At 47.0% G+C, this 288,358-nt stretch overlaps 2 protein-coding genes across 2 annotated transcripts; one reads left to right on the forward strand and one right to left on the reverse strand.

The window, feature by feature from the left end:
- The first annotated feature begins 22,243 nt into the window (after window positions 1-22,243).
- Window positions 22,244-45,125, forward strand: GPR26 (G protein-coupled receptor 26). Its single transcript, XM_058542718.1, has 3 exons — window positions 22,244-23,119; window positions 31,703-31,816; window positions 44,808-45,125. The coding sequence occupies exons 1-3, from the start codon at window positions 22,452-22,454 to the stop codon at window positions 45,037-45,039; spliced, it is 1,014 nt and encodes a 337-aa protein (XP_058398701.1). The 5' UTR covers window positions 22,244-22,451; the 3' UTR covers window positions 45,040-45,125.
- A 47,913-nt stretch (window positions 45,126-93,038) lies between these two features.
- CPXM2 (carboxypeptidase X, M14 family member 2) lies at window positions 93,039-222,765 on the reverse strand. Its single transcript, XM_058544208.1, has 14 exons — window positions 222,407-222,765; window positions 212,590-212,688; window positions 191,201-191,310; window positions 171,722-171,861; window positions 134,783-134,867; window positions 133,648-133,798; window positions 124,231-124,319; window positions 116,661-116,784; window positions 115,263-115,459; window positions 114,049-114,228; window positions 108,740-109,037; window positions 104,032-104,171; window positions 101,683-101,782; window positions 93,039-94,369 (listed from the first exon to the last, which is right to left on the reverse strand). The coding sequence occupies exons 1-14, from the start codon at window positions 222,708-222,710 to the stop codon at window positions 94,116-94,118; spliced, it is 2,271 nt and encodes a 756-aa protein (XP_058400191.1). The 5' UTR covers window positions 222,711-222,765; the 3' UTR covers window positions 93,039-94,115.
- Between the last annotated feature and the right edge of the window lie 65,593 nt (window positions 222,766-288,358).

Consider the following 288,358-nt stretch of genomic DNA (forward strand, 5'->3'; position numbering starts at 1 on the left):
CCACGGCCCAGGGAAAAATTATTCCCAAGAGCAGCCAGAGGGGCTAGCCTGCGGCCGAGGCCCCGGGCCTGCTGCTTTTCCACGCCTTCTTCGGTTCCGGGGGTGGAAGGGAGAGAAACCGACGCAATTAACTGAACACCAGGCCACTAATTAACATTCTAGATGAATAAGGACTGAGAAGTCACACCCTCTCCTAAGCAACCTAAACCGTGGGTGGTGCTGGCACGTTGTCGACTTGTGTAGCCAAGGTCTGATCCACAGCCCTCTCCTGGACCTGAGCCTTTCCACTGTAAACACAAATCCTCTTTGCTAAGTGCAAACCCCCGCCCTGAACAGGCACCGGGTAACCAGAATGCTCTTTGTCTTTAGCACGTATGAGGGATGCGTTGTGCTTTCAAAATGCAGGTGCTTATTGTAGATGCTGCAGGATGGGAAGCACAGGGGTGAGTTTGGACTGAAGCCTGGCAAGTGGGGGGCACACGGCTGTGAGGACAGCTTTCTGTGGGACAGTTTTCCGTCCTGGTGAGTCAGTCTTCTGGGCCCCAGCACCTGGCTCAGGACCTGGGAGGCAGTACGAGTGGGCCATCTTGTTCAAGCTCTCTTTCTACTGCATGGCAGTGCAATAAGAATTCCTTGCTTGTGCCTTTGCACACACATGACCTCACCAGATCCTCCCTCAAACTGGGGTGTATGGTTTATTATTTCTGTGTAACTGATGAGGAAACTGAGACGTGGAGAGGTTAGATCACACGGCACAGGTCACCAGAGCCCAGGTTCACTGATTGCTGGTCAGCGTCAGTGCCTTCTACTGCTCCCTGGTGGAAGTGGGGGCGGGGAGCAGCATCACACCCTGCACCTCACCTCTCCATGAGCTCTGTGGCTGCTACTTCTCTGTGGAGAATCCGCCACCCACCTCTCCAGTATGCCCCCAAGGGTCATGTACTCAGTGTTTTACAGCGGTAACATCAATGTACCTTGCTGTAAAATGAGTGTGCAGCATTAGACACAAATGGTGCCTTATCCACCCTCAACCTAATGCCTCTCCTTACCCAGGCTGCCTCCCACGAAGGTTTTGGAACATCCTTCCAGCCCTTTTGCTAAGCACCATACAGTGTATATTATTCTGAGAACTGATCTCAACAATATGTCTTGAAGACCCTTCCAAATCAGCTCTCTCATTTTTAAGGCCGTTAGAGCGATCCGTTGTGTGGCTGATCTCTATTTTACCAGTTCCCCAATGACAGACGTTTAGATTGTTTCCATCTTTTGTATTTTGAATAATGTTGCAATGACCATTCCTAGACATTGGTCTTGGTGCATATGTACAAAAATTTCTGCATTACCCCCATTTTACAGATGAGGAAAATGAGGCAGGATGAGGGGAAGGGATTTTCTGGGATCAAACATGGGTGTCCGTAATCTTCCATCAATGCTCTGTTCCTCAGAGGACAGAGAAGGGAATTCCAGGACTTCCCCAGAGGGGGCAATTCTCATTGCCCCGTGGAATTCTGAGTGTGTCCTTCTTCCTCATCATCCCACATAAGGCAGCCAGAGCGAGCTCCTAAGATGCACCTCTGACCTCGCCATTGCCAGCTTAAACCTGCTCACGGTTCCCCACTGTCTTCAGCATAGAATCCACGGCCCTCAGCTGTGCCTGAAAGCCTGTGTGACCTGCCGCTGCCCCTCCAGTGTGCTTCCCCGACGCACCAGCCCCTCGGGAGCAGACACTCCGCTCTCTTCCACTTTCTCTAGCTCCTCCCATGCCCCCACACAGCCATTGTCCTTGAATTTCCCTTTCTATGCCACTGCCCACCTGGCCACATCCCACTCAGCTCTCAGGTCATCCTGAGCCATCAGTCCCCCCCAGAGAACCTCCTGATGTCCTGCACCCCTGCAGGCCCCCCTTCGCAGACTTTCCCACCCTGGACTGTGATTCTCCACTTGCCCGCTCATCTTACACCAGACTGTGAGCTGCATGAGAGTAGGGCTGTGTCTGTCATGATCACCAGTGTGTCCCCAGGAGTGGTGTCAGCCCGATGGGTTTGGGGAATGAATGATTGAGTACATGTATGCACGCCAGAGTCACATTCTGCTCCCCCTGGTGCTCCTCAGAAGCTGGGGATATAGCAGGTACTCAAGAGCACTGACACTTTGACACAAGGCCACCCCCAGTATCCCGGGACAATCACAGAGGCCCAGAATTAGGCCACTTCAGCTGATTTTATTTCTGCTGCTGCAGTAGCCACAGGATCAAAGTTTCTCTCAATGGCAGGGGAAGAGAGAAAGCAAGGAGGCCAAGAAGGAGGGCCAGGGCTGCCCAGAAGGACCACAGTTGACGATGTCTTCAGACACTGACACCTCAGTGGTTATGAGTGTTGACTACTTTTCTTTTCTTTTTTTTTTTTTTTTTTTGGTGAGGAAGATTGACCCTAAGCCAACATCTGTTGCCAATCTTCCTCTTTTTACTGAGGAAATTAGCCCTGAGCCAACATCCATGCCCATCTTCCTCTATTTTGTACATGGGATGCTGCCACAGCATGGCTTAATGAGTGGTGAGTAGATCCGCCTCCAGGATCCAAACCTGCAAACCCTGGGCTGCCAAAGCGGAGTGCGTGAACTCAACCACTACGCCACCAGGCCAGCCCCTGTTGCATACTTTTTTGAAGACAGATTGTATTTGGAGGCCATGAAGCATGGGATATTCATGATGGTCAGGGTGGTAGTGGTGGTGTTGCTGGGCCCCACCAGGGAGGAAAGAGGCAGCCCAAGGAGATGTGACAATGTCATGGTCACATGATGAGCATCTCCCTGTAGCCTATGTGCTGAAAGAACCAGCACCCTGGAGCATACCCACCTGCACAGACCTGGGAGAGCTGACCCTCTGACTTCACTGGCCCATCTACCTGACAGTGGCGGTTCTACAAACATCGGCCCCGACAGAGCTGTTTGATGGCCTGCTGCCTGGACACTTGGTGTTCTAGCATCCTTGATATATGTGTCTAGCCTTATTTATGCAGTACCATATTCCTGAGATGTGGTTATTATTATCCCTGCTGTACAACTGAATGTAGAAATTGGAACTTGAAGAGATGAGCAACACGCCCACAGGCTCTGGAGGTCCCAACCTGGTCCCTCTGTCTCCTGGTGTTGCCGCTGTTCTTCACAGGACACGGAGGGTGTAGACAGAGCCAGAGACACCATCTATGTTTCTCTTTTCTCTCCTTATCCAGCTTCCTCTCTCCTGCTCTGCCACATTCTATGCCAAGATTCTTCTTCAGAACAGACCCTGTGAGTAACTGTTCCTAGGAACACACAGTCCCCAGGAAAAGACCCGCTGCCCTCGTGGAAGGGTCCGTACAGCTAAAGCAGATTGAATGCTCAGGACTGGGATATTTTTGATTTTGAGGCAGGTGGCTGAGGAAGGGTAATCCCTAAAATTAGAGAAACGTGTAAAGTGTATGCTTTAGACTCTTCCTGGAGGGAGACTTCCTGCTCGAGACTGGTGCATCTTTGAGTCCCTCAGCTTGCAGCCCAGGTTGGCACCTCACCAGGGAATTTGCAGTGAATTGCAGGGCAGCAAATGCCCACCCTTCACAAGTGGCTCAAATGTTAGAGTAATGCAAAGATCCCTCCAGATTCCAGAAGGGGCTGGATGGCAGTGTCCAACCTATATAGGAAGGAACCAGAAATCGCAGAGAAAGGCTGTCACATGTCAGAGGGGGGAGGGATGAAATCAGAGAAGAAAATGACTATATTTGTCAAGAAAGAATAACCAAAATTAAAGGAAAAAAATGGGTCACAGGAAATCCAGGAGAGAGGGGAATAAGTTAATGACATAGTAAGGAAGCAGTTGGACAAATCCAGCTGGTGGGTTGGTCCGCAGGGAGCCTGGTCTGGTCTCCTCAACAAGTCTGTGTTACTTAATTGGGACTTTGCTGAGTTCACAGGGACCTAGGGACACAGCAATCTGCTCTGAGTGGTCCTGCATTGAATGCTGCTTTGGACAAGCCAGCTCTAGAGGACATTGTTGGGTCAATCAGGGAAATTAGAATATGGTCTGGGTATTAGGTAGCATAAAAATGTTCCAAAACTGACAGAGAGTGGAGATTGTTTACTGAAAAATATCATATTACAAAACATTATGTGCAGAATGATCTCATTTGGGTGAAATAAAAAAGGAAGGATATGTACCGAGGTGTTAATGGTGGAAAGCTCTGGGTGGTAGGAACGTGACAACTTTCATTTTTACTTTTGCTTGACTATATATCTTCCATTTTCCACAATGCACATGCAGGGAGACTGGCCTGGTCTCTCCAACATGTCTGTGCCACTTTGCTGAGTTAACGGGGGGACATAAGAATATGCTTTGAGTGGCCCTGCAGAGCTTCTGAGACAATGAAAGATTATTTAAAAACCAAACAACTTGGGCAATATTACTAAGTGAGCATGGCAGACAAAGGGTTAATAACCCCAAGGAAAGCATTTCTATAGGCTAGTGAGAAAACAGCAAAAGAAGACGGGGAGAAATGGGCACAGGACACAAATAGAAAATCAACAAACAAGGAAATGTAAATGACTAGTACCTTTGAAAATGTTCAGCCTTATTAGTAATCAAGGAAGTGCAAATTAGAACAAGGAACCAAATTTCCACCCGTTGAATTAACAAGCATTGGAAAGAAAAAGAATGCCCTGTGCTGAGTGACGAGAGGCTGGTGGGCACACCCACTCGTTCCACCACGTGGAGGGTAGTCTGGCAGCGAACACCAAGAGCCTTAATGACATCCACACTCAGCAATTCCACTTCTGTGAATCTTTCTTTAAAAAAGAAACTATAATATGAAAAATGGGAGGCTCCTTACAGCATTATTTACAATTCTGAAAAATTATAACTCCTCCAATCGCCTGGCCTTTGGAGAAGGGTCGAGAAGACAGTGACAAATCCAATGGAGGCAATGCTAGGCAGCAATTCAGGTAGTGTCCTCAGGAAGCCGAGAGGCGTGTAGAGTAGTCTTGTTATAATGTCAAGTAAAAAGGGCGATAACAGTATGATCCCGACTGAGCAAAACAAAAGGGCAGAAAGAAGCACAGAGAAGGACGATAAAGAAATTCACAGGAATGTTAACATCACTGGGGGAGGAGGTGGACTATGGTAAGCTCTGTCCCTATGTTTCCATATTTCCAAGTGTGACAAATGTTCACAATGAGGAGCTAGGAAAAAAAAAAAAAAACGGTAAAAGGCTGATCATGAAAACTTCTTGGGTTTTGGGAAAGTTGAGAAAGCTCTGAGTATAGGACAATCAACCCAGCCAGGGGCATGAATGGCAGCCTCCAACATGTTAGTTCTTGCTGATGCCTGAGAGCCAGGCAGGAGCCTCCGCATCCAGGAAGGGCTCCTGTGCAACAAAGGGAAAGGAGGCAGTGCCAGCGGAAGGCCCAGGCTGGACGGTGGGCTTCCAGCAGAGGCGTGGGAGAAGCCTCAGGGAGGTGAAGGTACCATCAGGCTGTCCGACTGTAGTCAGCTCCACGCCAGAGCAAAGCCACCCTTGGCAGAGTGGTGCCAAGGACGCTCAGCCACCAGGTCAGCAGGATGCCTTCCAGAGCAGTGGCCAGAGCAGCCTGGAACGCGGGACTGAATCCCAAGGCTGCACCCCTGCAGCCTGCTCCAGGCTCCCAGTCCCTGCTCCAGCCTCCCTGACACCTTCCTGCCTCTGCCACTTTCTGGTTGGTGGCTTTGGGAGAGGCGTTTTAACCTCTCTGTGCCATGGTTTACTCCTCTGTAAGGGGGTGTATTCATTTCCCAGGGCTGCTGTAGCAAATTACCACCAACAGTGTGGCTTGAAACGTCAGAAATTTATTCTCTCACAGTTCTAGAGGCCAGAAATTCAAATTCAAGGTGTCAGCAGGGCCAGCCTCCTCTGAAGGTTCTAGGGGAGGACCCTTCCTTGCCTCTTCCTGGGTTCTGGTGATGGCCGGTAGTCTTTGGTGTTCCTCAGCTGTGGCAGCGTCACCCCAATCTCTGCCTCTGTCTCCACACAGCCAGCTTCCTTCTGTGTCTGTGTCACTGTGCCCAAATTTTCCTTTCCTTATAAAGACACCAGGTGTTGGATTTGGAGTCCACCCTAATCCACTATGACCTCATCTTAACTAATTACATCTGCTAAGACCCTATTTCCAAACAACACGTTCTGAGGTTCTAGGTGGACATGAATTTCAGGGAACGCTATTCAACGCCGTACAGATGGGGACACTATTCACACCTACTTAGGTGGTTGTTGGAGCTTTAAATGAGTTCGTTTATATAAAGCACTTAGAACAGTGACCGACGTAGAGATAGCACCATCTAAGTGATGATTATTTTTCTGCAGCTGCAGTCTGAAGCTGCCTTCTGGAACTTTCCCCATTCATAGCCAGGTATTCAAAGATGTAGAAAGAATAGTCCAGTCAGAAAGATCCCCCCAATTTTCCTGCCATTAAATGTCCTCCTAGGGTCGCCACGGTTGTCATTGCTTTTTGGACTGCTCCTCATGCTCCACAATTGTGTGAGCCCCCATCAGCAGGGAGTGGAGAAGTGGGAGGCGGATAGCGGGGCGGGGGGCATGATGGTTCCCCAGGAGCCTCCTTAGTCCTTGGGCCTGTATTTGACCCCCTCACCTCAATGGGAGATGTGACCCAGCATCTCCGGCTACCCTTCTTGCTTCTTAAAATGCTGTCACTTCTTGTTGGCATCTCCCCCCTGCCAGCACAGGCGTCTGGAGTCCCCGAGGAGCTCGACTGCACCAGGTCCCCACTAAAAAACCAGGGTCACACTGTCACAACTCCCCAGAAAGGTAAACTTAGCTGTCCTCTCCATCCCTGCCATTGCCATGCCCTGGGGGCTGTGGGGGATCTGCTCATAAAAATCACCTTTGACCCATCTGCTTTTAGCTAAATTGGGGGCAAATACACTTTACATTCTGGAATTTCCTCTCAGCCCCTGGAAGAGCTCTCATTTGTTATTTTGTTCACCGTTTATGTACGAAGCACAAAGACAACAAAAGTTGGGACAGCTTTCTGACTTCCAGCTCTCTGATCTTCTCCAGCAGGAGATCCTGACATAAAGTGGTAGTGCCTGGGGGCTCGGGTGTGAGCACCTGACCCAGCCCAGCCAATCCGAGCCCTTCCCTGGGATTGGTTTGTGTCTGCCTAACAGAAGAGGCTGGGGCCCCCTTTGGAGGAAAATGGATAGCATGTGAGGTCCACAAGTCTCTAGCTACAATGAAAATCTTCCAGACAATGCAACCAGCACAGAGAAGAAAGCTGATATGGAGAGAGAAGCAGGGCTGAGAGGTGGAGAGAGAAGGCAGAAGGAGAGGGCAGAGTTTCAGCGTCTGCTTCCAGATGGCTGCGAGGCACAGGTGCTCCCTGACGCCAGGTTACGTGGAACACCCCAGTCTCCTTCTAATAAATTTCCTCTTTTGCCAACTGGTTCACATTGAGTTTCTGTCCACTAAAAACATGACACCCTTCCTAAAATAACTGGCTATATGCTTGAGACTTGGAGTATAGTCCCAGTGCTATTGGGACAGTTTTTTTGGGGATAGGAGAAAATTGAACAAATAATTCTAACTGTGACCAGAGTTATGAAAAAGAGAAACATCAGAAACAGCAAGGTCTGAGGCTAACGCCTGGGGTTTTAACATGCTTTCTTATCCTTACAGGAAAGAAAACAAAGAAGTGTGTGTGTATGCGTGTGTGTGTGTGTGTGAGATTAAACACAAACAGAGAGAGCATCCTGTCCGTCTCAGCTGCATATTCAGAAATAGTCAGAGAATCTTCAAAAACAACATGCTAAGTCACCCCAGGTTTTGTTTCTAGGTGTTGTTGGGTGACAGGTGTTCTCTAAATCCAGCTCTCCTGTCAACTCTTCAGGATGTTTCTAAGCATCTTTCACAGGGAAGAAGACTGGAGATGAGGGAAGTGGGACCTCCTCTGGCCAGCCGGGGCTGGGGGAGAGGTGAGGATGTCACCTTCTGATTGGAGGGGCTCGTGTCGCATGACACGTTGCCCACACAGCTGAACCTTGTCCCCACAGACGGTCTCCGTTCCAAGAGGAGCAGAGAGTACCTGTGCCATTCGTTTGTGGTTGGTGGCATCTATCGCCTCAAATCTGAAGCAAGGCTAAAGGATAACAAGTCTGCCTCCTTGCACCTGAAGTCCTAGAGATTCCCCACATGCTTCAGGAGTTCTCACTCTGTGCATGTGCGTAAACTATTCTTTCTACGGAAGATGCCCTTCCTCACTGCATAAGTCCAGGACTTTGCTCAGACGTTGCTTGTTCCTCAGTCAGTCAAAGCATCCTTAGCAAGCACCTACTGTTTGCAGGTACTAGCCCTGAGAGCCATGATTGTAGCATCTTTGTCTTTGTGCCTTCAGCAAGGTCCAGAGACTCTCTGTATTTTGTTGAACGAATGGATGAATGAATGAACGGTTGGATGCCGCATGCGAAAGTGAACACAATTGCTTTACGATGACTTCTCAGATTTAATTTATGGACACAGAACTGATGTCCTAAATAATCAATGAAAATGAACTATGAGCTTCTCATGTGACAAACTAACACTCTTTTTTTTGTGAGGAAGATTAGCCCTGAGCTAAGGTCTGCCGCCAATCCTCCTCTTCTGGCTGAGGAAGAATGGCCCTGGGCTAATATCCGTGCCCATCTGCCTCTACTTTATATGGGATCCGCCGCAGCACGGCTTGTCAAGCAGTGTGTTGGTGTGCGCCCTGGATCCCAACCCTGGGGCCACTGAGGCGGAGCACGCGCACTTAAGCGCTGCGACATGAGGCCGGCCCCAAACTAACACTCTTATAGAAAGCCTTTCACAGGTTCTCTTCCATTCTCCTGGGTTAACCCCAAAGCCCAACACCCTGAAGAACTCCACCCCAGCCTACATGGGCCTTCCTGTAGGAGCTCAGTTCCTTCCAAAAGAAAAATTCTCTTGATTCCCCCATGGATTTATACAGTGAGCCATACCAAAAAAACAGCCAAGCCCAAGAGACTCAGGGCCTCTTGGCTCAAGTATCATGTGACCCAATGTTAGGTTTTTTGGCCTTTTTGGATTCCTGTAGTTGAAAGCTGCAGTGATGGGTGGGGCCAATCAGGATTTCAGGGCTATCAGGTTGAAGTCTGTTAGCACTTGCCTGCTTTTCTGTCCTGGATGCTGTGCCCACTGATGGAGAGGATGCCGTGTCTGAAACCGCCTTAAGTCCACCTGGATACAACTGACCTAGCCGGGACAGAGTGACTGAGCCAGCGGCAATGAGCCTGCGGTCCTGATTTCACACGCTGACCATTCCCATTCCCTCTTTTATTTTTTTATTTTATTTTTTTGTGTGAGGAAGATTAGCCCTGAGCTAACATCTGTCTCCAATCCTCCTCTTTTAATTCTTTTTTTTTTTTTTTTGCTGAGGAAGACTGGCCCTGGGCTAACATCCATGCCCATCTACCTCCACTTTATATGGGACGTCGCCACAGCCTGGCTTGACAAGCAGTGCATTGGCGCGCTCCCGGGATCCGAACTCCTGGCCGATGAAGCAGAGCACGTGTACTTAACGGCTACACCATCGCCATCAGGCAGGCTTCAGCCCATTCCCTCTTTTAATTGACAAAAGAGGTGGACAGCTTAGAGGCCACTTGGAGTGGCAAAGAATGTAGGCTTTGGAACTAAACAGACTCTGGTCCTAATGCTGGACCTGAGTTTTAGGTTTCTCTAAAACTCCCTCTGTAAAATGGGGATAATCATGTGCTGTGAAGTGGAAGGATGAAACAGCTCAGAAACCCCCAGCCTGCTGCCGTCTCGTGGAGGTGCTCCCCTGCCTTTTCCTTGGTCCTGATTTTGTGTTGACAAGGAGAAGAGAGAAGCCAAGTGTGGTCTCCTGGGGGGACCTCAGCTTCCTGAACAAAGCAGGGAGGGCGGGAGTCTGAGGGCTGGCCGTGTAGGAGAGAGGAAGGACAGAGGGTCTTGCAAGGCACGGAGGTGTTTGGGTATCCACAAGAAGCCGGGATCTTGTCTCCTGGGCTGCAGCGAGGTGAGCTCCTCTCAGGGCCTGGGACATCTCGGCGGGGACAGCATCATATGGCCTCAGCATCACTGAGAACGTCCTCTTTGAAGGAAGAAAGTTACTCTCTCCATGGGAAATGCAGCTCTTATGCCAAACCGCTGAGGGGCCGTGGGGCTAGGATGGTGGGATCGATTAACTTCATGTCCTGTCTTTTCTTTTATATAAAATGCAAGTAAGGAGAGATACTTTCCTGGCTGGGGAGCTGGGGTGGGTGGTCTGGATTCTAGGTCCCAGTGCTGTGTGACTTTCACCAGCCCTCCCCTGCCCCAGGTCTCTGACTTCCCATCTGTAAAATTAGGGGCTGCGGTAGATTATTCTCAGGGTCCTATTAGCTTTCAGTGGCCGTGACTCTGATGGTGTGAGCTTGCCTCCTCAAGGACTCAGCAGTGAACAGTCTGGAGGGGAGAGGGCTAGAGAAACCTTGGTCACATCAGACACGTTCAAAATCCAGGCTTGAGCCTCTTCAGCAATTTGGGCGTGAAATTAAGAGATTGTGCACTCGAGGAAAGACAGTGAGTTGCCAACAATAACCAGAAGGCTCTCCATACATAGAACCCCAACAAAAGTGTGCTGCTAAAAAGCAAACAAAAAAAGGTTTTATTGACAAAATAGAAATCTTCAGCGGGGGCTTTGTGCTGACTCGGCCACTGTTGGCGAAGATATGCATGTCTTCCCTCAAGGTATGTCAGGGCTTTGACAAGAATCCTGCTCTCTCCTGAGGCCTACTTCCCAGCCCTGTCCCCCCACCCCAAACCTGGCTGGTAGACCTACATTTCCCTACCTCAGGGCCCATTGTTGCTGGCACCTTAGATCAAGCTCTCTCAGGAGGTAATGATGGCAGGGTAGGATGAGCAGATGGAGGTTCAAACCCCAACTCTGACACTTGCTCCCTTTGTCACTTAAACTCCGTAACCACTAGTTTCTTCATCTGTAAAATGGGCATGATAATACCAAACTGTCTTCTTTTGCTAGGCAATTGAAATGAAAACAACACTTACCGTGGTCTTAGTAATGCTTAGAAATATTTAATCTTATTAGAGGAAGCAATTACTGGAAGTCAGTATTTGGAAAGTCTTCTGAGTGATGCAGAAGTCCCTGACATCCTGTGTGGCGGACCTGCCTCCTTGTCCAGCAAGTGGCCTCAGTCCTAAGCCTTGCTTCTGGGGTCTGGGTGCTGCTGGGCAATACGAAGTCTGAGTTAGCCCTGCCTGGCATGAGGGACGCCTGTCCCCAGCTGCTGTGTTTGGTCCCAAGCTCTTCTCCTTCGCTCTTGACTTTATAGTATCCTAGGGCTCCTCTTTGGCCGAATCAGCCTCAGCCAGTCCCAGCCCAGCCTCCCCACACCACAGCCCCAGGAGTGGGGACAGACATTTCCTCTATTGGGTTTCAAAGAGGGCTTAGCCCAGCAAAGCAGAATGTGTGCTGAGCTGCACCAGCATTGCCCTTCCAGAAGTTCCAGGAAGAATCCAACCTCACTGCTTTCTTTCCCACTCCCCTTGCCCATCTAGACTGCCTCTCCCTCACCCCCTCATGGAGCACTGCGAGGGGCACACGAGATAACATAGTCAAAGTACCTGAATAGTCCTGTATCTATTAAATAAATTGAATCTGTAGTTTAAAACCTTCCAACAAAGAAAACTGTATGCCCAGATGGTTTCATTGGTGAATTCCCCCAGACATTTAAGAAATACATAATACTAATTCTATACAATATCTGTCAGAAGTTAGAAGAGGGAAGAACACTTCCCAGTTGATTTTCTGAGGCCAGCATTACCCTGATGCCAAAACTGGGCAAAGATATTACAAGAAAGAAAATACGGACTAATATCCTTCATGAACATAGACGCAAAAACCTCAACAAAACATGAGCAAACAGAATTCAGCAATATATAAAAAGGTAATACATCAGGACAAAGTGTGTTTTATCTAGGAATGCAAGGCGAGTTCAACATTTGAAAATCAATGTAATCCACTATTTTTGAGATTAAAGAAGAAAAAACACGTGATCATCTCCATAGATGCAGCAACAAGATTTGACAAAATTCACTATCTACTCATGATACAAACCACTAGTAAACTAGAAATAAAAAGGAACCTCCTTACCCTGAGATAGGGCATCTACAAATCACTTTAAGCTAAACAAAATTAATGGTGGAAGACTGAGTGTTGTCCCCTAAGATCAGGAACAAGGCAAATATGCTCACTTTCACCACTGCTATCATATTGTAAGTCCCAGCTAGTGAAATAAAACAACAAAAAATAAATGAAAGGCATCCATGTTGTGGATGACATGATTGCTTATAAAATCCCTCGGGATCTACAGAAAAGCTCCTGGAAACAAGCGAAAGTCAACATACAAAGTCAATTACATACACATAGTGAACAATTTTAAATTAAAACAGAAAAAGTGGCACAATTTACAATAGCATCAAAATATGAACCATTTAGATGTAAATCTAACAAAATATTCAGTATCTGTATGCTTAAAACTCCACAACACTAGTGAAGGAAATCAGAGGTCTAAACACAGAGATGTATCATGTTCATGAATTAGAAGACTCAGTATGGCCGGCCCCATGGCTTAGCGGTTAAGTGCGCGTGCTCCGCTCCTGGCAGCCCGGGTTCAGATCCCGGGCGCTCACCGAGGTACCGCTTCTCCGGCCATGCTGAGGCCACGTCCCACATACAGCAACTAGAAGCATGTGCAACTATGACATACAACGATCTACTGGGGCTTTGGGGGGATAAAAAAGGAGGAGGATTGGCAATAGATGTTAGCTCAGAGCTGGTCTTCCTCAGCAAAAAGAGGAGGATTAGCATGGATGTTAGCTCAGGGCTGATCTTCCTCACAAAAAAAAAAAAGAAGAAGAAGAAGACTCAGTATTGCTGTTAATTCTCCCCTAGGAGAGAGTCAACACATTCCCAATCAAAATCTAAGTAGGATTTCTTTGTAGATATCGACAAGCTGATTCCAAAATTTGTATGGGAAGGAAAAGTGACCAGACTAGCCTAAACAATTTTAAAAAGAAGGAGCAAAGTATGGAGAGTCACAATACCTTATTTCAAGATTTACAATAAAGCTACAGGAATCAAGATATTGTGATATCAGCGAGATGGTTGACACATAGATCAGTGAAGTAGACTACAGTGTCCAAAACAAGACCCACAAATAAATTAGAATATATTAAACTGCAAAGGCAATTCAATGAAGAAAGGATGGTCTTTTGAACAGGTGGGTGCTGGAAAAATTGAACATCCATTTGCAAAAGAATGAAACTTGACATATCCCTCACACCTTATAAAAAAAAAATTAATTCAAATGAATTATATACCTAGGGTGAAACACAAAACTTTACAACTTTTAGAAGAAAATATATGAGAAAATCTCTGTGACTTTGGGTTAGACAAAGAGTTCTTCAATATAACAATAAATGCATCAACCATAAAAGAAAAAAATGAGAAATTGGACTTTATCAAAGGAAAATATGTCTTCTCTGTGAAGCACATTGCTAAGAGACAAGCCACAGATTAGCAGAAAATACTTGCAGATCACATATTTAACATGGGACTTGTACCTGGAATTTATAAAATCCTCTCAAAATTCAACAATAAGAAATAAAACATCCAATTTAAAAAGAGCAAAAGATATGAACAGACACTTTACCAAAGTAGATATATTTAGTAGGTAAAGAAGGACATGAAAAGATGGTCAATATAATTATTCAATATAGAAATGCAAATTAAAACCGCGAGATAGCGCTCCGCACTATCAGAACGGATATTTTTTAAAAACTGACACCACCAAGTGCTAACAAGCATGCAGAGCAACTTGAACTCACACACGTTTCTGATAGTAATGTGAAAATGTTGCAACCACTTTGAAAAAAGTGTGACAGTTTTTTATAAAGGGAACATTTCACAGGCCTGTCTATGGGGCAGCGTAACCTTGATACCAGACCAGACAAAGCCAGTAGAGGAAAACAAAACCAGAGGCTGATACTCCTCAAAAACAGAGATGCAAAAAACCTTAAAATCTTAGGAAAAAGAATGACCAACCAGAAATGCAGAGTTGGTTGAGCATGAAAAAATCATTAGAAAGTTAATTAATGTATTCACTAGATTAGCATTATAAAGGAGAAAATACAAAGGATGGCATTTTCCCCAAATTAATCTATAGAATCAATGCCATCCCAGACAAAAGTCCAGCATGCTTTTTAAAAAATAAATTGGCAAACCAGTTCTAAAATGTATATGTCATTAAGGAAAGAACAGACAATCCACATATTAGGAGAGTAGTTACAACATACATATCTCATAAATGTCTTATATCTAAATATATTTTAAAACTCCTACAACTCAATAAGTAAAAGACAAACAGCCTACTTTAATGCTAGCTGCACTGCAAAATTGTACAGACACTTTGGAAAGGTGTCTGGCAGTTTCTTATAAAGTTAAATATATGCATAGGTATTTATTGAAGAGACCTAAAACATATGAATACTAAAAAATTAGTACAAGACTGTCCATAGCAGCTTTATTAAGACTATCCCTCAACTGAATATGAAATAGATGTCCATCATCCAGGAGAGTGGCTAAGCAAGCTGTAGTATATTCATACAATAGATGTCTACTCAACAACAGAAAGGAATGAACTACTGAAATACACAGCTGCATGGATAAACCTAAAAAATATTATGCTGAGTGAAAGAAGCTTGATATAAAAGAGCACACTTTGTATGGCTCCATTTGTATGAAGATCTAGAACTTGCAAAATTAATCTCTGATGATAAAAAGCAGAACAGTAGTCAGCTGGGGGTGGAGGGTGGATTGGCTGGAAAGGGGCATGAAGGAACTTTCTGGGATGACAGAAACCTTCTGTATCTTAATAGAGTGTGGATTTCATGGACAATGAATTTATCAAAACTCATTAATGGTATATTTATGATTTATACTTTTCACTACGTAAATCAAATCTTGGTAAGAAAAAAATTCTTGTAATAAAAAGAAAAAAAGGGGATCTGCACAGGAAAAAAGATGCTTCTAGTATCAGAGTCATAGCACACAGGGTAGAATGACAGGTGCTCTGATTGGCTACTGGACTGCCTCAACAATGGTGGAGCAGGTGGGGAGCGGGGCCAAGTCTTCCACTCCCATTTGGCTGGACCAGGCCAGCATGACACCCCTTGGTGGGATCATCGAGTGCCAAAGCTACAAGATTTGGTTGGGAGAGTAACTTCTCACGCTGACGAGTGGTACTGAGAATGTGTGGTCAGCCCTGGGTGTGAGCGAGGCACCAGATGAGATAAGCGCTCACCTTTCTGTAACACCCCCTCCCTTGTTTCTCTGCCATGAGCAAATAGTTTGTTTTTCCTTAAAGTGCGCCTCAGTATTCATGTAAAATTTAAAAAAATGATTTTTCCTGCTTTTTAAATCTTGCTAAGCCTCAAAAAGAGTTGAATCATTTAGTAAAAGAGATTTAAGCCTGCCTCAGTTTCCCTGTGTTCCCAAACCAATTTCCGTAAGAAAATATCACTTTGATGTCTCTAACCAGTCTGGCTTTCTCTCTCTCTCTCTCTCTCTCTCTCTCTCTCTCTCTCTCTCTCTCTAGCACACACACCTGCATGCACACACACTGCCTCTGTCCCCAGTAGACCCACAGGCAGACTCCCTCTGAATGTATATACAGAGCAGCGCCTGACATGCACACACAGGCCCCTTAGGTGTATGAGGGGTTGTTCTGACCAGTGCACAGTCAGGGAGGAGTGAATCCTCCCACATACACACTCACACAGACCTCTGAAGCTAAAGTGGTGCACGGTCTTCAGCTGCCACTGCGCCAGAAGGGATTGAATTCCAGCCGAATGGGGAGGGAAGGCCCCATGATGCCTGTCTCTGTCCCATTTTCCCCCTCCCTCTTCCATTATCAAATCCCTGGTGTGGCATCCTCAAGCAGCCTAAATTCACATGTGAGATTGCCTCATCCACCCACTTCATTTCACGGATGGGGAATCTGAGTTACAAGAGGGAAGAGAACTGCCCAAAGGCATATGGTCAGTTAGGGGCAGTCACTAGACCAGAAACCTGGACTCCTGGATTCCAGTCCAGGGTGCTGTCTGCTGCATGATGCTGCCGGCCCAAGGTCTCTTTCCCATCAGAGAAGTGGGCTCATTCCCACTGGAAAGTACTGGTAAGTGGTACTCAGACAAGGGGCTCCTCCCATGGCCTGCTGGGGGCATCGTGTGACTGTGGCCCCATTCTGGGGGTGGGGAGTGGCTAGCTCAAATCACCAGTCAAGCACGTCTCCCTTTCAGACCACTAGGATCACACCCACAGAGGTACAGATCCCAGGAACAGCCCCCAGGAAACCTAGTGGCATCAGATCAAGCCAGGCCACACATAGGACAGGGAGCAGCCTGGTATGTGGTCGGTGTCGTATATGTTACAGGAGCTGCAGGGTGACAGAGGAAGTGGAAGGCAAAACATTCCCCCTTCCAAAATGATGTGGCAGTATAGATCAGTGACTAAAGCATGAGCTTCGGAGTCCAACACACCTGGATGTTGCCCCTCACTAGATGTATAGCCACGAGCCTCAGTTTCTGAGTCTGCTAAATGGGAGGAAACAGCTTAGAATCTACTCAATAAATGGTAGCTGAAGATGGCTCATTTTAAAGACCTAGTTTCAGAAGTCAATAGACACAGCACCCAGAGGCCAGCTCTGGGCTTACACAGCCAGTGTTTCTTGAAAGTGATCAGACAGTGGGAGAGTGAGCTGGAGGAGAGGAGCTGTCCACTGTCCCAGTGCTGATCTGTCTGGAACTCAATCCTGGGCAGGAGCCCCAAGGCTTTCAACTGCTCAGGACTCCTGGTGAACTTCCAGTCAGCGTCTGTAGGGGAGTAGGGACAGGAGTGGGACAAGGAGCTGGGAGAAATAGCTCTTGCTGAAGATTCTAGTCCTGGGGGACAAGACAAGCTCCACTGCTCTACTGCAGCTCAGAGACAGGAAATGAACAGAGACCAGACATCCTTAGAAGTCAGTCCAAAATCAGAGATGCCATTGTTCATGGACTGGTACAATGCCTCGCAGTCTAACACTCAGGAAGATCAATCACACACTTCTGTCCTCCTGGAGCAAGTATGGGTTGCAAATAAAGAAGCTACTGCTGCCACGGGCAAGCTTAATGGATTTTTCAAGGCAAAGTGCAAGACTCACTGGCTGGCTGTATGAGCATGCTGAGTTTAGCAGAGAGTAATGGCTCCGTATCTGGGCCAGGCAGACTCCAGCTGGACTGTAGCTCCTTCTGTTTGCCCAGCTGTGGGGTCAACCATGGGTAGGTGGCAGAGCCCTGGGCTGGTGGTGGTGAAGGATCAACATTTCAATCTCAGATCTGTCATGGGCTATTTATGAGACCTTGTGCAAGCTGCTTAGCTGTAAGTCTGTCACTCTATCAATAAGTGGGATGGCAATCCCTATCCTATGAACCGTGAGTTGGGAAATGAATGTGAAGTGCTTAGCGGAAGGCCTGGCCCACAGGGAGTTCTCAAGTTTACATGTATCACACACTGACTTCCTATACCATCCAGCTGGCATTCAGCCCAAGGACCCAGTTTGGGAAGGAAGATAGAGGAGGGAATAAGGGGAGTGATGGTTGATCAGCATCATCAGGAGAGATTGGGGGGACCAACTCTGGGCCATCAGAACAGAGTCACAGTGATTACTTGAATAGGCACTGAGTCAGAGGACCCAAGTCCACATTGCCTCCCTCATTAGCTCTGATATCCTGGCCATACGCTTAACATTTTAAACCTCAATGTCCCCATTGTATGATGCGGGTAACCACAGCCTCTCTTGTATAAGGTTGCTGTGAAGATGAAATGAGGATAGGTAGGCAGAATGTCTGGATCATAGCCAGCCTTTGATGAATATTCCTAGCATCCCGAGTCCTATCAGACAGTGGTGCTTCAGTTCCTCCCTGGAGATCTCCAGCTGCAACCGCCAGGCAGCCAGCTCCTTCTTCCCTCCACTGGGCCCAATTCCCTCCATGCCTAGCCTGTGGGGCCTGTGACAGCCATGGAGACTCAGGAGTGACAAAGTCCCTGTCCAGAGAGCCAATTCCTCTCCTCCCCGCTAATGAGCAAATGAGCCGGAAGCCCAATGGTTCTGTTGGAAGGACTCTGTTCAGTTGATTCTACTTGCCCAGCTTGAAGGCTGGCCAGGGATTATGCACAAACAGCCTGCCTGGAAAGGTACCACCAGTCTGGAAGTAGGCAGAAGCCAGCCGCAGGGAGAGCACTGGACAGTGAGTCAGGGTTCTGGGTTCCAGGCCCTGCTCTGCCACTTACCAGCCACATGTTTCAAGGCCAAGAATGTCACCTCTAGGATCTGTTTCCTTATGTGTGCAGTGAGAGCATCTCTGTGTAACTCCTAGAATTCCCAGGGTTCTACAGGGTCACATGAATTAGCAGGTGCGTAAGTGCTTTGAAAATGGAGACCTGCTGGGGGGCTCAGGTGGAGAGGATACAGGGGTGTATCCCCAGGATGGCTGGATGTTCCAGGTCCTGGAAGTCTTCATCTGGAAGGGACTGACTTTTCTGTCCTTCAGCCTGGCATTGAGCTGACCTCTAGGATTTCTCACCACCTTTCTCTCTGGCCGTTCTGCAGACCCATCTTCTCTCCGGAACCACAAATATGCACCAGGCTTTGGCCTCTAGGCATTTGCTCAGGTACTTCCCCCCACCCCCACCCCCACTTGCAGAAATCCAGAATCCTCTGATTCCCCAAAGGGATGTACTCTCTGTGACCAGAGCATTTTGTTGGGACCTCTCTTGGAGCATTGGTGACATTCCAGTTTCTGTTCAGTTTATGTAAGTCTTTCACCTCTTTCTAAAGATAGCCATGGAAAGGACCATCTCTCATTGTGAGTATATGTGTTGTGTGTGTGTATATTCAAGCAAGCGTGTGTGACAAATTGTGTATTATAAATATAGTGATACAGTGGAAAGAATATGGGTTTTAATGTCCAAGAGATGTGGATTCCAATCCTGGCTCTGCCACTTTAATCAGTTTATTCAACCCTATCTATTATGCTTACTTGGAGTGACCTTGAGCAAATCATAGACCTTTCTGGGTCTTGGCTCTTTCACTTGTCAAAATGGAATCAAGATATTTACGCTGGAGGGTTGCGACAAGGATTCCCAGTGACGTCTGCATGTGCCTGCCTCTATGCAGAGCTATATTAAACTGTCTAAAGGGATGAAATTCAGTTCTGTTTTTGAGCCCTCCCTCGGGGCCCAGTTACAGTATTTAATGACTCACGTTAACGCTGTCATGAACTTCTCTCCAGCCCAGAGAAGCATGACACGCAGATCTGGCCACAGTGCAGTCCCTGGAGAGCACACTCCAGGCCCTGGCACCTCGTCTTCCCTGATTAGGCGGGCCAGATTCTGGAGTCCTTTCACAAGAGGCAGTGGAGATTCTGTGTCAAGGTCTGGACAGGAATAGGCATCTCCCTTCCTTGGTGAGTATGACCTCACTGCTGGTGCCTGGGGCCACGTTGAAACCTGTGCTCAGTGAGGCCTGGCTGAAGGCAAGGGGGCTGGGGACCTGGTCACTATGGAGGTCAGCCCTCCCATAGCCCCACTGGACTCAGGAAACATTGTTCACAGCCAGAAGAAAATGACCTCTGTTCTTTAGGAAACTGAGTTAAAATATCCTGAGCATCTTTCTGGCATTTTAACCTTTCAATGTTGCCTTTAAGAATTCAGAAGGCAAGTGATCTTCAAAATGATGAGTGTGTGTGTGTATGCACACATGTGTGCACGTTCACTGGTGTATTGCTGTTATACCCAGTTACCTGGTCACTGACATCATTTTGACGTTGCAAAGTTGAGATACTTTCAAGTTCCCGACCAAGGTCACCCACTTGAGAAGGTGAACAAGGACCTCTGGAATACGCAGAAAGGGCTGATCTACGGAGCTAGTGATGCTGGCTTCATCCCTTACCAACTCTGCCACTTAGTCTCTTTGAACCTCAATGTCCTTATCTCTAAAATGTGGACAACAAGAAGCTCTCCTTTTTGTCATTGTTGCAGGGATGAAATAACGTGTGCTAACGTTTGGACGTGTTTTGTAAACTCCAGCATGCTGTGAGAGAATTAGTTAACACTCTGCATGGTGCTCCCCACACACACTCTTGATCCTTCAGCGAGGGCCTCTGGGCCAGAACATCAGGCCACTGTTGGAGGGTGTGCCCAGGTGAAGAGTAGGCATCCGGGTGGCCCACCTGCCCACTTCTCACAGAGTGCGCTCCTCAGACATGGTCATGGACCATGACTCTTGGTCATCAGAGTCACCTAAGGAGCGCACTAAGAGTGTAGATCCCCAGACCTGCTGATTTGGAAACCCCAGAAATATGACCCAGAGTCTAAATCTTTAACTAGCACCAAAGTGTGAGAATTGTGGATCCAATGGTGCCCCCAGAAATGGATTACTTGATTCATTTACTCACAAACGGTATGTGGGTACCTATCTCATGCCAGGGGCTATTTGTGGGGTCAAAGTCTTTGGGAGCAGGGGAGATGCAGAGGTGAACACCTCACTCTGATGTCACATATCAAGTATCTAATGAACACATGTATCCAACCCTGAATTCTGCAGGCCACAGGAGGGGGCCAAGCAGTGAGGAGATTGCTGGCGTTCAGTTCTGTTTCCTCCTCTTAGAGGCAAAGCTCTGCACACACATCATCTTATTCACTGCTCATCAGAGCTCCGATGGTAAAGAAGGAAAATGAGGCTCAGCGGGGTTCAGTAACTTGCCCAGGGTCCTGGAAAGTCAGCGGTGTGTTGGTAAATGATCAATCACAGACTTTCAGGGTGAGGGAGGGAGCCGTGATGCACACACTTTTCCCACAGGGTCTGGATAAAAGGACAGAGGGCCATGGTCTCTGGGAACTTTCCTGAGGGGAGGCTGAGACCCTGAGTGCCCAGAGTCCCTGGGGTTACCACCAAGCCACGGCAGCCACCATCTACCTTTGTTCTGAAGAGCTTCAGCATGTTATGTCATTCAGGTCCCACATAAACTGGAACTTGCTGCCTCCCCAGACCCAGGGCAGAGGGCTTGCAGCTGGCACACGGCAGCAGCTGCAACTCGGGCCGAGAATGCTGAGTATTAGCCACACCAGGGCTCTGCTGAGACTGGCTGTGGACAGGCAGGCCTGCCCAACTGTGAGCGCTCAGGGTCGGATAAAGGCCTCTCCAGGCTCCTGACATGCCCAGGGGATGTCACGGCAAGCCTCAGTGTCCCCCCAGCAGGGTTCCTCTTGATGAGAATGCTGCTGAAGCTCTGGCTGAAGGGTGACAGGAAGATGGCATGGTGAACCGAGTGCCCCCAGGAGTGCAGCAGCTGCCCTGGAGCCAGGCCCTGGGACATACAGGATGGAGAGATGGGATTCCTTCCTCTCTCAGCAAAAGGAGCCTGCCTAAGCTCCCCCAGCTCAGCCCAGAGAGGGAGGAGCCGCTGCCCTGGGAAGCTCAGCCAGGACAGGGGAGCAGGACCTCCATGTCAAGGTCTGGCGGGGCTGGTGCTTAGGCTGGGACAGGCGGCACTGAGGCGTGAAGGTGCCCAGGCAGCTCTCCCCTTCTCAGACAGACTTCCTTGACTCAGCCTGTCTTTGACACACATAGGGAAGGACTGGAAGGGGGAGGGGGAGCTACAAGGAGCCAATCATCCTACACCGGGGCCTTCAGGGCTGGTTCTCTCCGAGCGTGTGTGAGTGTGAGTGTGTGTGTGTGTGTGTGCGCGCGCGCGCGCGCGCGCGCGCGCCCGTGCACCAGCAGGGATTTCTGTGATAGAAGCAGCCAGATTCCGGAGAGAGAGAGAGAGAAGAGGAGGGGGAAGAACAAGAGGAGAGGAGAAAATTGGGGGTGGGAGAGACAGACGGAGAGAACAGCAGTGGGAGAGAGAAGCACAGCAGAGGAGAGAGAGGGAGAAAGAGAGAAAGTGGAGGGGAGAGCAGGAAGGGAGGGCGAGCGAGAGCAAGCAGAGAAAGGGGAGGAAGAGAAAGCGAGGGAGCAGGAGGGTGCGCGGCGCGGAGACAGAGCTTAGAGGGATGGGGTGAGGGCAGGAGGAAGCAGAGGCAGAGCGGGGGCCGCAGGCGCCTGCCACCCAGCATCCGAGGGCGCTGCCAGTTCAGCGGCGCACCTGGGCGCTTGCCCGGAAGGTGGCGCGGGGCTCCGGGGTGGCTGTGCGCCCTCCGGGAAGCCATGGCGGCAGGGGCCAGGGGTCGCCGGGCGACGGGCTTCGCCATGGCGGCGCCGGGTTGCGGGCCCTGAGGGCGGGCGGCGGGCGCGCACCATGAACTCGTGGGACGCGGGGCTGGCGGGGCTGCTGGTGGGCACGATGGGCGTCTCGCTGCTGTCCAACGCGCTGGTGCTGCTCTGCCTCCTGCACAGCGCCGACATCCGCCGCCAGGCGCCGGCGCTCTTCACCCTCAACCTCACGTGCGGCAACCTGCTGTGCACCGTGGTCAACATGCCGCTCACCCTGGCCGGCGTCGTGGCGCAGCGGCAGCCGGCCGGGGACCGCCTGTGCCGCCTGGCCGCCTTCCTCGACACCTTCCTGGCCACCAACTCCATGCTCAGCATGGCCGCGCTCAGCATCGACCGCTGGGTGGCCGTGGTCTTCCCGCTGAGCTACCGCGCCAAGATGCGCCTCCGCGACGCTGCGCTCATGGTGGCTTACACGTGGCTGCACGCGCTCACCTTCCCCGCCGCCGCGCTCGCCCTGTCCTGGCTCGGCTTCCACCAGCTGTACGCGTCCTGCACGCTGTGCAGCCGGCGGCCGGACGAGCGCCTGCGCTTCGCCGTCTTCACGGGCGCCTTCCACGCGCTCAGCTTCCTGCTCTCCTTCGTCGTGCTCTGCTGCACATACCTCAAGGTGCTCAAGGTGGCTCGCTTCCACTGCAAGCGCATCGACGTGATCACCATGCAGACGCTCGTGCTGCTCGTGGACATCCACCCCAGGTGAGGGGAGCCCCAGGTGAGGGCTCTGGAAGGGCTGCAGGGGAATCGGGGGCAGGAGGGGGGTCTTTGTCAGTGGAAGGGGTCCTTGTCTCCCCCAAGCTCCAGCCTTGGGCAAACCACTTTTCCACTGAGCCTCCATTCCCTTTTCGGATAACTGAGGTGGGGGAGGGGCCAATGCTGCTGGTCTTAAGACAGGTGCTTAAAGCATCAGCAAAGCAGGGCCACCAAAAATGTGAGTGAAACAATGTACCTGTTCTTTGAAGCATCAGAGTAGAAATCACAGAGAGTCGAACTTTGTTGGACTTATGCTTATTTTGTGTGTTTGTAGTTTTCACCTTATGTAGCATATGGGAAGGCAGTGATCTCTGTTCACTGCTTACCACCTTTAAAAGGTTTTAATCAGGCCCTGAGAGCCTGGCCTAGATGCTTACGGAGCTCCTTAAGAGGTCTCCAAGCAAACGTGCTGCTCCTCTGGGTCTTGCCTTTCTCCAGTGTCTGTGCTGCCTCTGATCCTGCTCCAGTGTGTATGTGAGTTTGTGGGCTACGCCTTCCTCTGTGGCTCCTTAAAGGGCTCTGAGGGGAGGAGGGCCTCTTCCTGCCCTTCCCAGACAGCACTGGCCGCTGTCTCCTGGACTTGGAGCCCGGAGGGCCCTGCAGAGGGAGAGTGTCACCCCTGAGGCTCCCGGGACAAAACCTGCCCACTTACCTCCACCCTCACCTGGCCGCTGTTCCTCAGGAAGGCAGTTCTGGTGCAGATACCCCTCTGGGAACTCCTGCCGTCCCCTGGCGCCTCTCAGAGAGAGAAGGAGAAGCTCTTTGCTAAGGTGTCCTGAGCTCACCTCGGCTTTCCTTACAAGAAGAGGAAAGCGAGGAGGGAAACGGCTGGTGAGGTCTTTGTGGACTCTGCTGTTTTATATCCCATTGTCCCAGGGAAGGGCAGGCTCCTCCTCTGTTGCCCAGAACCCTAGATCAGGGGACTTTGGCATCCGCACGGCACCGGACAGGGCTTGGTCCCTAGGGTGAGAATCTCCCCTCCCCCAGGGAAATGCAAGCTCACGGCTGAGGGGGGCAGAGCAAAGGCGTCAGTCTGAGCAAGGGCTCTTTCAATTCTGAGTTTTTCCTGTCTGAGCGACAAAAAGAAAAGTCCTTGAACTTCGCTGTGTCTGCACATAGAAGGACATGCGTGTGTGTATTCATTGTTCCCCCTGAGAACAGCCCTTCCTGATTACGTGCTGGACCAAAGCTGTTAGTCACGGACTCTTTCTCGCAGAATCGCTTACAATATGTGCACATAAATGACTGATAGCACACAGATGCCCCAGCATATGAACCCATGCATGTAAAGGTGTCTGCTTCACACACAATCTCAAGTGTTCACATATCAACTGCATGTGTAGCAGACAGATCACCACACTTGCACATGTCGCAGGGGTGGCGTGCATACACACGTGCTAACTCACTGCATGTGTCCGTGCAGGGTCCATCGTCATTTTAGGGAATATTCTGCAGCCATAACCGCAGAGCTATTCCCCTTCCCATCACCCAGGGTCGGAGGACCTCCCTTCAGAAGGCGCATCCCCAGGATGGACTGAGACTGCTCGAGAAGCTGTAGGCAATGTTGTTTAACTCCCGGGACTTGAGTGATTCCTATAGTGGGCTCTCTCACTGGAAGTCGAACAGTGGAGGAGTGATTGAGCTGAGAAAGGAATCAGTTCTTATTTAGACCAGTACAAACTCCATTCCTGCTCTTCCTCCAACTCCCAGAACAAGAGGGCCGGTGGCTCGTTTTCAGCCTATTTAGGGTGTAAGGCGGGCTCCACTCTTGCCAATCTCTCACTGACTCCATGCCAGACGCTGCAGAGAGAGTTCCCAGAGGTCTCAGGAGCAGAGGCAGCTGCTCTGCTGGCCTGCAGTCCCCTCTTTTCTCCTCCACTGCCCTCTGGGGGGACCTTGATCTCTTCTAAGCCCCAGGATGCTTTGAGGAGCCCCTGCTCCCAGTGCCGCGGGTCCCTGCAGGGCCAAAGAGCAGCATCAGTCTGCACTGGGGAGAGGAAGGGCTTTTGGGGCGAGGATTGCCCTCAGCCAGTTCAGACAGGCCCCAATGGCCCAAGGCTGGCCTGAGGTTATGGAATAGTGGGCAGATGCAATAGCACTGCCCCTTCAGTGAACACGACCTGCCTTTCTCTGTGGGGTCGGTCCCAGAGTGAGAGGGTGAGCAATGGGCCACACAGGAGGGGACCAGCTCCCTGATAGCTGATCCACAGGCTTCTTTTTGGCAGCTCCAAACTCTTCTTTCCCACAAATGAGAAGCTGCAGAGCTAGTTCGGAGGGGCTGTCCCTAGGAGCCCCAAGTCTTAGGCACTAAGGCTGCAGGAAGATCATCGAGCCTCCAGAGCCAGTTTGGTGCTGAGAGCTGGGGTCCCCTGGGAGTGCCAGTCCTGGATCAGCAGAAGCCAGGCTTCCTTATCTGGACAGCCAGGGTAGCCAGTGGAATCTTTGTTCGCTGGGAGTTTTAACAGCCACCACATTAATAGTCTCCTGGGACTTAATTAAAAGGGACCCATTTTAAGTTCCCTGAGGCCCAAGGTGGCGTCTGTCAGGAAGCTCCCTGCTGGTGCCTGCTCTTCTCACAGTGTTTAACATGGCAAGTGGCAGGCTGGACTCCTTTGCTTCAATACCACCAAGAGATCAGATCAGAGACATTCCCCAATCCTGCTTTCTGCGGTGGTTTCTGGAGTTACTACATTCATAAAGCAATTTGGAATTCTTAATATTTATTACCCACCTGGTCCTGCAATTGCTCGGTTTGCTTGGTTCAGTTCTCCCAAACCACTGCTCCGGATCAGTTATAGCCAGATCCTTTCCTGGTGCCGCCAGTGACTTGGGGTCTCACCTGATGTGGAGACACAGGTAGGGAGCCGGGGCATTGGTGTGGCAGCCTGCTCTCCCAGTCCAGCGGAGGGTCCCGCTCACCGGCACAGGTTAATGACTTCACAGGGTAGCGTGCGGGGAAAGCATACTAATCCTTGAGAGCGAGGTCTTCTGAGGGTGTCAGAACTGTGGCATTGTAGATGGAGGGACCCATAGAGATAACCTCCTTGTGCCCCTGATTTTACAGATGAGGAAACTGGGAGACGCAGGGAAGGGGGCACTTGCTGAATTTAACAGATCTAGAATGTGGCTCAAGCCAAGACTCACACCCGGGTGGGCCCCTGAGATTTGTGGATGGGGCAATAGTGCAGATGGAGGCTCACACACCGTCTATATAAATATTTAGAAGTTCTAAATTAATCTTACAAACTGTTAAATGAAGTATGTTCTATCCTCCTAGCTTGACAAATACACGTTTATAACGCTTTGCAAGGCTGGGTTCAAATTTAGAATTCTCAGGCTTCTTGGGTTTCAGCCTCGCACGTGATGGGGAGAGCTGAGCTGGCTGCAAGCATGCAGCCCCTGCCTATCCTGCCTCACCTCCCCCCTGCCCCCCGACAGCTCTCCCTGGCACAAAGGCTAGGATCTCCCCAGCACAAAGTGGACACTGTAGGTTGTGCATCCACTTGTTGCTCATCAATGCCACCCCTCAGCTCTCGCCAAGCGCGCAGGTAGCATTCTCCACCCTCAGGAGCATGGGCCCAGGGCAGATGCCTGCATACGTTCTGGAAGCAAAATCAGGGCATTTGGGCAAGGAATTCCATGTTCCAAGTACTTAGAGCTTGGTCTAGAATGGAAGATGTGGGCTCTGGGTGTGCACATCCCCTTAGCCCTATGAGCTCTTGATTCCTTGGGGACACATATGGGTCCCTCAACGTCCAGGGCCCAGGAAAGGGGCTTCTCTTGCCAGGCCTGAGGGCAGGACTGCTCACACCAGTGTCCTGACCCCAAACTCAAGGCTCTTCTCCACCATCAGCCAGCTCCCTCTCTCGCCTTTTGTTTCATTCTCTTAAATGCCAGTAAACAAATCTGGATCGTTCTGTGAGTACTTGGAGCGTGGCTCAAGACCGACACAGCCAGCTGGGGCTCGTTCAGCACCCAGACCCATTGCGTTTTAGCCATGACCACCTCATTTATTGACTTTTCAGATATTCCAGCATTCTCCCTCCCCTCCGTCCTATTACTGAAGCCTACTGGGGAATATCTCTTTGACCTCACACGTCACAATGCCCATCTCTTTTTGTCACAAGGAAGCTGTGTCCTGTCACAGCCCTCAGGAACCCCCACTCCACGCTCGCACTCTGGGTGAACATAGCTGGCCAAGTTGCCTTGGGGGAGCTTTGAGCCTCTCGCCCTCTGCACTGCAGATTCCGTCTGGAAGTCTGAAGACTCCAGCTGCCCCCACCAGGCCCAGGCATATCTCGAGAATGCACTAGTGGGGCCAGTGAGCAGCTTGCTCATCGCTCAGTGATTCCATGAGTGGCAGTGGGGTCTGAGGGGAACACCCCAGATCTTGGAGTCAGGAGACCTGGAATGAGTCTTGGTTCTATGCTGAATCTGCTGTCACCTTGGGCACGGCATAAACCTTTCTGGCCCTCAGTGTCCTCATCTGCAAATAAGTAAAATAACATCTCACAGGACCGTAAGATTTCAAGGAGCTCAGTTCTGCAAAGCTATGGTGGAGAAAAAAATGACAGCAAGTGCAAAGTGATTTTATTATTCTACTGTTCTGGGAGTGCACAAGCTGCTCTCCTACTGGGCTTATACAATAATGATGCTAAGCAAGAGGGTTGCACTGCACCCCTCAGGGCCTGAGGGACGGCCCTGCCTTCCTCATTCCTGCCAACTCCCTGTTCTCACCTGGAAATCACGGGAGCCCTGGGCGGGGAAGATGGACCATTCTCTTCTTTTCAAGAAAAGAGTTCAGGGAAGCAGCCCTGTGGTTCCTGACTAGGAGCACCAGACTGGGAGTCAGTGACTGTGTGCTAACCCCATCTGCACCGCACTCTCTGAGTGGGCAACTCCCTGTCTTCTCTGAGCCTCAGTTTCCTGATCTGTGAGCTGGGTAGGGTGAGTGAGAGGATATCTCATACTACACACGACTGTGGAGTCTAGCCAGTCTGTCCCAGAGTGGAGACCTGACCAGGTCCACGTAGATGTCAACCCCAGGCACGGCATCCACCCCAGACACCCTCTGTGCTCCCAGCATGCCAGGTGCTGTTAAGACTAGGAAACAGCATTGGCAGGGTCCTCGGAGGCCCAGAGAGGGTCGCAGAGCCAGCACGGAGTCCAGACTCAAGCTCAGACCTCCTCTGGCACCGTCCTCGGTTCCAGCTCTCTCTCTCTCTCTGTCTCTCATAAAGGCACAGGGCAGGAAGAGAACTCTTGCAGTGGGAGGGAACCCTGTGATTTTGAGGTTCAAGGTAGTGCTAGAACATAGTTATTGTTCATTAAACGTAAGTTGAATGAATAATAATCACGTTAGCATTTATTGAGTGGTTACTCTGGGCCAGGCACTGTCCTAGGTGCTTTTTGGGTGTTAATCTTAATAGGACTCTGTGAGGTAGGTTCTCTTATGACCCTCATTTTAGAGATGAGGAAGCTGTTGCACAGAGAGACTGTGTAACTTGCCTAAGGCCCCACAGCAATTAAGTGGTGAAGCCTGGATTTGAATCTAGAAGTCTGGCTCTGGCATCACATGCTTAACCACTACACTATTAACAAGAAAGGACTCCAGGCCAGTGGAAGCTTTCATGGCCTCATGTCCATTGACAAGCCTTGCTTTGTCTGATAGGCTCAAAGTTTTTAAAGCTCACTGTTAAAAATCTATTTTAGAACAGATTTCTAGTATCATCTATTTTGAGAAGGCCATTTTAAAAAAAGTGATTGTATCTTAATTTTCCTAAGATTTTTTTTAAAGGTTGTTCATTAATTCATACAACATACACTTATTAGGTATTTTCTAGGTGTAAGACATTGGGCTTAGAACTATGGGCACCCAAGGAAATAATGCGTTTCCAGAGTGCTTGCTACTTAATTTTCCCCCTGCTGCACAAAGCCTTGTAGGAACAAATAAAATTAATTCCCCGTGTATTTTACAGCGTAGGAAGTGATGTTGATCATTCTAGTGTGAACAGTGTCCGTTATATTCCCTTAGAGTCACTCAAATATTTCTGTTTACCCTTCTGAAGACCTCCACAGCTTTTACCAGCTGTTTTTAAACATTCCTCATGTCTTTGGGGAAAGATTATCTGATGTGGCAGGGTGAGGGGAGATAGCTGGGTCCTCAGCCCTTCAGTGGGGACCCAAGTCCCTCCCGGGGGGGCCTGAGGAAGCTCCTCACTCCTCAGGAGCTTGGTAGCTGGTGAGTCATTTCTGTCCCTGAGAAATGGCAGCTCTAGTTATAGCTATTACGAAATCCCCGTTAGATAAATGAGGAACCAGGATCAGAGAGGTTGAGTGACTTCCCAAGGCCACACAGCTATGAGGGCAGAGCTGGGACTAGGATACCTAAACCAGAGCTCTTTCACTCATCAGGGTTATTCTAAAGCATCTGAGAAATGGACAAAATTGTCAGGGTAAAAGATTAGAGGGGGCCTGGCCCCAGTACCACCACCAGTTTCTTTGGGGTACCCTTGATAAGTCATTTGTATGAATTTGGTGCTCATATTTTAGGAGATGCCCAGAATACTCTACTCCTCTCATGGGGTGAGTGTACTGAGATGGCTCGGGACACCTGGCTCATCTCCCAAATTTCCAGCCATTCTCCACTCAATTGCACTGAAAGTTTTGGGGGAAATATTTTAATATTAAAATAAACAGGCTCGTGTTGTGGAGAATATGCTAAACGCACTGCACCCAAGGGTGACCACTATCCTGGGACTGAGAAGGCTCCCAGGATGCGAGACTTGAGTTTTAAAACCAGCACAATCTCGGGCAAACCAAGACGTGTTTGTCGCCTCACTGCCCCCAGACCTCTGGGGTGGGGACTTATGTCTTTTCTCCATGCCCCCCCACCCCGTGTCCTGCACATGTCCTAAGAGCCAGAGGACTTTGGTAGAAGATGCTACAGAAACCCAGGTGTAAACGTAGTGAGGAGATTTAAGACCGACTCTTGCTGTGTGACCTTAGGCAAAGTCACCCATCTGACTCCCGCCGCTCCCCCGGGCTGTATCCTTCAGATTTTCTCGATGAGATGATGCCTCCCTAGGGGTCTGTGATGACCCCAACTAGCTGGGCACAAGTCAGGGGAAAAAAGTCCCGCAAGAATTTCAAGGCCTTCAATCAAACTAACGTGGAATTGTCCATTTGTGATCAGAAATCTCATGAAGAAGGGTTTCGGTTAAGTATTACAGTGATGGTTCTTGTGGAAGGAAGGGGAGGCTGCCCTGGCATTAACGCTGCGCACGAACCTGGCTCATGAATATTCTCTCCACTCCTTGCTTTCGTTGAACAGACTGGCTTATTTTTGGAGCCAGGTCACTGCCACCCAGGCCTGGCTCTGCCAAGTTGTTTTCACTTGCTGGGCAGCTCTGTCCACAGTTTCCAACCTGTTCATTTTTGGGATCGTGTGATTTATTTTAAAAGTAAAGAGTAGAAACACGTGCCCATGTTGGGCCCCGTGGGATGGAGCATGTGAAACCTTCCGGCCGGGCTGCCTTTCCACTCTCCCCGACTGTGGTGATGCACAGACTCGCTGTTGCTTGTGCATTCCTCTGTGGCTGCAGGAAATGGGCTGCAAGAACTGCTGCTCTGAGCTGGCATGAGATGTCAGTTCTAGAAAGGTCCTGGAGCAAAGTGGAGTCAGGAACAGGGTGTGGGTAGAGGCTTAGGCAGCAGGCTCCTGGTTCCATCCTCAAAGCTGTGTCCCCGATTCTCCAGGCACTTGGCCGTCTCTTAGCTTCACCAAACTTGGTCTCCAAAGGAATCAAGTGATTTCTCCCTCTGTGACCCCAAAGTGGGGTCCATAGCTCCAGGCAGGGCTGAGGCTTTGGGATGGAAGACACAGGGCTGAAGGTGGGGAGGAAAGGCGGCCCCAGGCCACACTGCACACAGAGTCCAGGCTGCCCCAGGTGGAAAGGACTAGCCTTGAGTCACACAGACGCAGGTTCAAATCCCACCTCCACTTACCAGCTGAGCAAATCATTTGGCCTTGCTCAACCCATGGTCTTCATTGTAAAACAGGGCAGGTGCAATGCACATGATGGGTGATATGCACCCGGCAGGATCAATTATGGTAAAGATAAGAATTAGAGATAGTACTTAGGGAGTGTGGGCTCAGGGGCTGGCAGGTGATCAGTGAAGGATACGAGTAGTAATAATACGAATTTATATTTATTTGCACTTGGGCTCTGGGCTAATTGCTTTATGTGCTTTATGCATTGAATGCATTTCATGCATCTGTGTGCTTCATGCGTTTAAATAACAAAACAGTCCTTTGCAGCATTGTATTACATCACTCTCCACCTTTTACAGATGATGACCCTGAGGTTTAGTGGTGTCACACAGCGTGCCCAAGACGTGACCTCAGGTCTCTCTGGCTCCATAGCCAAGTGCCTGCACTCGAGGCCGCCGCCTGTGTTTATGAAGAATAACGCATTGTGACCCAGGCAGGCCACCCCCTGAGTCACCTTCTCCCCCTCTCTCACACAGTGTGCGGGAACGCTGTCTGGAGGAACAGAAGAGGAGGCGGCAGCGGGCCACCAAGAAGATCAGCACCTTCATAGGGACCTTCCTTGTGTGCTTCGCACCCTATGTGATCACCAGGTGAGCTGGACGGGCAGCCACGAGCTCAGGGCTTTGGAAGCGATGCAGGGCCCCTATGACCTCTAGCAGTTGCCGGCCTCTCTCTTAGCCACATGTTTCTCCAGAGGGTGTGTCGGGTGGGGGGACTAGAGTTGACTTGACCGATTTGTTGAGAAGGAGGGCGCGTGCTTTCTCTCTTCAGCCTTGAATTCTTTTAGATTAGACTCAGAACCAATAGAGTTGTAAAAGCCTCTCTCCAACTTGATTTCCAAATCACATCATTCTGACCTTCTATCCTGGCCTAGCCTCAGGAGGCCCTAAAGGAAAGGGAGAGAAGACAGGAAAACACCCTGCAGTGGTTGGGTTCCCACCGCCCACTGCCTACAGCGTGGATACCCTGGTCAACAGCAGGGCCACATGCCATCTGCTCAGGGAGCAGGGAGCACGCTCTGTGCCCAGCCAGGTGGGCTCACCTGTCCTATGGCCCCAGGGACCTCCCACTGTTAGTCCAGGCATTGTGAGTTTGTCACGTTCTCTCCCAGTCCCCAACCCCTTACACCAGTCAAGCTTGCAGTGCACTGGCCTCAGGGCTGTGCATTCCAAAGACCAGCCTGCTCTAGCTACAGAATTTCCCCCACGCATTTTAGCTAGAGAGAAAATATATCACCCAATCAGTTTTTTGGACTAGAAGGGAAAGGAAAATCCCATAATTTTGTATCCAAAATAGCTTAACTATTTGGAAAGTTGACAATAAAAAGAGACTTTGAGTTTCTATTAGCAGGTGGATGTTGAGCTTGGGAAGTAGGATCTGTATGAGGTTTCATGTGTGTGTGTGTGTGTGTGTGTGTGTGTGTGTGTGTGTGTGAGGGGGAGAGAGAGAGAAGACACAGCCCAACATCCCAGCATCCCTCAGCATCCTCAGCTGGCAGGGACCTGGAAGGGACCCCCTGCCTCACTGTCCCCAGAGTCAGCTTTCATGCCCCGGGGAGGAGGAGCCCACTGTGGCCAGGTCTCCCTGTTTCTCCTTGTCTCTTCTTATGCTGAGCTGAAGCCTGGTTCCCTGTAGCTGCAGCCATGCTCCCAATCCTGCTTTCTGTGTCGCAGGAGAACGTCTGTCCTCTCCTCCTGGGGCCCTGCCAATTTGCCGACGGTGAGCCTGGCTCCCCCACGGCAGCCCCATCTTCTCTTCTCCAGATAGCACAACCCCGGAGTGTCTTCCCCCGTTTTCCTGTGGCACACCACCTCTTCTGGGGGAGATCTAATAGGCCTGCATCTCACTTGAAACGTAGGACCTAGGACTGTCTGTAGGTCTCTGGATGGGTCTGACCTGGGCAGAACAGAGCCATCAATTCTTCCTTCTAGAACTGTCCACTAGACCTCAGCACTATTAACATTTTATGTGGCTTCCTTCTTTGTGGTGGGGCTGTCCTGTGCATTGTAGCATGTTAGCAGCATCCCTGTCTTCTCCCGACTACCCGCCAGCAGCACCTCTCTCCCCTCCTGTCCCCCAGTTTTGCCAACTAAAAATGTCTCCAGACATTGCCAGATGTTCCCTGGGGACCAGAATCACCCTTGGTTGAGAACCCCTGGTCTAGACCCGCCTCATCCGGCCAGGACGCTGGAGCTGGCATAGATCAGTGTTTTCCAGGGAACACAAAGCCCAGGCATGGAAACAAAGAGGAGTGGACTTCCACTGCTCTCCGAGGGCAGGGCAGCAGAGTGGCCATCAGCATGGGCTCTGCAGCATGCCTACCCAGGTCAAACCCCAGCTCCACTCCTTCCTGCTGTGTGACCTTGGCCTGTGACGTCACCTCTCTGAGCCTCCAGCCTTTCATCTGTAAACCAGAAGTGAGCAGTGCCTCTCTTAGGGTTGTTGTGAGGGTTAAAGGGCATTGAGCACTGGGAGCATGACGCACAGGCCTGGCGAGGATGACATCTGTGGTCAGCACCCTCCCTCAGTACTTAGAGCACCACCTGCGGTGCTGGGCCCGGGGACGGGCTACTGCGTGAAATGGAGCGGATTAAATCCAGTGAAGAAAGAGGCATTGGGAAGGGAGGGCCTGCAGACGTTCCCTCCTCTTAGATCCCACAGTAAAGGGAGCTGTGGGTTAATGAGGTGAACTTGAACCCTCAGAGGAGAATAGGTAAAGTGGCTCCAACTTCAAACTATTGGATTTTCTCTAGCTTAATCTCATTCCCCGACAAAATTTTTCTTTTTTCTGATTAAAGCTTGGGTCTCTCTACTGGTGCCCAGAAAATAATATTTCAGTAAAATTGATGCTAGTTTCACAACTCGATATGTTCCCTCCAAATGGATTTGATGCATTTTGAGTTTTAAAAACATTCACAAAACTATTCATCTTTTATGGAGACCAATGGCAACTTATTGAAGAGAAAAAGTTACCCCCAGTGAATGTCATAAATACAAAATATGGCTCTGGTGAAAACCTCCCCCTGCCCCACGGCCACCCCCCGCCCCAGCTCCTGCCTTGGCTTCCCTATGGATGAAGGGCAATCCTACGCAAACCTCGTAAATATGCAAACTTCCCCGCATTTCATCTCAGTACACGTTTCTCCAGCACCCTCTCTGTGCAGAGCTTTATGCAGAGCCCTGCAGAGGAGGCATGGGTTTGTGAGGTCCTGCAGGAGACCCCCTCTGAGGGAGATTTTGACCCTGCAGATATGTGCCTCTCCCCTGGATGGAACATCATGTCATGTCATTCAGCAGGGACAGGGTCCAAGGGTTCTGAGGCAGGAGTAAACTCTCCTGGCTGGCGCTTCCTGGACCAGCTTGTGAAGTGGCTTGGCTCTGCAGGGGTGGGCAATCCGAGTGGAAGGGAAGGGACAGCATGAGCCAAGTCTAGAGCCCTGCGAGGGAGGCCCCAGCCACAGGTCCCTTGGAGCACTTGAACGTGGCCTGTCAGAACTGAGATGTGCTCTAGGTATACAATGCACACTGGGTTTCCAAGACTGAGCATGACAAAAGATACACATGTAATTCATGCTTTTATATCAATTGCACAGTGAAGTGGTAATATCCTGGATGTATTGGGTTAAATAAAATATACAGTTAAATTAATTTCACCTGTTTCTTTTCCCACCTGTGGCTCCCCTGCTCCTGTTGGGCAGTGCTGGTCTGCGGTCAGGGAAGTCTGGGTGTGAGGTGTGCCGACGCCCTGGCTCCCAGCTCTCTCTTTCCCTTGACCTTCAGCTGCTCATGTCATCCTTCACTGACCAGGAACCCACTGGGATCCCCCTTCCTGCAGCTCTACGAGAGTTCTCAGAACTTCTTCCCTCCCTTCCTTCCCTGCCCAGTGTCCCGCTCAGTATCAGAGTTTACCCGGGAGCAGATACGGAGCAGCCAAATCAGTGTGTTCTTCTGCGAAGTCAGGTGTGTTGAGGCAGGGGGCCTTGGAGGGCCTGAATGGGGGACATCAGACCCCAGTACAGTGTGGCAGGGAGGAGAGTTTGTGGCAGGCAGATCCTCGTGGTTAGTCCCCCTGAAATTACAACCCTCTTAGAACTACCTCCGCCTGTCCACACCCCTGCCCCAACACCCCTTCCATGATTGAGGGAGAAGAGATTCTGAGGAGGTGCCTAATCTTTATGGTAGCTGGGAGCCCCAGAGAGGCTCACCCCAGGGACACAGGCACGTGTGAACGCGCTCATCGCACGCAGGGGGCCCTCTGGGCTCCAGGTATGTGCTGGGCGTGGCCAAGATCCCATCAGAGCTACACTTCCACTGCCGGGGCATCAAAGCTGCCAAACTGGGCGTGGAGAGGACAGGATTTGCTGACACTTAGCTCCAAGGAGCCTGACCCAAACTCTCCCATCTTACTCTGAGTCAGGGCTGAGAACCACACATTGATTGCAGGGAGAAATCAGCCTCTGGTAAGGAATACATAAAATAATCCTTGCAAGGCATTCAGCACAGTCTATCTTACTATCACCAATATTGGAATCGGGACCACTAACACTTCTGGTGGCGATTGACTCTTCTGCTGTTCTTCTCAAGCTGGTTTCCGACCATAGACACGACCACCCCAGTCTCAGGCGAAGCTGAAGACAGACTATGCCCTGGAAATGTAGTTGAGGATTTAATTTCTTATAGGAAATGATTTCCTATAGAGAACCTAGACCTGTGGGTTTTGGAAGCAGAAGGTTCCTTAGCAATCATCTCATCCAGGGAGGGTAAGCTGGTTGTACCTTGCAGGCCAACTGGAATCCACTGCCAGTGGCTAGCCAGAGCACGTATTGAGAGGATTCTGAAGCCAGGCTGGGATTAGTGGGAAGGTGCCCTGAATGACTGGGATGACTCCCCCGCCCAAGGAGATGAGACAGGTGCTGTATGGTTTTTAATTCCCAATCTGGTGCAGTGCTTTGCCAACTTGGCTTCACATTAGCATCACCTGGAGAGCTTTAAACACAAAACTATACCTGGACCTCACATTTGACCAGTTAAATTAGACTCTCCAGGTGTGGGGCCTGGCATTTATGGTTTTAAAATCTCCCAGAGGATTCTAATCGTGAGTGGTGGTGTGAACCACGGCTCCAGTGCACATCCACACACCCATTTTACTGATGAAGAAACTGAGGACTGGATTGAGGGGGCAGTTGAATTGCCCAGAGTCACACACTGAGTTAGTGGTGGGGCTGGGCCTCCAACCTCAGTGGGCTCTCTACTGGCTCTTCAAGCTCTCAGAAAGGTCCAGTAGGTCTTTGCAGAACCCAGCCCTCTCCTGCATTCCTGCTCAGGTCGGTGACTGTGGCATTAAAGTGCCTGGCACACAGAGATTGCCCCTGACCGCCTTCCTCAGGACCTCCTTACCCTTTAAGGGTAGATCACCAAGGCTTGCTGTATGACCGTGTTGTGTTAGGGTCCTCCCGAGAAACAAACCCATAGGGGGGAGAGAGAGAGAGAGCGCGAGAGAGCGAGAGAGAGAGAGCCTGAGAAGGCCCACGATCTACCATCCACAAGCTGGAGACCCAGGAAAGCTGGTGGTGTAACTCAGTTTGAATCTGAAGGCCAGAGAACCGGGGGAGCTGATGGTATAAGTTCTGGTCCAAGGGCTGGAGAAGATGACATGAGAGGTGCAGCTCAATCAGAGGCAGGAAACAGAGGTGAATTCCTTCTTCCTCCACTTCTTGTTCTATCAGATCCTCAACAGACTGGATGATGCCCACCCAGCTGGGGAGGGCAGTCTGCTTTACTGAGTCCACTGATTCAATGCTAAGCTCATTTGGAAACACTCTCACAGATACACCCAGAATGTTTAATCTGGGCACCCCGTGGCCAGTCAAGTTGACACATGCAATTAACCATCCCACATACTCCTGGATGGATGCCGGTTGGGTGTACCTTGGCTGGCCTTGTGGAGAGCTGCCCTGCCCTGGGACAGGCAGAAGCCTGGGGGACAGGGCAGGGTGGGCCCTGGAGAGTGCCGGCGCTCAGGATCAAGGAGGTCACCTCTGGCTGCACAACACAGGCTCTCCTGGGGCAGTAGGCACTGCCTGTGTCCCTCCAACCTGCCAGGTGCTTGGTGATGACGGTTCAGGTCAACTGAGCTCTCTGCAATCTGGGCCCGAAAGACGGAACCTGGAAGATGAGGCAGGTGCGGACCCTCCTGGGGGTCAGGTCCCTGAGGGGTAGGGTTCTCGGCCTAGTTAGGGTTAATGAGCACCGGGAGGCAGCATGTGGGGTAGAGATGGGCTTCTGGGAGCTATTCTGGCAGGAGTATATTCTAGCAACAGGCTAGCTGGACCTGACATGGTTCTGCCTTCCAGGTCTCAGAAGCTTGCTCACGTTATCCTCCCGGACCCTACAGCGCCCCCTAAGGGGCTGGCTGGGCAAGCCATGTGAGCTGCACTCTGCAGATGGGGGAACTGAGGCTCAGAGAGGAAAGGGCTTGCAAAGGTCATTTGGCCAGCAAGGCACAGGGAACTGGGCAGCCTGAACCCCAAGCTCCGCCACCGAGCACCCCAAGGACTCCCCTGATGCAATGCCACCTCGTCGTTCTCTGCCTCCTTCCTGTCCATAGAAATAAAAGTCAAAGCCACTGAGGCAGCAACAGGCCGATCCTGTGGAATTCAGAGAGGAGAATTAGAACAAGCTCTGTCTCTTAAACTAATCCTGTGAGTCCCTACTCTGTGCCGGAAGCTGTACCACCTTCCGAACCTGGATAATATTCTAATTTTAAAGACAAGGATACTGAGGCTCAGACAGGTTCCAATCCAATAAGTGACTCAGCCAGGGTTCCAGCCGGGTCTGCCTGGAACCAAAGCCCATGCATGCGGCCCTCACGCTGCTCACGCTTCTCTCAGAGCACGCAGTCTCATGCTTTCTTTCCCGAAGGATGCAGGAAGGCACTTTGTGCCACAAGCCACTCAGAACCAGAAAGCTGCCGTTTCTGAAATGATTGAGATCAGCTGTTCAAGTGTCACTTAAACCCCTCATTGAGCTGTTGGTGCAGAAACTAATATTTCCCACAGCTCCACAGTGACTGTTTCTATCCAGGCAGCCCGCCTCGCTACTTCCACCCATTCGAGCCATAAAAATGGAGACATGTGCAAGGGTGTGGGTTAATGTCAGGACAGCTGCAGGGAATGCTGGGAGCTGGCAGAATCAGAACCCTGAGGAAGAGAAGGGGCTTCTGCTGTGACATCTGCCACCCCCTTGAGTTAATCGAGAAGATCCAGCTGGCTGGGAGGGAGTCCCTTCTCTTTCCCTCCACTGTATTCTCATCTGCCTGATAACTTTCTCAGCAAGGGAAGCATCATTCTTGGGTCAAGAACCATTCAAGTCTTCAAATAGGTTCTCAAGCTTCCCTTATGGGAGAACATGAAGTCTTTATAACTGCACCTGTCACTTACAGGACACCTGTAATGCACCTAGGAAGTACATGATTGCACCTAGTACGGCTCTCCTGCAAGATAAGTACTGGAATCCTCATCTCATAGAGGTTCAGAGAGGTGAGATGAGTTGCCCAAGGACATAGGAGTAGCAGCTGGCAGAACAAAGGGGTAGAGGTCAGCGTCAGGCTTACTGGTAATAATTTAGCCTTGTGGCCATGCTACATCTCCAAAGCCTGGGGGCCAGGCACTGGAAATATAGAGATGCCACCCATAGGTTTTTGATCCAACTTCCTATGCCCAAGCATCTTGCCATGAACCCAGACACAGCACCCAGACTCCTGTGGGTAAAGGCGTGTAAGTCCTTTCACTAGAAGCGGTGGGTTCTCATGGAGTCACCTCTGATCTCCTGCCTGGCCGACAGCAGCTTCCACAGACCTAGAGTGGGGCCCAGAGGCTGTTAGTGCTGGTGGCTGGAGCCATCGGCAGACTTGGTTGGCACAGTGCTGACCATGCAACAAATAACCCTCAGAAAGACAGTTCCCCAACTGCACCGACCAAAGAGCACCTGCGCCTGCATGCTGGGACCTGTCACATGAACATGGGAAACATTTGGAAACTTCCACCTTCACTCTTAATAGGAGTCACTACCCTCTATTCACACAGTCACAGCGGCTCACATGTCCTCAAAGCCCTGGTGGGTCACATCTGACTCTTTCCAGAATGCTGGAGCAGGGGCTGAAGGTCGACGACAGATTCTCGCCCAAAAGGTCTAATTAAATGTTTTGTGAATTAAAATTCACATGTCTAGAAGCATTTGTAAGACTATTATCTCTGCAGCAATATATGCTTACAAATAATTATGGTTGTCCCAAATCATCTGAGCGGGGCTTTGAGGCATTTGCAGATCTGACAGCACCATTATTGTGGCTTTTCAAAGTCATGGAATTATGTAGATGGGAGAGGAGTTTAATATGCGGGTGGCTCTCCAATGTTAATATTCTATTAATAAAATGCCTTTTCCATTCTAATGTCTCAAGAACATTTTTAAGTGTCAGCTTATTACTTACAGGGCTTCAAATACGCAGACCAAGTTCTCTAGAAGTCTTAAGAAGACATTGGGCTGGCTCCCCAAAGAATGTCCTGTGGCCCATGTTGCATTTGGTGCACAGTGTGTGTGTGCGTGTGTGTGTGTGTGTGTGTGAGTGTGTGAGGGGGGTGTGGGGAGAGAGGAGAGATGATGGAGGCATGGAAGTGTAAAGAGAGGCGCTAATTTACGACTTAAATTCAAGAGTTGAAAGTCAAGGTCTGACTGCACCACGGAACTGAATCAAGGAGGTACGTGGTTGGGAAGGCACATGGTCACTGGTGCCCACAGTCCAGGGTTCAAATCCTGGTTCTTCCACGTTCGGGCCATGTGGCCTTGGCACATCACTTTGCCCTGGTTCCTCCTTTGTACAGTAGGAAGAACATGATCAGGGGAGCTTGAGACAGTGTTTGTGAAGTTGTTATCAAGGACTGAGCCCCTGGGGGCCCAGAGGAGGGGCTGGGTCTGGGCTGCTGGTGTTACTGGTCCTGTTCTCATCCCAGAACTTAGTTTCCTTGGAGATTCTTGTTGTCCAGTAGGGTTGAGACGTTGGTCTCTCCGGGGTTCAGAGCATGCCTTGGAGTTCTGGTAAATGTACCCCCATCCTCCCTCCAGGGACCAGGTCTGCCGGGCTGCGGGGGGCGGGGGGCTGGTGGTGAGAGGTCCCTATGGAGTAAGGGGCAAGGGAGGGCAGGCTTCCTGGCCTCATCAGCCCTCTGCTGTGACAGCCAGCACAGAGACCTGCCCGTGACCCAGATCAGAGGGCTTCCTGCCAAGAGAAAGGAGCGTGGCTCCCTAGAGGAGTCTCCCTGACAAATACAGAGCAAAGGGGTGCAGAGGTGGGGCCGGGTGCATAGGACTGAGAGGTAATCCTCTGGTATCTGCTCTGTGTCTCATCGTGAGTCAGAAACATATCTCTGTGCTTTGTACCCTGCACCATTTCACACGTCCCACCTCCGCAACCCCCCAACCTCAGGGTGCTGCCCAGATTCCCCCAGGTGCTCACAGCATGTCTCTGAGCTGCCTGCATTAAACTCACCGGAAATGCTTGAAAAATGCAGATTCCTGCCCTCCTCTCCCCTCCCCCTCCTCCTCTCCTCTCCCCCTGACCTGATTTGCAGACCAAGTTTGTGGGCTCTCCCCGCAGGGGATTCACGTGGGGGAAGGGTCTCAGGCCGTGTGGGGCAGGTGTGCATTTTGAGCACAGAAGCATAAACGTTTCTCTCTGAACGGAGCCTAGTGACAGACGTTTTTCCGGTTCATACCCCAGGCAGTACAGGGAAAGTCACCTTAGTGCTTAATGGAAGGTCAGGGGCAGGGGGCAGGGAGCCATGCTTGTGAGGCAAAGCTCTGCTTCCAAGAGGGCAGGGAGGGAGCGGTACCCTGCCCCGGGGCTGCTAATGCTTCTGCAAACTCCAAGGGTCATCCTTGGTACACAGGGCTCCGGGAATGGGGTGAGGGCTTGGTATCATTTTGATGTTGTTATGACGAGGGACCGGCAAACAACCAAATCCTGCCTAACACCTCCCTCCATCCCCATAGGCCTCCTTACTTGGTGTGTATTAGTTTTACAGTGCTGCCATAACACCATACCACCAACTGAGTGGCTTAAATGATAGAAATGTGTTGTCTCACAGTTCTGGAGGCTAGAAGTCTGAGATCGAGGGGTCGGCAGGGCTGGTTCCTTCTGAGGTCCATGAGGGAGAATCTGTTTCAGGACTCTGTCCGGGCTTCTGGTGGTTCGCTGGCAATCTTTGGTGCTCCTTGGCTTATAGAAACATCACCTCATCTCTGCCTTCCTCTTCACATCGCCTTCTCCCTGTGTGCATCTGGGTCCAAATGTCCACTTTGCATAAGGACCCCAAGCATACTGGATTAAGGGACCACCCTAATCCACTGTGACTTCATCCTAACTAATTACATCTGCAACGACCGGATTTCCTAATGTGGTCACATTCTGAGGTACTGGGGGTTAGGACTCGAACTTATGAATTTTGGGGAGACAGAAGTCTACCCACACAGGGGTTTAACAGAAGGAGACAAAGTCCCCCTTTATTAACACCTGAGCCCCATAACCCCTAAACAAGGGGCTCTTGAGTCAGAGCTAGGTGGGCAAGGGGCTGACACAAGAGGCAAGTTACCCATTTACCTACGATGGCCGGGGTCAGGGCAGGAGCGGGGATTCAGTAACCCATCACGGGGAGTAAAAGAGAGAGAGGGGCAGAGCATGGTGGGCACTGCTAGCACACAGTGACCCTGCCCACGAGGAAAATGTGACTGACCAGAATAAAAATGCCCCTTTCCCAGTGGGGAGGGTGTTAGGACAGGGTGGGCAGAGCTGGCATGAGAAGATGGGCTGGAGCGTTCCCTTTCTAAAAGGTCATCTGGAGGGGACTGCAAGGTCATCCAAATGCCTGCCCAGATCTGGAATTAGAAAGAAGCGGTCGTGGCAATATGGGAATTCTTGCCCCTTCTCAGTCCCCTGAAACAAATGGGGGCTTGGAACTGTCAGAGCTAGGAGGAAGCAAAGCCAGCTCCAGCAGGCACAGGGCGGGGGCCGGGGTCCAAGTGCACAGGAAAAGCAGAATGCGGGTCAGCCAGCCACATCTGAGCACGGAAGGGGGCACCCCAGCTTCGGCCTGGCCCGGCAGCCACACCAACTGCAACAGTGTCCAGGACCGTCCTGCTCCGAAGCATCTCTCTGCCCGGAGACCCTGACAAAGGCGAGACACGAGCTTTCCAAAGCAGAAGTCGTTGTGCGCACTGCGGACAGGGGCAAGTGACGAAAGCGCTGGGTAGCACGTAACTTCATGGAAAAGGAGTTCTCAGGGGTTGGGTGGGACCCCAGAGCTCATCTCATGCAATCTGCACAGCTGAGATTTGAGTCCCAGTGTGGCCCCGGTCAGGACTCGGGCTGCAGGCAGATGGAATGGGAGTTCCCATGTAGGAGATGCTGGCTTGCTGCTCAATCTCTCTGAGCCTCGATCTCCTTATCTGTAAAATGGGAATGACGATACCCATTCTGCGGGATAATTGTAAGATTAGAGATTGTGCATCAAGTATTTGGCCCAAAGTAGGCACTCAGCTGGGAATTATTACCCAGCCAGGCGAGTTCAGACCCGACATAAAATCTCTGAGTAGCAAATGCAATAGATTTTTACCTCTTAATTATCTAAGTGGTGAAATTTTAAATTGTCCCAAATAATTTTGTTCTGTGAAATCTACAGAACCTGCAAATAATAATTTTGATCTTGCTGAATGGTTTGATGATATTTGGCTCTTTTAATAAATCCCCTCGGGAGAGCCAAAATGCTAAAACTGAATTCAGCAATATAGAGAAGACTAGACATTTTGGAAGAGCAATTTGGCATCGCATAGCAACAATGTGTTGGCATTCAGCTATTTCATTGTTATTATTAGGTGTGAATTCTAAATTCAGGGTTTTTGTCCCTTAAATTCGTCACTTCCCAAAATAGATTTCTGAAAAGCACAGATTTCCCAAAGGCTAACAGCTCCATTTCTCCATGCGGGCTCCCAAGGACATGAGCAGAAACGCGGCCACATTCCCCCACGAGGTCAGAGGGCAAGGGCGGGCAGTGGTGCCAGAAACGGGAAGCCAAACAGAGGGGCCTCAGAATGGACTCGCTAAGGATTGGGAAAAGGGGCATTGCAGTGGAGGATCACGCCCCACCAGCTCCCTCCTCCTCTGTTCGTGGGCTTGTCCTCACAACCTCAGCCCAAAGAAGGCTTCAAGGAAAGCCATAAAGTTGGCAGCACAGACTTACAGCCCAAGCTCAGTCCTTTCTGTACCGGGGTCCTCACCTGGGCAGCCCACCAAGCTGAAAGCCACTGCTGCCTCCATCCTGCAGACACCTCAGGTAGAATACAGGTGCCAGATCCCAGTCAGAGCACAGACTGGACCTTCCTCTGCCACTGACCTGCTGTGTGATGTTGGGCAACCTCTTTCCCTCTCTGGGCCCCAATTTCCTTATTTGACAGCAAGTGAGGGAGAGGGTAATTTATGATCTCTGAGCTCTCTCCCAGCTCTGTGGGTCTTTCTGCCTTATGCTTATGCTGGATAATGTCCAAATATGGCCAAGGGTGCTGGACACACTTGAGAAAGGAGAATAAGTGGCTTGATTTGGAGGGAATTCCGTTTACACGGAGCGAGGCTTTTACTACCTCACAGCCTGGCATTAGCACCACTGAATGGAGTTGTTCCATGGGTACTAGGAGGACCCTCAGAAGCGTGCCTCTTGGACACATGGGCTACATCTTCCCTCGCTCCCTCCCAAAGAATGAGGGTCACCTTAGGGTACCCTGGCTGCTGCTATTGCCGCGGTCACTAGAATCCCAGCCCTGGGAAGAGGGCTTCCTCGCCAGCAGATTCTTCCTGGTGCGAGACATGCTTTGAACTTTTCAGAGTATTTGCAAAATTATTCTCAGCCTTTCCTCCCAGGCAGCCTCCTTAGGAAGGCGGAGCTAGGATTTGAAGCAAAGAATCAGACTCTTCTAGTTGCAATGGTCATAGAGGTGATCTCATTCAACCTCCCCAGTTTTCATCTAAAATATCCAGGCCCAAGGAAGGGAGATGACTTGCCCAGGGTCACACAGCAGGTCAGCAGCAGAGTTGGAGCTAATGGCCAGGACACAATTAGCTATGAGCCCATTGCTTGGATAAGCTTGGGTTCCAGAGTCAGACAAACTTGGGTTCAAATGCTGCCTTTACAATTTACTGGTCATGTGATCTTGGGCAAATTACTTAATGTCCTTGGACATCTGTTTCCTCACGTGTGAAATGGAGACAGTCATATCTCCCAGGGTTCCATGAAACCACTTGTGAAGTGCACAGTTAGCACGGTACCTAGGATAAAATACGTGTCTGATGAACATGCACCGTCATTACTGTTATTGTTGTAAATTGTTGTTGCTGTCATTGTTACTTGAGAAAGTCTCAGAGAAATTTAGCTTGGCCGGGAAGCTGGGGTCCCGGCTCAGACTGGAGGTCTGGTCTGTGGCCGCCCCCTGCAGCGCCCAGCTGTGCTCCCGGTAACGGCCTTCCCCGTCTCTCCACAGGCTGGTGGAGCTGTCCTCCACGGTGCCCATCGGCTCCCACTGGGGAGTGCTCTCCAAGTGCTTGGCCTACAGCAAGGCCGCGTCCGACCCCTTCGTGTACTCCTTACTGCGACACCAATACCGCAAAAGCTGCAGAGAGATTCTGAACAGGCTCCTCAACAGGCGCTCCCTCCGCTCCTCGGGCCTCACAGGAGACTCCCACAGCCAGAACATCCTGCCGGCCTCCGAGTGAAGGACGCCGCCCCTGCTGGAGAGCTGGGAACGAGACCGCCGGTGAGAAGTGGGGAGGGAGGGCTTGGGGCTCCCGGGAGGCCACCACCAGCCGCCACCCCCGAGCAAGCCCAGTGACTCTGGTTCCCTGGCTTGTTGAGGCTCTGAAGCCTGCTTCCTGGGTCCTCAAGGGCAGGTGTCGGACCGTCCCTGTTTATCACCAAAGGATGACCATGGGGCCTGCTCTGGCTTTCTTTCTGAGAAGCTCCCTTGAGCTCCTAGACTCGCCAGGGGCTTCCCAGGATGACGCTTGGTCCAGTCGTGATCAAGGACACAGTGCTGGTGGCAGGCGGGGAAGCATGGCGTCCACCTGCACCCTAACGGCTGGATGTTGGGCTCCCTGCTGAAGAAAAGTGGTGGTCTCCGTGGGACATCAGTCACTCCGAGAGGGAGGTCTGCTGTGGCCGTTTGGCCCCACATCTAACGTGGCTCCTCTTCTCCACATGGTAGTGGTGGCTGCCTTAACCCAGATAGTATTCAGCTGGTACTCACTCAGTTGTGCTTAGTTGGGACTCTTGGGCCCTGCACCCAAGGGGAAAGTGTTTAACAACTAGTGGCTACCCAATTGTTGCCAACCAGTTGTCTTAGAAATGGTTTATTGGATTCAACTTTTGTCCCTCTTTTCCCCCAAAAAGCTAACGTTTGTGTGTATAGACAATCTTAGCATGAAAGTGGTTTAAATAGGCAGGTAATTCATGTAATAATGTTCTTTGAAGTCTGACCCTGAAGTCACCTTCTTCTGATTTACATGTCATAGCTGTTGGAACCAAGGGGAGGCAGGAGGAAGGTGGCTGGCTGGTCTCCCCTCCCCGATTTGTGACCTGAATTTGCAGGAAGCATTTCGTCTTGTCTCCCACATCTTGTCCAGCGCGTCCTGCAAGATGATGGACAAGAACTGACCTGAGCAGAGTTTTAGCCTCGATTTTAAGGCATTGGGTTCCATTATCCTGGTGGCTCAATATCCTGTAAGTTGATCAACAGAAAGTAGACGCTGCCCGAGGTGATGCAGAAAGTGCCCTGTGCTAATGATGAGAGAGTGAAATTTTTATTGCAAACCATTAACTATAGCACATATGCCGACCCATTAGCAGCCTCTGTCTTGATTTAATAAAAACCAAGGTGAGTGGACCGTGCTTTCTGCCCGTCCGTCTTTGATTACCCTTTCAAATGACGTGTGAATGCTAAGAGCAGTTACTTCACCGTCCTCCACTCTAAGTGATTCCTCCAGGGTGGAAAGGATGCGAGCAATAGACCCAGATGGCTCATTCTCTCTTTCCAGCTCTGCACATTTAACTTTAGAGGTATAGAGGGGAGGACACAGTCCACCGGGGACCAACCAGGAAGAGCCTGGTGCTTTTCACTGCCAAGTGGTCCCAGTATTGAAACACAGAGACGTGCTGTGCGTGTCTATGTGAAAACATGTTGTCTTATTTACCTTAGCTCCTCATTTAGAAAACAAATGACTGAGCCTGGCCTAGTCTTGTCTAATTTCAAGATTCCTGTGGATTCTAGAACGAGGACAGAAGTAGCTTTGAGGGCTTGACACCTTCTGGTTGTGGTTGGAGGTGTGCTCAGGCCTGCTCGGAGGAGCCAGTGGGGCACGTTCTTCCCAATTCTGTGTTCGGGGACGTCACGTTGGTAGCTTGAAATCAGCCATGATGGGAATATTTATACCAAGAAAAAGTAAATGCTAAAATCAGGTCTTTTGTCTCCACTGAGAGCTGGTTGTTACACATCTGCCAGCACACCACTGCCCAGACGTGAGTTTGTGTGTTACTGAAACAAAATTGCTCCGATTCAGAGAGCTTTTGGCCACTCAAGTTTGAATCACAGCAGACATTCATCTTTGTGGCACTTTTCTAGTGACAAGCAGCTGTTCACCCTCCCTTGTCCCAACACCAAAAGTACCAGTGAGGTCGAAAACAAGCACGAAGCCAAGAAAATATGCACAAATCCTCTCAAAATTGGGCAAAAGAGGAATCGTGACCCAGTGGATGAGGTCAGTAGACAGTCAAGTTCAAGCAGTAAAATATGTTTTCCTCAAAGTCAGGTTGGAGGAAGAATAGTCAAATAACTGTCTAGGCAGCATATTATTGTCCCAGAAGCAACTAGATCTCTTTTACCTCTTTTTTAGCTAAGAGACAAGATTTGTCACCCACACACCACATATCTTGAAAAGACGCATTTCACAATTTTCACAAACCTCTAGGACTGCTAAAAAACAAAACAAAACAAAAACAATAAAATCAGTTGTATTAGCATCATGTGGAAAAAACCCCAGATAAGTCAGTTGGATTGCTTTTACTATTGTTTAGACACAGGCATTAAAACCCAAGGAGTAGTGAGAAGAAAATCACAGAATTAGCTATCCGTATTTACCAACTCTGCCGGAATCACCTTTAGATGAAGCTTTCTATGCATCTCTTTACAGTCTCTAAAATTTGCCCCCAGCTTTATTATTCCCAGGTGAATTATCTACCTCATTTGGTAATTTAATTTATCAAACGTAACATGGTTTTCTCAGGTAAAACGTTTAGAAACATCGAGATCAGCATCTCTGTCAAAGAGCCTGGGTTTACTTGCTTGACTTCAGTCTAACGCGAGGCTCGATGCTGAAGGCCCAAACTCTGGTTGCAACTGGACTAAGTGAAAGCACTTTAAGAGGCTTGAAGATAAAGCCCAGAATGGAGAGGCTTTCAAATTCCTAAACTCACGTATAGGGTGCAATTTCTAGCCTTCCATGATCAGATTTGTAGGTTTAAGCCCAGCCTGTGATGCCTTTTTCAGTCACCCTAGCTTTTCCTATGCTTCTTCTTGAAGGAGGGGATCTCAGAGCCCTGGGACCCACTGAGGGACCGTCAACTTGGATGAGTGTGGTGGCATTGGGGGTTTGTAGTCTCAGGGTCAGCTGACCTCCCAAAGATGTTTCCCTGAGCCTGCCTGTTTTTACTGAGAGATGGGCGGGGGGAGGAGGGGACGTTGACTTGAGTCATCTCCTGCCAACTGTACATTCCTTCTAGGACACAGCTCAGTCTTCTGTTACCGCGAGCAATAAACCTCTCTCCTCATGTTTGTGAAATTAGTTTCTGTTTCACGGTGCCTTTCTTTCTGAGAGACGATGGAAAGAGCAGGCCACGCCTGTGTCCTGTTGCCATCCTTTTACATACTGGGGGCAGGAGGACGATGCCTTCGCATGGCTGTGGTGTGACCCTTGGAGGGACCGCAGGCTGTGCATTTTTAGAATTTAACCCAAATGCAAGATAAACTAATTTGCCTATGTTTTTAATGAGGATATTTATCAGGTGCCAGAAATTCCTTGCATCACTCATATCCTTTGGACAGTGAGCACCAGGGGGAAGAGAGAAGTCCTGGATGTATTTGGGCCTTCCATACATTTCTGGAAGGTCTAAAGCATCGGGAATGGAGCCATTGGCTCTTAAACTTCATTATCCATAAGAATCACCAAGGGAGGTGTTTAAAATGCAGATTCCTGTGCCCCCTCCTCAGAGATCAGTTTAAAGAGGTCTGGGCAGGACCTGGGATTCTGTATTTTCAAACCTCCATGCCAAGGTGACAGTTGCAGGTGTTCTTCAAACTATTGCCTGAGGAAAAATGATCTTACACACCCAGAAGAACACTATGGAAAACTGGGTCTTTCTAAATGTCTGCATTTCAATTGTCTTCTGTCTTTCCCTAATTCTCCAAATAGTTCAATCTCCAGCCTTATTCAAGGGCTGAGTCATTTTGTTCTCAGAGGGACAGAATTGATCACTCCATGAAATTCTAAAAACCTGTTTTCAGAAGACTCTGGTGCAACAGCAAAAGCTGTCCACCCTCTGAAGGCATTTGCAAAGCCATCTCGTTCCTTTCCAAGGGACCCCGGCAGTAAGCACGAGACGTACTGGGGGTGTTGGCAGAGGATGGCCGCCCTGGCTGGCTCAGAGCCAGCATGTTTTGTTGGAGAAAAGGAAGCATGGCATTCAGAGGACCCAGAGGGACACAGCTGAGTCTTGACTCAAACTCAGCCCAGACAGCCTGCTGTGGGAGGTGATGGTGTCTGACCCCTCTGCCACTAACCAGAGCCCATTCCTCCCCCTTCTCACCCAGCCTCATCCATGGAGAGCCAGGCTGAGGCAGGGCCAGAAAGAGACAATGCTGGATGCCAGCCCCTGAGTGTGGGTCTCTGGTTGGTTCCCCAATTCATCCAGCATAGCTGACTCTGCCAGGTCCCCCAGGAGCAGCCCATAATACTGACAATGGTCCTAACAGCTGGCGTGTACTGAGTGAAAGCTAGACACCAGGTACCAGACATTGGGCCAGAACTTGCAGTAGGGAAGAGCATTTGACAAGACACAGAGGAGATGTGAACGTGCCTGTGAGGAGTCTAATGGGGTTAGAGCTTAGTGTGCGTCCAGGAATGTATCAGGTGAGCACCAAGAAGGAGGGAAAGTGCCTCCTGAGATGGAGTGAACATGATCTGTGGCCAAACGGAAGATGCTCCAAGTCTTGAAGTCGGGAGCATCAAATTAGATCTCTTTTAGAAAGAGAAAAAACGTGGGGGAAAAGCCACATATATTTAGCTACCAAAAAAAGAGAAGGAAGAAAGAAAAGAAGAAAAGAGGGGAGGGGAGGAGGGAGGGAAGGTGGAAGGAAGGAAGGAAGGAAGGAAGGACCAAAACACATTGCATTTATTTTGAGGGGCATCTACATTATACAGTGAGTGCGGAGGAGGGCATAATTCATTCTTAAGAAATCAGCCACACTTGGCCAGGGCACATCCCACAACGTACGTGAGTGAGAACAAAGGTACGTCTTCGGTAGGGACTGTACGCATTTGATATCAATGTAGGGTCCTAATGGGCACTGCCACATATTCCTTGGGACAACAGAAGAATTCACAGAGCAGAAACAACCAGGTTTGCAAATTTATCCCTGTGCTATGTAGCAATTCAACCGCCCTCCCTTCACACTCAGACCCATCTGCGGGCCTTGTACAATTTGCTCATGCAGTGTGTCATGTGACTATGTCTCTAGCATTTAAAGGTCAATCATTATGAATCTAATCAATCTTAGCAATGCTATAGTTCATCACACGTACTCATATTCAAGGACTTTTAAAGTCATTTAGATTGTTGACTCAGAAGATTGTGTGTGCACCTTCGGGAACGCGTGTGCTCTTAGGAACACTGATTTGTGGCACTTCCTGTGTCCTTTCTCCCACAGGTCCAGTGACTCTGTGGTCAGTATCTTCCTTATTCCCTGGCATGGAAGAGTCGTTACACGTGTTTAATAGCACCTAAAGTCCATGTTTTGATGGATTCAAAGACTCTAATATCTGGATTTGGAGAGAGGAAGCCCACTTTGAATTGTGAGATTATTGCCATCAAGGCCCAGGCTTCAGTAATACCCATACTCTGCATAGGGACGTGTTTGGGGACATCAGATGCCATCACATTGGCACACGATTGGTTGACCTGAGCCAGTCAGTTTCCTAATGACCAGATCGGAGTGAGGGCATATGCCTGGCGAAAATACCAAACACCCGGCCCCCAGAGGCTTAGCCCTCCATTGCTTTGCATCCAAGTTATTTAATACCAAATCATTGCTTGAATTATTAATAGTAACTAAACCCCATGCTCTAAAAACCTTCCAATTCCAAGTTCTCTTGCAAATTGAAATCATTCCAAACCTCAACAATCCTGTTTTACAGTGAGTGTGTAAACATAACCTCTTCTGGAACATTTGAGGGACATTTAAGGGGGACAGTGTCTCACCAACCCCATCAGGATTTCCTCAGGGGAAACCTGGCTAACTCTGGATCACCAACAGCCTTGGAAGCCCCGGGACAAATCAGAAGGGTGCCTTGCCTTACCCTCATTACCACGTGGGGCGTTTTTGTAAACATTGGAATAGGCCAATCTTTGTTTTCTTGGGCTCATTTGGAGAAGGAATTCAAACTTTTGCCTTTTGGATGTACATTATCCATTTTGGTGAGGCAGCTCGTAGGAGGACATGAGTCTATCCCTCTGCTATGGTGTCGTATCAGAGAGGGGAGGGTGGAGTGGGTGCCAACACACAGTCAGCCACCCTCACCCATCCTCCCCTATGGAGTGTGCTCATCTCCCACACAGAGGCTTGACCCTGCCCAATGCCCAGTGGGAGGAACATCACTTCTCTTAGGTGAGGGGAGCCTGGGTAGATGCAATCCTTAGAACTCCTAGAAGCTCTAGGTAATGAGAGTGCTGAAGTCCAACTCTCTACATGCCTTCAGTTTTCATAGATTTCACTATTTTTTGGTGTCAGTGCAAAGTGAGGTGGGAAAACTTACACTGTCCATAGCTTGGAGCATCCAGAGAACAGGCCAGTAGATGACAGAAGGGATCCCACATTAAGGAAACCTAAGGCATGTGCCAGCTAGTTAGGCATTCCACATGGAAATGTACTTTATATTTGGACACTTTAAAAATACTTTTGGCAATAGAGATTTAGAAAAATAAAAGATATTTCATTCCCAGGGACAAAGTGATCTGCAAATGACTGACTCATGTACAATGTTCTGTCCTTAATGTCGGACCCATAGGAAAATGGGTGAGACAGCTGTATGTTTATGTTGGAGCAAATGTGCCCATGAACGTGTGCACCCATAACTCTGTGCACCCATGAGTGTATGCAGATGGGTGGATGTTCACAAACACAAACAGCTGCACACTGAGTATGAAATAAAGGAAGCAAAATTTTAGCATCCTCTAATGCTTGTTAACATTGTGGCTTTAACTTTATTTTCTCCTAATTTATTAAACAGAAGTACAGCTCCATTTAAAAAAAAAATTCCCAGAAGCCCTCCCAATGTGACAGTATTCTTTCATGTGATACACTTGCCAACAGCTGTTTTCCGTTGCAATGGGACTCAAGATTTTTGACTCCAAGGCTGATGTTGCCTGCTCTGTTTACAATGGCTTGTGTTTTGTGAAAACATGTCAAATGTTGTAATATATTTTTATGATAGAATTGATAGTTAATACAAAAAAAAGTATATATTGTGCTTCTGTCCAATAAAGCCTCCTGTTATAAAATCTCATCTACACTTCAATGACCTTGTGTGAACACATTTTTATTATGTACAAGTGAATTGTCAGAAATGCTGGTTTTCCATAACTTCATGGTGGAACATAAGTTTATATTTCTTTTCTCTCCTATCTTCCTATATTGTACCCCCTTTTCTCTCCCACTTCTACTCCCCAGATGCTCCTGGCCTGCACACAGCCTTCTGGGGGGTGGGTATTCATCCTTTCAGACCATCTCTTACTTCCCAAGCTCATAGCGGCCATCTCCTCCCAAACACACCTGCCCCGGGACTGACAGCCTGTCCCTGGGAGGTAAGTTCCCCACTGCTCCCAAATACTGTGCAGCTCTTGCCACTTCTGACCCAGTTCCTTAGGCTTTGCTAGATGACTAATTGCTGCTCAGATCTCAGAAAGAGAGCAGGAGGGACTCCGAAGGGAAGGAGTCCCATCTTTGCTAGTTGTCTGCTGTGTGGTAGGCACTGTGTGGGGCCTGCTGCAGACTGAATGAATGTGTCCCCAGAATCCATATGTGAAACCTACCCCCAAGGTGATGGTACATGGAGGTGGGGCCTTTGGGAGGTGATTAGATCATGAGGGTGGAGCCCTCATGAATGGGATTAGTGCCCTTATAAGAAGAGGCCCCAGAGAGCTCCCTCGGCCCTTCCACCATGTGAGGACAGAGCAAGAAGGCAACTGTCTATGAACCAGGAAGCAGGCTTTCATCAGACACCAAACCTGCTGACACCTTGATCGTGGACTTCCAGCCTCCAGAACTGTGAGAAATAAATGTCTGTTGTTCATAAGGCACCAGTCTGTGATATTTTTGTTATAGCAGCCTGAATGGACTAAGACAAAGCCTTGGCCATGGTTTCTCACTGCAGAGTTCCAGAGGAGAGACTCACTCATTTAGTAGCTGCAGTAACTGAGCTCAGAGAGGTTAAATGACTTGCCCAGGATCACACAGCTAGTAAGTGGGGCACAGAGGTTTGAACCAAGCGTGTCTGATATGAAATCCTGTTTTCACTAAATTTGTAAAGATGTCTCCCAAACTTAGAGATGATTTAGCAGGGCCTCTCTTTTTACAGTTGAGGAAATTGAGGCATGGAGGAGGAAATGACTTCCAATATCAGACATTAGAACTCGAGTGTCCTATGATCAGGCAAGCCACTTCCTTCATTCTTTCAAAAGTTACGTCTGTTTTCTGGTTCTCATTTCAGATTTGCCAGTTTCTTGGTATAACTTGAGTGCGTTGACCTTTCTGTGGCGCCCTTTCCTCCTCCACAATGTGGGGAAAAGGACCTTTTTTTCCTCAAAGGCTGTGAGGAATAAATCAGTATCTCACATAAGGCAGGTAGGGTGGTGCCTCACACTTGGGGACACCCAACAGATATGACAAATAGTATCGTCATTCTGGGGTCCACTGTGCCACAGCTGCTGCTGCTTTTGAATATTAGCTCCTGCTTAGCCAAAGAATTAACTTATAAAATTAATATCTGCATGTGAGCACCATCTAAGAGCCAGGGTGCGTGTGATGAAATACCAGCTTTGCACTAACTTGCTGTGTGACCTGGAACAGGTGGCTAACCTCTCTGTGCCTCAGTTTCTTCATATGTAAACTGGTGATAACAGTAACACCTGCCTGGCAGCACTGTGGAGTCATCGTTCTAAGTGCTTCTGAGGGTGCTTGACTGGGGTTAACAGTTCAGTCAATGCTGGAGGCTGATAGCAGAGCTATCTTCCCAGATAGCACACGGTCACTGTAAAGGGGGTCTTGGCCCCCCCAGGAGGGACTCCTGGGAAAGACCGGCATGGAGGAGACATCATGGGTGGGGGCTCGGCCGGGGCTCCTTTATCTTACCCACTCCCACAGTGCCCACGACACCACAGATTGATTCGTTTCTGAGCAGGTTCGCGCGGCAGTCTCAAATCTGACGCTCAGTCCAGGGATTTTGGCAAGAAGACCCAGACATGATGCAACCAGGTACTGTGCAGGGCTCAGCCTCCCCAGCACCCCTCAGGGCACACAGTCCCCGTCCGGCCCTCACTGGGCCCACAGAGGCCTCGAGAATGGCCAGCATCATGAGGCGTCACTGCCCTGGGTGTGCCCGGGTGGGCCCCGCAGACATCCTCTTGGGGGCCTGGCCACTGCTCTGATCGGCCTCTTCCTGCCCACAGAGCTGAGCTGACACTGGCTGCCCCGAGGAGGGTAGGAGTGTCCTCAGAGGAGTTGTGTGTGGGTTTCAGCCCAGCCCCCAGGAGAACAAGGAAGAAAGAGGAGGATTGTGCCTCGGAATGGGATGGCCCAGCCACCAGGGTCCCCTCTGCCACTAGAAGACATCTCTGGGGCCAGCTCCAGGAGGAAAGACCCTTATGTTGACCAAGGGTATGAGCAGTTACAGTCCCCTGAGTACCTAATTGTGTTCCTGATGCTGGGCTAAATACTTCCACAGCATCGCCTCCTGCAATCTCCATGCTCCTGTGAGGTTGGTACCATGCTTATCCCCATCTCACAGTAGTGGAGCTGTGGTGGTCAAGTGTAAGAGTCAGCTTGACTGGATCACAGGGTGCCCAGATATTTGGCTAAACATTATTTCTGGGTGCGTCTGTGAGAGTGTATCCTGATGAAGTGAGCATTTGAATCGGTGGGCTCAGTGAAGCAGTTTACCCTCCCCAATGTGGGTGGGCGTCATCCAATTTGTTGAGGTCCTGAATAGAACAAAGTGGAGAGAGAAGGAAGAATTCGCCCCTTCCCGCCCGATACTTGCGCTGTGACGTCAATTTTCTCCTTCCCTCGGCTCCCCTGGTTCTCAGGCATTCGGACTGGGACTGAATTACACCACCGCTTTCCTGAGTCTCCAGCTTGCAGACAGAAGACTGTGGGACTATTCAACCTCCATAATTGCATGAATATAATAAATTCTCTGATGTATACATATATGTATGTGTGTGTATATATGTGTGTGTGTGTATATATATATGTATGTAGTGTGTATGTGTGTGTGTGTGTGTATATACATATATCTCCATTCTGCTGGTTCTGTTTCTCTAGAGAACCCCGGCTAACACAGGAACCTACAGGGATGGAGCAGCTCGTGCCAGTCCGCATGGCAGCCAGCTCCATCTCTCTCATTCCCACTGGCCTCTCACTTCTGCAGGGACCGCACGCTCAGGCTGGGAGGCAATGTCCAGGGAAGCACTGTTCCCCGGCATCAATATCCACATTATTTACTATTCCTCTCTTTGCTGACTCCCAACAAGAGTTAAGATGGATATTTTCAAGAGTCACATTCCATCCTGGCCTCTAACTTATTTGGTTTGACCTTGTACAAAGCTCTTCACTCTCTCGGCCCCAGTTTTCTCATCTTCAAAACTAAAGCTATGGTGTAAGGTGAGACATATAAATCAATAGAAAATAATAGAGTCCAGAAATAGACCCACACAATACGGCCAATTGATTCCAATAAAGGTGCCGAAGCAATTCAGCGGGGGAAATGGTGGGCTTTTCATCCAATGGTGCTAGAATATCTGGATATTCCCACACAAAAAGAAAGAATAAACCTTGACCCATACCTCACCCCATGCACTAATCTTAACTTGAAATGTATCATCGACCCAAATGCAAAGACTAGATATATAAAATCTCCAGAAGAAAACATAGGAGAAAATCTTTGCAACTTTGGGGCAGGCAAAGATGTCTTTGACAGAATGCAAAAGGCATAACCATAAAATTAAAAATTGATGAATTGGACCTCATCAAAATTTAAAACCACTGCTCATGAAAGCACTCTTAAGAAAATGAAAAGACAAGCTACAGAATGGAGAAAATATTTGCAGTACATATGTCTGTCAAAAGAATTGTACCCAGAATACATAAGAAGACAAATAACTCTATAAAAAGGGGGAAAAGATTTAGACAGACACTTCCAAAGATGTGCAAACCATCAACAAACACACAAAAAGGTGCTCAACATTATTAGCCATCAGGAAAGTACAAATTAAAACGCCGATGAGCTGCCACCACACAGGGACTGGCCGAAATTAAAGACTGACGATACCAAGTGTTGAGAAGAATGTAGAACAACTAAAACTCCCGCACCTCGTTGGCAGGAATGCAAAATGATACAACCAGTTTCTTTTGAAGGTACACATACACTTACCATGAGATGCAGCAATCCCACTCCTAGGTTTTTTCCCAACAGAAATGAAAACGTGTCTGCAGAAAGACCTGTACGTGAATGTTCATAGTACCTTTGTTTGTAATAATCAAAAACTGGAGACAATCCATCAACAGGTGTATAAACAATTGTGGTATATTCTGTAGGGTTCCATTTGTACAAAATGGTTACAGAAAGACAAAACTAGTCTATAGTGACAAAAAGTAGTTTACTAATGGTTACTTGAGTTTAGGGTAGTGGAGATTATAAAGAGGCACAAAGGAACATTTTGGGAGTGATAGAAATACTGTGTATTTAGTTGTACTGGTGGTTACACAAGTGTATACATTTGTTGGAACTCATCGAATTGCACACTTCAAATGGGCACATTTTACATAAGAATGTGACTATACTTCACACTGCTGAACTGTACACTTAAAAATGGTTAGGATGGTAAAGTGTTATGTGTTTTTTACCACAATTTTTAAACAATGAGCACACACTAAAAATGAGTACATTTTATTATGTATAAATTAAAGCTGACTAACGTTAATTTAACAACAAGTAAGGCTATGTATCTCTAAGATCTTTTCTACCTCCTGGAAATCTTGATAAATGCACAAAATGCCTTGCCTTGCCATTATCGAAAATTCTTCACTTTCCACACTGCCCGAAATTCTCCTAATGAGATGAAATTCATCTGTGCTAACAAACTTCCTTCAGAGGAGGGGTCTTTAACCTTTTATGCACCATGGATGGACCTGTTGGCAGCCTGTGAACTCTAAGGACTCCTCCTCCAAATAACATTTTTTTAATGTTATTAATATTAAAATATAGTTGCCAAAATAATTTTAAAATATGTTTCCAATATAGTAATATGTGTGCTTTGTTATAACACACTAAGTGACAAGATCTAGTGACAGTCTAAGAACGCCATCATTTCAAAAGATAAGCCTAAACAATATTTCAAATATCAGCAACAACTGTAAAGTGATATGAAGATTCCTGTGATTTCTGTTGGTGACAAAGTCACAGGAGGGCTGACACCCCTACATCTAGTCCTCATTTATAATCGTGCTAAATTTCAATTAAGGGTTAGTGAAAATGAAGACGTCATTTTCCATCCAACTTCATCGACTGACTTCTGTCTGTGGAACCCAGTTTGAGAATCTCCAGTTCAGCATGGGATTTTGTCATTTGCATCTTGGTGTGAAATTTTTAATCTGACCTCTTTCAGTTCACCCTGAGATTATCCCCTCGCCCACAGGAAGGTGAAGGAAGCTGGGCACAGGGGCTGCCGGGGACAGAGAGCGTACCGAGAGCTCGCAGAGGAGAGCTGGGAAATGGATGCACATGGGGGGCAACAGGGGATGGGATGGTTCCACTTTGAAGTTTCATGGAGGGCTGATTTAACATCTCTCCTTCTTTAAATAGCTCTGCAGAAGTGGGGCACAAGGAGGGGCATTTCAGGGTTCCCCCAGAGTCTGGAGTGCTTGGCTCCCACAGGTGCTCACTGAAGAGCTGGAGGAAGGATGGACCGGCAGGGTTAGGAGTGGGCATGAGCTTGTGTCTGACAGTCACCCACCTGTGAGTGGCCAGCTCCCCTGGGGTCAGGCTGGACCCAGGGCAGACCCTCCCTCCAGCTCCTCACCCAGCTCCGGTGCCCCCAGGCAGGCTGTGTGGTGACGGCAGGACAGGGCCCGTCCCCAGAGCCCATCACCCAGCTGGCCCTCTGGCTCTCATTGCCATGAAGGCGTACTTACCCCGCCACAGGGTCTTGGCTTTGCCTTCAGGATGCTTTGCTCTCTGCCCTGCAAAAATCCCTGAGGAAGAGAAACATGAAGGGCTCATTACCTGCTGCAACTCCTCACAGATTCACCCTGAACTGAGGCCCAGAGAGGGGAGGGGGCTGGCTGAGGTCACCCAGGAAGCAAGTGGAGAGGCCGGGAGCAGTGCTGGATCTAGGCTCGCCTGCTCCCTCCTCCCCTCAGACATGGGTTTGCTAAGGAAGGACAGCATCATGGGCGGGCACCCCGGGGTCCACCTCGTGGACACACAGGTGGTTAGAGGCAGAGTGGACCTCAGACATCATCAAGTGTATTGTTATAGACGGGAAAGTGTGACCCAGAGAAAGGAAGGGTTCTCGCCAACACCAGCAGCTGAGGTGTTAAACCGAACTCCAGCTCTAGGTTCTTGGTTCCCAAACCTGACCACGCATCCGAGTCACCAGGATGGATCATTCCAAATATGACTCCTGGGCCCAATCCCAAACCTGCACAGTCAGAACCTCTGCCGGGGGCCTGGCATCGGCGCTGTCGATGAGCAATCCGACTAGCTCCAGGGTGGGGCCAGCTTTGGGCCCCACGGCTCTGAGCCGTTCTCAGGTGTGCCTCAGGCAGAGGTTGGGTTGGGTCCTCTGACTCCTGCCCTGGCTCTAGCTGTGGGCAGAAGGGAGGGGAGGAGGACAAGGACAATGTTCACCCCTGGGGGAGGAAGAACAGATCTGAAATAGGTGTGGGTTCAAGAAAAATCGTAAGCCTTGATCCACTCCTTTCTTTTGTTGGCTGAATCTACAGCTGAGGAGCATGGGTGGCTGTGAGAAAAGACTTCATTACGTACATCATTATTTTAACTCTCCACTTCTCTCCATTAGACCCAAAGGAGGACAGAGGCTGCGTCTTACTCATTTCTTATTCCAAGTTCTAGGCACAGAGCCGCGTACACAGCAGGAGCTAGATAAATGCTTCAGTAATTGAATTCCCATTATTAGCTGCATTGTGTGAGTGGCACTTTCATGATAGATTTTTCTGCCACCTCTTGAGTTTCCGCAGACAGTAGGAGCTGCTGAGAATGATGTATTCCAAGCCAAAATATTCATTATGAGATATGCTGTTTGCAGTTTCCACAATTCCAGTCATTACCCCATAATGTGCTTGGGGAGGAAAACAAACCTCTCTTGGAAAGGCAGCCACACAGTAGCCGAGGTCGAGCTCTGCCTTGGTACTTGGTGGCCATTTCAGGGGTGCATCTCTGTCGACCATGACCAGGAGGGATTCCAGGCCTGGGAGCACTGGCCAGAGGGATCCAGTACAGCCAGACAGGATCCAGGCACACATCTCAGGCAAGGTCAAGCAGCCCCAGAACCCCAGGAATCCCAACCCCCCAGATATGTGCTAATGGCAGCATGTTTATTTGCAATGCTGGGTACCCTTTCAGTCACCGCGGCAACAGAGAGATCCCTCTTTGACATTTTCCCGTTTATCTCATTAAAAAAAAATAGCTGTGCAGTACAGAAGTTTGCTCCTGGTCTTATTAGGTGCCTCCTCATAATTGCAGGCTTTTAAGCAAGCTCAAGGCAGAGCCTCTCATGGAAATTAAACCCAAAGAGAAAGAGAACAAGAAAAGTGCGTAGGAGTTGGATAATTGCACGCCTGTCTCTCTAGCGGTGGGCTCAGGCAGACAGAGCAGCAGATGGGGTCTAAATTGAAGGAAAATGGAAATGAAACTCAACTCAGACAAATAATAATCAAAGCACAGCCTGAGAACATTTCTGGACAAGTCTTTAGCTCTCTAGCTAGTTATTTGTTTGTGACTTTACCCGGTAATTGGCTCTGACATTTCTCCCCCACCCCTGACCACACTCGACTGACCTCCTCTCTCTCCTCTTGGTCAGGGGAAGGTGCTGGCACCTGCTCCCAGGGCTGCAGGTCAATGGACACCAGCCCGGGAGACTTGGCCTGCGCTTTCCCTCCCTGCCTCTCCCACCAGCTGCACTCGCTTTAATCCAACCAGCTGCAAACCCAACCAGGGCGTTTGAGGGCTCCTAACACAGTCCTCTCACACAGCAGGTGCTGATTTGGTTTTTTTTTTAACCTGGAATCCTGTTGAGCTCCTCCTCCAGCATGGGCAAGTGGAAAAATCATGGGTTTGGAATCAGAATGACTTGCTGCAGAATCCATTCATTGCCATCTTTGTGACCTTAACCTCTCAGAGCTGCCATCAGTGAAATGGTGCTACTGGTACCTAAAGTGTTAGACGGATTAAATGAGCTACCTCTGGAAAGTGCTGGCACACAGTAGGTACTCCATCTACATCAGTTCCCTACTTAGCTTCCAATTTCTGAGAAATTCATAACATTCTCGGGAACGAAGGGCAGACTCTTTGGGGTTTTCAGAATTTCTAGACTTTCACGGCAACATCTCCAGAGGAGACAGTGAGGGTCGGAAAGAGGAGCCCCATGGATTTGAGTCTCCTGTGACCTTGGCCGTGACCCCGATCCCCCTGGGCCTATGTCTTCCCGCAGCCGTCGAGGATATGGAGACACGTCCCAGGTCTGCCCAGCTTAGCTGATGTGACTGTCATGAGTTCTGGGTGGTGAAGACATGAGAACAGTCTCTATAAACTGGTAAAAGAGAATCCTTAGTCCAACCCAAATTGGTAGCTTACGGGAACAGGCAGCTCTGGGAACCCACAGAGGGAAAGCGCTTCAAGGACTTTAATGGAGACTCCATGTGGGCTGGTAGCACGACATTCGCCCAGCTGGTGCAGTGGAAAGGGTGACGGCTCTGGATCCTGAAGATCCTTGCTGCCACGCACCTGCCATGTGACTTCAGACAGTTTCTTCACCTGACAGTGGGAAATATATGGTGATAATGGATGTAAACGTCCTTTATAAACTGTCAAGTACAGGTCCATACGTTAGTTGTTCTTGTAATTCTTCACATTAGCCCCGAGGATGCTCAGCTCAGCATTATGCACTGGTTGGTACTTAATTTAAAATCCCCATAGAAAGGAAGATACCAGCCTCTCACTGAAAGCCCATTTATGTTCAAGCAGCCTTTGAAGCAATCAGCCTAAACAAGATGATGTTTAATGTAGATTGGATCTGCAGAATAATGGCTCCCGAAAGACATCCATGTCCTAATCCCCGGAACCTGTGAATATGTTACCTTATGTGGCAAAAGGGACTTTGTGGATATGATTGAATTAAGGATCTTAAGTAGGGATATTTTCCTGGATTATTTAGGTGAGCCCAGTGTAATCACAGGGTCCTTTAAAAATGGAACAAGGGTGGCTGACCCGGTGGCGTAGTGGTTAAGTTTGTGCGCTCTGCTTCAGCAGCCTGGGGTTTGCAGGTTCAGATCCTGGGCGCAGACCTACACACTGCTCATCAAGCCATGCTGTGAGGGCATCCCACATACAAAATAGAGGAAGATTGGCACAGATGTTAGCTCAAGCCACAATCTTCCTCAAGCAAAAAGAGGAAGATTGGCAACAGATGTTAGCTCAGGGCCGCTCTTCCTCACCAAAAAATTAAAAAAAAAAAAGGAAGATGGAAACAGGAGAGTCAGAAAAGGAGATGCGAGGATGGAAGCAGGGGTTAGAGTCACAGAGAGACTGGAAGATGCTGTGCTGCTGGCTTTGAGCTGGAGGAAGGGGCTATGAGCCAAGGAACGCATCAGCCTCTAGAAGCTAGAAAAGGCAAGCGCGTGAATTCTCTGCCAGAGCCTCCAGAAGGAACACAGCCCTGGCAACACCTTGATTTTAAACCAATGAGACTCAATTTGGACTTCCGATCAAAGAACTGTAAGATAATCTGTGTTACTTTAAGGCACCAAATTTGTGTAATTTGTCACAGCAGCAAAAGGAAACTAATTTCACAGATAAATGGAAACTTCTGCAACTTGTGTGCAAAAATCCAATAGACCGGGTACAAAATGGCAGAAACCTGGCTTAGCAGCCACACTCAGAACAGAGCTTAACGACTGTATGTTGGTGATGTGGCCACGGTCACAATGGAAGATTCAGCGTTCAGTTTTTATGAGAAGCATAGGGGCTAGAATAAGAGAGGTGATGGTCCACATTCACTGTGGTCATTGGATCACACAGAAATGCTGGGTTCAATTTGGGGTAAAACAATTCCAGGAGGGCGTTACAAACTGGCACATCTCCTAAGAGTGGCGAGAGGGCAGTAACTCTCGTGCCTTGTTGATGGAGTGCAAATTGATACCATCTCGTTGGATGGCAATTTGGCAATGCATGTTACAATTTTAAGTGCACATACTTTTGATCTAGGAATTGCGTTGCTCTAAATTTATCACATAACTAACTTACACAAAGAGGTGTAGACAATGCGAGGATATTAATGACTGTTCCGTTTGCAGTAGCAAAAGATCGGCAGTCACCTAATGTCTATCAATAGGGAACCGGCTTAATAAACTGCAGTTTATGAAACTGTACATGCAACTTCTTAAAGCATCAGGAGGAGCTTTATATACTGATGTGGAATAATGTGCAAAATTCATTAAGTTTACAAAAAGCAAGGTACAGAGTAGTGTACGTAGTATTTTTGTCTAAAAAAAATGTGTAGGCTTTGTAAATGCATAGAATACTTTTGAAACGATAGAAGGCAGTAACATGGTTGACTCTGGGAGGAGGATTCTGGGGCCTGGGGCCTGGCATCTGAGGTCTGATTTGCCCTTCATCTGACCTTTTATACTTTCTCCTTCCAGGTGCCTGCATTACAGATTAAAGGAAAAAAAGATAAAACGGAAGGAAACCAGCTCCTGTGTGGGGCAGTTAAAAGAACCAGAATGTTTACTCAGTGCAGAGGGCAAGGCTGAACCAGTGGAGAAGATCTGGACTTGAAATAAGGAAGAATTTTCCAGGCCTCAGAGCCACCTGAAGGGGAGCCAGGCTGCCCCAGTGAAGATGCTGGGCTGTTGAAGCAGAGGCTGCAGGAATCTTTCCTGTGGGGCCACGATGGGGTCTCAAGTTTTGGAGGACTTGATATAGTGCAGAAAGTCTCATCTTGGCTCCATGTTAGAATCACTGGGGCACTTTTAATTCCCACTGATGCCTGGGCCCCACCCCAGACCAACTGAATCAGAATAAGGAATCTGGGCTCAATCCTGCCCCACAGAGTCCAGAATGATGGCGTAAAACATCAATCTGATCACCTTACAACCCCCTCCAGAACCTTCCAATGGTTTCCCACTGTACTTAGGTCAAAGATTATGTCCTTATCAAGACTTGAAGTGCCCCTGAATCTGCTCTCTGCCAGTCTCTTCAAACTCATCTTGTCCCTCTCAGTCACTCACAAAGATGCGTTCCAAAGGCTCACTGCCATAAACTTATCAGAAGCACCACTAACACATTTACTGGGCCTCTTGACTGCTCCTGGTTATTTTTACTTTGATTAAAAGCACAGGTGCACATATTAGTTATGTCAGGTGCTATCCAAGGGCAGAGGCAGCCAATTATCCCATTACAGAAATCGTGTACCTGGAATAATGATTATGCCTCAGAGTAATCCAATTTCATTCACCTGATTGAAGTGAAAGCATTTATATTGCCCTTAAGGAAATCAGGTATGAACAAAAATGACTGCTTTGTTCTTAGGGGAGATAGTAGGTCGGGCAGCTAGTGGATGGAAATTCTGCCAACTGAGATCAAGAATGTGGGGTGTGAATGACAGGTCTGCTTGGGGAGATGTTGAGTCTGAGGCGCCATGAGGGACTCCAAGGGGAGTCCAATGCACAGTTGGTTAGATGATTTTGAAGAAGGAGGGAGAGTTCTAGAATACAGATGAGGATTTGGGAATCATCAAGATTTAGGAGGTGGTTTGAACCAAATGGGTGAAGAGATCACCCTGCCACTGTGTGTTCGGTGAGAGAGACCCAGAGAACTCAACGTTCATGGGGCAGGTGGAGGGAGAGGAGGATGGAGACTGAGAGAAGATGCAGAGAGGCACATTGAGAGCTGGGAGCGCCGCAGAAACTAAGGAGTGAGCAAGTTTCCAGAAAGAAACAATGGTGGCAAAAAGGACCACTAAGATGAGGCCATCTCAATAACCTTGGCTAGAGGAATGGGGAATCTGTGGGGAGGGTCATGTGTGGTTTGGGCAGCAGGATGGGGGTGCAAGTCAGAGCACAGAAGACGGAGCGTGAATGGGAGACGAAGAAGGTCCTCGCCAGACTGATGAGAAGTGGCTGCTCCCCTCTGCACACAAATAAAGTTGAAAATAAAAAAGAAAGACGAATGTCCCTATTTCCAAGCCCTTCACTGGCCCACAGGCATCTTCTTCCAAATTCACAGATTGTGGGGGGGGGGGGTGTGTGTGTGGTGTATTTAAGTCACTTTGCTTTCAGATTCTTGCCTTCAAAGTATTTAAAACAAAAAAAAATTAAAAAAAGCATCCCTTATCAGTCAGGGTTCCCCAGGGAAATAGAACCAACTATATTAAAAGGTGTATTTTAAGGAATTAGCTCATGTGGTTATGGGGGCTAGCAAGTCTGAAACTCGTAGGGCTGGCAGGCTGGAGACTCAGGCAGATGTGGCAGTCTTGAGACAGAATCTCTTCCTCCCCGGGAAACCTCAGTTTTTCGCTCTCAAGATCTTCAACTGATTGGACGAGCACCCCCTCCCATTATTGAGGGCAATAATCTCCTTTATTTACCGTCAATTGATTGCAGATGGTAACCACCTGTACAAAATACCTCCACAACCGCACTTGGATTCGTATTTGATTAAATAGCTGAATGCTCTCACTTCCCCAAGTTGATGCCTAAAACTAACCATCACACATCCTAAATCATGCAAACCGCTAGTCTCCTGCTTCAGCTGGGCCAATGGCAGTGTCATATCTGTTTAATAAAATATTGGAAAATGGAAGGAGGACTTGGGGGTCCTCCTGCGGCCCCTCAACAAATCATGAAAAAGCAGAAGCTGCAACTCCACTTTCTCAGGCAATTTTCAGCTCCTTTGGAATTCCCCCCACATGGCCTATAAGATACAAGGAAACGTCTTATTATTTATCCAACAGTTGTAGTCTCGAAGAGACTTTCTCTACGACGTGTTAGCAAGCAGGCGCCTTTTCAATGACAAAGAGTCAGGGAGCTGATAAAGCGCTCCCTCCCACACTCCGTTCTTATGGTGTATTTAACAAGACTAAATGGTCCGGCGTGCCTGCTTGTTGGTTTTCTCCTCTCCTTTTAATGCCAACCTATTAGCAACTCGAGCGGATGTTCCGTGAGGGCCACACATCTGTTATCGCAATGGAAGTGAGACGCCCCTGAGACACCCACAGCCACCTCTGCAAGATGCTCTTCCTCCCAACAGAGGAATCAGACTGCAGGACCAGCCTGCACTGTTCAGTCACCCGCTTTAGAACAGGATGGAGGGCGTGCAAGGGGTACCGTGGGGTGGGGCTGGAGGGGGCTTTGGGATTCCCGTCTGCCTGCCCCTTGCCAATGCACTCACTGGCTTTAGCTCTCTGCACCTCTTATTCCTCTCCCGACTTGTAAATCAGTAGACCCATAATGACCAGCCCTCAAAAGGTGTGGTTGGAAGTCTACCTGAGATGTGGATTAACACTTCTCTACCTGACCAATAAGACTCAGTAGACTATGGGATAAAATAGTCAACTGTGGGCAGCTGAGGGCCCCTCTGGCTGATTCTGACAGGTGCTAAGCAAACATAATGTACCTACTTCTTCCTTGTTGGTACTCTCCTCTCAACGGCAAGATAAAAGAATAGCATCCTCGATCCTACTGCAAGAAAAAGTTTGAGATTATTGAGATAAAGTGGGGATCCACTAGACCAGGGATTTCCATCCAGGGGTCCAGGGGCCCCTTGGGTTCTATGAACTCAAATGGGGAAAAAATGCTTCTTTGTTTGCACTAACTTCTAAAATTTAGCATTCCTTCAATTATGAATGTAGGTGACACTCCAGAGTAGTAGACTCAGCACTTGTGGCTTTGTTACCAACAGTAATGACAGATATTTCCACATCACATCACAGTTGTTGCAGAATTCTCGAAATAGCATTTCTGCTAATCACTACTCCAAAATTATAGCCGATATGAGTCAGCGGCCAGAGCTTGCATTTCATGTTAATAATGAAGGACACATATTACTATATCCCACATTTGTTTTTTAAAATATGTTTATAATTGCATTTCAGCATAATAAGTTTCCATTGTAACCCTACGTACACTGCTCTGTGCATTGAAAAACATGATTCTAAGGAATCCATGGCAGAGAAAAGATGCAGAACCTCGGCACTAGATCAATGTTTTTCAAACTGCAGGGATGCTCCAAGCAGTCATGGATCATAAAATCTATTTAGTGGGTTGTGACTGGCATTTTCTTTGGGAAAAGTGAATGAAATAGAAAATAGAGACTATCATGTGTACTAGAGATATATCAAACTTTTATTGTTGTGTGGCGTGTGTGCTGGTTCACAAAGTAAAGTGTATTTCTAAGTGTGCTTGTGGTCGAGATGTTTGAAAATCATGGTCCTAGACCGCAAGGCTTGAAGGAAAGGATGGTGTCTGTATTTTGCTCACTAGTACTTAGGACAATGCCTGGAGTTAGCGGTGCTTATCAAATATCTGTAAAATGGAGAAACATAAAGTCTAAAGGATAAAAACCATATGAGACACGTCTCCATCAAACATGGCTATAAAATCATTCAAGAGATATTTCTTGAGTGCTTAGTATGTGCTGGCACGTGTGCTAGGCTCTGGAATTTCAGTAGTGAACAGTCACAGTTTACCCCTGTAGCCTAGCAGAACGAACAACTTTATTAAGTTTTTCCAAAAAAAAATAGGTGAGTGTAAAATGTTTAACACACATTTCCTGGGTACGTTCTGTTTCCAGAGACCCTGAGGAGGACTTGAAGGTGAGATTCATGTGGCCTCCTCCCTGGAGAGCCCACTGGATTCTGGTGGGAGAACAACCAAGTCCACGAGGCTAGGACGCAGGGCAGTGTGCCAAGAGCAACGAGGAGAGTCCAGCGGGATATGGGTGCTCCGTGGTTACCAGAGAAATTCCAACAAGCACACGTCTTGGGTTAATCCTAACCTTGAACGACACGAGACTCTTTGAGGGCTTTAATCCCAATTCCCTCCCTCCCGCCTCAGGTGCTGTTGTCATCCGGCTGTCTAGCTCCGTCTTTTTCTTTTAAGACCACATGTTACACATTTATTAGTTTTTTATACTTTCAAAATATCTAGATTTATCTAGATATTTGCAATTTCATTAACTCGTCATTTCTTTTTATACCTCATATTTTCCTTCTGGGGTTGTTTTCCTTCTTCTTGAAATATATCCATTAGAAGTTCCCCAGTGGGGATCTTTTGGCGGTAAAGGGCCAGGACTAGAGGGAGGCACCTAGGGCGTAAATTTTAAGGGAGCACCCACTCTCAGGTGCTAACCCTAAACTGTCATGGCCCTGAGAGGAAGAGCCTCCTTAAATTCTATGTCCTAGGCTCCTGAACTGCCTCACCCTCATCCCAGGCCTGGATAGTAAACGTTTTGCCTTATTTATCTAAATGTATTTAGTTCACTCTTATTCTTAAAAAGTAGTTTCACTGGCCATACAAAGTTAACCATTATTTTCTTTTATTTATCTGAAGATAGTGTCCCGTTGTCCTTTGTTTTCCGTTGTTGCTATTGAGAAATCTGCTCCCAGTGTCATCTTTTTCCTTTTGTAAGTAATTTGACTTTCCTCTCTGCGTTAAACCCCTGCCTTGTCTTCGGTGTTCTGCTGTTCAAGTACCGTGTGTCTAGATGTGGATTCCTGTTTGTTGACCAGCTTGGTTTTGGAGGGCTTACTGAGTGTGAAGATTCTCCCCCCATCATTTATGGAAAATACTAAGCAATTATCTCACTGAATATTGCCTTTTCCCTGATCCCTCCATATCTCTTCTGGAACTTCAGAACACACATGTTCACCAGCCTTACTTTACCCTCCATTCCTCCTAATTTCTTCTTCATAGTTTCATCTCGTTTTGTCTGTGATGGTTCCTTGGTAAAGTCTTTAGATCTGTCTTCCAGTTGGTGACTGTCTCTTCTATGTCAGTCCTGATCTTGGGCCTCTCCATTGTGATCCTATTCTCTATTACTATAGTTGCAATGTCCAAAACTTATACTTGCTCCTGGTGGTTTTTCAGTCACTTGCACCTTGCTCAGGTTTACAATCTCCTCTATATTTCTTTAACAACATTCAACAAACTTACTGTATATTCTGGACTTGAGAATTTCACTATTCAAAATCATTGCAGGCCTGCTCTATCGTTTGTTGTTTGGTCTGACTCTTGCTCAGATAACTGGGACTCTCCCTGTGGGATCTCTGAGCAGCTGGACAGAGGGTGTGTTTCTCCCATGAGGATTTGTATTTGATTCTGTCTGGCTCCTTGGGGTCGTTTCAGACCTGAGTCCACTTTACATGAAACATTCTCCCTTAGGTCTTTTGAGTCTCACTAACAGTATTTCTAGTTCCAAGGGCCAGTTTATGATAATAATATTTTAGGGGAGGCTTTTTTTAATACCCTCAGTTGGAATCAAGTATGAAGTAGGCAGAGTTCCATGGTGTCTGGTTCTATTGGGCAGGTTTCCTTCTAGTTCACACTTTAGCTCTGTGTGGCTTTCCTGATCCCAGTCTTCATGTTGGAGGGTGGGGTGGGTCTCAGCTTGGGCCCCTACCCTGCATGAAGCAGGGAAGCTCTGGGCCACCTAGAGCAGTCCATGATCCTGGGTAAGGGTCAGTGGCGCAGCTCTGCTCTCCTGTCTGCCTGGTCTCCAGCTCCCACAGCATCCCTGGCCTCAGAGGGCTCCTTTCATATTCTTGGGGCCTGTCTAGTCATTTATAAAGGGTTTTCGGCATGCAGAATTTTCTGCCGTCTTGTAGCTGGAGGATCTCAGGCTCTCTAGTCCATCACAGTGTCATATGTGAAGGTGAAGAGAACTCATCCACTCCTTCACATGTCTCTCCCTCTACCGTCTGCCGCCACAAAATGTTCAAGAGCTTTGAAATTGAGTTGGGACCTAAATAAGAGTTAATATATCAACCATGACTGCATGTCTGGGCAGAATTCATTTAGTCAACAGAAGTTTATCAGGCACCTGTGATACACAGGCACATGTTCTAGGCATAAATGAATATATCAGTGGGCAAACCTGACAAAAATCTTAGTTCTTATAAGGCTTACTTTCTAGAGGGAGAAAATAAGTAGAGAAATTACGTAGGAGGTTGTGAGAAAAAACTAAAACAGGGGAGGGATTTGAGATTGCTTGGGGGAGGGCACATGTTTCAATAGATGTCTAGGAAAGACCTCACTGAGATGTCATTTAAGTAAAACCTTGAAGAAGGTAGGATGATGGGCATTGCTGATACCTGAGGGAACAGTAAGTGCAAAGGCCCTGAGGTGGGAGTGGGTCTGGCATCTCTAAGGCTGGAGTAGAGGAGTGAGAGGGAGAGTGGAATGAGGACAGGAAGATGGAGAAGGAAGAGGAGGCCAGACCATGAAACCCTTGTGGATCATGGTAAGAACATTGACTTTTACTGTGTGAGATGGGAGCCACTGGAGGGCTTGGGGCAGAAGAATGGTATGGTATGACTTAGGTTTTAACAGAGTCCCTCCGGCTGCTGGGCTGGGAAGTAGACTGAAGTGAGGCAGAAGCCGGGAGAGCAGTCTACAGAAATCACGGCTAGAAGCAAGGTGATATTCATCCATCAGATCTGGAAATATTTGGAAAGTATTTTCCAAGAGGCGGGGGCTGAGGAATTGGCTGGGGGTGTGAGAGAAAGAGGGGAGTCAAACGGAATGACGCCAGGGATTTTAGCTGCATCCCTGGAGGAATGGAATTTCTGCCAACTGGCTGTGGGGAAACCGTAGGAGGAGCAGGTCAGGTGAGGCGAGGTCAGGAGATCAGCTTGCTGAGTTTGAGACGCCTAAGGAACATCTAAGTGAGGGTGGCCAGTAGGCAGAGGGACGGATAGGCTGAGTTCCAGAGAGCAATCTGCGCGTAGATACAATTTTGGACTCATCGGTGTAGTGAGGTCAAGCACAGTCAGAGGAGAGAAGGGGTCTAAGCTCTGAGGCCTGCCCTCCCACCCCCACTCACAACAACGAGTGTGTTATGCAATAATAATGCCTGGACATCAGCGGCGTCTTTTAAAACAGCTCAAAGACCTTTCACATCTGCTGTCTTGGAAGACGCTGGGTAGCTGCCCTTTATGTGGCTGATTACAAAGGCTCCACAGTGCAGTTCCAGACAGGTCCCCAGCCCCCCTGGGGCCGCCCTAGCCAAGCCAACCTCCGGCTAATCCTGGTCGTGCCATCTGCACTCGCTGCTCCCTCTCTTTGCTCTCTCTTTCCTCTCTTTGAAGAGTTCGTCCCTATTTCGCCAACTGACAAGTGCCACCTCATTTAGGAACCAGGTCACAAGTCACCTCGGATTAGTTGAATTTTAGGGGGTTGCAAGTATCAGGAAACAAACCCCATCTAAGTTAGGAAAAGGGGGGGCATTATTGCCTTAAGTCACCAAACCGTAGGTAGGAGGAGAGGAGCCAGGCCAGGATGGCGGGTCACGTGGCCATCAACTCTGACGGGGGTGAGGTGTGAGAAGATGCGCACACCATTCTCTGCGTGGTTAGAAGGCGCTGGCCTCAGCAGAAAGGGAGCCAGGCGGGTCTCTCCAAATGGGACAAGACTTTCCCGGCCCCCGGGGCATGGTAGTGGTTCTATTCTCTGGGCTCCACAGCACTTGGTGGCACGTGGGGTCTAATTGCTGGTTTGCTTGTCCGCCTCCCCACGTGGACTGTGAGATTCTTAAGGAAACAGGCTGCATCTTATTCAGCAGCATGTGGAACAGCGCCCGGCAAGTCACAGGTGCTCAGTAAAAGTTTTGCAGTAAAACAATAGACATAGATTCCTCAGTAGAGCACGGGTGCTAGAGACACGCATGCTACAGACACACAGACACCTCCCTGTTTTCATCTCCTCTCCCAAACCACACCAAGAGGAATGCCTCTACCTGTGACAACAGGAAGTCCAGGCTCCGAGAGTCGGAAGTCACAGCTCCCGCCTTAGCCTCTGCAGCAGGCCAAGCGCTTGTACCCAAGCCCTTCACATTCAAACAACTGAACCTATGATGCAGTCTAACCTCTGACCTTTAAGGTTAACAAATGCCAGCCACCAAGTAGCCCAGCTAGCCTTGGGCAGTGAGGCCCCATTAACAGGGGGATTTGTGGTCAGCCAGTCTGGAGATTTCTCTTACATCATCCAGGGCACGTGTTGTGGCTTTTCACTGTGATTTCCAGGAGTATATTGTCTCTCCTAAGAGAGGACCACCTGTGGACATGTGGACGTCTAATGTCAAGTCTCTAACATGCACACATGTGCACACATACCCACACACACACTCCTCACCACCCGTCTCTCTGATCTCACAGAAGAGCCCCCAGACCTGCCAGTTTCCTGACTGCATGAGAAGGTGTCAAGTCTTCCGGAGCTACCTCTGTCTCCATCCCAGTCTCCATGGAAACCTTGAAACCAGACAGGACTAGGCCAGGCTGAGTTATTTGTCTCCTAATTGAGGAGCTGCAGCGGAGTCCAGTCCCTGCGGCTAAGAGTTAATACGACAACAGCTTTTCAAATAGACAAGCACAACACTTCTTCGCCTCTAAATACTGGGGCCGCGTAGTCCAGGGACAGTCCTTCAATGGAGCCAAATGTACTTCTACGTGAATATAGCCAGTGCTGGAACCAAATATGGGCTAACATCTGCAGATGAAGCAATGTCTATTAATATTCTGTAGCTACTGTTTAGTAATAATATAAAAATAAAATAAGAATAGTTATCAATAGTCGAGCAGTTACTATGAGCCAGGCCCCAGGTGTAATGCTTGACCTAAAATTATCTCCTGTAGTCTGCGCAAAGGTTAATCTTGCTGTAGTTACACAAACACCCTCAGATTCCCAGAGCCATTCATTCCCTCTCTCTGCTGAGTCCTCTGCGGTCCGGTTGTAGTAGCTGTTGCTTTGGTCTGCTCTGCCCTGCACCCATTGCCCTTGTTCTGGCAGCCGCCCTTTGATCTCTCTTTGGGAAAGGCTCTTTCCCACTCTCTGTCTGGGTGGCACTGCTTGAGAGCTGATTCCATCCCAGCTCCAAACTGGACATGGGACTCAGGTCTGGCTCACCAGCACCTTCCTCGTCTGTGGTCGTTCTAGCACACGGTTGGACACTTAGCCCAAGTCAACCCTATGAGGGGCAATTTCAGGATATTAGCAGGGAATACTTATAAAACAGGCCTTGTTTTTACACCAGAGTCACTAAGCTAGCAGGATGTAGGTTTGGAGCTACTAGGAACCTATGTGTGTTATCTATTGCTATACAGCATGCCACCCCAAAACTTAGCAGCTTAAAGAAACAACCATATAATTATCTTTTGTGATTTTGTGGCTTGCTCGGGATCACCTAGGACATTCTTCTGCCCCATGTGATGACGGTTGGGCTACAACCATCTGGGGGTTTTACTGGGCTGGAACATCCAAGATGGCAGTCAATGCTGGCTGTTGGCTGGGAGCTCAGCTGGGGCTGCTGACCGAAGGGGTCTCTATTCTCCTTGATGTGGCCTCTCTATGTGGCTTGGGTTTCACAGTATGGCGAATGAGCTCCATGAGCAAGAGTTCCAGAAGGACAAGCCATAGTGTGCAAGCACTTATCAATCTTCTGTTGTCATTTCATGATTGCTATACAAACGAAATCATACAGTATGTAACTTTGAGCTTGGCTTTTTTTCACTCACATAACAACCTTGAGGTTCACCCAGGTTGTTGTGTGTTATCAATAGTTCATTCCTTTTCATTACTGAGTACTATTCCATGGTATGGATATACCACAGTCTTTTTTATCCACTCACTTGTTGACAGACATTTAGGTTGTTTCCAGCTTTTAGCTGTTACAAACAAGGCTGCTATGAACATTTATGCACTTGTGTATACTTTGTATGAACATATGCTTTCGTTTCTCTTGGATAAATACCTATGAGCAGAATTGCTGAATTATTTAGTAGGTCTATGTTTAACTTCTTAAGAAACTACAAAACTGTTTTCCAAAGTAATTGTACCATTTTACATTCCCACTAGCAATATGTAAGAATTCAAGGTCCTCCACGCCAGTGCTTAGCATGGTTGGTTTTTAAAATTTTAGTCATTCTCATAGGTGTGTTGTGATATCTCATTGTCATATCTCATTGCGGTTTCAGTTTGCATTTCTCTAGTGACTAATGATGATGATTATATTTTCATGTGCTGATTTCCCCTCCACATATCTTCTTTGATAAAGTTTGTTCAATTCTTTTGCCCATTTCTTTAATTGGGCTGTTTGATTTTTGTTGTTGCTGTTGAGCGTTGAGAGCTCTGTATATATTCTGAATACATGTCTTTTATCAGATAGATCCTTTGCAAAGAGTTCCTCCCAGGAATGGATCATAGACCTACATGTAACACCTAAAATCATAAAATTTGTAGAAGAACACAGAGGCGAATATATTTGTGAGCTTGAGTTAGGCAAATATTTCTTAGATACAGAAGCAGAAGCATGATCTGAAAAACAACAAACTGATAAATTGGACTTCATAAGATTAAAAACTGCTCTTCAGAAGACGATTTAAGAGAATAAAAAGGTTGAAACTATTTTTCTTTCATTTTATAGGTGAGTATGTTGAGTCTCATAAAGACTAAGTGACTCGCCTAAGATTATCATCTAGGATGATGAGGATCCAGGCCTTGAACTCGAGTGTGAGTCATTTCAAATTGCATCCTCTTAAACGGTCATCCTCCAGTATTTCTTTGGAATGTACTCTGCTTTAATTTCCCCTTCAGAAAATGGGAGCAACCCATTAAAGCACTTTCCAGTAACTCAGAGTAGGTAAAACTCTCTGAAACATTTTCAAAATCCAAAAAGAGAAGAAAAAAGAAGACACACATATTGGAAGAAAAAAAGAAGACACACATATTGGAAGACACCCAATAACTTAAGTGCTCAGAAAAATTCCATTAATATACTCAAATTTCTATCCTCAAAAGTCTATGAAATGATAAGTTTTCAACCTGTTACGAGGAAATGGTAAGATTTAATTTAGAAAAATGGTTTCCAGCCAAGACTCCAAAGGTGATCTTTCCCTTGCAGGTGCTGTGGGGCAGCTGGTGGAGGAGACCAGAGCTCCAAGCCTGGGCCATGAGAACCATCAGGCAACTCTTGGCTGAACAAACGTTGCTGACTTCCTGGCAGTACCAACAGCAAGGCCCCTGGCTGACCTTAGGAGGAACCAGCACCTCTTCCCCTCCCTCACTTCACTTCCAATCCCTCAGAACAAAACTTGGTCTCATTGTGCTTGCAGAGTCCACGTTGAAGGCTACTTCCTCGGATCACCTCTAAGTCTGCCAGGGTCGGCCCCATGGGGATGCAGAAGATGAATCAAACAAATCTTAACGTGTGCCCATCGCAGTCCTCTGCACACAGCTCTGGCACACAAGAACCAAGGTTAAAGTAAGCACCAAAGGTGATTCTCAAAGGAAAATGGGGCACAGATGGGGGGGCTCACAGAAGAAGCTGGTGGAAGGGAAGGAAAATGTTAACAGTTCTCTCAGTCGGGAAACCTCAGGAGAGAGCGCGGACAAACACGAGTGCAACAGGAAGCGAAGGGGTGAGGGAGCCGTTGTGTATATGCACCACTGCTTTTACAGACGCAAATATTTTAATCAGTATTACACCAGTATTGATGAATTTTCTGTAGATATATTTTTCTTAGAAAAGAATTCAGAATAGTTAAGAAGTATTTTGCGTGTCAAGCACTTTATAAAAATTATTATATTTAATCTTTTAACAGCCCAGAAATGTTAGTATTATGGTCTTCATTTAAAAGAAAAAACATTTCAGTTCATAAAAGTTAGAGTCTCAGACTCACTAAGCAGCAAATCCAGACTCACACTCAACCATTTCACTGTATCTCCAGGAGGTTTGTGTCATAAAACAGGATAAAAGTCACTAGCATAAACCAAATGCTCCCTGGGGTCATGCAGACACACTGAATTAACACTGAAAAAGCGGGTAGCTGCCTGTGAGGCAACCACAGTAGGTGGGAAGGCAGGAGCGGAGGATGCAAGGGAAGGGTGGCTGAAAGTTGGTGGAGGGGCTTCTGCAGGAAAAGGGAAGCAGGGACTGGGGGACACAGCAAAGGGTTCCGACGTCTCCAGTGTGCTGCTTGCACCTGACCTGCTGTGGTGGGAAGGGCTGACTATGGTGGAGATTTGCCTATGGGCTGCCTCACTCCTGGAGCCAGTTCAAGCCAACCAAGGGCAGGGAGGGGGCCGGTGTCTTCTGAGTGCTCAGCAGCAGTCAGACTCTGCTGCTTGGGGACCCCTAGTTAGGTCCATTCGCTCCTGGGAACTCCGCCCCAGCAGGCTGACACCGCAGGTATCCTCTCCCCAGCCTTCCTTGACTCTGGCTTTTTGTTGAAAACAAGCATGGTGCCCAGACTGTCTTTTGGTGACCAAAACGACCTAAGCCCCACGTCCCACTGGGGATCAACTGGTTCCAGAGCAGAGGTAGTACCACATCTCCTGCCCTAGACTATCTGACTCTGGGCATTCCTTAACACTGCCAAGACATCTCCATGGGGATCGCACAAAGTCGTGTCCCCCCTTCCTAAACCTGAATCTACCCTTGGTCAGGTTCAGGGTCAGGCGCTGAGGAGAAACATCAGCAGGTGGACAGAGGAGGACAGAAGGACCTACATTACCACTCACAACTGCTTTTATCCTTCACTAGACCCTCAGATACAGCCCTTGTTCAGGCCCTCCTGTAGCCCAACCCAGAGTTAGAGTCATCTTGACCTTGCAAAGTGCCGTTTGATACAGAAATTATTAAAAAAGAAAACCCACAGCCCGAGTTTTGATGACAGAAATGTACTGTTACATGTTCAAGGGTTTCTTCTCTTCCTCTCATTTTCTCAGACACAGACTCAGGAAGGACACTCAACCAGCAATGCACAGGCTCGTGAATAGATGGATGGGATTTGGAAAACACAAGCACATAAATGCATCTGTGAACTGAAGTGGCACATGTGACCAAAACTGAAGAAATGTGTCATCCAAGCGTGTTCCCTTCACATCCAGTAGTCCCCAAGCCCCTGCTGCCCTCTCCCCGCAACACAGCATGTCCTTGAGGGCCATTAAACCCCAAAGGAGAAGGGCCTCCCCCCCGCCACAAGGGGGGCGAGCAGAGAGAAGGAGAGGGGCTGTCTGGCCACAGGACAGGAAGGTGCTTTTCCTGTAGACCCAACATGGGGGCTCTTCTAATTCACAGAGTGTAGTTAACCTGGGTGCTTAGTACGTATGTCCCCCCAACACACACACGCAGGGTACAGACATGGGGTACACCCATCAGAGAGGGAGAAAAATTTCCCTGTGGAGTTTGTGGAATCTTATTAATCAGACTCAAAGACAATCCTAGCGCTTGAAGGCAACATAGAAGGCCAGTTCTGTAAGATGGTTTTATCAAGATCACTTAGGAGAACTTGATGCGGCAATACCCAGATCACAGTGTTCCTGCTCCCAGTCAAGTGCACTGTCAACAGAGCGGACGTACATTCCACGCAGCACCAGTGGCACAGTGGTCAACAAAACAGCAAGAAGCCTTCTCCTCATGGAGCTGATAAGTTTCTTTTGCAGCCCAGCAATCCTCTTAGGAAAAAATCCACACATCTGGTGTTAGAAGTATTCAGTGTGAGGAGAAAAGAACACAGTGCAATTTTCCTAGTCACAACCCAAGTTTGGAGACTCTTGGTCAATCCAAAGGCTTTCTTGGAATTGTTAGGGAAGAGGTGCTCTCCTCTCCTGGTGTTGTTAAACTAGTAGGGTAAAAGTCTGGCACTCTAAGATTTATCTCTAACAATACATGTTGAGAACCCTCCCACCATGAAGCAACTTCATCGGAAACCAGGGACAAGGCACAGAGCAAGGTTCCCCATGACATCATCTGCGTCCTGACCCAGCCATGCCTGATATCCACATACTCCTTGAAGTTTCATTTGCATTAGTCATTGAAGTCCTTGTATCTTAAGCCTGTTTCAGTTGTTTTTCTGTCACTTGCAATAGAAAGAGTCCTAACCTCTATAATGAGGATGACCCCAAATAACCCCTTCAAATGTAGCAAGCCGTGACAAGCAAAGTTAGGGCACACATCAAACCCCTTCCCTCCACTGGACCCCTGTTTTCTTACACTCAACCCACTCCCAGCTGTTAGTTCTCTCTTCTCCATCCCCCATAACAGGCACTACTTCTCCATCTCAACTTGCTCTTTGCCTCAACCCCCAGTATCCCAGGTCCTCCTACTTTGCCAGCCCACTCTGGGTAGCTGTCCCCACCTCTGCCCCTTTCCCTCAGAATCATTTTTGGTGTCAGGAACCACAACTCTGGGAGGGGCCTCTTTTCTACTCCTTTCTTGGCCCTGGGGACACCTTTTCCTCCCTGCCAAGAGAGGAGAATCAGAAAGAAGCAATGTGTAGCATCTTCTTGAGCTTTTCTAGGACAGAAAAGGAACAGAAATCCCAAGAAATGTAGAATAGAATTTTTTCTTTTGAGGATCGGTAGGCAGTGGGGGTTGCAAACAAGTTTGAACACAAAAGGTCCTTTATTTGAATTGCTTGCAGACAGAGATGACTTGTTCCCCCAAAGATTAATAAAAATCACCCTAAAAGTGATCTTGGTAACCTTACCTCATCTTAAAGCTCATATCTCCCAGGGACAAAGTTTTGGGGACTGGCTTAAGCTATAGTTGAGTTAAATGCTTTGAAAAGATTACATCAGACTCTAAAAGTTCAAATAAAGATGCCCCTTGTCTTCCAGGGTTATTGTGATGATTTTGGAGGCCTAGGTTATACACACTAGTTCTTTGAGGGTAAGGTGGGGAGGAGAAAAGAAAAGAAGAGGAAAAATTAACAGAGTTGTTTCTAATCAAAAGTCACAAACTAATTCCCACAAAGCAAATCTGGCCCCAGACACTATTCTTATTTGAATTAGTAACCAACAGAAAAATCCTGATTTCTGGCTTTTCTTGAAATGTCAGCAGATCTGGTAATGCTGGGCTGCCTTTCGGCGTGGTGCTCAGTATTCTAGGCTGGGTACACTGCAGATCGCCTGTTCCCAGCCTAGTGCACCCAGTCGCTACCCCTGTCCTGAGTCTCAGCTTGAATGAAAGCAAGCTGGCGCCTCCGCTCACAAGCCACTGCCTGGCCCGGAAACCAGTTAGGGCAGACAGGTGGTCCGCCTTCCAGGGAGGGCATGGGGATTTGTAAAAACAACTCTCCCACCTGGCCTCACACTAACACCCAGTCCTCCAGGAGCTCTGGGCTTCAGGAGGCAACTCCTCATGGTATGGAGGCTGGGAATTGGCAAGTGGTGCCAACTGAATCACGCCCCTAGAAAAAACCTCACATTTCCCTCACCTACAGTTCTTTTTCTACCGCCTGATAATGTTAACTCCAGAACTCACGTTGGGAACAAGAATGTAAGTCAGCGCCTGGCATTTATGCTGAGTGGGATGATGGATAGTTGGTAACTTTAGTGTGTAAGCTGATACCGCTCATTTTTCAGTAGATTGACACATGCCCAGGAGAACGCATAATTTCGTTGCAGGACACAGCGACTGTCAACAACAATTTCCTTCCCACAGAAGGTACATTTCTTTTTCAGAAGGATATTAGTTGTTTTGTGTGGGAAACGTTACACGACACATGGGATGTAAAGACACTTGAACAGGCAAGGACTATAAAACTTAACTAATTATATCCTCCGGTTGGCTACACCACAGGTAACAGCACCCTGGGTTTTCTTTTGGCTGAAGCCAATGGATTTAACCAGATCAGCTCAAAGAAGTGTGGCTCGAATATGGGCGGGACAGACGGGGAAGCTCCTTGCTGATTTGGAGGCCTTGGCTTCAGTCCTGTCTGATGAGGGGGAAAGAGACACTGGCTCGGAAGCACCAGAGACCACGACTAGCTTCAACGTTTTGAAGTACTAACTGGGTGAGTTAGATGTGTTGGACTTGAGACGACATTTCTCTGGCCGCTGAAGCACAGAATCCCTTCGAGCAAGCCCTAGAATGTCTGATACGTGACATCACTGTCCCCTGTGGCTCTTGCCTACTCCAGAGCTTTATCATCTGTCACCCGGCCTGGTGTCATAACTTTCAATTGGCTCCTCCTTTCCCTAGTCTTTTCCCCTGCCAACTCTATCCTTGCTGCTGTCAAAACTTTCTTCCTTGGATACAGAACAAATGAATTGGAGACAGACCACGCACCCTTGGCTCTACAGCTGTCTTCAGTTTTGTTCAACCACCTGTGTGTGAAGACATGAACAACCGATCCCACCAACTCAGCCAGACCTCACAGGGGTGGGGGGTATTTTTTCCCAGGACATCTCATTCCCCTGCAGTTAGAGGACCCCCATCTCCTAGTCCCACCTCCCCTGACCCCACCAGGAAGTCTTGAGATTTACTCCCGGCCTCATATCTCCCTCCAGAAATCCACTTTCTTGGATGGAGATGTTTACATCCTGCAGAACTTTTCCACGTGTCCTTCCTGGATGACTTTACCTGCAAAGTAGCCAAGCACATCACTACATTTGACAAGGAATTGCCTCATCTGATTCCCTCCACCTGTGAGCTCATCGGTCTGCCTTCTATAAATCCACAGCAAGCCCACCGAAGCTGAAACGCCAGGGCACCAGTAAGGGCACCTGGAAAATGCCGTTTCCATGAGGACAGAGGCATGTCCTCTTTCCTTCCCTGCTGTACCCCTGAGGCTCAGCAGGGTGTCTGGTAAACAGCAGGCTTCAGCACATCTTTGTTAAGTGAATGAATCAATGAATAGAAGTGTTCAGCCCAACTTCCAGTCTACTTGCTGCCTCCAGTTTCCAGTGGTTTAGGATTTCTTGTAACAAACAGTGTACAAGATGAGGGGACAGAGATTGCTGGAGTCTTCACCTGTCCAGGGCATTGAGGTGGTGAATTCAGAACATCTTCCACTCCGTCATCACATTCACGGGTCAGTTTCCTGGATCCACCTCTCAAATAAGCCTCTCTTGGGGTTGTGGATACATTTGGTGACCAGCGCCGTGCCCCTGCGTCCACCTGTCATCTAAGCTTCACACCTACTTCCTGCTGGCAGTGTCTCCTTCCAGACTCTGCGTTGCTCACTTCACACACTCAGGCCCTTCTCTGACCCCCAGGAGCCCACCAGGCCTCACACCAGCTCCAGCCCCCTGGCCCTCATGTGGACAATAGTGGGGAGCATTCCACATTCTTCTCCAGATCCTTGGGGGATGAGCCCCCACTGCCCACAGCAGTAACCTTATCTTGCTTCTTCCTGGAGTCACTTTTCTGGCTCCCTCACTTCTGCTCCTGGGATCACCCCCCAAATAAACTCTCTGCACCCAAGTTCTTGTCTCAGACTTTACTTCAAGGAACCCCAAACCAAAGCATACAGTTAGACAAAATATCCCATCGTGGACATTTATCTGCCCCAAATTCCCATCTTGTAAAACTTTCAATTATTTATGCTTTTACTAAATGCTATCCTCTCAAAATTTCTGCTTCTCAATAAACTGAAAAGAGCTTAGGCAAGCTACTGACCGTTCCCAGGCCTCATTTCCCCATCAATAAAATGGGAATAATTACGCCTCTCTTCCTCAGTTTCACTGCTGTCGTGGGAAACAGCACTGCTCGAGCTAATGTGTGGCAAGTGCTTACAAAGCTACCAGATTTGCCAAATTTAGGTTTGCAATTAAATCCTAAAGCCTGTTCTGCAGTTTCTTGATTTTTTTTAAAAAAGCCAATTTATCCTCCTTTCTTAAGAACTAAACAATTTTTCCACTCCATTTATTAAAAGAGAGGTTTCTAATGTGCATATTTTTAGATTGAAGTAACCGCTCGCTGAAATGGCCCCATTACTTCTCAGCAAGAAGCTGTGTTCCCTGCTCTCTTATATTCCTTAGAATTGCACGCATGGCCTCTGCCGAGTTCTCCGTGGGCCTGTCACACCCACAGGGTTCTGCTCAAGACCTGATCGAGCACCCGATCAGGGTCAGGAAGAAGGCCTGGCATGATCCTTCTTCCGCTTTCCTCTTTGCCATCATCAGCCTTTCACCACCTGAATTTTTTCCCATCTCTAATAGGGAGTCCTCTTCTAGCTCCTCAAATACAACATAACTTGTGCCTCCCTGCACCACTGCGTGAACTGTTCCCCCTCCCCAGAGGGGCCTGCTCGTCATCTTCGTCTCCTGATGCATCTTCCAGATGCAGCAGATGGTCACCTTTCCTGCCCTATGCCACCCCGGTCATCAGAGGGAACTGACCAGTCTCTAAAACTGCCATCAAAGTACGTTGGCATGTGTCTGTTTTAACCCGTGTTCCAACCGAGAGGCGGGGGTCTTTTCCATCCCAAGTCCCTAGTGCCTATCAAGAAGAGATCACAGCAGACACTCGATAAAGGCTTTTGACAACAAAGCTCATCTTATGACAAACTTTCATTTCAAGGGAATCCACATATATTGCTCAGGGCAGGAAGTAAGATTTCTTTCGTGAAAGAGGTAAGGTAATTTCACACGACCGTTGGAACGGTTGGTTCCATTTCTGTGCAGGATGCCTTCACATCTTAACTAGAAAGGATCCCAGGAGGCACGGCGGGTACTTGGGTCTCATCCAAGGCCTGCCCCACACCCCCTCTTTCCCAGCTCCCCCTGTCGTGCCCCAGGGCTGAGCAGGAGCTTGATTGGCCAGAACACGTGACAATCATTGGTCCGTGTTTTCCCACTGGGTGTGGTTACGGAACTTAAAGGCAGGAACCTGTCTTCTCTCCCTCTTGAGCCCTTTTTCCAGCCTAGGAGGCCTCACATCCCCTCTTCACTGCACAGACCAGTGAGCCCTTCTGAAATTACTGGGTCCTAGACTGCCATTGTGGGTGGGGAAGGGCTTGGTTTGTGGCCAGAGAAGCCTTCATTGGCTCAACTCTTGATAAAGTGGCCTTGACTCCTGTGCCATTGTCATTCTTCCTTGCATGAAGCCTCTTGGAGCCTCTAGGTAGTGAGGAGCGGTGATTGGCAGGGAAGGACCTGGGCATTTCTGCACCTCTGGCTTACAACCTTCAAAGGCATCGACATCCCATCTTAATTCCAAATAATCCCTTTTGCATTGATGACATTGGGTGTCAGCACAACAGACCCACAGCACAAACTAGAAAGTGGCCCCAGGAACCAAACCTGAGGGCTTCATGTGGAGGAAGCCCAGGAGCTGGAGCATGGAGGAAGGCAGCTCTGCTCTGAATCCAAGAGTCCACATACTATTCATTATCCGAAGGCTGAAAATCCTAAACACATATGCCCGGGAACTCAGCAAACATGTTTGGTTTGCCACTTGTGCTGAAAGAGGTCAGGCTGGGGTAAGAGCCTTGCACAGCTCCGCCTGCACAGCTCTCACTAGAGGGGCAACCAACCCAGTTAACCGTTACCTGCTCCAACCTCACTTCCTCATTTGCATAATGGAGCTGATAAGAACTTCCATGCCTACCCCAGGGGGTTGCAGGGAGGAACAAATAAAATAATGGGTGGGCAAATCCTTTGTAAAATGCAAAGTGCCATGTAAATGAAAAAAGTTATTTGTGGAATATTCCTAAAAAATTTTTTAAAAACTAAAGTAATAGAATTGATTTCTGGGAAGTGACTTTAGTGAAGCAGAAGGGTCCCTCATTTCCTGCATGCTCACTCCGTGTCAGCGCCATGCAGGATGCTTTGTTTCATCGCCTCCTTGAGGATCACTACAGGGACTGTGCTTGGTCCTTACTGCTGCCCCATTTTGCAGATGAAGACACTGAGTCTGAGCAAAATCAAGTGACTTGCTTGGAGTCACACAGGCAAGTGACAGAGTCTGCAGCCAAATCCATTTCTCTCTCCTTCCAATGCCTGAGTGCTCTCCTATGGAATAAATGAAGACCACCCACATGGGAACAAGCAGAGGCTATTTATTCCAAGCTTGTGAGAGCTGGTGGTCAGTTTCCATCTCTTGCTTTTTAGCAGAGACTGAAAGGCAGGCAGAGGAGCGGAAAAGCTTTATGGTGGAAAAGAGGCTTCAGGTGTGCGCTCACTGGAGGCTGTTGGCCTGGGGAAGCTGGAGGCAGGCTAGCCAGAATCAGCGCATCCTATGTGATTGGTGAGGAGAGCGTGTTGGACTTTCTCTGGTTGGTCTTAAATTGGAAGCAGGGACAGAAATTAGGGAAGGTGTCAGTTATTGATCAAGTCCTGGCCATTCTGGGTTGATTGTTCCAGGGGTTACTTTTTGGCCTCCTGAATTATTACTAGAGATAGCAATCTGACTTGCTACAAGTCTGACTGACAGATAGCAGGCTAGTTTCCTGGGCTGGTTGCTGCTGATTGTGGGTCAGAATTCTATTTTTATATGTAGTCTGACTGTCGTCCACTTGTCTATTCAGTTTTTCACTCCCCCCTACCACATGACCCAACCCCTACCCCCTTCACATCAGCACACATTTCTCTACTAGAGTTTTAGGAGAACACAGATAATTTAATCCCTAATGAAGTAACTGAACAAGCAAGCAAACACCCCCGGAAGAGGCTCATTACTTTTCTGTTAACCAAAAGAAATATCTTGAAAAGTTCTTTATTTATTCATCAGCTGGAAGATGTGAAACAATATTCTGAAATATCATGCTTATATCTTCTGTAAATGCAAAGTTATCCCAGGTCACTGACGTGGACACACCTGCTGAAAGTTTCCACCCAAATCTGTGAAGGTAGCCGCATTCACAGCTCCAGGGTTAGCATCCTGGAACATTCTTATTCTCACCTTAGACTCCTTAACGACGGCTGCTGAGTTAGGAGGTGGTGCCCCATGACAGCTTGGGAAACGCTAGAGATAGTAGGCGATTCGATGAGGATGTTCACAAAGGACCTCAGTGCATAATGGAACATCCGAAAACTGGTGCTGAAAATATCCCAGCAACGCGCTTCTTCTTTTTAGTCACAGTTTAGCATTTTGGCTTTTGGTTTCTAAGTTCTGAGGCAGACTAAATTAGAAAAATATATGCAAAAATGTTCCTGAGTTCAGTATTGCTTATGGGTTGGAGATGGTAACTTTTGCATCAGACAGACCTGAATTTGAGCCTTATGTCAGTTGAGATAAAGATTCTGCATATCACCTAAAACCCCCAATAACCGAGGCTGAAACGAGGTAGGTTGGAAACGTCCAGAGGAAGACAGCTGGGGACTGACGCGGTGGCACTGTGGTGCCTCCAGGCCCCAGACTCTGCCATCCTCAATGTTTCCATCTTCAAGGTCAGCATCAAAAATGGCTACTGAGGTACCAACCCTCATGTCTCTGTTCCAGGCTGACAGAAGGAGAAAGGAGAAAGGGGAAAGGAGAAAAAGGCACATCCTCCCTTTATTCTCACTGCCTGGAATTCTCACTTCCATCTCATTGTCCAGAATTTATCAATAGGGTGCCATCCCTACCCACAAGGACGCTTCAGAAATGTAGCCTTTTCTTTGTCCCTATTATTAACCCTTGAATATACTCAGGGCTTGGTTACTGAACATGGAGAGGGTAGTAGGTAGACCCTTAGGCTGTTCCCCAGAAGGAGCCTCTGAGGCTGAGGATTTGTAGGAAGGAATTTATTGGGAAGTGAGTCCGGGAAAACCTGGTAGGGCATGGAGACCTTGGATGAGGAAAGGAGGAGTCTAAGTAAGGATGTGATGTAAGCCAAGTCCCACCAAGGGCAACCTTGACCAGTCCCATAGGAGTGCTGGGGACAGCATAGGGTCAACTCAAAAATGTCCTGAGCAGGAATTAGGGCAGCTGGAGTGTTTACACGCTCACACCCAGCACTCACTGGGGAGAGGATGCTCCAGGGGAGCAAGTGTGCCCAGCACTCTGGCTCCGCCAGTACAAGCAAAGTGGACCACCACGCTTGAGGGCAGCCCTGCGCCTACAGAGGCCATTGCTGGCTGTTGGGACTAAGAGCTCACCTAGAAGCAGTCTTTTGTTTGTCCATCTGTCTATTTTGAACCCAAATCAAGTAAGAATTGTGTGTCTACCAGGAAAGAGAACAGCTCCTTCCTCAGTGAGTTTTTGTGAATAGCGGCTAAAATGGTAGAGTGGAAGCAATAAGCTCTGTACGGATACCTCCGTCTGTGTGTCTGTAATTCAGAAAGACCTTTACCTTTCATCATGCATTTCATGTTTTCCTATCTCCAGAGGGTGTTAATAAATTAAATTACAAAGTCATTTGAATTAAAGGAGCAAGGTTTTGATCGACTTATTGAGATAAATACTTATAGAAACTAAATTTTCCTAAAATTATCAGAAAATAAGCTCATTAAACTTCTAACACTTTAAATGTGTTAGCCAAAGGTAATTTAGAAGCATTTTAGGACTTTAGGAACCCATATAATTAAAGGAAATCTTTGGCAAATGAGACTAGTTTAATAATTTTGATTTAATAAAAACAACTATGCCTTCTCTAATTTGTTAATGCTATATATAATAAGAGCTACATTTTATTCTACAAGGTACGTTTTTTTCCTAAACTTATTCGCTTTCACTGATCAAATTAAGCTAACATTATTTCTAGTAATTTTTAAAGCTATGAAAAATGTAAATTTATGTTCAACTAAATTGAATCATTATTCTGACAAACTCTATATTTCAACAGTAATTATGTTTTATAGTATATCAGCTTGAAGATCATTTCCAAGATCTGAAAGTAATTTAGGCCCTTGGACTGATATTAAATTGCATTAATTAGTGGATAATCATTAGATGCCAAGATCATTTCTAAGCAAGATGAATACTGAAACATTGATTACTAGGCGTAATTTTGAATTTATAGATGTTTGCTTCTCACGTTTATATGCTTTGGGCCACAGTAATGAACGCGCACATTTTTGCTACTTGTAGATGGTCTTTAAGGGAGGTGTGTGGCTACAGAAAGTTGTTCTGTGAATCTGTGAGCCCTGCTAGTTTGTTCACATGCTGGTGTGTGACAGAAGTCCTCAGACAACCACTCCACAGTCTGCTCTGTGAAAGAGAAGTGATTTACTTTGGTTAGAATTTATAATGGATATAAGTGGTTGAGACTATACTAGAAGGAACAGTGAGAGAGAAATACATGTGTGTACGTGCTTCAATGTTTCAAGGAAAACAGTAGTTTTGTCCTAAAGCAACATTTCTCAGATTTTTTTGGTCTCCAGATAACTTTACCCTCATAAAACTTATGAAGGACCCCAAAAAGCTTTTGATGGTAGGGTTATAACTATCAATGTTTTCCGTATTGGAAATTGAAACTGAGAATTTTTTAAATGTTTATTTATGGGTACATTTGAAGAGAACATGAATGCGTTGCATGTTAATAACATCTTTGTATTGTTATTCAACTAGTCCTGTCCTCGAAGACCCCTGATACCAGTCCTCAAGTAATGGGTCAGTTTATTCTAGAACATGAAGGAGATAATGAAGGACAAACTCCAAAAGTGAATTTGATTTGCCTCGGTTTTTCACACCAATTCGGAAACTCTGAGTAGTCTCCCTCCTTTGTACAGCTATGTAGTTACTTGCGTAGGTTCAGTAGGAACCTGTCCTCCCTTTTACTGCTATATAATTGGGAAGATTGGTTATACAACCAAGGTCTCACTTGGAATGTCATATTTGAAAACGATGCTTGTTTAATCAGGTATGGCCATGTTTTTTAACAAGATATAATCTGTACCATATAATTCACTCATTTAAAGTGTACAATTCAATGGTTTTTCAGAGTTGTGCAACCATCACCACAATCAATTTCAGAACATTTTCATTACCCCAAAATGAAAGCTCATACCCCTTCACATTACCCTCCCTGTCCCCAGTCTCCCTATCCCCCCAGCCCTAAGCCACCACCAATCTGTTGTTTTGCTATATGGACTTGCCTATTCTGGACAGTTCATATAAATGGAATCATACAGTATGTGGTCTTCTGTAACTAACTTTTTTCACTTAGCATATTTTCCAAGTTCATTCATATTGTAGCAGGTATGAATACTTCATTTTTTTCCATTGCAGAATAATATTCCATTGTATGGATATATCACACTTCATTTATCCATTCATCGGTTGATGGACATTTGGGTTGTTTCCACGTTTTTGGCTACTAGGAATAATGCTGTTATGAACATTCTTGTACAAGTTCTGTGTTGACATCTGTTTTCATTTTTCGTGGTTCTCGACCTAGGAGTAGAATTGCTGGATCATATGATAACACCATATTTAACATTTTGAGAAATTGCCAGATTGTATTCTAAAGTGGCTGCACTTTTTCTCTAAAAATAGCCCATTTTTATTTCTACATCTTTTTTTTGTGTGTGTGAGGAAGATCAGCCCTGAGCTAACATCCGATGCCAATTCTCCTCTTTTTGCTGAGGAAGACTGGCCCTGGGCTAACATCCATGCCCATTTTCCTCCACTTTATATGGGACGCCACCACAGCATAGCTTGACAAGCGGTGCGTCGGTGCCCGGCCAGGATCCGAACCTGGGAACCCTTGGGCCACGGAAGCGGAGCTTCCGCACCACGCGTATTTAACCCCTACGCCACCAGGCCGGCCCCTCTAGATCTTTTTGATGCTAAGTGATCCAAGCATTTTAAAGATGTTAACACTGAATGTCCACAACAAACTTAAGAGGCAAGGATTACTATGCCCATTTTAGAGATGGGGAAATGAGTCTCGGAGAGGTGAGGCAACTTGTTCAAAGTCGCTCAGATGGTAAGAGGCAGCCTTGGGATCAAACCCAAGTCCATCCAACCCTAAAGCTCCATTCCTTCCCTCTTGACGCCCGCCCTCCCAGGAGGAGCAGTGACTGACCAGCGGGCCCTTTCCTTCCTGCACAGGCCTGGGGTGCCATGGAAAATTTCTCCATGGGGTTCAGAGGTCTCCCTTTTCTTCTTGCCCCAAAGAATCCCCCAGGCCCATGCAGCGTGTTTTATATGAATCAACAGGAGGCACAGGACCAGGTCCTGATGTCCTGGTGTCTCTGGACTTCCCAGAGCTGGAAAGGGACAACACCCAAAGGAGGCTTTGCTGTGTCCCCTGGCCCATCTGGGGAGCCTGACAGCAACAGCGCATCCCTGGGGAAAATGAGGAGGGAGGCAGAGCCAGACAGGGAGCCACAATTTTCAATGAACATTCATTAACAGCCGACACAGTGCAGTAAGTATGCTCCACGTCAGCAGGTCTGCCTCTGTAGCTCCAAGGTTGTTCGTCTCCTGGGCTCAGCTCCTGCTTCCCTCACCGCTCAGCTAATGCAGATTTTAACAGCAAATTAAGGTGTAAATTAGGGGCTGGCCCCATGACCTAGTAGTTAAGTTCAGGGCACTCCACTTCATGCCGTGGCAGCGACCCACACACAAAATAGAGGAAGATTGGCACAGATGTTAGCTCAGGGCAAATCTTCCTCAGGAAAAAAAAAATTAAGGAGTAGATCAAGATGGGAGCTTCCATTCTAGTGACTGACTTTAAAAACATCAAAGTAGACGATCCGGCTACACATATCTGCGCACGCCCTAAGCCTCAGCCTCTTTATCTGAAGAATGGGAATAACAGCAGTATTTCCTTCTAAGAGCAGCTGTGAGGATTAAGAGAGATATTGCACAGAGCTGGGAACAGAGGTCCCGAAGAAAAATAATCAGCTACTTCTCTGTCTCTTAGTGCTTGCCGCGTGCCAGGCGCCAGCCTAAACGCTCATGACGTGGATCCTCACGACAGACATGCAAGATAGGGCATGGCACTGGCGTTATACCCATTCTACAGATGAGAAGACTGAGGTTCACAGAGGTTACGTAATTATCCAAGGTTGTTCAGGGAGTAAGTGGCAGGGCTGGCACTACAACCCAGATCTCCTGGCTCCAAGGGCAAGGCTCATAAACACTTTGTTCTAAAACCTCCAGGAGGTGAGGGAGGTGGAGCGAACTGCTGACGCCCATGACAGACATTTCAGCTTGTCCTTGCTGCTTGGGCTTACTCCAAAGAGGGGCTTGGAGGAGGCTCCAGAAAGCGGCCCTCCTGTGGATGTGACAAATGGATGAGGCATGGACAGAGTCCGTTAACTGAGGCCCTCGTGTGCGTGAGCGGAGCCACTGTCCCCTTCCTCTGTCAGGTTTGCTTTCATGAAAGATTAGATGACAGGAAACGCCCGTGTGCTGCTGACCTCCTGACGCTCAAAAGCTGCCCAGGTTGCGAAGGACACAGACGCTGCACCTCTGATGAGCATCACTCACTGGAGATCAAAATGGGGCCGGGGAGTCAGGACCTTGCCCAGCTGCGAGGTCGTCTCCAACGACAGGGAGCTGTGACGGCAGGAGAGCATCCACGGTCAGGCCCAGGGAACTCCTGCAGGGCTTTCTTACACATTTCATCAGCTCCTCGCTGACACTTTCCCCAGACAAGTTGATCAGATAAGGTTCCTATCTTTCTTCCTCTGATTTCCGAAATGTACCAGTGGCTCCCAAGGCTTCCGTCACTGCCTGGGGGCTTGACTGACTCCTAAGAAAGTCAGACCAAGAGGCACAGACCTCAGGGCCGCTCCAGGACCTAATACGGTTTTCAGGAGGGCAGTGGAAAGGGCATTGCCCTAAGAGTCCTACCCCTGCCATGGACTGAAACATGACTTTAGACGTTTTGTGCCCCTCTCTGGGCCTCAGTTTTCCTATCTCTAAACCCAGGGGGATTGGACTGGATCAGACATGGAAATATGAGGCATCCCTGCTGTCAGCCTTCCCACACCACAAAGGACATAGCTACTCAGTTGCAGCATTCTTTCCCACTGAGCCAGGACTCTGCCTCAGAATCCTTCTTAACACAGAGCACCAAGCATCTCCTACCAATCAATCAGAGTTGGCCTGGAAGAGGAAACCTGGTTGCCATCCTTGGACTCCTTGATCTCCAGGTGCCCCTCAGCTCTGAAGACCTGTCATTCTCCTCTGTACACACCAGAAGCACTGAAAGACTCTATCCCCCCTCTCTGGTTTCTGTTTTCTAATTTTCCCTGGACTCCTTGTGCCTTGGCTGGGAACTTGGGGCTGTGTTCATGTGGCAGGGGATAGACAGGCAGGAGGGGCCCTCATGGCCTCAGGAATCAGCTGGGCTGCAGAATCAGGCTTCAGGGAATCAGTCTCTACAGCCTCTCGCCAGTCCTGCTGGGTGTGGCTTTGTGGGTGGCAGCTACCCCAGCCACAGTGACTGTCCCCCTGGGCGTGGGGATGCCAAAACTGAGTGGCACGGAAATTTGAGCTTCTCTGGGGGGCAGGGTGGTGACCCCCAGGGCTGATTCTGAGCCTGCAAACCTGGGGTACTTTTCTGGCCCAGTACCCCAAACACCCTTTCAATACAACATCTTTTCTACTACATGATTTATACATTAATGACATGTTGTAGCTTTAAAGTTGTTCTTAATATCTTTGTTGTACAAACACTGAATACATCCTAGGGTTTCCTATTGAAATCACAGAAAATGAGCTGTGATGGCTGAAGGATGCTCCTTTGGGCAGCTTCTTAAATGCCCTTCAACATAAAACCCAGGTAACATTCAAAAGGGCAATGCTGGGGCCTGCCTGGTGGCATAGCGGTTAAGTTCACGTGCTCTGCTTTGGTGGCCCGGGGTTCGCAGGTTCGGATCCCAGGCGTGGACCTACACACCGCTCATTAAGCCATGCTGTGATGGCGCCCCACATAAAAAATAGAGGAAGATGGGCACAGATGTTAGCTCAGGGACGATCTTCCTCACAGAAAAAAAAAAGGCCAATGCTGCTGTGGCCCCCCGGGCCTTAGGTGGCAGAGTAAAGATAAAGGATTCTCTGCCAGAAACAGGTTTTGTGTTGATTTTACCTTACAGAAAAACATCCAGATAGAAAGCAAAATATTCTATAAATCTTTTGGACATGTATGTACTCAGTCAAGTATCTGACTTGTAAAAGTGAAGACTCTTGAAAAGGTAAAAAGACATTAAATGAATTCACATCACAGATTTTCAACTTCTGAAGTCACATTTTCTTATCTTATCAGGGGCTCTTAAAAACAAAGCCCTACATGGCACGAGGCTAAACAGGTTTATTGAGCACCCCCTCTGAGTAGAGAGCCGAGCCAGCCCTATGGGGGCGAATACTAAGGGGGACATTGTTTCTGCCCTCAGGGAGATTCTAAAGCAAGAGCAGAGAGAAAGAACCAGAAGCAAGACAACTTCCAGTGGAAAGGGATGGAGAGCTACACCTCTGAGAGGCCCTGCGGGCTCTGCGGACCTGTTCAAGCATGTCCATCACGAGAGGAAGGAAGGCTTTCTGCAGGAGGTGGCGTTTGAGACAGGCCTGGAGAGGGAAGCGAGAAAGTTTTCAGCTGTGGGGAGAAACAGCATATGCAGAGGTCCCAGCTGAGCACCAAGGCAGGATCCAGGAGCTATAATCCTGGCTGAAAAGCAGCAGAGAAGCCAAGTAGGAGAGAAGCTCCAGGAACGAGGTCAAGGCAGGCGGTCTGGGCTTGAAGGCCCAGTGAGGGGTCACTGTAGTATGGAGCCAATGGGCCGCCCACAGAAGGGGCTGAGTCGAGAACAGCTCCAACAGAACAGAGCTTTAGGGGATCTGAATGCCAGTTCTCTACCAGAAAGCAGTGGACGCCACAGCCAGACTGGCCTTCAGCACGCCCACGGGCTTTACTTGGCAGGAGTGGACGGGAGACCAGAGAGGCTGCCCAGCCCGAGACCACATACCAAGGGCAGTGCCGGCCTAGAACCCACAGCTCCAGCCTGCAAGCCTGACACCTGTTAATGGACTAAGTCTAATGACAGGCCTTGCAAAGGGCCTAGAAGTGCACGAACATGGCAGCTCATGAACCTCAGCCTGATGAGCTACAGAGCTAGAGGCTGGCCATGCGACTGAATCATCTTGGCACCTGGTGCGGGGACCCAGCTTCCCAGTTGGCTTCCTGGCCCAAGAGGGAAGCCAGGTCCCTGACAAACCTACCATCTGCTGCTGCACTGGGAGTAGTCAGCCCTTCTGAACTCAGCTGGTTTATCATTTCAAGTGCTTTATATCACCACCTACCATATCTAATGCTGCGAGGGTACGATTTTCCTACCGTGGGCTTGATGGAGAGCTGCGTGGTCTATATGGCTACTGAAAGTGAAATTTAAATTAATGAGAATTACATAATACTCAAAATTCTGTTTCTAAGTTGCACAAGCCACATTTCAAGTGCCCAATGGCCAGTGTGGCCAGTGGCTACTGTATTAGATTGCACAGAACACTTCCATCATTGCAGAATGTTCTGTTGGACAATACTCGTTTATTGCAAGGGTCAGCTAACTACGACCCAGCCTGGGGGCCAAAGCCAGCTGCGACATGTTTTTGTAAATAAGTTTTGTTGGAAAGCAGCCAGGCCCATTCATTTGTGTATTGTGTATGTCTGCTTTCGTGTTACAATAGCAAAGTTGAGTACTTGCAACAGAGATTTTATAGACTGCAAAGCCTAAAATATTGGCTATCTGATCCTTTATAAGAAAAGTTTGCTAATCTCTAGTGTAGACTGTCAGCAAGTTGTATGAGGATCTTTTCTGGAAAGATGCTCACTGGCATCCCCAGGAGTCACTAGCGGGTCCCAAGCGTCAGGATGACTTCACCCAAGCACATGCCTCTCCTGGGAAGCAGGCGGGGAACATATAGCCGTCAGCATGGTACAGAGCTGGACTGGGGTGCAGGACGGCCCTCCCCAGGCGGGCGCCTTCTCTAGGGTGACTGGCTGCAGACAGAGACGTCCGGGCAGCTGCGAGTCTACCCAGAAAACCACACACTTGAAGGATCTCACCATTTGCTTTCTTTATTTTTCTCATTCTCCCCAGGTGAGTGAGGCAGCAACATTAATAAAAAGTGAGACAAATTTTCTTGCATGGTAATTCAATAACCCCTCCGGAACCAACGCTCCACAGATAATTCTAAGAGCTTTTCATCAAATTTAGCTTAATCTGGAAGGTCCGGCATCCTACCCATCAAAAATAACTCCCATAGTGAGGTCAGGCCAACTTAGGACCCATTCCCAGGAAAGGAGGACTATCTTGACCAGAGAGAGGACAGGTCAGCCTCCTTCTGGCTCTTTTCAAGTCCCGGCAGGTCAAAGACGAGAGCCAGGCTGGACATCTGGTCCCTCAGGAAGGCTGGCACCTCCTGCCCTCCCCACTCAGGGAGCCCCCGCGGCTACTGGACCAGCAGGGAGTTTGGGGGGTTCTCTGTGAGCCCCAGGGCACACCTGCTGCCCAACAACCACTTTTGCACGATTGAAGCCTTTCTCCCCTTTTATGAACATGATCCTTCGTTGAAGGGAAACGAAACTGACTCTAGAGGCTGACCAAGGCTCACTTGGTCATGTCTCTATTGTCAACAGAGTACAGCAGTTATCTGCAGCAGCTTGGAATGTCCCAGACCAAAGAGGGTGGATTCCCTTAAAATGCCCATGAGCATCTCCAACGGTAACATTCGGGACAGCAGGGCCCTGGGAAGGCTGCAGTTTAGCCGTGCAAATTGCAAACGCAAGGGAACTCTCGCTGTCACGCAAACGGGGGAAGCACGGTTTCCCTTCCCGTGCAGCCAGGAGGCCCTCGACAGGCAAGCTCCTCGCTTTCTCAGACTCCCAGGTTGCCTTGGTGAATTCTCTCACTCCTACCAGCCTTTCTCTGCTGCTCTGCCCAAGTTATTTAGATAAATGGGAACAAAGAAAAGAAAATATCCCTAGCCTTCAGCCCTTCCCCCGGAACCAGCCTTGCAGTGCACACATTCTCCCAGGCCTTCTTGAATTACAGAGAAAACAGTGAGCGAGTCCTCTACGGAGCTACGACCAGGGTGGTTTAATCTGCAGGGGTCCAGGACATGTCTCAATTGCTGGGGTGTCACCCACGCTGTCGTCTCCTCCGCCCGGGCAGCTTCAGCCGCCTGGCTGGCAGGCTGACCGGCTGCTTCCCGAACTTCTCCATGATCTCTCTGATCCTGGCCAGGTTGGTTTTGCCGAGTGTGAAGTCGCAGCGCGTGGCCCCCATGTCGTAGCCGACCATGCAGTTCCTGGTGGACGAGGTGAAACCTTCTGCCTTGGCGGTGACCGCATACTCTCCGGGGTTCAGGAGGCGCCAGTAATCCCCATCGCTGGCTGTGAAAAGCAAGCAGAGGAATTCAGAGCGGTTCTTTTCTAACACAGGTACCACCAGCCCTGTTACTCCAAGACCAACCTCTTGGCCAGAGAAAGCCTCAGAGGCAGGTGGCGTGGAATTCGAGCCCCTGCAGATGCAAATTCTTAACGCATTTTGGAAGCCAAGACATTTCCTCTTTGGAAGCTACCTTAATGGTTTTAACAGGAAGGGGATGGGGGTGTAGGCTTCCCATGGTGTTAATACATATGAGCAGAGATGGAGAAATGATCGCTAACACTCCTTCTTCTGTGACAATACACACCATTCATTATGAACTTGAACTTTCAAACGGTATGCCCTTGCCACAGAATGCCATCTTGAAAACCCATCTGTGCCCGGCTTCCTGGCCTCCCTTAGGACGGCTATAAATACAGAATAGCAATTTTTAAGAGAGGTGGGGCTCCTCACTTCTGAAAAGAGAAGGAAAGAACTACATGGGATGAGGGCCAAGTGGCCTGGAAGGAAGCCCTGGTATGTGCACCTCATTCCGTGGTCTTTGTTCCATGGCCCCCGGGGGCCAAGAGAAACTCGGAGCTGCAGGGACAGGTCCACATGGGGCCCGCAAGGCTGAGCCCCCGACCCGCCAGTTACACCACTGGTCAGTCCTCCAACAAGCACCTAATGGGACCCGGGTCCATCCTTAGCTCTAGGCTAGCTCCTTGTCGCGTCGAGTGGCTTCTAGGCTGAGGCCGCTCCTCCCCAGGGGCCTACAACCTACTGAGGACACTTAGACCCCTGACATTAAAGAGGTCAAGAGACAGACAAGGAGACACCAGCCACTCGCACTGCGAACGTGCACGTGGAAGGACGAGGTAGCCGCCGACCCATTGAACGCTCCAAGGACCTCAGGATGTCGGTCCTGTGATGTTCCCTTTTCTACATGAGTCATTTGATGCCCAGGGAAGTGTAATGTCCGGCACAAGGTCACACAGCTAGGAATTAGCAGGTGGTCCAGGGCCAGGGTTGGTTTTCTCTCTTATGATAGTCTGAACGCCCTGCCTGGTCCAAAGCTTTGGTGCCAGGTAAAGAAGAGGAAAGGCTGGATCTGATGAAGGGCTAAGGAGGCTCCAGGCAAAGCCTACTTGTCTAAATAAGCCCTGAGGTCTCCTAAGGGATGGGAGAAAACTCTGCACGCGTGCGTGTGTGCTTGCGTGCGCGTGTGCGTGCCTGTGCATAGCGATCTCCGACACGCGCATATATAACACTTTGAAGCATCATGTTTAAAACCATATAATCTCTATCCCTCCAAGGCGCCCCGCTCGATGCCGTGCGCTCACGAGAGCACGAGATGCTATGAAAATGACTCACGTAGGCAGCTGTTGCCACACGCACACACAGTCTGCTGTCAGCGGGACTCCACCCGAGACCCCCAGGGACGCAGCAGGCAGGTGGCTCCCGGCGTTCCTCGGCACTGCACCCCGTGTCTTCCTTTGTGAAAATGCAGGATTTTCAACTACAGAAAATGCCAATTATGGCTCTTCGGAAGGCGAGAGTCTTCGTCTTGCAGCCTGAGCCTCACCATGCAGCCTCCCTTTGAGACGTCTCTGGCTCCCACAGCTCCCCGGGCAAACCTGAGGGAGCCACCCCTTCAGCATCCTGCCTGTCCTACAGGCCGGGCGACCTCGAGGGGGAACGGCCTCCTTTTCCTGTCAGGACCCTGCCTTAAGCTGGAGGCTCCTTAAGAGCCTGCGTCTTACTCTTTAGCACTTCACAGTATGTTGCATGTACGTCCTCAATGCTGAGTCGACTGAGTGGGATGGAGAGAAATGCGTGAACGTGAAACCAAATGTCTTATTAACACTTTATGTGAAGCCCAGCTTCTGCGGGTGCCTTCTCCCCACAAACGCCAGAGTGGACTCAAGGCAAAGAGCCGGCTGCCTGCCGTAGGCTGTCCGACCTGCCGCGGCCTCTGGAGGGGGAGGCCTCTCAGCGGGGCGTCCGCCTCAAGGGCACTGTGAGGTCAGTCTGAAACACCCGGCGAAGGGGCAGGGTTTTCATGAGGGAAGGTGCCCAGTGAGCTGAGAGGGAGGGAAAGAAATCCATAGTGAATAAATGCTTATCAGCACTACTGATTCAAACTGATGTTGATAAGAAGCTTTTGTGATTCTCCTTCTCCCCCCAAAAGCCAGAAGGTTCCCCCTAACCTCCTCCCCAGTCTACCCTCCACGCTGTGGCCAGCCTCCTTCTTACCACATCATGGCGCCCTGTACTTAAACCTGCCCTTAGAACACGGTCACGTGAAACCCAAAGGCCCACACCCTTGCAACCCCAGCTCCTGCCCTCCCCATCCGCATCCCACATCCCCACGTTCTTGCCACTCTGAACACCTCACAGTGGTTCCCTGAATGGGCCACACACATCTCATGCCTCAGGGCCTTTGCAAATGCTGTTCCCCCTGCTCTTCCCCAACTCCTGTGCTGGGTCAGCTCTCTTTCATCTTTTGAAAACTCAGGCCTTAAGATTCTATTTAAATGCCTAAAGTTTCTTTCTTTTTTCTTTTTTTTTTTAAATAATAAAAACTACTCTTCATAATTTAAAAGCAATCTGTGCTGTTCCTATGCCCCTGTTGGATAAGTCTTCAAAGAAAATCCAGGTACAACTTTACCCATTTTAGACAAGCAACTGGAGACTGTCAGCCTGAGGATTCACCTTTTTCAGATACAGGCTAAGTGCTCAGAGCAAAACTCAAACCCAGGCCCTGCTGACCCCTCCCGTGTCACCACATGCCGCTCCCCTCTGCCCACCACTCTCCAGCCACACAGGGCTTTTTGTTCCTCAACTCTTGACCCTGAGCCTTTGTAGTGACTGTTTCCTCTGACTGGAATGCTGTTCCCTGCTCTTCTAAAGGCCAGCTTGTGCTCATCCCTTCAGGGAGGGAAACTTCCTTGGCTTTCCCACCTGTTTCTATATATTACCTGATTTCTTTCTTTCTTATTTTATTTCTTGGCTCTGATCATAGTCTGCAAATAATTTTTAACTTTCCTTTATAATTACTCATAGGTCTCCTCCACTAGAACGTACGTCTGCTCTTCAAGGTCAGGGGCCAAACCCGTCTTGTTATCACAGGATCTCTAGTCTGGTACACGGTTAGGTGCTCAATAAGGTAAGTTACAAGAATGAATGACACTGTCAGCTCACAGAATGAGCATGGGGGGTGTCAGCTCTGTAATCGGAAAGGTTCCATTTCTGAAACATGGAGAGGCCTGATTCTCTCTTCCGCCTGGCAGGGCATCCTCTCCCCTAGAAATTCTTGGCTGGGCTTTCCCCACGCTTATCCCTGAGGCTCTCATTATCTCTGCTTCTACCCCTGACCAGCAGGAAAGTCTAGAATCATCCGCATCATGAGACTCAGGGGACGGCGTGCTGGGTTACTGTCCCACTGAGCGGGGACTGTGTTCAGAGGTGAGCTTCCGCGGAGCCGCCAGGGAGGTTGACACACAGCCGGCATCGCCTGGCATCTACAGACAGAAGGCACACCCAGGCCCTAGGGAATGTCCATTCGTCAGTAGGTCAGGTTATGTCCCCAAACTAAGGACACTCAGGCGGCACCCTGAGCCAGGCATTTGGCCAACGTATTTACATGCATTTAGAAAGCATTCTTACTAGTGTCCCTCCCTGTGGAATTCCACTTAATACCCTTGCCTATTTTATGCAAAATCCCTCCTGAAATAAAACTTGTCAGATCACATAAGCCTCAGGCAGAAATCAAGGCAAATTCAGGGCCGATGGTGAGCACTGAAAGACGCTAAAACAAACACAATAAAGAGCCGTGTGTGAAGCGTGGGCTTCATCCATCATGAGAACATGCTGGGAAGTTATTTATAGGGGAAATACAGGGAGATGTGTTTCCCAGGAGTTCATCAAAACTGTCTCCTTGATTACAGGGGCTTGAAACTCAGAGCTCATTAGGCAAAGTACACTCGGCTGGCTTGTGGGGCCCCAGGGCCTTTTCATCTCCCACTCTGTTTAAAACCCATGTTTTCTCACATTGCATACTAGGCACTAATAGTTGAAGGAATGTTCCAGGCTCTTTTACAAATCACTCTTTGAAAGGAGCTCATTAGCAATGTTTAAAATACAAGTCCTGTGCAGAGCCAGATCAATAGCATCTTTCATTCACAATAATTGCCAGCATCTTGCACGTATCTGACCCATTGCCGGTACGCAATCTGCATTTGTTGAATTAATGAATGAGTAAATGGATGAATGAATGAAGCAGTGGATGCTTAGGAGGGGATGCTCTATACCAAATGCCACGCGACAGTGTGAAACCACTTGGTCAGTGGCTATAAGATCCTCAAGGACAAGCAGAAGGGATGTTTAGAAAATATTGTTGAGGGAAGAAAAAAGACAATTACACGGAAAGAACACGGTTCGCAGTGTTACACAGCAGTCTACTATGTTTTGGTATTTCAGATACATTTCACCCATTTAAACAATAATTAGCCTTCTGTACCAGCTACATTGGCAAGCAGCCTGGCATAGAACACATCAGCCAGGTCTGAATCTCAGCCTCACCCCGTCCTAATGTCCCAGAGTCTCCGTTTCCTCGCGGGTCAAATGCAATCATTTGTTGGGAGAACAGAGTCTGTTAATGCATGTGAACAGTTTGGGGGGAAAGGCCCCTTCTCCCCTGCAGGAGGAACAGCATGGGGATAAGTAAGGGGCACTGAATTTAGAGTCTCAAGCCTGTGGCTCAAAGCCCAGCTTAGTCATTCACTGTGCACTCAGAAACACCACATCATGTCCACTCATTCATTCAAACTCATCCGTTCATTCAACTATTTATTGAGCACCTACTGAGTGCCAGGCAGTGTGCCTGTAACACACCGATGAACAACAAAACAGTCAAGGATCCTGCCCTAGCAGCAAGGGGAAGGGGCAGAAACAAACAACAACCACGATAAATATCAGCTTCCTATGAGGTATGTGAGAAGGGAGGAGCGCTTCGGGGAAAGGAGGAAGCGGGGAGGGTGAGAGGGATCAGCAGGTGGCAGGGGCAGGGACACAGTGTTACACGGGGTGGTCAGGGCGGGCCTCACTGAGACGGTGACATCTCAGCAAAGAGGGGAGGGGACGAGGAAGGAACCACGGGACGCCCCATGGAAGAAAGTTCAGGCAGAAAGAAGGAGCAGCTAGAGCGAGGACCCCAACACGCGGCCTCAGTCCTTGAGGGGGACTGGGTGGGTGGGGGCCGAGGAGACGGGGTAGCAGGAAACACAGGGGAGCAATTAGCCCTGTTTGCCCGGGACTGAGGGGCTTCCTGGGACTCGGGATTGTCAGTTTTAAACCGGAACAGTCCTGGGCAAACCAGGAGAGTTGGTCACCCCAGGAAGCAGTAGGAGAAGAAGTTTGGGACATAATCAGCGGCCCGATTCTGTATGGCCGGGGAGGCACCTTAAGTACTTTGGGGTGCCCCTGCAGGGTTCGAGAAAGGAGTGATATAGCCCAACTTACCTGGTACCAAGCTCACCCTGGCTGTAAGGCTTGAGGGCACACAGAGGGGGAGCCTGCCCAGAGGGTACCAGAGTGACCCGGTAGGAGGCAGCAGGCCAGACTAGGGTGACAGCTGAGGAGGAGGTGAGCAGGGGTAGATTCTGCATCTACCTCCTGACACATTGGGCGTGGGGCGTGGGAGAGAAGAACCAAGGCTGAGCCTCTGTTTCCTCATCTGCACCTCATGAATCATCCTGGCTGTCGCACGTTTTACAGGTCCTAGCACATGGGGAACATAGGAGGATGACAAACTTGACCTAGTTTGCCCGAGACTGTCTCTACTTTAAGTCTGAAAGGTACACATCCTGGGACACCCCTCAGTCCCAGGCAAACCAGGACAGCTAGCTGGCCCAGCACAGTGCAGGCCAAGGGGCACAGGCCATATTAAACACTTGCTCAGTCAGCGTCATATCTGGCTTCTCCCAGTGGTTCCAGTGTGTCTGAGGGCTGACGAGGTCTATCTTATGGCAATCCCGATTTCCTGTCTCCTGCTGATGAGTCTGTTCTCTGCTCCTGGAAGGGACGTGTAGTAGGTTGAATGGTGACCCTCAAAAATATAGGTCCACATCTGACTACCCAGACCCTATGAATGTGACATCATTTGGAAAAAAGGTCTTCGCGATGTAATTAAGGATCTCGAGATGAGATCATCCTGGATTAGCCGGGTAGGCCCTAAATCTAATGACAAGTGTCCTTATAAGAGACAGAAGAGGAGGAGGCCATGGGAAGTCGGAGGCAGACGCTGGAGTGATGGGGCCAAGGAAACTCAGGAATGCCTGAAGCCACCAGAAGCTGGAAGAGCCCAGGAAGGATCTACCCAGGAGGGCTCCCAAGGGAGTTTGGCCCTGCTGACACCTTGATTTCAGACTTTTAGCCTCCATATCTGTGGGAGAATAAATTTCTGTTTTTTTAAGCCACCCAGTTTGTGGTCATTTGTCACAGCACCCACTGGAAACAAATACAGGGCCCAACGCCCAGCTCACTGCAGCTGACACCAAAGCCAAGAGTATCTGCCCAGACTATGACCTCAGAGTCTCCCTCGGCGTACAGATACCTCTGCGTAGGTTTAAACATGGCTATGGCCACACCATCTCCAACAGAACTCTTGCAGACAATCTGATTTAGCATTCAGCCAGTCCTCTTTCTTCCACACGCATTCATCATTGCATCGTGCTGCGAACATCATCCATCAAAGTCAAGGTCACTGTATCTTCATTTCCCATTGAACACACCAAGTGCCATCTGAGGTGATGACAGTCCTGGGGTAGTCTGGACTTGTTATCATATCACTTTCTAATCAAAAAGACTAAGGCGATCTTCGTGCAGATCAGCAGAGTGTCTGCAGCCTATCTTCCAGCCAGCAGGGCGGCGCCGCGTGAGCAGAAAGGACACAGCCCTGGGAGTGGGACACCTGAACCTGAGCCCACTTGCCTCTTAAACCTCCAGGGGCCTCTGCCCCTCTTGGAGCTCCTGTTCTTCACCTGAATAAGGGGGAAAGAAGGACCTGCTTCCCCCAAAGCATTAAAGTGAAAAAAGAAATGAGAGAAAACATCTGTGAAATTTTTGCGAACAGGTAATGTGGGAAACGGGGACAGAGAGAAGCCAGAAAGCACAGGCTGAAAACCTCACCGCCCAGGGTCTCCATGGAAAGTCAGAGGAAGGAGCCGATACTTCAGCTCTGAGTAAGAAGTCTCCGGTGCTCAACTCATGATTTTAACCCAAGTGAAACACTCCAAGAAACGGATATTTCCTGAGAGTTTATATACATTCGAGTTACCTGTTCGGATGTCATGGTTAACGCCTTCCACAGAGATCACGGCGTTTGGAATTCCCTTTCCATGTACATCTCTCACCAGGCCTTTGATGCCACGATGAACCTGCTCAGCAAACAGGACGAGATACAGGCTGAGCCCACCAACTCCCCTGACCCAACCGAACCGGCACAGCAAAAAGGCACATAAACCGGACGCCGCCCAGGGCCGCCAAGAACCCGCGCAAAGCCACATGTAGCTCAAAGGCTTGCTGGCTCTGCCTGGGTTTGGTGTGTTAATTTTCGTAGTCCTTTTGGGTCCATGCACTAGAAAATCTTCCATTGGAGTTAAAATAGCCCAAAGGTTTAAAAAATATTACGATCTGAGATGGTTCATAAAAAACACATCCACTAAAAGTAGAATGTAATTTTTTTTTTTTTTTGTGAGGAAGATCAGCCCTGAGCTAACATCCATGCTAATCCTCCTCTTCTTGCAGAGGAAGACCGGCTCTGAGCTAACATCTATTGCCAATCCTCCTCTTTTTTTTTTTTTTTCCCCAAAGCCCCAGTAGACAGCTGTATGCCATAGTTGCACATCTGTCTAGCTGCTGTATGTGGGACGCGGCCCCAGCATGGCCGGAGAAGCAGTGCCTTGGTGCGCACCCGGGATCCAAACCCAGGCCACCAGTAGCAGAGCGTGCGCACCCAACCGCCAAGCCATGGGGCCGGCCCAAGAACGTAATTTTTTATAGGCACATTTATTTTGACTTTCCTGGACTATATAGACTTAATATATAAATTTAACAACTTAAGAGTCAGAGAGGGAAGAAAAGAGTCAAAGAAGTTCCTGTCAACTACAGCTCAGTCTACAGCGCCCTCCCACTGATCAGCTGTCATGACACACATCAACTCTGAATTTTGTGCCTCAGTTTCCCCATCTGTGGAATGATGTGACACTACAAGGTGACATATTATTGTTTCCAATGACATTCTTTATACATATTACTAGGCCTAAGCATTTTATCCATAGGAGGCTCTTTGGCTAAATTGGGATCATTACTTTAGAAGGATGAGGTTGCTATAGTCAAGGCCTTCAATCTTTTCATACATGAAATGAAAAAGAGCCTTCCCTCGCAAAATGCCAGGGTGGGGACAGAAAGTGTGCTCACCGCTTCCCAAGAGGGAAGAACAAGTTCGCACCCTTCCATGCCAGGGAAGTGCTCTGTGGGCTGCACTGAGCGTCTGGGACCCTCCCTGGGCTGATTTGGACGCTAGATCCCTGGGCTGACTTGGATGCTAGATCCTTTTGACTCATCTGTGACAACCCACGGAAGAAGGGGCAGCCTCCGTGTACAGCCTCAGGATCTTACTCCTTAATGGATGGAATCAAGGTAGAGTCATAACTGAGGCTGAACGTTCTTTTTGGTTACTCCTCTGGTTTCTAGTTAGTCTGTTCCTTAGTGGGGCATGGATGTTATTCAATTGGTTTTAGTACCAAACTAGAAGCAGTTTACTCAATGCTACAAGACGGTGTGTCCTCGAGAGTGGGAGGAAGGGAAGGCGTGTGAGGGTCTAGTGTATGCAGCAGGCTTCCTCACCAGCTGCAAGCAGAACCTCGACAGACACTTGTTAGAACTGCCCCAGGTAACGCCCTGCCGCCTGCAGCAGTGACTCTTCAGCCTGAGGGCTGTTACCGGTGAAGTGTGTCCTCCACAAAATTCCCGTGTTGAAGTCCTCACCCCCAGTAACTTAGGATGTGACTGTGTTTGGAGATAGCATCTTTTGAAGAGGTGATGAAGTTCAAATGAGGCCATTAGGGTGGGCCCTGATCAGGTCTGACTGGTGTCCTTATCAGAAGAGGAAATTTGGACACTCAGAGGCCTCAGGAGTGTACACACACAGAGGCAAGACCGTGTGAGGACACCACGAGAAGGTGGTCAGCCGCACGCCAAGGAGAGAGGCTGCAGCATGAAAGCAACCTGCTGACACCTGGATCTTGGACTTCTGGCCTCCAGAACTGTAATTTCTGTTGTTTAAGTCCCCAGTCTGTGTATTTTGTCCTGCAGCCCTAGCAGACTATACAAGGGGCCGGGGCATGCTGGCTCGACACATGTCACCCCTCCCCACAGAGCAGCATCTGAGAACTCCCCAAACTCGTCTCACTCACCATGAACCAGTGGGAGCCATCAACATCCGCTCAGAGCTCACCTTCTTGGGTCTAGTCAAGTGTTAATGGATAATGGCTCCTCCCAACACTGCCGTGGCCGAACAGGACAACAGCCAGTTCTGAAGCACCAATTTGGTCTCACGTTTTCAGCCATCTAAAGGGCCTCGTTCCTCAGCTAGCCCCACGACAGCCATGTGCCCACGCCATACCTGCTCCATGAAGACGATTAAGGATTCCCGATTATTCTCCCACTCCTCCGGCAGCTCGCTCTCGTGTGGATATTTGTCACAGCCCACGTAGATGGACAGCTCAAAGCAGTTTGTGTGAAGGTAGCTGAAATCGTTGAGACCTGCCAAGCCAACCAGACAACACTGTCACTAAGCGATGCGCAAAGTAGCACTGGGGAGACAGCAAGAACATTCAAGACTGTGATTCAGAAGACTTCATTTGAACAAGGAGCTGTTGAGTATCTACCGTAGACAAAAAATTACTTAGAGCAAATGCTGGGGGAGGCGAGGGGGAGTTGAGAGAGAGGATGCAGCTGAGCCAGAACGGTTTATGGGGGAGACGGGCTTACATGAGAGCACCTTGACAAAAAGAGGCCAGAAACAAGTGCTTCTTAGGTAAGATTCTGTTTGTTTTATTAAACTCAGTTTAACACACTATTTTTAGAATAAATGTATCATTAATGAACAGTATGGATTTTAAGTATTTAAATCTATCTCTATAGTTATGCTGCTCTCAGCTACAGCTCTATAACGGTTTTCTGTTCTAATTCATAAAGATAGCTATCCACATCGCCATTTACTGAGTGCCTTATGTAAGCCAGGACCTGTCCTTAGCACTCTGCATCCACTGACCGCAAACCCAGCAGAGAGGTAGGGAGCATTGCACAATTTGACAAATAAGTAAATTGAGGCAGAGAATGGTCAAGAAATGTATCCAGAATCATGTGTCTGGAAAGAGCCAGAGTCAAGGTTTAAACCCAGGTGTGAGTGATGCCAAGATCTTGCTCTTATCTCCAGACAGAGCAGGCTGCTGGGGCTGCAGGGCAAATGTACTCATCGGCTAGGCCTGATAGCAGACAAGCCTCACACATCCTGACACAACTACAACAGGATGGGAAGCACCCAGCCCGGCATGGAGTCGGTCCCTTTGTTAGTTTCCTAGGGCTGCTGTTACAAGTGACCACACACTTGGTGACTTAAAAGACCAGAAATTTATCCTCCCATAGTTCTAGAGGCCAGAAGTCTGAATTCCAGGTATGGCCATGCTCCCTCGAAAGGCTCTAAGGGAGGATCCTTCTTTGCCTCTCCAGCTTCTGGTGGCCCCTAGAGTTCTTTGACTTAAGGTCGCATCACTCCAAACTCTGCCTCTGTCTTCACATAGCCTTCTCCTCTGTGTCTGTGTCTCCTCTTCTGTCTCTCATAAGGACATCTGCCAATGATTTGGGGGCCCATCCAGGTAACTCAGGATGTCCTCATGTTGAGATTCTTGACTTAATTACACCTGCAAAGACCCATTTTCCAAAGAAGGTGACATTCACAGGTTCTGGAGATTAGGAAGTAGAGGTACATTTTGGGGGGGGAGGCCATCATTCAACCACTATAGTACTCAATATTTGTGAAATGAATAAATAAGTGTTGGGTGGCATAAAGGTTCAGTGGCTCTCTTCCCAAAATTTTTGTTTTAGAGAACAGGGTGATGAGCAGGAACACACTGCAGCTGTGTTCTGCATGACCACCAGGAAGCACTGACCCAGGAGAAGGCACCTCCAACAAGCCCTCCGTGGGTTCTGAGGGTCAGAGAGACAGGGAGTGCAAGTTCAGTGGGCTGGGTGTCTCTGTGCTGACTGAGAAAAAGACCAGGTCCCCCTGCACTTCAGCCAGCCTCGGCCCAGACTTCCCTCCCTTCTCAGCCCACATAACACTCAGGGATGCATTCCTCAGCATAAATGTCTGTTTAAAAACCACAGCTTTGTCCAGAGCAATTCTGTATCAGTCTCCTGCCTAACCATCAAGTCACAGGCAAAATGGTAGGAAACACACGGCCACTCTCTCTACCAGACTCCAGATTCAAACCATTCACGTCATCGGCCACAACACCTGTGACAAAACAAGAACAGGGAGAAGAGAGGAATAAAAGAGGTGAGACAGCACCAAGTCAATGGAAGACCCTTCACAGGGGCCTGGTCTGGTTGAAGAAGGTTGATCCAAACGCCAGTTCATCTCATTCAGTTGAACTCAAAGTACAGAATTACAGAGAGTACAGGGAGGCCAGCAGACAAAGCAGCCACCGCTTAATCACAGGCGGGACATCCTGGGAGGGCTGGGCTCCCCTGGCACTAACATTTTCATTATTCCCAACCTGCTAGGCTTTGTTAGTACTGAACTAAATAAATTGATATTTAAAAACTCTGGTGTGGGCCTGCCATTTTGCAATATGTGTCTTCAAAGCACTAGCAGCGCTAGAAGAATTGGTAAAATGATGAGAAACCAGGAGAAGCGTGGAAAAGCTTGGGCCAGGCTCTCTTTGCTGCTGACTTCCAGCCCCTCGGCAAATGTCACATAGCTGAGAATACTTGGTAAAGAATGACTTCAAAAGCAAAACGTGCGGGCAAGGAGCTGTGGCATGACCCAGATCGTTCTTCATAAGCGTTCGGTGCTGGCTGGGGACAGCAAGACATTCCTTTGTGCTCTTTGCTGGAATCCTGCTCTTGTCACAAGCTTCAACGTGGAACACGGAGCCTTAAAGCATTCCTTAAAGCTCTGTGAACCCAGTGCCATCATAACATCTGCCTTCATTGTCGGGGAGAGGACACGGGCTCACAGCCACCAACAAAGAGGATCCAACATCACCTGGGAGTTAGAACACACGTACTACAAACGATGTGCATTTTGAGATGTATTGGACCCTGATCTCAACCGCCCCTCTCGCCATTAACTAACTGTCAGTGCACTGCTAATGAGTGAGCAAGAACTGAGCAAAAAGCTGGAGGGGAGGTGGAGGGGGAGGGAAGGAAATTAGAAATCGCATTTCATTAATCTACAAAGAAATGAATCTGCAGATGCATCACACTGCCAGGAGGAGGAATGATTAAAAAGGCTCCAGCCACCACATGGCTCTGCCATAGAAGTCTCGGAAATAATGGAAAATATAATTGACAGAAAAAATCAAATGCTGCTGATGTGATTACGTGGCAGTCACCTTTTCAAAATGTTACTGTTGACCCAACCCTGACAAATCCAGCTGTGTCCATACCCAATTTAGTCACGGCAGCCATAAGAAATAAACAGATACTTCACGTCAAGGTTATTGCAGGCTTTTAGGGCTCGAACTGAAAAGCAAGAATGCTTTTTGGCCATTGGGAAATTTTCTTGATAGACAGGGATTTGCTTTTGCTTTAAATTTTGTACAGAGCAAAAGCACGATGGAGATAAATAAAATACCTCTGCTTGGTATCCATCCAAGAAAAAAATGGCAGGCTTTCTGTACTTGTTTTAAAATGGCCACGGGAACAAATATATCTACTACTTTTTTATTCTTCTTTTCCCAAGGGTGGAAACATATCTGAAAAGCATGTGGAGGCTGAATCCCTAGCAAAGTAAAATAATATTAAATTTAATGTTAAAGTTAATTAGTAGAGGGAAATAGAGAATAAGATGCTCATAAAAGCGGTTTCATGGTGAGCATGCTACTGGAAGAGGGCAGAAGGGGAGAAGATGGGAAGTTATCATAACTGTTTCCCATAAGCCAGACGGAGAACACACCCACATCCATCACCTATGTAATCCTCACAACAGTTCCTAGATGCATCGTCATCATCATCACCATCGTTGCCATCGTTACTGTCTTACAAATGGAAAATATGGGAGTTCAGAGAGGTGAACTAACTTGCCCAGGGTCACACAGCATCTAAGTGATGGACTAGAATTTGAACTCAGGTCTATTTTTCAAATTCATCACTGGTTGACCAATCCCCACAAAGTCAAGAAAATAGGCAATGAGCATTATGTTTAGGGTCTTGTCATCCCAATGCAGAGGGACCTTAGGGAATGTGACATCCTCATCCCTCCTCATTTGGGATCCCTGGGCCAAGAGCACCCCTGATACAGGAAACAAAGTGCTTATCCTGAAACTTAGACCACAGGGTCCTCTGTGGCTGCTGCAAAGGAATTCCTGAAGTCTCTACTGGAAGACTCTCTGGTCCTACGTGGATGCCGGGAGCAATGCCACATATTCCCTGCATTGCACACAGTCAGGCTTCGACCAGATGCTCTGGTATGATGGGGAGGCCGCCTGTGGACCTCCAGCGGATGGGCGATGTGTGAAACGGTCTTTACTATGGGACTCAGGACACACCTGCAGCTCGGAGTCACTTCACACCTGAGCGGGGATCAATGCCCAGCCCTAACTACAGGTTTACAGCACAGGATGTCCCCCACAATGGAAACAGCCCTGGGTGAAAGCCCTGGCTCCAGCATGGGCACCAGCATCCTCTCCCCACTTTGCTGGGTTTGCCTTTCGGTCCAATATTTCCCCTAAGTCTACGTTTACTAATTTCTGACTCTATTAAACCTGAATAGCTCAATAGCTAAGAGCAGGCCCCAGAGACAAACAGACCCCAGCTCTGCCCCGTTCTTGCCAGGGCAGATCCCTTCCAGTCTCCAAGCCCCAGTCATCTCATTCATAAAACAGGGAGTAAGCCACACACCACCCCCCCAAGATTGTAGTCAGGATTACAGGGGAGTCTGTGGAGAGGGCTGGCACCTTGCACATGGTTAACCCGGGTAGCTATGATGCTGACAGTAATGACGAACAGAGGGATGGGAGGAGATGGGCTGCAGGGTCCCACCCTTTCCCAGCGGTCCATTATCGTTTGGCCCCATGACGACAGCAGGACCATCAGAGACTTACTTCCAGCCACAGTGTGCCAGGAAGCCCCATTGACAGTCCCATCCTCCTTCTGGAAGTCTTCCGTGTGGCACACCCTCCTCCTGGCATCGGTCATGAGGCGGTGTGTGGAGGCGTAGGAGTAGGCCAGCCAGCGGAACACGTGGTCATCGGGCGTGGGGGTGTGCTCCTGCGTCTTCCACAGGGACCTCACCATGTCGTAGGGGTACGCCACCACCAGCTCACCTCCCTGCAGGTTGCCGCCCAGCACGAAGGGGATTTTTTCCATCCAGGCTATGACTGCCCTGGTCTCTACCGCCACCTGTGAGCATTCCAAATTTAAACACGCTTTGATAAATAAATTAAGAAGGAAACTGCTTTCTCTCCGTGGCTTTCCAAAAAGGAATAATTTTATGGAATAATCTTGGCAAAATTTAGAATTTCAAAATCTGTCCGGGGAAAACTGGACTTTGCGGAAACAGTGAATAAATAAAAGAGAAATCCAAGAAAGTTTCCTTTTGTTGGAATATTCCAGTTAATGCACAAAAGGGCAGGACAGAATCAGAGTACCAACACTTGGCAACCCCAGTGAATTAATGGGTCAGGCACACTCATCAATGGCTACGAAGAGCACAGAGAGAGACATAACCAAACAGGTGTCTCCCAATGGAAGAAGAACACACACCCAAAAAAACCCAGCCCTGAATTGGACCAAGCCTCAAGTCCAGGGGTCGGCAGACTTTTTCTGCAAAGAGCCAAATAGTAAATATTTTAGGCTTCGAGGGCCACACAGTCTCTGTGGCAACTACTCAACTCTGCCGCTATAGACCATCTGCAGATGAATGAGCAGGGCTGTGTCCCAGTGAAATACCGTTTACAAAAACAGGTCTGGGCTGGATGTGGCCCACAGGCTGTGGTTTGCCAAGCCCTGTCTTATCTCGTCCACTCTGGTCTGAATCTTACCGTGCCAATTTACAACAAACACGGAGAAATATGTTACATGACTTCACAAGAACAGCAATTAGCAGCACCCAGACAGCAGAAAATGCTACAAGACAATCTAGTTGTTTATAACCTAGTTGTTACAAGATAAACAACAATAAAATTGCCAGGAAAAAAGAAAAATGATTGAGGAGAAATCTACAATTTAAAGCAGACTTAAAAGATCAATCAAAAACCAATCAAAATGAATGGGCTTTAGGTGGATCCTGATCTAAACAAACTTTGAGAGAGAGATTGAGAATGGTAGTAGGGGAAATATGAACACAGACTGGATATTTTATAATATTAAGAAATTATTTATTTTGATAAAATAATGGTAATAACTTATGGTTTTAAAAGAGAGTCAGATCTTTTAGAGATACTTACTGAAATATTTACAAATGAAATGATATGAAGCCTGGGATTTGCTTCAATAAGCTTGGGGAGGAGGAGAAAGTGGGTGAAGATGTGGATGAACCAGGAATTGATAGGTGTTGACGCTGAGATGGGTGCATGGGAGTCCTTTACAGCTTTCTCTCTAATTTTGTATGCTTGACATTTTTTTAATGACAAAAAAATTAAGAAAAAAAGAAAACTGACAATGTTAGAAGCCAAAATTAGAAAGCTTGATATGATCAAATACTGATCAATGAATCAAATATTTATCATAAATTGCTAATCCCTATGAAGTTAATTCCAGTAGGATAAAATGAAAAGAAAAGAAATAAACATTGGAAATGGTTTAACTGTGCAGCATAGAAAACTGATTAAGGAATGATATTGACTTGATAGGACTCAGTAAGTTTTGTTTTCGTTTGGTTTCTAAACACATTGGGCGCCCTGCATGGGACTAATCATAGAACTTAGTTCATTACACAGTATCATTACTGGTCCATACTTGGTCCTCTTCCTTTATATATTTTGATATGATAAACACCTGTGAACCCACCATCCAACCCAAGAACCAGATCTTACAGACAACTTCCGTGTACATTCGTGCTTCCCTCTGCCCCATCCTCCTGCTTCCCACTCAGAAGTAACTGCTATACCCTAAACGGTACGATTCTCATTCTCTCTCTTTTTCATCCCATATGTGTAAGCCTAAAAATGTATTATTTGGTTTCACTCACTTGGGGGTGGGGGGCAACCATCCTGATGTTGCCTTCTGCAATTTTTTTCCTTCAATTTTATGTTTCTAAGATTCATCTGTGCTGTTACAAAAAGCTACAGTTCAGTCTTTTTCACTTCAGTATGGTGATCTCAGCATTTAATTTATCTATTCTTGTGATGATGGATATAGAGGTAATTTTCCATTTTTTTTGCTATAATGAACAGTGTTGCTTTGGAAGTTCTTGTACTGTCTTGGGTACACATGTGCTGAGATTTATCTTGCATCAGTCACCAGAAGTGGAATTGCAGAGTCTAGCATATTCCACTTCACAAGATAATATCATTATTTTCCAAAGTCATCGTGCTAATTTACATTCTCACCCACGAGGTGTAAGAGATCCACTGTCCCATATCCTCCCCAACGCTTGGGTACTGTCAGACTTCTTAATTTGGCCAATCAATGGGTGTAAAATGTTCTTCTCCGCATTTCCTTAGTACTAGTAACGTTGAACATCTTTTCATGTTTATTAACCATATGTTTTCTCCTCCGTGAATTGCCTCTTCATATCTTTTACTCATTTTTCTACTGAGTTGTTTACATTTTTATTATTCGTTATATATTTTAAAATTCTAATTCTTTTCCAATTATATAATTTTTAAATAACTTTCAGTTTTTAGCTTCTCTCATTATAGTTTTTTAAATCTTTTGATGAACAGGCTTTCTTATTTAGATGTAACTGAATTTATTAATCTTTTCTTTCATGATTAATGTCATTTAAAATAGCCTTCCTCACCCTGAAACTAATCATCTATATTATAAAGTTTCACTAGGAGATTTTATTGTAAATGATTGTTAAATTTTGTCAAATGCTTCTTTCTGCAGACAAATTATGTCATTTTATTTCTTTGTTTTCTATCATTTCATCGATTTCCGCTCTTACTTTTTAATCACAATCTTTCTAAATTTGGGGGGTTTCTTCTGTTATTCTTTTGCTAGCTTCTTAAGTTCATTTTCAGCCTTTCTTCTTTTGGAATACAATCATTTAAAGGGATAAATTCCTGAAAGCACTATTTTCTGCTGTACTCCACAAATTTTGATGTGTAATGTTTTCATTATCACTGAGTTCTAATTATTTTTTTAATTACCAGTATGATCTTTTTCTTTGACCCATTAATTAGAAGTTGTTTTTTTTTAATTTTCTAAATACATGGTGATGTTCTCATTAATCTTATTATTATCTTCAAGTCTAATTGTATGGTGGTGAGAGAATCAAGGTCTGCCTGACTCCTATTTTCTGACATTTATTGAGATTTCCTTCATGGCCTGGAGCATCATCTAGTTTTGAAAACGCTCCAGAGAGTATCCAGAAGAATATGTATTCTCTAATGCTGGCTGTAGAATTCTTATAGATCCCCTATGTCAAGCCTGTTAATTGTTATTAAAATCTTTACCTTTGCTGATTTCTTATCTACCTACGTAATCCACAACTGAGAAAGGTATTGGTGATGGTAGATTTGTGTAAGTCTCCCTGTACTTCTCAAGAATAACAAGCTCAAAAAACTAAATTCTAGTCTTAGAGCAAAGACTGAAATCCAAAGACTTTGTATGACTGTGCTAAAATAATTACTTATCTCTTATAGCCTAGGGCTAAGGAAGCTGGCAATCATATTCCAAGGCAATCATATTCCAACTTTGGTCCAAGGGTTCCGAAATTATAACAGCACTTGAATTCTCAGCTTTGCTAGATGTCATTAGTACATTAGTTTGAAAGAAATGGGGATTTTATAGGATGGAATTAGGAAACGTGAGAAAAGATCCAGAAGACCCAGAGGCCCTTGAATCCTCTACCCCCAGTAGCCGCCCTTGGGCATCCTAACTAAACCACATTGTTTTGCCACTGTCTGTCTCCATCACTTGACCAGTTGCTTCTTGAGGGCCTGGATAACACCATCCTGTGAATCGCTAAATGAGGCAACCATGCTGGCCCTCTTCCAGTAAGTGGTACCCACATGTGCTGTGGGCTGGAGCTCTGAGGCTGGCCAGAGAGCTGCTGCCCTCTGTCCATTCATCCATTCTCCCTTGATTCCTCAGGAAAAGAAGCCAATTTTTAAAAACTTTTTGAGCTTGCAATGTGCTTGCCTAAAATATAGCATTTCCCAGCCTTCCCTGCAATGGCTTGATAACCCCTCTTGACTAAATTCTGGCCAATGAGATTTAAGTAGAAGTAGTATGTAAGAATTCTAGGAATACTGCTTAAAGGAAATAGAAGTATCATAGAGGAGGATCTTCTATTTTTTTTAACCCTTTCTTTCCTCTTCCTTCACAGACACAACAATGGAGCACCCACTGCCATCTTGGATTATGACATCTTGAGGATGAAAGTCACATGCTAACATGGTGCAGGCAGAAAGAGGAGTCCTGGGTTCCTGATGATCATGGGGCTTCTTTCCGGCCGGCTGTGTCCTGTCTGCCTCAAGAGTCCTTTTATGTGAAAAAAGAAAGATACTTCTACCTTGTTAAGCTACTGTTATTTTGGTTTTTCTGTTGTTGCAGCTGAACCTAACCCTCACTTACATAGCAATCAAGGCAGGCCTCTTGAAGGACACATAGGATCAAAGTCTAGGGATAAAGAGGCAGATTACTATGGGCAGAGTAGGCTTGGAAAATTTCATGAGAATTATTTCTTCTATAACATATTCTTTGTGAAACAAGACCTAAGAAATTTAAGAGAAACATTTCTCATCCAATTGCATTTTTCTTTCTGAAGAAGTACCACATGTAACAAATCCATGGGGACTTATTAAAATAAAAATAAGATATCTCAAGCAATCAGTGAGGGCTAAGGACAATTTCATAGCAGGATAACTGCCAAAGATGAGGGTAATGATGATAGTAATAAACATGTACAATTCAGGAGAATTTTTTTTTTGTTTTTGAAGCACTGTGTGGTTGTAAAGAAATAAAATTAAATGATTTCTCTTCTGTGAAGAATCTCCTCAAATATCAATTTAAAAGGTAGTTATAATTTTTACAATGTCATAAACCAATGTTACTGCAATAAACAAAAAATTAAAAAAAAAAAGGTAGTTATTATCTAGCACACTTCCCCACTTTTGGAGAAAACAAGAAAGAAAAAATGGTTTTGTCTTGTCTTTAAGAAAATGTCACATTCTCTGCAAATACCAGGGGGTGTTAACTTCGGCCTTCGCCGCTCTATAGATTATGGGGTATTTTTACTCACCGTGGCATTTTCAGACAGAAACCACTCAGGAATTGCAATATAGTGATTCGGAACTTTCCTTGGTGTGTTCGTTCGGTCCTCTGCCTCCCAGAGCAGCGTGTTCAAGTCAGGAAAGTTGTTGTTGATGTCAATCCCGTCGTGGGTCCAGCGTCCCAGGGACCAGCCTCCCAGCTCTGAGCCCTGGGAGACAATTCAGAACATGAGGAACTCACAGACTTCGGGACAGTGCTGCCTCTCACACACAAGCCACCTCCACCTCCCTCTGGGGTGTGTCTCTAAGCCTCTACACACCCTGGCTCCCAAAGATGACATCCAAAGGAGAACATTGAAACACTTGCTGGTAATATTTGGTAATAGCCAAATCACTCCAAAGAGAGAATGCAGAGAACCCCTCCCCCCACATGGCAGTGCTCAGAAAGTATTAGGTCCCTTCTTACCCCTCCTCTCTCACCTCTTCTACACCGGTCGGATGAAACTCCGAGTAGTTTGTAATGAGTCTAAGACTCCATCATTGCAAAATCAACAGCCATCATATTAATACGCTCTCTCTGCCTGCCCATGCTTCTCGCTCACTAGTGAGCATTGCAAATCCCTAACCAACTATTTGCGCCAATAAACACAACCAAAATTCTGCATCATAAAGCTTGCAGTTGAAAGGTACCATTGTTTTAAGTGTATTTTTCCATTTTATTCTCAGATTTTGTGATATATCATTATAGATACACCACACAACATACTACTAACTATATGCTATAAATAATTCTATACATTGTATATTCTATACATAACTGTAACCTATACAAATTCTATATCATAATTAGAACATGAAATATGAACAACATATAAGAATAATAAAACAACTCTCCTCAGAGACTGATGAGAGGATACAGGTATAATAAGCAACGTTAGTGCATGCTTTGATTAAGCACTAATCAATGTTAGGTGTCATTATTATTCTATTCTTTATTATCATTGTATATATAAAACAATGCTACTATTCACGTTCACTTTCTCCAGTCTGTTGGCATGTCCACCTCTCAGGTTCCCCATAATTCTCAATCCCTGCTTTGCATCTTTCATAAGCCTTATGGGTTCCTCTGCCTCAGCAGACACACTCAGAAAGAAAGCTTGTCTGTAGAATTCATATCAACTCATAGGTGAGCAAGCTCTGCAGTTAGAGCTGCCACATGCGGCGAGAGAAGTGGTGCCATTACCCCTTCGTAGGCCTTCTCGTAGCCGTCGGGGTTGAGGGAGGGGAGGATGTGAATCCGGGTCTCTTCTACCAGGTAGACGATGCGTGGGTTCCGGGCCAAGTATTCCTGGCAGAGGAACTGCATCAGCAGAAGCATCAGCTCCCGGCCCAGCACCTCGTTGCCATGGGCCCCTGCGATGTAGTGGAACTCAGGCTCACCTTTACTCAAAGGGGGGAGAAATATAGGTTCATATCGGATGCTTCTAGCAAAACAGCCCTTATCACACTGTGTTAGGGAAAAAAAAAAAATCTCTGAGTAATATAAACTTACAATTTTAGCCCTATCCATGCTTTCAAATAAACCTCCAAAATTATATCAGTATAATTTTTTATTCCCAAAGAGTCAGGTATATAAGAAAATGTGTAGAAAAACCTTAGATGATACCAGCCACAGGGTAATAATGTTTATTCTTATTTAGCAAGAATAGATAAAATCACACAGTGCTTAGGGTTTAAAATGTACAAATTAAACACAAGCCACAGCAATTATTTTTCTCCTTTGGGAGGCAACTGTTTTTCTTAAAAGAACGTCCTATTACATTTTATGAAGACACAAAGATTTGAATAAGCACAAGCAGAAGATCGTCCAGCAGAGCAAATCAGCAGCGAGACGATTCTGTAAAGGGGGCCGCCTTTGAGCTTTTCCTCTTCAACGCTCAGTTGCTTCAGTGTCAGGATTTATCGGTGCCAGGTACGAGCTGACGATGCTCTCCTTTCCTCACTGGCCAAGCTATGCTTTTGAGAAAATGTGATTTTACCGGGAAACAAAGCCCTTACCCTTGAAAAGCTACTCCTAGAGGAACTCCTGAAATACTGATGAATGTTAGAGTTGAATGAATTAGACAAATCTCTGCACTTAAATATCGACGGATTTCTAAAGCGCTCGCAGATTTACCACAGAAAAAGCAGAGAGGCCCCTCTGACCTAGAGGAGAACACAGGTTCAGGAGTGACTGAATGGGAAATGGCTGAAATCAGGGAATGCTTGAAAAGAGGACTGAAATCAAAAAAAAATTAAGGAGACCTCCTCTAACTTGAGTCATTAATGACCAGGGAGTCCAGAATTTTCTCTGGCTACTTTCTTCTTTGGTTAGTGTGATCGGTCTCAGAGCTGAGGACTGAATTCAATACGGTCCATTTGGAGGAAAGGAGGGTATTTCTAGCTTAAACAAGTCGATAGCCCGGATCTCAAGATAAGAGGTTCACAGAACCAAAATCTGCAGAATCAGTCTACGTGAGAGTGGGGCATGGACAGCTCCTGTCCTGCTGCATGAATGTTCTCGCAGAGGGACCCATCTCCCAGCTCTTTAAGAAGGCACCCAACATGACGGGGCAGGGGCACCACGGAGGGGCAGCCTCACCGACTTCGTGCTCCCCGGGGTGGTCGGAGATCTCCACGGCGTACAGCTTCAGCCCCTGGTGGCTCTTGCCAATGTTGTAAATTCTGGTGATATTGGGACACATTTCATTCACGACCTTCATCAACTGAAAAACAAAATGGATTTAAGGCTCTAAGCAATGACAGCCATGCACTAAAGGGACAGGGCTCCCAAGAAGACAGCCACCTGTTGCTCCTTGCCCACAACCCCCCTACACACCCCTACCCTCCCCACACACCAGTGCTATCCCCTCTGCCTGGAAGGTTCTCCTTGTGCCTCCTCTTCCCTGATCTCCCAGCACCCCTTGGTTGTGGTATCACCTCCCTCGATTGTGGTTATCACCTCCCTTGGTCGTGGGTATCACCTCCCTTGGTTGTGGTATCACCTCTCTTGGTTGTGGTTATCACCTCTCCTGGTTGTGGTATCACCTCTCTCGGTTGTAGTTATCATCTCCCTTGGTTGTGGTATCACCTCCCTTGGTTGTGGTATCACCTCTCTTGGTTGTGGTATCACCTCTCTCAATTGTGGTTAGCATCTCCCTTGGTTGTGGTATCACCTCCCTTAGTTGTGGTTATCATCTCCCTTGGTTGCCTATCACCTCCCTTAATTGTGGTTAGCATCTCCCTTGGTTGTGGTCATCACCTCCCTTGGTTGTGGTCATCGTTTCCCTTAGTTGTGGTTATCACCTCCCTTGGTTGTGGTTATTATCTCCCTTGGCTGTGGTTATCATCTCCCTTGGTTGTGGTATCACCTCCCTTGGTTGTGGTTATTGCCTCCCTTGGCTATGCTGTTACCTTTTCACTGTGATTTCTGTTTTCTTATAGTCCCCTCACTAGACTGCAGATCCTTTAAGAAACAGACTGAGTCTTTATCTCTATATCCGTCCCTAAATAAATATTTATTACTGAATATCAATTTCCTCTAAGAATTTCATGAGCATCTGTGATGTCAGCCTGAGGAAACAGGCTACTCCTGCCTTCCTGGAGCTTAAAGTGCAGCAACAGCAGGAGTCACGGGATGACTCTCTTCACTGTGCTACGTGAGAGAGCAGAGGGTGGCGGGGAGTCACGCAGTTAAAGGGTGGGGAAGCAGGCTTCCCCAAGGAAGCGCAATAAATACATGTTGTTTTCTGAATTTTCCTTTTAAAGTCAAGCCAGTCAGACTGACAGGTTCAGTCTGCGAGAATAAGACAGCTGCCGGAAGAGGTGAGGAGGACTCTGGGAGTCGCAGGAGCACAAGCTGCCCTCGGGGACGGAGGACCGAGACACCCTCCCAGAGGCTGCTTGCCTCCCATCTCCGAACAAGTCCGTGTGAGCGAGCTGTTAAGTAGACTGGATTTGCTGGGTGAAATGGCTTAGCAATCCCCCAGGGAAAGAGATCTGATCAGGGGTGTTTAGAGTCTATTCGTCAGTGTTGACTGAAGAGCCCGCTGCTCAGCCAGGCACCAGACCAGCCACTCTCGTGGGGGAGGCAGGAGCCTTCGTGGGACAATTTCACGACAGTGTGCTAAAAACCAGGAGGGAAGCTCGAGTGCTGTAGAAGCAGCGAGGAAGGACATCCCAGCCAGGGTGGCGGGCGGGCAGGTGCCTATGAGGGAGGGCTTCATCCTTCCGAAAGATGAGCAGGAGTGGGTTGTGGTGACTAGAGGAAGGGCATGGCCCCACGGGGACAGTGTGGATCTGGACGTGCTCTAGCCATGTTTCACAAAATTCTTGATCAACTGAATTACCCATAAAATGTCCTTATAAGTCGTAAGTAAACAAATCTGTTGCAAAATTTTATGATGGGTTAAAAATCTATGGGAACTAGAAAATTGGTATTATGTAGAATTGATGATACAGTGGAGTTATATCGCTGTGCGCTTCATTTGCCTTTCATAACAGAACATTCTGCAGACTGGGTAGAGGCGTTTAAGGAGCATCAATGAGCATTTCTAAAGGAATGGAGAGATTTACTGCCCTATAGCTTTGCTTTTATGACACAGCTACGAGGTGTTATAGGTGCAGTCTCAGTCAGGAATTCAGGGTCTAATTCTCTCACTGCTCCTGGGGAGAAATGTGCTTCACTTTATGATAACTCACTTTGCGTTACAATATGTGGTGAGAGAAAAAGAAAGCTGACTGGACTCTTGCTCACAAGAGGGGAAAAGCAGAAACCCACCATCAGCGGACAGACAATGTGAAGGGAAACGGAGCTTCTACATCCATCACCACAAGAGACACATGCTGCAGGACTGCAGTGGAGCCACATATGAGTAGCACCACGTTTCACCAAGATACAGTAACAATGTCACCAATGATGTTAACTATCAGTAATAACGTGTTGTATTTCTCTACCGAATCTCACTGTCACGATCACCAGGCGAAGTAGATAAGGCAGAGGTGACTGTCCCCATTCTACAGACATGGAGACTGAGGCTCAGAGAGACACTGAGTGATCTGCCCAGGGTCACCCAGCTGGTACGAGGTGCAGCCAGGGCTTTGGACTCTCAGGGCTTTACCTGTCCATGAAGGGGCAGCAAAGCAATGAAAACCAGCACATCTCTGCTGTCCATTCTGTCTGCTGTCCACTGCGACTGTTCTGAAAGATGGCCACAGCACACTCGCCATCTGACTCGGGGCCCCGTGTACTAGTTCCTTTTGACTGCACAGCCATGCTCAGCTACCAGCATCAACCCCAGTAAATCCTGATCAACAGGTGATCCACTGTCTTCCGTTCAGATCAACGATTAGTTCTGCAGACACTGAGCCCGTCAGCTCGTTCTTAACTAGGCAATGAACGCAAGCCTTCAGCACAGAGCCTGGATGTCACTTAATGCCTACTCTTTCCCCATTTCAATCAGCTGCTGGAGAAATGTGCCACGTGTGCTAGAGATCGTGACCTTGACACTGTAAAAAGACAAATACCATCTTCCCTTGGATGCACACTTAGTCATGGACACAGTCTCTCACTATGGGCTGACTCTCAGCCGTGAGTCATCAGTCACCTCTGTAAACTCTACCCACCGTGGTGGTGTTTTTGACCAGCCACATTTTCCTTCCTGTGTTGTAGTGTCACAAGCATCTTTTCCACAGATAAGATTGAGAACACAGGCACTTAAAGCATCTCCTTTAGGCAGGTTCTTTACAATCCTCTCTGCACAGTGGCCCTCTGAAACGCCAGGGAGGGTTTCTCCAGCGGCCACAAGCACCATCAGAGACCTGGGGGTGATCCCCCTTGCTCCTTCCTGAAAAGCATCAAAGATTTTTTTTTTTTTGGAGTTTGGGCCCTAGTGGTAAACATTTGTGTCCTGATGGCTAAATTGAGAGTAAGGAATAGAATTTTCTTCATGTTCTTAGAGCATGCAATCTCAACAGGGGTGACCCCAAGCAGACAAAAGTTGGTTCTCTGGGGGCTAGAAGTCTTAGATATTACAATGCTTTGTGGATCTCCAAAGCTCAGCCGTATCTGACAAAACCTTAGTATTTAATATAATGAGGAGAGGGTAATTAAGAAAAATGTCTAAAAAGGCTCCATAAGGGGGCAGTAATGAAAAAAGTTGAGAAACATCACCTTAGAGAGTACCTGGGTTTGCAAGACTCTTAGCGACGTCAAGACTGTTTCCTCATCTCTGAGATGGGAAGAAACTACCCTCCTTGTTTATTCCCCAGAATTCTAGGCTCTGTTGTTTCCCTCCTCTCCTGGAGGAAATAGAGGAAAAAGTCCCCTTTTCTAGTAATTGAGTTTCTAGCAATATATCAGAAGGAACTTTCTCATAGAGATTGGTAAAATTATATGCATGATGACACGCATCGTAGCATGCTCAGACTTTCTCGGTGTTCGTTCAAAGCTGGGAGCTGTCCAAATGCTCCACAGCAGGAATAGAGCTGAGAAACCCATGATGCATCCACTCACTGGAACATTCTGCAGCACTACAATTACAATTATGAAGACAGCACGGAAGATGGCTAATGATCCAATATTAACTGAGAAAAGCAGGGCAAAGTTGTAACAATCCTCTGAACAAAATCATACAAAATCTGCGAACATAGAAATTCAAACACTGGACAGAAGTAGGAAAAATGAAAATCGCTTATTTTTGAGGGTAGTGGGTTCATGCAAGATTAAGTTTTAGACTTTTGGTTTGCATTTGATGTTGACACAATACTGTTTGTTCAACGAATTAAAATGTTAAAAAGAAAAAGAAAGGAAAAGGGAAAAATCCTCTTCCACCATCTTTACTTATTTGCCTGAGAAACAGACACTGCATCTGATCAAATGGGAAAGGAATTCCAGAGGAACGGAATCATGGAAGGAGGCATCTCATGGTGAGGAGTGGGGCTTGTCTGGATCTGCAGGCCTGCTGCCCTGCTCTGGCTTCCATCGCCCACCTCCAGGGTCAGGCTGAGCATGGAGCCCCCACAGCCTGATGCCCCAGACCCTCCTGAGCTGCCCTGGAAGTCAATCCCACCAGGTGGCTGCTTTCCAACTCATGTTTCTACTTCTCTCTACTGCATCACACTCCACTTATCAGCCAACCAGCCAGAACTTCCTGAGCATTTGGGACCTGACGACACCATGCCCAACACCAAAGGCAAATTTTTCACCTTTTCCTCAAAACCACTTCTTTTCCTCCCTTTGTAGATGGTACCTCACCCCCCTTGGAAGCATGCCAGACCCCTCTCTCTACCCAACTCACTCCAACAGGTGACCCAGGACTAGCCATCCACCTCAGAATGCCTCTCTCCTCTTCCTTTTTCAGGCCCCATAGGTCCCTCTCCTGGGGACTGCTCGCCAGTCTATCCTCCATACAACTTCCAGACTGATGTCCCTGAGCTCTGTGCACATAAACCCTCCTCTGATTCTCAGACTCAGTACAAAAGCCTCTCCCAGGACTCAGGCCAGCCTCCTCTCCCAGCAGACTGTCAACTGTTCCAGAAACATGCCCTTTGCTACCTCCACACCTTTGCTCTTGCTGTCCTCAATGCTCAGAGCACCCTTCCTTCCATCTCTGCCTGCCCAAGGCTGGCCACAGGCCCTGGATGATAGCCAACCCATCTCAATCAAAGCCCTTCCCAACCACGGCCAACCAGGCCGGTCACTTCTCCCTCCCTCTCCCCAGATATCTCCCCTGTAATGACCTCAAATGTACATATTTATCTAGTACACATTAGAGATTTACAATAAAATGACAGAGTCTCTGCCTTCATGGTCCCAAATGAAGGAGACATGTACTGTACACGTAGACAAACAGATGACTAAGCAATTATAAATCGTGACACATACTTGAAGGCCTTCAGCACTCTGGGAATAATTAACGTACTCTGCATTATAATATCAGTGGTTGTGCAATTTTCTCCTTCCTCTCCTTGTCCCTTCCCCATGCCAGCCCCATGGGACTCCCCCTGGAGAGAGAACAGTGTCTTATAAGTCACTGCTCTAGAAATACTTCCTGCACACACATTCTCATGACTTTCCCCTTCCAAAGCAATCAGGGTTTCTATTTTCTCTTCTCTCTTCCTGCACCTGCTGCTGTTTCTCTCTCTCTGTCTTTTTTGTTTGTTTGTTTGTTGTAAATGTCTCTTTCAATTCTAGGATAAACTAACATTTGTTTTTTGCTGAAGTAGAAAGATTCCTACAGTAACCTAGCAGGCTCCATACGGGGAATTGCTAAAGAGGCTGGCTTCTTTCCCATCCCCAGGAGCCAGGAATCCAAGTGGCAAATCACTTCTGGCTTGAACACTCTTCAAGACTGATAAGATGCTCCCCTGTGCAGTCTCCTGTGGAGTGCTGTGGGGCCCTGGGACCTTGGAGGGGTCACCCAACAGCACCTGCAGGGGGAGCCTTGACCACTCCAAGGCTCCTCTTAGCTAACATCTACAAGTGACGATGACCAGAGTTGCTCGGGGGAATGAAGCACACTCCACCAACTCTCCTTATATGAGAAGCATCCCATGCTGGACAACTATTTAAAGACTCCAGATACCCAAACTCTCTGTGCAGTTAGGTCATTGTAAATGCATTTAGATTTATTGCTTTTGACATTAATTGCACCAACTGAGTTGATATTTGTCTAATTTCTGGGCTCGAAAAGATGTCCTAAGATGTTCAGTGAGCAAAGCTGAGTTAATACACAAGTACTCTGTGAATTGGAAGAGTGAGCAGAGCCATATAAATACCCAAGAATGTAGAGCAGCAGGGATGACTCACAGACCTCAAGTCCAAACACATTATCCCGATTTCTGAAGAGCAAGACAGCAAGACAATTTCTTTAGCACGTCGCACCTCCAAGTCTGTGCTGACAGGTGTCTGGAAGCTGTGTGTGAGGATCTCAAATTAAATGACATCAAGACAAACCAGGTTTGTTGACTCCGGGGGAGGAGGCAGAGAGCCTTCTCGGCTCAGCCTAATTGCTCTGACCTCAGGAACATCTCCTGCAGTTGTCCTGGGCACTGCTTCCCTCCCTCAGCACCTATGAGCCCTCCCTTCGACCATGTTAATTTGGCCTTCGTGAATCGTTGTTCTGTAAATGTATTGATGAGGACATTTTTCTCTGTTCTGTCTCTTCAAACAGATTCTTAGATATCTAAGGATTTCTCATTTGCCAGCACGTCCCCGTCTTCCAGCACCAGGCTGGGGGCAACCCCTGAACAGGATTTCATAGGCAGCCAGCATAGAGACTGTTCTTCCTGCTTGTCCTAATAAACGTTTAATCCTCTCTCCCCTCCGCACCCAGGATGCAAATACTGCCAGTAGCTCAGAATGACTTGGTTTCTAATTAAATCTGGGGACAATCTCATCTGGGATCATCTTTCCCTCCTAACAGCACTGAAGTACTAACAGCTATAAAGTTACCTACCAGTAGTTCTGAAGCCTGGCTGTGCGTTAGAATCGCAAGGACAGCTTTTAAAAATCTAGAACCCCAGGCCCTTCTCCTAAGGACTCTGCTGCCATTGGCCCGAGGCGGGGTTCAAGTATAGGTGTTTTTTTCCAAATTTCCCCAGATGATTTTAATATGCAACCAAAATCGAGAATCAGAGAATCTGAATACCAAGAGGTCACGTTACATATCCCCTCGGTAACTTGGTTTCCCCATCAGTAAGACAAGGATAACAACAGTCCCTGCCCTCCCAGCGTGGTTAGGATGACTGCACGTCAGTGCAGGTAAATTGCTCATGTAGGTAAATTAATGTAGGTTCCACGTGAGGGCTCCTGCTATTACTATCATCAGTATATTCTAGATCCTTTTTCTTCTTCGACTCTGCATGTGACTAACATCCTTAAATCAGTGCTATCACTCAAACACACAGTGATTCTTAAGAACTAGAGTATGAAATCAGAGAATTCTGGGTTAGCATTCTTTTTTAATCAGTTGCTGGCAAGGGAGCCTTCCTCTGGTCACCCGAACCTCAACGAGGCACCTCACCCTTGAAACTGCAGGCATTTAGTGTGGCTTCAGCAAACCAGGACCATTCAGATTCTGTTCTGAACACATCATCCTAATTTCTGAAAATAAAAAACTATGTGCTTCTGGGCACATAATATACTGCTCTTTGACAAATCTGGATCTTACCTGGCGCATTTCCTTATAGTTGTGGTGCTTAAAATCCAGGTTATCAGTCGTGGTCATTTCATTCCGTCGGTGATAGTAGTTATTTGGATCTAGGGACAGAAATACGGTTTTGAATTCACACACATCATTCTATTACGGCGGCTCTGTTCAGTGCCTGATTCACGTGGGGACACAGCCCAATCTCCAGCTTCTAACATTTGCACAGAGGTGATAGAGCCAATTTTCCAGAAGCATCTTAGAAGTCACAATTACCCAGTGTTGGAGCACGTAGGGCTGGAGCCAGAATGCCTGGTTCAAATCTCTGCTCTCCTACTTACATGCTGTGTGACCTTGGATAACTCACGGGAACAGCCTTTGTCTTAGTTTCTTCACCCACAAACAGGGAAAATACTGGTACCTCGCTCATTGGTTTATTGTTTATTGTTAGTATTAGTTGGGATAATCTATGTGCCTGGCAAACTGCCAGCACTAAATGAACAAATGAATAAGTGAATGAATGAATATCACAACTGCATGCATAAATGGAAATTTCTGGCAGTGTGGTGGACACTATTAGTTGCCTACCCAGCATTCAGTCCACTTTCATCCTTCCTAACAGAAACCCTGTGTCTGGGAATCCCCATTCTCCACCTCTGGGAAGCTGACCTCATGACCCCAGCTCCAGGGGTCCCACATGACTCGTCTAAGCCAATCAAAGCACAGCACCCTCTGGCCACTCCTGTTGATCCAGATGGAAGGGAAGGACTTTAATGGCACAGAGGAGGAGTAAGCGAGAATCTCTCCAGAGTGGAGGACAGAGAGAACCCCTAGAGCATCAGGAGCTACTAAGTGAACCAACTCTGATCCCAACCAGCCTCCCTTGGGACTCCCAATCACGTGAGATAAAGAATTCCCTTACCTGCTAAGCCAGTGGGAGCTGGGGTTTCTGCTGTTGGAGCTGGAGCACCCTAACAGGCATAATCTGGATATATTAACAGTGGTGACCTCTGGGGACTGGTTTATAGGGGTCCAGGAGGAGATGTCTGCTCTTGACTTGATTCTCTTCCATATAAACTGACTTTTTTTTCTTTAATTCCTATAAGCCTGTGTTGTTTATATAATTACAGAAACAGAGAACACTCAGAAGAAAGGAGAGGACAGGGAGAAGGAAGAGTGAGAAGGAGGATGAAGGGGAAGGGACCACTCAGTCAGCCTTGAGGTCTTTCTCCTGACCTGACAAAAGTAGTGAGGCTTACAGACTCTCAGCTGGCCTCACCATCTCCATCTGAAGGACGCAGCCAGAAACCCCAGCCAGCTCAGATCTCCCTCCAGCATAGAGAGAACAGGGGGCGTTAGGTCAGTTTCCCAGCCCAGCAACCAAATACACAAGGTTGGAAGCACAGCAGGTGTCAGTTTGGTCTAAGTGGCTTGAAAGGAGATTCTGGAGGTGGTGGCAGTGGTGGGTGATGCTCCCAGTGGTATCAGGAGTAGCGAGTCCCAATTTCTGCCACCAAAAGTGGCCCACAGACCAGTGCTTCGGCTGCTTGTTAGACCTGGCCCACACCTATTGAATCAGAGCCACATTTTAAAGAAATCCCAGCTGACTCCGTGGGCTCGGAAGTTTGAGAAGCACCGTGTTAAAGTACTGAGCACGCTGCCAGCAGGGACGAGGTACTCAGTGCATGTTACCCACACCTGCGACCAGCTGAACCAGCTGCACGTCTGCATCCCCACAGCCACATGTCACGTCGTGAACTCGCCGGGTTCCCTTACAGACGGGCCTCACCCTTGATTAAGGAGGCCACATACAACGAGTGGAAAAATCACATATAGACCCTCACACCGAAAAGACAGTTTTCGACATTCACAAAAGGTTTGCCAGTAATACTATTAGAAACAAATCTCTGTCATTGAAAGGGAAATGATGTGGGAGGGCAAATTGCATTCTGTCCAGGGAAGAAAGCAAAAGCAGTTCAGCTTTAGCCAAGGCCCCCAATCACCTTTCAGGCACTTTCCTTTTGGGAGAGAAGGCGGACCATGCCCTCAGGCAAGCGTCTTCCCTGTGATTTCCAAACTGGTATGTTTCAAAGCAAAGGTAAAGCATATTTTTCACATTAATTTACACTTACCTTACCCCCATGCTGTTTTCCAAGAGCGATTCAGCACCCCCAAGTCCCAGGGGCCTCCTTCCAAAACCCTTTGAAGCCCCCTTTGTCTCAAACACAAGCTATGCCTTCAAGGTTCTCATAAAGGATTGAAAGAAAACTCGGAACTCGAAGTACAAAAGAGCTCCACGTTTGGCAACAATCTTCCTTCCTTAAGACGAGTCAGTCTGCCTAAGGATACGGGTACAAGTTCCAGAACTGTCTCAAAACCACAGGTGAGTATTTTTCACATCTTTCAGTCTCCCACATTTTGAGAAAACACATTTTTATTTGTCCATTTATTCTGATTGAATAAAGTTTTACTGAGAACCTATTAGGACCCCAGCCCTGAAGGTAAACAGACGCGTGAGATCTGAGCCTAGCCCTCCTAGGGCCGAGTCTACAGACACAGCCAACTAGTCAGCCAAACTCCCTGTTCCTTCTTCCTTCTGTGGACAAAAGAATCCCTTTCTCCTCTGGGGAATCTATTCCAGATGGTTCCTATGGAATTGCTTTGTCCAACACTCACAGGTATGGACATGTGACCCAGGTCCAGCCAATTAAAACACTTTGTCCTCTGGCCACAGTCACTGGCTCAGAGATGATCCCAGGATCCAAGCTGGGCCAATCAGACAGCTCTCCTCCCAGAGCTACAGGAGCAGCCTCCTTCCCCTGGAGTCACTCAGACGGTAGGATGGGTTTGGTAATGGCCAACCTGCCTGTCTGTGGAATAGCGAGGGGGGAACTCTGACTGCACCAGGAAGGCCCTGAGAGAGTAGAACTATTCTTGCCTGAAGCCAGAGTGAGATCTACTCCTAGAATTTTCATTTACGTGAGCCAAAATTTTCCCTTTTGTTCCTCCCTTCAGCTAATTTGAGTAGGACTTCTGACATTTGAAATAGTCCTGACTGATTCAGTCTGCAAGGCCTTTATCCTCACAGATGGAGCTTCAGAGAGTCAGTCTCCAACTTCCTTTCATGTGGTTGGTTTTATACATCATATGTTCTGAAAACCAGCTGATTCCTTCTGGAACGCCTCACGTACGGGGATAGACAAACTCCAGGTGGGGCACATGGAGCCTTCAAACCATCCTCCCAGCCTCACTTCCCTTATTCAACTACTCAAAATCCTTCTCTGTTCAAACTGATCTACTGATTATGCCTGTTTTGGGTTGAATTGTTTCCTGCCAAAGAAACATATGTTGGAGTCCTAACCCCCAGTACCTCAGAATGTGACCTTATTTGCAAAGAGGGTTTTTACAGAGAGAATCATGTTAAAATGAGGTTATTAGAGTGGGTCCTATTTCATTATGACTGGTGTCTATAAAAAGGGGACATGTGAACACAGAGATAAGCCTGCAGGGAGAAGGCCATGTGAACATGAAGGCAGAGACTGGGGTGATGCCTCTATAAGCCAAGAAACACCAAAGATTGCCAGCAAACCACCGGAAACCAGGGGAGAGACACATAACAAATTCTCCCTCACAGCCTCAGAAGGAACCAGCCCTGCTGACACCTTGATCTGGGAGTTCTAGCCTGCAGAATGGTGAGATGATAACTTTCTGTTATTCTAAGCTACCCAGTTTCTGGTACGTTGTTAGGCAGCCCTAGGAATATGCATGCTACATGCCCTGAACATTCCTGCCCCCTCACCGTGGTGGACACCCACTGCGCCCATCTCAAATCAAGCACCAGATCACTCCACAGGACTATTTTTATAAGAACAGTAATAATCTCAGACTAAACCCTATTACTGGAAATCCCAAGGGAATACCAAGATTCCTGGACTGCTCTGCTTGGCTGTTTGCTGCTTTTGCAGTTGGGGTCTTGCTTGAAAGGTACGGGTGCTCAGCTGGGAGAAGAAAGGCTCTCTTCGTTGGAAGGGGAGCTCATCTGCAATCAAGAATCACTGGGCTCGTGATTCTTTTGATATTCTTTATCCAGAAGAGGCAAATCCATAGCGACAGAGCAGAGTAGGGGTTACCAGGGGACGGTGGAGCCGGATTAGGCAATGATGACTCAATGGGCACAGGGTGTTTTTATGGGGCAATGACCAAGTTCTGAAACTAGAGAGAGCTGGTACGTGCACAACCTTGTGAATATACTAAATACCACTGAACTATACGCTTTAAAACAGTTAATTGTATGTTATGTGCGTTTCACTTCAACTAAAAAAAAAAAAGAATTGCTGGCCTCGAAATGCTCTCTGAGGACTAAGGAAGACGCCAGAAGCGCACAGCCATGCAGATCTTCTTTACCTGCCATGAGGCCAGTCTCTCACCCAAGGAAATGCCTGCCACTGTGGCCTTGTGACCTCCCTAAGCCCAATACCCTCAGCACAGACCCTGAGCACAGATGACCTGGTACCATGTGCGAACTGAGCACCAAACTCCTGCAAAGAGCTGGCTCCCTGATGAAAAGAAGTCACATTTTTCTAGGCCCCATCTGACTGTTCTCATGACAGAGTCGTTCCAAGAGGAACGGAGAAGTGGGCCCCAGGCAGAGCCCGCTTTGATCCTAGGTCATTACCGTCAGTGAAAGCATCAATCCCACAGTTCTATGTGGGAGCAGCCCCTCAGTCCTTACGCCGCCATTTCATATAACCCTTACTGCACACGGTCTTCACTCTGCTGCTCTCAGAAGGCCAGAAAACCTTCTGACTTCTTGGCTGATGCTGCCTCTCCAGACAGTCACAGGGCCAATTTGCAGCCTGATTGACAGGAGGAACTGTCAGGAAAGACAGTTTTCAAGAGTGTTGCTGTTTTAACAGCTTCCCAAGATAATCAACATCGGGCAGTTGGACCAACAAGACGAATCACACGTCTATTTAAACTCAATAAGGGTGAGCTGCTCTCTGGGCAAGGAGGACAGGCTGCAGCCAGCAAGGATGGATCCCCCGAATTGAGAGGGATTCACGGGGGAAAAGATGCCCAACATGTCTCTCTCACTACACTGTGAGAGCTCGGGGAGCAGCAGCCGTGTCCATCTTCTCTCAGAATCCTTGGGCACTGCCTCAGGACAGGTGCTCTGAAAGTGCTTGATATATGAATGAATGAGCGAGGAATGAATGAATGGATAGATGGATATTCCAACCAAGTTATTTAGGAAAGGCTAGTTATGAAAAAGATAACACTTTCTAGGGCCCAGGAGACCTCTGAGAGGGGCCCACTTTATGCTGTAATGCCATTACCCTATAACCATGGCAGAATGGAGGGGAGGGTGGAGGGGGTGGTAAACGAAAACCACACCGTCAGGATTGAGGATAATTAGGGAACATTACACCAGCTTTGGGTCTGTTAGTGTGCTAGTTTCCCAGGGCTGCCATAACACAATATCACAGAGTAGGTAGCTTGAAACAACAGAAACGTATTCTCTCACAGTTCCGAGGGATAGAAGTCTGAGATCAAGGTGTCAGCAGGGCCATGCTCCCTCTGACGGCTGCAGGGGAGGATCCTTCCATGCATCTTCCAGCTTCTGGTGGTTAGCAGCAATCCTTGGCTTGTGGCCACATCACTCTAATCTCGGCCTTTGTCATCACATGGTCTTCTCCCTGTGTGTCTCTGTGTCTCTGTTTTCTGTTTTCTTAAGGACACCAGTCATTGGATTTAGGGCCCATCCTAATCCAGTATGACCTCATCTTAACTAATCACATCTGTAAAGAACATATTTCCAAATAAGGTCCCATTCTGAAGTTCCAGGTGGACAGGAATTTGGGGGGGCACTGTTCTACACAGTGCAGTCAGTCATGGCACGCCCTGTATAAAGGCCCTCTGGGACAGGACCACCCACCTTGGTGAACTGAGCTACTTCTGTACAGTGGTGGCTTCCTGCTGTGTAGCCAAACCCAGGAAAGGAGTTTGAGATGAGACAGGAGAGAAATCTTTGGTTCCCCATGTGACCTGCCTTCTCATCCTCAAATCTTAGAGTCCTTTGCACAAGGGGAGACTTGAGAGGGAGGCGTTCTGGTTTCTGGAAAAGTAGAGGTTTAGTCCCATCACCAAGTCACAAGAGCAGCCGGGTGGCCTTTACTCTACGCAGAGAGGACAAAGCAAAACCAGGATGAGAAGAAATGAAACATCTCTCTCATCCAGCCACCATCCACGGGGTCTGGTGACATTAAAAATGAGTGAACCACAGAATCAAATGGTCAAACCAAGGGCAGTGAAAGAAGCAAGGCAGGAGATTGGGGAAAATGGCACCTGTTCTTCACTTAGCACCCGCTGATGCTCTACCACCTGATTGTGCTTAGTCTTCACAACGTCTAGGTCTCACGTTCACAGCAGAGGTTGCCGAGCAGCATCGGGGCTCAAGCACCATCATCCCCCGCCCCAAAGGTCATTTCCCAGCACCCTGGGCACAGCCCTGCCCCTGTGGGGAAATCATGTGCAGAGTTCACGGGGCCCTTTCAGAACCAGGCAGCGCACACTGCAGGGGTGTCTGCAACAGGAAAATGCCAGAAAACCACCAATGCTGTGATCCTAAAGTCAGCGGGCCTGCATCTTAACCCGAACTCTTCCTGGTTAAACATTTATCTTAAGATGCTCTCCTCAGCTTCTAAGTGTAGATCTTTAGTCCAAAATGGACGAGTCCATTCAAATTTGGAGAAGAGGACTTTCCTTTACTTTTAAAACAATAAACAATCATAAAATAATTTTTTGAATTTTAAAATTTTTAATTGGGGTAAAATACACATAAAATTTACCATCTGAACCATTTTTGAGAGTACAGTTGAGTAGTATTAAGTATATGCACATTGTTGTAAAACAGATCTCTAGAACTTTTTCATCTTACAAAACTGAACGCATAAATAACCCTCCCCATTATCTTTTACTTTTGAGGTTTAGAAATCCTATGAATAGACCATGACATAGGGTAATTCATTTTCCAGTTCAAAAATTTCTGGAGACATTATGCATGAAGTCTTAAAAAGAATCACCACCTTCCTCTGCCCTCACCCGAGAGTTCACAGGAAGATAGTAAGGACAGAACAAAGAGAAGCAGAAGTGAAGGTAAATGAATTTTTCATAAACAAGAGCTCCAGGAGAAATAGACTATGGGTGGCTGCGTTTAGACCATGAGGTCACGTTGGGTTTGAGCAGCCGAGTTGGTTGGGTCATCTCTGCCTTTGGCCTCACCAACTTGCACAAAGGCATTGTGCCGACAACAGCTTAGTGAGCAAGGTTCACTGATAGCCACATGGACTTGGGGGCCCTTGTGCTGCCCTGGGCCTCAGATGTGACCACCACCAGGTGGCATGCACAAACACCAGCTCCCCTCTGGGGAGACTGCTGAGTAACTTCTAAAAGGAAAACGACCCTATTTAATATTTGGGGTTGGAAAATAGAACCATTCTGAGTCCATACTTGAAACCCACCCAGATTTCACAATGCAACTCTGTCTTGGTATTTAAATTGCCTCCGGGACCTATCTTCAAACACAGACACACCAAGAATAACTTCACAGGGAAATATTTATTTCATGAGACACTCACAGGCTGCCCTTTGCCCTTTACCAACAACAGATGAATTCCTTCCCACAGAGAGAAACCATGAACCTGCTCTCTAGAGCAAGCAGACCAAGGCTGTGCTGAGCGACGCAGGAGAGCAGGCCTCCTGGCCTGACACAAAGAGGGCCTCGCTTAAGAGGGCCGCCTGCGTCTGTGGCTGCAGACCTGTGCTGAGGAGGGCCCAGCAGGCCCTGGACGGCCATGGGCAGGACCTGTGATTGCAATTCCAGGACTCACTAGCCACACAAGGAGGCCCAGATCCAAAGTCAGGCAGGCCTTCAACATTCCCTTTGGGGCAGCCTCGAAAACACACACACTTTTTGCAGCAGTAATCCCATTTATCACAATCTAATTTAAGCAATAATCCTATAATTTAAGCAATAATCATGGACACACACAATGACATAGGAACAAAGAAGTTCACTCTGGGCTTCTTTATAGAATCAAAATATTGGAAACAACTGAACTTCCAACTATAAGAGGCAGATTAAAAACATGGGATTTTGTCCATGGACTAGGATAAAGGCATCCACAAGACAGACAGTCTCTAATAGTTTTAATGCCACGAGAAAAGTTTTGCAATCGAGTAAGTACAGATATATCACAAAGAACCTGTCTAGTGTGAGGGTAAGTAGGTAAGTAGATAGACCCACCTTTCTTACCAATACAGAATTTGTGTTCTAAAAATTCACAGTTGGCAAAGCAAGATCATAGATATTACGGGATTGAGAGGAAAGCAATAAATGACATTAAATATGCTTTGGAAACAAAGTAAATATAAATTCATGGTGGGGGTGATATGGTTACAGAAATAACATGATGGAGACAGCAGCACCTGAGAACATCAGAGGTGCTGGTACCCTTCCCCCGGGCAGTGGTGGTGAGGCCTGAATCTCACACTGGACCAGAATGGTAAGGCCTAACTGGAGGAGAAAGTACTAGATAGAGGAGCCCAAGGCTGCAGGCCTTGCTCCCTATGGCCTGACTGTGGGTGGACAGCAATGTGGAAGTTCCTACAGGCCCTAATGAAGGGCTTTAGGAATGTTCTGGGGGCCAGCTTCCTTCCCTGGAGATGTCTGGTCAGGATGAAGAGGATACCGCCTATAGGTTCCATATGGGCACAAATGCATAAACATGGAAAGGCCAGACAGCCAGCCATGAGCCAGACGACACCAGCCTGTCCGGACACCAGCAAGGATCCAGACGGCACATGTGAATTCAGGCCCCCTTCTTCCTGCCACCCTGAGGTCACACTCAGATACCATCTAGTGAAAACAGGACAAGGAGAATACAACCTAAAGAAACAAGCATTTACCCAAAGACACAGGCATCCAAGTGAAGCTACTTAACCAGGAAGAGACTACGGAAATCAAGTTTAAAATTAACTTCTATCCTCTCCTCTACCCAGTGTAGCGGGAGCGCTCAAGGACAATTAAACATGTTACCAAAAAAATTTTATGTAATTTCTTTTGCTCACTTCTGAGGGGCAGTGTTAGGTGAATTTTCAACCTTGAAACATGCATCATCTGAAAATCCCACTAGGCAAAACCACAGTTGGCATCTTACTTGATATCCCAAACATTCATGGTGTTTCTGGGTGGGATTATGGGAGATTTTCATTTATTTTCTTTTCTTCTTACCTATGTTTTCTAAATATTCTACAACAGACATGGTATTTTTTTTTTTACATGAGAAAAACATTGCTTGGTTTATTTTTATTCACCTTGGCGAGCCACCTGTTCTCCATCAGCACTCCTACCCAGCAGGAAGAACAGAAGGGCAAACTCACCCGGCAATGGACAGCCAAGGATCTCCATCCTCATGCAGATGCTCCCGTTATCGAACCAGGACTGTGGGTTGATGCGGATGTAGCGGGCCACCATGGGGATGGGCAGCTCGTTGAGAACAGGGATCTCCTTTTCACTGTTTCCTTCAAATATCTATTTATCCACAAGGGGAAAAAAAAGAGAATCTTTTAGAGCTTGATTATCCAGGGACAAGAGTCAGTAATTCACTCATCCCATAAGATGTTACTGAGGAACACCTAATGCACGCTTGGCATTGAGGGGGCAAGAGAAACGAATCCGGCCTGGCCCTTGCCCTCAGGAAGCCCCTATCCACTGAGATGCGGGAGGAGGAGGGTAATACTTAGATATCATAGGTGAAATCTGTTAGTGCCATGGCAAAGAGACAGCCACAGAGCTCTGGGATTGCAGAAGGAAAGGACCAGGCAAAGCTTCGGGGAGGAGGTGCTGTTTGAATGGGCCTTGAAGGAAAACAATTGAGATGTGTAGGGATGGGAGGGATTCTAGAGAAAAGGAACAGCAATGCATGGAGAAGCCCAGAGATGGGATTCCGAGGGAGAAGAGCGACTGGCTCACTTTACCTGGAACACAGGAGTGGGGGTGCGGGGTGGGGGGGGGTGCAGGCAGCAAGGGAAGGATGAGAAAGAAGGTTGAAAACAGAGGCTGCAGTCAGACTGTGTAAGACACTGGACACAACGTTAGGAAGACGCACTTGAGAACCTGAGGAAGAGCGTCACGTGACCAGAATGGGCTAACCTGGAGCAAGTCAGGGAGCTGAAAGATCACGGCCATTAAAGAAAGTCAGGAGACTCTTGTAAGTGAACAGCTGTGAGGGCCCCAGCACACACTATGTGCCACGTATCTTCCAGGCTGATCTGAGAATTGTGGAAGAGGCTGCAGCTCAGCAGCTCTGAATTTTACATTCGCCCTAAACGTGGGCCACTTGGTGCTGAGCCTCAGGGCGTGGAAGGGGTGGCCATTATCCATCAGATTCTGTGAGTGGCTTGAGTTGACACACAATCAGCAAACCTCCAGGTGCAAACACTGACTGGGCATACACCACCTCGCTATGCAGAGCCCCACAGAGCCAGGGACCAAGGTCAGAGGGAAGAGACTCACCATGTCTCCAGATCCATTCTTAACAGTGACCCATGTATGGCTGTCATTGCTCACCATGACCTTATAGGAGGTCACCCAGTCACTCCTAAGAGAAAATAAAATGTCACACTTTAAAATGTTCACCTCTTCCCCGTAGGGGTGTAGCAATAAGGAGAGTAGGCACCAGAGGCAGACAGCACTGGGACACCCCGGCCCCACTGCTCACCGTGACCCTGGCCAGGTAAGTGACCCACCTATGCCACAGTTTATCCATCCGTAAAATGTGAATCATAGAAGTACCAAGCTTAAAAGACTAACATGAGCGCTCGATGGTTTAATACCCCTTAAACACAGGACAATGCCTGGCCGGTAATAAGCACTTAATATTGGTCACACACATAAAGATATACAAATACTACATATTTGTTTATATTGAACATTTATATCACACACAGTAGTAGCTTAATGGAGTCTCACATGGAAAAATAATCTCAGTAAAAGCTGCAAGTTGGTCTAGAAATTTCAATTGGAAAACTGATTTGGGACCATAATAAACTAGATCCCACCAACCACAAAAATAACAGCTTGAGTCTTTAAGAGACACTGGGTTTCTCCTTGGCCGTTAGAGCCAAGCAGACAATCCCCCACCCCCAGCAACCATCCAGTGATAGCTGGGGCCCAAGCCAGACCCCTGTCATCACGTCCTACTGCACAGAAACTACCCAGGGTAAAACGACCATAATTTGACTTCCCAGAGTGGAGGTCAATTTGATAGGCTTGGCAAAAATACAACTTTCATGTGGAAAACACATTTTTTCCCTCTGCCTCGGTTTTTTATGACATTATTTGTTAAGCAATACAGAAAAGTCTTCCTGAGCATCTTTTTTCTTGATTTTTAAAATACTGGAACAAAGCACCCATTTACTAATCTTTTAGGACGTTCTGCCAGCTGAAGCATTTGGAATCCCTCTTTTCCTACTGTGAAATCTCTTTGGACTCAGGATCCAGATATAACCCAATAAGGTTCTGAGTTTCTAGTCTGAATCAATACTGTCTAGTAAAATTTGTTTGAAAGAACAGCTGGTTCTATTCATTCTGGTTCATCTGACTGATGTTGTGACAATTATTCTTAGGGGCTTTCATAAGTGCTTGGAAACTAAACCTCCCCTCAAACCTTCTCTCTTCTCCTCTCTCCTCCCCACCAGCTTTGTCTGAATACCTGCTGGAAGCCAGAATCTAGCACACAACACATTCCCCTCGAGGGTTCCAGGCCGGAGCCCACGCCGGCAGACGCAGACGCATTAAGCACGCCTTCTGAAAGGCACCCCAGCGACAGCTCATGTCCTCTGCACTGGAAAATTATCCTCACCCAAAATAGCAACTTGTTTCCCACACTCAAATAATTTCCAAATGACTTGTGACTGCTGCTCCTTTTGCCGTCTGTTTTCAGCTGATGTGCCCCAGGGTGATCTGGCAAGGCAGTCTGCAGAGGTGAGGGCTGTCTCCCACAGATACAGAGGTGATGAGTTTAGGAAACCTCTCAGTCAAAAGAGGCACACAAACAATAAGAGAGGGGCAGAAAGAAAAATGAAAATAAGTTCTCCAAAGAAAAGGAAAGAGAGAAAAGGAAATGAAAGCCAAGCAATGATTTCTCAAACTTAAAAAAATATATATAGACAAATCAACTACTTATGTTTGAATAGTAATTAAGCGTTTACACGGCTCAGACCTCTCTTCTGAACTGCAGCCCTACGTCACATCCTTCTGCCAATTTCCTCTTAACACATCACATTTAACTTGACCCAAACCAACCATGTCAAACCAACCAACCTGGGTCTAACAGAGTCCCTGCCCCAGAAAAGGTACTGCTATCTCCCCATGGGGGGCAAAACCCCAGAGTCACCCTTGGCACCCCACTTTCCCTCCCTCTCCTATATTGAATCCATCACCAAGTTCTGTCAATTTTACCTCCCACATCTTTCCAGAATCTATCCAGCTCTCTCCATCCTCACCGCCACCATCCCAGCCCCTTCTCTTGGGACAAGACTGTTACAGTTGCCTCCAATTGGTCTCCTGGCATTTAAACTGCCCCCAAATCTATCCCGCAATCAGAGGTTTACTTTTCTAATGAAATATTATCATGTCACCGCCTACTTAAACTACCACTCTTATCCTAGTATTAAGACCAAAATCTACATCATGTTCTACAAGACCCTTGCTTACCTCTTGTTTTCTGTGCTCTTTCTTTCAATTCCTCACACCAATTATACTCTCATGCCTCAGGGCCTTTGCACATAATGTTCCATCTATCTGGACTCCTCCTCCTCTCCTGTCCCCTGTCTGCCTCTAAATTATTCAGACCTCAAGTCTCATCAGAAAAGCCCATCCTAAACCTCCAATCTAGCCAGTTTCTTTTCTTATATGTTCCTTTCATCGTTTAGTTCCATTTGTAATTTTATACTCCTTTCTAGAATTATCTGATGGTGTCTTTATTCCCCACTGGAGTATATGCATCTCATAGACGGAAGAGGGAGAGGCCATGGTACTTTGGAAGACACGAAAGGAAGCTGACACGCTCCTGGAGGCCAGAGTGAGGGGCAGGGCAACAGAAAGTTTGATTGAGTTCTTCTAAACATTTAAGAAAGAAATGGCACTTTTTTTTTAAATCCAGAAAATGGAAAAGGGAAAGCATTTTCCATTATGAGTTTGGCATATCCTTGATATCAAAATCTGATGAGGACATTACAAAAAGCAAAATTACAGTCAAATTTATTTCATGAGCATAGATACAAAAAACCCTAGGCAGGATATTACCAAATTGAATCCAGCAATAAGTAAACAGGATAATACATCACCACCAAAGGGGATTTATTCCAGGAATATGAGTGGTTTAGCCACAACTGTAACCATTCAATATAATTCATCACATAAACAGAACTAAGGAGAAAAATCATATGATCCCTCTGATAGATGCAAAAAAGGCATTTGAAAAAATTCTATAGTCATTTGTGTTTAAAAATTAAAAAACTCACTAAACTAGAAATAAAGAGGAATTCATTAATCTGAAGAAAAATGTCTACAAAAAACCCATAGTAGAGTGTGGCCAAGCCCCTGCGGTGAGGGGCCCCAGGGCACACACTGTGGAACATGCGGGGAGCTCCTGCAGTGGCTCCAGAGCTTGTATGTACTGACTCATTTCAAGAACCGAAAGCTTTTATAACGTGAACAAAAAAGTCCAACAAGAGGAGTTGCACATTCTCCTGCTGTAACATTAGAAAGTGGTTTGATAGAAGCTGAAAGACTTTATTCAGTATTTTCTGAATGTGGACCTGCTATGGAGCTGCAGCAACTATCTGACAACTCAAAGATCATAAGTATGAAAAATGAATATACCTTGATGTTTTCTTAGAACTTTGAGACAAGCAAAAATGAAAACATATAAGGACGTCTTCTTAGAACTCTGAGATAACAAGTACGAAGAATGAATGTCTACTGATGTGGGCACTGGCACAGTCAACCAGCTGAATAAGTGCCAGCAGCTGCAAGCATCCAGACTCTCTTGTTATGTGACAAAGAATGAACTCATAGTTGATTAAAATATAAGCAAACAAATAGGAAAAAAAACTGATTTATAGCAAATGTGTCACTAATGTGCAATAGGAAAATAATATAAATGGTTCTGGGTCAATTGGAAACCCATATAGAAAACAGTGTATCTTGATCCCTACCTCACACCATGCCATAATCAACTCCAGATGGAGTGCAGATCTCAATGTGAAAGGTAAAGCAATAAAGCCTTTAGAAGAAAACATAGGATATACATACATTCAGCTGTAGTAGTTATTCAAATTAATTGTATCTATTTACACTCATGAGTTTTTTTGCTGAATATATGTATTGCTAATATCTTCTCCAGTTTGTGTCTTCCTTTTCATTCTCTTTGTGGTATCTTTAGATGAAGAGAATTTCTTAATCTTTATACAGTCCAGTTAATCATCTTTTTCTTTACAGTTTCCAGTATTTGTGCCTTTTTTCAATAAATTTTTGCCTACTCCAAGATCATAAAGATATTCTCCTATGTTTTCCAATCTTGATATTGGTAGTTGATATTTTTCCTCTTTTCCTGATCAGCCATGAGTTTGTTAATTTTATTAATCTTTCAAAGAATCAACTTCTGGCTTTGTTTACTCTCTCTGTTGTTTCCTATTAGATTGACCCATACGAAGCTACCATTTTTATAGGTCAAAATGGTTGAATATCAGCAATTTCCTAAGGCTAAAACAAATATTTCATTAATTTCTACTATTATCTTTATTATTTTCTTCTTGGTACATTCTTCAGGTTTAATTTGCTGTTCTTTCTGTACAGTTTCTTGAGATCACTGATTTTCAGTCTTTCTTCTTTTCTGACATATGCATTTAAGGTTATAAAGTTCCCTCTGAGCACTGCTTTAGCTACATGCTATAATTTTGATATGTCATATCTTCATTACCATTTGGTTCAAAATATTAATTCCTATTGTGCTTCTTCTTTTATCATGGACTATTTAGGGGTACAATTTTAAATTTCCAGGTACTGGAGATTTTCTGGTTATCTTTTTATTACTGATTTCTAGTTTAATTCCATTGTAGACAGAGAATATACTTTGAATCACATCAATCCCTTGACATTTGTTGAGATTTCTTTTGTGGCTCAGCATATAGTCACTTTTGGCTAATGTTCCATGTGCACTTGAAAACAACGTCGGCTCTGTAATTGTTGTGTGCAATGTTCCACACACATAATTTTAATCAAATGTATTAATTGTGTTGCTCAGATCTTTTGTATCCTTAATGATTTTTTGGTCTGCTTATTCTATCAGTTATAGAAAGAGATGTGTAAAAGAACACCAATTGGATTGTGAATTTATCTGTCTCCCCTTACAGTTCTCTCAGTCTTTGCTATATATATTATTAATCTACATTATTGAGTGCATACAGATTTAAGACTGTTATATATTACTGGTAGATTGAGTCTTTTTTGATTATAAAAAGTCCCTCTTTATTTCTATCAATGCTTCTTGACTTAAAGTCAACTTTATCTGATATTAGAATAGCTAATCCTGCTTTGTTTTGGTTAGGATTTATATGATACATCTCTTTCCATCCTTTTATTTTTACCTTCTAGCTCCTTAAATTTAAAGTGTGTCTCAGGGCCAGCCCGGTGGCACAAGTGATTAAGTGCACGTGCTCCACTGTGGTGGCCCAGGGTTCGCTGGTTCGCATCCCGGGCGTGCACCGACGCACCGCTTGGCAAGCCATGCTGTGGCGGCGTCCCATATAAACTAGAGGAAGATGGGCATGGATGTTAGCCCAGGGCCAGTCTTCCTCAGCAAAAAGAGGAGGATTGGCAGATGTTAGCTCAGGGCCGATCTTCCTCACAAAAATAAAAAAATAAAAAAAAATAAAGTGTGTCTCTTTTAAATAGCATACAGTTCAGTTTTCTGTGGTTTTTTCTTAAGTACAGTCTGATATTATTATTCTTCTAATGGAGAATATAGTTCATTTAAATGTAATGAAATTACTGCTATATTGGATTTATATCCACCATCTTACCATTTGTTTTCTATTTGACCCATCTGTTTTGTTTTCCTTTTTTCTCTTTTTTTTTGCACTTTATTTGATAATCAAATATTCTTATTATTCTTTTCCTCTTTATTAACTGACTAGTTATACACTCACACTATTCTTTACATAATTACCTTAAAGATTACAACATGCATCCTTGAGTTACTAGTCTTATTCAAATTATAATTTCTACCACTTCCTTGATAATATTAGAACCACACAACACTTTAAGTCCATTTACCTCTTTCTTTTGCATTATTTTGGAATTCATTTTTAATTCTGTATATATCTTAAATTTCATAAGACATTACTATTATTGTTTTGTACAGTTAATACTTATAAACCTACTTATATACCCTTTCTGGTACCCTTCCTTTAGTTTTGCATTTCCATATTTCCTTCTGGGATCATTTTCTTTCCACTTGAAGAACTCCCTTTGATATTTCTTTTAAAACAAGTACGCTGGCAATAAACTTTTTCAGTTTTTATGGTCTGAATATGGTTTTATTTCATAGTCAATTTTGAATATTTTTGCTGTGAATTCTAGCTTGACATTTACTTTCTTTCAGTACTTTAAAATTTTGATTCCATTGGCTTCTGAGGCATTGTTTTATTTATACACATACACACACATTTTGAAACTACTATTGTTGCATTTAGCAAACGTACAATGAGAGTATGAGTAAAGAAATGAGCGCTAACTATTTTACCTTAAATCCAGCATTGTGGTTTACTAACTATATAAACTTGCCAACCTGCCTGATGTTTGTGAAAATAATAAGTATACCTACAAGCAGGTCATATATTAATTTATAAATTGAGACACGCTATAGTGTACTAGTTAAGATCTCAGGCTTTGAGGTCAAGAAGCCCAAACCGAAATCCTAGTTCTTCTATTTACTAGCTGTGACCTGTGTGAGGGTCATGTGACCTCTGAGCTCCAGCTGTAAGACAAGGTAACAATTCTACATTTTTGCACAGTGAATGAGGATTGAGTGAGGTAATGCATGGAGAGTCTGAGCATAGTGCCTGGAACATAGTAATTGCTCCACAAATTTGAGCTCTTAGTAAGAATAATACTATCATAATTAATAACCTGTCAAAAGCTAAACCAACATACAGGATAACCAGTTGAACTGTAAACATAATTCAGATGTTCCTTCCAGACACTTCTAGGGAGCAACTGATCTTCAAGCTTAACTGTTTGTGCCCTCGTAATGGTAACAATTTGTGGCAGCCATAAATTAATTAATTAAATCTTAATTAAAATTAAGAAGGTTGATAATCCAGGGTGATAGAAGACATATTTGCCAATCAGTAATGCTGTGGTAGGACTGAATTGTGTCTGAAAGATTAAAGCAACATAGAATGTGTTAAGTCCTGCTCCTAAACCTGCAGCAACTAAATTACAAATATCATGCCAGGCTCTGAGAATACAAAGGTAAATTAGATATGATCTCTTTACTCAAGGTTTTTACAGGTTAACGAGGAAGATGGGGAAGTAAACTCAAAATTTCAGGAGAATGTGATTAAGGGCTGTGATGAGGCAAGTGCAGGACGTTGTAGGAGGACAGAGAAAGGGTCTGAGGCTCAGAGGAACAAAGGAGGCAGGGGGCAGGTTAGTGAATGAAACACACTCCTTATCTAACCTAAAAGCTGCATATTTTATTCTTTCTTGACAGGCATATCCATTGTTATTAGAGAGCCAGCTTCACAAATTGGAGCTAGAATGTCCATATTTCCTGGTCTCCTAGTCCTCAGGGAAGATTTGAAATTCACAGCACTTTTATGGCTTTTTTCCACTTCCCTCAGAGAGATTTTTCCACATCACAAAACCACCTTGACATTTAGTTCTCTGTGACTGGAGGTTTCAACTCAAAGCAACGCAGCCCAAGTAGAGAAGTGTTTGTGTCAAAGACTTCCTGACTGCAGAAAGAGAGAGGCCATGCTGACTCTCCTCTGAGTTCCAGCCAGCTCCCTCACTTAAAACAAAAACAAAAATAAAAGCCAAACCAAAAAAAAAAAAAAAAAACCCTATCCTTGTATAAGATTACCACACTTCCTACCAATTCAGTCTTCCTTCAGATCAGAAAACCAGAGAAGGTGGGATACAAAAAAAAATTGGAACACATTTAGATATTTTACTACATGATGTTAATTTGGTTTAAATAAAAACCAAGACTGTCCATCACCAACAAAGTAGCAGTCTAAATGCTCCAGAGCCTTCTACTATAGTACAACTAGATCTTGGTTACGCTAAAACAAATGTACATTTTAAAGCATCAGTGGGATTGCAAGCAAGTAAAGGAAATCTCCAAGGGAGAAAAAGGGCCATGAACTGAAAAAGAAAATGAAGAATAAGTAAACAAAAGAGGCAGAGTTAGAGTTGCCTTAGGGAAAAATGCAGATAATGGTGCTGGGATCAAAACACTAAGCCTGGGACCATTAAAAGGTAGAGAACTTGAACTCGGGACCTTTTCCTGCACCCTCAAAGGGGGCTGAAATAGTTTCAGAACAGTAGCGTCCACTTGGCTCCCAAAAGAAGCACACACACATCCTCTCTAAAGAAAAGAGTCTTCAATTAGGCTTTCAGGGGTTTCCCTAAGTTCAATTACATAGGAGCTCACGATTTAAAAAAATCATAAACACACAAGAAAACATTCTCCATGAGAAAGAAGCAGCAGAAACAAAAAGCAACAAATTTAGATCACAAAGAACTTAATTGTCTACAAAGAAAACTCAAAAGAAACTAGAAAAATTATTAGGCTTGATAAGAGAGTTCAGCAAGATGACTGCACATAAGGCTACTACACAAAAATTAATTACAATTCTATACACCAGCAACCAAAAATAAGGTACTTAGAAATAAAATGGAAAAAAGATGTGTAAGATGTTTATGGAGAAAGCCTTACTGAAAGACACTTTAAAAGACATAAATAAGTGGAGATCTGTACCATATTCATGGATAAAAAAATATTGTAAACATGTTAATTCTCACCAAAACTTCCAATAGCATATTAAAGAAACTTGACAAACTGATACTAAAATTTATACAGAAGAAAATCATCAAGATATTTTATGAGAAAAAGAAACAGTTGGGAGGTACTGCCCTATCAAGATATTAGGACTTATTTTAAAGCTTTAGTAATTAAGACATTGTGATAATGATGGACAAATGGACAAATTTATGAATGGAATAAAATTGAGAGCCCAGAAATAGACCCATGCATGCATATAAACTTGACAGAGATGTCTTGCATATTGATGAGAAATAAATAAACTTAAATAAATGGTTTCAAGGCAACTGGATATTAATAAAAAGGAAATTGAAATTGGATTCTATATTTCACATCTTTTACACAAAATCATTACTGAATGGATTAACTAATTAAATGTGAGACCTGAAACTTAAAACTTAAAAAAAAATAAAGAACATATAGGAGAATTGCTTCATAACCATGGAGAAGGAAGGATTGTGTATATAAGACACAATCAGTCTAACCAGAAAAGATGAATAAATTGAGCTACATTAAAATTAAAATCTTTTGCTTTTCAAAAGACACCATAAGGAAACCAGTAAGAGAAACCTTAAGCTGGGAGAATATATTTTGAGTACATTTAGTTAACAAAAGAGTTACTATTCAGAATGTATTTTTAAATTTCTATAAATCAATGAGATAAAGGAAAAAAACACAATATAAACATGGAGAAACATGACAAGTATTTCACAGTAAAGGTACCATAAATGGCAAGTAAACATAGGAAAAGAAGTTCACCCCTATCAGTGGTTAGGGAAATGCTAGTTAGGACTATAACAAAGATATTGCTTTACCTTCTTTATACCAAAAATTAAGGAAAATGGCAATACCAAATGTTGCTGAGGATGTGGAGCAACAAGAATTCTAAAACACTACAGGAGAAAGAGAGGGCGCTTGGACAAGCACTCTGGAAAACAATTTGTCATTATCTGGTTAAACTCAACATCTGCATACCCCCCAATTCACCCATTCTATTCCTACATATATATCATGGAGATTCCCTTCTACATGTGCCCCAGGAGACATATACAAGGATGTTAATTGCAGCATTATTTTTAAGAGCAAAAATATTATAATAAAATAAAATAATGAAAACTCAAAAAGGGAGCCATCCAGTCCTCAACAAGAAAGAGTGGATAAATGGTGGCATGTTCACAAGGTTAAATAGCAGCACAAACGAACAGACTACAACCAGAGGCAACAACACAAATGATCCTCTGAAGCATAATGCTGAGCAGAAAAAGATGTTTCCAAAGCTGTATACAGTCAAAAGTCATTCTTATAAAGCTCAAAACAAGATAAATAATATTTTTTGTATGTGTGATACATACATGATAAGACTGTTTTCAAAAGGCAAGGAAATAATAAACTCCTAGTAAGGAGAATGGTTCCACTTCTGGGAGGAAGCACTTGGTGGGATCAGGAAAGAGCAGAGAAAATTTCAACAGTATTGGCAATGTTCTAGCTCTTCAGTTGCATAGTAAGTTCACGAGTGTTGGTTTTACTTTATGCCTAATACCTTACGTATATACTACATCCATTTTTTTGAATCCATCAAATATTACATCATGAGAAAGATAAAGTTTTTATTTGAATGTTGTACAGTAGGCTTCTGTACAGGAAAGTGTTACAATCATTTCTTGTGAAGGGTTGTATGTAAAGATGCCAGATTCATCTCTTAAAGACACATTTTAAAAAATATATAAAATCTTTGCCCTTATAATTTCTTATAAATACATAATTTTTCCTTCTTTGAAAGAGCAACCATACGAACATTTCCTAATAATAAATCATATGGCGCTTCAGTTTACAAAATGCTTCCACACGCGTGATCTGTCTTTAAGGAGAACAAGCCAAGTTTCTCATTAAGGACGTCAGCTGGGTTGGTAGGAGGAAAGGGGCAGATCACTGTTATCCCTGTTTCTTCATACCCAGACACTCCAGTTTCCCATTCTTTGGTCTTCATCATACTCCTCTTTTCTCTAGGCTCTAGGTACAGGGTTTCAGTATCCCCAGATCACCAACCACCAATCTTGAGGTATTTAAGCACGTTCTCTGGAGCTGCATGTGATGAGTAGTAATTGTTATCAGTCAAAAATGCTTATATCTTAAACCTATAATCAGCCCTTCTCAATCACTTGCAAATAATCTCCCTTTTTACACGCACAAACACAGGCTGATACATGATCATAAAATAATTTTCAGTCTTAAGAAATTGAACATTAAAAACATAAACATGAAATCTAGATCTTAATTAACTTCTCTAATGAATATCATGTAACATCAGTTGTTTTCAATAAATAGAGATGAGAACCTCAAATATTTGAAGGTGTGCCAAAAATGATAGTGGCCCAGCAGATACAACCTGCTTTAATTATATCTATCTGGACACATTGTTTTGTGAGTTCAGCCCTATTAGTTTTGGGAGTTACCTTTCCATCTATATCCTTCTACATGATTACCCCAGGAGCAGATGTTTTAGGCAGCATGACCCTGCACCCTGGCCACAGCCGAATGGCCTAAAGGTGAGCACTAGGTCAGTCACAGTGCCTTGATGATGTGATCACAGTTGATTTGCCTACACTAGATCCTTGACCCAAGCTGGGCCAATACATGCTTTTGGATTCTTTGGATTTTGGATTTGAGACCAATTGTAAGTCATAAACCTTGGGTGCCGAGAGCAGTCCCATTCCCCGTAATGTGGCTGGAGAAACAGAGGCCAGTCTACCGAGAGAGAAGAGTGAGCCATAAGCACAGAAAAGCTCAAAGGAGAGACCCTCAGACAGAGCCTCAACACTGCTCGGACCTTGGGCTCCAGCTCCATTCCTGCTCTTAAGCTCCCTGGCACCCAGAGTGCTTCAAGGCAGGCTTTGATAATTTCCACCCCAAGGAAGTCCTGTTCAAAAACTGTCACTGAAAGTTCAGTGATCCTCAAATGTGGAACTCGCTAAGTCTGAGCAAGACAGAGAATATGAGCCCAGACTGGGAAGCTGGCAATTGTTGTTCTGAAGGAGCAAAGCAATTAAATGGTTGCCAGCAGTATTTTGTGACTCGGTCCATAGGTCCAATGAGGCTAGGACAACATAGCAAAGATTAGGATACTATGGTGGGTTAGCTACATCCTGTGGCTTCAATAAGACATTTATCATAAGAGAAGACAATCTCTGGTCCAGGTTGATACACTTGGGAACAGGTAAGGAACAGCGAGGCAAGGGCATGTATTAGTAGGAAGCCCTATTGGCCCCACCAAGCAACCTGAGCCTGCTGGGGGCCAGATAATCAAGTGCCCTGCTGGACAGCAGCAGCCCAATTCCCCACTGCAGCTTGAGGAAAGCTTGTGGATTAGGAAACAGAGATCGCTACCATTACAATGGGGATATTGAAAAAGAACCAAAAGAATCAGGGAAGCCTGGTCTCTCAAATCCCTCCCAACAACTTTCACTGTGCTTTCCAGCAAAACCGAGTGCAGAGTACAGATCAGCATTATTACTGCACCCTAACCACCGCCATTTGTGAAGATGAAGAGATAAATACATATATGCATCAACTCTGGTACTCAGGAACACAGCAGATGTACCACAAACATAATCCTATCCTCTTTCAAAACTCCTGATAAAAATAATAAGACCAGACAAGGAATATGTAAGCACAAAATTGGAATAGATATGTGTGGACGGTGGTGCTGTAAGTAATAGGATATACAGCCTTCCAAGCAGCCTGGATTTTTAGTTTCTGCTCAGAGCAGGCCATGTCTCCAGCCTGCAAGCCTTTATTCCAGCCAGCACAAACATGCATGCGCCCACCCACACACACACGTCTGGTAGGCCTAGGCTTACCATGTGGAATGAGATCAGCACTCATTCCAGGTGTCCGCTCCTCAGTGTCCCTGCTTTGGGCTTTATGCTCACTGGACTCTTGTTTTGACCTCTAAAGACTTTGAGAGCTATATGAGTTTCTTACGGCTGCTATAAGAAATTACCACAAATTTAGTGGCTTAAAACAACACAAATGTATTATCTTACGGTTCTGTAGGATAGAAGTCTCACCGGGCTAAGGTCAAGGTGTCAGCAGGGCTGGTGTCTTTCTGGAGGCTCTAGGGAGGAATCTGTTTCCTTGCCTTTTCCAGCTTCTAGAGGCCACCCACATTCCTTGGCTGGTGGTCCCTTTTCTCCATCTTCAAAGCCAGCGATGTTGCATCTCTCTGACCATTATTCAGTAGGCATGTCTCCCTCTGACCACAGCTGGAAAAAGTTCTCCCTTTTTAACCCATGTAATTAAACGGGGCTCACTTGGATAGTCCAGGATCCTCTCCCCATCTCAAAGTCCTTAACTTCATCACATCTGCAAAGTCTCTTCTGCCATGTGGGGTACCATATTCCAGGTTCCAGGGATTAGAATGTGGACTTCTTATGGGAGGACACCTGCCTACCACAAGAATCCCATTCAGATTCTAGCTTCACTTTTAGACTCATTCTAAATACTTTCTCTTCTTCTCCAGGCTTGTGGGTCCAGATACGTCCTACCACCTCAGTCCCAACAGGATAAAACAATGGTTCCCTAATTCCATTCAATAAATGAGAAGCTTAGGGCCAGAAAACCACAGCCAAAGAAATCTAAGTCACTCTGCCTGCCCCAAAACACTAGTCTCTCTCCCACAGTGGACACTCGAGTTCAAATAAACATTAAAGAAATTCCTTCCCAACTGACAAATCAATGTCCGACTTCATGGTCCACTCACCATAACTGAAGTTTCCTGGTGTTTCTCAGAACATTTGGCTCCTTCTACACAACGTTAGAAGCTGTGCCCCGGAAAGAGGAGCGCTCTGTTTTTCACCCGTCGTGAGCCCAACTGGCAAGAACAAGTAGGTCATCGTATCGGCCGCTGGAGACTTCTGCAAACTCTTTCAACTCCAGCCCAAGGCTCATATGCTCCTCGGGGCACTCCACCAAGCACAGGAGTGTATTCCCAGGGCTCTGTGGGATGCCAAAAGGCCCCGGGCAGCACTACCAATCGTATTTGACTGGAAAGAGACCCCATGTCTGCATGGACAGTGACAGTTCTCAACCGGGGGTGATTTTTCCCCCCAAGGGACATTTGGCAATGTCTGGAGACATTTCTGATTATTATTACTTGAGGAGAGGGTAGGATGCTAAGTAGAGTGCTCTAGTACCCACCAGAGGCCAGGGGTGCTGCCAGACATCCTAAAAGGCACAGGACAGACTCCCGCAGCAAAGAGTTACCCAGCTCAAGATGCCAACAGTGCGGAGGTTGAGAAAGCCCACTCCAAACAATTCAAAAACAAATGGTAATTCTCCATTTGATTTGTTCAAAACTATTTTGAAGAAGGGATAAATGTCATCGGCAATTTATTATTAAGGAAGCTAAGACATAGAGTTTTCAGGGACTTAATGACATTTTAAATTCTGGGATGGATTAGATAATACAAGCTTCCGCAACATGTTCTTGTTTATTTGCCCAAATAATAGGAAGGACTCAGAAACAGACAGGTGACCAACAAAGAAGGTGGTGGCTGAAGCGACTTCACAGAACGTGGCCCAGCTGTCTGACGGCCACAAGCAATAAACAGCTATTCAGTGAAGAGAAATTGTTTTGTCCAAAGTATTTGAAGACAATTTGCTCTCAAATGTTTTAGACAGCCCCTGGACAAGATTAACACTGGTCCTTTGCTTACCAAAACGTGTCTTTTATAGACGGTGCCAACCTCAGCTCAAACCCTGCTCATACTAGCATAGACCACATTTGTTCACTCGTTCACCAAATACTTGTCAGTACCAAGTAGATGGGGTGTGCCAAGCACTGGGGCAGAGTGAATCTCAACGCAAACTCAGGCCCTGGTCTCAGGGAGCTTACAGTCTAGTGGGGAAGACAGATTACATAACTAGTTATGCAATTAATTATTGAACTGCAATTGTGATATTGTTCAAAGGAGAAATACAGAGAGCTTATGAATAGTTGGTGTCGGCGCTGACTTAGTCTAGGACTGGATGGGGAAGGTGTTCCTGAGCTGAGATTATGGAGGATGAACAGGAAGTAATGAGGTGAGGGTGGGTTAGCATTTCATTTTAAGCCAGAAAGAAAAAAATTAATATAAGAGATTCAGCACACAAATAATAATAACTTCAAAAAAGTTGGCCAGAGATAGTGGAGGTAAGAATAATAATAGTAATAATAACGATGATGATGATGATGTAGAATTTCCCAGAACTGAAAAATATGAGTTTCCATATTTCAAGGTCACATCAGGTGCCAACTACAACAAGGCACAACACTGAGCAATTTTTACCACAAGGCATAGAGAAAAAACCCTAAAACTTTATGGAGGAAAAATAATTCAAAAGTTTATAAGTATGAATGTCCTCAGATCTCTATAACACTGAAGACAAAAAGATAATGGAAAAATGTTCCCAAATTTTGAGGGATAACAAGTACGGGGTTTCTTTCGGGGATGATGAAAATATTCTAAAATTGATGTTATGATGATAACACAACTCTGTAAATATGTTAAAAACCAATAAATTGCACACTTTAAATGGGTGAATTATATGGTATGGGAATTATATCTCAATAAAGCTGTTATAAATTCTTAGGGAAAATTATTTCCAAACTACTAATCAAGGGTGAGGTGAACAAAAATGCATTTTCAGACATTCAAGGAATCCAGAATTTTACTTCCCAACCTCCATTTCCAGAAGATATGTACCACCAAAACAAAGGGAAAAACAGAGACACATGATCTAAGAAACACAGACTACAATTCTGGAGAGAGGAGAAGAGACTTCCAATGGGAATGGTGAAGGCACAAGAGCTATGCAATAGGCTTGGAGACCAAACAAATTCAGGTGCCACAGACGCCAGATGGGTCCAGGAGGGACATCTCCAGGAAGAAAATGAAAGAGTGAATTGTTGATATTATGGGGATATTCAGAGGAGATTTCCAAGTTTATTAGAAAGTTTTGGAATGAATTAGTGAGAGGTACCTAGAAAACCAAGAAAGCCATTAAAAATAAGTGATTATTACCTCCAGTAAAAGCAAAAAAGTCAAACAGAACAGGAAATGTAATTATAGTACACCATGGGACCCAGCTATAAGTAATAGTTTGACAATGACCATGACGCAAAAATTAAATACTGTTTTAGCTAAAATTGGTAATATAACTCCTCTGGGAGGATGGAAGGAAAAAGACAGAGACAGAGAGAATGAATGTGTGTGTGTCTGTGTGTGTGTTGGAGGTACATCAATAAGAGACTTAAAGTCTCATCTTTCATAATAGAAAGTCAATAGATAATAACTAACTTAGAAAAATCAAGAAAGAGTCCTAAAAGCATTTTGTTCAGAAATATAGGATTAATGAAAATAAAATAGAAGAAACAGCCAAAGGGTTTGCAGTAGTTGTCTTAGAGGTCAGGAGATCAGGACTGAGGGGTGTGGTACAGGGGGTACTATTTTTAAGTATAGGTAGTGCTATTTGACTTTTTAAACTACACGCCAGTTTTCTAATTGAAAAATAAACTTGCTAATTAACAAACAAACCCCCATATTTCTGTCTTTCTCATGTCTGCTTCACTCTCCTGGCACTTTCTCAATTTTTCCACCCAGTTCAGGGTCATTTTCTTCTAACGCATGCAAGAATTGAGGCCAATTTGTATCTCAGTTATAAACTCAAAGCAGGATTAAAAAGCTAAGTTTCTTTTTTCTTTTCCTTTTAAGAGTTCACATTTTACTATGTTACTCTGGAGAGAAAGTCAGTGGAATTTTATATGAGTAAAATTGGAAAGCATTTTGCTTTTCACTTCCCATTGCCCGCCTTGTGTTCTCAGTGTATTGCCAGTTGACTACTCTGTTGGCTGCACTAATGTTATTTTTTAGACAGACTTGAAAGAAAAACTGCAGATCAGAAAGTTGTTTACAAAGAAGAAAAATAGTGACTTCTCTGGAACTTAGCAAAGACTTTACCTTTTAAAAATGCTTAGAAAAATCCTGGGCTCAACCAGCCCCTCAGCCTGGACTGAAGCTAGCACAGTATGAAAAGTCTCCCCCAAAATGAGAGAGGTCTCAGCAGAAAATAAGAAACTTCCTACCAAGCATGAAAGATGGTATCAAGTGAGCAAAACCCACAGCATGAGAGTTGTACGTTCTGAAGCCCAGCTGGAGCATCGAGAGGGAGCGGATGGAGCTGCTGTGGACAATTTCCGGTGCTGGGTGGTATCCTGGAAACGTCCAGCAGAACTAGGCTCAAAGACTCAGCCACACACTGACTATGCCACCTCTGACACCTGCAGCTCTCTATAAGAGTAAATGGTTGAATCCTAACTTCCAGGGTGTTGGAAGGAACAAAGTTAACAATACAACACAACACTTAGTACTGAAGCATCTCAACATGTGGTAGTTATTTTCCCCATGTCTACTTTGTAATGAAATGTGACATCTTCTAGCCTCGAATAACACAAGGCAGCAAGGACTCCGGCACTCAACTGACTGCCATTTTGCCAGTATGAGTGGTAGGGACCAGGCCAATGCAGAAGAACGTACACCTAGAGGAATCATGTTTTTTCCTATTTGAAAGTCTCCTTTTCTCCCAAGTCAAAATTACCAAACATGGTTTGGAAATTTCTGCTGAGATGGTTGGACACATACCAGAAATTCCAGGAAGACCAGAAGCTTCTGGGTAGAGGATTCTGAGGGGAAACATTCACCTTCTGGATCTAAGTTGTGCCTTGACCACAATTCAGAATATTCTTCATCATATGGAGAATCCACTGGTTAGACTTCATGGAGGCCTATCATACCACACGCTCTATGCAGATATTTAGTGTGTGTGTATATACTCACTAGAGAAGAGAGACAGAGCAATAATGCCAGTATAAGGCTGAAGTCCCCCTGATTCATACTCGATGGATTCCCAGCATGTTAATGTTTATACCACTAAGTCATAGCAGCCAAGGCGAGACACACTAACTCATCTGAATGCAGCAGGCCAGGGAGGGTTCCGCCACAGCGCACAATGCCCATTCTCCCACCTTCTTCCTCTTTGCTCAGTTTTGTCACATGTTCTGACTTGGAAGTGTTTATTGCATGGTTATTTACTATCTTTGTGCTAAAGAAACAAACAAAAGATGAAGAGCCAGAGACTTCACCTCTGACATCAGAACATTTCACCAGAGTTTGCAGCTACTAACCCCTACCTTGCCTGCTGACAATGATGTCTGTCTATCCTCGTCTCCAGAAGCATAACACAGCAGCCTCGACCTTTCCAAGCTAACTTCATCTTTTTGTTAAAAGGAGGGCCTGTGAGGTGAGAAGGGCTCCATGGTTTTCCTTCCCTTTCCTTTAAGCTGCATCTAGTGTGGACAGCTTCTGTGATGCTCACTTTCTACCATACAGCTTCACCTTGTTCCAGTAATCAGGATCATCAAAGGGTAATTAGGAGTACCTACTGGACGCTGACTATGGGCCAGACACAACTTGAACTATGTTACTTGTTGTATTTTATAGAGAAGGAAATGGAAGCACATGAAGTCAAGTCACTTTCTCTGGGTCACACAGAAAGAGGAAGGTCTCTGCCTCTCCCGTGGCAGAGAATACAACGTTTGGCAGGATTATTGTCTCCTCTGCAAGATGATGTCACTGGGCACAGAAAGCTGAAGAGGCTTTCCCAGTTCACTCAGAGGTGGGATGAGACCTCAAACCCAGGTAGCCTGGTTGTTTTTAATCTGCTCTTAATAGCTGAAGAAAGGGAAGTGTAGTTGAAATATATTAAAGCTAATAAATTAGGTCATGAAGATTTAGGAACATTTAGCAAGGTAAACACTAAGAAAAGTAATTAGTCAGCTAAAACTAGAAGGAGGCATAGAGGGAGAGGGTAGAATATGGAAAAGAATTACATAAATTTAATCATTTGTTCATAATAGGGTGCTAATAGACAGTGTCTGAAAAAATACTGTATTAGGAGCATTATGTAAAATCGTGATCAGAGAGAGCCAACAGAACTAAATTACAGACCTTCTTAATTCAGAGGAAACACAACTCTATGGTTATACACAAGAAACACACAAATGATTCAGAAAAGTTAAAACAGAAGTGTGGGCACATAGATATCAACAAATGCAAATAGAGAGAAAGCCCAGATTGCAATCATAAAATCTGAAGGTTGAATTTAGGGGAAAAAAGCATTAAACCAGATAAAGAATGGCCCTACATGATGCCAAAAGATACAGCTCACAATTAGGCATTAAATGGTTATGAACATCTATGCACTAAAACATAGCATCCACATTAATGAAACAAATTATAGGTGATAGAGGGAGGGAGAGAGACAGTCTTTCTAGGCCGTTATGGATCATTAGTGCGAAGGAGACTAAAAGCCATAATTAATAAGGTAAATCTAATTACTATATATGAAGCTCTATAGTCTGAAAACAAAAATAGTCTTTCTTTTTGAGCATTCATGGAGAATTCAGAAATAGCAGAAAGAAATTAAGAATATGATCCCATTCACAATTGCAACAAAAAACATGAAATACCTGGGAATAAATTCAACCAAAGAAGTGAAAGACCTATACACTGAAAACTATAAAACATTGTTGAAAGAAATCAAAGAAGATACAAAGAAATGGAAAGATATTCTGTGCTCATGGATTGGAAGAACTAACATAGTTAAGATGTCCATACTTCCTAAGGCAGTCTACAGATTCAGCACAATCCCTATCAAAGCCCCAATGATATTTTTCACAGAAATAGAACAAAGAATCCTAAAATGTATATGGAACAACAAAAGACCCCAAATAGCCAAAGCAATCCTGAGAAAAAATAACAAAGCTGGAGGCATCACAATCCCTAATTTAAAAATATATTACAAAGCTATACTAATCCATCCATTTATGATAAAAACTCTCAACAAAATGGGTATAGAAGGAAAGTACCTTAACATAATAAAGGCCATATATGACAAACCCACAGCCAACATCACGCTCAATGGGGAAAAACTGAAAGCCATCCCTCTGAAAACAGGGACAAGACAAAGGTGCCCACTCTCGCCACTCTTATTCAACACAGTACTGGAGGTTCTGGCCAGAGCAATTAGGCAAGAAAAAGGAATAAAAGGAATCCAAATAGGCAACAAAGAAGTGAAACTCTCGCTGTTTGCAGATGACATGATCTTATATATAGAAAACCCTAAAGAATCCATTGGAAAACTATTAGAAATAATCAACAACTACAGCCAAGTGGCAGGGTACAAAATCAACTTACAGAAATCAGTTGCATTTCTATATACCAACAAGGAACTAACAGAAAGAGAACTCAAGAAGACAATCCCATTTACAATTGCAACAAAAAGAATAAAATATCTAGGAGTAAATTTAACCAAGGAAGTGAAAGACCTAAACAATGAAAACTATAAGACATTATTGAGCGAAATCAATGATGACATAAAGAAATGGAAAAATATTCCATGCACTTGGATTGGAAGAATAAACATAGTTAAAATGTCCATACTACTTAGAATCTACAGATTCAGTGCAATTCCAATCAGAATCCCAAGGACATTCTTCACAGAAATAGAACACAGAATACTAACATTCATACGGGGCAACAAAAGACCCCGTATAGCTAAAGCAATCCTGAGAAAGAAAAACAAGGCTGGAGGCATCACAATCCCTGACTTCAAAACATACTACAAAGCAATAGTAATTAAAACAGCATAGTACTGGTACAAAAACAGACACACAGATCAATGGAACAGAATTGAAAGTCCAGAAATAAAACCTCATATCTACGGGCAGCTAATATTTGACAAAGGAGCTAAGGACATACAGTGGAGAAAGGAAAGTCTCTTCAATAAATGGTGCTGGGAAAACTGGACAGCCACATGCAAAAATAATGAGAGTAGACCATTATCTTACACCATACACAAAAATTAACTCAAAGTGGATTAGAAACTTGAATGTAAGACCTGAAACCACAAAACTCCTAGAAAAAAACAGAGGCAGTACGCTCCTTTACAACAGTCTTAGCAGTATCTTTTTGAATATCATGTCTCCTCAGGCAAGGGAAACAAAAGGAAAAATAAACAAATGGGACCACATCAACCTAAAAAGCTTCTTCACAGCAAAGGAAACCATCAACAAAACGAAAAGGCAACCTACCAATTGGGAGAAGATATCTGCAAATCATATATCTAATAAGGCATTAATATTAAAAATATATAAAGAACTCATACAACTCAACAACAAAAAAACAAACAACCTGACGAAAAAATGGGCAGAGGATCTGAACAGACATTTTTCTGAAGAAGATATACAGATGGCCAACAGGCACATGAAAAGATGTTCAACATCACTAATTATTAGCGAAATGCAAATCAAAACCACAGCGAGATATCATCTCATCCTCATCAGAATGGCTATTATTGAAAAGACAAGAAATAACAAGTGTTGGAGAGGATGTAGAAAAAAGGGAACCCTCATACACTGCTGGTGGAATGAAAAGTGGTACATCCATTATGGAAAACAGTATGGGAATTCCCCAAAAAATTAAGAATAGAACTACCATATGATCCAGCTATTCCACTTCTGGGTATTATCCACAGAACATGAAAACACTAATTTGAAAAGATATATGCACCCCTACGTTCATTGCAGCATTATTCACAATAGCCAAGACTTAGTAACAACCTGAGTGCCCATCAATGGATGAATGGATAAAGAAGATGTGGTGTATATACACAATGGAATACTCAGCCATAAAAAAAGATGAAATCTTGCCATTTGCAACAACATGGATGGAACTTGAGGGTATTATGCTAAGCGAAATAAGTCAGACATAGAAAGCCAAATACTGTATGATTTCACTCATACATGGAAGATACAAAACAACAATGAGCAAACACATAGATACAGAGAACAGACTGGTGGCTATCAGAGCAGAAGCAGGGAGGGGTGGGGGTAAAAGGTGTAAAGGGGCACATGTATACGGTGACTGATAATAATTAGTCTCTGGGTGGTGAACATGATGTAGTCTACACAGAAATCAAAATACAATGATGTACACCTGAAATTTATATAATGTTATAAACCAATGCTACCACAATAAAAAAAATTAATAAAATTTAAAAATTAATTTTAAAAAAAGCATTCATGGAGCATTCAAAACAACTGTCCCTTTTTTAGGCCTCAAAAGAAACTTCCAAAACATCAAGAAATTAGAAAGTAGAGATAATATTCTCTAATACAATGAGAAATGTATAAAATTAAAAATCCAAAAACTTCTTGCCCCAAGAAATTTAAATCAGTCTCCTAGACAATCTTTGGTCAAAGAGAAAATCAAAACTGAAACTATAGAATATCTAGAAACCAGTGATAATAAAAACATTATATATCAGAAGCAACAGAACAGCACTAAGGCAGTACTCAGCAAAAGTCGCTCAATCTTACAAACTTACATTGCTAGATAAGAGAGGGAAAAATAAATGAAAATTAAGTATCCAACTCAGGCAGTTAATAGAACAACAAAATAAACCTAAAGAAAAAGCAAAGGAAAGAATCAATTTTCAAAAAAGAAATTAATGAATTCAAAAACAGAAAAATAGCAGAATAAATAATTTCAAGGAATGTTTACTCTTTAAAAAAGTGAAAAAAATGATAAAATAGATAAATCGTTAAGTAACCTGAGGAAGAAAAAAGGGGAAAGCACAAATACTTAACATAAAAAAATTACAGAGAAAATGATCACTGATCAAAAGAAATTAAAAGAATCTTTAAGATACAATTTTGGCGGCCGGCTGGGTAGCTCAGCGGTTAAGTGCGCACGCTCCGCTTCAGCAGCCCAGGGTTCGCTGGTTCGGATCCCGGGTGCGCACCAACACACCGCTCATCAAGCCATGCTGTGGCGGCATCCCATATAAAGTAGAGGAGGATGGGCACAGATGTTAGCCCAGGGCAGATCTTCCTCAGCAAAAAGAAGAGGATTGGCATCGGATGTTAGCTCAGGGCTGGTCTTCCTCACAAAAGAAAAAAAAACAGAGAGAGACAATTTTGGTGAATCAAATACAAATATATATGAAAATACAAATTTTCTAGGACAATAGAATTTATCAAAACCGACTGAAGAGACAGAAAATCTAAATAGCCTGAGTACCAAGCAGAAAGAGAGGCCGTCATCAGACAGCTCCTCACCAGCCCCCCAAAACTTTATGCCCAGAAGTATTCAAAGTATAGAAAATGGAAGACATCTTCCCTCCTTTGGAAGATTTGATACCGAAACCAACAAAGATTGCTCACAAAAAGGAAATTTTAGCCTAATGTCACATATGAACATTGATGCAAAAATCCTAAATAAAATATTAGCAAAAAATACCATTCACAATTGCTCCAAAGAAATGAAATGCTTAGGTGTAAATCTAACAAAACATGTACAGGACTTATATGCTAAAAACTATGAAATGCTGATGAAGGAGATTGAAGAAGATCTAAATAAATGAGAAAAAATTCTGCATTCATGGATTGGAAGATTCAACATGGTAAAGTTGCCAATTCTCCCCAAACTGATATATAGGTTTATTGCAATTCCTATTAAACTTCAGCAAGATTTTTTTATAGATATAAACAACATTATTCTAAAATCAATAGAGAAAGTAAAGAAACTAGAATAGCTAAAATAATTTTGAAAAAGAATAAAGTGGGAGGAATCCATCTACCCAGTTTCAAGACATTATATAAGTACAATAATCAAGACTGTGTGGTACAGGTGGAGGGACAGACACAAAGATCTGTGGAACAGAATAGAGAACCCAGAAACAAATCCACACAAAGAGGGCCAACTGATTTTGAACAAAGGTGCAAAAGTAATTCAATGGTGAAAAGATAGTATTTTCAACAAACAGTGCTAAAGCAATTATATATCTATAGGCAAAAAACAAATTATAGATTCATGGGCAATTATATATCATTAGGTTTAATGAGATCATTAGATTTCACTAAACTTCACACTTCATATAAAAATTAACTGAAAATGGATCATAGATTTAAATATAAAACGTAAAATTATAAAACTTTAGAGGATAATATAGGAGAAAATTTGGGGGATCTAGAGCTTAGTATAGAGTTCTTTGACATGACCGCAAATGCACAATCCATAAAAGAAAAAAAATCAATAAATTGGACTTGATTGAAACTAAAAACTTTTTTCTGAGAAGCCAATATGAAAAGAATAAAGAGATAAGCTACAGACTGGGAGAAAATATTTGCAAACCACGTATCTGACAAAGACATACCTAGAATTTATAAAGAACTCTCAAAATTCAAGAGTAAAAAAACAAAAAAAGCAATTAGAACACAGACAAAAGACATTTCACTAAAGAAGATACACAGATGGCAAATAAGCACATGAAAAGATGTTCAGCATCACCAGCTAGCAGAGAAATGCAAATTAAGACCATGATGAGACACCACTACACACCTATTAGAACAACTAAAATAAAAATAATTACGAGACCAAACGCTGGCAAGAATGCAGAGAAACTGGACCACTCACACATTGCTGGTGGGAACGTAAAATGATACAGCCACTCAGGAAGATAGCTTCTTACAAAACTCAGCATGCAATTAACAGAGAAATGTATATGATCAAACTGGAAAAAAGAAAACTTTATTTTTTAAAAACACAACACGGTACAAAGACTTAAAAGGAACATCTGAACCAATGGAAAAGCTGACCCCATGTTTTTATTAGAGAAAAACATCTCTCAGGGATGCAGTTCTCCCACAATTAACCATACAAGTTAAGACAATCTCCTCTAACATATCACCTGAAGTTCTTTCTGCAGAGAATTTGGACTTATTGAAAAGTTCATATGAGAAAAGAATATGGCAAGAATATCCTCAAAACTTCTGAAAAGATTAGTAAAGAGGAAGAATTAGATCTACAAGATAGTAAAACAGTGCATGCTACAATAGCTATATAGCAGTGTGGTACTGGCATATAAAGACAGAGCAGTGCGACAGAATAACAAGTCCCGATGTAAACCCCACGATCGACAGGAATTTAGAATATTATACGGAGGGCACTTTAGTTGGTGTCTTAGTCCCTTTGGGCTGCTATAACAAAACACCATGGACTGGGTGGCTTATAAACCACAGAAATGTATTTCTTACAGTTTTGGAGGCTAGAAGCCCAAGATCAGGGTGCCAGCATGGTCTGATAGGAGTCCTCTTCTGGGTCACAGATTTCTCATTCTGTTCTCATATGGTGGGAGGAGCTAAGGAGCTTTGTGGGGCCTCCTTTACATGGGCATTAATCCCACTCATGAAGACTCCACTCTCATGACCTAAACACCTCCAAAAGTTTCCACCTCTAAATACCACCACATCAGGTATTAAGATTTAACATATGAATTTTGGGAGGACACAAACATTCAGACCACAGCAACTGGAGAAAATATGGATCAAATAATAAATAATGTTGGGACCTCCTGGTGGCCATTTGAGGGAAAAAAGAGTTTGATCTATTACATATACCCTACACCAAAACACATTCCATATGGTTCAAAGATTTCAAATTAAAAATTGAGATCATAAAAGTACTAGAAGAACATATGGGGGAAATCACATATCTTTAGAAGGGGCAAGGCCTTTCTAAGTAGGACACAAACCTTAAGAGACTGATTATGTTAACCGCATAATAATGCAAATTTTTTGTACAGCAAAAAAGTACTCTAAGCAAAGTGACAAGAAAAGAATAATTGGGAAAAATACGAGCAGCTCAAATCACAGTCAAAGAACTGATTCTGGGTGGACACAGGGCGAGACCTGAGGCGCCCACCGGAGTTTCACAGCCCTTGGTCTTGCCGGTCAGATTCTCCTCTCCCTCCACCTCACGAGTGACAGAATCTCCCCAAATCCTCACAAACCACCACCATCGGCTTCAGCAAATACCATCTGACATAACAAATGAGCAAAGTCAGTCAACTAAAAGGACCTCTCCTAACCCCACCCCTCAGCTGTGAGCAGCACTGGGGGTTGTCCGCTTTCTCAGACAAGTAGTGAAAGCACGATTACATCCCTTTTCAGTCGGAGAGGAAGACCCAAAAACCTCTCCTAGTTTTTAGGTCAACCTTCTGTTGGCGCTGTGAGGAAGCTGGCCGCTTCCTCTTCCTTCCTACCACCTCCTTGACAGGGCTTAGCAGGCTTAAATCCTGGCTGTGGCCAAGCTATAACTCTGGGCAAGACCACAGCTCCCCAGAGGTCTAAACTCGCCTTTAGCACCTTCAGAAACCATATGGGAAAAAACGTCCTATCTTTCGTCCACAGTAAGCCTGGGCATGGCCAACACTCAAGAACATAAGTGCATACTCATTCTCATTCTCTCCCATGCCCCCTCCCTCTCTCTGCTGGAACCACAATCACACAGTTTAATGTTCTGCCACATTCTCAGTACAGCCAAATGCTGGACACTGAAAAACCAGGCCGTGGATTTACTGGATTTTTCACTTTGGCCTGGTTACCACGGCTTTTTGAGAACACAAAAAGGGAATGTTATAAACTTAGAAATATTATCTATTTTCCATTACCTCCAGTAAAAATGTTTACCAGAGAGAGAGAGGGAAAAAATGCCACTTTGGGGTCCAAGTTCAACAAATTAGGGTAAAGGGTGAGGCAGTTCCTAGCTAAAAAGCCCCATTGCAGAGAACTAAAAGTAAAAAGAAGGTACAGATCTTCCTCGACTTATGATGGCGTTATGTCCGGATAAACCCATCTTAAATTGAAAATATCCTGTCATGTCAAAAATGCATTTAATAACCTCACCTACTGAACATCACAGCTTAGCCCAGCTTCCCTTAAATGTGCTCAGAACACTTACAGTAGCCTACAGTTGGACAAAATCATCTGACACAAAGCCTATTTTATAATAAAGTGTTGAATATCTCCTGTAATTCACTGACTACTGTCCTGAAGGTAAAAAGCAGCATGGCTGTCTGGGTCCAGAATGGCTGGAAGCATATCGGTTGTTCACCCTCGTGATCGTGGGGCTGATGGTCTGCTTCCGCCCAGCATCACGAGAGAGGATCAGACTGCACATCATTAGCCCGCGGAAAGATCAAAATTCAAAATCTGAAGCACGGTTTCTACTGAATGCATATCACTTTCGCGCCATTGTGAAGTAGAAAAATCAGTAAGTCAAACCATCGTGAGTTGGGGACCGTCTGTATTTAAAGTCCTCCAAATCCGAAAGAGCCACTGGAGAGACCAGGATAAAAGGAGCCAGAGAAATGGCTCCTAGGAATTCTAACGAAGGAGAGGCCAGTTCAGCTATAACGTGTCTGGAGCACGGAGCTGCCTGGCAGGCACCGCCATCAGCGGGGCTCTCTAACACGGCCTGACCTTGCGTCACAGAGCAAAGCCGTGCACAGTCAGGCCACGGGAGGACTTCTGGGGGCCCGGGCACTTCTGCCTTTCTGGGCACTATTAGTTTTCTGTGGCTGCTGTAAAATTACTGCCAAGTTAGTGGTTTACACAGCACACATTCATTATCTTAAGGTTCTGGAGGTCAGAAGGCCTGACATCAAGTTGTCAGCAGAGCTGTGTTTCTTCTGGAAGCTCCAGGGAGAATCTGTTTCCTTGCACTTTCCAGCTCCTAGAAGCTGCCACATTCCCTGCTGGAGGCTCCTTCCTCCATCTTCAAAGCGGGCAGGAGTGGACTCCCTCTCAGACTGCCATGTCTCTAGTGCTCTCTTCTGCCCCCCCGCTTCCACTCTTAAGGACCCCAGTGAGGACCTTGGGCCCACGCAGACAAGCCAGGGTCATCTCTCTATTTTAATGTCAGCTGATCAGCATCCTCAACTCCGCCTGCAACCTTGAGTCCCCTTTGCCATGTAACCTAACACATTCACAGGTTCCGGGGACTAGGAGGTGGACACCTCTGGGGCCATCATTCTGCTGACCGCAGACCCCTTCCTCCGTTAAAAAAAATTAAAAAGTCATATTTTATGACTGCGTTGGTATAGAGACTAATATATACACATTATATATTAAAAAGTTTTCATCGACCTAAAAGTTCATTTATTTTCTCTTGATTGTAGAAGTTAAAAACTGTCATGCGCCCCTAGAGGTGGTGAGGCCCCCGGCACAGAGCCTGCTGTGTCTGCCGGGTCAGTCGGCCCCGGGGGCAGCCACGCGATGTCCCCCGGCCTGGCCTCAGAAAGCGCTCAGATGAAGCACCACGAGTCCATTCACGGGCCGAGGCCTCCGGCACAGGAGAAAACCATGCGCGACAGTGAGGGGACGAGGGAGCAGAAAGGACAGTGTTCTCACCCTGAGGCAGAGAGAGACACCGAGTCACCTTGGCTCGGCACACCTCAGTCTCCTCGTCCACACAGCTGGGACAGGAGAGGGACCTCCCACAGAGCGCTGAGTGCCATGTGAGGTGACATGAAGTGCTCAGCAGCCCTGGTACAGGGAACCAGCGTGCTTTTATTTAAAGGGACTTCCTGCTAGCCAAATTTATCCCACCAAATACAGATGTGGCACAGGGGCATTTTTGCAAAACATCAGACTCCACTTCCTAGCCACGATGTGACTGATTCCATTCTAAAGTCTTTCCTGGGTGCCCTCTGGGGGCGCTGGGGGCACTGGAGGTTCGAGGTATGGATGGCTGAGGGGAAGGGGCTCTGAGGAAGGAGGGGGTGAGGAAGGACAGCCATGGTTCACTGAGTGTCTGCTGTGTGTACAGAATGTGCCAGTGCTTTCCACCTGCATCGCATCGAACATACACAGCAAGCTGAGAGAGCAAGTCGTCCCCTCTTCTTACAGACCAGGAAACTGAGGCTTGGGAGGGTGAGAAGACCACCTGGACCACCCACCTACTCAGGCTGCCTCCCGGTTAACGATCTAAGACCACACAGACACAGCAAGAGCCATCAGAGAGAGGAGAGAGCCGAGGGAGGGTCGGCTGGAGAGAAGAAAGAGGGATGGGAGTGGGGCTGGCATGTGAGCAGCACCCTCCACAAAAGGCGGGAAGGAATCCTAAGAAAACAGCCGCAACGGCAGACTGTTAGAGGGTGTGTGCGCACTGTGTGTCAAGGACTATCTTATCTGCCTGTCCTGTATTAACTCAATTCATCCCCACAACAATCCTATGTGCCAGGCACTATTATCACCTCCATTTTACAGATGAAGAAACTGAGGCAGAGAAAGGCTCAGAAACACCGCCAAGGCCATGCAACAAGGGAATCTGGCTTCCCAGTCTCCCTGTGGAATCTGTGCTCTTATCTGCTCTCCCCTTCCAGGTGAGGGCCTGGACATCTGAGAAGGAAGGACAGCAAAGGAATATGAGACCCACATCCCCACAGGGTGTGGTACAATTCTTCTCAGTGGTTTATGCACTAAAGAGCCCCCTATGCTGGGCCGACTCCGGGCTGGTGGGGGCTGTCCAGTCCCTGAGAGGAGAGTCAGGACATGATGGGAACAGTTTCAAATGATGGAGCGGGAGTGGTCACTGAGACCTTCCCTGTGCAGGGTGCTGATCTAGCACTGGGGATTCAGTGGCAAACAAGAGCCAGGCCCAGCCTGCTCCCTGGGAGTGACATCAGTGCAAGTACAAACAAATAAATAGGGAATCAAATAAAGCCAAGTGAGGACACAGAGCGACTGAGAGTGGGCTTCAGAAGGATGGTCAGAGAAAGCCACTAAATGCAAAGAGAGTTGAGCCTTCAGGCGGAGGGAATGGCAGGTGCAAAGGCCCTGAGGCAGGAGCATGCTTACTGTGTCTGTGGAATGAAGAGGAGGCTCCTGGGCTAGGAGTGCAAGGAGCAGAGGGAATGAGGTCAGACAGGCAGTGGGAGCCAGTCCACAGCAGGCCTCGTAGGTCAAGGCACGGGAGAATTATGTGTGCTAAGCAAGGCCCCCTCCCTGTGCACCCCCCACACTGCAGGGGGCGCCTCTCCACCAGGAAACAGATGAGAGTGTGCCCAGCAACCATCTGGAGGGTTTCCTGGGGAGTCAGAGATGGGGACAAGGACCCTTGAATAAAGCAGAAGCTTCAGCCCCAGGAAGGGGCTCTAGAATTGTCTCCACTTCAGAGATTTTACCATCGGAGAATTCATTCCTTAGTCACAGGCACCCAGAAAACCAAGCATGAGCCATAGAGCCCTAAGTGAGAACTTTATTTCAAATAACTATCCCCGCATTGTTGAAACATAGCATAAAACAAAGAAATGATTACATGCCTGGCCTTCTATGTGAACTTGGAGATGTTTTCGTTAAAACCCCTCTATTTCGTGCCAAACACGGTGGTTCAAAAACGGATAGTTTTCAAAGAGGTTAAAAAGGAGTTTGGAAACTTCTGTCTCCCCAGCACCCCACAGACGCCAAACATTTCATTTCGCCACTAAGAAGGAGACGCAGCACGACACATTCTGAAAACATATGTGCTCTCTCCCAAGAAGACGAGTAAATGATTTATGAAGCGCCAGCCGCCTCCCTTTGAGCTCTGCTTCCAGAGGCTGCCGAGTGTCCTCCCGGGCTCCTGGCCCCAGCCCCGTGGCCCTTCTCTCTGCGCCTGGCAGGCGGCTGCTGCGTTGGGGTCCAGACCCACCTGGGAGGAATGGGAGAACTGTGAAGGCCAGGATCTGTCCTCCGGGAGCAGAACACCAGATGAGGTTGAAGGGACAAGATGGAACCAGGTGAACACTTCTCACTGGGGAAACCAGAGGTCCGGTCACCAGGTGGTCAGACCCCTGGGCGAGGAAGGTGTTGGGAAGGTTCCATCTCCATCCCCTGTCTCTAGATGAACATCCTCCAGCAGGTCCTCTATTTCCTCTGCCTCTTCTCACCATTATTTTCCTTCTCACACAGATCCCTCCATCTCTTCAGCTGTCGCCTCCTCCCCTCCTGACCTGGGGTCCAGTGCGTCTTGGAGACTCTTCCAACAGGGACAGTGCTGAGGGCCAACACTGCAGCCTCAAGATTCCCAGAGATCTGTTCCTCTCCGACCCTCCATTCACCCCCGCCTGACCCGAGTCATCACCTCTACTGCCCCGTGGAGTCCTCAGATGGCCACTGTCATCCGCAGCCACGCCTCCATCACTTGTGAAGTCTCATCTCCTCCAGGGACTCCTTGAACTTGCCCTTCGCTTCCAGGGAACCAGCCCTCTGGTTTTGACTGCCTCCCACCCAGCCCTGGATCTCGACCTCACAGCCCTTCACTCCCAGCTCGCTCTGTGTCCTACCAGCTCCGGCAATGTCCTGTCCCTGGACCTCCTCCAGCTGCACTGCCACCAACTCTACGGCCCGCTGGGTGGTGGGAAAGTGCCAACAGTGCCAGATGGGGCCATTAACAATTCCATGAGCTCCAGGACGCCAGCCGGGCCCTCTCTGCAACTGGACGGAGAATCTCCTGGTCCCTTTTTAAATTTCCAACCCCTGAACCAGGCATACTCTGCAGAGGACCCCGCCTCCTACTTCACCAAGAACATAAAACCCTCTGACGTGAAGGCTCTGAATCCACTTCAGCATGACTCCCCGACTCGACTATCTCAGGGCACCAGGAAACCCTCCTCCTTCCAGGTGAGCCCCTCCACTCGCGTCAGCCCCGCTTCTCACCGCCACCCACGTCCCTCAGGGACCTGCCCCATCGCCACCGTCCCCCCTATGAACACAGCTGTTTCCAGGAAAAAAGCGGGGAAATAGGCCTTCTTTGGCCCTGTCTTCCTTCTGGTCCGGGTACCTCGTCTGCTCCTTTCCTTCATCATCAGAATTCTCGAAGGGGAAGCCCACATTCGGAATCTCTCCTAAGACTTTCCACTGACAAGTGGACAGTGAGCCCCCTCAGGCTGGGCTGAGTCTTATCCACCACCTTCGTGTTCTCAGCCAGAAGCCCGGCTCACGGCAGAAGCCCCTCATCTCGCTCCACGCAGCATAACTGCCTTTTAACAATTCAGCCAACCAGTCGTGCCTTCCCCAGCCCTCGCCTCACAAACTCATCAATCACACTGCTACCTCCCTTTAAGGACACATTTACAGACTCTCAAGAGATAAGGAGAATCATTGTGTTTATTAAACAATTAAAATTTAAAACCTTTGATTATTTTAAATTGCCTGTATTTCACCCAAGTCATTAGAAGCAACTATTCACATCAAGCAGAATAATTAACTTTCAATCATCACATTGGTTATAACTGTAACACTCATGTATCTAATATACTTTCAGAAAATAGGGAAATACAAAATTGGCTTTTATCAGTATACTAACATTTCACTAAAGTGCAATGCAGTGGGGAAGGGTCATTTATACTGGTGAAAAATATAAATTATTCAAAATCATGAAAACAATTTTATTTTATTACTTTCAAACAGCATAAATTATTTGAAAAATTATTAAAATTAGAACCATAGATTTTTTTCACCAGCATGGTTATGATGGTAAACCACGGCTGAGCCTCATGACCTGCTGGACTGTCTCTTCCACTTGTCTCACAGGTCTGGTAACAGCTCTCCCATCTCCATCCCACCACGACATGTACTTTGCTGATTCTAGTGGCCCAGTTAACATACTGGATTCTTCACCAGACTGAAAGCTCCCTGCAGGCAGGTCCCTTCATGCTCATCTTCGTGTTGCTAGTGCTTAGGACAGAGCGCTCAATAACAGAGGAATGCATCCATAAACACGTGAAGACAATGTCAGAAACAAATAAGATGATGGATGTTCATTTAAAAATACCCACTATAAAAGTCCCATAAATGAAAAGTATTAAGAATAATAAATATATATTGAGTATATAAGAGTAATAAATATATATTTCCCATAAATATATATCTTAAATATATATTGTAACTCCAAAGTGCTTCTATATTCTAACAACTAGATGGAAGCCATTTATAAACAGCAGCGTCCATTTGGCAACCCCTTTCCTTTCCATTTCTAAAACATCACCAACCAAAATGCAACACTCTGAGATGAGGGTATGTTCTGCATATTTAACTACAAAAATCAAACTCCAATTTGAGCTCTGCCATTACTCGTCTTGGTTAGAATTCCACATCTGCCTGTCAGCCCGGAGGATTCAGCAAGTCGCAACGGGCACATGGAGGAGTTGGCAGGATTGTCACCTGCACAGAGGTGCCCTGGAGCTGATTAGTACCCTTATGACACAGTGATACTTGGATGAATGCTTCCTCCAGGGGTGCTCCTGTGTGGGGTTGGGGGGCCAGGCAGGCAATGCTCCCCTCCACCCCCCAGAGTCACATGGAGCAGCCTCACTTGTCTGTATTTTCTAAATGTTTCCAAGAAAGATTTTATTAGAAGGAAGAAATCTATGGCTAAAAATAAAACTTGAAAACCACTATTTTAAATAAACCCAAAGAAGTGTAGAGGGAAGAACTACCATTTATTGAGTACTTAATATGCACTGGGTAATGTTAAAACATTATAACAATTTCATTTAACCCGCGCCACAACTTTGTAAGATAGAGAATAGTTAACCTATTTTAGAGAAGAACAAACTGAGGTTCAGAGAAGGGAATTCTCATAACCAGCAAGAGCCCAGAGCGATGATGTGATTCCAAAGCCACATTGTTTTATGTCCCATCCATCTCTAGAAATCCTGTCACTTCTCAACCTTCTTTCCACGGCCCCTCTTCTTTCCCCACTTACAAGCCTGCTCTCAGTCGTTTACACTCATGGATTAATTAACTCATTACCATTCGGGGTGAATGAACCTTTGTCAATTTGTTACTTCCTAACAATATTCATTCATTAAAGAATCATTGATGGAGCATCTAATAGATGCTTGGTACTGGGCAAGGCCCCGGGGACACAGACCATCAAGGCACTGCCTCTATCAACAAGTACTCACAGACCAACAGGGAGAAACACAGAAACCAATAAATAGGAATATTAAAAATGGTACCATAGAGGGCCTGTCCCGTGGCTTAGCAGTTAAGTGCGCACGCTCCGCTGCTGGCGGCCCGAGTTCGGATCCCGGGCGCGCACCGACACACCGCTTCTCCGGCCATGCTGAGGCCGCGTCCCACATACAGCAACTAGAAGGACGTGCAACTATGACATACAACTATCTACTGGGGCTTTGGGGAAAAAAAAGAGGAGGATTGGCAATAGATGTTAGCTCAGAGCCAGTCTTCCTCAGCAAAAAGAGGAGGATTAGCATGGATGTTAGCTCAGGCCTGATCTTCCTCACAAAAAAAAAAAAAAAATGGTACCATAGATGCCTGTACCAGGAACAGCGTGGGGACAGAGGTCATGGGGAGAGGAAAAGAGGGACAGCTACTGTCTTCTTCACTATCAGTATTTGATGGTGTCTATTGCTGACATGTCTTCTGGTCATACTGGAATAGATCCCAGCACCTCCAGCATTCCTCATGCCTCTGGGAAAAGGGGCTCAGATATCAGAGGGTATCCTTGTCCCATTACCTCTTCAGTCCTTAGGGCAGGCAGTCCTTTTCCAGGAGGTATGACACACCGAAACTCATCAGATTTATTTTCATTGTCCTTGAAGAGTAATTTGACTTGAAATACATTTAGACATTAAAAAAAAAAAAAACCTGACTCTTAAAAGTAACTCTATCCCTTGCCTTCCCACTTAGACGTTCCTGTCCTGGGCTAAGTCAAAGGAAGACACTGTTCTACTGCAATTCCCTGTTCACCCAAAACCCTCTGTGTGTCTAGTTGAAATGGAATGTGTTAGTCCTCCCTTGCTCTTTCTTTCTAATCCAATAAGAACCCACTACTGGGCCTCTAATGGGAGCGGTCAGAGAGCTGAAGGTCCAAGCATTAAGGTAAACCCCTGCTCTCATCCCCAAGGAGAAGCTCAAATCAGTCTTCCTCTCCAAGTTTCCATTTTCCTTGAGCAATTCAACTTTTTTCCCCCAAAAGACTTGCCTTTCAGAATCTAAACAGTGAAAACAACTGTCATGGTAATAAGCCACTGATTAGAGCAAAACACATGCCACAGAGCAACCCTCGGCCACATGAACACAGCCATGAGTGCCACTGAGAGGCACAGCGAACACAACGTGATACGCAGCAGAGCACAAATGCCTAACCAGGTGTTGTCAAAACACACGAGTTATCTCAGCTCTGGAAATGTACTTGAAGGAAATAATTCACAGGAAGAAAGAAGTATGAAAAAGCTTTCTTGCAATATGATATATGATAGTAGAAAATTGAGACAGTGACGAAGGCACAGCTGAGTAAATTATAGGCTATTAAAAACGACCATTATGAAGTCTGAGTAACAGCACAAAAAATGTTATGGATATGTTTTTAAGTTAAAAATAACATAATTGCATATATAATATGATTGCAAATATGTAAAAAAATTCTGTTTGCCTAAGGACAGTGGAGTCATGGGTAATGTTTAAAAATGTCGCTAGACGTTATAATATCGTCTTTACAATAGAAAAAGATTCAGAGGAAAACAGGTGATGAGTCATTGCCTGACAATTGTCAGTATGTAAGAAAGTCCCCTTTACAGTGGGACTGTACAGTGACAATGACAGGCAGTTAAATGTGAGCACAGATGCCAGGTTCCCTTCTCTTATCTCGGTTTATTTATTTTTTTTTATAATTTTATTTATTTATTTTTCCCCCCCAAGCCCCAGTAGATAGCTGTACGTCATAGCTGCACATCCTTCTAGTTGCTGTATGTGGGACGCGGCCTCAGCATGGCCGGAGAAGCGGTGCGCCGGCGCGCACCCGGGATCCGAACCCGGGCCGCCAGCAGCGGAGTGCGCACACCCAACTGCCAAGCCACGGGGCCAGCCCCTCGGTTTATTTATTAATGTTGACCTTTCCAGGAATTAAAATTAGTCTGATCAACAAATCACAGACAGACTGTACATGATTGCCAACAGATAATTAGTAAATACCGAAAGGTGCCAAGACATGGAATTTGAGAGCACAGTACAGACAGGGGGGAGGGGGAGGCAAGGCGGGAGGCATCTCAGCCCACTAGGTCCGCAATCAGTTTCCTAATGTCAAAGTTGGGGGCATCTGTGCTCTTGGTCTCTCAGTGTAGACAGATGCTGGAGAAACTTGAAAATTTCTTCTTTAAACTCAGACCCTGCAGACCCTCCTAGGCCTTGCCTAGCCCCCATTCTCTGTGTGCCTGCTGTCCACACAGCTGGAGCCACAAGACAACCCCACAGGTGTAGCCCTGCCTCCGTCTCCACAACCAGCCCTGGGCTGAGATGGAGAGCTTTTGTGTTTTGTTTTGTTTTGTTTTTGCATATATATTTTTTCATTTACTGTAGTAAAATATACATAACATAAAGTGTATCATTTTAATCATTTTTAAGTGTACAGTGGTGTTAAGGATATTCACATTGTTGTGCAAACATCACCTCCATCCATCTCCAGAAGTTTTCATCCTCCCATACTGAAACTCCAGACCCATTAAACACTAACTCCCCCTCCCACTCCCCCAGGCCCTGGCAGCCACCCTTCTACTTTCTGCTCTATGAATTTGACTACTCTAGGGACCTCATATAAGTAGAATCATACAGTGTTTGTCCGTTTGTGTCTGACTCATTGCACTTAGCATAATGTCCCCAAGGTTCATCCATGTTGAAGCATGTGTCAGAATTTCCTTCCTTTTTAAGACTGAATAACATTCCACTGTATGTATGTACCACAAGATGGAGAGTTTTAAGGGACTACAGCCCACCTCTCTTGGGATTACTATCAGGTCATCTTGTTACTGACCCAGCCCTGACCTCAAGCTCAATTCTGAGAAATGGGCTTCCCTCTCCTTCTCAGGCCTCACACTGGCTCATTCTCCACTTCCACTACTTCTATAGTGGACCTTTATTTGGGAACCTGCCTAGACTTCCAGCTCTTCCTCCCAGACCCTGGAAGATTCATACCTTCTACCCCAGGACAGTGGCTGGGGCCTGTCACCTGTTGCTGACTGCTTGTCCAGGGTTCCCACCTTGGGCTATGTTCAGTCCACCAATCAAGGCATCAATAACTCACCTTGGATCCAAGATGGCAGCCACCTGCCTAAACTGCATTGTTTTGACTGCACCTTTGTCTACTCAGCCTCTTCTGCCAGGTGGATCCCTCTCTCTGTTCCCGTATGGGGAGAGGGTATTGTTCCAAGAGATGCACCTTCCCCGTGGGACTTGTGTCTACAGCAAACCCAGCCTCCTGTCCACATTCCGATTTTCTTCCCCTCTACTGCCAAGCACCAGAGACCTCTCTGCAACTTTCCTGTCTCTGTCCAAACCCTAGAATATTAGACCGAAGGCACAGAGTCTAGAAAAGCACAGATCCAGCCACACTTACAGCCAGAGCGAGTTCCTTCCTTGAGTGATGACACCAGTGAATCTGGTCAGACGTCTGGCATCCACTTCAATCCACTGATGGAGGTCGTTCCTTCCGGCGCACCACGCCCCGTCATAAAAGTCATTTTCATTAATACCTGCCTGGAAAGAGAGGTGTTCTTCAGAAAGACCCAGAATTGAAGAAAATTAAGACAAATTTTTTCATGAGACTGAGAGGAAGGGAGCGGGGGATAGAAGAGAATGAGGAAGGGGATAAAGAAAAAAAATTGTGCCCTGAATTCCTTATTCTAAATCATAAAAGGAGTTGCTTATTATTAACAAGTTGGAAATATTTCAATATGATATGTCCTCTTCTTGGCCAGCATGAAAGATGAAATTTAATGAGTTCTGCTATTACTCATTCATCCAACATACTTAGACTATCTCCTACGTACCAGCCTACACACACCAGGTGCTGGGGATATGAAGGTGAATCGTTCCCTCTCAGAACCTCACCATCCAGGCAGGAAGAAAGAGATGAAAATAGACGAATTAGAACACAATGGGCACGTGCTATTTCAGGAATAGGAGCAAACTGCTATGGGAGCATTTAAGGTTAGCACAGCTAATGTGGTCTGGGGAGACCATGGACAGAGAGCCCCAAGGCAAAGGTGATACTTGAGCTGGGTGTTGAAGGGTCAGTTTATCTTGTGAATATTTATTTATTAGCATTTAAGTCATTTGATGTGTTGAGTATCAGCTATTATTGCTACCAAAGATTCTTTTGATCTGAATTTACAAGGTAGGTGAAGTTTCTGTCTGGGATGTTCCCTATATTATCACCATTTGGAGAGAGAATTCTTTGACCTAAGAAAAAAAAAGGATGATATTTGGACCAAGTGAAGCTTCCTAATTTACTAAGATCTGTCTGCATTAATCTCATTTTTCTATGGCTATTTCACAAGTACATAATCAGATGAGAATAAGTCTGAATGATGTTCGAAAGATAAAAATGATAAGCCAGCCCATCTGCTCTACCTCTGAGCACTTGTCAGCTCAAATTCTGGGACAGCCTTACTTTTAATGGCCAACAGTGATGTGAAACTCAGAGGCCAGCGTTAACAGAGGAACACCTGGCCAAGGTTCCATTAGCAAACTCTATCCATCACCGCCCAGCTAACATAGCCTTGTATCAGGACCAAACCACAGTATGTGCATTCCCAATCAACTCCTGAAACAAGCTTGAAAGAGTTTTGAGGGGAAATGTCAGAAGACTAACAAATCATGGTCTTCTAACAGCACTACCATCTCAAATGAGGGTGAATAAGAAAGCTATTAGTTAGCACTCTCCAGAAACCCAAGCTCTCAATTAACCAGCACCTCAGGGTCTGATGGCATACCAAGTGTCTATAATAAGGACCTAGAGGGCTGCAAGGTCCTGCCTTCTAGAACCATCAAAGAAAGGCTGAATTTTCCAAATGTGTGTTACTGTCCTTAACTGTGCTTCAGTGCATTTTGTCAAAGTGGTGGTGACTCTGTTAAGCATAACCTCTCATTTCTGAACACTGCCAGTCGACAGGGAGATCACTATCCCAGCCTGGAGGCTGTAATTACACAATCACTCCCTTTCTTCACTAAAGGCACTTATCCTCCTGACGACAGAGACCCACAGCACATTACTGACCTACAATATCACAACCCATCTTCTTTCAAGAAACTATAATACACACTTAGTCTTTGTTGTGGTTCCTCTTTTCTTGTAAACAGCCCATGAGACTAGTGTTTAGAATAGTTCCATCCACTTAATAAAATTAATCTTCACCATGTCTCTACTATGTGCCAAGTATGGCCTGGGCAAGAGGAATGTGAAGGCAGAAAACATGTGCAGCCCTGCCCTCCTGGAGCTGAGAAAGGACACGCAGACTAAAATCCACACAGGGACCTTGTATGTTGGTCTCGGCATCTTAAAATCAACCACTGCACAGTGTGCTGGTTAAGAGCTCGTGCACTGAAGTCCCCCTGCTTGAGTGTGAATCCCGGCTCTGCCACTTATACGCTGTATAAATCCAGGCAATTTGCCTAAATGCTCTGTGCCTCGGTTTCTCCATCCATTAGAGGGAGGACAACGATCATTTTTCCCTTAGGGTGTTGATTGTGCTTATAACAGGGCCTGGCACATAGCATGGGCTCAAAAAATAAATAAACTCTCAATGCATGTTAGTTATCAGTATATTTAAAACAATGAATATTTGGCAAATTGCGGAAATATGGGTGCTTTACAAATTATTTCAAATTTTACAAAATTCTAGTGAATCACAATACTATTCTAGTTAACAGCTGTCAAATTTTCTACAATTCAAATGTCCAGAATAGAGTTACAAACTGAAAAAAGAGGAGAACCATGAGTCTAAAGTTCTCAACAGCGTGTTGCCCCCGCCCCCCGTCCCCCAGGGATATTTGGCAATGTCTGAGGTCGTTTCTGTCTGTCACAACTGAAGGAGATGCGTGCTAGTGGCAACTAACGGACAGAGGCCAGGGACGCTGCTAAACATTCTACAATGCACAGGACAGCACCCACCACAGAGAATTGCTCGACCCAAAATGTCAACTGTGCTGAGGCTGAGAATGCCTGGTCACGGGTCAGGCCAACAGGAACGGAGCTGCCCCGCAGCCCGGGATGTTCCCATTATAGGACCACGGAAGCCTGGAGGAGCTATCCTCATGCCATTCGACCAAAGTCTACTGACTGGGATTTGGAATTAAACTTTAGGTGCCTAGTTTTGCCAGCCTGGATATTTTGCCTCTGCTGCCAATCTCATTTCTTCCTGAGCACACTAGAGTCAATTAAATGTGGAAGGTGTCAGGGGATTGGAGAGTCCTTCCTGAAACTGACTCATCATGGAAATGACAGCCACCTCTGCAAAACCAATTATGAATTTATAAAGCAAGTGCCTGGGAGAATTCAGTGAAAGAGGAGGTACCAGCCCCAGAGATGTCACCAAATTACACCATGGTGCAATATGTGATATCATACAATGCCTCTGTGAATCCAAGGAAAGGGTACGGTCATCCCTTGCTGTGTAATAATGCAATAAAATACTTCATCCATTTTGGAGAAATTTCAATCAGAAGTTGTCGAAATAAAAGTTTTGATTCTTTAGGGGCTGGCCCGGTGGTGTAGTGGTTAAGTTCATGTGCTCTGCTTCAGTGGCACGGGGTTCACAGGTTTGGATCCTGGGTGCAAACCTACACACTGCTTATCAAGCCGTGCCGTGGCAGGTGTCCCACATGTAAAATGGAGGAAGATAGGCACAGATGTTAGTTCAGGGCCAGTCTTCCTCACCAGAAAAAAAAAAAAAGGTTTGATTATTTAAAGTATAAGCTAATCTTGAAAACACAACTAACATGGAATGATTATTTGCACTACAGCACCAAATAAATTGAAAATTAATGTAATTTTTCTCAAGACAATTAAGTTATATGCATGTAATTTTTCTCAAGACAATTAAGTTATATGCATCGTTTATCTCAAAAAACCCATCAACGCATCTAACAGACTAAATTTTGCTTAAAATAAATGTGGGAATTATTAAATATATAATAAAGAGAAAACCTGATACTACCTATTTAAGACCAATCAAATAAGATTTTTCTGTTTCAAGATGACAGAGTAAGTATATTGGTTTCTCCATGTTCTCCTCTCAAAAATTCTCCCCAAACAAAGAAAACGAGAAATACAACCTCTGATAAAACTAGGGCACATTTATAATCCCCAAATTACAACATGAGAAGACAGAAATCAGACGAAGGAATCCTGAATGACTCAGTCGGAGAAGAAGGTGCCAACTTCCCAGTGGCACACCAGTGAGAAGAAAGCCACACAGAACCTAAAACAGCTCAGAAACCAGATTCTCAGGCATCTTGGAAGGTGAGAGGGAGGCAGGACTGAAAACAGGGAACTAATTCAAAATGTGTATTAAGAAAATTAGATTCCTACACCCCCACTCCACAGAAGACCTGAAATTTTTCTCTGAAAAAAAAACAACAACCATAAATCCTCCTCATTTGAAGATCCCAGACACAGAGGAGAGCAGGTGTGATGTGACAGATGAAAACAGGGAACTCAGTAAGATATCAGCATACAATGCAGAGTGAGGTGCCCCAGCTCCCTTCCTCCACCCAACTCTAGAACACAATGCAGCCAGGCTCAGAACAAACACACAAAATAAACAACTAAAAATATAATGCAGAACAGAAGAAAATCTCAGAGGAACTATAATAAGATCCCTTGAACGAGATCTTGCTTGCAGAAAACAAGAATAGGATATTCTTAAAAATGAAAAAATATTGGACAAGAAAGAGCTCTAGGAATGTGAAAATTCCACTAACAATAGATAAGAAGAGAAAAATAAGAAGAGCCGAGGAAGAAATCCGGAAGATTTTTAGGGGAAGAAATTACAAAAAAAAATACCGTAAGATAATGTCCCAGATTTGTGAGGCTTAAGTCTCCAAAACACTAAGGATCTAGTACAATGAATATAATAAGACCCACACCAAGGCACAGCCATGTGAACTTCAAAACATCAGAAATAAAGAGAACATTCTAAAAGCTTCCAAAGAGGAAACAAATAGTAAAACAAATACGTAAAAACAAAGGAAAAGGAGTAAGAATGGTACCAGAATTCTCAATAGCAACATCTGAAGCTAGAAGAATGGAGGGGTAATGCCTTCAAAATTCTGAAGGAAAAGATTTTTTCATCCTAGAATTTTACACTCAGCCAAACTACCAATCAATTGTGATGGTAAAAAAAGACATTTTCAGATTCACAGATCCTCAAAGAATTGATCTCTCATGCACCCTGTCCACAAGCTACTAGAGAATTCACTCCACAAAAATGAGCCAGAAGACCAAAAAAGAGGAAGATATCAGATCCAGAAATCAAGGGCTCCAACATAGGAGAGAACTCCCAGAATGACGGAAGAAAGTCCCAAGAGAGTAGCTACATAGGAGACCCAGAAAGCAACCCATTCAGCATACAGGAGGTCAAAGGGCTCATGAAGAGATGTCTTCAGAAACAAAAAAAGTGAGAAAACCATTGAACAGGTTTGACCTTATAGAAAATTACAGTCATGTGCCACATAACGGTGTTTCAGTCAACAACAGACCGCATATACAACACTGGTCCCAGAAGATTAGTACCATAGAGCCTAGGTGTGTAGCGGGCTATACCATCTAGGTTTGTCTAAGTCCACTCTATGATGTTCGCACGACAACGAAATCGCCTAACAATGCATTTCCCAGAACGCATCCCTGTCCCTAAGCAACACTAAACTGTATGTGGAAAGGTATTTTAAAATCCCAGACCTACTGCAGGGTGTGGGGAGATGTTTTTTAAAATACAAGAAGATCTAGGAAAACAAAAACTTGTCAATAAATGACATAAAATGAATATTTCTTGGCTCAAAACTACAATATTTCCTGGCTCAGTAGTAAGCAATATTTATACCATCATGATAATGAAAACCTTGAATGAGACTGAAAATTTGAGATACAATTTTTATTGGAAGGATTAAAGTGGGGTAAACAGGTAATAAGAATGAGCTGAAATTCTTGTCTTCTGTAGTAAGAATTCACAAGTCTACAATTTATAGATCAATACATATCAGTATGTGCATATTATCTAGAAACAAAGATTTAAATTCTCTAAGAAACAATTGAAAAGAGTTGAAAGTAGCTGCCTCACTCACAGTGTCTGATGGCAGTCGGGGCATGGGGTGGATGCTGAATGCAGTGACGGGACCATTTTGCTGCTGTTGTTATAATCCTTTCGACACTCTGAATTCTTTAACTACTTGCTTATAAAACTGATTAATATATATTTTAAAAAGCAAAGGGAAGGGAATGCATAGATACAGAGGGTGACTGATGTAGAGCCTACTAGGTTTATTCTTTCATTTTCCAGGTGTCTATACGTCACCTACTATGTGCTAGGCATCATGCAGAGTGCTTTGCCTTTTGGTATATATAGAAAACAGTGAATCTCAAAACCACTCTGCTGTTGTGAAGTCACGAATCTGCATTATACATAATTCATCCTCACGGGCTGCCTCTATACAGAAACATCTGGAAGCAAATTAAAAAGTTATATCTAAGTGCATGTAACTATTTAGCAATTCCAGGATAATTGACTTACAGCTGCTACTCTGCAGACAGCCCAGGGCTATTTGGATAGAAACAGAATGAAGTCATAGTTTTTAAAAATATGTTCGAGAAAAAAAATCTTAGAAGCAGTGGCTGAAAACTTTATAGGTTATGAACAAGTCACCCACTTTGGATGGGGTGGTTATCTAAAAATGTGACATCTGATTATTATAGTTAAGTAACTAATCTGCCATAAAAGGGCCATAATGTGGTCTATCTCCTTCAATAAGCCTCTGCGATAAACCTTTCATAAACCCATAAAACTACCCAAGTGCAAATCAGCTGACCCTTCTGCAAATTAGCAAAGCATCTTGTCCCAGTTCAGACTTTAATCATCAGTAAAGTTAAAAAAGAAATACTCATTGCCTTTGAAGCCATTTTTAAAACCCAAAACCAATTTTTAAAATATTTCCTTGCATTGGCCAAGGAAACCAATAAACATCTAGAGTTTGAAATTAAAAACATTTAAAAATAAAATCAATTTAAATACACTATAAACCATTTATTAACTGTTTTAAGAAAGATAAAACATAGGCACATGAAAAGATGCTCAACATCATTAATCACCAGGAAAATGCAAATCAGAACCACAGTGTCACACAATGTCTCACACCTATCAGAATGGCTATTATTAAAAAGACAAAAAATAAGTGTGGCAAGGGTATGGAGAAAAGGGAACCCTTGTGCACTGTTGGCAGGAATGTAAACTGGTGCAGCCACTGCGGAAAACAGTATGAAGGTTCCTCAAAAAATTAAAAATAGAAATACCTTATGATCCAGCAATTCGACCTCTACGTATTTACCCAAAGTAAACGATAAGACTAATTTGAAGAGATATATGCACCCCTGTGTTCATTGCAACATTATTTACAATAGCCAAGATACGGAAACAACCTAAGTGCTATTGATAGATGAATGGATAAAGAAGATGTGGTATACGTATACAGCAGAATATTACTCAGCCATAGAAAAGAATGAAATCTTGCCATTTACAACAACATGGATGCACCTAGAGGGTGTTATGCTGAGTGAAATAAGTCAGGCAGAGAAAGACAAGTACTGTATGATTTCACTTATATGTGGAATCTAAAAAACAAAACAGAAAGACACTCATAGATACAGGAAACAAACCAGTGGCTACCAGAGCAGGGAGGGGTGTGGATGTGGGCGAAATAAGTGGAGGGGATTAAGAGATACAAACTTCCAGTTATAAAATAAATAAGCTGTGGGGATGTAATGTACAGCATAGGGAATATAGTCAATAATGCTGTAATAACTTTGGTGACAGATGGTAATTAGACTTATCATGGTGATCATTTCATAATGCATATAAATACATGACGTATACCTGGAACTAACAGGATATTATGTGCCAATTATACTTCAATAAAAAAAAAGAAAAGATGGGGAAGAAATACACTAATTGAAAAAGACAGTAAAGATTTTTCACATCAATATTCTAATTCAATTCAACCAAAATCTGGGAAACACTTCGGTCACTATTATTTTATATCTATGGAATAAGTAGTTTGATTCTCAAAATAAACACTTATTTATTCACCTCTCAGCGATCCACAAAAAGATAGTGTGTTCCCGTGCGTGAGGGAGGCAGCACAGCACGGACTAGCCTTTGGAGTCCCGTGTGGGCTGAATTCAAGTCCTGATTCATTAGTTAAGTGCCTCCAATTAGGTCAGCCTGTCTGTCAAACAGGGATAGAAATAGAATCCACCTGATGGGACTGCGGTGATGATCACACAGTCATATGTAAAGCATTGTATTGTGCCTGGCACATCGTGAGCACTCAGCAAAGGGAAGCTACTGGGGTACAAGCATGACCCACTTCTAGGTACACATCTCCTGAGACCCGTAATTGAATTTGCTTTACGATACAATCTAAGTTTTCTTCTATTAACAAGTGAGTTTGGTCCATTTAGCCCATTGACAGATGTTCTTTGTCTGGATGTCATCAACTGTTCTTAGATATTCTATTTTTCTTGCTTCTTTTGTTTTTGTTTTATCTTTAACTACAGACCTGTTTTCTTTGCTTTACGTATATGTTTCCTCTGAAAATTTTAAAGGTCTATATCTTTGTTTTAGTGGTTACTTTAGTAACTGTTACTTTTATGTAACATACTTAATTCTATATTTTCTTAGAAAGTACCTATTAACTCCCTACTATAGGCAGCAATGAAATCATTATTTCTATTTCCTGATACCTTCCCTTTTTCCTCTTAATCACATAATTTATTATATTCTTAACATTCACTTTTACAAGTTTAAATCAAATGTATCTCCTTTCTTTGATTCATCAGCTTTTTTGTAAAGTTTTCATTGAATTTTAAAATAAAAAAAATTTGTAACTATGTATGGGGATGGATGTTAACTAGACTTATTATAGTGATCATTTCACAATATATACATTATTGAATCATTATGTTACACAACTGAAACTAATAGAATTTTATATGTCAATTATACCTCAATAAAAAAAATTTTTTAAAGATTATGCCCCTGAGAAAGCTTATGTTTCCACTATGTAAGAATATTAAAATCATTTTCAGTAACTAAATGATAATTAGTTATATACTGGAATTAAAATTATTAAGAATCAAAGAAAAAGTAATTCTGATGGTAAAATAGGAAAACAGATATATGATTTTGCTGTTATTTATTTCAAGTTTCAATAAAAATTGAAATAGAAGAAAAATAAACAAATTAAATACATAGAGAAAAGTGCACAACTCCTAAGTGTGCAGTTCAATAATTTTTTCAAAGTGTACTCACCCCTGTATCCACACCCAGATCAAGATGCAGAACATGCTCAGCATGCCAGAAACCTCCATTGTGCCCCCTCCCAGGAATACCTTCCCCCCAAAGATAGCCACTACTCTGACTTCCATCTCCCTAGATTGACTTTCCTGTTTTTGAAAAATTTTATGTAAGTGAAACTTCATAGCTACTCTTTTGTGTCTGGCTTCGTTTGCTCAATGTTGTATCTGTGAGATTCACCCATATTATTGCAGTAGCAATAATTTACTCCTTTTTGCTGGTGTATAGTATTCCACTGTGTGCATGTACAAGTAATTTATCCATTGTGCTACTGATGGACATGTGCATTGTTACCACTTTGGGTTATCATGAACAATGATGCTGTGAACCTACCAGCACATGTCTTTTTGTGCACATAGGAATGTATTTCTTTTAGGCATAAGAGTGAATTTGTTAGGTCAACAGGTATGAGAATGCTGAGCTTAGTAGATACTCCAAACAGACTTCCAAAGTGGCTGTGCTATCTTACATTCCTAGCACTGTATAAAAGTTTCTATTGCTCCACATCTTTGTCCACGCTTGATATTGTCTTTTTTTTTTTAAAGTCATTCTGGTGTCTGTATGTCAGATCTCATTGTGGTTTTAATCTACATTATTGGATAACTAATGATAGAGAGCAGTTTTTCTTATGTTTAATAGCCGTGATATTGCTCCATAACCATAGCATGGCTCTAACCACACTGGCTTTGCTCTAGTCCCCCAAATATGTCACGTTCCTCACCACCACAGGGCCTTTGCACACACTGTTCCCTTCAAGCTAGAATTCTCCTTTCTCCCCTCTGCCAACTCATTGTCAGATAAACTCTGAACTTCAAATTATGTCCTCTAGAAAGATATATTCAAGCCCTAACCCCTGGAACCTCAGAAAGTGATCTTATGTGGGAGTAGGGTCACTGAAGATAGAATTAGTTAAGTGAAGATGACGTGAGACTGGAGTAGTGGGGCTCTAAATCTGATGACTGATGTCCTTATGAGAAGGGGAAATTTGGACACAGAGACAGACAACACAGAGGGAAGAGGATGTAGGGGACACAGGGAGACTGCCACGTGACCACGGAGAAGAGACGAATGACGCGACTGCAAGCCGAGGAACACCATGGAACGCCTGGGGCACCAGAAGCTGGACAGGGCAAGGAGGATCCCTTCCCAGAGGCTTCGGAGGGAGCGCAGCCCTGCAAACACATTTATTCCAGACTTCTAGCCTCCAGAATTGCGAGAGAATAAATTCCCGTTGTTTTAAGCTGCCCAGTTTGTGGTCCTTTGTCACGGAAGCCCCCGGAAACTAATGCACACGGTCCTCTCCTTCCGAGGACTCAGTATAGGTTGTATTGTGCATTCACTACTGAGAGTTTTTTAAATTTCATTTCCCAATTAGATTATCAGAGCTGCAGGTCAAAAAACGTGGGAAGCATCCTCGACTCCTCTTTTTATCTCTTGCACCCCTCGTCCAAACCTTACCTCCTCATCAGAAAATCCTACTTTCAAATACCCAATCCACTCGCTTCTCACCATCTCCCCCACTCCGGAGCCAGCACCCTCTCTTGTCTGGGGTGCTGACGCCATCCCCCAACAGGCCCCCCTGTCTCGACCTTAGCTCCTCCAAGTCAACACAGCAACCAGGTTGGTCCTTTTGACTTGTCAATCAGAGCATGTCACTCCTGTGCCCCAAAACTTTCCATGGCTCCCCCAACTGACTCACGGACCAAAGTCAAAGTCCCTCTAGTGTGACCTCTGGGCCCGCATCTCCCTGCCTCTGTGCTCACTCTGCTCCGGGGACACAAGCCCCCTGCTGCTCCCTGGTAACGCCAGGCACGCTGTCACGGCAGCACCTCCCACTGCCCCAAACACTCTCCCCACAGCTACCTGACTCCCTGCTGATCCCCTTCAAGCCAACTTAGCCCAAGTATCATCTCCTCTATGAAGCCCACCTCGATCACCTTTAACCACGACTTGCCCCCTCCCCACAGCCGGCCCTCCTGACCCTCACTGCCCGCTGTAAGTTTGTCATTCTTCTCTCCATAGCACCTATCACCTTCTAACATACAATCAAAGTTATATTTAATTACATTTCTTGCATTTATGTGCCTCCCCCACTAGAATGTAAGCTTTCAGATGGCAAGGATCTTTGTCTGTTCTGGTCACTGAGGTATCCCAAGAATCTAGAACATGGCCCAGCACACAGTAGGTCCTCTTTAAATATTTGCTAACAGATCAGGGATTGTCTCTATTTTTGCTCATCATTGTTTCCCCAGGACTTATTATAGTGCCTAACATGTATGAGGTGGGTTTGTTTTAATGAAATGAATAAAGAAGAGAATCTGCTCTGACCTTTCTTTCCCTCCTCCCCTCCCTTTCCCTCTCCTGCATCCTCCCCACACTGGCTTCTCCACTTGTGTAGTGTTTGTTGTGTTCATTGAAGCCCTATCACAGAATGGCCTGCACACCTGACTCCCAACTGTACATGTCCAGGACACAGTCAACCCAGAGGGCCCAGCCCCACAGGGCATCATTTGAGAAGATACAGTTCAGTTGTGCCCACTGAATGGACACAAGGCCCCTGGGTGTGACTGCTGCACTCTCAGACTTCTCTGTGCCCTGCCAGGAGGTGGGGACGCCCAGCCAGTGGTCAGGGAGATGAGTTACCAGATGGCATGCCAGGGAGGCCACAAGCTGGTAAACACACTGAACCTTCTCGTGGGTACTGGAGATGGCAAAGGAGGGAGCACGGGCTCACCTGCAGCCAGGAACCTTGCATTTGAGTCTCAGCTCTGCCCTTACAGCTATGGGGTGAGGGCAGGTCATTTAGTCTCTGACTTAATTCCTTATTTCTAAAACACAGTTTCCCTATGAGTATATTGAAGATGAAATGAAATATTAATTTAATGAAATTTAATAAAACAGTGAATAAAAATTCACATAGCAAATGGAACAGAGTCCTCATCTGAACCAGAGAGTCCTGTGGTTCCTTAATTGTCCATGATTCGCAGGCCAGGGGTCTCTGTGACTTGGAATCCCCTCTTCATCTTGCCACATTCTTGTACTCCTGGTTCTTCTAACTGCTCATGTGCTTATGATGCAAGCTTCTTGAGAATAAGAACAGCACATTATCATCATTATGGTAATACTCATTTTGAATTTTCCAAGAGAGTCATAATTTAAAGTATTTGGTCCTGTTATTCCCATAAAAATCAAAAATTCCAGCATTTTGGCATCCAAACACTATCTCTCAGACTGTTCTAGAAGCCAGAGGCAGAACAAAATCCCTTTTTCAGAATAAGCAGGACATTCCTTGGTTTGGAAACTATAGCCACTGTGATTATTTTTGCCTCCCCAGCACCTTGCACATGTAGAGCCCCCAGTGCAGACTTGTGTTACCACACAGTTTTGTGCAGCCAGGAACAGACTGGAGGCTGAGCACCCAGAGAATCAGGATGGTCTGAAGGAACAGACAGGCTTTGGGGTCAGAAGACTCTGGGTGCAGATCATTCCAGCAAGAGGCAGGAGTGGGTGTGCACAGGGTGACACCTGAGAGAATGGTGCTGCCCGAGGTGCCCCCCATACACTAGTTCCCTGGAGAAACGTGGTCTCCACATCTGGGCAAAGTGGGGCACCAGGTGTCTCAGGACCAAAGGGCTCAGGGAGACAGACGGTGGGATGTGCCCATGCACGTGAACTTCGACACCAGGATAAAACCTGGTCCAGTGTTCTACAACTGACTTCAACCTGCAGGGTACGCCTGAAGCCACGGGCACCGCCCATCTTCAAGGCTCACACCTCATTTCAGGTAAAAAAAATACTATCAGAACATCGAAGTGGGTCCTCACATCAGCCTCCAGGTGCTCCACAGAACTCCTTCACTGGAATGACTGACGAGAGGAGCTGTGGTTGATGGCGGTGTGCTGAGGAAGGGCTCGGACAGATGCTGTTGTTATGACCAGACGTGCGCTCGTGGAGAGAGACCAGACTGAACTTCTCTCAGGGGTCAAACTCTACGTCATTTCTAATACATGTGAGACAAGACGGGGCCACAGGCTGTCAAATGACTGTGACCAGGCATCACAAAGACATCTGGAGGTCTTAATGCAGTGCCCCATGTTTTTTCTTGGGACCTCAAAATGTCAAGTCTTCAAAACTCTGACCTGAGCATCAACTCTCCCACGTTATCGATTATAGGCAGGAATTATGGTGATATCCTGAGTTCCAGCCACGCTCTTGGTACTTCATTTCTTCTGATCACATGTCAGGCTCATACTTACCATACCTTTAGAGTCTTAAGAAGGAAATTGAAACCCAGCCCTTTGAAACAGCAAGTGCTGCTACAATTCGCTCAAGGTTTTGCAGCTGAGAAAGCATCCTCCATAAGGCATCCACTCAGAAAGTAGCACCATCCTACTCCACCTTGCTTAGCTTATGAGCCATGGAAAATCCTTGGGGTCCTCAGAGGATTCTGTAGGGACAGGCCACGTGATGAGCTGCCATGAAATGACCCACTTGAATAGAGAGTCACCTCCTAAGACCAACTAAAGGCAAACGATGATCTAAGCGTGAGTTTAGAGGTCATTGCTGAAACCTTCTCTTTGAGACTTGGAATGCTAATTTCCAATCCGTCCGTGGCTCCTCCCGGAAGAGAAGAAACCGATGACTGTTTCTAAATGAGATCACAGCCTCACGAGTGAGTTAGTATAAAAGCATCCTGGGCACACTGGAAGAATAATCATAGGTGAGAGGACAAACCTTTGCCATCCTGCTGAACTGGACCTCTTCCTTGAATTCTTGGAAGATCTATCTTGTCCCAATAAAACTGATGAAACATAAACTTGAGTTTCTTCTCAAAGCTTATGTTATTAAATTGACATAAGCAAAATTCCACTGGCAAAAGAAAGTTATAAGTTGAATTATAAGGTGCTTTTACTCTTTCAAAGTCCTCTGCTTAAAATGAAAGAAAGAGTGCTATAGACTCAATGCCTATGTCCCCTCAAAATTCACGTGTTGAAACCTAACACCCAAGGATATGGTATTAGCAGGTGAGGCCTTTGTGAGGTGATTAGGTCATGAGGGCAGCGCCCTCAGGAATGGGATTAGTGCCCTCATAAAAGAGACTCCAGGGAGCCCCCTAGCCCCTTCCACCACGTGAGGACACAGGGGAAGACAGCCATCTATGAACTAGGAAGAGAGCTGTCACCAGACACCCAGTCTGCCAGTGCCTTGATCTTGGACTTCTCAGACTCCAGAATTGTGAGAAATAGATTTGTGTTATTTATAAGCCACCCAATATATGGTATTCTGTTATAGCAGCCCAAATGATCCAAGGCAAAGAGACAAGTGTTTCTGCTATAACGTGGCACATGAAATTCAGTCAAAATTCATAGTCTGCAAAATCTTGCACTATGAAAACCGAGTTCACAGGAAAAATAGAATTCTAGCCAGACCATTCAAAATCTATGCAGCTCTGTAATCAGAAGACTAAAAAAAAAAACCCTAAAAAAAGGCAGTTAAGAAGATGTGTTAATTGCTAAAAAAAATAAAAATAAAATAAATAGATACAGTTATAATGATAGAATTTGACCTTAAAAAAAAAAAAAAGCCATAGTGAGGGCAACACGATGGGAGGGGGTGTAAGGAAGAGTGGAAGCTGCTAAGTGGTGGAGGCAGGGCAAAACGGGCAAAGAAACTGAGCCACAGCGTCCAAACCCAGAGCACACGGCCACCCTGAGCCAGAGGAGCATGGCGCGCCGAGCACCATGTACAGGAACTTGCAGGAGGGAACTCTCTGAGGCGTCTGCACGCAGCTGGGTTGGTGCACTCTGGGGTCAGGGGCTGGTGTCTGGTCCCACAAAACACTGACGTACTGGCAAAAGGGGCACACGAACCAACGCTACTTCTGTGTCATAATGGCATCATCCCGTATTTGCCAAACACATATGAGCAAATTCGCAACAGCAAAACAGGGGGGACAGCAGACCGTCCGCACCGCCCCCTTCAAGAAGACTCCTTCACAGCAGCCACGGCGCCCTTCAGCACTGCAGCACCATATATACTGTACGCAGGGCTTTTCCGTTTTTTGATTTTTGATTTTTTTGAAGAAATGCATGTTGACATTTTTTATTAATCAGAAAGGAGGTGACCGATCACCCGGAACATTCTCGGAGGGGACATCAAAGCCCCCCAACAGCCCCAGCAGCAATTCCAGAGCTTTCCACATGCGGTGCCACTCTTAAAGGCTCGCCTCCCCCATCTCTCTGCCACAGCCCCTCCCACCCACAGCCCTTTCCCTGGGGAGTGCCGATCCGGGCCACACACCCTTGGTCCCTGAAGAGCTTCGTCATGATTATGAGCAGAAAGCACACAGGTTAGGCCAGGGGCTTGCAAATGGAGTTCCACAACTACCCAGAAACAGCTAGTAAGCACACACATATGTGCAGACCGTGCCAAAACAGTGTGGGAATACCCAGAAACACAAGATTCACATCATCTGCAAGGAGATTATCATTCGGCGAGGATGACAGAGGGGTCAATCACTGTGGGATCACTGTCAGAAAAGAGAGAAGTACACGGTTTAACAATCATCCCAGACGCGCCCGGGACCCTCTGTCTGGTGACATGGGGGTTTTATGGAATCGTGAGGAGCAGGACTTCAGGTTTAAAGCAGCCTGGATCCACATCCTGCCTCCCCTGGGAAACCTTAACCAAATGACTCTTCCAATCCATGTGTCCGTTTTCTATAAGACAGAGGTAATAATAATAACAGCACTTGTCTCGCGTTGAAGAATAAATGAACTGATGCTCAAAAGCGCTCAGGAAAATGCCAGTACCGATTAGAGCCGATTCCTGCTCCCCCTCCGCGAGAGGCTGGAGCGTCTCAAGGAAAGGGAATGAACAGGAGCTTTCCATCCTTGCTCTTTTAGGGCCCAGCACAGTTTCCGGCACACACCAGGCGCTTCACAATGGTCAGCTGAGTGAACGCATTCCAACGGGCACGGATACGGCATCTGAGAATTGCTGAGGACCGTTCTCCTTCCCCACTCCTTCTGATCCTCATACTCCGTGACGGCGGCAGTGCTGGTGACAGACCTCCACCTCACTGATGAAGACACTGAGCCTTAGAGAAGGCGGGCATCTTGCCTAAAGACACTGGCTCGTTAGCAGAAGAACCAGGCGCGCGTCAAGCCTGCAGCCCCGTGCGTTCTGGGTGGACCACACAGGTGCCTGCAGGGCCCCGGCCAGCAGAGGCTGGACGAACCTCACTCACAGCCTGCACGACGGCATTTAAATACAGTTTCTAATCCTGATGTCTTGGTGTTTCTTGCACATAAAATCTCATTAGCTTGATACGCCTACAAAATACTCCTATGTGAGACGAGATACGGTTATTTTTAACCTGCACTTCAAACCATATGTGTGGGAAGATGCACTCTGGAGCACCTGTGGTGACGGAATCATGCTCCGTGTGGTGCTGATTCTGGAAGGTAGAAACCACAAAGGGGCCCCAACCTAGTCATTATTTCCCTATGGGGCGTTGTGTATGGAAGCCCCTCACACAGGCTGCAGGGAACCCTCCTCTCTCTGTGGTTAAAAACACGTAACCCATGGAGGCAGCTGGCCTGTACCTTGCCATTAAAGCAGCAACTTCACACTCTGAGAGCAGGGGTAGCAGTGTGCTTGGCAGAGGGCATTTGGGGAAATGATATATCACTAAAGAAAAGATAAATCCCCATAAGGAGAAACAGCACTAAGTGGTTTTCAAACACTCCCTTATTTTCACCCTGACTGAAGACAGGAGAGTGTGTGTGCGATGTTTTCAGCCCAGAGGGTGTGCTTTCTCCCTGGGGTGTGCCTCCCATGGGTGAAGGATGAAGGAGGCAGGAAACATGACCAGGACAGCCCAGCCAGCTGCTCCCTGCTGGATGACCCGTGGGCCTCCTGCACGGCCCTGCAAAGGCAGGGCAGGGAATAACGTCCACCCCGCCTTCACTCAACATCCTCTGTGTGTGTCCTGTGTGCAGGCGCTGTTCTGGGCTCTAGTGGGTGGAGGGAGATAAAGTCCCTTCTAACCTGGGGCCTCCGCTCAAGGATGGGCAGATAACACCCAAGGAAACAAGTGAGCCACCGTTCAGGGAGGGACAGCGCAGAGCACCCAGGGCTGAGCTGGGAGTTTCCAAGAGCACCTGGAAGCTACCAGAGGCTTTAAGCAGAGGAGTACAACGACCCAGTAAATGTTTTAAAATTATAAATCACCTAATTTCACTGTTCTACGAACCCTGTGAGTGCTTGGCACTCTCATTTTTCTGACGAGGCAAAATGAGGGTCAGAGACACAAGATCATTGTTCCAAAGGTCCCAAAATCTAGACATGTCACGACCAAGGTCTGAATTCAGCATGCCTGATGATGCTGTGTACTCTGCCATCCCCTCTGCAGGGGATTCCCAACCAGAAGGACACAACCCCTCACCCCTGCCCCGACCTGACAAATTTAGGAGTAATAGGGCCTTTCACTTTTTGACTGAAAGTGTGGATAAACGTGAACACTCCCTCTTTAATCAAGGATGATTTCATTTATAGAGAAAGCCCCCGAGGCATCAGATGACAGCTCTAATTAATGCCCGAAACAGCCCCGCATGCATTTGGGCCTAGCCTTGCCCGGGCCTGACTTATTTACTCGGAAGACTGGAGCCCGTTCAAGGTGCTGGAGTCACTCGGATTATTAATCCTCACTCCCGTTCAAAGCTTGAGCATTCATCCTCTTGTCAAACACAGCCAAATGTTTCTTACCAGCTGTTATTTTAAAAAAAAGAAATAATATTTATAAACCAACCTTCAGATTTCATTAAAGTTAGTTCTGGAAATGTGCTACCTGAATTCTTCTGAACTGAAAAGTGGTGACGGTTGAGTGGGCTGAAAGTCTACTCGATGCGGTCAAGTGTCGGGGCGGGGGGAGGAGCAGAAGCTGGAGTCCAAGCTCCGCTCAGACGCCCCTGAGCCGTGAGCTCCCTGGGAAGGGGCCTCACCAGCTCTTGTCCAGTCCCCAGCACAGCAGCTGCCCGTAGCATGTCACGGTGACCGCTGGAGGATGGAGGTGTTGGCTCTGCCAATTAGAAGCTGTTAGCCTTGATGGCCCCCCATCTCGGGGATGAAAGGACCACCTCCCTCCCAGGAGCCTAGACGAGATGGTGCATGTGCAAAAAGGTTTGGAAACCACGTAGTTATGGAGCAATTGGGGAAAGAAAACTAAAATATTACAGAACCACACAGAACAGCACGTGATCAAATGCTAAATGGAGAAGGGATGGACCAGCAGGAGCTGGGGCAGGAGGGAAAAGGCATCGTGGACGGGCTGGTAGAACGACGACCTGTCCCCCACAAAGACGTCCGCGTGCTAACCCTAGAACCTGCGAATACTGAGGCTATGTGGCAAAGGGAAATGAAGGCTGCAGATGCAGTTAAGGTTGCTTGAGATGAGAGAGGACCCTGGATTATCCAGGTGGGCCCAACGTCATCACAAGCGTTCTTAAAAGTGGAAGAGGGAGACAAGAAAGAACCAGAGAGGTGGCAGCGTGAGAAGGACTCAACCTGCCATTGCTGGCTTAGAAGAAGGCAAGAGTCACGAGCAAGGGATGTGGTGCCTCTAGAAGCTGGAAAAGGCAAAGAAACAGATTCCCCCCAGAACACACAGCCCTGCCCACACCTTGATTTTAGCCCAATGAGACTTCTATCCTCCAGATCTGTAAGAATAAATTTGTGTTGCAGAAGTGGCTACGTTTATGACAATTTGTTAGAGCAGCAGGAGAAAACTAACACCCTGGATGAAGCAGGATTTTCACTGCTTGGGATGGGGGAGGGGAAGGGAGTTGCAGGCAGGGGGCCTGCTTGAGACAAGGCCCAGAGTCAAGAACCACACAGTGTGCAGAGCGTGCAAGGAGGAACTTACCTTCCTGGAGCAGCACCTTGACAGGAGCGAGGGCCACAGTTATGGTGGCCCTTGAGCCTCAGGGAGGGAGGCCACACATGATGTGCTGGGCCCAGGAGAGCCACTAAGGGTCTGACTTGTGGGGAACCACAGAACACCCTAGAAGAGGTGTGTCTAGGGGAGGTGAGAAGCACTGGCTGGGAGGCAACAGAGGACAAAACGCCACTGCCTGCCCATGCCCACAGGCATTCAGGGTTCTCCGTCTGCCCTTTCCAGACAGATCACTGGACGGGAAGAGCTCGAGAGGTGGAGGCAGACCCACCTGGGTCCAGGAACCGGCAGCATCCCTTTTACTAAGTAGCCTTTAGAGAAGACACGTATCCTGAGTCTCAGGGCTCTCTCTGTAAAACGAGGATTCTGCAGCATTGTCCCTCCTGCTGTGAAAATCAGGGCTAATGCATTTTAAATGTCATGTCTGCTACCTGATCCAGCTCAAAGAACCATCGCTGTGTCTATCACCAGAGCAACCAAGAGTGCAGGCAGAATCCTCCCACGGCCCTGGTACCTGGATGTTGAGTCTTCCTCGATGCGCCCCCAGGCCGTAGCGCTTCGAAGTAGACGCATGCAGCTGGAAGTCTGTGATTTTTAAGGTTTCCAGACCAAGAGGTGGGCAACCTGGAAAGGACAATGCTTGTTAAAAACAAGGACAGATGTTGAAAGAAGCGAGCGTCTGGTTTTCTAAATCTGGCCACGTGCTTTTCCGTTTCTCCCTGAACTCCCTCTCACTGGGCAGCCCCACCCTCTGGTATGCCCAGGGTTTCCAGACAAATACTGTCGACTCAACTGTCAACATTATGCCAATTTTCTTTCTTGTTGGCATTTCCTTTCTGGGTGTTTTTGCCCTAATAATCATTCTCTCTGTTGCTGTCCATGCTACTGTCTGAGGCTGTCTCCAATTAAGGATCCTTCCACAGCGTGACGCAGACAGGGAGCATTACTGGTTAGAAATTGTGGAGTGATCCTGTGATTGAGCTCTGCAAATTAATCAGAATTGGTTGATTTTGCTTCAGCAACTCTGGCCTTTGTATTGTGCATGCTAATGAGCAGAGCAATACAAATAGGAAAAAAATCTATTGTCTTCCATTCTTGGCAAGACTGGTAATTTTGAGAACAGCTACTCCACACAGTTTGGTCCAAGCTGCCCCTGGAATAAGATACTGGCGCTTGGGCAGGCTCGTGGCGATTGTCCTGGTCCAGCCCATCGTCCCTACGGATAAGAGCTTTAACAGCAGCTCTGGGGCCAGATCCCAGGCCTCCTGACTCCTGGGCTGCTTTTCTCACCACCTACCCTGCCAGAGGCTGGAAATCTCCAAGTGATGCTATGTCCTTCAAATCTGACCACGGAGAAAGAAAATAAAAACTCCAGAGTAGAAGTGAACAAAATCTATTTCTACTAGAATTATGAGAAATCCCTAATGTAACAGAGGCAAATTTAAAAAGCCATGTGGGGGCCGGCCTGGTGGCGCAAGCGGTTAAGTGCGCACACTCTGCTGCGGCGGCCCGGAGTGTGCCGGTTCGGATCCCGGGCGCGCACTGACACACCGCTTGTCAAGCCATGCTGTGGCGGCGTCCCATATAAAGTGGAGGAAGATGAGCATGGATGTTAGCCCAGGGCCAGTCTTCCTCAGCAAAACGAGGAGGATTGGCAGATGTTAGCTCAGATCCGATCTTCCTCACAAAAAAAATAAATCAATAAATGAAAAGCCATGTGGTGGGGACGTGGGGGTGTCTGTCCATCCAAGACAAACTCCTGCAGGGAAAAGGCCCCTCTGGAGGCTGGAGGAGTCTGGCAAGACAGCAGTCGCCAGCGGTGCTCTGCGGACACCTGGGTGAGAAAGTCTGCCCACGTGCTGCAGCCAGAGGAATTCAGAGCTGCCAGGACCTGAGATGCCTTCTAGTCCTCCCCTTAAGTTCTCAGAAGAGAAAACAGGCCCCGAGACTTGAGGTGAGCCATCCAAGGCATCCCTGCCAGCGGCAGAGCTGGACCTCAGATCCCAGCCTCCAGATTCTCAGCTCCTGGCTTTCAAACGATGCCACGCTGCTTCCCTGGCCCTGCCCACATCAGCCGGGAGGCTGCCTGGTTTAGTAAATATCTATCAGCCATCTGTGCTGTGCACGGGCAGGCAGAGGTACAGGTGCCCAGCACGAGGAGGGAGGGAGGTAACGGTACCACTGCCACCCGCCCAACACACAGGAGAACTCGGAAGGCACCAGGAGCGATGATGCTACAGCCGGCTTCTGCAAGAGGGGGCTGTGCCACGAGTAGGGGGCCATGTGAGCAGGGATCATGCAGTGAACGGGAACAGGGGGCACGCAGCAAGTGGGGACCACACAGTGAAGGGGGGGCAGTGCAGCGAGTGGGAGGCCATGTGTCCAATGGGGGTCCATGCAGTGAGCTTTCGAAGGGGCCCTGCAGCAAAGGGGGACACATGCAGCCAGCTGGCTATCCCTGCCCCTCGGGGGTTCTGCAGCCTCCACAGCTCAGCCCCTGGGCCCAGCTTAGAGGAGAGTGGGAGCCCGAGCCCCTGCACTGCTCTACTCCAGCCTCAGGACAGGTGGTACCTTCTCTCGGTGCTGCTCGCCTCTCTGGACAGGGACCCTTCAGGCTCTTAGACTCTGGTGGTCCCTGGCACACACCAGAGGCCCTAGTCGGGATTCAGGGCAAAGCTTGAAGGTCGAGGCCACTGCCTGTCCTCTCTGGGATGCTGGACTCTAGGACGTCCTTCAACCTGCCACTTGGAGCCTGGCTCTGACCTTGGGCTTGCAGGTCACCCCACCTGCCCCCAGTTTTGCCTACTCTCCTCCCGGCTCCCCTCTTCTCCTTCTCCCTGTCCGAGCCCAACTGGGCATCCAGACAAAGCCCAGAAACACATCCAGGCACATCAGCATCCTCAGGAATAATCTGCATCTCCCCAGCCCTGACACCAAGCTGGCTGGGTGGCGGTTCTGTAGGACAATTCCCCGTGTCCTGGGAATGGCCTCCATGCATCTCGATTCTGCCAAGTGTGCCAGCTTTGGTTTCAGGTGCTGACAGGGAACAGGGCACTGGTTCTGTCCCTCCCTGTCCTGGTGCCCTGTTCAGATCCCCAACATTCCCATAATCAAGCATCAGAAATACAAAAAGGATCTGCTGCCACTTTGATGAACCTATTCCATAGCCACACTGAACGTGTTCCCATCCCCTTAGGACTTCCTTCTTAGCAGGAAACAGAGCAGGTGGTGAATTCCATGTACTTCATCCAGTGAACAACTTTCATTTATATCATTTAGACAGTCAGACAGACAGACCAACAGATAGACAGACACACACAGATATTATTTACTAGTTAAACAAAGCAACAATAATTGCTATCCAATGCATTTCTTCCAGAAAAAAACTCATATGTATATGAATGTTTTAATTAAAAAAGGAACTACCTGAATAAAATTGCATATTCAACAAAATTGCTCTTCTGTTAATATGTGGAAGCTCAAAGACACCCTCTCACCAAGATACACAAGGGTGAAAGGCAGCCCATAAATGGGGTGCTTCTTGGCTGCGTATCTAACATCAACACAAAAGCTCGATGGCTGCCCTCTCAGGGGGCTACACCATCATGTACACGCGGCGAGAGTGAGTCCCACGCAGCCGGCCGTGCTGTCAGCTGCCACATCAGACAGACGTCCACTCCTGCCCACTCTTGAGAGGATGTGACAGCACAAGCCAGAGAAGCCACTCCCTCTGTCCACAGCACAGCTGCCGATGCCTTTGGTGGCGAGCCCAGATAAACACACACGCTCTCAGCCTGCTCGCAAATGTGGTCTTCTGGGAATCCTAATGAGGATTTTTCTTCCTTGTTAGGAGAGACTATCTCTAGAGAATTTAGTTTTGTTTGGAAGCCTTCTCCACCATCCATGCCACTAATAAAGATGCTCGAGATAGATCCACACTGAGAAATTGCCATGCCCTTGGCGGCAGTGACAGCTACCAACGCACGTGGGTTAGTGGGACTCCTCTGGTTGTGAGAAACCAACAGTACTTAACGTAAGCAGAAATGGGAACCATTGGAGTGATGACAGGAAGCTCCCAGAAGGGACCAAGGCAGGGACACGGGACAGGTGCAGGGACACAGACAGGTGCAGGGCAGAGCCAGGAAAGCCCTGGTCATCCAGGCAGCAGAAACCACCAACCCGCAGGCTGCCAGAGGAACGGATGGATTCCCATGGCATGTTCCCCCTCTCCAGGGCCTCCACTCAACCTCACGTCGCATCTCCCGGAGAGGGCCTGACTCGCCTCCTCACGTGTCTGTCCACCGGGAATCAGGTGCTGTGAGCAGGGGGAATGGATGCCAGGTCTCCAAGTTCACAACCGACACACGCATGGGACAGGTGTGTGGAGTTGCCTGCCTGGCGCTGCGGGTAAACACGGGCCAATGCAGCCTTGTGCAGCTGAGGTGGAATTGGTTCTCCCAGCCGCCTTTCCTCGCTACCCCCGCCCCGGGGGTCTACACCTCCATCTCCACTCATCCTTTCTTAAATTTTTGCATTCTGTGCTCTGGCTTCTGTGTCGGACCATGGTGGCTCTCCTCATTTAGTGGCCCTTGTGGACTCCTCCTCCTCTTCTTGGTCTCCCTGCTGTCTGCCCCCTCTTGGCTACTCCCTGCCCCTCAGCCCTGTGGCTTCCATACACAATCTTTTCCTGGTTCTCCCCTTCCTTCTTCCTTGTGTGAGCGGAGCCTTTTCCTTCCCTGCAGCACAGGGTGTAGTCCCCATACTCCCTAAAAGTCTTCCCTCCCTCCCTTTCCCTTTAACCATCCACACTGGGCACCCACGGCCTCACCCGCGAGATGTCATAGATGCCGTCTACACTTGCAGGAATCAAATCACATGTACAGAGTTTAAACTCAGGACCCCACTCGTGAGTGTATTTGGAGACTAACTATTCCACAACCTTCCATACGCCACACCTGCGTGGCAGCAGAAGCCCTGGTGGCACCTGTTGCTGCCAATGTGAATGTTGCAGCTGAAGCAGATGCCCCAATTGTCTTCCACAGGCCACTGCTGAGGAAGATCTCCAAGGCTGCAGTGACTTCTCCTCAGCATGCTGTCCCCACACTCAGATGGCAGAAGCCCTGGAGGGGTCACAGAGACACCGCACTAGCGCCGTCTTCGCTCGGGACCTTTCTCTCCATTCCACCAGTTCTCCATTCTTTAGTTTTTCCTTTGGGAGCCTCCACTCCTTTCCTTCCATCATATATCTGTTTTACATTGACTTTCACTCCATTCCCATACCATCAATGCAATTTAGCTCAACAAACGTTTACTGCAACCCTCCCTAACGCAGGGTCCCTCCCTGACGCAGGGGCAGAGCTCCATGACGCAGGATCCCACTAGACTCAGCTAAAACCACTACTGAACCACTGGGAGTCACCCACCTTTCCAAAATCACATTTGACAACATTCTGTAATTAATAAAAAGTTTAAATATAAGGCAGTTTAAGCACAAACTCTCTACCCCACATCCCTCTATGCAAAGGGATAGAGGGTCAGAATCACACTATTCCTGACAAAAGTTCCCAGGCCCATTGTAACAACTTGTACCAAAAGTTTGACACAGGAATCTCCACATTTAGAAAAACGAAGGATTTTCCTACACTGAAGGACAGGACAGGAAAACAGACACAGGGAAATTATCCTTTGATTTAAAGATTTTAAATTAATTCAAAATACAGAGTACTGAATGTCCTCCATACTACATGTTTAACTCTGAGGAATTTCAGTCTATTTCGATCTGATTGATTTTTCTCCTCTTCTTTCTACGCTGGGAACATCATCCTCAAGATTTTCAGCAGGTCAACCCAATGCCCAAAATGAGCTGCTCCTGCCCCTGGGTTCACTCACAAAGCAGAACAATCCTCCATTGGAGAGAAAATCACACAGAATGATTCAGAAACCTCTGCCAAGCATGCTCAGCCATTCAGGAGGAAGGTGAGGGTGGGAAATCTTACACATACAGAACAGTCTGGAGGCCTCAGAGCCACACAGGCGACGCTGTGCTGCCACAGCACTGTGAACCATCTGAGGTCCCCAGTCATGCAGAGACCTACAAAGGGGCATGGGGATCATTCCTCCCTCCGACTGCACCCGGGGCTGGCAAAGACTGAAGAGCAATTCAGAAAGGAGCAGGAAAAGGCCAGGTGACCGCACCCAGCCACCAGCTCCCACAACCTGGGGTCAATGCTCAAGGCCACCTCCTGGTGCTAGAGGTGACATCTGCAGAACGTGAGTCACCCAGCTGCTCCCTGGACTTTGGACACAACGGGGGACTGCTGCTGCCATTATAACTCCAGGGTAGTTAGCAGCCAAACCAAATCCACAGAATGAAGTAGCTTCAAGGACACCTCCACATCTTCAAAACCAGAACTCTAGAAGGGCAGAGAGCATAGAAAGGAGACAAACAGTCCCCAACTTGTCCATGACTGCCAGCAGATTACCAAGAAAGTGAATCAGACCAACATGAGACTTCTCACTGGCAGCCTGTGCATCCAAAGGACTGAGGGAAAAGAGATTAGGATCCAGAATCCACTCTCAGTCAACAGTCAAGGTAACTAAGGGCATCTTCAGACATATAAGAACTTGGAAAATTTACCCCCCTCCCACCATAACCATAGGCTCTCGAGTACCCTGCACAGTGACTCCCTCCCAAAAAAGCCCAGTGGACTCTACCAGCCAAAGAACTCCAAAAGCAATGCAAAGTTGGAACAAGAAGTTAGAATTCTTTTGGATTTAAATTTTCAAAGGAACATCCTGCCCCTGTCCAAGCAGCTGTCAATCACAATACCACCTTCCAACAAGGAGGACTTCTCTACATCCTTTAGAAAACTTCACTGAGGAAGACAGGAGTGCTACATGGGTGACCAATTAAAATGGAGGAGAAACCAGTGTTTCAAAGCTTAATTTAAATATCCACAATTAGAAAGTAAAAAGGCCAGAGTGATGGCCTCCTTGCTGGAACTATAATATGCTTGTATTATAATCAAGATTATAATGTCAATTGAGGAGATAATTACTAGGTTTAACGAGTGCTTGGAATCAATGGGAAACTCATTCCCAGCTCTTCACCACTCCTCTATTTTCTAAGTCCCCAGCCAGGCTGCATTGAAACAGCTCTGGCAGTAACTCAGCAAGGACTCAGCTCTTGGGCCAATCTTTCAATCAGCAGCCAGGGAAGGCCCCTCAAGACAGCCCCCTGCTCCTCCCACAAAAACAAACAGGAATCTTTTATCATCAAATCAAGTTTTTGTTGTTTCCAAGAGGAAAAAGTCTCTAATCCTGAGAAGCATGTGGATAAGGAGAACATGAAAAAAGGTGTGAAAAGAACAATTCAGGAAGATATTAATTAGAGCCTGGAGATGTGTCATAATGTAGAAGAAAGAGAGTGACGGTCATCAAAGGTGACTCTACTTTTCTCGTAAAGGCAGCGCGGCTCTCTAAGAACACCCTGTGCTGAGCAGGCGTCAATTCCCAGGCCTGTGCACTGTTCCTAAGGAGGTGGGCGAAGATAGGAACCTGTGCCTTGTTCTGCACCTCCCCTCCAACATGCACACACATGCGCACACACTTAATGAAATCCATCCCTTGCTAAAATTCTCTGCATTGCAGCCACTTTACAAAATGGACATTAGCACTACTGCATATATTTATTTGTCCCATACCATATGTACACACTAGCTCTTTAACAAATTGGCCGTGTCCACTGCATTTAATATCATGGAGGTGTTTGTGACCCAGAAGCTACAGGGCACAGTCAGAATATAATGTATAAATTAGAATTCTGAATCTGGAGCAGCAATCCCAACACTCCACCCCCAATACCCCAAATCTGTTTGGGAGGGGCTGTTATGAGAGCCAAGTCATGAAAATTATTTTAAAAGGGTAGTGATTTGGGGAGCAATGGGGCTCACGGGCAAGCAACTCAGGGAGCCAGGCCCTCTGAAGACATTTTGTCATTTAATCTTTGTAACAACCATGAGAGATGGGCATTGTCATCCCAGTTTTACACATAAACAAACTAAGACGCAAGGAGGCTTAAACAGAGTTAAACAGCTGCTAAGTGCCTGAATTAGAATTTGAAAATCAAATGTGACATAAAATCCCAGGCACAATCTTTATGCTACCTCTGATTGACTTGAAAACTCAAGAATATAAGAATATGCCTTATCTCGCTTAGTGTAATACCCTCAAGGTCCATCCATGTCATCGCAAATGCAGAAGCTGAAATATAACAATGTACACCTGAAATTTACACAACGTTATAAACCAATATGATCTCAACAAAATAATTTAAAAATGGCAAAAGCAGAAAAATAGAATACAATACAAATGCAAGTTGGGTGGCGGTGTCTGGAGTCACACCAGAGAAAGGAAGCGGAGCTGGGACAGGCGTCACCCGTTGGCAGAGGGGAGCTCAGAGCCCGAGGCTGTCTGGCCTGCTGTGACGTCTGCTGGAAGGGGAGCAAAGAATTCATCAAGACCTCCAGAGCACTGCCAGGGACAAGCTGGCAGCAGTCCTGAACTTCTGCTTTCACTGTCGCCTATAAATCGAATAGCTCTGACTCACGACATTCTTTTCTTCACCTTGCTGAACTCGACATTCCCTTAGATCAATGAGAGTGTGGAGGCAGCTTCCTGGTGCACTGGAGAATGTGTTTGCAGTGGCTCTTTGCCTGTCTCAGACATCGCTGGCTTCCCAGAAGGGCACGCCTCCCGAGGGTTCTTGGGAAAGAACCTAATCTCAGCCTTATCTAATCGCCCTTGGAAAGCTCTTCCCTCATCTCTGCACTCCTACAGCATCCTCACCCTGACCCAGCGCCAGCATCTCCCAGGGAGCTTAAAAAAAAAGATACCCAGACCCCTCCCCAGGGACTCTGATTGACAGGACTGAAGGGGGGCCCAGGCCCTGATCGAAAGCTCTAAATTTTCTGAGACCCTCAGAACCTGGCTGGTGTCTCTTACTTGGAGGGCTACACAGGCTCAGAAAGTCTCTTGTCCAGGCTCCAGCAGACCAGACAGAGGGAACTCTCAGCAAACTGGCTGAAGCTCCTCATTCCTGGAGCCTGCCCAGAGCCACTTGCCATCGCAGAGGCTCTAACCACTGATCAGCGGCTGCCCCAGTTGAAAAGCCTCCCAAGACTTCCTCCCACCACACCCATCCCTCTCATCCTTCCCACCCCAGCCTAAAACAGCGTTAATGTCACAGGGCAGAAATAGGAGTTTTCATCATCAAATTCCCAAAGCCCAATCAATGTTTCCCAATAAATTAATGAATTTGTATTACAATCCAATATAACTGATAAGCACTGTGTCTGCATCATCATGGAAAATCAATAGTTTGTTCTTTATATAGCGCTTATAAAGCCAAAAAAGGAATTATTGGTTCAAAATAGCATTTCTCAAACCTCAATCACTTACTTATTATCTTCATGAATTTTTCCACGTCCATGTACCACCTGCACTATTACTTACTTCATATTTTTATTTAAGTCAAGTAATGTTCACGGAAATATGTTAATGTAAAAGGAAACCTTCTTAGTAGAAGATAACACAGGAAAACAGCTTCATGTTCTTGGGGTAGGCAAAAAAAATTTAAACATGAAACAAAAAGTACTAAATGAAAATATTGATGCTTGTTCAATATTAAATTTAAGAACATCTGTTATTCAAAAAACACCATTATTAGAGTGAAAAGATAAGCCAAGGAGTGTGAGAAGATATTTGCTATGCATATATCTGACAAAGGACTCAGATCCATTCTATTTTTAAGAAAAGCAAACAAAAATCCCTCCTATAAATCAACAAAAAAAAACGAGCAAAAGACCTGAACAGGCATTCACAAAAGAAGATATTCTAATGATGAGTAAGCGTTAGTCCTTAGCCTTCAGGAAAATGCAAAGTAAGACCACAACGAGATGCCAGCACACAGCCATCAGGATGAACACAATTAGAAAGACAGATGTCAAAGGCTGGGGAGGAGGCAAAGCAACCCTGCTGGGAGAAGTGCTAACTGGCAAAACCGATTTGGAAAACTCTCCAGGAGTATTTCCTAAAGATAAATACTCGTGGCCTACGACCCAGCAGGGTTACTTTTAGGCATCTGTCCAGCAGAAACACATTCATACGGGCACCATAAGGCTTAGACCAGAACGATCCTAGCAGCACTATTTGTAGTAGCCAAAAACCGAAAACAATCCAAATGTGCGTTAATACAAGAATGAATAAATAAATTACGGGATAGTCATGTAAGAGAATACTACAAATCAATGAAAATAAGTGAACCATAGCTATAGACAACAACATGGATGAATTTCATAAACATAACCTCAAGGGAAAGAAATCAGACACAAAAGAGTATACAATATATGATCCCATGAATATTAAGCTCAAAAACAAGCGAAAGTAATCTCTGACAGTGGTTATCTCCAAGGCGCAGTGACCGGCTGGGGCAGGAGGGAGGCCTCAGGGGTCCTGGTCACGTTCTATTTCTGATCTAAATGATAGTTATAATGGTGCATTCACATATGTGAGTAATGCATATGACAATCCAATGAGTTATACCCTTATGATTTCTAGGCTTTTCTATACGCATGTTACACTTTAATAATAAAATGGCTTAGCTTTTCCTGACTACTACGTCATACTAAAACCAAGCTAAGTTTATTTATCTAATTCAGAAAGAGTAAAAGAGAATTATGCTGAGTGGAAAAAATCCAATCTCAAAAGTTATATACTGTATGATTCCATTTACCTAACCTTCTTAAAATAACAAAATTATAGAGGTGGAGAACAGATGAGAGGTTGGCAGGAGTTAGGGACTGGCGGAGGGGGTGTGGGGCTATAAAATGGTGGCATAAGGAAGCCTATGGTGATGGAACAGTTCTGTATCTGGTGGCATTTCCATGAAGCTACACATGTGATACAACGGCACAGGACTACACGCACACAAACACACACACGTGTGCACGTACAACTGGTGGACTCTGAATATACTCTGTGGATTGTGACAACCCCTACGGCCTGATCTTGTTTTTGTACCACAATTATGCGGAATGGCAGCACTGGAGGAGGCAGAGGGAAGGGCCACAGGACCCGTTTGTTTGCAACTTCCTGGGGATCGATAATTATTCCAAAATAAAAGGTTTTTTTAAAGGGATCTTAAAAGGAAAAACCTTCTCACACTGTGTTTAGAGTCATTTCATGTATCTCTTATAACCACCAGTTGTACAGAGGCATCACAGACTCTGGGGAACTAGCTTAAAATTGTGCCACCTCTCCCAAACTCATCCCAAAAACCTATGAAGATGCAGATAAGGAAAGACTCCAACAGTGCTTCAACCTAATGCCAGATATGGAAGAATATTCACCACATGGGAGTCAGACGGAGACAGTTGAGAAAAAAAAAAAAAATAGAGATGACCAGAGGAGGGACAGAAAAACCCTTCATCCCTCATGTCAGTCTCCATTTTGAAATCCAGGGGCTGCAGCAACTAGAAAATTGAACACCCATCTCTAAAGCCCAGATGTGGCGTTCTGGTGCTCACCTCTCCCCCAGTCAACTTTCTACAACTGTTTGGATCTGAAACTCTCAAAAAACAACTGGACAGAAAGTAGGGGGAGGGAAAATTGTCACACAGTATGAAAGTGTGGGGCAAAGACAAGAACACTGGTAATAGCATATTGTCCTATGTGCCCCAGCAGGTCAGAGTGTCTAAGAGCCAGCAGTGAGGGAAGAAGATGACACCTCAGAGGAGAAAAAATATGTAAAAGATAAAAGGCTGCTAGAAACTGGAAACTGTACTGGGGGGTTTGTGTGTTGACTTGATCAACTTCTGCAGATCTGGGAAAGGGCTCTGACTGCCCCCCAACAGAGAAAATCTGACTGGATGTTGCCTCATTCAAAGATGAGTAAAGAACAAACACTAATGTAGAGTCTGTGAGGGATGAAAATTCCACAAAAAGAACATGAAAAGAGGTACATCATCCAAAATACTCAGAGAAATAATGTACCTTTAAAAGCAATTTGATAGAATAGCCAGGAAAAATATATTTTTCCCAGATATTGTTCATCCTAAGCATGGTGTACGAGATAAGGCCTCTACCTGCCATAAAAAAAGATATGCTGAAGTAAATATCATATATATATGATAGAAAAATATTTAAAAATCCAAAGGCAGAATTAAAACATACAAGGAAAGATCTACTATTTTTGAACTACGATCTTTGGCAATGCAATAAAGAAAAACAAATAAGAGGAATAAGAGGTATAAAAAATGGAAAGGAAAAAACAGAATTGTCATTATTTAGCATATGTTACGATTTTATGCCCCAATCCAAGTTAATGTATAAATAATTATCATTAATAAGAGTTTAGCAAGGTTCCTGGATATAAAATCAACATACAAAGTTTAACTGTATTCCTGCATACCAGCAATAGAGATTTAGAAAACAGAAATTAGAAACATCACAGAACAGCAATTATCTAAGAATAAATCTATTAAAAGATACGCAAGACCCATTTATTGAGAGATATTTTACGAAGAGCTAACAAGTGGGGAGATATACCATGTTCATGGATTAGAAGACTCAATGTGCAAATATGTTAATTCTCCCCACATTGATTTATGAAATCAATGCAACTCTAATGAAAATTCAAGGGTTTTTGAAGAACCTGACTAGGTGGTGTAAATATATGTGTGTGTCTGCACATGCACATGCATACACATGTGTGAACAAGTCAAGAACAAGGTCTTGCTCTGCCAGTTATCAAGATTTGTTATAAAGCTATAGTACTTAAGAGAGGCAGTATTTTTTGTATGGGTAGATAAATGAATTAATGATAAAGAAGAACGAGTCTGAAAACAAAGCCATGCATTTTTGGACTCTTGATATCCAACAGATAGAGTTAGCACTGTAAAACAGTAGGGAAACAATTATCATTCCTTTTGGGTATTACAAGGAAAAAAATAAAATTGAACTCTAGTCTCATATCATAAATAGATAAACAAACAAAATCCATTTCAAGTGTTTGAAGACCAAAGTGTGAAAAATAAAAAAGGAAAAAGAAAACTTTAGAAGATAGCATAAGATATCTTTATGACTTTGGAGTAAGAGGAATTTTTTTAAACAAGTCACAAATAGTAACCACCATAAAGAAAATGATTGATATATTTGACTACATTATAGTTAAGAACTTTTGTTCATTAAAATAACCCACAAGAATGAAAAGTAAGCCACAGAAGCAGAGGCTGTATTTCCTACCAACATTATAAAGCCAAAATTAATACTCAGAATGACTAAATCTGTAAGGAAAAAAAATTAAACAGAAATTTCACCAAAAAAAAGATATTCAAATGGCAAATAAGTATACAAAAAGATGCTCAACATCATTAATAATTAGGAAATGCAAATTATATCACAATGAGTTACCAAATATACACCCACTGGATTGGCAAAATATTCAAGTCTGATCATACGACAGTTGTTCAGGATGTGGAGCCACAAAGCCCCACACAGTGTTGATGGGAAGAGAGAATGGCAGGGCCAACAAAGGAAAACAATTAAGCATTCGTTCAGCAGTCAAGTTGAACACTGAACCCAGCCGTTGCGTGCCTAAGCATATATATACCTAGAGAAACTCATGCCCATAGGCACCAAGATATGCGTACAAGAATTCTCATGGCGGCACATTTCATACAAGACAGAAACTGGAAACAAGCCAAACGTCCATCAACATTAAAATGGACACAGAAATTGCTGCGCATTCTATGATGGAATCCTACATAGTAATGAAAATGAATCAACTAAAGAAGTATAGTGTAAAACAGCAATAGAAAGATACAAGGCGTGACTAGACACACAGAGTACTCACCCATATAAATTTCAAAAACAGGCCAAATTTCAAACAGCCCTATAAATATAAGTGGTAAAATTATAAAGAAATGTTATTAACGAAGTTGGGATAGAGGTTACCTCTAGCATTGACAGGATAAAGATATGATGGGAGAGACCGACAATGCTCTATTTCTTGACCTAGGTGATGGTTACACAGGATTTGCCTTTATAAATATTTGTTAACTGAACATATATATTTTATGTACTTTTTCTACATGTACATTTTACTTCACAATACAAATAAGAAATATCCTACACGAAGCAATATGAGCAGAAATATTACTGCAGAAAATCACATCAATGATATAGTAACAAATCTGTAAAGCTCTCAGAATGCATATCGAAAGGACAAAAAACCAAGTAGAAAACAGAGAGGAGTAATACCAATTTTTTTTGGTAGGGGTGCTATAAAAGAGACAAAACTCCTTATAAATCTAAACATACTCTTATCATATGATCCAGCAATCACGCTCTTTGGTATTCACCCAAATGAATTGAAAACTTTTGTCCACATGAAAACCTGCACATGAATATTTACAGTAGCTTTATTCTTAATTGTCAAAACATGGAAGCAACCAAGATGTCCTTCAACACATGATGGATAAATAAATGTATGTGGTACAGCCATACAATGGAATATTACTCAGTGATATAAAGAAATGAGCTATCAAGCAATGAAAGACGTGGAGGAACCTTAAATGCATATTACTAGGTGAAAGCAACCAATCTGAAAATGGTACCTACTGTATGATCCCAACTATATGACATATTGGAAAAGGCAAAACTCTGGAGACAGTAAAAAGATCAGTGGTTGCCAGAGGTTCGGGGGAGGGAGGGAAGAATGAATAGGCAGAGCACAGAGGATTTTTAGGGCAGTGAAACTATTCTGTCTGATACTGTAATGGTAGATACATGCCATTACACATTTGTCAAAACCCATAGAATGTACAACAAAAAGAGTGAACACTAATGTAAACTATGAACTTTAGTTAATAAGAATGTATCAATATTCTTATCAGTTGTAACAAACAGACCACACCAATGCAAGATGTCATTAACAGGAATTTAGAGGAGGAGGGGAGATATATGGAAACTCTGCACTTTCCTCTCATTTTTCTAAATCTAAAACTGCTCTTAAATAAATAAATAGCAAAAATAAAATTTATCAATGGGCTAATGATGTCTTAAAAAATAAAATTTATCAAAATTAACTCAAAAGACTAGAAAACCTGATAGATCAATAATCATGAAAGAAAGTAAAGAAGTATCAAAGAATTTCTTCTATGGAAAGTGCCCAGCTCAAATGAATTTACAGTCTAGTTCTTTCAGACTTTCAAGAAAGACATCGTTCTCTGTTCCAGACCTTTAGGAAACATGGAAAGCATCCAAGGGAATGACTGTTAGGAAGCTCATTGGATGGGACCTAATAAGGTACAGCCAACCCTTACCAATCATTTACTATGTGTCAGCCACCGCTGTAAGTGTCCTGTTCAAGTTATCTTATTTAATACTCATCCCAATCCTACAAGTATGTTCATTATTATCCCCAGTTTATTTTCGAGAAAACTGAGGCACAAAGAGGTTAAACAACATGCCCAAGGTCACATGACTTGCAAGCAGTGGACTGGGCTTTGAGCTCCACTCAGTTTGGCTCTTAACTACACTATACTGCAATGTATAAATAAAAGGCCCCTTGTCCTTCATATATAAAGAGCTCTGATAAATCAACACATACATATATACACATCCTAATAGAAAATGGATGAAAGGCTATCAAAGCTGATAAAAGTGCAAGTTGGTATAAACCTTTCTAGAGGGCCGTGATGATCCTTGGTGTAGTACCTCCTCTAGGAAACATAAGCTCAGGAGTAGGTGAGCAAAGATATAGATACAAGGATGCAGTGCAGAACTGCTCACAACCAGGGAAGAACTGGAAACAATGTGAATATTAAAAAATACAATGTTAGTTATGACTCCATCATAAACTGGGAAACAATTTTACAGAATGTTGTGAAACAACAGTTGATGAAGTGAGAAATTAACAATAGCATATTAAATAAGAATAAAAGTTTACAAAATAGGACTAGTTCAATTTTGCAAAAAGTGTGTGTGTGATCTACACATATACCTGTAATTTTGTTCTTGTACACACACACACACACACGGAGAGAAAAGATTGAAGAGATAGACTCCAAAGTGTTGCCTAGAGTTTTGTCTGGAAGGTAAGACTGTGGATTAAGTTTATTCTCTTCTTTCTGTTTTTCTATATCTTCCAAATTTTCAACAAGATGCATTCACTACCTTTTTTTGGTGAGGAAGGTTAGGCCTGAGCTAACATCTGTTTCCAATCCTCCTCTTTTTGCTGAGGAAGATTGGCCCTGGGCTAACATCCGTGCCCATCTTCCTCTACTTTATATGTGGGACACCTGCCACAGCATGGCTTGATAAGGGGTGCGTATGTCCATGCCCGGGATCTGAACCTGTGAACCCCAGGCCGCTGAAGCGGAGCACACAAACTTAACCACTACACCACCGGGCTGGCCCCTGCATTCACTACTTTTATAGTCAAAATGTTTAATAAGCCAGGAAAGAAATCTAATTTAGAACAACTTCTATTTCAAGTAGGCTAAATTTCTATTTTTTTTTTTAAGATTTAGGGTATGACATGGAGCATTGGGTTTTCTACTAAATCTGCCCAGACCCAGCAGTGTAGAATAAAGAGGATCTTGTCACAGAAGTGTTGAGGAGATGGAAAGAAGACACGTAGAGTCACAAGAACAAAACCCCAAGAGCGCCGAGAAGCACGCGTGCTGGCCTGGCCTTTGTCGCGTGGACTCAAAGGAGCAGCACTGGAACACCTCCTCCGCAAGTGGACTAGTGTGACCTTGGTCAGCCCAGAACCACACTCGGGGTCACTGGGTGACAGAAATGAACGGAGCCTTTTATTGCCACCCCCGGGTGCCACCGAGCACATCAGAGCTCTGTCCCCCAACCCCTTGTCTGGGAGGTATTTATTTCTCTGCCGGCAAGTCCACTGTGGCTCTGGCTTCAGACCAAGGCTGTTGAAACCCGCGGCCCCAGGCTGGCCACACAGCCCACGGGGTATTAATAGACACACTCAGTCTACAGTCTACTGCAGGCAGCAGCCAGCCCACCACCCCTAGTCGAACCCAGTGAAGACCCTGCCACAAAACCATTGGAGGAACAAAATAAATCTCTCCAAACTGTAAAGGAAGGCTAGAAAGCCTTAAAAGGCACCTGTTTCATTTTAGAGACTGAAGAATAACTTTTTTAGGCACATTTAAGATGGAGTCAAAAGTGGAGAAAATAGCAAGGAGTGGGGAGCCCTTGGTCTCCCAGCACCCACATTTCTCAGGCCTCCTTACCAAAGGTTGTCGAAGAAGGTGCGGCTCTTCCCCAGTTCTGGCCCCTCGCCTCCCCTCTCGCTTCCAGAGAAGTCTAAAGTACAGATGTGACCATTTATCACAGCGTCTGCCAGGGCAGCCGAGACCGTGTCAGCCACTCCTCCTCCAGGCTTGGCATCTGGGGTTTACTCCACAGCCCTCAGCAGCTGCTCCTGAAGTCTGGGGGAAGACCAGAGAGGAGCCCCAGAGCACCATCTGGCCGCCCCACAATGGGGAGAGACTCACAACAAGGGCTGGGTGAAAACCAAACTGTCTATGATACAGTGAAAAACCCTCGGGTTTAAAACACACACACGTTAGGTGGGTCAGGCCCCAAGCAATGGTACCTGGGGGAGGTCTCAGATCTCAAATCTGATCCAGCCCAGGCAGGAGGGGGACGCACCAGGAGCGCCCGTTCACCAGAGTGCATCACTTGGGGAAACCACCTTACTCCCATGTCGGCGAGAGATCACGTTTCTTTCCTTCAGATCTTGCTAGAAGAACCGAAGCCAAAGACCACTGCCTGTGGAGGGCCAGCCCTGCTGTTCTGGGTTATGGAGAACACACTTGAACGCACACAGACACCTGTTCTGCACCCCCAGAACACTCGTTCTGGCACAGGCAGGTGCTCAATTAAAGAATTTGGCATTTTTGTCAAGTGCTGCCACCAATACTGGGAATATCCTGAGATGAATCAGATAGTGATCCTGCTCTTAAGCATTCATAGCCTCCCAGAACAGAAGAGCCATGCATAGGAATCACTATGATGTGAGAGAGGAGGGGACCAGGACAGGAAAGTGAAAGAGAGGTGATCCAGGCAGGCTTCCTGGAGGCCGCATTTGCAGAACCGTGAAGATCTAAGGCAGGAGTTGGTAAGCTACAGCTCATGTGAGGGCCAAATCCAGCCCACCTCCTGTGTTTGTATGGCCCATGAGATAAGAAGGGTTTTTATATTTTTGTAATGGTTACATTTTAAATGGTTATGTAAGTACCTACATAATGTCCTTGATTTTGTTCTTGGCTAATAAAGCTTATAATATTTACGATCTGATCCTTTGAAAATGTCTGCCAACTCCTGTAACTAAGGCACAAAAAAATCCCAAGATAGCAAGTAAAAATCATAGCTAATGCCTGCTGAGAGCTTACTGTGTGCCGTGTGTGCTACTCTGCAGACACTGTCTCATCATCACAATAACCCTATACAGGAGATAGCATCCCCATGGCACAGAGGAGGAAACTGAGTCATAGAGAAGTTAGTAATTTGCCCAGAGTCTCACAGCCACTGAGAGCAGAGCCTGACCGCAAAGCTGTCCTCTTGATCACCCACTTAGATGCTTGTCCGTTTCCCTACAGAGGAAACATGTGAGGCAGACTTTCAGCACAACACATGTGTGGGAACAAGCTCCCATCTGACTGAAAAAAAGGGAGGCAGAGGCCAGAATGAGTCAAATCTTGGTGGGCTCTGAACACTAAGTAGGGAATTACTCTGTAACCAATGTGTGGTAAATGACATGGGCATATGTAATTTCACTGCAACACTATTTATAGTAACAAAATATTGGAAGCAATTAAATGTCCATCATTAGGTGGTTAAATAAATTATGGAACATCCCTTCAATGGAATGCTATGTAATCTTTTAAAAAAATGAGGATCTTCCTTATCTTCATTGTATTAGTCAGCTATTGCTGTGTAACAAACAATCACAAATTCTTAGTGGCACACAATAAGCATTTATTTCTTAGGTGTCTACAGATCAGCTGGGCTCTGCTGGAGGTTCCAGGCTGCAGGTTGGGCCCATATCTGCTCCACTCATCTCTCAACCCCCTTGGAGCAGTGGCCTAGGCTTGTACATTCTTCTTGTGGAGATGCCAGAGGTGCAAGAAGCAAATAGAAACAAGCAAAGCCTCTTAAGCCCTCAGCTCAGACTTGGCACCTTGTCACTCTGTCTTATTCTATTGGCCTCAACAAGGAACAAGGACCAGCCCAAAGTCAAGTGGCTTTCACCTTTTGTGATGGGAACTGAAAAGTCACACGGCAAAGGGGTGGACGTAGGAGAGACGAAGAACTAGACTAATAACTCAACCAACTGCAGACACTATTATAGAACAATACCCAAAATGAAGTTTGGAAACTTGCCACAGCTGACACTACTCCACAGTCATAGTGACAGCCACAGACATATTCTCTCTCTCAAAGTGCAAGTTCCCCAGGGGTGAAGTCCACAGCTGACACAAACCCTTTGGTGCCACCCACTCACATACCTGGATGTGGTTAATATCTGTACCACCCACCACCTTGAAAATGAAGCAGGTAACATGTGCTCCCCCGCCCACTTTGCACACGATGCAGGTGACATCTGTTCCACCTGTCACCCCGACTCCATTCTGCCACATCTTCAGCAAGGCCCCTTAGTGCGACCCGAGGAGATGCTGAGAGGAGGATGGATGCAGGGTCCTGAGAAGACCCAGCTGCACATCTGAGGCCCTGTTCTGCCCAGCACCACCCACAGGCCTGTGTTCCTAACTGCGATGCCACCCGCCTCCAGGGACACCACCTCCCTCATCGTCATCTCTCCCTCACGTATTTGCACATCAGGGGCCTCCACAGCTTCTCTGCCCTCCAAGGTTGTCCTCAATTCTTCAATTTTGTTTTAACAGAAGAGCAACGTAAAGAAGTTTCACACAGATGAGAATCACTTCTAGAACACTCAAGGAATCTGAGCCCTAATGGCTGTCTTTGAGGCCAGCGATCCCAACCTGTTCAGACAGAGCCCTGAGGCCAAGGTCAGGGGAACGACCCTGAATGGGCCAGCGTAGGGGTGGGGGAGTGTGCTTGCGGCAGAAAGGAGGCAAGTTCAGACTTCACTGTGCGTGTGTGTACACGCACGTACACGCGTGTGTAGAGAAACGGGGCTTGAAAAATCTTTCTGAAAATGCCTCCCAAAATTTTTAAAACTTCCAATTCTGGTAATGAAGAAGGAAAACAATTCAAACCAACCCTTGTGCTGAAGCTACTAAAAAACTCTGGACAAAATATTTTTTTAAACATGTTTAAAAGCACTTGAAAATGAACAAGAAGTGAAGAACTCCCAGGCCCGGATCTGATGGCAGCAAGAACCCAGCGAGGTGTGGCCAGCACCTGAAGCCGCTTTAGCCCTACGGCATTTGTGATTCTGAGGGAACAGCTGGGGTCTTATCAGCCTGCTGGGGCAAGGGGACAAAACGTCATGAGCAAGGCCCACCCATGGTGTGGAGGGTCATGACCACCCGTTTAGCTGAAACTCCAAAGGACCACACTATCGGGGGAACCGGCAGAAACACAGCCCCAGCATCACACTGTGTCCTCAACACGCCATCCTGATATGCTGGGTCCTCCCGACGGCAATGGGGCCAGGACAGTGAAATTACGGTACAGGGAAAACGGAACGCAATTCTCCTCTGTTAAGTGATTGCAGACGGTCATTGTTGTTGAACTGCTGGTTTTATTTTAGGATGCACTGTTAGTCATATTTACGATTTCTTTGATGGCGAGTTCTTGATTAGAAACACAGCCCTAAATCATTACACCATGCCTAAGGGGACATGCAATGCCCTTTGTGACAATCAACTCGGTTACACGGTTTATGGACTCATGTGGCAGCTGAAAACGGATCCTGCCTCTGTAAATGCACATTTGTGAAACACTCTGTTTATTTTAAGCAGTTCTACTGCTGAGCAGAAAGTCTAGACCAGAAAATCTTGGGTTAAAATCCCTGTTTTGCCACTTACAAGCTGCATAACCATGGGCAAATGACCCATAATACCAAGTCTCATTTTCCTTATCTGTAATAATAAACATAATAACATCCACAATACTCAGAGGGGCATCGGGAGATGTCAAATATAAAGTCCAGTGGATGGCAACTACTGAGAGCTTCAGTGCTTAATAAATGGTTACTATTACTAATGCTAGCAGAAATGTGATCCTGAATACCATAGTTCAGAGTAAGAGAGATACTATAATAGTAATGGTAATAGTCAATAATAGCAATAGTATAGCTAGTGGGCCAGAGTCTGCCCATGAGTCTGGAACGAATGGCTTCAACCATCCTAAGGTAAGAAATTGAAGGACCACTGTTCTTACACGACAGTAAGAAACCAGGTCTAGCTTTACATGCTTTGGAAGTAGAAGACTTGATCTCTGACCCCAGAGGTCCCTGGGTTTGGTTGGGAGCTAAAAAATGCAAACCCAAGGCTGTGGGCAGCTATGAGGCCTCATAAGAAAAGAAATGATGTTGTCTTCGGGGAGGAGGGGGGAAGGGCAGGGAAGGCAACCAAGGGCTCCAGGGAATTCAGAAATGACTTTAGCCGAACCAGTCAGGAACGTGTGGCTGTGAGTTACTTGCACTGCAGAAGAGAGAGCAGCCGTGAACGGCTCCACCCATGCACAGATGGTTCAGAAGAGGCAGCAGGCCCAGAAGCCCCAAGCTGGGGACCCTGCAGCTAGCTGCTGCACCAGGGCCCTATGTCCTCCTGGACCAGGGACAGACCTGGGGCAGGAGGCTCTCTGCAGGGCCTCACTCACCCTCTCTGACATCGTCACGGGCCACGGGGATGCTGTGATCATCACTGGCAGCCTTCTCAGAGCTCCTGGTTCTCATGCCTTTTCTGTTGCTATTTTTACCTAAAAAGAGAGAGAAATGCCTTTACTTCCACATATGTCAGAGTCACCCCAGGACGGCAAGAACTCAACCATCTTCTCCTGCAAGGCAGCCATCTCCACTCTCTGCCTCCCCTGTCCCCAGTGATGGCTCCTTGGACTCTCAGGTGCTCGTGGCTAAAGGGAAGGAAGCGTGTTACTGTGAACACCCAGGGAAATAAACACCCCTAATAAAACAATGTCCACTTGCAGGTCGTTACTCTTCTAAGACTGCAAAGCGCCCTATGATGATACCTTTGACCCTCACTAGGGCCCACAGAGTTAAACCATGTCTCATCGATAAGATAGAGCTGGAACTCTGGACTCCTGACCTCAGAGCTAGACTTCCCACCAGGCTGGGCTCCTCCCTCCTAACTATCTTCAACGCCCTGGCATCATCACCTGGGGGTGATGATGCTCCCACCAATTAGAGAGATTCCTTATCAGAGCCTAGGATGCCTGCCTGCTGGGGCCCCATTAACTCTTGCAGCTCCCTCTCACACTGTGCTCCCTCTCCCTCTGCTCTAGAAACACTGGCCTCCTTTCAGCTTTCAGTTCACGTTTCCTCCCCACTAGAACTTGGCACATGCTGTTCCTCCTCCCGGAGCACCTTTCCATTCACTCTCCATGTAATTAACTCCTACTGATCCTACAAATCGCAGCTCTGCCATCCCCTCCTTGAGATGGCTTTCCTGAATTCCTCACCTAAATCAATGCCTCCTTTGATGGGTTTTGATATTGCCTGCCTTTGGGCAAGTTGCCTCTATGCAGAGCCTGATGCAGGGGTTCAGTGCACACAATGTAGTGAGAGAGGGCACTAAGGAGAAAGGGAGGGAGGAAGCAGGACAGCCAGAGGAAGGAGCTAAGCTAGGCTGTGTTCTCAGTCAGAGTCTGACTCAGCCTGATCCCATGAGGAGCACTGGAGTAGGAATTGCACACAACGTTGTCCGCACCTTGAGACAAGGGGCCACCTTTTCTACAGCGGGTTAGCCTCTGGCTACAGACTGATCAACTGGGGAATGGGAGATGCAGCCTTCCGAGGGCAATGCTCCAGAGAAGGGGGCAGCTGTGAGCTGTCACAGCCAACACCAGCAGCTGAGAATGGGTGTACCTACGAGAAAAGAGGACCTGAGGAGGGGGCTCCAGCAGCCTCGACTACAGCTCCACACACCTGTCTGTGTAGCATCATGACACATGTGTAACACGTGTTGGTCTGTTCATGGGGGCAGGAACTACGACTGGTTATGCTCACCACTCTACTTCCAGAGTCTGGTACACAATAGGCTGTGATGAATGAATGAGTGAATGAATGACCAAACAGACAAAAACAAGAGGAGGGGCAGGTCTGTGGAGAAAGATACTTAGTTTGAACTTTATAAAGCAAGTTGAAATACCAGAAACATCTAGTGGATAGTGCCAATTAATGAAATCATTTCAGAATGTTTTACAATCACCAAAAGAAAAAAAAAGGCTGTTTATCAAGAAAACTTTAAATCTTCAAAAAATTCACAGGGTGCACTGGGCCCAGCCAAGGGCCATCCTCTCTCCATCATATTCTTGGGTGATGCCCACTGAGAGTATCTTTCATTTTTCATGTGAGCTGAAAAGTCACAAAATTAAGTGTCCCCCTCAGGTCAAGGAAGTCAATGAACCAAAATGTTCGGAAAAGTTAGAGAAGGAAGGTTGACCCCGAGGACCAGGGTGTGTCTGACATCAGCCTGATGTCACCTTGGCATCTGTCCCATTTCTGTGGGTAGGAATGTCATGGCCGGCCTCTTCTGAAAGAGCCTGACTGAGGGTCTGTGAAGACCCTGATTGTTCAAAAAATTGGTACCATAACTTTTGAGAATGCAGAGTCTGATTTGGCAGAAAGATAAGATATTAAGGGAAGAAATGTTTTACAAAATATGGAGGAAAAAGCCAAAGTTCTGGGAAAGAATGTTCCTTTCCAACCCTCCCCGGAAGTCGGCCATTCATTTCAAGCCTTCTCTCTGCCGGGACAACATCTCTGGAGCCTCCATCGACAACAAGGAGTAAGAGTCCAAGACCACGGCCCGCGGACACCCTCACCCTCACCTCCCATGTGCCGGATCCATGTCCTTGACACAAATGTCCCTGCTCAGCTCTGGGAATCCAGTAAAGGCCCAGATGAGGGGCAGATGTGTTACCACCCCTAAGAGTTTGATTCCCCAGGGGGACCAACACGTGCAGAACAGAATCTCTGAAGGGAGTAACAAAGGAGCGGAGACAACAGGCAGGGCCCTGCCACCTTCTCTGGGGAAGACACGGTAGTTCCTGGTTATGCACAGGCCTACGGAGCTGGTTCCAGGTTCTGCCACCCCACTGACCACCATGTGTCCTCACGCAACCCGCTTCATGTCCCCATGCTCCGTCCCCTCAGCAGGACCACGAGGAGACTTGGTACCTGCCTCCGTGGAAGTTAGCGGGGGAAACAAACAATATATAATACATGTCAGGTGCCTGGGGCAGGGCCTGACCTCAGGAACCACTGAATGAAACACAGCTTCCATCTTTTCATCATTAATATTATTACTGAGCCCCCACACATCACAATGCACCATTCCAGTTGCTGGAAGCATAACAGCCAACATGTGGAGCGTGATTCACAATTTACAAGGCATTTCCACGTAGACTATAACATTCCATCTTGGCCAAGCACCCATCGAGGGCAGGAAGCTTACTATGAACATTATTTTACAGATGGGGACACTGAGGCTCAGAGGGACAGAGCCAGGAGGAGGCAGAGCAGGAAGGGCCCTTCCCAGTCCCCTCCTCTCTCACAGCAAGAAGGCAACAGATGGTCTGTACAATGAAAGAAGAGAGTAGAGTGGAAATGGTGTACAGAGAAGGAGCCAGAATCAAATCAACATCTCCATCTGGGCTTCGTGACAAGACCGAATTCCTTAAAAGTAGCAGACTGAATTGCCAGTGTGGGCCACATGTTCTAGTCTGGTCTATGGTGATAAATATAATGCTTCTTGGCTGATAGGAAACTATTTTCTCCCCTCTCTGTACAAGGAGCTCACAGTAGCAACCCCCCAGAAATGGAAGAATTCTTTGCTGCATATTTACATTTTCCCCAGGAAATTCCAGCCCAACCATCTGCACTGCCTCTTGTGAAGGACTCAGCCCAGGGCTGTAAGCTCCTCGCTTGCCTCTTGTTAAGGAACCCACATGAGGAGGATGGTCTCCCCCAAATCCATAGGGTGTTCTCCGGGCCTCCCAGATATGCGGCCTCATGGCATCGGGACAGACAGTAATTGCAGCTTCTAAAACACGACAACTCACGCACATCTGCAGAGACCCCTCACACAGGAGCGCCAGAGGGACTCCGCAGATGACATGAAAATCCTCAACAAAAGCGGCTCCAAACGCATGCTCCAGGGATGTTAGCAGGAAGAGGGCCACGGCCTGGGGAGGGAAGAGCCTGTGCCCTTATCCTATTCCCGGACAGCCAAGCTCCTGGTAGAAACAGGTGTCCCAGGGATCAAGTGAATCCTGAAAGGCAGGCTGAGTGGTTGAATGAGGTGCCTGCGTCCATCAGTGGGGGACCTGGACAGTCTGGGGTGGAGATGGAGGCACCAGTGCAATTTCTTGAGTACTTTCTACCAGGGCTAGACCAAGTCAATCAATCAACCAACCAATCAGAAGCCCTCCCCTCCCCCTTCTCCGCTGTGTCTTCTCTGGTCAGCCTATGCCCTCCTCTGGGCCAGCCTTTTGTGCAGACGACTTGGTCTCCATCAGGCCCCCTGGGGCCTGAGAGACAGCCACTCCCAGCCTCCATGCAGCAATAGCCACCTTCCTGACTTACCACCAAATAAGGAGCTCTTTAAGGAGAGAGCCACCCCAGAATAGCAGCAGAGGCTGTGCAGGGCACCGTGGGTACGTGCCTGTCTCAGTTGGGGTTCCCCCTGGAAACAGCCTGAGACAAGGCCCGGTGCAGGAGTGTCTCTGGGAGGAGACTTCACGAAGCACAGGTGAAGATGTGAGGGAGAGAGACGTGGAGAAGGAAATGCCAATCACCCAGATCGCACTGTCAAGCAGGACCCACTGGGACTCAGCCTCCTGGGGACCCTGGGGAACCGGGCAGAAGGTGCCTCTGCACTGTCCCTCTGAAGGCTGGGAGGCCATGTGTTGACCTACCTACCCTCACACCACCTCGGGAAGCATGGCTTATTATTATTCCGGTGTCACAGTGAGGAGTCCAAGGCTTGGAGAAGTCACATCTGCCCATGAGAGGCGGCACCAAATTCTGATCCCAGCTCTGAGTCCTGAGCAAACTTTGCCAAACACCTACACGTGCCTTGCACAGATCGAGTATACCACAAAAATCTGTGACATTAGAGTCTTAAATTAACATTTGAAGGTTTTTGTGCCACTCTAACCATCCTATGATGCCTGGATAAGTAGCCAACTGGCTGCCAGCCAATTATCGACACCAGCCCTTCCCTGTGGCCATCCAAAGACACCCCAATTTCACGGGCTTCATGATCCCAGAGCAGCAGCTATGGTGGCAGGGACCTGAGAAGGCCACAGAGGGCAGCGCCATTGCTGGAGACGCCAAGCCTGAGAGCTCAGTCTCCCTGGCCCCCCAGGGACATCCATCGGAGACCCCCACCTCAAAACTCCTGGGATCAGGGCCCAGGCAGCCGTTGTCCCAGCACTGAAGGCATCAATCATGTGAGAGCTGGCAGCCATGGATGCTTGAGGCACATGGAAACACGATGGCTATTCTTAAGAACCACAGCATCCAATCCCGCTTCCCCAAACATGGGAGTGTCCCCCCTTCATTATCCAGGCACAAACTTTGGTTTCTGGAACCATGGGCACAGGCAGGGGGATTTGCCAGCATGAATAGTTGACTTTGGAAAGCATTTTGGAAAGAGAGGTGGTGTCTTAGAAAGCTGCTTGCTGATGTACATGAAATGACCTTTTTCATAAAACGTCCTTTTCCTAGGAATTTTGTAGGGAGTTTATCTGGACAAAACACTTTGGATTTAAGTCTTCAAGTGAGCATATGATATCGTGATATAAAGATTTCTTGTTATTTGTTTAGCTGAGAGCATTGGGATTGCTTTTAAAATACACATTGACATATTTACAAACACATCCTCCCAATCTTCACACCCCAGCTTTGCCCAAGAGAAGACGTTTGCACCCAAAGGCCAAACACAGCCAGACACCCTGAAGAGAGATGAAGCAAAGCTTACAAGTGAAGCTCTTTCCAGCAACTGGCTTGCAGGGCGCACAACAGAAAGGGCTTTGTTTACAACCAAATATGCTCAAATAACAACTCTTTAGTTACTCCCACCCCCACCCCACCTCGGCTGGAGCACAACACAGTACAAAATGCAAACTCGCAGATTCTGGGCACAGACACACAAACAAACGTGGCTTGCTGCCCACTCTGCAAATTCCACGGGTTCGGGACTGGGGACCTGGACCATGGACATGATGTGGGCGTGCGCATATTCAAACAGTGGCACATTCTCGCCACTCCTTGAAGAAAGCAACAAACAAATCAGGACCCAAAAGTTAAAGGCGATGTGACTTACCCTATTTCTAACCAAGGTACAATGGAGAGGGAAGAAAGAAAAATCTTAAATCACTTATTTAGAGTCTTGTTTATTAACTTGTTTGTTTCTTCCTGCCACTTGGGAGGGAAAAGGTAAGTGAGTTACACAACAATGGTTTACTTCTCTGTTCCATCTTAGTCTCTAAAAAGAGTATGGCTGCAAACCAAGGTCATCCATTTGGAGATGACATGCAAAGTAAGTGCACCCCAAATCCACTGCCATGCCCAAAATGTGGTCCCTTGTCTTACTCATCACCCTGGGATAACGAAAAGTGGGGACCTGAGACTCACTCTCTGGATCCCAAAGCATTCCAACTGCAGGGATCTAGAAACCACTGAATTCGGCTGAGGCAGCTGAATACATGGAATTAGAGAGAAGCAGGTTGACCGGTCCCTATGAGGAACAACATTCTAGCCATCAGTACTGTCCATCCAATGAATGGGCAGTGTTGGGAGGAGGTGAGAGCCCATCAGTGGAAGTGTGAGAGCAGAGATGGGCAGTCCACTGTTGGAATTCTGCAGTGACCAAGAATTGGCATGCAATGGCCACTTAGTTTCCTTCAAATTCTAAAATTCTGGGATTAACTGATGTTCACAATGAGGACCTCAGAAACTGTATGATATGGAGTCCTACTCAATCTCAGGAAAGGATTCCACAGTTCTGTATCTGATGGTGGTGGTGGTTCCACAAATCTGTACATGTAATAAAATTGCAGAGAACTACACTCACACACACACACACACACACACGAGTTGTGTAAAAACTAGTGAAATATGAGGTATGTAATCTAGTTAATAGTTTTGTAGCAATTTCAATTTCCTGGCTTTGATATTGTATATAGCAGTGATTCTCAACCCACTGGGAACATTTGGCAATGTCTAGACATTTTTGGTTGTCTCAGTTGGAAGGAGGATGCTACTGGTATCTGGTAGGTCAAGGCTAGGGATGTGGCTAAGCACCCTACAACACACAGGACGGCCCCTCACACACACGTACACTGTTGGCCCCAAAAGTCAATACTGCCAAGGTTGAGAAATCCTGTACTATAGTTAAATAATGATGTACTAAAAGATGTTATCATTGGAGGAAGCTGGGTGAAGGGTACATAGGACTTCACTGTACTATTTTTGCAATTTCCTGTGAGTTTATAATTATTTCAAAATAAAAACTTAAAAAAACTTTTTTTATATTCTACTCTATTCAGTGTATCAGGGCTCTACTTCTCTGAGAATCTGTCAGCAACTCATGGAAAAATGCAACGCTCTCAATTAACCAAAGGATTCAGCTGTCCAAGCTACTCCCAGGAAAATGTCAGCGCATGACGCCCATTGCACGTTTCTGTGGTAGCGCGAAAAAACAGCCAAGGGTCAAAGCCCAACTCATACCAAGATCAAATCCCAATGCCCTTGGCTCTTTAAACAAACGTTCCTATGAAATTAAGACAAGACTCCCTGCTGGAGCCTGACACACAGACCACTTGCCTTCCGTCTTCCCTTGAGCCCACCCTTTACACAAGGCTATCTGGAAAATATTTTATCATCTGCAAAGACAAAGCAGAGATAGACTTTTAAATTAGTTATATATGCTTTCACATTCTTATTCATCTCTAAATCTAACCGCTCACTCGCACCTCGTGCACCATCCACCCAGGGAAGCCAAGTCCAGACGTTCACATTAAATACTCCAAACGTGGCATGATGTTCCTTCCTCTATAAATGCCTTCCTAAGATATTATGACAACCTGCTTATGAAACAGTCCAACACAGAGAGGAATGCTTCTGTGACATCATGAGCAGTACATATATCAAGCCACCACTTAAAGTGGGAAAAAATAATTTTCTCTTAACACAGTTTAATCACACAAAACTATCATTGACTCCCCTAATCAAGGTCATTCTTAAACGAGTCTCCCGTCACACTTGGGATCCAGGGTGGAGGGTTCCACTGGCCAAACACCAAAGAAAAAGACAGGAGTTGAAAGCACGTGATGAATGTCACACTTTGCTTGTCGCAGTTGAAGCTGCTCTAAAAAGCCCCAACAATTCATTAGAAATGTGGCAGGCCTGGAGGCAGCTCCCCTGGAAGGCCTGAAGCTGAGTCTCTGGAATGTCCAAGGACTGTTTCAGTTTGGGGATCAGAGATCCAGCCCTCAGCACACCTGCGATTACTCTCTCCACGTCTCCCAACTTCTGTGCATTCCTTGAGGCGGCAGTGGGGCTGTCTTGCTCTCTCTACCCCGAAGACCTCACCCAGCACCTGGAGTTGAGCAGGTTCTTGGTAACAACCTCTGGAAGGAATGAACAGTTCACAGGACTGGCACAGCCATGAGTGGACACACTGGACGCTTCTGTGGAAAAGCTTGTAGAACAACTGACAAAGTGAAGGGAGGTAGCAGGTGGCAGTGTTTCTGCAGTTGGAAAGGCTGAGGGCCAGGAAGCTGGGTGCTGAGCCGCAGACCTGGGTATGAAGTGCGGTCTCCAGACTCTCAGTCTGGGGCTCCTTCCACATTCCCCCCAGGGTCCCCCCAGTAAATACCAGAACCTAACATACATGTTTCCCACCCACCCCACGAGGCCCTGCACTGCGCTAAACACATAGCAGATACTAAAAAACAAAAACATGTGCATATTTGATTCAAACTACCAAACAAAAAAGGCCTTGACTTAAAAAGCACAGAAGGGCTTTCAAATCTCCCAAGCCAGCGAGTGACACTGAGCAGGTTGCTGAAACTGTCAGAGCCTCAGGTTTCTCATCTGGAAAATAACAAGAATTATTAGAGCCCTCAGAGCCACTGAAAGAATTAAATGAAACAGCTGTACATAAAGCTCCTAATAGAGTCACAAAGTTCTACGAATGAGTGTCTCTTCCCCCTCCTATTCCTGTTACTAAACCACTGCGGCTTTTATAAATCTTAATTCCCATTATTCCCCAGAAAATATTGGAAATTCTGGATGGTTCTGTTCAGGGTTACACAACTTGCAGAACTGCCTGCCATTCACAGAGCTGCCCAAATTGAAACATGGCAGGACCACCCGCTGTGAATGTGCAAAGCGGCTGCTGAGACAGGTCCACACATTCAAGAGTTCTGTGTCCCCCTCTCCACCCCTTGCCCACTGCCTCGCTGTAGACTTGCATGAACGATTTAACCAAACAAAGGCGATTGCTTCCATGCCAGGAGTGTGTAATGGTGCCACCGGCACGTATCTCCTTTCAAGGAAAGCCATTACAAGGCCAGAGACTTTGGCCACAATCCTGCTCATTTCTCAATCTTGGAATGCTAGGACCACTGCCCTCCGCAATTTGAGCAAAGAACATTTGGAACAAGTACGAGAAAGTCCCCCTTCACAAGGAGTGTAAGAAACCGACTGGAAGTCATTTCCTCAAGACAGAGCTGGCTGAAACTGGGGATGGGTGTGAGAAGGGTATGAGAGATGGATGGAGGACGCAGCACCCCAGGCTGCCCGGCGCCGTTGGCCTTTGCCCGCATCCTCCAGCTCCGCCGCTCCACTGGCACCGGAATCCTACCGCAGCCCAAGGCTCCCAGGCAGAGGCTCTGCCACCGTGTCTCAACTGGGCAGAGGACTCAAGAGACCCACAGAAAGCGGGAGGAAGGGAGCCGAGAGGGGACACGGACTGGGTAAAGGCCCCTCTTGAGCTTTCCCCAGAAGGCCACTGTGCCAAAAGAGCCCCGCCGTTCACATCGCCAAATCGGAAATTCACTCTCAAGAAAACGTCCCATAGGAAGACTGAAAAAGTAGGCAGAGAAGGAAGAAGTGTCCGGCAGAAAGATCCTTTGCCCAGTAAATTTCAAACTTGGGGCATGAGGGACGCAGGTCCCCAGGCAGCTTCCCAGCTGCACAGCTCTCCCGCTACCCGAGGGAGAACGCCGGTCAGGTTCAAGGTCTGGGGATCTCCGAGGGGCCAGTGGGATGTGCAAAGCGGTCTCCAGGCAGGCGGGGGTGCAGAGATGGGGAGGTTCGCGGGCTCGCTCGTCCCAGACACACGGACAGGGAAGCCAGCTGTCCCCTCAGAGCCAGCGGCCACCGCTGGAAGAGGCGCGCGGCCACGGGCGCCCCTCGGGCCGCCCAGCGCAGAAAGTTACTTACCTGGAGGAGATGTCTCCGGAGCCAACTTCTTTTTGGGAGCTTTCTTGGGCTTGGTCGCCTTCTTGGGCGGCCTGTGCTCAGGCGGGCGGGGCTGCCGCTCCTCCTCCCTGTCCCCCGCGGGCAGCGGCGGCGAGAAGGGCTCGGGCTTGGGCTCTGGGCGCGGGTAGTAGGGCTCCCGGCTCCAGATCTCCTGCACGTAGTAGTCGCGGTCCTCGAGGGCTGCGCCCTGGGCCCCGGCCCCGGCCAGGGCCACCGCCAGGAGGGCGAGGGCCAGCGCCAGCGCGGCGGCCCCCCGGGGGGCCATGCCTGCTCTGCCCCGCGCCCTGGGCCGGGTCACGGTCGCCGGGGGCGCCGGGCGGGCGCGGACGGCGGCGCGGGGCAGGGGCGCCGGGCACAGCAGCGCGGCGCACGGGGCGCGGGAGGCAGCCGGCCGGCGGGGCGTGTGACCGGCCCGCGAGGCTGGGCTGGGTTGGGCCGGGCCCGGGGAGGGTAGGGGCGCGCCGAGGCGCGGGGCGGGCGCAGGGGGCCCGGCCCCGCCCTTCCTTCTTTCCTCCCTTTCCCCGCCAACCGCGGGGCGGCCGGCCTTTGGAAGCAGGTGTTGGAGCCCCCTGCATCCCATCAACTGTCTCCGACCCTCCCCCTTTCCCCGCACCCCGACGCCAGCCAGTGAACTGCACTGCTGGGCGCCTGCTTGCCCGGAGTGTCCTAAGGAGTGTCCATCCAGAAGGAAGCTCGAGCCGTTTAACAGGTTGGAGAAACGTGACCCGGGTTCCCCACTGGCCGTACAAACCTTTCGCTCAACCTGATCTTGAGCTTATTTGAAGACCTGTGAATGAGGAATTCCTAAGCCCCCAGGTCCCCAGGGTTTCCAGGAGTAACGTTTCCGTGTGGGCGGGGCCTAGTGAGCCTGAAGGACCCCTACTCCCATCTGAGACCATGAGACTGGTGGAAGAGAGGAGAAAGTGGAGTTTTCCTGAGGGCTGCCATCCCAGGAGTCACGGGGGACATTTGGTTCATCCAAAGAGCAGGCTCCTGTCCAGAGCGCCCTCCGGGCAGGCAGGCCCGGAGCTCACTACCTTTTGAGAAAGTATCTTCTGCCCTTGGACGACTTGGTGTTGGTCCTTCAGGCTGGAACGTTGGGAACACAGAACTGCACTGGTTTTCTACTGCTGCTGTAACAAATTACCACACATGTAGTGGTTTAAACAACACGTATTTATCTTGCAACTCTGCAGTTTAGAAGGCTGAGCAGGTGTCACCAGGCTGAAATCGTGGTGTGGGCAGGCTGTGTTTCTAGTGGAGCCTCTGGGGAAGAACCTGCTTCCAGGCTCACACAGGCTCTTGGCTGAGTTCAGTGCCTCCAGTGGCAGCATTGAGGCTATGTTTACTGGCTGGCTGGCAGCCAAGGCCAGTCTCTACTCCTACGACTGCCTGCATTCCTTCTCATGCTTCCCATGGGAGTTCCTAGAGGCCTCTCTCTGGTTTCTGCGTGTGGGCCCTACATCTCAGAGCCAGTACTGGCACACTGAATCCCTCTTGTAGCTTTAAATCTCTCTGACTTCTCCTTCTGCACCTCTTTCGTTCTTCCAGCTAGAGAAAGTTCTCTACTTTTAAGGGCTTCTGTGATTAGATGGGCCCACTCAGATAATCCAGGACAATCCCCTTCTCTTAAGATGGTAGCCTTATTCACATTTGCAAAGCCCATTTTGTCATGTCACCTAACTTATTCACAGGTCCCTGGGATTCAGGTAGGGACGTCTCTGGGGGGTCCATTCTGCCTACCCCAGGGACAGACTGACCCTCAACCCTGGGTTGGGCTATCACCTTCCCAGTTCCTTTGGACCCTGCCATTCCTGGATGACACTGAGCTGAATCTGGTCACCCGGGCAAGGCCTCCCCATTTCCCTTGAGTCACGCTTCTGAGCCCAAGGTGAGCAGGGCTTGGGCCAGGATAGCTGCCATCCTCTGCCTGCAGCCTCCCCCATTTGCCACTATATTTTCTCTCATTGTCCCCACACAGGCCGCCTAAGCAGGACATCCTTTAGGTCAGGTCATCTGGGCACATGGGCCACAAGCCCAAGCAGAATGGCCAGAGTGAGAGGAGAAGGCTGCAGGCTGAGGCGGGGCCCTGCCCTATCTCCAAGGGCCAGGAGGCCTTGGACTCGGCTATCAACCCCCCAGGACATTCTGGAACCCAGAGCCAACACAGGTCTCCAGAGTAAGAGAGGAGGGGGCCCCTTTCCCCTCCCACCAATTTCCAAGCCGGCCTGGGCTAGGCTGGCCCATGACCCCCTCTGGATCCTTGCCCACTCTCCATGACATATCCCCAGGGCTCATTCATAAGGAGTTCTTTAGTCTGAAGCCAGGCCCTCCAGACAACAAAACGGGTCAGCGCAGGGCTTCAGTGACAACACAGCAGCAGGCGATACACCCAGAAGCTCCAGCTAGCTGTATGAAGCACAGGCAGAGCATCACCTGGAATCCTGGCCAGAAGGGGCCTCAGAGACTGTTCAGACAGGACTGCACCCTGCACAACCTCCATCAGAGACCCCAGAGCTTGCTAAACATGCAGACGCCCAGGCCCCACCCCAGACCTACAGAATCTCCTGGGGGCTGGGGTTGAGCGCTGGCACAGTGATTCTCATACAGTTAAAACTTGAGACTAACTTTCTCCCTCCTGTTTTCCAGAGGAGAAGACTGAGGCCCAGACTCACCCAAGGACACATGGCAAACTAGTGACTGTCAGGACTAAATCCTGCTCTTCTGCCTTTACCCAATAGTTAAAGTCAGGCAGGATGAATCTTGGTAGCCCCAAACCTGTAAGTTCTGAAAACATTTTACTTTCCTGGCACCTCTTAGGTAAATAAAGTAACATACACCCACTCTGCAGTGTCTGGTAAGGATCAGAGACTGTCCTACTCCAGCATGATTCTCAACACGTCCCCGGATTCAGGACATGAACCCCACTAATCACTGTTCTCCCTATTCTTGCTTGCTTGTTTGTTTTCCATGGAGAGAAATAATTAATGCAAGCAGAACAAATAGAACAAGACTTGATTGCACTGATGCCAATTCTCCCAACACGTAGCAGCCCCTGCACGGTCCTGGAGCTGCCTTTGTCTACCTCTGATTCCCTCTCTCGGGCTGCTCACCTGGAAATTTGCAGGGCACAGCCAGAGTTCATGAAGCTTAGGAAGATGGGATGGCAAAGCTGACCTCATTCTCTTGGTCTCCAAGCCTCAGCCTGCTGCTCAACCATGCCAGGGAGGGGTCCCTCATTCTTCAGTTTCCCAGATGAAGACTTTGTCCCATTTCTTCTAGTATATCTGACATGTCAGTAAGTCCTGTTGCTTCTTGTGGCACGCATTCTTTAATTCATCTCTTCCTCTGTCCCCACTGCCAGTGTCCTGGTCCATTGCTCAGAGCCCCACACCAGATTATTGGGACACTGACTCAGCAGGTCTCCCTGCTTCTGGCCTCTGGACTTGCTGTCCACCCCGCATAGGAAGCTACCAGCTTTCTCCCTGAAACACCCACTTATAATGTTGTTCTCCTACTGAAGAACCCAGAGTGCTTATCAATCCCACATGAGTCCAGCCCCTCGGTGTGGGACTGAGGCTCACATACTCACCCAAACTCAGTCCACCCACTCACCAATGGGCAACAACGACAGGGCATCCTCTTCATTGCCCCCCACGTAGACTTTATAAGCTCTTTATAAACTAGTGATCACTATAATCTGCTAATTTTACATCTTCCACAGAAGCAATAGAGTACAAGAAAGAAAACTCTCAATAAATCCTTGTTGCATGACTAATCTTGGCTACAGGTCTCTCATGGCATCGGCAAAGAGCGCTTCTTACTGAGAACTTATGTTCTCAATCTAATAATTTGTTTATTTAAGTCTGAGACCCTAACAAAGGGCTATTAGCATCTTCCAATGGTGTAAGTGGAGCTTGGTTACGTGCTGACTTTTCTTGGGCATTAGCCATGCTATAAAACCAAACCCTCCAGCTAGGCGTAGCAGCTGGGGCAAATTTGGAAACCAAAATGGCAGCTCAGAATCCTCCCTGGTTTCTGAGTTCTTCAAATGGTGTTCTTTAGAGTCAACCCCTGGTTTGCTTCAGTCAGGAATCTGTTATGTGCATTTCTGTTAAGCAAGGTAAGCCAATGTTTATTCATTCATTCATTCCTCAGACTCAGGATCCTGTTAAGCCAATTTCTGTTACAGAACATAAATCTGTACTTGTCAAATAATCTTCAAGCACCTTACAGAGCTAATAATTTCTAAAATATTTATGAGCCCCACAGAGAAGATTTATGTTAAGCTGCTTGACAAGGAACAATAGAGTGCACATGTCCAGAGAACATTCTGCTGAAACAAATGGTGTCAAGAAATCAATACATTTATAGCGTTTTTCGTAACGGACTTGCACACCTGCTCATTCCCCTAATTATCCTTGAGACTTTTACACTCAGAGAGAATGAAAATGGAATTGTTTTTTTTTAAGATCAGTAATTTGAAAAATTCGCTGCTATATAAAGAAAAATACATGCTCAGGCACAGTCATTGCTAAAAATATAGTCTCGAGATAGATGCTCACGGAGAGAGATACTAAGTTGTTATGGCAACTATGATTATAATTACGAAGCTGGAGGGTTTTTCCCGTTCATTACTCGTTGGGATGTGGTGGTTTAAATGGCAGTGTCCTTTGTAATGTCCTCAGTCTCATTACTACATAATTACCCATTTCATATTTAATTTTCAACGTGTTTGTTCGTACTCCTATACTCTGTAGATTTGGCATCCTTCAATAAGCCTTATTCTTAGTTCACGGGTCATCCTTGCAACTCAGTTCCTCTGCTCATTATTGCCTCTGCTCTGTGATTTCATTTGCAGCTTGACCTGGGGAAACTTGCTTTGGCTTGAGATATTCCATTTGTAAACAATGAGATGCTGTTGTGAAAGCTGTTAAGAAACCACGCCAACAGATACTTGGGGAGACATTGAACTCAGACTAGCCAGAGGCTGCTCAGCATCCCTGCTGATCCAGCATTTGTTCATCACCTGCTAGGTGCAGGATAATTTACAGATAGAGCACATCTAACCTTTGTGCTGGTTTTTCTCTGTTGGCACCCCGTCCCATCTCCATCCCTCTCTGCTGTCTTCATCCTGGAGGCTGACCCTTGTGGACTGGTTTCTGGTAGTGAATGGTTATCCTCTGGTTATCCTCTGATTTCTGATAGGGAATGGTCAATGAGAGGTGGCAGCAGGAGACAGGAGGGTGGGAGAGAGAGAGATCTGGGTACTTCTTTCCCTTCCGCCAACCATTCCACATCCCCTCCCCAACTTTGGCCCCAGGAGTCTCGGTGTTGGCTGCATCTCTGTAGCCTGCTCCTCAGATCCAGTTCTGCAGGCCAATGGGCAATAATAACTTCCTGCAGGCCTAAGCCTGCCGTCACTAGTCTCAGTGCCTCAATATCCCCTCTTTGTCCCCTCAATGCTGCCCACGCCTCTGCGCTTCATTCAATTCACGTCAGTTCATCTGTGTGTGCCTACGTTCCTGCAGGGTCCCTAATGATACAACCCTCCCAAGGCCTTGTGAGGGGACAATGTTCTCCCCCATCTTATGGCTGAGGAAACTAGAAGTGGTTAAGTCGCTTGCTGGAGGTCATCCATTTAACAAGCAATTGATTCAGGAGTGGAACCTCCGACTATCTGGCTCCAAAACATCTCCCTCCGTCATGCATGTTACAATCTCAGGCCAAAGGGAATCCTGCCCATCACACAGCCCTAAGGTGCACTTAGGCAGGGTGCAGAGCAAGGGCGTAGCACAGGCCCCCAGTGATAGTCACCAGGGTTCCGGGGGGTGGCTTTAGCCCCCAGCAAATCTCTAGCCCCTCCTTGCAATGAGATTGCTTAGGATCCAAGCTCCTCAAATTTAGAAATTCTGGAGCTGCTCCGGTGGTCACTTACTGCGTGAAACCTAAAAGAGAAGGAGCAATAATCTTTGTGAAATCCCTGTTTGCATGAAGAAGAACTCCGTGTGAGAGGCTGAGAAGCAAAGCCTAGGGAGGCACTGCCCCATCCCCAGCCCACCACCACCACACACATGGGGCTGCTGCGCTCCGGCTCGGAATCAGAGGAAAGGGTTTGGAAGGCCTGAAGTTCAAACAATCCCCTTTCTCTCCCCTCCATCAGGGTACAAGGCTATCTGAATCAGCAATGCTAAATGCAGTTGGTCCACACATTCAAGGAGGCCCCAGGGTTGAAAAAGACCACCCATGCCCATGGCCCATTCTCAGGCAACCAAACCTGAAACAGGGGTCCCACCCACTGCAGTTTCTGCAGAAGAACATCCCTGTCTCTCTCCACATCACAGAAGACACTGAGCTTAATAGAATAGAGACTAAAAATATAACAAGAAAGTATTATGAACTTAACAAATTTGAAAATCTAATAACTCCTAGAAAAAATATAAAATGCCAAAGTTGACACAACAACAGAGAACCCACACAGACCAACGATACTAAAGAAATTAAAACGGGAGTCAACAAATTTTTGTAAAGAGGTTCTTGAGGGTTTTACAGGTGAATATATCAAACTTTTTAAAAGGCCAATGTTCCCATCTTATAAAAGTTTCATTCTGGGAAACAGAAAAAGAGTAAAAGCTGCTTAGATCATTTAATGTGGCTAATGCAATCTTGATTCTAACACCAGAGAATGACAATATAAGAAAAGAATATAATGAGCTCATTTCATTATGAACATAGATGTAAAAAATCCTAAGTCAGATATTTGCTAACTGAATCCAATAGCTTAATTTTTAAAGTACAGTATAATAAAGTAGGCCTTATTTTAGGAATACAAGGATGGTTCAACAGCAGAAAATCTATCCATGTAATTCATCACATCAATAGACCAAAAGACAAAAATTATATGATTAACTCAATCAATGAATTATCTGAATCAGAAAAGCATTTCTTAAAATTCAATTCCAATTTAGGAAAGAAACTCTTAGCAAACTACAAATAAAAGGGAACTTCCTTATTTTGATAAGATAGATATCTTAATATACCAAAAATCTACAGCAACCATTATAATTAATGAAGTCAATTAGATGCATTCCCGATAAGACTGGATTCAAGGCTGGATTTGAGGATGTCCACCATTACTGTAATTGTTTCACATGGTCCTGGGAGGTGTGGCCAAAGCTATAGGGAAAGAAAAAGACAGAAAATGTATACATTTAAGAAGGAAAGAGATAAAAATCTTTATTATTACAGATGATATGATCTTCTTTCCAGAAAAGACCAACAGAATCATCAGACAAAATAAAACATAGTTTTTCAAGATTGGTTGATAAAAGATAAATTTTTTGAAAACCAATAACATTTCTCTATACCAGTAATAACAAACCAGAAATTATAATACAAGGAAGATAAATTCATTGTAGTAGCTAATTATGGTTGGAATTATTTTGTAATTTATCTAACCAAGAATACAGAAAATCTATAAGGAGACAACTTTAAAATGTTAATAAAGGACATGGAAGATGTCCTGAACAAATAAGGAGACATTCCATGCTCTTTCATCGACAACTTAGTATCATAAAGATTCAGTTCTTCCTCTTACAAGTTAATCTATAAATAAATTAATTAAAAATATAAATAAATTATACACAACAAAAAATCCAGTGGGAGTTTTTGAGGAATTCAGTAAACTTATTCTAAAATATATATGGAAGGAAAAATGTCCTGAAATAACTAAAATAACTTACTCAAATATGTATTAAGACACATTACAAAGTCACAGTTGAAAAAAAGAAAAAGGAATAGAAATTATGTTAATGACACAAAAACAGACCAAAGACTAATGTAACAAAAGAGAGAGCTTAAGTACATACTTACGTGCAGCATCTTGGGAACAACATGCAATATGAGAAAATTATGAGTTGAGGCAGAACCTTCACTCTACGGTGCTGGGAAACCGGGCTCTGTGTACGGGGAAAACTAAAACTGGATCCTGACCTAACACCACTTGCAAAGGCGGACTCCAAATGGATTAAAGAACTAAACGTGAAAAGCAAAGCCATAAAGATAATAGAAGAAAATATAGGAAATATCTTTGTGACCTAGAGATGAGGAGAAACTTCTTAAATAAAACCTCCAAAGCACAAACTGTAAGGCAAAAATAAGAATAAAAATAGTTGGTGAAGTTGCTTATAGCAAGATAAAGGATTTATGTTCCACTAAGGGCACCCTAGACAAAATGAACAGGCAGATAACATTGGGAGACAATACCAGCAATGTCTAAATCTGACAAAAATTCGTATCCGTGATACATAAGGAAGAAAAAGAGAAGCCCCAGTAGAGAAATGGGCCAAGGACATGAACAGGCTGCTTACAGAAGAGAAAACGCCAAAGGCTAATGACCTACAAAGAGATGCTCGAAGTCTTTAGTAAGCAGAGAAATGAAAGTTTAAATGATGAGGTCTCATCTGGCAACTAGTAGCTGGGCAGAAATGGGAAAGCTGGATAGTGTCAAGTGTTGGTGACGACTGGGGTTATAGGCACCTTCAAGCCCTGCAGTGGGTGTGGAGATGGGTGACACCAATCTGGAGAGCAGACCCATGCTCCCCGATGCATTCTGAATGAGCACACGTCGACCATACCTGATTGCTCATTATTTGTATCAGAGAAAACGTTAATGATTATGAACTGGATGAAAAAGAAAAATTTAGCTGAGAAGCATGTTTCTCCTGATAAAATGCTTGTGCCAAAAAAGAATACTACATTAACTCAGAACAAACATCACTGAAACAATTTCTACCTTGCCATTTGAAAACAGAAGACTTTCATCGACCAGCTTAACTGATTTTTTTTCTTTTCCATTGAATTGAATACAATTTTTATGGCACTACCTTCTAGAGTCAGCCCAAATTAATTATTTGGTAATGTGGATTTACCTTTCATTCTTCCATAACTTTCTGATTACTTTTAGGGAGTGACAAACATAGGAATAGGTAAGCAAATGCAGTATATTAAGAGCATTTGTAATATGCCCTTTTGCCATCTAGGGACTGTTATATAAATACCCCGATACAGTAAGAAAAATAGAACACTGTTCTCAAGCTAGAATGACCTGATTAAGATCATACACTGAGCATATACCAAAAGCAGAGGCATAGTAGCTTTTTAAATTCAATTTAATCACATCTACCCTAAGGGGCACAATCAGGAAACACAATTTTTTTTTAGGTCTTGGCATCATTCCTTCACACCCAGGTTTCACTGACGACTACCTCCAAGTTGTAAATCACAGGCTGGAACGCAGCATGCTTTAGAGGGCTCAGGCATGAGAGAAGGGGCGCTCTTGGGAGCAGCAAATTCTCTGTTTCCCTTCCGCCCAAGCACATTTTCCCTCCACATGCAAAGGAAGGCAAGTTGTCACATTGGGTTATAAAGTCTGTAGCTAAGAATCCATTGCTATTTCTAAGAAGGTTAATTTTCAGTGCTGAAATTCCAATTCTTTGTGTATCCAACCAAAGTTGGCAACCAATGTAACAACCTGGATAAAATTCTTAAATCTTTAAACCCAAGCTTTCAGACACCAGTGAATAAAACAGAAAGCATTTGTTCTTGTTTCCGTTCTCCATCCCAGAGGTGGGGGTGAGGGGTGATAAATATTGAAGTGTTTAAATTTTATATTTTAATATAGTCACCGAACCAGGAGTGGCCCACCTGAGGACATGCAGCCGACGCACAGGCAGGTTACCCATCGGAGCCAGACCAGCAGGGGCTGAGGGTTTCCTGTCCTGACTCTACCCCTCACTAGCTGTCAGCCTGGAGCAGGGACTGAGTGCACCATCCTAGCCTCAGTTTACACATCTGTAAAGTGGGAGAATCCCATCCTGACCTAATAGAGAATTGTGGTGAGAATTGAATAAAATTATGCACATAACTGCTTAGCATAAAGCTTGGCACAGAGGTGCTCAGTAAAAGTTAGCTGCTGTTGTTGTTCTTTGTTGTTATTCTCTTGTCCTATTGGAGCAAGGCACATGCTCATTTCTGCCTAGTGGAGACAAGTGCCCTCCACACCACGCCCTTCATTCTTTCCTCGTCACCCCCACACACACACTACCCCCTGCTTTTGCACGCGCTATTGTCACTACCTGGGGTGCTCTTTGGCCCTTCCTTTCCCGGCAAACTCCTGCTTGCACTCTGAGGCCCGATTCTAACTCCTCTTCCTGAGGAGCCCTCCCAGACTGCAGGGGGAGGTCTTCTCTCCCTGCCCTGTGGGCTGCCACAGCATCCTGCGTGGGGTTCCCACCACCCTCAGCACATTGTGTGTGGGCACGGCAGTGACTTCCCCACTACCCAGTGAGCTCCTCCGGGGGGGGAGAATGACGGAAAGCAGTTGGCAACTCTCCTGCCTGCAGAAGGTGCTCAGTAAGTGCTGGCTGGATGGCATGAAAAGAACCTGAGAGCAGAGTCCAAAGCCTGATTTCTCTCTGTCTCTCCTTCAGGGCCTATCCCCGTGCCTGGCACGCAGGATATGCTCAATAAACAGTCACGCATTGAAACTGACTTTCAAAGTCCGCATCGCCCTGGACCGCATTTTCCTCCAAGGGGCCCCTCCCAGTCTTCCGCTGCAGGCTGAGTTCTGGGGCACCCACCTATCCTGTCCTATGCCTTTATCATCACCCATTCCTCAGGTCCCTCCTTGACATCGGTGAAGCCCTCCTGGGGATGGGTGCACAACGTGAGGAAGAAGACCCCGCTACTCCCATGAGACCAGGGTACGTCTTCCCGTCCCCCAGCAATGGAGCCCCAGCCTGGGGGCAGGGGGTCTTCACAATGTGCAGAGAGCATTCCCCAGTCGGCTCCGCCACTTTAAATTTTACAAAGGATCTCGTTCTCAAAGAAGGAAAAGCTGGAGCCAAACCAATTAATTTTTTAAACACCCCAGAGATCCAAATTAAACAAAGTTTGCCAGGCATAGCTAGAGCCTGACAAAAACAGGAGATTTTCTGGGGAAGCTCTCCACCCCTGGCGCGGGTTAGCCAGGTCAGGACCTGAGCCTCTCCCATCAATTCCTGGCGGTCAAGCTTGTGATTTGACCCACCTCAGCTAATATAGCTCTTAGCTCCCTCTTTGGAGAAAAAATAAATGAGACTTATGACGTGCAGTAAAAACAGCGTAACAACAATTAAAACCAACATGCAGTATTTTCTTTTTCAAATGAAACCTTCCCAGGTATTAGTTACATAAATAAGACCCCTTTCATCTTTCAGGTCTCAGCTTAAATGTCACTTCCTCAGAGAGCCCTTTCTGGAAAATTCTATTTCAAGTAGAACTTACCCTTCTCCCCTCATTTCCTGGCTCTGCGTCCTGTTCTTTTCCTTTACTGCACCACCACACTTTGTTGCTCTTTTCTAATGGCTCTGATGCTTGAGTAAGAGACAGGCTGGTTCAGTGGCTAAGAGAGTGGGCCCTGGATCAAATGCCTGAGTTCGGAGTCTGGCTCAGTCACTTACCAGCTGTCCTGGAGCAGGTCACCTCACCTCTCTGTGCCTCAGTGTGCCCATCTGGAAAATGGAGATGATAATAGTTCCCACCTCACAGACTTTGGGGAGTAAATGAGTTAATACGTGTAACATACTTGGAACAGGGCCTTGCCATGGGAAGGGCTAAATTAGATTCTTGCCATCCCCACTGTTAGTTTCATATCTTTTGTTCACTAAGGTAGGACCACACCTCACACAATTCTTGGCACAGGACAAGTGTTCAGTAAAGGCTGGCATCGGCGCAACCCCACTCTGGCCTTAGCCTGTGTTTCCAAACTCACCCCACTTCCTGTATTCGTGAGCCACTTCCCTGGGCTAATGGAGCGTCGCCCTCTTCTAAATTCACATGTCAGGCTCCCCCACCTCCCCACAGTGCCGTCCCCTCCATCGCCACTTGTCCAACCCTTCTTTCCAGTTATGTCACCCCCCTCCCTCTCCCCACCCCATCAGCCACCCACTGCCTGCTCCTCCTTCCTGGTGAGGAAACAGCCTTCCCTGCACAGGGAAGCTGGAGTCCCTGAGAGTACATCTGGTGACCAGGCTCTGGACCAGACAGGTGGCAGCTGTGCAGGGAAGTGACCCTAAGACCAGGACAGAGCAGGATTCGGCAGCTCCCTTATTGGGCACTTGCATTCCAAATGTACCGTGCTCCTCTCAGGGGGCTATTTCTAATGGGCGCCTGCAGTGACATGGGCCTTTCAACAAAGGCAACAAGGGAACAAGAGAAAATAATGAGGGACACAACACAGCCTGGTAGCTGGGCCCTTTGCGGCCAAGTGTTTCCAGATTAAGGATGGTGTGACCTTAGTGTTGAGGCCAGGGCCCCAGAGAGAGCAGTACATGGAGAGAGCACAGGACTCGAGCCTCTGGCTCCAGGGATGTCACTCTCTGTGTCTCAGCCTTTCAGAGCCTCGGTTGCCCCATCTGCAAACTAGGGGCTCAGGCAGGTGACCCTGGAGACTCCTCCCCCTTCTTCAGCCCCTGACCTTCCAATGCACAGTCACCACACTCCTGAAGGCTTCAGTCCAGGGCAGAGGATGCTGATGACCGAGAGATGGCCCAGCCCAACACATCAGTTCCAGACCTCCCTGTGGCCCCTGTGCCCAGCCTGCTTCAGGCCTGCCTTGTCCGTCACATTCACAGCTCCTCCTCGTCCCACCCCATCACCCCCTTCTCCGTCTCTCTGAACCCGGGTGTCAGATTACCCAATAAGCACATCACAAACCCTCCTGCCCAGTGATTTCTCTCATTTCACTGCCTCCCTGCCTCTCACCCTAACCCCACCGCACTCCGCCCTCCATCCTGCTTTGAGACTTCCAGCCCTGAAACGCGGCCTTCTCCATCTCTGTCAGCAGACAAGCTCAAGCCCTTCGGTGCTTCCCCACCATCCAGAGGACAACGTCCAAACCCTGGGGTCTGCGTGACCTCCCCAAGCCTCCCCTCCCCCCTCTCTCCCCTCTCTGCACTCCACAAGTGACGTCCAGGGACGGAAATGAGGTCACATCATCCCCACGGCTCCCCTGACTCACGCTCGCCCACACCCACTGCCAGAACAGCCTCACCAGCTCCAGGAAGCCTCCCCTGCCAGCTCCTGCTCCTGCTCCTACTCCGGATTCCCGCATCTCCATATTTCATTCCAGAAGTCTCCTCAGAAACGTGAAGAAACACCTGCAGACCATGTGCTAATGTGGTGTAAGCCCTGACAATTGTTTCTTTCTCTTTTTTGTAACACAAATGCCTGACTTAAGCTCTGACGGCCGCGGAGGCATCCCCTTCAGGAGGGCTCTCTCCAGTAAACACATTGCCCACCACACGACTAGATAAAGAGCCAGCCCCCGCCCCCACCGAGGCTCCTCTGTTCCGGACATCTTCGTTAATTTCAAACACTGGCCGTTTGGACCACTTGTTTTTTCCCTTTCCATGCTTTAAATTCCCGCTCTTATGTTTTACATTCACCAATAAAGAGTGAGCCCGAGAAAACTTGGGCCCGCACCCTCGACCCCGATAAAAGCAGAACCTCAGACTTGTGTGCGTGTGCTCTCTCTCTCTCCGTGACCTCACTGTGTGGCCCTAGGTGTGCTGTGTAATTTCCAGGTCCTGTGAGTAATAAGCCTTTACTTTTTCAAAGTTTCCTGATGGTTATCGCTGAAGGGTAATAATCGTAAGAACCATGAGGGCCAGTCCAACCGCAGCATTGGTTATTGATGGGCTGAGACCAGCACAAACAGCTAACTTCACTATTTAAACTTATGAGCCTCAGTTTCTTCATGTGTAAAATGGGACACTAATGCCTACCTAGCTCAGAAGAGAGACAGAATAAAGATGCCTCAGAAACTGGAAACACTACACAAATGTCAGGCCCATGCTCCGCCAGGCTGGCTTCTTCCTCCTGCCCGGCCACAATAGCCTCCCCTCTTCAGTGGATGTAGCACCTCTTCTTCCACACGGCTGCGGGATCTCAAGGGGTCTGCCAGATCGCTGCTTCCCAGACAGCCCTGCTATGAATCATGTCAGCCTCACTCAGCCGTCTCGAGCCTCTGGGCATATGTGCACGATATCGGAATAAAGTTTAAATTAAATCCAGAAGCTGCAACACTTCATAAAAATCACACTGTAAATTCCCTGTGTGGAATGCCAAACCAAAAATGTAGTGATAAATAAATACTACATTTTGCCCCATGGGCCCTGAATTCCCCCAAATTTGGCTCCACAAGACCCGAGGACCTTCCGAAGCTAAGAAATCTATGCAGGAAACCACTCACATTTCCTGAAGATTCAAGTCATTCCCGTGCATTTGCTAGAAGGAGAGAGAAGCCGGGTCCCACCAAGGGCCAGAACAATGGAGAGCAACCCCCCATGATGCCAGGGGAGCGATTAAGAAGGATGTCGGTGCTGCTTTCCATATGGCTGCCTCCCCCACAGTAACCAGCCCTTGTCTTCTTCTGGCAAAATTTCCAACTTCCCAGCAGCTGCCTGATGGATGTCTGTCCCCCATCTGGAGTTCACCCAAAGGATTTATGAGTTTCTGCCCCTACAAGTTCAGCACAATGAACTTCATGCTGAGAGGCACCTGTGAGAAGCACCAGAAAGGGGCGTGTGTGTGTTTTCTAAGTCACTGTATTTCCAGAAGGGCCCGCATCAGCGTGGCGTGTGTAAGAGAGGCCACAGCCTGGTGGGGATACCTGTTCAAGCTGCCAAAACGATTTGCTAAAGTAATTAACATTCAGGCTGAAACTGAAGAAGGCGGTTCAGATCACAATGACTATTTTTAGAGTCCTCCTAGTGGAAATCTCTTTTCTTTTCAGACCACATAGTTTTCTGTAATTAGAAGAGAGACCATTATTCAAGTCGGATCTTTTTTTCCTCAAACTTCTGTGCTTTATATGATGTTATCATGAAAATGCATTTACTTGGGATGGATAACACGCAGAGCAAGCGGCCTCGCCAGAGTGGGTGTCAGCAGAGCACCCGTGGTGTACCCACGCACAGCAGAGGGAGGACAGCGTCACACCACAAGCCCCCACCCCACCCCTGCCAAGGATGACTGGGTGAGGCAGAGCTGTCCCTGGTCACTTGTCTCTTAGGAACCAGCCAAGGGTCCCTGAGAGCACTGACATATCTGGAGCATGATTTTTTAAATGTTTCTTCCACTGTTCCCGTCATAGAATCTTAGCTACCCTCGCATAGGTTCATTTGCACACTTAGAAATAGTGAGCGTCTTCTTGGTGCCGAGAGAGGGAATGGACCCTGCACTGGCCTGGGACACAAGACGTGCACGAGAGGCGTTGCCACTGCCTCCGTGGAGCTTATGTTCTAGAGTGGGGAGCATCAACAAAGCATATACAGCTTTGGATAAATGCTTAAGAAAGAGAAGAGAAGGGAGAGCGGAACTGAGAGAAGATGGTAGGGAGGGAGAAGGAAGGGAGGAATGGGGATCTGTGAGAGGGAGGAAGGGAGGGGCCCAGTTTGGGAGAGAGGAAGCCCCCTCTGACGAAGTCTCACCCAAGATCCCCACGGACGAGAAGGAGCCTAGCGCGTGCTCAGTTGAGGGAAAAGCAATCCAGAGAGAATGCAAAGGCCACAGCAAGTGACAAGCCCCGGCCCGAGGTGAAGAGCAGCTGGACGCACTCAAGGGACAGAGAGGCCCTTGAGGCCAGACCTCTGAGAGCGATGGGCGGATTGGCACAAGTAAATTGGGTGGCAGGCCAGGGCCAGGGCCAGCAGTGGTGTTAGGTCAGCAGAAGCCGTTCAGAATTTATGCCAAGTTCATAGGGAATCCATGAAAGACTTTAAATAGGAGAGGGACATGACAAGGATCATTTGGGGAGGAGAATGGATTTGGGTGGAAAGTGTGGACGCAGGGACATCAGTCTAGGGGCCACTTAACTGTCCGTGTGAGGGATGGTAGTGGTTTGAGCTGAGGACGGACCGTGGAGAAGAAAGGAAGGAGCAGAGTCAAGCCAGCTGCCGGGGGTAGAGCCAGCAGGACTCGCTATAGCAGCTGTAGGTACGGAAGAAAAGAGGAGGGAGGGGTGCGGTTGAGGGCTTGAGCAGGGGCACTTCTGATGGGGAAGGACCAGGAAGTGAGACGGTTTAAATTCCAAAGGTTGTAGCTTGAGCAGCGGCTGTTACACCAGAGATGCTCCATGAGGCCAAGGGTAGGAACCATCCTGTTTGCAGAGGAGCCGGGTCACCTGCTGATTTCTGCACTCCGTCACTCACTCAATCAGCAAACACTGGCTGAATACCTACCAAGGCCTGACTCTGGGCAGACCTAGCAGAACTGAGTGTAATGACTCAGCCTGCAGTCTAGTGGGGAGACCGAAATGCAAATGAGGACCCCTTCATGCGGAGATCATGGCTACAATGGAGGGCTGGGGGGAAGGCGAGAGGAGCAGGGAGAGGGACCATCCGTCTGCCTGGGGAGCCAGGGATGGCTGCACAGGGACCAGGCAACCAGGAGGAGTCTTCCAGAACTGGTCCAGTTGGGCAGAACCTGTCCACATGTTCAGAGTTGATTGAGAGTTTAAACAGCCGTGAAATTGCTGAATGCAAAGGATGCCCAGGAACTTTCTGCTGTGGTGGACACGTTCCATATCCTGATTTGGGTGCTGGTTATAGATTTGTTAAAACTCAGCAAACTGTACACTTAATATTCTTTTCACTATATGTACATTATACCTTAATTTTTTAAATTCAAGACTTTGTTTTTTTAAGAGCAGTTTTAGGCTCTGCAAAATTAAGAGGAAAGTACAGAGAGTTCCATATACCCTCTGCCCCCACACATGTACAGCCTCCCGCACTTTCAACATCCCCACCAGAGTGGTCTGTTTGTTACAACAGATGAATCTACATTGATGCATCATCGTCACCCAAAGTCTCTAGTTTATCTTAGGGTTCACTCTTGTTGTTGTACTTTCTACGGCTTTGGACAAATGTGTAAACGACATGTATCCGTCATTATAGTGTCATTCAGAGGACATAACCTTAATTTTTTAAAAAAGATTTATAACGGTAAAGAGAAAAAAAGCAATGAAGTTCCCTTTTAACTCTCGCAAGTTTTAAGTAAACATTGTATAATAACCTACCACATTGACTTTGCCTTTTAAGAAGCAATTCTGTTGTTTTGAAGCTGTGGTTTCAAGTGTTCTGCTGTGCTCGGGCACATCCTGCGTCAACCTTAGGCAGGGTGGTTCCTGCACAGGATGACACGCGAGGCCCTCACCGGAGAGCAGGATCTGTACGTGGCGTGCATCACAGGACACTTGCCTTCCCTCCACCCTGAGGTGTGTCCAGGAAAGTCGTCCAGGGAGCATCCCACGGGCCCATGTCCCACCTGTAACAGATGTCCTGGCCCATGGGTATGACTTGCCCTTGGCAAGGTCCTCCCACCTCCCAAATTCTCTGTCTGTAAATTCAGACTGCAGTCCACACTAGGCTTAACTTTTTTTTAAGAACATCTTTTGCCAAAGAACCGAATCTGTGTTGAATAAAGTAATTAACTGGTGCCATGCCCAGAAAGCAGCTATATAATTTATGTTCTGCACAGTTACACATGACAAATTGAAGCCTGGGCACCTGCCATGTCTTACCTTTCCCCAGCTGTTCATTTGGTTCTTAATGCCTTTGTCCAGGGCTGCTCATATCCGATGATGCCTAATTGCTGGGCTATCCAAAGCCTCCAGAGTATTGCTCTTTCCATCGCACATTACTAAATCTCTGTTGACACATCCCCTAATGCAGAGGTTGATGGTCGGTCTTCGATGTCTAAAACATGACTCAAATGGAAAGCCAGTAAAAGCTCCCTATGGAACAACTTTCAACGAGTCATTCTGATTTCATTTAAAATAAGCCAAAGAAGGCGAGGCATGAATGAATGACCATACCATGCTGCTCTCCTCGTCATGTTCTTTGACAACGAAGGGGAGGATTTGGGGCTTCCCCAATGTGCAGGGGTGGTTCCACCCAGGAGGGCCATGGAGAGGTAACCCCACCACAATCTCACACACCAGGATTTAGTCCCTCCATGATGATGGCCTTGAACTCTTCATGTGAACTCTTCACTCCACGAGACGTGTCCCCAGTTTCTACATCTCAGGCCTGCTAGGGTTACGGTGACCTACCTGCCATTTGTGGGTGCAGCCCTTGGCAGCCGCTGAGCCGACACAGACAGTGCAAAGAGTAGGGGCAGAGCTTCAGTCTCATCAATAGATAGGCCACCACAGGCCACTGCTGCAGACAGGCCTGGAATGCCTGGGTGAGCCTCTGATAGCCATGTCCCCTCTGAGCCCAACCCCATTGTCTTGGCCAGCCCGCACGGCTGGGCCCCTGCACACCTGCCTCATTCCCCGACTTAGCCCTCTCTTCTGTCATCCATCTCAGACAGGTGCCGGCTCTAATGCCACAGCGCTGGGCCAGGCCCTGCCCTGGGACACCTGGACGGGCTCTTTGACTCCTTCTCCCTCTGTGCATCCATGGCCTGGGACACGGGGTTCTTCTTTAAAGGAATGACCACGATCACGTGCTCTATCCCGATAGAGACCTTCACTGTCATATCAGCACTGTTCAAACCTGACATCACTCCTCACCCCATCAGTTCTGGAGACCCCGCCACTGGCCCTGCCTCCCCTCAGGACCAGGCCTACAGGTGGAGGAGCCCACAGGATCTCAGCCTTCTCCACCTCAATGTGCTTCTCAATGATGCCCACCCAGATACAAGTGCCAGTTTGGCCCAGCATCGTCAATTACTAACTGTTTCTAGAAATGAGCTAGACTGTAGCAGATATAAGGTACAGGCGTCAACAGTTTCTCATCCAGCTACACCAGCTCTCTGACTCACCATCGATCTTGTATTCATTTCCTAGGGCTTCTGTAACACAGTACCACAAACTGGGGGCCTTAAAACAACATACATTTATTCTCTCTCAGTTCTGGAGGCCGGAAGTGCAAAATCAAGGTGTCAGCAGAGCACCGCTCCCTCCAAAGGCTCTAGAGGAGGACCCTTCCTTGCCTCTTCCAGCTTCTGGTAGCCTGAGGTGTTCCTGGGCTTGCAGCAGCATCACTCCAATCTCTGCCTCCATCGGCACAGTCCTCTTATCTCTGTATCCATACTTCTGTGTTTTCACATGGCATTCTCCCTGTGTGTCCGTGTCTGTGTCTAAATTTCCCTCTTCTTATAAGGACAGCATTTGTATTGGGTTAAGGCCAACCCTAATGACCTCATCTTAACTTGATTAAATCTGCAGGGACCCTATTTCCAAATAAGATCACATTCATAGATAGTGGGGGTTAGGGCTTCAACATATCCTTTGTGAGGTGTCACAATCCAGCCCATAGCAGCCCTGAATGATGCTTCCCTTGATGGATCTGGTTTGGTCACTAATTCATTCAGCAAGCATTTACTATGTTCCAGGCACCCTGCTAGGGCTTCCTGGCCTCCAGGCCTCACAGTCCAGTGGACAAGAAAGCAGGCAGCTTCCATGAAGTGTAACGTGGGGCCTCTCAGGGGCACAGCGGCACCTCTCCCAGGCACGGCTCCTCTCCCACTCTTGGAACATTCAGGGCACTTCTCAGAGGGAACAATGACAGAGATGAAAACTGAGGCTGAAACTAGCTGCCCAGGCAGAGAGGCCTTTGGCAGAAGGAGTTCCAGGAGCCCAGAGATGAGAGAAGCTGAGGGCCTTTAGGAGACTCAGGTGAGTCAGCATGGCTGCAACAGAGAGGCGGCGAGAGAGGAGTCTGGAGAGATGCTCGGGGAGCAAGTCCAGAAGGTCACGTGAGGCACCCACTGGGTCACTGTGAAGGTAAAGGCACCCCCAGGGCATCCCTGGGCCTCTAATAACAGGCACCATTATTGCACCCCCACCATGAGCAAGCAGCTCTGCCCGCACCGTCTCCTGTAACCCCACAGCAGCCCTACAGGGAGGGGTTCTCATGTCCACGGCACAGTCGAGGAAACTGAGGCTCATCTTCCCAGGTGACGTGATGGACAGCAGAAGCTGGACTCTGGGACTCTGCTCCAAAATCCAGACCACAGTTTGCATCCACAGACTGGCCCTTCCAAGACAGTCCCCACGGGGAAAAGCAGGGGGTGGGCTGGTGGCCAGGATTTGTGTTCACCCCTGACACCCTCTGGCGGACTCACCGCAGGGCTCATCACTTTCGGGAGCACTACTGTGGTTCATGAGCACCACCTCAAAGACACCCACCCCAATCCAGTCCAGCTGCGACAGGCAGGCACCTCGTTCCATGCGGGGCCTTGACAACAATCCACTCTTGCCATTTTGACTCCCATGACTTATCAACTTTTTTCTTTTTTTAAATCCTCAACCCAGTCAGCTATTTAGTTATTTTTGTCTCTCTGGAGTCAAATAACAGGTTCAATTGTTTTGTTGCTGCTGTTTCATTTGCCAACTGGCTCCCCAAGCCATGAAGGAACTGCCAGCCCTGGCCAGTGTGTCTCCCTCTGTAGCCACACCCATGATACTGACAAGGCTGTCTTGGCAGTCCCAGATCACCTGATGTGCTGGAGGACCACTTAGCGATGGAGATGGGTCCTCAGGCTCCCCTCTGGAGAGATGAAGAGCTCTAAATGGGCATAGTTCCTACTCAAGTTGGCTGTTGGGCTCTCTGCCTCGATTTGATTAATGAGTATGGAGTTTGGCAGAGGCATTCTTGGAAGAATCTGGATTGGTTGTGTGTACACATGAAATAAAAGATGCACTGTGGGTGTTTTTAGCTGAGCGTGACTGATGGCTATGTTTATTAAGATAGGAGCAATCAAACCCTGGCTGCTTTAAGTTATAGGTAGACATGCCAAAGAAGCACTGCCTTATCCAAATGCGAGGTCTCGGGATAGTCTAAAAGGAAATCCTGTACTCCAAGTAGCGTCTGGTGAATGACGAGGCTAGAACACATCTCTCCCACTCTTTATTCTTTTCTTAATAATTGGGTAGCATTGGCTTGGAAAAAGAGCAGTGGGGTTATTGCATGTGAATGTGTTTACGTGTGTAGGTGGGTATGTGTGTGTATACGTCTACATGAATATGGGAATTTATTTGCCACCTGATTCCCAAAAAAGGAATTAAAGGTGGCTCACAAAGCTACACATCATAGAATAATAAAAAAATAGATGCAGAAATCAGGGAAAGTGAGATAAAAAATGAGAAATAAAAATAGAGGAAGGAAAGTAGAGGGGAGAGAGTGAGTGGGTGTAGAGACAGGAAAGAAAGGAAAATGGGAGGAGGAGGAGTGAGAAGAGAAGGGGAAGTAGTGAACAAAGCTGCCGTTTCCATGGTGACCAGCAGCTCCAGGTCCACAGAGATGAAGGAAGATGCGGTTTCACCACATGCAGTGGGCATCCTTCCAAGTGTTGGTCCAGCCCAGGGGGCAGCACCCTCTTGTGCTCTGGAAGCTGGCAGCTGCCCTGGGCCCATGAACTATGCAGGTCTGTGACCCTGGGCCACACCTGATGGCCCAGGGTTGACCACCACACTTTCCCTCCCTTGGGGATTTGGAGTTCCGCCTGAGGGACAGGCAGTCTGTGTCAGTTGGCAGCTCGTCCTGTGGATGGAGTGTGCTCGTCCTGTGGATGGAGTGTGCTCGTCCTGTGGATGGAGTGTGCTCGTCCTGTGGATGGAGTGTGCGAGCTGGGAGGGGATCTAAGCTGCCCTGTGGGCTAAGAGGCAGTGAAAGTGAGTATGCTCAAATGGAAGGTCAAAGCAGCTCTTGACGAGGTCAGCCATGGACGCCATGTGGCCAAGCATGACTGTTCTCTTCTTAGTCACTCTCTCAGCAGCTTTGGACACCGTGGACTGTGGCTTGCTTGCCAAACACTCTCCCATCTTGGATTCCGGAATGCCACACTTCCTCGGCTTTCCTCCCGCTCCCTGACCAGGCCTGCTCTGCCTCCTCGTCCTTCATGGAGACCCTAGATGGTCACGCTCTTTAGCCCGGGCTCGACCCCTTGTTCTTCTAGCTCTCAGCCTCCTCTCTCTAGGGAATCTCTTCCTTTCCTGTGGGTTTAAATACCACACATGCAGGTGGGTCCCAGGCAGACTCCAGGCCCGGCAGCCTCCTGGACATCTCCACTTAGATGTTGCATCAACATCCCAAACTTAAATCCAAAGTGAATTCTTGATTGGCTCCCCAAAACTTGTTTCCTCCTTAAATGACACCATCCTGTTCCAGGGAGGTGACTTAAGCCACAAACCTGGCCCTCAGCACTACTTCCCCCCTTTCCACACTCCCAGCATAGCATCCATCAGTACACCTTGTCGAGTCAACTTCCAAGATGAATCACGAGTCCCTTTTCTCCTCCTGCTCTCTAAAATCGCCGCTCCCATCCAGGCCACCACCGTCTTCGGCCTGAGTTTGCTCAGCCTCCTCCTAACTTGTCCCCATGTCCCCTCTTGTTCCACTGCACTTTGTTCTCCATGCAGCATCCAGAGGGGTCAGCTTACAAGAATTAGATTGAGTCGCTCCCCTGCTTTAAACCGTTCCAATGATTCACATCACACTAAGAATCAAGTGCAAACTCCTTTCTCAGGCATTTGAGATCGGACCTGTTCGGGTCCTGCCCCCTCCAACAGCTTCTCTGGCTCCATCCCCATCCCTCCCCCAACCAGCTTCTTTCAGTTTCTCAAATATACAGAGTCTTTCCTGCATCAGGCTCTTTGCACTCATCGTTCCTCTGCCTGAATGTTCTTTGCCCTGCTCTTCATACACCTGTTTCTTCCTCGTCCATCTCACTCTGCGCACCATGCCCCCAGGGATACTTCTCCCAATACTTCTATCCAAAATGAGCCCCACCTATCATTCTCCATCTTGGCCCCTTCTTCTTTCCTTCCTGGTACTTAATATAACTGGTAATTTCTTATCAGCTTGTTGCCTTATGTAATGTTAACTTTCCTCGCCACTCTGTAGCTCCCCGAGGACAGGGACCACGTCTGATTTACCCACACCGTATCCTCAGAGGCTGTCCAGAGTAGACATTCAACAAGTATTATTTTGAAAGCTAAGCAGAGAGAAGACAACAGAAGACCGAGAAAGTGTCCCATAGATGTTCCAGTTCTGGTTCTGATCTCTCTGGAAGACAGCATGCACTCCCAGCCCTGGAGTTCTGCTGCAGACTTCTGGAGTCTTCTCTTGGGCTTGAGCAGGTTTCTGCTTCTGCAAGCAGGGTCCTCTCTAGCACCTGGACCATAGCCTCTCTCCATGCCCTCTGGGAAACCGGTGCCAGCTCTGAAAGCTTGCGGATTCCCAGGCACTTGGCAGAAGGTTTGCTCTGTTCTCAAGCTTGGAGTTTGATGCTACTTTATGCTTTTGGAGGAAGTAAATATTTGTGCCCATCCAAATTACCACAGGAGGGGGCCACCTCGGCCACCACTCATTTCCAGCCCCGAGAGCACTGTCTTGGCCAGTGTTGAGTTTGAATCACATCCCAGGGGGTAGGAGCAAAATGCCATTGTTTGCGTGACAGAGGTGGCTGGGTGAAGGGAGAGTAGGAGGTGGGACCCATGAGGTGAGGGCAGGGCTCCTGAGGTGGAGACGCAGCTCTGCACTGACGAGCTATAAACTGGGTCATTCTGGGCTTCCATGTCCAGGTCTGCAAGATTGAGACAGCCAAGCCACCAAGTCACCCAGTTCAACACCCCCTACTCCATCCCCGCATACACACACACACCAGCTACGTGTGACAGGGACCGCTCCTTCCCCCAGTCCCACGGGAGTATATATTCACTGCAGTTGGCGATTTGTCTCAGACTGCCTTAAGCTCTCTCCGGCTGTTAAACCATCGCTGTGTGTGCATCTGATTGCATTAACTCAGAAGCTCCTCAAGGGCGGGGACCTTCCCTCCTTCAGCTCAGAGCCTGGCACACTGCAGGCGTCAAATTAATGTTTGTTGGTTTGATCTGGCTACGTTTTCTCAAGGGTCCCTTCCAGATCTCTAGCTGAAGCTGTCTTCTGCCTGCCCTTTGGTGGTGGAGTGGGCAGGGAGGGGAGGGAGGGAGGGAGGACAGATGGAAAGATAGAGAACAGGAGGGAGGCGAGGAGAGGGAGAGGGAGGGGACGCTCAGCCTGGCTCTCCTGAGATTGAGCGAGGCTGGGTGGAGGCATAGACTTTCAGAAAGAGCTTGAGGCAGAGAGGGAGAGAGTGGGAGATGAGAACAGACCCATACAATCACCAGATGCCACGATACTCAGGAGGTTCATGAGCCTCCCTGGAACATCTCCCTAGAGAAGCCCATAGAAAAGAGCCTTCATCCCACTTCTAATTACGGATCCACTTTGATGTGCTCAGGCACAGGAAGGAAAGTTACAGTGACTAATATTTTTAATGTCATTAAAATAATTAAATTACACAGCCTGGACTTTTTTCAACACTTTCCTTCAAAATGAAACATAGCAAAGACGTTAGGGAGTTGGAGGGAGCCCGCAGACAGAACCTTCATTTTAACTGCCACTCTTGGCAGAGGGTTGTAATGGGCCTCACAATCCGTTTGAAATTTTCTTGCTATTTTGTACGCATAATGATAGACGTAATGCCTCCGATTTTAATGGCCCCTTCCTACCTAACAACCAGATGTGCTTTCAGTAACATTCTCTTTTTGTACATTGAAGAGGGGAGAAGAATTACCAGCCCCATTTTACAGAAGTGGCAATTTGATTATAGCACAGGAAGTACTAACATTCATGGAACACTCCCCGTACCCCGGGCACTGAGCTTTTTGTACTTTATCATTTACACTCCACAACAGTCTTTTGAAGTCTGAGCCAGGATTCAAGCCTGGGCAGTCTGACTAAGAACACATACACTTAAACACTATGCTATATCATTTGTTCAACAAATCTTTGTTGAGTGTCTACTATGTGTTAGGCACTATGCCAGGCAGTGCCTGGGGATACAGTGGCGAATAAGAGAGACAGATCCAGGGCCAGCCCCCTGGCTTAGCGGTTAAGTGTGCATGCACCGCTGCTGGCGGCCCGGGTTCGGATCCCGGGTGCACACTGACGCACCGCTTCTCCGGCCGTGCTGAGGCCGCGTCCCACATACAGCAACTAGAAGGATGTGCAGCTATAACATACAACTATCTACTGGGGCTTTGGGGAAAAAAATAAATAAAAAAATTAAAAAACTTTAAAAAAAAAAATGAGAGACAGATCCCTCTCCTGGAAGGGATGATATTACAATAGGTACACATACCAAACAATTGATGAACATGACAGCTTCATACAGAGATATGAGCCAGGAAGAAATTAAAATAGGGTGATGTGATCAAGAGTATATAGCGGTGGTGGAGGAGTCAGGGGTCTCCCTGAGAAGGTGACATTTAAACTAAGAGTTGAATGACAAGTAGGACCCATTTGCAGGAAAATATGGGGCAGAGAATTCTTAGACAGAGGAAAGTGCAAGGGTCTAAAAATATTCACATTATTTGTCTCAGTTCTTCCACTCCTGGATATCTGTTATAAGATAATAATTCTTAATACAGAAAAAGATACCCACTGCAACTTATTTATAATAATGAAAAAAAATAGAAATGACCTAAAATCCAGTAGGAGAAAATTTCAAGGAATCACGACACATGTGCATGATGAAATATTAAACGGTCACAAAAAATAACATTACAGACTTTGATACTGGCTGTGAGGTAGACCCCACTCTCTCCCTCCCACTGATTACAACTAATAACTTGGATAGAATATATGAAATAACTAGCAGAGTATTCTAAAAACTAAATAATAACAAGCAGAGTGGAGAGAGAAATCAAAATGAAGAAATACAGATGTGGCAGTAAGTGTCCTGGGGTCCCCCTCTCTATATTTTCTGGCTTGGACACTAAGGCGGCCAAATCCTGGAACAGTGCAGCAGGTGTGGACATAATAAATTCCAAAAGAAATCCTCTCTCTCTGGCCAGAGAACCATAAGACAGCCCCTGCCGTGCAGGGTGTGGGGGGAACCCCCATTTTGTTTTATTTTTTTCTCCTTTTTTTCTCCCAGGCCTTCCCTGAGCAAGCCCCAAAAGATTACATGAAGCTGTAATCTTTTAGCATTAGTGGGCATGGCAGCCATGCAAGCACTTAAAATTCTGAGAAAATTATTTCCTCTGACTAGAGGAATTTGGAAAAGCGGTCCCCTTGGTCCTAAGAGTGAGGTGGGAAGGATGCCTGTTATTTTTTCTTCCTCGTTTTTTTCCTATTTGCTTTGTCCCCAAGGTGGGCCCAGTCATTGGGTGTGTGTGAGAACCCAAGGAATTTAAAAACCCCAGCTCTCCAGCCAGAGTGCCAGGACAGGGGGCCCAGGAAGCTGGAGCGTGTGGAGGAAGTGGGAGGAAGAAATCTCTTAAATCTGTATATGAAGTCCCACCTCGTCTCTGAGCTGTGTGTCTGTGGACCTGACACAAAACAGCCTAGACAAGGCTTTGAGAACTTACCTACAGTATGGCCACTGTCCAGGCGCCAGACTGGACCCTGGGTGGGTTGGAATAGCACTGCAAAGACTTTGAAAGCCAAACTGACATTAAAATTGCAGCCCACAAAAGATGAGTAGGGAGTTATAGTCGCATCCTAACCAGGTTGGTTGCCTGCTAAAACAAAAAAATCAACATTTACCAGAAGCTTTTAACAGCACCCAGAGTCTCATGACATAGGACGCAAAATATCCAGGATACAATCCAAAATTACTCAACAGACCAAAAAAACAGTAAATCCCAACAATTCTCAAGGGAAAAGACAATCAGCACACACCAACCACAAGATGACCCAGATGGTGGAATTACCAGACAAAGACCTTAAAGCAAGTACAACAACCATACTCCATTAACTAAGGAGGAACACTCATGAAACAAGTAGAAAGTTAAAAGTTTTCAGCACAGAAATAGAACCAAGGAGAAATTTTTAAACTGAAAAATATAATAGCCAAATTTTTTTAAAAAAATCATTAGAGGGGCACAATACCAGAATGGAGATGACAAAGGAAAGAATTGGTTAATTTGAAGATAGATGAATAGAAATTATCCAACAAGAGAGAGAAAAAAGATTGGAAAAAAAAAATAGTCTCAGAGTCCTTTGGGACAATATCAAAAGGTCCAGGATTCATGTTATTGGAGACCCAGAAAAAGTGGGAAGCAAAAAAAAATAAATAAATAATGTAAAATTCTCCAATTTGGTAAAAGACATAAAATCATGGATTCAGAAAATTCAGGCAAAATAAACCCAAAGGAAAGCATGCTAAGACACATCATAATCAAACTACTGAAAACCAAAGATAAAGAAAAAATTCTGAAAGCAGTTAGAGAAAAATGACACGTTACAAGTACGGGAAACAACAAATTGAATGACTGCAGATTTGTCATCAGGAACCGTGGAGACCTGACGACAGTTGGAAATTACTTTTAAAGTTCTCAAAGGCAAGGCCTGTCAAGCCAGAATCCTGTATGTGGCAAAAATATTGTTCAGGAATGAAGGTAAAGTGAAGACATACAACCAAGAGAATTTATCACTAGTAGTATATAAATTAAAAAATAAGAACAATATAAAATTATTTTATAAAGGGTTTATAATAACTTTGAAAAATTCCTATGACCTAATGTTTAAAAAAATCATGATACAGAATTAAATAAACAGTATGATTGCAGTATGTCCAAAAATACTATTCATAGAGAAAAGGGGCTAGATGCAAATAAAATAAAGTTCTATTAGTGACTTCTTTTGGTTAAAGAACTATTGGTAATTTTCCTCTTCATTTTATTTTTCTATATTTTCTAAAAGTTCAGTGAATAATTGACTATTTTTATAATGTTAAAAAAATTACTTCTACAAGCACTGGTTCGTTTGGAAAAGAGTGAAGTAGACATTTCCGTTTTAGGACAAGAAAAATGCCACATTTCTTAGTGAAGATGTCTTTTTAGAGAGAAGAGATATGCGAGAGAGCCCACCAGATGAGAATACGGCAAACTATTTCAGCTTTCACTCATTTTCATGAGGTTCCATTACCCAAGGTAACTGGGACTTGGAAAAAAAACACCTAAAGTTCAAAACCATTAAACATTATAAGCTTGACACGGCTGACCGTTCTTAATTCTGTTTACGTGGAAAAAATGTCTTTATGGAAAAGAATCTCCACGATGCTAATGGTAACCACTGCTCCACAGTTGATAACGTCATCAACTGAAAGGAGAAAAATCAAAACAATAACAAAATCTAGCTAGCCTCAAACGGCCAAAGCAGATTTAAAAGCTTAAAGGACGCTCTGTGCGGGAGAAAAGAACAACTGGCAGCCCACCAATCCCAAGAGACAGCTGGATGAAGACAACTTACAAAGGAGCCTGAGTTCAGGCTCCAGACGGTGGACATGCCAAGAGGCTCTGATGCAAGTATCCTGTGTGCTGAGTAATTCGGGGGCCCTGCAAGGTGGTGATGGAGGAAGCCATGTGTGCCATTGCGGGCTGAGTGAAGACGGGAGACACAGACATTTAGGAAGGTAAAAAGAACCCCAGGAGACGTGGCAGTTCAGAACCAAGGCTGGCAGTTCCCTGGCAGCTTTCAGCTTTGGGGAGGAAAGCCAGTTCCTGCCTTCCTCCTCTTCCAGGAGCTGAGGGATGGGAGAGCTGAGGTCTAAACCAGCAGTGCATGGTGGCTGACAGAAGCATTCCGCCTTGCTCAGCTCTTTTCCACCAAGAAAAGGCGGTATCTGCACCCCCACTCCATCCTTCCCTGCACAGCTCTTTGAATCTCTTCCCTTTAATGAGAATTTTTCTTGTTCTGTTCCAGAATTGCTCGACCTGGGCACTGTTGACGTTTGGGGGCAGATATTTCTCTGTTGTGGGGTTGTCTAGTGGTCTGTAGGACTCTAGCAGCATGGCCTCTAACCACTACATGCCAGTAGCACCCCTCCCCCCCACAGTTGTGACAATCAAAAATGTCTCTAGACATTGCCAAATGTCCCCTGGGGGGCAAAATCACCCCCGATTGAGAACCAGTGTTGACCCATTTTGGAAACTTCACTGGCAGTGAGTTCTGAAGTAGCAAGAGGTGGATCCAATTATCTTGACCATAGGGGTAGTCTCTGAGTCCAGAAGAGTCCAAGGGAATAAGGACAAAAAAGTAAGGATCAAGGGGTTTTTTTAATGTGAAAAGGGTAAAATTTCGTCAGGATGTAATGCAGTTTTCTCCTTGTTAATGTATTGCTAGCCCTCTGGAACACTTATGTTTTGGACGCTCAAACATTCATTCAAACAACACTCATTACGTGTTGGGTTTTCAGAGCTCCTCACTCAGCAGTAGCCAGCCTGGGCAGCCTGCATCTGTTCTGAGCCTCCCCACTTTGCAGAAACAAATATAGAACTTTATAGTTTATAAATTGTACTTTCCTCGCTGAGTCTCGAAACATTTCTGAGAGCTGAGACTAGTCTCCCCAAAGACTAGGAGGCTCAGAGAGGCGAGAGAGCTTTCCCAAGGGGTGAGAATTGGGGGTAGGGAAGCTCTTCTTTATGGAACAGCCCCAGCTCTAGGATGCAAAAGGAATGGAGGAGCTCCATTTTGCAACCCCAGTACAATAATGGATTCAGGCTAGAACAAACACCCTGTTGGGGAACAGGATATTCACATGGTTTCAACGTGTCACCCCACAGATGACCAATGCGAAGGGAAAAGCAGCCTTAACGTGGAGCCATCTCACTGCTGCCACCTCAACCAAGTGACAGGTCACAGCAGTGACACAGCCTGATGCTGTGGGCTTCCTGACGGCAGCAAAGGCCCCAACCTCACCTAGGAAGTCACATTTCACCAAAGAAATCTAATGAAGCCTCTAGACCTGACTCCCAGTTCCCAGGAAATTCAGGGGATACAAGAACATGTGAAAGTCACAAGGACACAACAAGACGAATCCAGAATGTGGGGCATTCTACAAGACAACCGGCCTGCGCACTTCAAAAAGCTCATGTCCTGGAAAAGAAAAAGGAGAAGTGGAGGGACCATTCTAGATTAAAAAGAATTAGAGACGTGACAACCAAATGCAATGTGTGTGCCTGAAGTGGATCCTGGTTTCTAAAAAATAGCTGTAAAACACATTCTTAGGACAGTTGAGGAAATATGAGCATAGACTGGATATTATGTAGTTAAAAATAATTGTGTATTTAAAAAATGTAACGAAAGTATCGTGGCGATGTAAGAAAGTATCTTCGGGGGCCAGCCCCGAGGCGTATTGGTTAAGTTCCGCGCACTCTGTTTTGGCGGTCTGGGTTCAAGGGTTCAGATCCTGGGTGCTGACTTATGCAACACGTCAGCCATGCTGTGGTAGCAACCCACATACAAAAAATAGAGGAGGGTTGATGACAGATGTTAGCTCAGGGCAAATCTTCCTCATTAAAAAAAAAAAAAAAAAAGAAAAAGGGAAAGTAATTTTGTTCTCAGGAGATTTGTAGTGACAGATTAGGATTTAGGTGTGAAATGTCCTAAAAGTCAAAATTTATTTTCAAATGATACATATATGTGTGTGTGTGTGTGTGTGTGTGTATACAGACTGTATACAGTGGATAGATATGTATAGATATAGATACAGACACAGCCATACAGAGAGAGGGAAATCAAATATGGCAAAATATTAAATTGAATCTAGCTGAAGGGTACAAGTTTTCAACTTTTCTGTAAGTCTGACAAATTTTATTAAAGGTTATGGGTTCCAGTTCCCATAGCAACTCATTAATGTATCCGTTCAACACACAACAATGAGCACCTGCTGTATACTGCCCGGCACTGTGCTTGAGCTGGTAACCTCAAGCCCAGCCGGGCAGGGTCCCAACCTGAAGAAGCCCACCACCCGCAGAGGGGTGGGAGGAAGATGTGGCCCCCTGGAATCAATCAAATTTCGTGCTTTTTCCACTGTTTCACATGTAAGGTTTTAGCAGGGAGAGTTTTGGAGGTCCTATCCACTGGCTCTTTTTCTCAATTCAGTGTAACCTCTAACACAGAAAAACAGCATCGCTTTAAAAAATCCGAGAAGTCAGGCTTGAATGCTTGCCTAGTTCTTCGGCAAGTTTCCAGAGCTCATTAAGCAGTGGAGATTATTAGAAAGAATCTCACACATCTATTAATTTTGTGTTCCAGTGAATCAAAGATTATCTTTGCCAGCCTTTGCTAAATCTGTAAAACACATGGGCATTTTGATTGCTAATTAGTGTTCAGAGAGAGAGAGTGTCTTCAACAACAATTTCACATAATAGAGTGAATTTAATTGAAACACATAAATTTTAAAAATACTCTAATTTGTAAACATCCTTTTGGAAATCTTCTGTCTATGCCAAAACATTTGTAAGTAGTACACATCCAAAGAAATTGGCATCTCCCAAGTCTCTCATGTGTGTGTTTCGAGGTAGAAATTGTGGATCCTGCAACACCATGCACGTCCCCACCCACCACACTTCCCTCACCATGTTTTCACTTTCTGTTTACCTGTTAGCTCCTCCTCTAGATTGTAATAGTCATTCATTCATTCACTCATTCACCAAATACTTGTTGACAATCTGCTAAGTGTCAAGGCTCTGTTCTAGAAACTAGAGATATAGTGGTGAACAAAACTCATGGAACTTAAAGACAGAACCATAACAAATTGTAATAACTTAACAGTCAAAATTAGGCTCCAAGATCTGTACCTTAGGCCAAGATGCCCTCTTTTCATTGATTCCCAAAGAAATCCCAGTAATGTGTGTATGCATATAATGCTTTAAAAGCATAGCAGGAGTTCAGGGCTGGAAGGGCCCCAGCAAGCTCACCCCCTGTTCTGTGCCAAACTCCTAATGTTCTACTGGCCAAAGCAAGTCGTCAGCCAATCCCAGAACCAGGGGCAGGGAAGAACTGGGGACACAAACCCGCTCTTCCAACCATCAGTTGTGCAGTGGGGGTGCTGTTCCCTCTGCCTTCCACCCTTCTTCCTCGGCGTGCTCCTACTGTCCCTAACATTTAACCTGGACACCACCTTCTCTGAGGAGCTCTCCCTGGGTCGGAGGCCCCTTGCTGGCCCCCAATGTCCTTTGCTTACCTCTTCTGTGGCACCGACCAGAGTTTATAGGAATTATCTGTTCATATGTCTGTCTCTCTCCCTCAACCTGAACTCCCATGACAGACACTGCTAGTTGCCTCCCAAACATCCGTTCTCCTCTTCTTCAGAACTTAGAGAACATCGATTTTGTCCAGGGCAGTGGACAAAATGGTAGTGGGTCGTGTTAAAACTATTCGCATTCCTGCATTCCCTTGCCATTAGGCTGGCCCCGTGACCCACTCTGGCTTACTGCGAAGCTTTCCTGAAGGGGACAGACTAAGCCAGCCTGGCTCCCTTTTGTTTTTGCCCTTTACTCTTTGCCTTTTTTTGTACCTGGAAAGTGAATGTGATGTCTGCAGGCACAGCAGCCATACTGCAAGCATGAGGACTAAAGCCCTATGGACTCAAACCATGAGGCATAGCAGAAAGACAGGAAGAGGATGGAGCCTCCAGTAGCTTCTGATCTGCTGCATCAGCCTGTACTGCCTGTCTCCAGGTTTACTGTTATGTAAGGAAAATCCCTTTACTTCCTTAGGTCATTGCTGTTCAGGTTTCCTGGGTCCCGGTCAGATGCACCCTAACTGACAGAGCCTCTCAGGGAAGGGACAGACTTATTCCTTCTTATATTCTTAGACCTAGTACAGGGCCTAGCACATAACAGGCACCCAGCAAATGCTCCTCTCTGGGTGGGCACCAGGCCTTACCAAGGTCTGCCAACCTTCTCACCTCCTTCTCACCACACTCCCTCTTGATTTCCAGGCTCCAGCCACACTCCACAGACAGCTCCTTACGTACCCCATACTCTGGCTCACCACTGGGCTTTTGCAAATGCTCCTCCCTTTACAGGAAGGACTGACTCTCCTCTTCATCTCCCTTGAGGCCTCCGTGTGGCTCCTTCTCTGGTAGCCTCCTATGCCCCATCCTCCTATGATGCTAGACCAGCAAAATGCCCCTGTGCCTCAGTGTCCTTATCCAGAAAATGGGCATGATAATAGTATTGCCTCAAAGGGCTGTTGTAAGAATTGAATTAGTTAATTCTAACAAACCATCAGAAGAGCAAAAACTTACACAGCACTTACCACAAGCCAGGCATGATTCTAAACACTTTACACACACAGAGTAAATTAATTCACTTACTCTGCCCTGTGACCCTATAAGTGCTAATGACATCCTCACTTTATAGATGAGGAAATTGAGGCACAGAGAAGAGAAGCAACCTGCCCAAAGTAACACAGCATTTGGGTCTTCCCAGACATCAGAAAATCAAGACAAGCCATCCCCACTGACTTCTTTCCAGATTCCTGGCCCACAGAACCTGTGAGCATAAAAAAGCAGTTGTTTTATGCCACTAACGTTGGGGTGGTTTATTACATATCAACAGTAACCAGGATGTGGGGCTGTCCCAGTGGGTGCCTGGGAAGCCACCTGTGGCCCTGAGTGCAGCAAGGGGCATTCCTGCAGGCGGCCTGTAGCTGGTCCCTGGACCGGAGGCTGGGCCAGGGAATCCTCGAGGAGCCAGCAGTCTTGAAGCCAGAAGACATCTTGAGGTCCTTGCCAGGAGATCTGAGAAAGGTGACAGGATGGGGCAGCAGTGCCAGGACAGGTGATGGCTCAGAATGCAAGCTGGACTGACTTTGGGGTGGCCACAGGGAGGGGTCTGAGAAGTCAGTGGGCTGGGGCACTGGCAGATCATCTCCCAGAGTGAATGGAGCTGACTCAGCCTCTGGGAGCTGGGAGCTTCCTGGTCAGCCCATGGGTGGCTTTAGGGATTAGACTCCCCAGGGTCCCTGCCAAAAGGGAAATTGCAGAACAGCAACTACATCTGAGCAGAGACGAGGTAAGCTGAGGACCTAGCAGACAACAGTTCTCGGAGGAGGAAAGCTGGGAGGCTGTCCTGGAGGAAGCCTCATTTGTCCCTGGACCAGCTACTTCACTTCCCTTTGGAGCCTGGGTTTAAGTGAGTGCTCTGGCCAAAGTCCTGGCTGTTGCTCTCTTCCTCCCCACCTCTACTCCTGCTGGGAAATGTACCTCTGCCTTCCACAAGTCTTATCTGACAATGGCCACCTCCAAGAGACCAGCCGCGTAGGAGCTCCTGCTTTGGTGACAGCCCAGAGAGGCAAGCAGCCCTGCCTGGGGGTGAGCGTGCACCACACACTACACAGCCTGCCCCTGCCAGCTCTCACTCACACCCAAATACCCCAACTGTAGTTGCCAGGAAGGGGTAAGATGTGGGGGACACACATTCCCGACCACCAGGTCCTGCTCCCCTGCAGTGGGGCCTCCTTGGTTTGCCTCAAGCCCCCACTGAAGCCGACTTGACAAACACCCCCTTCCACCCCACATGTCCGCTGCACAGGCACACGCGCTGCCCCTCCCTCAGTGACTGTCTTTCCTGGGGATCCCAGCCCTTGGAGGAGCCCTGGGTCCACTCAGCCCATCCCTCCAGCACAGCTCCCACCCTGGACCCCCTCACCCCAGATAAACAAAACGCGCCGAAAAGGCAGGCTCGCGACTAAACACATTGCTGGCTTTAACTTTCTTGAGAAAACCCCATGCCCAGTGCACCCAGGCCTATAAGGCCACAGCGGACTCTTCCCCCGGGCCTCTCGCTGCCCCCAGACCTGCTCTCCAGCTGCGGACCTGAGGCCTCGTTTGCTCTCCGCGGCACCGTCTGAACTGGAGGCAGGGGTGCTGCCAGCGGAATCAAAACACACCAGGCCTGCTGCTTCCAGCCGCCCCGTGGCTCGGCTTGGTTTATCTTGGGCCTGAAACATTCCAGAGGAACGCGGCCTCCCTCCCCACCAGGGCCCGCGAGTGCACTTCCTGCGGGTACCTCCGCAGGCCCCCAGACGCTCCTTCAGGAGCCGTGGCCCTCCACGGCCATCAGAACCTCAGCGTGCACGCAACCCAGAGAAGCCAAGCCCAGAAACAGGGTGATGGGCCACTAGGCCTCCCGCTAGGGAGCTGAGATTCGAAAATGCAAAACACGCCTGAGAGCTGCCATGTGCTTTTAATTTCCCTGTTACAGTAAAAGCGGGGGAAAAAGACATCCCAAGAGTGGATCCAACGAGTCACTAGAAGAATGCTCCCAAAACAATCCACGATGGCATTTCCTGACACGCACTTTAATTGGATAGTTTAACGTTCGATTATCACCATCCCTTCACAGTTACGGAAAATGAGCTGCCCAGGAAGTCGCCGGCGATTGGTAGTGAGCTCGTGAATCTTCACCCGCCTAGCAGCAGATCTGAGGCAGGCATACCACACTGCATGTGCTATAACGTCCTGGTTTATGGCCCAGGCTTGAGTGTCCAGCCACATCCGTGGGGACAACTTGACCACAGGTAACCCCAAAGGAGAGTATGGACCAATGAGACTCCTCAGTTGTGATGGGCTGGGTGTCTGTGTCCCCCACATTCGTATGTTGAAACCCTATCCTGAAATGTGATGGTATGAGGAGGTGGGGCCTGGGAGTGACTGGGATTAGATGGGGTCATGAGGGTGGAGCCCCAGGAGTGGGATTAGTGCCCTCATAGGAGTCTCGAGAAGGCTTGCTTCCCTCCTCCGCCCTCTGCCTTCACTGTGATGATGCAAGAGGAAGGTGGCTGTCTGCGGCCCAGACGAGGGCCCTCATCAGGACCCGACCATGCTGGCACCCTGATCTCAGACTTCCAGCCTCCGACTCTGTGAGAAATAAATTTCTGTTGTTTATAGACCACCCGGGCTGTGGTACTTTGTTGTAGAAGCCTGAACGGACTAAGACTCCAGTCAAGGAGGATCCCGAAAACTTAGGGGAGGGACTGACTGCCGCCATTGACTGGCAAAGATACCACCAGTGGGGTCGGGGGGGGTACCTCAGATGTCTGTTTGTTACTTAACAAAGGAGGAAGGGAGGTGAGGGGAACTTTTTGGGAAATGACTCCTTGAACAATCCAGAACTTCGGGAATTCAATTCCTAGATGTCTATGAGTAGATGTGTATGATCATGGACATGTATGTACCCAGTACTGCGTAGTAAGCAGTTAACCTTACCCAAGAGAGGTCTGGCCTTTGCCCTTGGCCCTTAGAGGTCACCTTGGGAGGTGACCTCTAAGACCTTGGAATGTCCTAGGTGGTGTCTTTGTTTACTGGGGGCCATGGGCCACACTGGATAGTCTAACAATATGATTTATGGGGGCGCTGTCTTTGGGCCATGCCTTATCAGCTGGACCGCCAGAGGGGCTGCAGACGAGGTCAGTCGTGAGCAATTGACCAGGTCAACATGACCGCGCCCCAATGAAAGCTCTAGACTCCAAGGCTCAGGTGAGCTTCCCTGGTCGGCAAAATGGCACGTGTGTTATCTACATCACTGCTGGGAAAAGTCCATGACTCCACTGAGAGAGGACAGCTAGGAGACTTGTGCTCTCCCCCTGCACTCTGCCCTGTATACCTCCTCCCTCGGCTGATTTTAATCTCTGTCCTTTCCCTAGCGTGTTCTGTGGTCCTTCTGGGGAATGGTCAAACCTGAGGGTCTCCGATATTGTGAGAGGTTTTTGGCTTCTTTCCTGCCCCTCCACATAGGGGAGGGCAGCCCCAAACTCATAAGAAAGCAACATTTGCAACAACTGATAAATTAGACTTCATCAAAAAATGATCATGCTTATTAACTCCTCCCGCTATATCATTTTAAACAAATAGAAGTAGGATAGCCATATCAGAGTCATAGTCCACCAGTAAGGGGAGAGTAAGACTTGCTTTCTGCAAAAGGACGTCCACCACGGCACCGTGTGGAGTAGCACCGCCGTTCCCAAGCTGTGTGCCACGCGAGGGCGTCAGGCAGCCGCTGACGATGCAATTCCCAAGAGTTTGACATAACATGAGAAATACTTACACTGTAATATGAAATTTAAAAAGTCAAGGTTTAGGATTGTATACAGAGCATCAGTTTAAGTTTTGTTTTTTTTTAACAGGGTGACAGATGCTAATTAAGTTAGAGACTATGTGAGTCTAGGAGGACCCAGGTGAAACTGTGCGGAGGGATGGTGTCGGCTATGTCAGCTGCCTCTTCTAGCAGAGAGGGCGGCCGCCTTGAAGCCCATCGTCTTCGTGCTTGGTCCAGACTCAGTCCTCAGTTATGCAAGAGCAAGGTCGGGGGCCCTTGCCGGGCGCCCCTTGTGTGTGTGTTGGGGGCTGGGTATTGCAGTGTTCCTGTGCACCCCTCCAGAGGCCCCTGCCCACTGCTCAGTCCACCTTTGCTGCAGCAACCAGCTTCTGGGCAGGCTGTGCTCCAACCGGAGAGCCCTCGCTCCCAGCTTGCAAATTACCACCTCGGGGGACACCCTTGACCAACGGGGTGAAGAGCTAACAGAGCGTTTCCCACTTTGTTTGTTGGGTGGACAGTTCTAAGACATATGCCATAGATTTCCTAGAGAGTCTGAAGGATCTGGCAACTAGCTGCCTTTTGCAGTAAATGATGCACCTTTGAGTTGACTCTCCATCCTTCTGCCTACTCCCGCCAGCCCCACTGTGCTCCCTGCAGTCTCATTCCCAACAGTGCTAAGACAGCGTTGGCTTAAAGCTGCTTCTGCCCCCGGAATGCAGGGCTCTGAGTACAGAGCACTGGAAGGGTCTTGACTGAAGGTCTTGCCTCTGGGGGGAATTACATCATAGGACACTCAGGTTTCTTTAAAACAGTCTCTACTCCTCCCTCAAGTCTCACACCCAGCAGCACTTTCTCCTTCTCTCTCTCCTCCTCTCTCTCTCCCCATACTCCCAGCCCCTGGATCTCGGGTCCACGGCCCCCTGCCCACCAGATCTCTCTCTTCCTCTAGTAGGTAGTAATCCACTCCCTTCCCTTGGCCTCTTCCGTTCTGCTTCTAGACCCTTCACTTCATTCACCAGGGGGCAGACCAGGCCTTCAAGTGCTGCAGACAGGCTGTTCCCTAGACGGGGGTTGAGGAGGGCTATAAATATCATGTCTGTTGTTATCTCCATCTCAGTGGATGAGAGGACTGAGGCTCAAAGAGGTCAGCGACAGCTAGAAGGAGCCAAAGTGGAGAACTTTGCCAGCACTGCCCCCTTTCTGGGCCTCAGCCCCCCTGACAAAATAAAAGGGGAATCCAGGTGACCCCAAAGTTCCTCTCCTGATGACTCAGGTGTGCGGGGGGTTGCCAGCAGGTGGAGGAAGATCCTGAACCTGGGTGCTGGACCTGACGCCACCACTTCCAGCTGTGGGATCTCAGCAACACCACGGTGCCCTCGGAGCCTCAGGCTTCCCTTCCGCATGGAGGGTGCTGGGGAGGAAGGCACTGGCCTGGCAGCTGAGGTGCCTTCCTTCCTGCTGTAAGACCCAGAAACTTCTGAGTTCTACAGCTTTGAGGTCCTTGCACCCCCAAACTTCTCTTAGCTAACATGCTTCTCCAGCCCTCAGCCCTGTTAGGAGGGAAAACACACACACACACACACACACAAACACATTAAAACCCTGGTGTTGTGGAGAGAAAGCACAGTGGAATTTGAGCTCTTTGTATACTTCCAGGAACCAAACACCCTCCCTTAAAAAAGAACTCCTTCTTTCCACAAAATCTCTAGACAGTTCCTAGAAGCTCCAGTTCACGACGAGTTTTTCTCCTCCAAGCATCCTGACAGCTTGTCTGAGGAGGGAAACAGCCTCAGACAACATTTTCTATTTTTCAGGGCTCTGCTTTGAACACACAGGCTTTAATCTTTCTAAACTTAAAGCCCAGACTTCAGAGAGGATGACGGCAGATCTGACCCTAAGAGCAGTGAGCCGAGTCCCAACGTCCACCACGCCAGCAGCCATCACTGTGGACCTGCTAGAACCCCCGCTGTATACCGCTGCAGCTGGATGGGGAAAAGGTTGTGGGAGGGGTTGGGGGAAGCTTTGTTTTCTTTTTAAATAGAATTAAGATTTCATTGTTCCTAGGTCAAAGAGGCATAAAAGGAAAATACCACCGAGAAAATGAGCCTCCAGAAAAAGCCGGTTCTCACAAGAGGTTTGTATTTCTCCTCTCTCTCTCTCTCTCCCCGTGGTCAGTGCTTCTCACACTTTCCTATGCACACAATCACTTGGAGATTTCTCAATGTATATTCTGATGCAGTAGGTCTGGGGAGGGTCTGAGAGTCCGCGTCTCTAACAAGCTCCTAGGTGATACCAAAGCTGCTGATCTGGGATCGCACGTTGAGTAGCAAGGGCTCAGACACGAAGAGGGATTTCATTACGTCACAAAGCCAGAGTCTGGGGGCTGACAGCTGCAGGTCTGTCTGCAGTTCGATCACGTCAGCATGCTTGGTCAGTGTCTGCCATTCTCCTGGTCTCAGGATGGCTGCAAATAGCGTGTCCTCACATAAGTGATCCTGAAGAGGAGGCAGAATGGAGCTCTTTCCCTGTGTCTGTTCCTTTTACTAGGAAGGGAACAGTTTCCCCAGAAGCCTCCTAGAAGACGTCCCCTAGTATCTCATTGGCCAGCACTCTGTCTCGTGGCCGCCTGGGCTGCAAGGGAGCCTGGGAGAGTGAGCACCTGGTAAAGGGAATGGGGTTACCACAGCAGACGCTGGCAGCAAGCAAGAAAGGGGAATGGCTGCCAGCTGACCGGTCAGCAGTGGCTTCCGTAGCCATCTTTCAAACACTCGAGACCATCCCTTTATTCTCTGTCTACTGGGGGCCAGTGGAAAGAGAGTGAGGTCATGCCAGGTTTTCAACACAGAACAGGTGGTGGCCGTGGGAGGCAACCCTCATCTGGGACACAGGTGGGACACAGCCTGGGTGACCCCATAGCCCAACCAGAGCACCAGCCCTGCCAGCCCCTCTCATCAGACAGCCTGGAGCCAACGCAAAGGACACACCCGCACTCCCCTTCTCCCTCCTCTCTAGGAGCAAACACATCATGTTTCCTGGTATCCTGGATACCACATCAGGGATATAAAGAGAAGTGTATCCGCTGAGCCAACTGCGAGCAGCGCCTATTAAACTCGTCCCACAGACCCGCAGAGCACTAAGTGTTGGGAACCAAGGTATCATTTTTTCCAGAAGCAATATGCTGCCCCTGGGAAACAAGGGTTACCATGGTGATGTTTTCTACCTGGGCCTGCCTCGGGTAAGGCTGGAAACAGGACCCATGCATTCAAGCCAAGTCAGTAAAGCGGCACAGAGCAAGCCCTGTGGGCGGAGAGCAGGCGGGTTCAGAAGGTCTCTCCTCCTGGTGTCCTGGTTGGTTTGGACCTTCTGTGTCTCATGGTGGCTCTTGGTAGGGTGATGTAGGAGGAGCTCATCTGTGGAGTCTGACAGACCTGGATTCCAATCTTGCCTCGGCCACTGACCTGTGTGCAGCCTCCGCCAAGTTATTGAACTGTCGGCCTCTATTTCTTCATCTTTGAAATGAAGGGAAAGCAAGGCATGGTCCCTAATTTACAGGGTTGTTGGGATGAAAACGAGACTGTGCATGTAAAGTGCTGGGCCTGGGGCCCAGTGCAGAAGCGGCAGAGGACAGGCGCCTGAGGTGGTATAGAGCCCCATCTACAAAGAGGCCGTCGGGATGTGACTTTCATTAGGCCCAGACAGACAGACTCATGCCAACTGGCACAAAAATGAGATGGAGGTAAATGTGCCTCAATTTGCCATGAGAATTCCTGTCCTGGAGGCTGGAAATGCGCACAGTGCGCATGATCAAGGCCACACGGGAAGCCAGGCTCAGGACCAGGAGCCATGTGACAGGCTCTCCGTGAGAACCCTGTGAGAGACCAGGGGGCTGAAGGACCGACCGGCACACCTTTCCTGCCACAGGCAGAGCTGGCGGGGCACAGCTGCGGGGCTTGGTGGTTGTGGAATCAGAACAAGGGGGCTTAGAAGAACGGAATGCTAAATGGCCCATCCCATCATCGATGTGCCTTGTCTCCAGAACCGGAATCCTCGTAATGTCCTGACAGCAAAGCTCCTTGCAGCCCTCACCCTCCAGATCAGACCCCGGCACAGGCTGCCTGTGCCCAGCACATGCTGGGAAGCCGAAGCCCCCACCGATCGGGCAGGGAGGCCCCAAAGTCTGCAGCCTAGTCCTCCTTCTCCCCTGGGAGGTGCTGCCCACAGCCAGCTTGGTGCCTCTTCTTATACCCATGCCGTGATGGATGAGTCCCTCGTCCTGACGTATACGGAGATTGCCAGGAATTCAGCCTGGAGAAGAGTTTCCAAGCCTGGGAATCACTTTCCAGCAAGTGTGTACATCTTTGATCTAAACACGGTGGGTGTTGGTTCTAACAATAGCGCTCCGTGAGCATCCTTCCTTCATTTCCAAGTTCTCGGGGGACGCCTCGGCATCCACCTAACAAGCCTTTGTGTGTGTCAGTAGCTTTTCCCTCTCAACTTCCAGCATTTAAAGCCAACACTGAGTTTTTGGAGGCGGCAGGGGGCATCAGCACACGCCTCCCCCAGGACTGTGGCTTAGACAGAGAGTCCCCTGCTGGTGGGTACAACACGGGTTGGGGGGTCCTCAAAGGAGCAGAACAAGCTGGTCCTTCTTCCTGGAGCGTCTGCTGTCCCCACGGTGCGCATATTCATTTCCTAGGGCTGTCCAAAGTACCAGAAACTGGGTGGCTGAAAACAAATAAGAAATGTGTTCTCTCATAGTTCTGGAGCCTCTAAGTTCAGAATTAAGGTGTGGGCAGGGCCACACTCCCTGAATGCTCTGGGGGAGTGTCCTTCCTCGCCTCCTCCAGCGCCTGTGGTGCTGGCGATCCTTGGCCTTCCTCGTCTTGCAGCTGCATCACGCCAGTCTCCGCCCCCGTCGTCACATGGCATTCTTCCCCGTGTGTCTGTGTGTCTGTGTCTCTTCCCCTCTTCTTAGAAGGATACCAGTCATATTGAATTAGGGGCCCACCCTACTCCTGTATGATCTCATCAAAATTTGACTAATTCTGTCTGCAACAACCCTATTTCACGTGAGGTCACATTCTGAAGTAGTAGGGGTTAGGACCTCAACATAGCTTTCTGGAGGACACAATTCAACCCATAATAGTCAGTGATTTAAAAACATTGTTTTTGTGTTAACTCAACATGGACGAATGAGGGAATAAAACGTAAAATTCGCATGAGCTAAAATGAAGACCTTCACACCTGCAGCAGGCTGGACCCCAGATAGCCTGCACCTCCTCTGCCTTTGAGGGTGCTTGGGGAAAGAGCTCAAAAGCCAGAAGACCTCATTTTGTCATTTATCTTGGGCAGGCAACTTACCCTCTCTGAGCCTCATCGGAGATAGGGATGAAAGCAGCCAAAATATATAAACCTAGAATCAGCAGGCGTGATGGCTCAGAGCGTAAATGTGCATGGAGGGGGTGCTCATGACGTACACGAGGGTACTGAGGGTGCTCAGGAAAAATGCTCATGAGGGTGTCAGGAAACGTGCTCACGAGGGTGTCAGGAAAAACTGTGACAGAATTTGAAATAGGCAGATGAGATTACTGGGTGTCCTGTCTAGTGCCCCCCTCCAGGGTTATCTGATTCCCTACGTGGCCTGCGCCCTCATTATCTTCGAGCTATTTGACAACTCTGTAAGTTGTAGAAAACTTAGAGCAATGTGAATCATTCCTGTCCAAACAAGTGCACGTGAATTCTGTCTGTGAGACCGCACTGACTATTGCACTGGGGATACTGACCAGTTTTGCATCTATTTCTACATTCGGTTCAGCGTTCCCATTTGCCTCTCTATGTGTGTTCTTTGAGTTTCGCTTTGAACTGGTTGTAGCATAACTATTGGTTTCCTCATTAAATGATGAGTTAAAGAAACTTGACATGTGTTCGTTTCATATTTTCTGAGATTCATGATTTTACCCTTTAAAAAATTATCTTTTTACCAGGGGCAACACGGTAAAGCATTTGAATGGACAAGTTCCTGGAAAGTTGAGAAATGACAGCAGCAACAACAACAGTAACATCGGGATGTGAGACCTTCAGGGACCTGTCATCTCAGGCATCATCTCAGAAGGATTCGCCAGCTGTTCAGATGTGAGTGATCGGCAAAAGGCAAACCTTCAGGTGGCCCGCAGGCTGCAGGAGGGCTGGCCGCCCCTTGGGCCTCAAGAGGGCTGTATTTCAGGTCCACGAAGTGCAGAGTGATGAGGTTAGGTCTGAAAAATGACAAACAGGATCATAAAAGCATCACTGCTGGCTGCACAGTCAGGCCCTGTGTGTGCCAACAGGCTGCAGCCAAGTTGCCGAGACATTGCTGACAGCCCCTGTGCGTGGAGGTCCAGGGCCAAGGCCACAGTGGGCTGTCCACGCAATGAATCCACCTGGACAGACCTGCCCAGCCTGCCTTGGGCCTGGAGGGATTCCACCCTCCTGCTCCTCTTCCCAGATGGAGGGGACAGAGCCCCTGCTGCCCCCCAGAGTAGGGGAGTCTGTGCAGTTAATGACTCTTAGAAGGTGTTTCTGTCTCTAGAGCTGAGGCTGGGGCTGGTCCTTTGTGGAATTCTAACTAAAGGAGCCTGTACTCTTGGTCACCTGCTGCTGCGTCCCCGTGGGGCCAGCCTGCAACTCTCCACGGCATGGGCAGGATGTGCCGGCCCTACCAGGCTAAAATGTCAGGAACTCTTTGTCCACAATGTTGTGCAAATATCCCAGGCTTGGGCGTGAGGCTGACCTGGGTTCGAATCTCAACTCTCTCTTGCCTGCTGTGTGACCTTGAGGGAGGTGCTCAATTCGATTTCCTCAGTCCAGAGGAGGATGATAATAGCACACACCCAGTGGGTTATGAGGCTTACCTGAGGACTATGAAGCATGCTGAAAACAGTGCCTGGGACACAGCAGACTCATCCTAAATATTGGTTCCCCACCTGCTCTTTCTTCTAGAGGGGAAACAGAGGGTCTTCTGTGGGCTCTTAAAGCACTAGATTTTGCCACGTTTTACTTCCAGCTCTGACGCAAACTCCCCATTTCTGCTCTCTAGGTCTGTAAAGTCAGGGCACCTGAACCAGGTGTGGAAGCCTAGCATGGCACCCTGCCATTTTTCAGGACCTGGGAAAATCGAGTTGTTTTCTACGAAATGGCTGCAAGGTCTCAGCAAAGCACTGTCCCTACGGTCTTTCCCTCCTGCGCCTCCCCACATAGACAAGAATTCCTGGATGGGGCAGAGCAGATCTGAGGAAGGCTTCTCAGGGTTATTTGCAGAATTTTCGATAACCCCCACCAGCCCCTGGAAAACAGACAGAGTCTCTGCTGCATTTCCAGCATTCTGCCTCCAAAGGGAAGGAGCCTCAGCACTTCTTCCCCTCGTTAAGATGCTCGGCTGTTCTCAGGTGTCCGAGCCGGATCGTGGGTTCTGCAGAGCAGGTGCGGGGCCTCAGCTATCCCAGAGAAGCTGGCTAGGCAAGCTGGCGTGGGCAGCTGGGCCTATTTTTCAAGGTGATGGAATTCTCTGGCCTGGAAAGCTCACTGTGTCCATGAAGGAATTAGCCTCCCCGTTTCTGCCAAATGATTAAAATATTAAGTGAAAAACATTGCTGAGATTCAAAGGCAGCCAGGCAAACGTGTCCTGAAATAACTCCCCGCTGCACCGCCAGCAGCTCCTCCCCTTGAACTTCTGGTAGCAGCGTCAACTTCATGGAAGACCCCAGAAGCGCAATTTCTTTCCCTCTCCTCCAAAGTCCACGCTTTTTCTGGAAGACAGTTCCCCCCTTGACGGCTGTTCCAAGAATGCAAAGAGAGTTCAAATTTTCTTCTAAAAATTATGCCTCCAGACTGAGCTGTGCTGATTCATATGCGTCGACGGCTGAGCAGAGTCAACAACATGCTGCTGACGGGAAAATCTGAAAGCACAAAAGAGATGTCTTTAGAACCACCCACCCAAAGGTCCGTCTCAAGAGCCGTCTCAAGAGCATTTGAAATGATTCCATCGATTGTAACCTACATGTCTCTCTGCCTCCGAGGAGCTGGATAAGGTCTGCACTGACCCTTCTTCCCAAGTCTATAGAATTCCACAGTTCTGGGAGAGCAGGGAGTTCTGTTAATGTCCTCAAGATCACCTCTGGCCCTCAGCTTATGGTTTGTGCCCCGTCCCACCTCCTCCCTTACTGCCTATTGCTCATGAAGCCAACTCAGACCAGAACTCTGCAGTTTCTACAGACACACACATACATACATGCCACAGACACACGTGTGGCATTTGTGTGTTTATAGATTTTTGCTGGGTAATTGGATGCAGGGAGGGAGTGCCTGGGCACAGATTGCTACCTGTTCACCACAATAGGCTCCCTTCATCTGGGCACATAAACTACATTTCCCAGCTTCCCTGGCAGTTGGGTTTGGCCATGTGATGAGTTCTAGCCAATGAAAGGAGAGCAGAAGTGAATGTGCTGTAGTCTATGCGTACAATAGAATACTCTTCAGCATTAAACAGGAAAAACTACCGACCCATGCTATGTCAGGATGAACCTCAAACACATTATGCGCAGTGAAAGAAGCCAGACACAAGAGACCACATATTGTACGATTTTCTTTATATGAAATGTCCAGAATAGGCAAATCTTCAGAGACGGAAAGTAGATTAGTGACTACCTATGGGTAGGAACAGTCAAAGAGCACAAGGGATCTTATTGGGAGGATGAAAATGTTCTACAGTCACTGAAAATCATTGAATTGTACCCCTGAAATGGGTAGACTTTATGATATGTGAAATATATCTCAATAAATTTGTTAAAAAAATAAAAGTGAGCACGCCATTTCCAGGACTGAGCTATAAAACCTCCCACATGCTCCAGGCCCTTTCCTTTCAGGCTGACTGATGCAGACAAGACAGAAGGACCCTGGGTCCCTGCATCACTTTGTGGAGGAGAGCTGACACCCAGGCTGTACTGTGAGCACGGAGTCAACTGCCCTGTGTCGAACCACTGCTTGTTTGGATTTTGTTGTTACAGCTGCTAGCTTACGCAAATTTGCACAGACAGTTCCATGGCAACTATACATATTTCCATTTGGATCACATTCTGGTTCTTTGGCCACACTGCCACTGGAATTGTGTCTCTTCACCAGAAGCTCTTTCATCTTCCCCACATCTCAGTGTTTTCTCTCTTCCTCTCCACCCTTCCTCCCTCTGCCTCACCCCTACCTCTTGAATTGCTATGAGGAACTCCAGATTCTTCTTTCTCTTATGCAGAGCATAGCTGTCAGTGGAGCCCGAGTATGACAGACCTAACTGTGGGATAGAGACAGCAGGTGAAGGAATTGTCCCGTGAGTGTTGAGTGTAGGGGGCTGAGCTGTGGGGTAGGGGGAGGTGGGGAACTTATGGGGTCAGGCTCTATCAAACTCCGCTGGATGTGGCAGGGCACAGCTGAGGCCACATAGCCCCATGCACTGACTGGGGAAGCCGTGTCAGCAGACATGGGCCTGGGCACTCTGGCGCCTTTTTCCATCTCAAGCCTCTAAGTTTTTCTGCTTCTCCAGAACCTAGGTGGCATGAGGACGGTAGGAATCAAAAACATTCTTTGAGTCATAAAAAAGATATTGAATATTAGCATGGAACCGATATGGAAACAAAGAAATGACTCGAAGCGTGCATATTATCTGCAACAAGCAAAACAGTTTTTCAAGCATCATTGAAACTGTGGAGGAGAAAAGTCCTGGAAAGTTTCCACGGCATAAGCAATCACAAATGGAAGCTCGTTTTACAGGCCCCTTGTTGTTCATTAAAGGCGTTTACAATGGCTCAGGCATTTTCTTTATTCGCAGCGCTGCCACTGTCGGGCTCCAAGCCCCGCAGGGTCCACTCCCGTGTACAGTGCACCTTCCACTCCTTTCTCCCCAGCGCCGCGTTAGAGCAGTCTGTATCATGCCTCACCTAGATCACCTAGATCTTTGACAGACACCTTCTGTCGAACTGCTTAGAATCCACAATTGTGCAGCCGTGTGCCTCCTGATCTTTCCACACTCTGTTCTTCCACATGGACCTCCGCCCACCTCCCTTCATCAGCCAGGTATTTCCCATCCGCCCTTCCAAGCTCAATTCAGCATCACGTCCGGCAGAAGGCTGCCTCCTCCTCCTCACTCAGTCCTCCATGCTCCTCTGGGGCACCCGGTGAGGCTGTTGTTTCTCTAATATCCATATCAAGGCACAGACTGCCCTGCATGATAACTGTCCTGTGAGCTCCCTGAGGACGGCCACGAGCATCGGGTCAGGAGACGTGTGGTGAGGTTTGGGCTGCCCCTGGTGGAGGGTGATGTAGAGTCACAGATGGTTCCACCTCAGCCAGGAAGAGGGCCGAGAGGGGGTGCTCCCAAAATGCTGAGGGAAGCCAGAGAGAGACTGAGGCCAGGATGAGGGCCCTGGGGCAGGCAGACCTAAAGCCGGAGTCAGCACTGGGAAACTGGAGGAAAGATCGCAGATTATTGTTGAAAATATTCACTATTCCCTTCCCCTCCCTGCCACACCTCTTGTCTCCACCCAGCCCTTTCCTGGACCACGGCCACCATCCCCTGCTTACCCTGGGGCCAGCAAGACACCCGCTAATTCAGCCTGGGAAAGTGCCCTGGGAGGGGCCGGGTGGCAAGGGGTAATATGGACAGGTCAACGCAAGCTGCTGGAGGGAGAGGGTGCCAGCCCAGGAGCTGAGCCAGCAAGATCATTATGATACAAGGCAACATTAACAGGGCCGACGGAACCAAGGGTACGTGAGCAGTTTAATCCCCTTGAAGTGAGATGCAGAACCCATCTCGGCTGGAGACACAACATCCTCCCCTAGGACCGCAGGGCACTCCGCCCACAACTAGCAATGAACATCTCAGAGAGAACGTCTTTGTTTACCTAGAAGAGAGGATAAAAGTGCATAATCACGGAGATTCACATGCAGTCATAGAGATCAACCGAGAGCCGTGGGAATCTTACATTCTGCTGGAATGATTAAAATTCTCCAGATGAGTCTTCCATACAAAAGGTCAGATAATTGGGGTCTCTAAAGGGAGGGCCCTTTCCTTCTGTGTCCACACAGCAAATACCCGCTCGAGAGTTCAGACCAGGAAGGCTCTATGGGGTGAGTAATAAGACCTTAGGGGGGCAGCGTGGGCCTGGGGGGCTGCACACAGAGAGCTGGCCAGGACGGGCGGATAAGGGGCCAAGTGCCTTATTATTTTTTAATGAAATTGCTAAGTTAAATACTTTGGGTTCTATGCTGGGTTTCTGAATCTTGTGCTTTTCTTTTTTTTCTTTAAATGAGAAACAGACCACAAAGGAGGCATTTTATTATGTATTTTAAAGCAGACACATCCAGAGAAAACAAATGGGAAGGCAGACATAACACACGCTCGAGCATCAGTGTTCACATGCATATGCATCAGCTCATGGTCCCTTAGAATCAGCCAGTTTCTACTGTCTTTCATTATGCAGAAGGGGAGTATTTTCCAAACACTTTCTCAGTTAGGGAGAAACGGCTCTGGCAGAGCTTTCCTCTGACACAGACCTTTTTTACTGCCCCTTTCCCCCTGTCCACTCTCCTTTCTGAATGAAATGACTAGTTCTTCCTTTTCGGTTTTTTGTTACTAGTTGGAGGGAACAAAATTATCAACATTTAAAGAGGTCGTAAAGAAACAGATGAAGATGCTGATTAAACGCCAGGGATTTGGAGCTGGAAACACCCAGGTTCAAATGTCTCCACCACTTCGTGTTGCACAGGTGACTTCATCTCTCCAGCCTCAATTTTCTCATCTGCAAAATGAGGACAAGAATATGAGGATTAAATGGGATGGTGCCTGTGCAGGGATGCCTGAATAAGCTTAGAACATATTACTATATTTTATGAATTGTATATACTAAGTGTATCACTTGCCCCAAAGAATTCCATCTCCTGGGCTGGAAGGGGTCCTGGAGATCATCTAGTTCAACACCCCCCCTTACAGGAAAGACTGATCTGGGGGGTGGAGGGCTTACTAGGGCCAGGCCACAGGGAAGTGGAAGCTAAGTCTTATTGAGTACCTACTGTGTACAAGTCCCACACTTAGCATCTGGTCCTGGTTCGTCCTCCTGCCTGGCTGCCGCGGCCCCTTCTAGTGCTCCGTTCTCCAGGTGAATGGCATGAGCTAAAGCTTGCTCAGCTTTGTTCCTGCCCGTCAGCCCTTAGAATCCATCCTCTGGCCCACCACCTCTGCACATCCCTGTCCCCGCACCTGGGTTAGCATCTGTGGGATGCTGTTGCAAGTAACAGAACCCCATCGCCACCATCACCACTGAGCTAGCAAAAAGGAGAATTTATCATGAAAACATAGGTTGGATTATGAACTCCAGGAACAGAGGTAAGTTGGGCTTCTAGAAGGCCCAGAACCAGGACAAAGTGTGCCCTCGGGGACCCAGGACAACTTCAATTCCCTGAGTGCCTCTGTGCCATTATCTACTGGGCACCAGGCACAGCGCCAAATGCTTTTCATGTATTATCTCATCTGATCCTCCCACAACCCAAGATGGTGGATGGACTTGGCTTCATTTCACATCGGGAAACTGAGGCAAAGAGCAGGTACTGACTTGCCCACACTCACCCAACCCATCAATCAAGGAGCTGGAATCTAAACCAAGCTGACTGGTGCCATTTCACTCTGATTGGCCCAAGCAGATCAGGTGGCCCCAGCCCTGGACCAATCAGCATGGCCTGGAGGCGGGGAGACACAGGGCAGCTGGGAGTCACCCCTAAGGACAGGGGAGCTTGTGCCAGGGAAGAGCCAGGAAGAGACCCAAAGTGACCCACTCCACTGTCACCCTCTGGTCACCCTCTAGGCCCAGCAGAGAAGGCCTTCCTCGAGGAAGGGGACCCTCTTCCCAGCCTGGAGCCACCATCTCACCTACTTTTAGGACAGTACCTGGCACAGAGCCACCCTCCCAACTCCCACGGAGGCCTGAGTCTTACTTGAGGGTTTTTCCGGTTGTCTCCTCATGCCTGGCAGAGACATCAAGAGGCCTAAAAGTGTCACACTCATCTCTGTGCCCCCAGAGACCACACAAGGGCCTCTCAGTGCGCAAACGAATGAATAGCACCCCCGTTCTCCCCTTCCCTCCACACACACCCCCAATTTCTCTCTGATCAATTCCCAGCTTGAGAGGAGCACAGGTTGAGATTGGACAAAGGGAGGGCAGCCGGCAGGATTACGGCTCTGGGAAAGTCTGACCCCCAAACCTCACATCCAGCCCCAGATGTGGAGCAGGCCCCCTGCCATGGAAATCGGGGTGGGGGGGAGGGGAAGGAAGGAGGCCCCAGCAATCTCCCTCCAGAAGGACTTTGAGCCGTCATCTCCTTTGCCTGGTCCCAGGGTTCTGCCTACAAAGCAAGACCCGGTCCCAAGCACAGGGCTCCCCACTGGCCGTCGACAGTTTCTCCAAGAGCCAGGTGCTCACAGAGCCCCTCAGCCTGACCCAGGCCCCTGAGCCCCACTCAGCAGGAAGCAGAGAGACCCCACCACCACCCTCGCAGCCTTCCCAGCCTCTGGTCTGCGGCTCAACTCCTTCATTGCCCTGAAGATGCTGAATTGGGACAGGAGCCTTTCAAAGGCGTGGAAATTCCTTCTTTTTTTAAGCAAAGCAAACCAGATGGAAAAGAGAAAACTCAAAAAAAAAAAGTTTCAAGAATAATGACTCTTTTTTGGTTGTTGTTAAAAAAAAATGCTCATTTAAAAAAAAATCAAGCCACATAAAAAGGACAAAAAGATCCATTCAAGTTAAGGGAGGAAAAGAGTATAAAAATAAAAGAACTTGAGGTTATTATATTTTGATATGACTATAGGTGTCCAGTTTGACTTCCTGCTGTGCAAGATGAGGGAAACACCACCTTCCCCTTTCCTCCCCTTCAAATTGGTTACTGGCATCAGTATTTATACCAGCCAGGTCGACAACACCTACATTCTGTTCTATAACATAATTCCAAGAGTTGTTGAGTCTTAAATCCAGAATAGAATGGGTTCTATGCTCACCACCAATCCTTTTTGTCTGGTGCCTTGTTTCTGAGATCTGTAGTTTGATTCCTCAGGGTTCTGCCAAAAAGGGCTTTTAGCAACTGTCTGCCACATGCTTAAAGACAGCTGTTGCCTTTTATACCCCAGGGCCTGCTGGGGCACATTTTGTTTCCCTCCAGACTCTATAGACCTTGGCCACCATCCTCAGGCACTGAATGCTGTGGGGAATTTTGTCTTGTTTTTCGTCTGGCTCTGTTGTCTGTAGGATCCTCCTTTGCCATGGTGTTCAGTAGCTCAACACGGCTATATTCCAGCATTGATCACTCTGTGCATGTTTTTTGTTTTTTGTTTTTTGCTTGAGGAAGATTAGCCCTGAGCTAACATCTGTGCCAGTCTTCCTCTATTTTGTATGTGGGTTACCGCCACAGCATGGCTGACGAGTGGTGTATGTATGTCCGTGCCTGGGATCCGAACTCTTGACCCCAGGCCACTGAACTAGAGCGTGCAAACTTAACCACTACACCACCGGGCCGGCGCCTGTGTATTTCTTTTTTCTGGGATACATTGTACTTTGTTGAATAGAAGATCCCATTCCTTCTTCTGGAAAATTTACTTCTCTATTCCCTTGAATGCCTTTTCTATCCCATTCCTTCTCTTCTCTCTTTTGGAAACACTCCTTATTCTTTACCTTCCGTGTAAGTCATCTTCTCCACAATCCTTTCTGCATCTTTGTTTGTGCAGGTTTGTTTTGCGTGATTTTGTCAAACTTGTGTTTTCAGAGTTTTGTTGCTTTGAATGTGGTTTCTGTCTCTGTAACGTTTTATTTTTCTCTCCCACTTGTTTCTTAAGCTCTGCCAACTCGCCTTTCATCTCTTCCTGTGGTCAAAGAACCTCTTCCTCGAAACTCCCACAGATCTCAGGTGAGCGCAGTCCTTCAGCCATTGTGTCTGCAGCTCTTTGGATTATGGGACGCATTTGATCTCCTTTCGTCTCTGAGCAACCCCCTGTGGAAGCATGTTATTCATCTGACTTTTACTTATATTCCCTTCCTCCTGGTTGGTTTTCTTACTGTACCTCTGCATAGGTTTTATGCTGATTCCTTTCTGTTTACCACTCAGCTTGAATGGGCTCTGCTATCTGCTGAAAAAACAGTGTGGGGAGGAACAAAAGGCTCAAGTCTGGGTTTTTCTTGGGGCCGTTACTCCCCCCAGGTCCTGTGCACAAAAAGGAGTGTTGCCGTCTACCCGCCTTGCCTGCAGCGATTTCCCTGAGTTGGGAAGATGGTCATAGAAACAAAGTGGTAAGCTGGTAGTTGCCTTCTCCTCCAGCTCCATCTTCTGGGCCCATGACCGTGCCCTTCACTGAGGTAGGATATGGGGGGCAGAGGGGGAGGCACACCTTTCAGGTGGAGGGAATTAGAATTTGGAGGTGAGGGGAAGTGTTCCAAGTTCTGTTTTGGCCACTGACTTGACGTGCTTACTTTTCACCCAAATGAGGACGTCACATTGTTAAATTTAAGAATTACTTCCCTGATGATTTTCTTCTCTCCATCTTCCTTGCATTCTCTTTCTGGCTTTCTTCTGCAGATAACAGACGTTCTAACTTGATCCTCTAATTTTCTTATCTTTTCTCTCATTTTCCCTTTTTCTTTTCTTTTTCTAATTTCTTCTGACTCTCCTATGGATTTTGTAAATTTATGCTATCACATTTTTAACTTCCAAGAGTTTTGCTTGGAGTTCTCTCCTGGAACGTGCAGTGTGGCAACAGCAGGCCCCCCACCTATCCTCCCCTCTCTCCCTTCTCTTACCTGGCTTACCCTGGACCACCTCTCATGCACACATATGTTCACCCCCCAGCTCCTCATATTCTAAGCTCTTCCCCTCTCCCTGCAAATATCCCCCACTGGCCACACTGTGGGCCTAGAGGTGCTCGTCCAACAGCATGGCCGACCTGGGGAGACGGACCCAGGAAGGAGGCCAGCACAGGCCCTGGGAGCGCCCTGAGGTCATTTGGATGGGGACTTCCAAGGTTCGAAGAACGGGAGCCTGGTCCAGAAGGGAGGGGCATGTGCTCCAGATGGGCCTGTCAATTGGCTTTTGGACTCTTTGACCCTCTGGGAACAGGCACAGCCAGAGGAAGGTAACAGAAGACTCAGAGAGTGGGCCGGCTCACGGCGTCTTGGGAGACTTTGTGTCTGGGACAGAGAAGAGAAAATTCTTCCCTACCCCAAGCCTGTCTCAAAGAAACAAACTTTCACAAGGATTCTGTAGGTTCCAATCTTACGGTATCATCTAAACCCCTTCCAGTTTGTCCCCATCTGCGATCACCATAATAACGCACATCTTCCAAGGAAGCTGCAGGTTCACCTTTTAGGGGCCTGGCCGTCTACTTGGACGTGCCGTGCTCTGCAGCACAGCCACTGAAGTCTCGGTCTCCCACAGTCTGGACTCTTCTGTCTTCTTGATGCCTAATGTGTGTGTGTCAACATTCCGAGTTTTCTTGACATATATTCTGGACAGGGAGACAACCAGTGGTCTAATCAGGGGTTCTCAGCCTTCAGGAGACAGGAACCAGTACTTTTAACTTTAGGTTAAATCAGAGACTGACACTGGATTGTCAGCTTTAAAAAAAGGAGAACGAAGCAGAGCAACAATAAAACCACCCTCCGCCTGTACCACGATTCCCTTAAAGAAGACCAGTTGAACGACAGAAGACGGAAGCAGCATACTCTCAGTGTGAAGGGAATTCCTTTAAGTTAAATAAACTTAGCTTTATGACAAACTCATTACATTGTCTTTATTTTTCACGTTTTGTCTTAGACCAAGCAACACGTGATTCTTTCTTCATTTTTCCACATAGACCAACGTTTGGAAATTGCTTCTTTAAAGCACGTAACAGAAAAAATTAAAAAGCCGTTATGTTAACACAGAGTCATGCCAATTCCCAGACTCCTGGGGCGGTGGTGGGAGCACATGGAGAAAAGGGAGAAGGGCTAGATCTGGAAGGTCTGCCCTGGGACGTGCGCTGGGAGCTCGGACGGATCTCCCAGGTAGAGCCTCGACTGAATGCTCTTCTTGAAGGACAGGCTTTTGGTTTGGGTTTGGGGTTTTTTCTTCTCATCCCCAAGGCCAGGACTAGGGTGAAGGTCATCTCTCACCTTTCCTTAACAGAAATCCTCCTCTTTAGGTAGGATTTAGAAATCCCGCCCTCCCGGCACCATGCTTATTCCACTGCCTCACCACCTTCGCTCACACTGCCTTCTCCGCCTGCAATGCCCTCCTTTCCCACCTTCCCAAATGCTTTGGAGGCCAGCCCACGGCTCCTCTCCAGGAAGCCACAGGAATCTTCCTCTCCACTTAGCCAGCCCCACTTCCGTCTCAGCTACCTCCATCCATTCTCGCACCCATCGCAAGTGTGTCCACTGGTCTAGAGCACACGTCTATGTCACACATCTTCCTCTGGAAGAGCTCAAGGGGCGGGGCCTTACCCAGGCGGGGTCCCATTCCCCTCCCCTGGAGGACTTGGGCAGGGCTGGGCATGATCAAGTTCTTAGACAAGAGCAAGTGACCTGGAGCCTCAGACAAGATGGTGGCTCAGCCTCCTTGGCATGGTGGGGACTGGACTGAGACGCCCTGGCCGTCCCAGCTTACCCTGCTTGGAGGAGCCTCTGTCACTTTAATCCACATTCCTCCCTGGTGCGTTTCTGCAAACTCTCTGGTCACACTCCTAGCACTGCCTCGCTGCACCAGCTGATGCCACATCTATAAACATGACAGTCCCAGGGCTATATTAAGGCTCTATGAGTCTCTGTAACTCAGATTCAGAGATTCAGTGTGAAATTCCTCTCCTTTTTTAAGGTTCCCCCTTCCCCTCGCTCCCATCAGTCACACAAACCCTGGCCCCAGCTGGCTTCCTCTCTGTGATTTGCAAGTTAAAATAAATGCTGCTTTTTCAGAAACAGATGGGATGAGGCTCCCTCCCTTCCCATCCAGTGTTACTACTGGATTGGGTTCCCAGGGAGGAGGCTTGCTAAACGGTGAGTCTTTCCCTCCCCAAAGCAAGCACGGCTCAGAAGGTAAGGGGAAAGGGTGAGAATGGGAGAAGGTGGCCACTTAGCCTTGTTTGCCTCGGACATGCCCAGCCTCAGCACTGAACTTCTCCTCCAGTAAACTCGGAGTCCCAGGCAAACTGGGAAGGTTGGTTGCCCTAGAACGAGGGCTTGTTGCAGAATCATCAAATGTTAGAGCAGGAGAGCCCTCTGAGCTCTGATCCAAGGATTTCCAAATGATACAGAGCTGCAGAATCCTTATGTCAGATGAAAACCTAAATGAAAAGCAATAAGCAAACAGATACACCGGAGTTCCTTCGGTGGACAGAGGGCAGGAGGCTGCAGCACGTTGCACCGTCTCTATGTGCCCCTGGAAGAATAAGGCACTGGCCTGGGACACTTGGCTTCCTCTGACATCATCCAAACCCCACTCGAACCCCAAGAAGACAGGCAGCCCCCACTCACCCCAAACCACAGCCCTGGAGAGAATTTGCAATGACATCGATTAACAATAGTGGATGAGAAACCACAGCCCTGGAGGGAAGTGCCTGCCCAAGACCACCTGCATCGTGACAGGTGGTTCATCCTTACAGAGACACACTGAGATGCGCCAGCCCACACCCTTTGGCAGCTCCCCCTCCATCCTCCCCCTTATTTGCTTTCTAAATTTGGAACAATCCCATGTGCTGTAAACCCAGTCTTGGAGACACCACCACCTAAAACCCTGACACGCACATACACACGTACCACCTGGACCATGACTATTTACGGGAAGCCAGCCGCCCACTAATCAGGGACCTTGACCTTCTGTGGCTTAGTTTGAACAGATGGAAGAACATGTAGTGTTGAGGCGGTGTGGTTCAAGGGTCTACGCTGGGCCCTCCATGCTCTGCATCTCCGGGATTAATATCCACCTTCTTTGAAAGGCTGTGGGTATTTACAGGCTTCTGCTCACACCTGGTACCAAATCCTCATGTTCACATTACACAAAGCCTCAGTGTGGTGGTGGGTCTGTTCTCCCTGCACTTCAGAAGTGGCCAGGCTCCTAGCTTACCCTGAACCTGGAAACTTGCACCCTTAGAAACTTGGATTACACTCCCTGGCCAGCCCTGCAGAACCTCTGTAAAGAAAAATTGGCTGACTCTCAGATTTCGGGAGGAAGGATCAGGCCTGCCCCTCTCCCATCCTTCATTATGCTGGCACTCAGCCACAGAACCCACGAGGCCCGGAGGCCCTGGGGTGTAAGGGCTCCCCTTGGACTTCTAGCTACAGCTGCTCCAGCGCAAGAGCAGGTTTTCATGGAAATGTGCACCCAGCGTTAAAAACCTTCCCAGTCCCTCTGAGCTACCTGCTGGGGCGCCCACTCCCATCACCACACAGAGACCTGCTCTCTCCACAGGGGCTGGACGAGGCTGATGATGGTGCACTGTGCAAAGGGCTTAGTGGTAAAAGATAAACTGAGGCACATTAAAATTTTCAAGAGTTTATTTGAGCATATATTTGATTTGAATGGGGCAGCGGCAAACCAGAGGTGGTTAGAAGCGCTCCACCAATAGGAGCTGGGGGAGAGGTTTTTATAGAGAAGATGGAAAGCAAAGCAAAGCAATTATTTGATTGGCTTTCACTGGGAAAAGCTGGTTGTCTGTGACTGGTTGTTCTCAAGTCTCATTTTCTCGGATTCAAGTGCCTTACTCCAGCTTAGGTTTTGGTTTGCTTACGGAGGATACCAAGGCAGCAGAGCCCCCCAGTCTCACGGCCTCCTTGTGTAACTGTGACATTAGGGACGTGATCCTTCCATTCCTCACTCTCACCCAAGGAGTGGGCAGGGCCTGTGGCCATCGATCCTGATAAAATAATTGTCGACCCCTCTCGGCACTTTCCTACTAACAAAGGCCTGGAGATTCATTTTCTCACTACAACACTGTGAAACAAGGCGTAGCATTAGCCCCCTTCTGTGTGTAGATGGGGGAACTGAGGTTCTCATCTGCCCGAGGACCCCCGGCGCATCCGTGAATGTGGCTTTCCTGACCCCTGGCTGCACGCTCCAGCGTGGCCACCTCTCACTCACACGTCCCAGCTACCAGCACCCCTTTCTCTTTCTAGTCTGAAGGCAGCCTCTGCAACAGCGGAGCCCCTAGTGTCACCTATCAACCCAGTGGGGTCAGGGGCCCTGGGGTCCCCACTTGATAAATGACTCAATCAGGAAAGGGAGCAATCTTTGCCCTCCCCCCTTGTCCCACACCCACAGTCAAACAGTGGCTTCTCACCACTCCAGGCTCCTTTACAAGAGAGCCCAAGCTCCTGCCAGAGCTTCCACATTATTCAGACGCTCCCTGAGCTCATGAGTCAGTCTAGTGCTTTGCCACTTGAGGGGAAATCAGTACTGGAAATGAGGCCGAGTCAGTGACAGGACAGAAGAAAGCCCCAGGGACCAAGGATGGGGCTCAGGACACCTGGGTTCAAGCCCTGCTCTGCCAGGGGCTGGCGACCTAGGGCAAGTCACCCCCCCCCCCCCGGCCAGGCCTGTTTCCTCCTTGTTAAATGAAGGAGCCAGACCAAATCACCCCAGCTCTACGCGCCTAGCCATCTTTTTGTAATTAACATTTCAACTGATTACATGAGTCAGAGGAAACCAAACAGAATGAAGATGATGATGAACACAAAAATGTTTTATAGTGGAATTCACACAACGCACATACCCTAGTGTCATTCCACAATGAAAAGCCTATTAAAATATGATCAGACGCAGCAGAGGCCAACGCATGCTGTTTAAGCAGAGAGAAACGGGAGCTGCTTCCAGCAGCCCTTGTTGGAAAGAATGGCTGCCCAGGATGGGGTAGGGTGGGTGCAGGGCCTGCCATCGGTGACCCCGGCAGCAAACACTGGCCTGGAGGATTAACCCAGATAAAGAGGCCTTTTACAGGGTCCAGTCTCTTGTGCTGTGACCCAAACAGAGGACACATGTGTGCCCTTGGGATCGCTGCTTCCTCTGCCCCATCCATGCCCTGGCCATCTCTGGCCTACATGCAGACCCTGGCTCAGCGTCTATCCCCTGTGCCCAGGCTGTCAGGAGGGCAGTGAGGAGACTTCGCAGCTCCCAGTAGCTCTCAGCAGACTTGCAGACCTCTGGGGGCTTCAGGAATGATCCAGACCCATATATAATTTCAGGGTTTCCTTACTTTTCCAGTCTGGGACTGAAACTCAACCTCTAAGCATTTACAAGAAACAACAGGAAAATTCAATCCCCTTCCCTCCCATAGCACACTGGGATGAGAGTTTTGCAGTTTAAAATCTCCTTCAAAGAAAATACAGCATAATGTGCTGAATAAAGAAGCCAATAGATCCAGGAGGGAGAAAGTGTCGCCCGCTCTGCCCGCGAGCTGACTAAGCTCAGGCACTGGGGGGCTTCTGATCCGTGAGCAGGTCAGCCGGGCTCTGGCTGCACCCACCCCACCTGGGTGTACAGAGATCACTGAAAGCTTCAAGTGGAAAAACAGAGTGTTTCACAGCCTAAGAAAATGTTATATCTATCTATCTATCTACCTACCTATCTATCTCAGATTCTATAACAGGTACTCTTCTAAGCATTTCTCAAACATGAACTCATTTAGTGCCATTTTACAGATGAGAAAACCAACAGCTAAGGTCACCTTGCTACTAAATGGTGGATCCAGGAGTTGAGCCCAGGCTGGTCTAGAATGCAGGCTCTTAACCTCATGCCAGGCTCTCTAGGCAGGATGGGGGACAGAACTGAGGGGGGCGGTGGGGCTGGCTCAGGGCTGCCAGGTGGGCTCAGCAGGCCTGGAGCTGGCTGAGAGCCATAAGAGCAGCAGTGACCGAGTGAGCTGGCCCTAAAAGGGCAGCAGGAAGGAGGGAGGGAGCCAGCCCTCTCACAAGATCTCGGCTCAGAGCCCCCAGGAGCCCGGCCCCAGAGAGTCAGGTGAGCCAAGACCAGTTGGAATAGGGCAGGCACTGTAGGAAAGGAGGGGACCTCGCCGAGAACGGCCAGAGAAGATGTTCTCTTTGATGGGGAGCAAATTGGGTCCTGGTAGGGGCAGCAGGGAGAGGGCCTCTGGGGGGAGTCAGAGACTCTGGCATCCATCGGACTCTTCCTGGGAAGCTGACGGTCTCTCATTTGGAGCCATCGCCAGTGCATACCCAGGGCCAGCCTGCCCTCTGCTGGGCCTGTTGAGGGACCTGAAAACAGAGGCAGCATCCTCAGATCAGGCTCTCAGAGGCCCCTTTCAAGTCCATGCTCATAAACTGGGAGTGACAATTCCCAAAATCCCTAATAGAGAACTGATTATACGTTTACTGTCATCCATCCTAACCACTTATTTGACTAGGAATTTTTAGTTTATGTTCTACTTGTCAATGAAATCACTGCTTCAATTGTATAAAATATGTGAGTAGTATTTTTTCATCACAGCTGGGGGCAGGAAGGGGAGCTTTGAGGGGCAGAGGGTAAAAGTCTGGGCTCCGGGTCACCCCACCCAAGCACGTCGGGGTCTGTTCAAGTTTACGTGGAAAACAAGAATATTGCTCTATGTTGGAAGTTAGATCCTCTTGACCACCTGCTGGCAGGTCCTTAATGAGGGACCTCATGACACAAGACATGGCTCAGGTTTCAGGGGCCGTTTGGAATTTGACACTCAAGACCTAACTGCCCCAAACGCTTGGCTCGGGGCTTACCTGAAACCCTCCACAGTTAGGAGCAGGGGTGGAAGTCTGTTACGAATACAGCGTGTCACCCATTTGAGACATGTTTCTTTTCCCCTCTGTTAATTTCATTGTTTAAGTCAGGCTAGATATTTTCAAAGCTCTTTATCAGTTGCCTTAAACACACTCTGATCCCACACGACAGTTATAGAGGATCAGAAGTCCAGCTGATTTGCATCTTTTCATGACCCACACTTAATCACCAATAAAATCCCAGCCTCCAGGCACACTAGCTTCCAGTCACTGCTGTTACTTGAGTGTTTGCGGAAGAAAGTCTAACTTTGCTTTCCCTGGGCCGGGGGCTGGCAGCTATAGCAAGAATGAATTCCACAGGCCACAGACCAGGTGGCATAACAGACAGGAGTTTTCTATACCTGGACTTAACTTAGGAGAACGTATATTCCAACGGAATCTGGTAACCTCAGGCACATGTCAGGGAAGACTCAGTCCCTCTCAGCTCTGGCTATGCATTCTCCTTCCCTGGGCTGGTCCTCTTCACCATCTCCATTGCTACCACCTGTCCATGAGTCTAGGACTGCAGTGTTCAACCAGAGAGTGTAGCCTCATGTTGCTATTTAAATTTTAATTGATTAAATAAAATGAAATTTAAAATCCCCCTCCTCGGTCACACTAGCCAGACTCCACGTGCTCACTGGCCGCATGTGGCCGTGGCTCCTGTCCTGGACAGCACAACTACAGATCATCTCCATCATGGCAGAAAGTCCCATTGGACAGCACTCCTCCAGGATCTGCCAGAGAACAAAAGAGGCAATGATCTCCGCCTGCTCGTGGGTCTCCTGCCCCCACCCCGTCCCTCTCCCACACGGCAGGCGGAGCATGAATCACTGTCATCGCCTCTGCTTAAACTTTCCCGTTGCCCATTCCAGTGACCAGAAAAAAATTCAAGTTCCTTCTGTGGCCAACCAGGCCTTGTGTTCATCCAGCATTCCGCAATATCTGCTGAGCACAAACTATGTGCCAGGCACTGACCTGGGAACTTCAAATATCAAATGATATCAGAGCAAAGAGTCAAAAGTCCTCACCTCCATGGAGCTATTTAGTGGGAGGTGGGAAAACCGTAAGCATTTAGTTAATGAGTAAAGGATAATGGGATAGAAGATGGAAAGTGCAGTGACAGATAAAAGCAGATCAGGGTGGCCTCATTGCCAGGTGGCAGGAGTGTTCCAGGCAGGGGAATCAGCCAGTGTAGAGGCCTCGATGTGGGGGCAGCCCTGGGTTTGAGGAATGGCCAAGGGGCCCGTGGGACTGGGATGAGAGAGCAAGGGGAAATGGCAGGAAACCAGGGGGGAGAGGATGAGAGTGGGCCGTGCAGGGCCTTGGGGGCCACAGGAAGGGCTGAGCGTCCATCTGAGTAGTGGGGGTCTCAGCAGGGTTTGAGCGGAGTGACAGGCACAGCTCACATTCGAAAGGCTCCCTCCAGTTGCTGCTCATAGAGAGACCAGGGTGGGTGCTGTGGGCAAGGACTAGTGCCCACCCACCGGCAGGGAGAGCGATGGAGGCGTGCATTTGGGGCGCAGCATGGAGATGGGGAGAGGTGGTCAGAGTCCGGACTTAGCTGAAGGACGAGCCTGCAGGATCTCCAGCCAGTGGGGTGCGGGGTGGGAGAGCAGAGCCCAGGACGCCTCCTGGCTCGGGGCCTGAACCACGGGAAGGATGGAGGTGTCCGAGGTGGGGAAGGCAGTGGGTGGGCAGGTTTTCGGGTGGTGGGAAGGAGCGTGAAGTGCTCACTAGACATCTTGGTGCAGGGGAGGCAGAGCTCTGGAGAGAAGTCTGGTCTAGGGACGTGAACTGGAGGTTAGAAAGTTGGCCCAGAGTGTGTCCTCTCCCCTCCCTCCTCACTCATCCTCAGTCTGGCCACTCGCACCTCCTTTTTCACCCAAAATGGCCCACGCTCGTTTCCTGCCGTGGCCTCCTGTCCAGGTTCGCTGTCCCACGTTACCCTGTGTCATGCTTTCCGCGGAACTTAGCAGCTCCCGAAACGACCTCCATCGCGTACACGTGTTGTCCAGCCTCCCAGGACAGTATTGGCTCTTTGAGGACAGGCACTCGTCCTGCTCACGGCCGCGTCTCTGGCACTAGAACAGTCCCCGGCCGGGGCTGGCACTCAGCATCTCAACACAGCCCACCAGCCCTCCCACAGGCCTGTCTCTGCACTGCCCCGCGGCCACTGCTGTTCTTATGCCATCGCACCCCGGAGGTGACGTGGGGCCCCACTGCGAGGCCAGGGACCCAGATGGTCACTGTTGCTCCCGGGACCCTAATGAAAAGGAAAATCCTTCCTGCACCCAGCAGGACGCAGCCCCAGGGTATGAGACATCCTCCCACACACTCACACCCACACTCCCACACAAACGCACACTCACACAACTCTCTTACCCACACACATAAACACACACCCACACGCTTACACACACAAATATACACCCACACTGTCATACACACTCACACACACTCCCTCACACGCACACACCAACACAAACACACACTCACCCACCTCCACACACAAATATGCACCCACATTCTCACACACACTCCCTCATACACAAACACACACCCACACAAACACACAAACTCTTACACACATAAACATGCACCCACACTCTCACACACTCAAATACACACCCATGCTGTCACACATTCATGCACAAATACCCACACTCACATACACACACATGCACTCACACCCACACACTCACACATTTGCATACACAAACACCCACTACACACACAAACACACCCACACTCTTACACTCACACAAATGCACACTCTTGCACAATCACGCACACTTACACACACATACTCACAGGGTTTAACTCTTTTTCTCTGCCTCCCCCTTTCCCATTCCTGGCAAGGGTTTTAGGCAAGGAGACCGGGAAAGCCTGAAAAACCACCTCTACCTGACTGTGCATTTTTAAAAATTTAAAGGAGAATATTAAGTATTGACTATGAATTTGATTTATGATGAGGAGTGGCTCTGACATGTCTTTTTTAATTAGGGGCACCATTCAAAAGGGTGACAAATGGAAGATACCAACTTGGCCTGTGGGAAGTATATCTTGTCCTGATTCCTGAGTGGATACCACAAATCTCTAAAGCTGTCAGGAAACGCTGCAGAATGCTGATAAGCACAATAGGAACAGTGGAAATGTATATAAACATATTTTGGGGCGGAGAGGGGCGGTGGTGACGATTTTCCCTTTTGTTCTGAGCGTCCGGCCGGCCGGGGCAGACGGCCCGCGCGCAGGGGTCCGCGCGCCGGGGAGGAGCGCCCCCTGGAGGACGCTAGCCGCCTGCTCCTCCTCCCCGGGGCGGCGCGACCGTCCGCTTCCCAGAGCCCTGAGGTCGGCTCTCTGCAGAGCAGCGGCCGGGGTGGGAGCACGAAGTGCTTCTTCGTCGTCTCCACTGGAGCGGAGGGTCAAATCGTTTGTGCGCTGTTTAAAACTTTTAAATAAATGTCCTCTAATTCCCAGCCTAGGAAGCAGAGTTGGGGGGGGCAGAGGAGGGGGGGTCTTCTGTGCCACCGTCCCCCCAGCCATCCCCACCACCCGCCCTGCGGGCACACTGGAGGCACAGTCGTGAGGGGCCCGCAGACGACAGCTCAGTGGACTGTGCAGGCTCCCCGCTACCAGTTACAACCAGGGAGGTGTCCTGCTGGGGACCCTGCCCCTTCCCCCTGCTGTTTTGTGTTTATGGGGAGCTTTCCATCAAGTTCTTGTCTTCTGAATATGCTCGGGGCCACACAGACTTTCCTCTAGGGGTCAGATTGGAAATGGCAGGCAAGAAGAAGTGGGCGCCCTCTCCCCTGTACTTCTCAGGGGCCAGGCTGGTCCTGCAGACCCTGCAGGTGACCCCAGCCATGAGGTCTGCAGGGGCACCTCACCCCTCAGTCCAGACCCACAGCTCAGGAGGGCAGGACTCAGCAGGGGACAGAACAGGAGTCCCTGGCTCCCGGATTTCCTGCTGGTCCTGCAATTTCAGCCCAGCAGGCCAACCAGGTGACCAGGACTGAGGGAGGTTTCCAGAAACTTTCTGTGCTGAAATCAGAAAAGTCCTGGGTAAACCGGGACAAGTCGGTCACCCTAAGGCCAACCCTGCCTCCAGTCACCCCAACTGTAACGTTCCAGAGATTTTCTGGAAAGTTTTCTGTTCTCTCATTGGGTGACTGTTTCTGGATCTGAGGCAGGAACACGCTCTCGACTCTGGTAAGCCCACAATTGCTCATAAATTCCTAGCTCAGGGCCAGCAGTGCTCCGATATAGCTGCTGGCACCAGGCCCGTTCAGCTCCTTGAGTGCAGCGTTACTGCAGACAGTGAAGGACAAATGAGACCCGTACCTCCTTCCTGGGGTTTTGGCAAGCTCTCACCTGCGCTTCTTTTGAGATCGCCAAGCCCTGTCATCTTTCACAGATACTGCTGCCACCTTTTGTTTTCAGCTCCTTGGCTGACGCACTGGGTGAAGTTGACATGCTCAGTACATGAGCACACGTCCCCCTCAGGTTCCACTGTCACATATTCCTCACTTGCTCCTCCCAGGAGGTCTGCACCTTGCCCTCTGGCTTTGCCTTATCTGGAAGGGAAATTACTGTTGATAAAGGAAAACATTATTGTGTGTCTTTCTGAATCTTTTGTTTATTCCCAGATAGAGGCTCTTGAGGTTAAAAGCCAGGAATTTGCCACCTTCACACTTTGTTTAATATGCGACCCGCCCCCAGAGAGTGTGGTCTCCTAACCAGCAGCCCAGTTAAAGGATCTTGTGGAGCTGGAAGAAGCCAGCAGTCCATTTCTCACAGGTCATCCCCCTGGGATGACGCAGACGGGTTCTGACCTGTCTGCCCTCCTGGCTAACAGGACGATTTATGTGTCTTCTTCCCCTGAAAGAGACCGAATGCATGGATGCCCCTGTTCGTCAACTTTCAGGCACCCACACCCTTTGCCATGAGACTTTCAGGGCCCCCACTGTGGGCGTGGCATTCTGCCCCATCCCTTGACTCCAGGCTCTGCCACCTGACTTGCTTTGGCCAATGTGATGTTAGTAAATGTGACACAAGCTGAGGGTTGAAGAAGCGCTTGCCCCTCTCCCTCACTCTCTTGCTTCTCTTCCTTTGCCACTAGAACATGCCCAGGACAACCTGCTGGAGGGTGAGTCATGCAGAGTAGAGCCAAGTTCACCACTTGTCCCAGCTGTGTCCATCCTGGATCAGCCAACCTGCAGCTGACCAGCAGACATGTGGGTGAGCCCAGCCAAGACCAGAAGAACTGCCCAGCCAAGCCCAGCCTAAGCCACTGACCCACAGACCCATGAGCTGGTAAATCAATGCAAATAGTGTGACACTGTGAGGTTTTGTGGGGGTTTTGTTACGCAGCATTATTGTGGCAATTGATGACAGATTCACTCTGCCTCCACGTAGCTGCCTGAGGGAGTTTTCAGTTTCTCTGGAGGCTCAGGACCCCGCAGGGTGCCAGGTGCAGTTTGAGGCAGAAGGCACCGATGGAAAGAGCCTGGTGTCAGGGAGACCAGGGTGTGGACCTCGGGTGTGGCTATGGGCAGGTTGGTTAACTTCTCTCAGGTTCAGTGGTCTCATCTCCAGAATGGAGACACAACTGACATTACTGCTCCTAAATTCTAACAGCTACAAGGTACTGAGCAATCACGTGTCTGCAATAATGTTAAGAGCTTTACATATAACAGCTCCTTAGATTTTCACCACAACCCTGTTAGAAATATGTCTGTTTTGCAGATGAAGAGGCTGAGGTACCATGTGGTTAATTGAATTGACCGGGGCACACGGCATAGGTTATATTATTTTGTTTTATGTGTGTTTTGCTTTGAGCAGCACATACAATTTTCCATAGAATATGATCTCAACTAAACCAAAATGTAGATAAATAAGACTGGAAAAAGATATGACAATACATAAATAGCAGTTGCCTCTAACTATTGGGTTTTGAAAATTTTTCTTTATTTTTGTATTAACAAAATTGTTTATAAATGTGTACTATCTTTACAATAAGACATAGCATTTTTAAACATTCCTTTTCACACAGTAGTTGACTATGTTCCTTTATCTTGTGACAAATTACAATATCTGGCTTTAGAGTTACCTCTTTCATATTTTTTATTGTAATTGATATAAGGCCATTTG

Source organism: Diceros bicornis, chromosome 6, assembly GCF_020826845.1.
Source record: "Diceros bicornis minor isolate mBicDic1 chromosome 6, mDicBic1.mat.cur, whole genome shotgun sequence".
Classification (NCBI taxonomy): domain Eukaryota; kingdom Metazoa; phylum Chordata; class Mammalia; order Perissodactyla; family Rhinocerotidae; genus Diceros; species Diceros bicornis.

What these genes read in the sequence shown, in the direction of transcription:
- GPR26 (XM_058542718.1), top strand. Translation starts at nt 22,452, where the DNA reads ATGAACTCGTGGGACGCGGGGCTGGCGGGGCTGCTGGTGGGCACGATG. An exon ending in CTCGTGGACATCCACCCCAG is followed by an intron (nt 23,120 to 31,702) that starts GTGAGGGGAGCC and finishes TCTCTCACACAG; the next exon opens with TGTGCGGGAACGCTGTCTGG. An exon ending in GCACCCTATGTGATCACCAG is followed by an intron (nt 31,817 to 44,807) that starts GTGAGCTGGACG and finishes GTCTCTCCACAG; the next exon opens with GCTGGTGGAGCTGTCCTCCA.
- CPXM2 (XM_058544208.1), bottom strand. Translation starts at nt 222,710, where the DNA reads ATGGCCCCCCGGGGGGCCGCCGCGCTGGCGCTGGCCCTCGCCCTCCTG. An exon ending in CCGTGACGATGTCAGAGAGG is followed by an intron (nt 191,311 to 212,589) that starts GTGAGTGAGGCC and finishes TGTCCTTTCCAG; the next exon opens with GTTGCCCACCTCTTGGTCTG. An exon ending in GAGGAAGACTCAACATCCAG is followed by an intron (nt 171,862 to 191,200) that starts GTACCAGGGCCG and finishes CTCTCTTTCCAG; the next exon opens with GCAGGTATTAATGAAAATGA.